General features: G+C 45.8%; 33 protein-coding genes, 1 long non-coding RNA gene and 2 other non-coding genes across 46 annotated transcripts; 23 read left to right on the top strand and 13 right to left on the bottom strand.

Moving 5' to 3' along the window:
• The first annotated feature begins 8,551 nt into the window (after positions 1–8,551).
• Positions 8,552–9,419, top strand: LOC112269742. Its single transcript, XM_024456772.1, has 2 exons — positions 8,552–8,591; positions 8,733–9,419. Exons 1-2 carry the CDS (start codon positions 8,583–8,585, stop codon positions 9,417–9,419), a joined length of 696 nt encoding a protein of 231 aa, XP_024312540.1. The 5' UTR covers positions 8,552–8,582.
• A 733-nt stretch (positions 9,420–10,152) lies between these two features.
• Positions 10,153–12,423, top strand: LOC100845640 (indole-3-acetate beta-glucosyltransferase). Its single transcript, XM_003559505.3, has 2 exons — positions 10,153–10,788; positions 11,485–12,423. The coding sequence occupies exons 1-2, from the start codon at positions 10,153–10,155 to the stop codon at positions 12,235–12,237; spliced, it is 1,389 nt and encodes a 462-aa protein (XP_003559553.1). The 3' UTR covers positions 12,238–12,423.
• Positions 12,424–18,976: 6,553 nt separating this feature from the next.
• LOC100841795 (oxalate oxidase 1) lies at positions 18,977–20,022 on the bottom strand. The gene has a single exon (XM_003560987.4). It carries the CDS (start codon positions 19,891–19,893, stop codon positions 19,213–19,215), a length of 681 nt encoding a protein of 226 aa, XP_003561035.1. The 5' UTR covers positions 19,894–20,022; the 3' UTR covers positions 18,977–19,212.
• A 2,777-nt stretch (positions 20,023–22,799) lies between these two features.
• Positions 22,800–23,847, bottom strand: LOC100838544 (oxalate oxidase 1). Its single transcript, XM_003560982.4, has one exon. It carries the CDS (start codon positions 23,718–23,720, stop codon positions 23,043–23,045), a length of 678 nt encoding a protein of 225 aa, XP_003561030.1. The 5' UTR covers positions 23,721–23,847; the 3' UTR covers positions 22,800–23,042.
• A 6,764-nt stretch (positions 23,848–30,611) lies between these two features.
• LOC100836719 (nucleobase-ascorbate transporter LPE1) lies at positions 30,612–34,454 on the top strand. Its single transcript, XM_003560977.4, has 14 exons — positions 30,612–30,884; positions 30,984–31,081; positions 31,191–31,367; positions 31,456–31,556; positions 31,650–31,725; positions 31,840–31,899; positions 32,017–32,201; positions 32,318–32,414; positions 32,967–33,053; positions 33,143–33,201; positions 33,304–33,395; positions 33,493–33,570; positions 33,669–33,829; positions 33,925–34,454. The coding sequence occupies exons 1-14, from the start codon at positions 30,791–30,793 to the stop codon at positions 34,141–34,143; spliced, it is 1,584 nt and encodes a 527-aa protein (XP_003561025.1). The 5' UTR covers positions 30,612–30,790; the 3' UTR covers positions 34,144–34,454.
• Positions 34,455–37,970: 3,516 nt separating this feature from the next.
• On the bottom strand, positions 37,971–41,021 carry LOC100840582. Its single transcript, XM_003560984.4, has 2 exons — positions 40,629–41,021; positions 37,971–38,272 (listed from the first exon to the last, which is right to left on the bottom strand). The coding sequence occupies exons 1-2, from the start codon at positions 40,943–40,945 to the stop codon at positions 38,263–38,265; spliced, it is 327 nt and encodes a 108-aa protein (XP_003561032.1). The 5' UTR covers positions 40,946–41,021; the 3' UTR covers positions 37,971–38,262.
• Positions 41,022–41,333: 312 nt separating this feature from the next.
• LOC100834269 (50S ribosomal protein L18) lies at positions 41,334–44,126 on the top strand. The gene is made up of 2 exons (XM_003560970.4): positions 41,334–41,541; positions 43,470–44,126. Exon 2 carries the CDS (start codon positions 43,489–43,491, stop codon positions 43,831–43,833), a length of 345 nt encoding a protein of 114 aa, XP_003561018.1. The 5' UTR covers positions 41,334–41,541; positions 43,470–43,488; the 3' UTR covers positions 43,834–44,126.
• Positions 42,204–42,321, top strand: LOC112270297. Its single transcript, XR_002962692.1, has one exon. It is a non-coding gene; the product is annotated as a small nucleolar RNA snoR104 (small nucleolar RNA).
• Positions 42,715–42,823, top strand: LOC112270298. The gene has a single exon (XR_002962693.1). It is a non-coding gene; the product is annotated as a small nucleolar RNA snoR104 (small nucleolar RNA).
• Positions 44,127–44,347: 221 nt separating the features above from the next.
• LOC100844722 (lysine--tRNA ligase) lies at positions 44,348–49,702 on the top strand. Of its 2 annotated transcripts, none has more exons than XM_003559503.4 (16): positions 44,348–44,503; positions 44,591–44,640; positions 44,939–44,983; positions 45,071–45,236; positions 45,319–45,412; positions 45,563–45,648; positions 46,233–46,348; positions 46,774–46,854; positions 47,284–47,409; positions 47,531–47,813; positions 48,095–48,191; positions 48,303–48,459; positions 48,722–48,865; positions 48,968–49,036; positions 49,143–49,286; positions 49,407–49,702. In XM_003559503.4, the coding sequence occupies exons 2-16, from the start codon at positions 44,617–44,619 to the stop codon at positions 49,494–49,496; spliced, it is 1,722 nt and encodes a 573-aa protein (XP_003559551.2). In that variant the 5' UTR covers positions 44,348–44,503; positions 44,591–44,616; the 3' UTR covers positions 49,497–49,702. The 2 variants fall into 2 exon arrangements, with proteins under 2 accessions (XP_003559551.2, XP_014751944.1); XM_014896458.2 differs by having other exon boundaries at positions 44,363–44,503; positions 44,594–44,640.
• Positions 49,703–51,083: 1,381 nt separating this feature from the next.
• Positions 51,084–52,586, top strand: LOC100844416 (receptor protein kinase TMK1). The gene has a single exon (XM_003559502.1). It carries the CDS (start codon positions 51,084–51,086, stop codon positions 52,584–52,586), a length of 1,503 nt encoding a protein of 500 aa, XP_003559550.1.
• Positions 52,587–60,178: 7,592 nt separating this feature from the next.
• Positions 60,179–62,169, bottom strand: LOC100844122 (premnaspirodiene oxygenase). Its single transcript, XM_003559501.3, has 2 exons — positions 61,223–62,169; positions 60,179–61,141 (listed from the first exon to the last, which is right to left on the bottom strand). The coding sequence occupies exons 1-2, from the start codon at positions 62,111–62,113 to the stop codon at positions 60,497–60,499; spliced, it is 1,536 nt and encodes a 511-aa protein (XP_003559549.1). The 5' UTR covers positions 62,114–62,169; the 3' UTR covers positions 60,179–60,496.
• Positions 62,170–68,984: 6,815 nt separating this feature from the next.
• On the top strand, positions 68,985–72,584 carry LOC100843817. The gene is made up of 6 exons (XM_014897041.2): positions 68,985–69,721; positions 70,116–70,218; positions 70,577–70,632; positions 71,032–71,196; positions 71,715–71,828; positions 72,192–72,584. Exons 1-6 carry the CDS (start codon positions 69,101–69,103, stop codon positions 72,282–72,284), a joined length of 1,152 nt encoding a protein of 383 aa, XP_014752527.1. The 5' UTR covers positions 68,985–69,100; the 3' UTR covers positions 72,285–72,584.
• Positions 72,585–73,439: 855 nt separating this feature from the next.
• LOC100827540 (proteasome subunit beta type-2) lies at positions 73,440–75,977 on the bottom strand. Its single transcript, XM_003560957.4, has 3 exons — positions 75,660–75,977; positions 75,391–75,514; positions 73,440–73,999 (listed from the first exon to the last, which is right to left on the bottom strand). Exons 1-3 carry the CDS (start codon positions 75,815–75,817, stop codon positions 73,652–73,654), a joined length of 630 nt encoding a protein of 209 aa, XP_003561005.1. The 5' UTR covers positions 75,818–75,977; the 3' UTR covers positions 73,440–73,651.
• A 331-nt stretch (positions 75,978–76,308) lies between these two features.
• On the bottom strand, positions 76,309–85,097 carry LOC100826302 (chloride channel protein CLC-d). Of its 2 annotated transcripts, none has more exons than XM_010232999.3 (23): positions 84,743–85,097; positions 84,562–84,634; positions 83,389–83,610; positions 83,268–83,314; positions 83,100–83,198; positions 82,831–82,905; positions 82,196–82,284; positions 80,955–81,095; positions 80,800–80,870; positions 80,329–80,408; positions 80,100–80,249; positions 79,943–80,002; positions 79,792–79,866; positions 78,788–78,939; positions 78,461–78,596; positions 78,254–78,385; positions 78,074–78,151; positions 77,943–77,998; positions 77,735–77,812; positions 77,493–77,649; positions 77,314–77,415; positions 77,176–77,217; positions 76,309–76,795 (listed from the first exon to the last, which is right to left on the bottom strand). In XM_010232999.3, the coding sequence occupies exons 1-23, from the start codon at positions 84,953–84,955 to the stop codon at positions 76,778–76,780; spliced, it is 2,346 nt and encodes a 781-aa protein (XP_010231301.1). In that variant the 5' UTR covers positions 84,956–85,097; the 3' UTR covers positions 76,309–76,777. The 2 variants fall into 2 exon arrangements, with proteins under 2 accessions (XP_010231301.1, XP_003561001.1); XM_003560953.4 differs by having other exon boundaries at positions 77,171–77,217; positions 84,743–85,095.
• Positions 85,098–86,383: 1,286 nt separating this feature from the next.
• On the top strand, positions 86,384–90,395 carry LOC100825061. The gene is made up of 3 exons (XM_003560949.3): positions 86,384–87,098; positions 89,956–90,027; positions 90,107–90,395. The coding sequence occupies exons 1-3, from the start codon at positions 86,496–86,498 to the stop codon at positions 90,107–90,109; spliced, it is 678 nt and encodes a 225-aa protein (XP_003560997.1). The 5' UTR covers positions 86,384–86,495; the 3' UTR covers positions 90,110–90,395.
• A 298-nt stretch (positions 90,396–90,693) lies between these two features.
• On the bottom strand, positions 90,694–91,641 carry LOC112270169. Its single transcript, XM_024457988.1, has one exon. It carries the CDS (start codon positions 91,352–91,354, stop codon positions 91,037–91,039), a length of 318 nt encoding a protein of 105 aa, XP_024313756.1. The 5' UTR covers positions 91,355–91,641; the 3' UTR covers positions 90,694–91,036.
• Positions 91,642–95,696: 4,055 nt separating this feature from the next.
• On the top strand, positions 95,697–99,978 carry LOC100846874 (nuclear transcription factor Y subunit A-4). 4 transcript variants are annotated; one of them, XM_010232978.3, is made up of 7 exons: positions 95,697–95,983; positions 96,872–97,177; positions 98,039–98,142; positions 98,250–98,321; positions 98,918–99,082; positions 99,221–99,344; positions 99,430–99,978. In XM_010232978.3, exons 2-7 carry the CDS (start codon positions 96,913–96,915, stop codon positions 99,486–99,488), a joined length of 789 nt encoding a protein of 262 aa, XP_010231280.1. In that variant the 5' UTR covers positions 95,697–95,983; positions 96,872–96,912; the 3' UTR covers positions 99,489–99,978. The 4 variants fall into 4 exon arrangements, with proteins under 4 accessions (XP_010231280.1, XP_014752976.1, XP_014752975.1 ...); XM_014897490.2 differs by having other exon boundaries at positions 96,841–97,177; XM_014897489.2 differs by having other exon boundaries at positions 96,815–97,177.
• A 5,184-nt stretch (positions 99,979–105,162) lies between these two features.
• On the top strand, positions 105,163–106,926 carry LOC100844429 (probable cytokinin riboside 5'-monophosphate phosphoribohydrolase LOG4). Its single transcript, XM_003560927.4, has 6 exons — positions 105,163–105,407; positions 105,550–105,647; positions 105,772–105,802; positions 105,934–106,033; positions 106,241–106,311; positions 106,562–106,926. The coding sequence occupies exons 1-6, from the start codon at positions 105,282–105,284 to the stop codon at positions 106,805–106,807; spliced, it is 672 nt and encodes a 223-aa protein (XP_003560975.1). The 5' UTR covers positions 105,163–105,281; the 3' UTR covers positions 106,808–106,926.
• A 5,221-nt stretch (positions 106,927–112,147) lies between these two features.
• Positions 112,148–117,186, bottom strand: LOC100839265 (putative ABC1 protein At2g40090). Its single transcript, XM_003560919.3, has 11 exons — positions 116,775–117,186; positions 116,547–116,672; positions 116,184–116,279; positions 115,948–116,048; positions 115,171–115,207; positions 114,626–114,844; positions 114,434–114,545; positions 114,020–114,111; positions 113,745–113,924; positions 113,122–113,235; positions 112,148–112,678 (listed from the first exon to the last, which is right to left on the bottom strand). The coding sequence occupies exons 1-11, from the start codon at positions 117,087–117,089 to the stop codon at positions 112,478–112,480; spliced, it is 1,593 nt and encodes a 530-aa protein (XP_003560967.1). The 5' UTR covers positions 117,090–117,186; the 3' UTR covers positions 112,148–112,477.
• A 4,267-nt stretch (positions 117,187–121,453) lies between these two features.
• LOC100843222 (protein yippee-like) lies at positions 121,454–124,405 on the top strand. Its single transcript, XM_003560924.4, has 5 exons — positions 121,454–121,844; positions 121,945–121,988; positions 123,626–123,734; positions 123,811–123,866; positions 124,068–124,405. The coding sequence occupies exons 1-5, from the start codon at positions 121,749–121,751 to the stop codon at positions 124,150–124,152; spliced, it is 390 nt and encodes a 129-aa protein (XP_003560972.1). The 5' UTR covers positions 121,454–121,748; the 3' UTR covers positions 124,153–124,405.
• Positions 124,406–130,027: 5,622 nt separating this feature from the next.
• LOC100842904 (zinc finger CCCH domain-containing protein 24) lies at positions 130,028–133,309 on the top strand. The gene is made up of 2 exons (XM_003559497.4): positions 130,028–130,262; positions 130,475–133,309. The coding sequence occupies exon 2, from the start codon at positions 130,499–130,501 to the stop codon at positions 132,782–132,784; it is 2,286 nt and encodes a 761-aa protein (XP_003559545.1). The 5' UTR covers positions 130,028–130,262; positions 130,475–130,498; the 3' UTR covers positions 132,785–133,309.
• Positions 133,310–142,553: 9,244 nt separating this feature from the next.
• Positions 142,554–143,294, bottom strand: LOC104581981 (putative F-box protein At3g10240). Its single transcript, XM_010231204.2, has one exon. The coding sequence runs from the start codon at positions 143,292–143,294 to the stop codon at positions 142,554–142,556; it is 741 nt and encodes a 246-aa protein (XP_010229506.1).
• Positions 143,295–143,311: 17 nt separating this feature from the next.
• Positions 143,312–145,868, top strand: LOC106865773. The gene is made up of 2 exons (XM_014896564.2): positions 143,312–144,277; positions 144,364–145,868. The coding sequence occupies exons 1-2, from the start codon at positions 143,978–143,980 to the stop codon at positions 144,721–144,723; spliced, it is 660 nt and encodes a 219-aa protein (XP_014752050.1). The 5' UTR covers positions 143,312–143,977; the 3' UTR covers positions 144,724–145,868.
• Positions 145,869–146,435: 567 nt separating this feature from the next.
• On the bottom strand, positions 146,436–147,355 carry LOC100842287 (oleosin Zm-II). Its single transcript, XM_010232959.2, has one exon. The coding sequence runs from the start codon at positions 147,287–147,289 to the stop codon at positions 146,720–146,722; it is 570 nt and encodes a 189-aa protein (XP_010231261.1). The 5' UTR covers positions 147,290–147,355; the 3' UTR covers positions 146,436–146,719.
• A 3,008-nt stretch (positions 147,356–150,363) lies between these two features.
• On the bottom strand, positions 150,364–154,237 carry LOC100841988 (denticleless protein homolog). Of its 3 annotated transcripts, none has more exons than XM_014902252.2 (16): positions 153,874–154,237; positions 153,648–153,756; positions 153,463–153,527; positions 153,313–153,351; positions 153,123–153,219; positions 152,925–153,021; positions 152,753–152,819; positions 152,591–152,667; positions 152,323–152,401; positions 152,169–152,248; positions 151,991–152,075; positions 151,834–151,902; positions 151,690–151,757; positions 151,554–151,602; positions 150,898–151,353; positions 150,364–150,775 (listed from the first exon to the last, which is right to left on the bottom strand). In XM_014902252.2, exons 1-15 carry the CDS (start codon positions 154,081–154,083, stop codon positions 150,970–150,972), a joined length of 1,575 nt encoding a protein of 524 aa, XP_014757738.1. In that variant the 5' UTR covers positions 154,084–154,237; the 3' UTR covers positions 150,364–150,775; positions 150,898–150,969. The 3 variants fall into 3 exon arrangements, with proteins under 3 accessions (XP_014757738.1, XP_014757737.1, XP_010231256.1); XM_014902251.2 differs by having other exon boundaries at positions 150,364–150,772; positions 152,169–152,251; positions 153,874–154,235; XM_010232954.3 differs by having other exon boundaries at positions 150,376–150,775; positions 152,169–152,251; positions 153,874–154,233.
• A 2,092-nt stretch (positions 154,238–156,329) lies between these two features.
• LOC100832516 (pescadillo homolog) lies at positions 156,330–164,142 on the top strand. Its single transcript, XM_003560899.4, has 14 exons — positions 156,330–156,478; positions 156,567–156,652; positions 156,973–157,101; positions 157,989–158,108; positions 158,199–158,324; positions 158,755–158,839; positions 158,958–159,068; positions 159,213–159,306; positions 159,704–159,984; positions 160,090–160,197; positions 160,358–160,479; positions 161,311–161,515; positions 162,151–162,384; positions 163,825–164,142. Exons 1-14 carry the CDS (start codon positions 156,455–156,457, stop codon positions 163,912–163,914), a joined length of 1,815 nt encoding a protein of 604 aa, XP_003560947.1. The 5' UTR covers positions 156,330–156,454; the 3' UTR covers positions 163,915–164,142.
• A 2,538-nt stretch (positions 164,143–166,680) lies between these two features.
• Positions 166,681–171,052, top strand: LOC100841380 (adenylosuccinate synthetase 2, chloroplastic). 2 transcript variants are annotated; one of them, XM_003559493.4, is made up of 4 exons: positions 166,681–167,057; positions 169,471–170,163; positions 170,241–170,552; positions 170,659–171,052. In XM_003559493.4, the coding sequence occupies exons 1-4, from the start codon at positions 166,767–166,769 to the stop codon at positions 170,827–170,829; spliced, it is 1,467 nt and encodes a 488-aa protein (XP_003559541.1). In that variant the 5' UTR covers positions 166,681–166,766; the 3' UTR covers positions 170,830–171,052. The 2 variants fall into 2 exon arrangements, with proteins under 2 accessions (XP_003559541.1, XP_024312088.1); XM_024456320.1 differs by lacking the exon at positions 166,681–167,057 and adding an exon at positions 167,095–168,956.
• Positions 171,053–171,733: 681 nt separating this feature from the next.
• LOC100829450 (protein EARLY RESPONSIVE TO DEHYDRATION 15) lies at positions 171,734–172,650 on the bottom strand. 2 transcript variants are annotated; one of them, XM_010232935.3, is made up of 2 exons: positions 172,286–172,650; positions 171,734–172,185 (listed from the first exon to the last, which is right to left on the bottom strand). In XM_010232935.3, the coding sequence occupies exons 1-2, from the start codon at positions 172,512–172,514 to the stop codon at positions 171,995–171,997; spliced, it is 420 nt and encodes a 139-aa protein (XP_010231237.1). In that variant the 5' UTR covers positions 172,515–172,650; the 3' UTR covers positions 171,734–171,994. The 2 variants fall into 2 exon arrangements, with proteins under 2 accessions (XP_010231237.1, XP_003560939.1); XM_003560891.4 differs by having other exon boundaries at positions 171,734–172,188; positions 172,286–172,649.
• A 4,115-nt stretch (positions 172,651–176,765) lies between these two features.
• LOC100827633 (N-terminal acetyltransferase B complex catalytic subunit NAA20) lies at positions 176,766–180,060 on the bottom strand. Its single transcript, XM_003560885.4, has 6 exons — positions 179,839–180,060; positions 179,627–179,717; positions 178,319–178,451; positions 177,529–177,598; positions 177,224–177,284; positions 176,766–177,133 (listed from the first exon to the last, which is right to left on the bottom strand). The coding sequence occupies exons 1-6, from the start codon at positions 179,914–179,916 to the stop codon at positions 177,042–177,044; spliced, it is 525 nt and encodes a 174-aa protein (XP_003560933.1). The 5' UTR covers positions 179,917–180,060; the 3' UTR covers positions 176,766–177,041.
• Positions 180,061–181,563: 1,503 nt separating this feature from the next.
• On the top strand, positions 181,564–185,141 carry LOC100841079 (F-box protein At1g55000). The gene is made up of 2 exons (XM_003559492.4): positions 181,564–181,997; positions 184,550–185,141. The coding sequence occupies exons 1-2, from the start codon at positions 181,605–181,607 to the stop codon at positions 184,922–184,924; spliced, it is 768 nt and encodes a 255-aa protein (XP_003559540.2). The 5' UTR covers positions 181,564–181,604; the 3' UTR covers positions 184,925–185,141.
• A 1,433-nt stretch (positions 185,142–186,574) lies between these two features.
• LOC112270058 lies at positions 186,575–188,012 on the top strand. Its single transcript, XR_002962370.1, has 3 exons — positions 186,575–187,041; positions 187,126–187,260; positions 187,383–188,012. It is a non-coding gene; the product is annotated as an uncharacterized LOC112270058 (long non-coding RNA).
• Positions 188,013–191,666: 3,654 nt separating this feature from the next.
• On the top strand, positions 191,667–195,928 carry LOC100845752 (linoleate 9S-lipoxygenase 1). Its single transcript, XM_003560863.4, has 8 exons — positions 191,667–192,106; positions 192,214–192,506; positions 193,064–193,286; positions 193,400–193,824; positions 193,913–194,020; positions 194,111–194,418; positions 194,488–194,751; positions 194,851–195,928. Exons 1-8 carry the CDS (start codon positions 191,917–191,919, stop codon positions 195,620–195,622), a joined length of 2,583 nt encoding a protein of 860 aa, XP_003560911.1. The 5' UTR covers positions 191,667–191,916; the 3' UTR covers positions 195,623–195,928.
• A 12,725-nt stretch (positions 195,929–208,653) lies between these two features.
• On the top strand, positions 208,654–214,328 carry LOC100821461 (probable linoleate 9S-lipoxygenase 4). The gene is made up of 9 exons (XM_003560868.4): positions 208,654–209,048; positions 209,729–210,009; positions 211,305–211,548; positions 211,635–211,988; positions 212,099–212,181; positions 212,281–212,391; positions 212,594–212,901; positions 212,996–213,259; positions 213,349–214,328. Exons 1-9 carry the CDS (start codon positions 208,838–208,840, stop codon positions 214,130–214,132), a joined length of 2,640 nt encoding a protein of 879 aa, XP_003560916.1. The 5' UTR covers positions 208,654–208,837; the 3' UTR covers positions 214,133–214,328.
• Positions 214,329–215,130: 802 nt separating this feature from the next.
• Positions 215,131–220,270, top strand: LOC112268535 (protein ETHYLENE-INSENSITIVE 2-like). Its single transcript, XM_024456578.1, has 9 exons — positions 215,131–215,441; positions 215,568–215,578; positions 215,697–216,055; positions 216,367–216,453; positions 216,613–216,726; positions 216,821–217,033; positions 218,306–218,485; positions 218,604–219,265; positions 219,354–220,270. The coding sequence occupies exons 1-8, from the start codon at positions 215,245–215,247 to the stop codon at positions 219,243–219,245; spliced, it is 1,803 nt and encodes a 600-aa protein (XP_024312346.1). The 5' UTR covers positions 215,131–215,244; the 3' UTR covers positions 219,246–219,265; positions 219,354–220,270.
• Positions 220,271–221,254: 984 nt separating this feature from the next.
• Positions 221,255–228,820, top strand: LOC100840471 (protein ETHYLENE-INSENSITIVE 2). 2 transcript variants are annotated; one of them, XM_024456577.1, is made up of 9 exons: positions 221,255–221,545; positions 221,686–221,761; positions 221,848–222,238; positions 222,565–222,651; positions 222,827–222,940; positions 223,040–223,252; positions 224,474–224,653; positions 224,767–227,280; positions 227,967–228,770. In XM_024456577.1, the coding sequence occupies exons 3-9, from the start codon at positions 221,987–221,989 to the stop codon at positions 228,246–228,248; spliced, it is 3,642 nt and encodes a 1,213-aa protein (XP_024312345.1). In that variant the 5' UTR covers positions 221,255–221,545; positions 221,686–221,761; positions 221,848–221,986; the 3' UTR covers positions 228,249–228,770. The 2 variants fall into 2 exon arrangements, with proteins under 2 accessions (XP_024312345.1, XP_003559538.1); XM_003559490.4 differs by having other exon boundaries at positions 221,686–222,238; positions 227,967–228,820.
• Positions 228,821–230,612: the final 1,792 nt, after the last annotated feature.

The following is a 230,612-nucleotide window of genomic DNA, read 5'->3' as shown; positions in this document are numbered from 1 at the left end:
TTCCAACATACCACTAGACTAACAGCCCCTAGCAGACATATAAATGGACACGTACCCTTACCTCTTCACAATTCTAGCAACATTTAGACAGCATACACAAGTTGCAACAAAACAATTTGGCTGGAGAAGAAGAGAACATTGTTCATCAGAAAAGGGTCAAGCACTCCTGCCAGGCATATTATGTATACATCCATGGTGATCATACAATCAAACTCAATTCTTTATATGCTCTCCTCTCGTGGCAGATTTTGGTGATGATATGTGTGCATATTTGTTATCCACAATCTAATCTCTTGCTGCAAAAGCTGAAATCTTGGAGATTTGCAGCGTGGAGAAACAACTGACAAATTCAGATGTACAATAGGAAAGCAACCTCCAGCTAGCTAATGACAGTGTACTACTAGCTCTGAAGCATATGTCTTCCCGAACCATGTAAAGCAAAGAACCATCTAATGAGTTGGCAATGCTTCTGTCATTTCTCTTTTCTGAACCTGGTGTGGTCAAATCAAAACCATACTGAACAATCACACAAATAATACCAAAGTGCCTTGCCAGCAAAATTAAGTTGTGAAGATGGTGCGCCGGCCGCGCGTGAACTGCACGAGCGTTGGACATGGACAAGCAGAGAAGGCACGAGCCCATGGAAAAAGAGGGGGAGCGGCAGGAAGGATCCAACTTCAGTGCTGGCGCTGCGGTAGGGTGGATGGCTAGGAGGAGATGGAAGACACGGGTAATTTCGGAATTTCAATATTGCTGGCAACCACTTAACAATTTAACTAACAGATAGGATTGATAACTCACGGCAGTGGTATTTTGGCATGCTAAAACTGAATTATAGTGGTATTTGACAAGGCTAATTATTTGGGTGGTATTTTGAAACATTAGGTTCTTCATAGTGGTACCATGTCAATTCTCTCTGGTAGTTAGGATCCAAGTACCAAATTATCATGCTATGTCTTGCATTTTTCGGAATCTCAACCCCAAGTTGACATGTGCAGGTCTTACAAGTTATTAGGGGTAAGCAGCGACTGTCTTACAGGATACCAAGTAGTACTAAGTGACAATTCATGTCAAGCCTTACAAGTTACAGTAGTGAGTAAATTAGGGAGTGAGACTAGCTCACTTGGTTGGGAGAGTGGGTGTACAATCCTAAAACCTGAGTTCAAATCCTCACGGATGAGAATTTAGGTTCTTATTATACTGTACGGGTCTCCCTTACAGTTTTCATACCATATATTATAAGTTGGGGAAAATTGGCCACATGACACCATTATATTCAGGCCTTTGTGGAAACACGCAGTCGAATTGCGTTTTTGCTAATACCATTATAATTTCGTGCTCAGCAAACCCACTGCGACATAGCCGGCTCGGCTACTTTGCTATGGGACGAAAACATGTCGCTGCAAGTCGCAGAAAAAGGAAACCATTCGAATTCACAAGTATGGCACAAAAGGGCTTACAGATCCACAACCATGGGATCAAGCAGAGCTGATGCAACAGCCAACCGAGTTTAGTAGCAAATTTTAAAACACTTCAGAAAGCACTTGTATTAGCAGGTAGCTTCGTCTTCATCCAGCGATGCGCAGGTTAGTCGCCCCAGCCGACTGCCCTCTTGCTCACCGAAGCACAGCTGTTGTCTCGTGCAGAAGTCCACGCGCCCCATCCCTCATCTGCTGCTGTCGCAATTCCTTCTTAAGCCCAGCCCATAACTGAAGAAAGGAGCATAGGGAAAAAAACAACAGTTTGAGGGTGACGAAGAATCTTTTTTGTTGAAACAGACCCCATTTCGGGCTTTCCAGATTGCCCAGCACACAGATCCCAAACCCTCAACAACCAAAGCTGAGAATTTCCTAGGATGCGCCCCACCCAAACAAAATATTGCCAAATGTTCTTTGGAATCATATCAGTTCCCACAAAATGAGCAACACAACCCCAAACGAAACGAGCCACGGTACAGTCAAGGAAGAGATGTTGCATAGACTCATCTTTATGACAAAAGAAACAATTAGGGCACATGGCACATGCTAGTAACCATCAAGCCATGGCACATGTCCTCGTCATGCCCTACCCTTGCCAAGGGCACATAAATCCCATGGTGCACTTCGTCAAGAAGCTAGCATCCAACGGCGTGGCCACCACTCTCGCCGTCACCCATTTCATCGCCAGAACTGCCCGAATCGACGCCAGCCTAGCGCAAGTCGAGGCCATCTCCGACGGGCACGACGAGGGTGGGCTCGGCGGCGAGCTAGCGGGGAGGACTATACGTGGTGATTCATGTAGGTATGACTGTCCGATAAGGACATGAACTCGTGACATGTTGTGTCTGAGTCTTGTTTGTATAGGCATATAGGTATGACTAGTAGTCAAATTAGGTTTAGGTTTGTTTGGTGAGAAAAATAACGAACTCTCTAAGGTAGAGAATGTATTTTCTCAGCGCGCCAGGGGAAAGAAAAGGTGCGGGCGTGCCAGTGTACTAAGTACACAAAAAAAGAAAGACAAAGTAGGGAAACATGTAACGCCTTTTATTAATCTCATGTAGAGAAAAGAAATTACAAGTTCCCATACAAAGAATGCGCTCTGTGTGGCCTGCTAGCACGGCCAACATGACATGGACAATTGTGGTTTCTTGGTTCACGGGGCCTCGGAAAGCTCCCGCTTAATTATGTCCACAGGTCAAGCCTGCAGACCATCTCCAATTAAGCTGCTGCAATGGTGTCGTCTTCTATGTCTTGTCTTCATGTGCTTGCTGTAGAAGGTGGTGGGGTGATGAAGACGAAGAGAGGGGTGGGTACGACCCCGCTCGGTCAAGGCTAAGCCACGACCTTTCGACCATGTAGGTGCTGAACGACATGCTCTGCCGTCTTGTCGATGTACGATGAAGTGTCTAGCTGGCACGCGCCTTGTCAGCTAGACAGGTTGATGAAGTGGCCTTCGCCTCGTCGGCATGTGAAGTGATGATGTACTTCATCGATGCACGGACACGGACATGTGCTGGAGAAGATGCTTGGATGCTGGAACGCCATCGGCAATGTGGATGAGGGAGTAGACTTGATGTTGAAGACGATGATGTATGTGCTGTCGGAGGTGCAAGAGACCTCGCCGGGAGTCGGTTGGGCCCAAGCGGGCTCCATGCACGTAGAAGGCCGCCCACAAGTTGGTGAAGAGTGTGCCAAGCGGCGTCGTGTATGATGGTGTCTCAGCGGATACACCAGATAGAAGGCCGCTACGAGTGGTGGCCTCTAACGCCGCAACAACCTGTTAAAAGGGCGCCAAGACAACACCAACGGTGGTGGTGTTTCAGCGGACACCACGTATAAGGCCGCCACGAGCGGTGGTGTTTATGCCTGTATAAAGTGCGCCAAAGCAGGAGCCATGTGTGGCAGGTCGTAGCGGAAACTACGTAGAAGGCCGTCACGAGCAGCGGTGTATTGATGCCAAGTTGGTGAAGACTGCGCCAAGGCAGCCGTCGTGTATGGTGGTGTCTTAGCGGACACCATGTAGAAGGCCGCCACAAGCAGCACGATGCTAACCTGTGAAGGATGTGCTAAGACAAACGCCTTGTATGGCGGTGTCTCGGCGGACACCATGTCCAAGGCCGCCACGAGTGGCGGTGTCTTAGCATGAAGACAACCTGTGAAAAGTGCGCCCAAACGAGTGCGCGTAGAAGGACGCCATGGGAGACAACGTCTAGCACGACGCCGAGTCGGTGAAGAATGCGCCAAGGCGGGTGCCATATATGGCGGTGTCTCGATGGACACCAGGAAGAAGGCCGCCATGATCAACGGGGACGTCACAACGCCGGGTCGATGAAGGATGCGCCAAATCGGGTGCCCTGTATGGCGGTGTCTCGACGGACACCACGTCGAAGGCCGCCACGAGCCGCGGACCTGTGAGCCAACGGGCGTCTCCCGCCGACACGGACGACTTGTACGATGTAGACGTCGGCCACAACCGTGCCGCCGCCGGTGGCGGTATTCAGGCTTGCGTTATCGATGATGGCCGTTGTTGATGAAGTTAGCGTCCTGCCTAGGTTGGGCACTATGTACGTAGAGGCTGCAGCCCATGACCGACCTTCGAGCATGACGGTGCTCAGGCGTACACCGTACCGGTTGGCTATTGATGAAGACGACGCCCCGCATTGTGCGGGCGCCAAAACGTGGCGCTCATCCTTAACGTGTCGCCAGTGACGCGGCACTCGGGCGAACGCCGGTTGGTTTTTGATGAAGACGACGTCTCGCATTGTGCAGGCGTCGGAATGTGGCACCTCCATGACATGGCGCGAGCAATGTCGCACGATGGCAATCACGACCACCTAGAAAGGTGGTCCTAGACACCATGTGGCTAAGCTCCGGAGATGGTACCATTGTTGCTTGAAGCCGTGAGCTTTGCATCCACGACCTGGTGCTCTACATGGAAAAGAGAGGTTACCGGATAGTCCGTATGACATACTCTTCCTCCGTTCCATAATTCTTGTCAAAATATTACATGTATCTAGACATTTTTTAGAATATGTACATCCACTTTTAGGCAAATTTGAGATAAGAATTATGAAAGGAGGAAGTACCTTCCTGCATGTGTTGTGGTTGGATGGGCCCTCGGAAACAAGCAAGCCGCCCCCACGCCAATTCGGACGGCGGCTGCTGCCTTCACGCGGTGATACTCGTCATGGGCAGCAGAACGCAGGATGCCGTCGAGACGGCCCGACCACCATAGTCGAGGAGCGTGACCTTGCCCTCGGAATGGTTGCTGGCTGTGCGACGGTGAGATCCAAAACGTCACTCGGCAGCATCTACATCTTATGTAGACATCGTCATGTCTGGCTGCAGGTAGCCCTTTCCTCTTTTCCTCGTTCTTTCGTAGACATCGTCATGTCTGGTGCAGGCGGCGGCCATGGAAAATATCCTCTCTCCGACGACGGCGAGGCGTCGAGCTCCAGCGGTCGGGCGCCTCCGGTGGCGGCAGGCGCTGGCCGTTCTCTCCAGGTGACGGCAGGGTAGTTCCCGCGCGGTCGCTTGATGAGCGGCGCGGTTGCCGGGGCTTCAAGGGTGTCGCCTACCTTCGGCTCAGGCGCTTTCTCGGCGTTTCCGGTGGTTTCTTCTTTCTCGGCGCTGTCTCCGGCCACCTTTGGTCTGGGCAGTTCGTTGGGAGGTGCTGGTTTCTCCTTCGGGGCTGGGCCTAGGGGAGTGACGGGCGCGCCCTCGGCTGGAGCTCAGGCACCGCGCGGTCGTGCTCCCCCAGTGCCTCCGCTTCAACAACTGGCTACTGTGGAACCTCTTCTTGGCGCGTCTGCTGTTGCCAAGGAAAAGAAAAAAAGATGATTTGCTGGAGATGTAAGTCCAAAGATCACGTGACTAAAGACTGTCCCATTGACGTGTATTGTGCTGTGTGCGACAAATATGATCATAATGAGCTCCGCTGCCCAATTTTGAAATTGCCTCTACCTACCGCTCGGTTATGCGGCTATGGCGGTGACAAGATGGGTTTCTTCCAGATTCCTGAAGAGGCCATGGCTGGTAATGGGGTTGCGCCAAGCATACCTCCTACCGCTTTGATTTCAATTTCGGGAGGGTCTATCTCAGCGGAAGTGTTGGAGGCAGAGTTACGTCGTTTGGTGCCCACTCGAAGTTCCTGGACTTGGGAGGCAAGCCCCCATGGCAACAGTGCTTTTGCGGTGGCTTTCCCTCCCAAGAGGAACTTCAGCGGGTTGTCAATATGGAAATCCATCTTAAGGCTCAGAAAGTCTTGTTGGAATTTAGCGAGTTCCTGCTTTCCACCCGCACACAATCTGGGTTCATGTCAAAGGTGTTCCTCCATCCTTGAAACATTTTCTAGGGATGTGGGCGGTGGGTTCGATTATTGGTGTTACTGAAGCGGTGGACATGGTTTGCTTCCGGAAGAGGGGGATAATCCGCATTCAGGTCACTGTGTTGGATCCCACTCTCTTTCCGGTAGAAGTGGATGTGGCGGTGGCTAAAATTGGTTACGTGCTTAAATTCTCGAAGGAGTCAGATGATTTCCAAGTCGAGCCGTCTGTTGCTCCCAACTTAATGGAACGTGACGATGAGTCTTTCGACAAGTCTCACGATCGGAAGGATGACAACAGGGATTCTCAAAATAAGAGGGCAAAAAATTCAACGTCCTCGAAGGATTCTTTGTCGGATGGCAATGCTCAGATTCCGCCTTCACGTGTGCAGTCTGCTCGCTACGAGGTGTTTCCCGGAGTGGTGGCGGACTTCTCCGATTGGGCTGTTACTCCTCTTGCTCCGTTACTCCTCTTGCTCCACGGCCTAGGTTCGCTGCTACATCGAGTCCTTCGGGCTCTGCTGTGGTGGCTGATGTTGCGGCGGTGGCTGAGATGGCTGCTGCGCCAATCGGTGTCGTGTCGTCCCCTGTTGCCGCGGGAGCTGCAAATGCAGTGCATGTTGATGTTGCTGGCGGTGGAAATTTGCAGGCTGCGCATTCGGCTGTTGCTGGCTTGGGAAACGTGCAAGCCATGCATGCAGCTGCTAGTGCTGGAGTCGGCCAAGCTAAGCATGCAGCTGCTTGTGCTGGAGGAGATTTCCATGCATGTGCAAGTGTTGTGGGTGGTTCTGCTGGTGGTCTCGTGCAGGCTGCCTCGACGGTCGGGACTGCGCGTCTTGCTGCTTCTGGTACGCGTCCTGAGGCCTCTCCACAGGCTGTTGCTGCTGCTGCTACTCCACCGGCTGTCTGGTCTTCGGGAGGGGCGTCTATGGCTGCAAGCGTGGCGAGGGACTTTGCGGCTACGCTCCCCCCGCTTGCGGCAGCGGCCGCGGCCGCGGGCTCCGCCGCCCGGACATTCGTCGCGTCATCGCCAGGTGGTTCCCCAGTGCAGCCGGCGTTACGGCGGAGTAACCGCACAAACACCCCGCTCCCTTCGGGTGTAATTCCGGCAGACGAGGACACCTTGTCGAAGGCGATGCGGCGGGCTCCATCGCGAAATTTGGACGCTCCCTTAGGTGTTATATTCATGCACATTTTGGCTCCGTACTTGGTCTACACCACTTAAACTAGTGGATCGTTAACTGGCTTTGATGACGTGCAGCAAACTGGAACAAGTGGTCAGGAACATTTTCAGCCATCATGGGTGACGGTCTAGTGGCCAGATTGAGTCTGCTTAGAGTTGTTATATTTATTTTGATGTAATAAGTTTGTGGTGTGGTACTTTGGCTGTATGCGTCTCGACGCAGAGGCCAGAGGTGTGATACTCTTTGGTTGTATCGCTCGGTATAACGTTGAAATATTTAAGCTTCCATTTTAAAAAAAAATCTACATCTTAGGTGGCCAATGCGCCCGGCGCCTGCGCATCTTCTCCTGTTCCGCCCCGATCGTAACCTGTTCTCCCAATCTCCGTGTATCTGTACTCCTGTTATGTACGTGCGGCTTACCGGCGCCTTGGGCGTTGCGTCTCTTAGACAAGGCTGCTCTGCCTCCCTAAGCGGCGTATGTAATAAGGCACGCCGATGTGCTCCTTGGCGCTCTCCTGCGCGCGCTGGTTCTTGTTCCCTGTTCACCCCGATCTTGGTTTGGGCGCGCTGTGGAGTGCGCCGCCATCCTGGGCGCGCTCGGTACTCCTCCCCTTCTTCTCCTGTTCAGCCCGACCTGCGCCTGCCCCCCTGCTGGATCTGTTCGTCGCCATGGGCGCGTTCTCTGCGGCGAGGCCCTCCTCGATCAATCCCTGTTCGCCTTTGTACATGCATGCTCATCCCCTCTCAGCCAGCGATCGGCGACAGGCGAGACGGCATGGCATCCACCGCCAGGCGCTGGTGCGCTGCCCGGCCCGCGTCAGTCTCCTCTTCTTCTTTGAGATGGACTCCTGATTTTCTAGTTCTATCTGTTTGGATTGGACGAGATCGATGTTCTTGGATCGGTTAAACTTCAAACCATCGTTATCTCCTTCCTATGTGCTTATCCGGTGCAGCATTGGCCCACCGGCCAGAGGTGCATGTACTATGACCTGATCGATCAAGCTAGCATGCCCCAATTAACATTGCTCGTGTACTAATTACCAACCTTCCCAGCTAGAATACGTACACGTATACTAGTGCATGCATATGTGCCCGGCTGGGTTCTAAGCTCGGTGCCTCGATGAACATATGCACGTAGTATTTTCAGGTCATTCTTTTCCTTTTGACATAACCAGTGTCGCTACATGCATGCAGCTGACGACCATTTTTCTTTTCCTGCATTGATCCAATTTTGCGCCGAATTTTGGTATAAAATGTCTTCAAACAAGGTTCTCATATGAGTTACGTTAGTGTCTAATTAGGACTACTACTGGTGTGACTTGTGTGTGCATGTATAAATAAAAAAAATGAGGGAAAAATCACCAGGCCGGGTTGTGGTTTGTAACGTGAGCGTGCGATATCCCTAAGAAGAAATAAGGAAAAAGATTTCGTTCAAAAAAAATAAGGAAAAAGACAAGACGTGACAGGTTCGTTTGGCCCTTAAAGATTTTGTGATCTTTGTGTACCTTTGTTTCCTATATATATGATCTATCTGGCAAATCCAACAAACGCCTTTGCTTGTTCTTCTTGAAGGCCGCCGGCGCGCGGTTCACAGATATGGATCAGGTACTGATCGATGCATGCATCCATCGACATCTGTCCGATCGAATTCAATAGTTCATGCATACTTCCCCTTTATTTCTTTCTCGTGATATATCTCACTAATTAACGATGGATCGATGTGCGTGCGTGTGGATGTATATATAGATGGAACTGCAACTGCTGTCGACGGTGGATCCGACCACGCCAATGGAGGATGAGCTTTTTCTCGACATATTCCGCATACGGCGGCAGCAGGAGGAACGAGGCCTGCAACGCCGCCGCCGGTACCGGCGCCGCCTGTCCTTCGCCCTCGCGGTCCGACAAGGCCGGTTCGCGAGGTACAGCCTCCTCATCCGCAGCCGCTACGGCGTCTGGTCGGCGGCGGAACGCCGGTTCATCAGGAAGACCAACTTCTACCACTACCACCACCTGACGAAAGGGATCAGGGACCTGAGGGAGCTCTACCACGCCGCCCGATCCGACGTCGGCGCCGTGAGCCGCTTCAGGGAGTTCCTCTACAGGCTCCTGGTCGTCAACCTCCGCCGCGCCATGCTCGCGGAGTCGCTCTACTACTACGCGTTCTTGCTCAAGGACCGCCGCATGGAGTGGTGGCCCGACGAGTACGGCGGCGAGGCCAAGAGGGAGGAGCTGAGCCTTCTGAGGCACGCCGTCGCGGACGCCTACTTGCGGCGCGTGACGGTCGCGCAGCGGCTGCGCGTGCGGGCGGCGTACAAGCGTGACCTCCGGCATAGCAGGTGGACCACGGCTCTCTCCTTATGTCTCACTGTCTTCTTTGGTTGGCTTCTCCGTCGTGAGCTAGCTCGGCTCACCTCCAACCTAGCTAGCTACTAGTTAGATTATCTATTTGAGAGCTCTTCTAGTGTACCCGAAATTAATTTAGACCGTTTGTTTGCTTTGATCTAATGGCTCGATAAGTTGATACTCCCTGATACACCAATTTAGATGGAGTGAAATGCATCGGAAGTAATAATTCTTTCGTAAATGTTTCAAGTTAGTTTTAATTCTTTTAAACTGCACGTTTGAGTTCCAACTGTTTCATAAGTGGTTCAGCACGGATCCTAAGGTGGCTCGATCGCGTGTATGCTGCCGATGTGGCTACTTCGGCCCACATGTCAGGTGACAACGCGAACTCCCTTTTGAAGAAAAAAAACATGCCTTCTTGCAAAAAAGAGATGTGCGGGCCCACGGGTAATTTGACATATGCATGTTCCTCGCTAATTAATTTGCAAGCAGTCATGCATACAAAAATATCATGAAACCAAACCTGCTAATGTGCGCATATTTCTCACGTTGACCACATTAACCTGCCAATTCCATGAAGCAGAATGGTTATCCAATGCATACGGGCGTGCATGAACTCCTCCATTTCAGGAAGAGAGTTATTGGAATTAATGACGCCAGAACAGAGCAGCAAAACTTGCTTCTTTTTTCACCATGCATGTTTGCCTTCTCCTGCTATATATTATAGCACCTCAAATCTAGCTATCTAACCCCTGCTCCCAGTAACACTGTCAATTTCACCACAAGCCTCTCCTTTCCATCTACACTACTAGCTAGTCAAGCCATGGCACGTGTCCTCGTCGTGCCCTACCCATGCCAAGGGCACGTAAACCCCATGGTGCACTTCGCCAAGAAGCTAGCATCCAAAGGCATCCCCACCACCCTCGTCATCACCCACTTCATCGCCAAAACCGGCCGAATCGACGCCAGCCCAGCGCGAGTCGCGGCCATCTCCGACGGGCACGACGAGGGCGGTCTCCCGTCGGCGGCGAGCGTCGAGGAGTACCTGGAGAAGCTAGAGACCGTGGGGTCGGCGTCCCTGGCCAGGCTCATCGAGGCACGCGCTGCTTCGGACCCCTTTACCTGCGTGGTGTACGACTCGTTCGTGCACTGGGCGCCACGGACGGCGCGCGCGATGGGCCTGCCGTTGGCTGTTCCCTTCTCCACGCAGTCGTGCACCGCGAGCGCCGTGTACCACTACGTGAACGAAGGGAAGCTCCGCGTGCCGCTGCCTGACGTGGTTGGGGCGAGGAGCGAAGCGTTTGCCGGGGTGCCGGAGCTGGAGCGGTGGGAGTTCCCGTCGTTCTTGTTTGAAGACGGGCCGTACCCGGCGCTCACGGAGCCTGCGCTCACGCAGTTTGCGAATCGGGGCAAGGATGATTGGGTGCTCTTCAACTCGTTTCAAGAGTTAGAGTGCGAGGTACGTAAGTGTCGGCCGCCGGTTTTGAGTCTAGCTTCCGGACACAAATAAATGTTGTTTGGATATGAAAGTGTATTGCGGGAACCGCTTACATTCATACATGCATTTGGTCCTATACCGTAGAGTTCACCCATTCCGAAGTTCCCAAGAAGAGTGAAAAATTTCACAGTACATACGTTACTCTACATGCATGCTTGTTTCGTTTCGAAATACTTGAGGCTTTGATCATGAATACGGTTTTTGAGATGTAATTTTGGACATTTGTTTGATATATCTGAAATAGTTTCAAGATAGAGCTAGAAACTGATTGACTAATTTTTTATGGCAATCTTTTTTAGAATAATTTTTTTATGGCAATGTAGTGACGTTACTTTTGTGTTACCGTCATAGAATATTTTTATACATATATAGTAAAAGTTAATTAAATACATACTTTTATAGTCATTTATTTTGCAGAATCTGCACGTGGAAATTTTCATAGTAATTTGCTGAAAATTTGCACGTGGAAATTTTCACATTAATTTGCTACCGAACAAGGCAGATTATTGTAGAACGTTCTAGTGTTTTTTTATTTTAACATGTACTCGCATCGACTTCAAAGAGTTGTAAGCGGATGGGCCTAGGTGCAGATCGAAAGGCTTTTACACCAGCAAATATCAGGCCTATACCGCGTTCACCATTTGTTTTTGCTCACAGGTCTTGGCTGGGCTGGCTAGCAACTTCAAGGCCCGAGCCATCGGCCCATGCGTGCCACTGCCGGCGCCCGAATCCGGCGCTGCCGGCCACTTCACCTACGGCGCCAACCTGCTGGATCCGGAGAAGGACACCTGCATCAGGTGGCTGGACGCCAAGCCCCCGGGCTCCGTCGCCTACGTCTCCTTCGGCAGCTTCGCGTCCCTCGGCGCCGCCCAGACGGAGGAGCTCGCGCACGGCCTCCTCGCCGCCGGCAAGCCGTTCCTCTGGGTCGTCAGGGCCAGCGAGGAGCCGCAACTGCCGCGCCGCCTCCTCCTCCCGGACCTGGACGCGGGCGCGGCGCTCGTGACGCGCTGGAGCCCGCAGCTGGACGTCCTGGCGCACCGCGCCGTGGGCTGCTTCGTGACCCACTGCGGCTGGAACTCCACGCTGGAGGCGCTCTGCTTCGGTGTGCCCATGGTGGCGCTGCCGCTGTGGACCGACCAGCCCATCAACGCCCGCCTCATCGGGGGCGCCTGGGCTGCCGGCGCGCGCGCGCGCCGCGACGCGGCGTCCGGGATGTTCCTGCGCGGCGAGATCGAGCGGTGCGTGCGCGCCGTCATGGGCGGTGGTGATCACGGGGCCGCGGCGCGTCGGTGGAGCGAGGCGGCGCGCGCGGCGGTTGCCGCTGGAGGTAGCTCGGAACGGAACCTGGAGGAGTTCGTTGAGTTTGTGCGCGCTAACGCCGGCAAGGAGAAGTGGGGGCTCCCGATCTGAGGACTGTGCAGCTTGTCCGCAGTCTCGGGCCATTTGCAGCAATTGATGGAGATAATTGTTGACGAGGCCGGGCGGAGGACGGTCGGTCATTCCTTAGTGCTAGTATTGTTCTTGCATGCTAAGATTCATCTGAATATCTGTTTGTTTCGTTATTGTAGTACTATTTCGAAACCATATGAACTCTGAGGAATTAACGGCATCAGATTGCCATTCTTGTTTGGATTTACTGATTTCTTTCTAACTATACTACGGAGTACTCTCAGTATTTGGTATTATGGATTTATTTATTTGGCAGCAATTGATGGAAATTTATTTTTTTCTGTTCCTGTAGACACGAGAGACGGTAGAAAAACTACTTTTCCCCGCAACAACGTGAATCGTTTCTTCTCGGCTTATTCAACTGTTTCGAAAATTCAAAACATGTGAACTCTGAGTAATCGATAATGTCAGATCACCGTGCATGCTTGGATTTACTGATTATATTCCACTTGTAGAAATGGGTATCAGGTAATTCCAATGACTCGCCGATCATTTTATTAAAAAGTCAAGGGGTCCTGCCGTTGCATTTGGAAGAGGGAATACATGTCAACGCACCGTCTCCACCAGGCGATCCACCAGCGCTGGGTGTTCCTACTACTACCGGCCCAGCTACGGAAGAAGACCGGCCCAAGAGGCCACGTCAGCTGCCAGTCCGTCTGCGAGGCAACGAATGGAGCCTAGGCGCCGTCACCGGCTACAAGTAGTTTCCCCCTTTGTAATTAGAACTTGGCTCGGAAGAAATAGGAACCGCTGTAGAACTCAATCCCCTGGCCGCAATTCAGCGAGAAGGACAACACTCGAATCAATACAATCTCTCTCTCTCTCTCTCTCTCTCTCTCTCTCTCTCGTTGAGTGCTAACAATCTGGTATCAGAGCCAGCAATCTGGACCAATTTTTTCTCCCCCCACCCCACCCTCATCGGACTCGTAGCACCGTGCGGTGGTGCGCGATGGAGGTCGAGACCTTAACCAAGCAGCAGATGTTCGATGCGATTTGCAAAATCGTGGAGGATCAGAAGGTGGCGCTGTCCGAGGCGCTAGAGGACCATCGGCGGCGCAGCGAGGAGATCCTCACCGAGCAGCGCATCCACACCGTCGAGGCGCTCAACAACCTCAAGGCGGACCTCGGCGACCTGCAGATCCAGATGGATCGCGTCACTCCACCAGCTACGCGGTCGGCGTCCTCTCCATCGACGCCGCGCGACGACGTGATCGGCCCGTCTGGGCACGGCGACGACAAATCCGGCCGGGCGAAGGCGCATGAGACCACTGGGGTCTATGTCCCTCCTCCGGCAAGAGGTGCACGTGGTTCCCGTCCCGATTCCCCTCCTCCTCGCCCTATTTCTCCTCCTCCGCGACCGGAGTCCCCACCCCGCCACCGCCCTTTTCCGCGCCCGGATTCCCCACCCCATCACCGCACTATTTCACGCATGGATTTTCCTCGCTTCGATGGGTCCTATCCCAAGTTGTGGCAGCAACATTGCGAGGATTATTTCGCTCTGTACGGTACCCATCGTTCGATGTGGATTACCGTTGCCACTATGCAGTTCGATGGAGCAGCGGCACGTTGGCTTCAATCCATCCTGCGTCGCCTGCCTTCCATGACCTGGGAGGAATTTTGTTCCTGGACAGTCACATGTTTCGGTCGGAATCAGCATCAGGCGCTCGTTCGTCAGTTATTTCATATTGCCCAAACTGACACTGTAGTGGATTATGTCGAGCGTTTCTCTGGGCTCGTGGATCAGTTGTCCGCCTATGAACATCACGCCGATCCACTGCACTACACTACTCGTTTTATTGATGGTCTCCATCCGGCTGTTCGTTCCATTGTCGCTATTCAGCGTCCTCCGGACCTCGATACTGCGTATTCTCTCGCCTTGTTGCAGGAAGAGCTGGGCGATGGTGTGACTCCCCTCAACAGCAAACCTCTGGTGGCAGCCTTGGCACCGCCTGCACCACGACGGGCTCATCCACTACCTCCACCACCAGCGGCGCTCCCTCCCCTTCCACTGAAGCCGTCGGAGGACCGTCGCGTGGATGGTCACGCTCAGACAACTCCGGCCGATGACAAATGTGCCACGTTGCGGTCATACCGCCATGCCCGAGGCCTGTGTTTTGTCTGTGGTGAGAAGTACACGCGTGATCACCAGTGCAAGCCTACTGTCCAATTGCATGTGATGCAGGAAGTATTGGAGTTCCTGCAAGCTGATTCTTCTGATGCTGCATCTCTTACTGAAGAACCTGCCGATGTGCTTGCTTTAGCTGTTGATGCTGTCATCCGTGCACCAGCCACTCTTACGTTTCAGCTGTTGGGCACAGTTCAAGGTCAGCCAGTTATGTTTCTCATTGACTCTGGCAGCACTCATTCTTTTCTCAATGATAAGTCTCAGTCTCAGCTCGTTGGTGTCAGTCCTATGGCCAAACAACTGCGAGTACGTATAGCCGATGGTGCTTTCATGCCTTGTATTCAGTTTCTGCCTACTGGAGTCTGGGAATGTGCTGGCTCTTTATTCAATACATTGTTCAAGTTTCTGCCCTTGGGCAATTATGAGGGTATTTTGGGCATTGATTGGTTAGCACAGCACAGTCCTATGTATGTGGATTGGAATCAAAAGTGGATGACCTTTGTTCACCATGGTCGTGCTGTTACTTTGCAAGGACAATCCCCTGATCAATTTGCTTGCACTGTGCTGAAAATTTCAGTGACTGTTCCTTCCCAGACTGTGGAGTTTCCTGCTGATGTGCAGTCTATTTTGGATCAGTACAAAGCTGTATTCGCTGAACCTTTCGGGCTGCCCCCTCGCCGGCTGCACGATCATGCCATTCCTCTTCTGCCGGGCGCCCAACCAGTGAGTATACGTCCCTATCGCTACACTCCACAGCTCAAGAATGAGATTGAGAAGCAGGTCGCTAACATGTTGGTTTCTGGTGTGATCCAGCCTAGTGCCAGTGCTTTCTCTTCTCCTGTTTTGCTCGTCAAGAAGAAGGATACTTCCTGGCGCATGGTCATTGACTATCGCATCTTAATGCTTTGACAGTCAAATCTAAATATCCAGTACCTATTATTGATGAACTCTTGGATGAACTTGTTGGTGCTTCATGGTTCAGCAAGTTGGATTTACGCGCTGGGTACCATCAGATCAGGCTGGCGCCCGGCGAGGAGTACAAAACAGCATTTCAGACCCATCACGGTCATTTTGAGTTCAATGTGATGGCGTTTGGATTAACGGGTGCCCCTGCAACATTCTTAAGTGCTATGAACGACACTTTGGCGCTTTTCCTTCGCCAGTTTGTGTTAGTATTCTTCGATGATATTCTCATTTACAGCCGTACACGTGAAGAACACTTGCATCATTTGGACTTGGTTCTTCAGAAATTACTTGAGCAGCACTGGCAAGTGAAGCTTTCCAAGTGTGATTTTGCACAAGAGCGCATTGCTTATCTCGGCCATGTTATATCTGCTGATGGGGTCACTACTGACGAGTCCAAAATTGCAGCTATTCGTGACTGGCCTGTACCTCTATCAGTTAAAGACCTTCGCAGTTTTCTGGGTCTGGCCGGCTACTATCGCAAATTTGTGCGTCACTATGGTGTTATCAGCAAACCATTGACTACTCTGTTGCGCAAAGGCACATTGTTCGTATGAACTTCTACGGCGGATGCCGCGTTTCAAGCCCTGAAATCTGCTCTTGTCACCGCACCGGTGTTGGCCTTACCCAACTTCAGCAAGCAATTTACTGTCGAAATTGATGCTTCGGACGTGGGCATTGGCGCTGTTTTGCTTCAAGACGGCCATCCTATTGCATTTGTCAGTAAGTCTCTGGGCCCTCGTACCCGTGGTCTTTCTACTTATGAGAAGGAGTATCTCACGATTCTCCTCGCTGTCGACCAGTGGCAGCCCTACCTGCAATCCGGTGAATTTCACATTGTTACTGATCAACGTAGTTTATCACATCTTAATGATTAGCGTCTCCATACTTCTTGGCAACACAAAGCTTTGACCAAGATGCTGGGTTTACAGTACACCATTTCCTATCGCAAGGGTGCTGAAAATGGTGCTGCAGATGCTCTGTCTCGCCATCCTATGTCTACTTCGGAATCTGGTGCTTTCCTGGCCATTTCTGCCATTCAACCCACTTGGTTAGCTGATGTCATGACCGGCTATCAATCTCATCCGTAGGATCGTGCTCTTCTGGAAAAGCTTGCCACTCGCCCCGCTGCTTGTCCCCAGTTTTCTTTGAAAGATGGTCTGATTCGTCAAGCTGAGCGTCTTTGGCTAGGCCATTCTACTGAACTTCAGAATCGGGTTATCTCTGCATTGCATGACAGTCCAGCTGGCGGCCATTCTGGCTTTCCTGTCACTTATCGGCGTATTTCTGCACTCTTTCGCTGGCCGGGCATGAAACGCATGGTGAAGTTGGCTGTTCAGCGTTGCTCCATTTGTCAGCAGGCCAAGCCCGAACGAGTGCGTTACCCGGGTCTCCTGGAGCCTCTCCCGGTGCCAACACAGGCATGGGAAATCATTTCCATGGACTTCGTCGAGGGATTTCCACGCTCTGGACGTATGGATGGTGTCTTTGTCGTGGTGGACAAGTTCTCACGGTATGCTCGTTTTATCCCCATTAGCCACCCTTATACTGCTGCTGGGATTGCCCGTCTCTTTGTTGATCATATCTACAAGCTTCATGGCTGGCCTGTCTCCATTGTTTCTGACCGTGATCGCATATTCACAAGTAAATTCTGGCAAGAGCTGTTTCATCTGACCGATACTAAGCTACGGATGAGTTCTTCTTATCATCCGTAGACCGACGGTCAAACTGAACGCGTCAATCAGTCATTGGAGGCCTATCTGCGCTGTTTTGCTCATTCTTGTCCTTCCTGCTGGGCATCTTGGCTACCCGTTGCTGAGTATTGGTATAATACAAACTGGCACTCTGCTTTGAACAAGTCACCTTTTGAGATTTTGTATGGGCGATCTCCTCGGCATTTGGGTCTTGTTCCAGCTGATGCCTGCGCCGTGCCAGATCTGCAACAATGGTTTGATGAACGTCAATTGGTCACTGATTTGCTTCATCAGCACCTGCTTCGTGTCCAACAGAAGATGAAACATCATGCCCGCTCCTTTCGTGAGTTTTCTGTTGGTGATTCAGTCTTTCTGAAGTTACAGCCTTACATTCAATCTTCTGTGGCTGTCCGTGCTCATCACAAGCTCGCATTCAAGTTCTATGGGCCTTTTCTCATTTTGGAACGTGTCGGCAAGGTTGCCTATCGCTTGGAACTGCCGCCTACCAGCTGTATTCATCATGTGGTCCATGTCTCTCAACTCAAGCGAGCTCTGGGTCCTTCGCAGCAGGTACAAGCGCACTTACCTGATTCCTATCATGCACTGCAAGTCCCTACTACCATCTTGCAGCGTCGTGTCCGTCGCAAGGGCGCCACTACAATTGCGCAAGGACTCGTGGTCTGGTCTGGATTATCTGATGACATGGCTACTTGGGAGGATCTTGATGCTCTGCACCAGTGCTTCCCGTGTGCGCCAGCTTGGGGACAAGCTGGTTCTCAGGATGGGGGGATTGTGAACGCACCGTCTCCACCAGGCGATCCACCAGCGCTGGGCCTTCCTACTACTACCGGCCCAGCTACGGGAGAAGACCAGCCCAAGAGGCCGCGCCAGCTGCCAGTCCGTCTGCGAGGCAACGAATGGAGCCTGGGCACCGTCACCGGCTACAAGGAGTTTTTCCCTCTGTAATTAGAACTTGGCTTGGAAGAAATAGGAACCGCTGTAGAACTCAATCCCCTGGCCGCAATTCAGCGAGAAGGACAACACTCGAATCAATACAATCTCTCTCTCTCTCTCTCTGAGTGCTAACAATACAATTACAGGAAAAATGCTCTAGGGAGCAATCACAAGGAAACGAAAAGAAGATCCAATAATGCTACTCACGCAAGTCACAAGTAGCTCGGCTAGCTGTACAAAGACCTGAATTTCCTGAAGGGGATGTATGTTGTTTTCTTGGCATGCCATTCTGCTTCTCTATTATGGGCATTATGATCATTCTCTGTATGTTTTTCCGTGACGATGATGTGCCAATTCGAGGGATAGCCCTGACATGCGATGTCTGGTTACTGCTTGCTTGCTTGGATTAACTTATTCGACAAGGAACTCACAGAAGCTGGAGTTGTAAACTTGTAGCTATCTAAGTTTACACTGTCACGTGAACCTTAGGTCTCCATCTCCCGTGCGGAGGAGAAATTGCGAGCAAGATCGTTAGCCTGATTTGGCGATCGATGCTGGCAGGACTACCTGTCTAGGTCAGGGCGACGCCCTCATGGATGCGCTTAACGTGGTTGTCAATCTATTTTGTGCACGGCCAAGGTGGTCTACTATTGTGTCGATTCAACGAGGTTTGGCATCTACAGCTCCTTTGCTTGTGTTTGATTCAACCACTTATCAAATGCTGAGTGCTATGGCGACGAATTCAGTTGTAGCCTTGACGAGAATATTGTACTCCCTTCGATCCATATTAATTGTCAAAATATTATATGTATCTAGACACTTTTTAGACATAGATACATCCATATTTAAACAAATTCGAGACAAGTAATAAGGATATGGGGGAATACAAAAATGTTTGTGACATCGAATGGGATGTCTGCATATATTTGTCGCATGGATCATAAAAAGGGTAGTCCCACAAATATGTACTAATTAAAAAGCTTTTATTCGTTTCGTTGTAATAAAGAAGAATACATGTACATATATATTACACTTTGATATTCCTCGCATTGGTTCTCAGGAGATCTGAACCGCGAGGCTAACTTATTCAATCGTTCCATACACACCACGACTCTATGCCAGCTTAACCCTGACTCTTAGTTACGAGCTCTATTGAGCATTATTAATTTAGCAAACATGCATATCGAGTATAATTAAGAGTTAAGACCCAGAGGCGAACTTGGACTTGAGAAGCTCGACGACACCGCCATCCACCCTGAGCGCCTTGGAGAGCACTGCCGTAGGGATCGGCGGGTTGGAGCCGAAGAGGGTGAGCGGAACAAAGACGATTCCGGGGTTCTGGCTGTTGAAGGACACGACCATGGATGCCTCCGTCTTGCCAACGTTGAACTGGAAGTGCATGAGGCCACGCGGGATGACGAACGTCTCCCCGGCTCGGAGGACCCTGGAGTGGAGCTTGTTCCCGGAGTCAAGGCTGCCGATGATGCCAACCAGGAGCTCACCCTGGGTGATGAGACCTATCTCGGTGGCGCGCGGGTGGACGTGCGGCGGGTTGGTGCCCCCCGGGGCGAAGTCGACGCGGTTCATGGACACGCCGAGCGTGTTCACGCCGGGCCACTCGTCCACGTCCAGCTCCGTCACGGCCGACCCGTTCGGGGTCGTCGTGTTGCCGGCCTTGGCCAGCTTGGATGAGAAGAGGAAGTCTTCGCCGGCTGCCGACATCGGCTTGCACGTGTGCCCGTTCACCGACACCGCCTTGCCGTCGAGGTCGGCCACGCAGAAGTCCTGGAGGGGGTCCGGGTCAGTGGCCAGGACGGCGGGTGCCAGCAGCAGCACGGTGATGAACAGGCCACCAACTAGGGTAATTTGTGAGTACCCCATTGCTCGGTGCTGATCTGCTTACTACGCAACAAGCTTAGCTATTACTTTCCGACTAGAGTTGTTGAGGATGTCCAAGGCAGTGGTGGTTACTAACTAGTTGTGGCTGATGAGTATAGCGGTGAGCCATGGAGTCCTTTATATAGGGTGCACGCACACACGCGCGCGTGCATGCATGGAGAGGCACATGCATAGAGCTTGCGGCTAGCTAGTTACACGTACATATGTCGTCACTGCTGTGCTGGCACATGCATTGATGCATGTGGTGCGTGTGTGGACATACGAAGCAGAGTTTATTGAACATAGAGAATTTGTGATTGAACATAATATATATTATCCCTTGAGATGATCATCACCTTGTGATAAAATGGATCGGACATGGAGTTCACGGTCAGGGTCAGCAGTCAAAGCCTTACCGGCTGCTAGGTGACGGGACTTACGAACAGAGACAACGCGACATTATACCCCATTATTGGAGTATTGCGCTTGGAAACAGATGTTCTTATAAGATTCGTGCAATTGGAATTCGTCCACATAGAGGTGATTAATTGTTCGATGGATCGAGACACACACACACACATATATATGTGTCACGGTCATGCCAAAAGGATGATCCACGAGAGAGGAGAGCGCGCGGCAGGGCGCCCACGCTAGCTTGTTTTTTTTTGCAACACATGCAAATATGTATTCTAAATTTTGCTTCAAAGATCGAGAAAAGTGTAAGTAACACAAAAGAAATTTGTACGTGCAAATATAGAACAGAAATACAAGCTACTTCCTCATATTCTAATTTTTTGTCGTGGTTTTAGTTCAAATCAACAAGTACATATTTAGGATGGAGGAGAGTAATATATAGCTTTAGCACGCACTGTATAACACTGGACTTCAAACATTAAACATGATTATCATGCGCATGCATGCACATTTTTGTTTTTGAAATTTCCATGCACGCATGCACAATTAGTACACCTGCCTGGCGCCGGCTAATTAACGACTTTCGAGCACCATGGTTGAAGGAGAAACGTAAGTACTAAGTAGCCCGGCCCAGAGGTGCTTTGTTGCTGCCCTTCTCCGTACAATTTTTCTTGTTGTTCAGTTGATACCGCCGGCTGGCCGGCGGCCGCGGGGGGAACCGGGGAAAGCCATGATGATGTGACGGTGCGGAGCGCGCGGGAAATGCGGGCTGCGAACCGGGGGAGGTACCATGCCAGAAAGTTGAGAGAAAGAGCTAGCTAGAGAGGATCGTTCAGTCGTTGGATCAATTCATGCCAGAAAGTTTGACTCGCAACAGTCTTGATCGTTGATATTTCTAGTTTGTCCTAGTTTAGCGTCTCCGATCCGTTTATATATGCTACACAAAAATAAACTAGCCAGGTCTCGATCCGTTTCGGGAGGGAATTAATATATAAACGCCCAAGACAGAGAGATAGAGATCCTACGTATCAGCATTTGATTTGATTTGCTCGTTGATCACGTACGCATGCATGCATGTAGCTAATACGGATATTTTCTGTGAGCGCGGCCCCACACTAAAAATATAAGATACGATATCTCTATTTTCCTCAATTAATACCTTAACTAAAATATCGCAACGTCAGAATTTTACTTAGACGACATGTTTTACAGATAGGGAGTATCTATTCCAACTTAGAAATAACGGTTTTGCTATTTCTAAGACGATTGAGAAATAACTATTTGCAAATCTATGCTAACAACAGTTTGATTTAATCACCGAGATTCGTGAAAGATTCATGCAAATACAGATGATTGAGAAAAATCTTAATCGGACGACTACGATCCACGACTGATCAGAAATAACTATTTTTAAGTCGACTGAGAAATAGACACTATCCTGGAAAGAATTGTTTCTCAATCGACGATCATAGCCCTCCGATTGAGTTTCTCATCATTTTGTACTTGTATGAATCTTGCATGAATCTCGGTATTTGGATTGGATGGTTGTTAGCTTCGACCTAAAAATAATTATTTCAATTCTCGGTCGCCTAAGAAATAACAAAACCATTACATATAACATATAGCAGAACATATAGCAGAGCATTGATACTGCCCTTGTGGACATTGATAGGGCCGATGTGCATCTGCGCATGAGGTGGGACGTCGTTTAGAGAGATGGCGCGTGGTGGCCAGCCTCAATCGGAACCAAGTTCTTGGGGTTTATGGGTTTGTGGCGCTAGCGTCTGCAAGAAGAAAGCGGAATGTGGTGGTTTTGCTATCTCTGTGATGACCGAGAAAGAACTATTTCTAAGTCGGTGCTAATGACCATCAGATGCAATCACTGAAATTCGTGCAAGATTACGAAAATCACTACTAACGTCTAATCTCTTAGGGCATCCGCAAAGGCTAACTCTTAGTCGACTCTTATTTGATATTCGCTGATGTAGAGGAACGAGAAATAACAAGGAGAGAAAAGAACTGACTCTCAAAGAGTCGGACCATTAAGGCAACAATCGCCGAAGAGTCAGCTAAGAGTCAACCCTTTAATCATGATAAAACATTGAATATAATGCTAACAAATCATCGAGAATCAGTTTACAGATAAGCCATTGCACTTGTTATTTTACCGTTGACTCTAAATGACGTATAGTGTCTGTACTGACTCTCTTATTGCGGATGCCCTTACGCCTCATAAATGATACATCAAGCATGCATGCTGACAGTGTATGCATTTGTTTATCGAGATGGAAAGCGTACCCACCACCTCTGCATCAAGTGAAGAACATGCATACAATTTTTTTTCCGCGTCAATGAATACACGCACATATAGAGGGCACGCGCCCCCTGTAGCGACCATGAACGCGCGATCGCGCATGTATGCATTGAGGCAAAAAAGTTTCTCTTCGTACAATCCGCCGGACGAACCGGTTTAAAATGTCACGAGATGAGCTATCGGGGTTTTTAACGTCAAATGACATTTATTCAGTTCATTTTTATTAGAGCAGAACTGAGCTATCGGAGTAGTACGGAGTACAATAATTTAAAGTACATTAAATTCCTCGCATATATTGGTTCTGACTTCTCAGGTAGGAACCGCGAGGCCACTTATTTCATCTTAATTATTACAACTGCATGCATGCATGCTGGCTTATTAATCAGAAGCTTAATTATATGTATTTTGCCGTGTATATGTATGGTTAAAACCCAGCGGCAAACTTGGACTTGAGAAGGTCGACGACGCCACCATCCACCCGGAGCGCCTTGGAGAGCACCGCCGTCGGAATGGGCGGGTTGGAGCCGAACAGCGTGAGCGGCACGAAGATGATGCCGGGGTTCTGGCTGTTGAAGGACACGACCATGGATGCCTCCGTCTTGCCAACGTTGAACTGGAAGTGCATGAGGCCACGCGGGATGACGAACGTCTCCCCGGCTCGGAGGACCCTGGAGTAGAGCTTGTTCCCGGAGTCAAGGCTGCCGATGATGCCAACAAGGAGCTCACCCTGGGTGACGAGGCCGATCTCGGTGGCGCGCGGGTGGACGTGCGGCGGGTTGGTACCTCCCGGGGCGAAGTCGACGCGGTTCATGGACACGCCGAGCGTGTTCACGCCGGGCCACTCCGCCACGTCCAGCTCCGTCACGGCCGACCCGTTCGGGGTCGTCGTGTTGCCGGCCTTGGCCAGCTTGGACGAGAAAAGGAAGTCTTCGCCGGCTGCCGACATCGGCTTGCACGTGTGCCCGTTCACCGACACCGCCTTGCCGTCGAGGTCGGCCACGCAGAAGTCCTGGAGAGGGTCCGGGTCAGTGGCCATGACGGCGGGAGCCAGAAGGATCAGCACGGTGAGCATGCCAGCTGCTAGGGCTTTGGAGTACGCCATTGCTCTAAGCAACAAGCTAGCTAGGACTGATGAGCTAGAGTTGTCTAGAATGTGGACCAAAGGACCGGTGGTATAGCTTGCTAGCTGTGGTGGTCTGGTGGATGAGTTTAGTGGTGAGAGCCATGGAGTGCTTTATATAGGGACGCTTGCATGCATGGAGGATGCATGGAGAGGTCTGTTCGTCTTCGTCACTGTGCGCATGCATGTGTGGACACGCTAAGCTAGCTGAGGACATTGAAAATTATTGGCGTTGAGAATTCGAGATCTGACCTTGCAGGGATGAGCACGGAAGCATGATAAAAACGGAGATGCATGGTTCCAAGTCAGCAGTCAAGCCCATACCGGCTGCTGAGGAACCGGACCTACGAACTGACACCGAGGAGCTATTACTTCTCAATGGAGTATTGCGCTTGGAAGTACATTACATATATGTTCATTAAGAGATTCTCATAATCGTGATCTGCCAGTGCTGCAGACTCGGATTAGAAAGAGTACGTCGTCAGCCATCCAACCGGCTATATAAATTCATCATCGCTACACTGCAGACTTGGCAAACACCGACCACTCTATTGAGAAAATTGTGTACTTTCTCAATTATTGCCTCACGATTTGGTCCATAAACTCCCAAAACCAACCAAGTTAATTTTCCTTTTTGAAAATGGAGTCAATCTGAAACCACTCGCCACATCGCTCATCCAAAACCGCCTTACAATGGTCTACGGCACGAAATTGATACCATTATTTTGACCAGGATTAAAAACTTCAATGAAATTTCCAATATTTTGGTGATTTCAAGGGTGCGAAATTTTCAAGCCTCTTTTGATCAATTTTTGGTGAGATGACATATTTTGAGATGATTAAATATGTGTTAAATTTATTATAATTTTTACCCAGAGTAACTTATAACAAAAATATATATGAAATGTACATATTTGCATTAACTACATGTAACAGTCAATGCGCATGAAGTAATCATGGTCATAACAACACACCGGCCGCCGGTCAACGAACAGCAATATGGTTGAAGGAAGAAACGGGAGCAGCGCAGAGCCACAGATAAACGATTGAGAAAAGAAACATATAACGAGTACGTTCTGACTTCTGAACGTGACGCTGCATGCCCAGATGCACCTTAATTGCTGCCGCATGCAGCCGCAGATCCCAAGCCCCAAGTGGATGCTGGGAACCGGGGGAGGTGCCGGGTAGTACAGTAGACACGCGCGATCGCTGTCAACATGTTTGACTCGCAACAGGTTGTGTTGATTGCCACACGTACTGTACTGACAACCATGTTTTCGTTGTTTCGCTGGCGTCCCCGTTTTGCAAGGGAATAAGCTTGGAGTAGAAGTGAGGAGATGGAGAGAGACAGACGTCAGACGACAGCCATATCGGCATTTTGATTTGCTCACTGATCACGCAGGTAGCCAATGGGAATCCGTTCTCTAGCTGTGAAGTACTCCTATCGGCAAGTCATATCGCAGCCAGGAAGGAAGGAAACGGAAAAAGGAAGCTTGAACGTACGGTTGACCAGAGAGCCATTTCAGGTACGCCGTACGTACGCCCCGGCCCGCACCGCACGAAGCTAATTTGAGCTTTCCCATTTACGGCGAGCCATGGGTTGCCCGTTGCCTACATACATTTTCCATAAGCTAAACTCTCAGCTAATAATGTCTACTCTGCGACGGCGACTATACATGAATCAAGATAATTATCTATTGAACCGGAAGATTAGTCGATCTGGGACCGCGACCGCCGAACAACTATGTATCCTACGGACATGCACGTACGGTGCTTCGACCGACAAGGTTGGAAACTTGAATATATCATATATGGCATCACTCGCAAAACGGTGGACAAAATGGCTACGGCTAGCGGGCAGCTGATCGCCGAAATGCGATAAAACGGTGATCTTGATCTTGACGCATGGATCGTTCTTCGAAGGGAAACGAAATAGGAGTCCAAGATCTTCTAGGAAAGAAGGAAAATTAATATACTAATTCCGTCCAACAAAATATGTTTTAAATTTGTTAAAATTTGGATGTCTCTAGATATAATTTAGTGATGCATTTAAATTGGTCAAAGTTGAGACGTCCTTTTGTTAGACAGGGAGCATGAAAACCATACAGGCTTTGGTGACTGCTAATTGGCTTGCACCGAAGAACCGTTCCATCCTTGCGTTTTCCGGGTTCAGGCTCGGTAGGCTCATTTCGCAGCTTGGGTGAAGGCTTTGAATGCGGCCCAGGAAAACAAACGGGCCTATTTCTGCATTGCCGCTAAACCTAATGTAATGAACCAAACAGACCCTTCGCAACCAGATCATAATAGGGCTCTGGGCACTCGAACGTAACGACATTTGCACGGGCGCGTGGTTATTGTCCTGTTCGACCGGCATGGCTAGAGAAGTAGTAGCTGCTTTAATTTGGGCCACGTATTCTCGTGGTGTAGCACATGGCGACGGGCTTGCTGCTTTGCTGGGCCGGACCAAGTACAAGCTCTGGCTGCATCCTGGCGTGGTACGCTTTGCAGCGCTCGTGAAGCCACGTTAGGCTGGTGCGGTCGGTAAAAAATCCTATGCGACCCTCTATCGAACGACCCAGGCGGTGGACCCTTCTCGCGTGCGTCCGATGAGAGCCAGCGGGGGATGCAGCCAGACTCAGCAAGATTTTTATCCGGTGCGGTCATATTAGCTCAACAGTTTATTTCGCTAAAAAAAAGAAAGCTCAACTTTAATTTCCTCTAAAAAGAAACAGTTTACTCTAACTCATCAACTAGAAAAATGTGCTCAAACATTAGGGAGTGACTAATGGGCGGACATCCGTCCAGAACCAAAGTGGCGGACGAATTCCGACAGCCCATTTTTGGGCTGTCGGAATTTATTTATTTTTTCCATTTTTGAAAACTTTTCATTTTTTGTTTACTGACTTTTAATTCTGTGAACTTTTTATTTTTATTTTTTGATCTTTTTATCTTCTGAACTTTTCTTTTTATTCGAAAGTTTTAAGGTTTTTATTTTCCAACCTTTTATTTTTTTAACTTTTCATTTTAATCTTTTTATTTTTGAACTTTTCATTTTTGAGAAAAAAAAGAAAAACTTACCCGGAGAGAAGCCTTCGGCTCAGGCGGCGGCGAGGCTCGTGCAGCCGGATCCGGCCGTGGGAGGTGGCGGCGAGGTTAGATCCGGCCGGGGAAAGGAGGTGGTGACGGCGCTAGGGAAGACGGCGGCACGGCATGAGGGGAAGCCTGCCACGGCAGCAGGAGGGGGAGGCGGTGACGCGGTTGCTGCGGGGAGGAGGCACGGGGGAGACGCAGGGAGGAGAAGAGAGATGGGGAGTGGGGGCGCAAGGGAGTGAGACGGGAGGAGGAAGAAAGAGTTCCTCTTAGGGGGGTGGGTTCGTCCGCCAGATCCGTTTGTGGCGAAGCCTTGCCTAAGAGGTTTCCCGCACACTTTACTTTGACATAAATATTTAGTACTCCACTACTCTCTCCATCGCATATTAAGTATCGAAATATTACACGTATCTAAACGTGTTTTAGTGTGTAGATAGATGTATATTTAGACAATTTTAAGACACTTAATATTGAACGGAGGGAGTAGTTGTGCCGAGCCGACAAGCTAACAGATTACTGTATCTGTGTTCCCCGTCAAAAAGCAAAAGAAAAAGAAGCATCCCGTTTGCATCCCTGCGTAACAATGTGGTAGGAGTTTCAGTAGTTTTCTGTACTGATGTAGCGTCTGCTAGGTGCTTCATTGTCCATGACAAAAGTGGAGACGAGATTTGGGTGGGATGAGAGCTAAGGATTCTTGGAAGCATACTTCAGGACGTGCGTTCGGTTTGGTTGGGTTAATACGCGTACGTATAAAAATATGGTTTGGTTTCGGTAATAACTAAAATAACCAAATGTAACGCGAATTTTCAAGCAACACATAACGTTTTGTCTCACGTAAATTCAAACATCAATATACAATATGTTGTAATGAGCATGTACAATGTCATTGACTACCGAGTAATATACTCTCCCAACTGAACACAGTGCACATACTACTACTCCCTCCGTCCCTACATACTTGTCGTTGTTTTAGTGCAAACTTGAACTAAAACAACGACAAATATTTAAGAACGGACGGAGTAGTATACTCGGTCCAAATAGCAACAGCCCAAAGGAAAAACAGGCCCAAGTCTGAAAGCCCAAAGTTAAAACTGGTTAAAAACTTGTTTATCCTGGTAGAATACACAGAATCTTCACAGCCAAGTAGCTCGTTGGTACAGCGGAGAGGCAGAGGTTCGGGGAGGTCGGGAGTTCGACTCCCAAACATACTATCATCAACTTTTTTAATAGGACAGAATTAATTCTTTCTAAGGATGCGGGGTGTTTTTCATAAAAGTTGGTAAGGAGTCATGCCACTGTGGCATGATTTTGCCAATGCGTGTGATTTCGGACTTTTCATAAAAGTTGGTAAGGAGTCATGCCACTGTGGCATGATTTTGCCAATGCGTGTGATTTCGGACTAGAGAGTGTGTTTGGTTAGCTTAAAACAAAACAAAAACTAACGAAAGGGTTGTTTCTCAAAGAAAAAAAGCAGATTGCTTTTCGTAGTACAATTCTCAAAGTAATTTCAGAGGTACTTCCGGTTGCTTTTACGTTGCCAAGTTGATGTTTTGTACCCACGCTGTCATCCCTTAAGTAAAAAACGTTTCGTCTTTCTCCTCTATCCGATCGAGAGACATAATGCAGAGCCGGCCGCCTTGTCCTTCCGCATCGAGCAAGCCAAGCACCAACCCTAACTGGCGGCGCCCTAGCGGCGACGTTCCCCTCCGGCGGCGTAGTCCTCCTGCAAGCCTTTCCCTGGCCTTCCCCGATCCAAAGTTGTACAAAACGTGGGACACTTGTTATGAATCAGAGGAAGTATATCCTTGTTGTACTTTGTCCATTTGATACGTTATTAAGTTATAGTTGGACTCCTAGAGTCTTCTGTCTAAAAAGCGAAAGTAGACTTACAAATGTCACAACACCATAGATTTAAATTTGCACCAAAATGATTTCCGTGACAGACATACTGCATCAGCATCAGTCCAAGAACTATTTTTCGTATTTGTACAAAAAATCGTGCCGGTGTGGAGTTTGGGCACCCATTTAATCGTCAGGGTCTCCGCACCTTGCGGTTTGTAGGATTTTGAAATCATATAATTGGAAAAGTAGAGAATTAAGATGTCATGCACACTTCAATCCTTACAATTTTAAAAGGTCTCACATAAAGAGTAGAATCCTTAGGAATTAGTTCAATTTAGGACCAATCATTAGAAATCTATAGCCTCAGTTTCTGTAAGAATGGTACACATAGGAAAAAAATCCTAATGTTTGAAATCCTGTAAAAATTCTCTAAAATTCCTGCAAACCGAATGAGGCTAACTGTGAACTCTCGCAAAAGGGAAGAAATTAAAGAAAAAACAGAACCTAGAGTTTCTGATATCAGAAACAAACCAGGCGAGCATCCACCTAGCTAGTTCCATACCAGTTTAGCACTGTCTCGATCAGTTTGGATCATATCCCTCTTCCGTGGGTTCAACATAAAACATTCTCTGGCCGCTGCAACCCCAGAACCACCATGTCAACTAAAAGAAACCACAGCGATACACCTATCAAACGACCGGCTGATTAAAATAGAGAAGTCATTAAAATATGCAGTCCCGAAGGGGGAATCGATGCTGACATCGGTCGAAAGCGCGACAGAGACATGAACAGGTAGCCAGGCACAACACTGCCCGGCGGCCGGCCGGAAGCTATGTCGTGATCTGGAGAATGGAAGCCGAGAGACGCATCGCATCGACCGAAGCTAGTTCGATGGCCAACCCCATCTAACGTGGGAAAAGGGGCAGGGGATGGATGGATGCGTCCCCAACGAAGCTTTGGTGAAGCTGAATGTGCGATCGGTTTCCTACCTAAAAGCCCCATCAGGTTGCAACTACTGAACCGAGCGAGAGCCTTGGCTCTATCCCTCCCTCTAAACGGCTCCGGCATGGCCCCCATGTGTTTAAGGTCAACGGCTTGGATCAAACGAGAGGGGACAAGATCACTCAAACATGATAAGAAGTGAAAATATGAAGAAGAGAAGCTTTAGTACCCATGATTGCGCTGGGGTTGCACTCCTTTTATTTTCCAGTACGTACCCATGATCTGAGAAAACCGGTGTTTTAGCAGCTCTAGCTAACAGAGGATAGCTCTGTCTACCACCTAGTAGTTCATTTTCAGAAACAAAGTCACATCAATTTTAGGTTGTTAGATAATATGTGTGTCTTTTCAGTTATAGGTTTTGATTATTTTTTTGTCAGAGCGGTGTCAATTGTGGTGTGTATATGTTTTAGGTAGGAGGATATTTTTTTCTAGTAATGGGAGGGGGATATTAGTTATGATGATATATAAAATCTCGAGAAAAAGATTTCTTACATATATAGGAGTATTTTCTAAAACGTGACAAGAGCTTTGCCTTGCACCATGCACGCTGAGAGCATCTAACTCAGTTCAGCAAACTGAGTTACATCTTCTGAGAGAGAAAACAGTCTAGATGACGGCGGGCAGATAAACAGAATTCGCATCTGTATCCATGATATCTGTATTTGTTTGATTTTCTTTTGGCAGGGCCGGCTGCAAACGGGGTCGATACAGGCGCAAACCAGCCAGTTTTGGGTCAAAATCTGCAGTGGAGGACAAGCAAATGTGAATGTTCTGTTGTTCTGTCTCTGTGGCATTACCGTTGAACCTATTTCTTTCGATTCGAGGGAAGAAAAGAAAAAAACCGAACAAAAGCAGGTGGCTCATCCACTGACAGAGACGTCGTAAAGTGCACCCTGATCGAACTAGAAACCGATGCTGCTGCAGTGACACGATAAAACGCACGGACAGACGAAGAAGCGGGAGAGACGATCGAGCTCGCTCATAAAGGAAGGCGCTTGCTTGCGTTTCTTTCGTCCATCATCCCACCGCCGCTTCACTGCGAAACTCCCCCAGCCGGCCGGCACTGCCTCTCTCCGTTGGTCTTCCTCGATCCCACGGGTGTGGTCGATCGGGGCGCCATGTCCCCCGTGAAGGCCGAGGACCTGGTGCCGTTCCCCGTCAAGGAGCAGTTTGGCGGCCTCGACTACTGCATCACCAGCCCTCCGCCATGGAGTGCGTCCCCCGTTAATTATAGCAATATATCCATGGATTGAGTTGAGTTCTGATGAGATCTTTGGTTGCCTCCTTTGATTGACCGACTGACGCATGCAGTCACCACGGTGGTCGTGGCGTTCCAGCACTACCTGGTGATGCTCGGCACCACCGTCATCATCGCCACCATCCTCGTGCCACTCATGGGCGGCGGCCATGTGAGTCAGCCATTCTACTTAGATTGCTTAGGCTAGCTAATCCCTCTATCTTTCTTTCCTTGTGTTTTTTTTCTTTTTTTCACACTGCCAGCCATCTCTTCACATGCAGGAGGAGAAGGCGGTGGTGATCCAGACCATCCTGTTCCTGTCCGGGATCAACACGCTCCTGCAGGTCCACTTCGGCACCCGGCTCCCCGCCGTCATGGGGGGCTCCTACACCTACATCTACCCCACCGTAGCCATCATCCTCAGCCCGCGATACGCGCTCTTCATCGACCCCTTCGAGGTTCTTAATTACTAGTACAAGCTAGCGTCTCTGTTTCCTCTGTTCTGCAGCTGTTGGCAGCACGACTGACTGATGACATCTTCTCCAGAGGTTCGTGTACACCATGCGGTCGCTTCAGGGCGCGCTCATCATCGCCGGCGTATTCCAGGTCGTCGTCGGCTTCTTCGGCATATGGAGGGTCTTCATCAGGTTCCTTTCATCCCAGGCTGCCGCTGCCGCCTCTTCGTTCGTTCTTACCTGTTGCACTTCACTGACGCTGATTGTGCGGCTCATGCATGGCAGGTTTCTGAGCCCTCTCGCGGCGGTTCCCTTCGTGACGCTCTCCGCGCTCGGGCTCTTCTACTTCGCCTTCCCCGGGGTCAGAATGCATCTTCTTCTCATCGTCCGCCTCTTGTTTCCGTTTCTGCTCTCTAGCTCTTGATTCAGTCTCTGAATTCTGAACGGCACACCTTGGGTTCGGTTGTTGGTGTAGGTTGCCAAATGCATCGAGATCGGCCTCCCCGCGCTCATTCTGCTGCTGATCTTCGCCGAGGTAACGCCGATCTTCCCTTCTCCACACAACATATGCTACTGATGATCCTACCAAGGGAAAAAAGACGAAGAAAAAATTTCTCCATTGTTCTAAGTTCTGACTGGGTCGTTGGTGCAGTACGCCTCGCATTTCTTCGCGAAAGGGAGCTTCGTGTTCGGCCGGTGCGCGGTGCTGCTGACGGTGATCATCGTGTGGATCTACGCCGAGATCCTGACGGCCGCCGGCGCCTACAACGAGAGGAACCCGGTGACGCAGTTCAGCTGCCGCACCGACCGCTCCGGCCTCATCCACGCCGCACCTTGGTACGCACAGGCGTTATGCTGCCTTATATACACACTTGCTCAAACAATCTTCTTCCTTCACCGGCCCGTCACTTCAGTGGTTCACATATCCAGCGTGTTGCTTCTGCCACGAGCAGGGTCAGGTTCCCTTACCCGTTCCAGTGGGGGTACCCAATCTTCTGCGCACAGGACTGCTTCGCCATGCTCGCTGCCTCGTTTGCGTCACTTATCGAGGTATGCATCAGCAGCAGCTATGACAATGTTATATCCATGTAGCAGAAGTGGAGCAAAATTTATTTATTTTAGATGAAAGGAGCATAGCAAAGGGGAGCAAAATAATTTTTTATCTAAGCAGATGTGGTTTCAGAAAGAATGCAACTTGATGACCGGAAATCTGTATTCGAGTTTGTTTATGCATCTTGCATGAACAGTCTACCAAAATAAAAATTAAGATCACGTATGGATGCGGTCATGTTCATCCCAGGTATCTAAAGCACCTGTATAAGCACAAACATGAGCAAAATAGTTTAACATAAGCAAATATGATCTTCAGAGAATATTTGGTTTGCTCACGAGAATGTATCTCTGACAGTGTTTTGGCTTCTTGGATAAACAGTCTACTGATATAAAGCTCGTAGTAATAGTTAACATGTCATGCCTATATCGGTTCTGTCACAAATCTGCAATAAAGATTCTCACAAAAAAAAACTGCAATAAAGATAACACTAGGTAGGTATAACCTGTGAATGTCTTGTATTTAGTCTGATGAGCACTCTCGCTTTCCAGTCTACCGGCACCCTAATTGCAGTGTCAAGATACGCGGGCGCGACATTCGTTCCACCTTCAGTTTTTGCTCGGGGAATTGGCTGGCAGGTACTTGAATAAAAAAACAAAATGCTCAATTCTGCTCATGAATCTTTGCTCCTGGTTCACTCACTGCAATGCAACTTCCAAATTATCAGGGCATATCTATCATACTGAATGGGATGTGTGGTACATTGACAGGCACAGCAGCTTCAGTGTAATGAGCTTTACTTGAGTACTCTTATCTACTAAGAAACACCTGCTCAGAAGTCACCTAGAAGTAAAAATTACCACTAACCGTCCATGTTTGATTGTATAGTGAGAATTCAGGTCTGCTGGCCATAACAAGAGTTGGAAGTCGACGAGTCATAAAGATTTCAGCCTTGTTCATGATTTTCTTCTCCCTGTTTGGTATTGTTCCCATCCTCTGAATCTGTCAGCATCATTGGGTTGATCACCATTAATATTTAGCGACTTCACTTGGCTGACATGGCTTAACGATTAACAGGAAAGTTTGGGGCAATTCTTGCATCCATTCCACTGCCAATTTTCTCTGCACTTTATTGCGTTCTCTTTGCTTATTCAGGTGAGTATTATGCACCCATCTATCAGAATTTTAAGAAATCAAATTCTCGAGTTCACATTACATTTTTGTGCTGTCGCGCTTGTTTTCTGCCGAGACAGCTGCTGCAGGCCTCTGCTTCCTCCAGTACTGCAACCTTAACACCCTGAGAACCAAGTTCATACTCAGCATCTCCTTGTTCCTGGGATTGTCTATACCGCAATACTTCCGAGAGTTCGAGACATTCTACGGATTTGGACCGGCTCACACACGTTCACTGGCGGTATGTACACTGACTGACAGTGAATTCCTGTAAACTTTCACGCTGAGTCTCTGATAAACATCTTAATCTTCCTATCCTGTCCCATGAAATCTCAGTTCAATGTCATTGTCAATGTGATATTCTCCTCGCCTGCGACTGTTGCTGCCATACTCGCCTACTTTCTGGACTGCACACACCTCTACTGGGATGCTCATGTGAGGAAGGACAGGGGCTGGCTGTGGTTGGAGAAATTCAAGTCTTACAGGCATGACGTAAGAAGCGAGGAGTTCTATGCTCTCCCATATGGTATGAGCAAGTACTTCCCCTCACTTTAGGAGATGTGACTCTGCAAGGATGAAGAGGTGGGAAATAGAAATTAGACGCTGATTCAGGGAATCTTCTGTATATGCAGCGACATGTGATGTTTTGATTCTAATTTCTAAACATTTTGGATGGGAAATGTAGCATACTTACTGTGAGAACAGAATGAGGATAATGTCATCATCAACAAATGGGAATATGCAATGCTTCTGTCACCGGTTTTGTTTTGTGTCGTGTCTGATTGAAAACAGCAGAACACAAACACCTTGTAACTCGATTTTACCTCTGATTTGGAGAAAGCAGAATGTAACTGCTTCCTGACAAATTCAATTGAGTAAACAGCCTTCACCAGTTTAACCCTGCATAGGTCAGTAAAAATTTCCACAAATGACGAATGAATGAATTGCACAAAATAAGTTAACTCTGTGTATGCAATCTGCTTGGAATGCAAGAATTTTGTGGGAATTCCAACGAAATGTGGTAACGATAATTTAACTCCAGCAAAATGTACAGAGATCACCATGTTCCTCCAAAAACAATCTGGCAATATAAAAGCCTCGTGAACCAATTCGGCAATCTAAAAGCCATGCTGCTGGCACAACATGCCTTCCTATTTATACATATTTATACCTAGGATTTAGAATTTTATTCGGTCGAAAATCTAGCATTTGGCACATCACATGTTTGCACTATCCCGCACAGCAGTCGCCTTGGGCACCCAGACTCCGCCATGCTCCCCTGCAACACCAGACCCTCCACCAGGCAGCCGCTCATGAGAGTGCCTCACACGCCACAGCTTCCACTGGGCGGTGGCTCTTACCTCCACCACCGGCTGCTTCTCATCAAGGCCCTCACATTTTGCCTCCCGGATCGTCCCTTGACCACTGTCTCTCCTCCGATTGCTACTATCTTCAGTGGCCAGACAGGGTTGAGCAACCACCTTGACCATCAGCTGTTTCTTCCCACTGCTCTCGGATTTCACTTCCATCCTCCGGTTGTTGCAACCCTCAGCGGATGTCTGGGACTGGGCACTCACCTCCACCACAGTCTGCTTCTCTCCAAGGCCCTCAGATTTGGCCTCCCACATCAACCCTTGACCACCACTGCTCCTCCGGTTGCTTCTAACGGTCGGACGGGTTTTGGCCGTCTTCCTGTACCGCATATTGCTGCTCGGTACCATGTCGGCGCACATGCCTTCTGAGGGTTTGTTCTTCCCAATTTTCTCCGACTTGGCACCGCTGGGTGGTGATACATCGAGTGCTCCAGAAGAGGCTGTTCCAGTGTGTGGCTCACCCGATCCCTTCTCAATGTTCTCTGAATTGATGCCTCGTGGTGGTGATGAATCCTGCTTGCCCGTCATACTGCTCAAGGCTATTTCTATGCTCCGGCCATCCAATCCTTTCTTCCCCTTGTGCTTGTGCTTCTGCCTCCCGCTGCCTCGGTGTGATCCGATGCCCGCCTCAGCCAGCTCACCTGGCGCACTGCTCATCATCCCTGATGCTGAGCCCTGATATCCTGAGGCCTCAACCTTCTTCTTTTCTTCTGGATTGCCTCCATACAATGATGCGGTAGCTTCCCCAGTTGGCTCGCCTGAACCACCACTAATAGTCGCCAATACCTTATCCTTCTCTTTCCCCTCGTTCTGCGCTTTACGGCCAGTGCCCAGGGGTGCATTGGCCGCGTCGCCGTCCGGCCCCTTCTGGCCGTGGCATCCTCCTGTAGCCCCATCACTCTTCATGGCCGTACCTTCCCCGCGTGACGGCGGCCGCCGCCGATGCGCGACAACCACCGAACGCTGCCCCCCGCGGGACCTCTCCTTATACCCGAAGGAGGTATTCGACGACGACGAGGGCTTCATCGGTGCCGCCGCCGCCGCTTCCTTAACCCTTCTTGCCGCGGCCTCCTCCTCCTCTCGCCTCCGCTGCTCCTCCAAAACCCTTCTTCTTGCCGCGGCCTCCTCCTCATCTCGCCTCCGCTGCTCCTCCACCACCCTTCTTCTTTCCGCAGCCTCCTCCTCCTCCCGCCGCCGCTGTTCCTCCCTAACCCTTGCCGCGGCCTCCTCCTCCTCCCGCTGCCGCTGCTCCTCCTCCTTGAGGCGGAGCTCCTGGAGGTGCCTGAGGCTGACGTAGTTGGGAGGGATAAGAGGCCTCCCCAGCTTCTGTTTCGCTCTCGGCCCCGCCACCGTGTCCATCCCGTTCCCTCTCCCTCTCCACTCCGGCAATCGGCGGAAGGGGAACAACGCGATGAAGCCTAACACTAGCGGAAGATTAAACTTCTCCTTTTCTTTTTGCAGAGAAACATTTAACATTGTGCGTTTAGTAGTTGTGACTTGTGAGCAGTGGGCCATTGAAACTGAGGGCCCAGTGGATCTTCTGAGACGGGGCTTCCATTGGGAAAGTTCAATCACCCCACAAGATCCATGTGATGGTCTCTGAGTCTGATCTACACAAGTTGTGTCTCTTCGTGCCATGACCTTATTCTCACAACCTTTTTGATAGATTATTATTATTAAAAATCGTAGCAAAGCCATCGGGTTGAAGGCTTTGGAAGAGTGAGAAAAATGGACTTATTTCTTGGCTGGGTAAATCAGTAGCTAACTCTTTTGTGTGAAAGGTTTTAGTTCAAACTTCCTCTTTTCCTCTGGCTGGGTAAACCAGTACCAAGAGTCCAATTCAGGCGCTGGTTACTGTCGGTGCGTGGTACCCATGGTGGGAACGTCGACAGATCATCAAAGGCAAGCGGGTTCAGGAGCCGAAGCTAGCTGCAACCTCTATCGATCTTAGCACTGTCCGTGAACTATGTCAAGTCATACCACAAGGAAGCTACCCCTCGACGACATGGCTGGACGAGACCGTTGGGAGGAATGGTCAGGCTGAATATTGACGCTGCTTTTTCTGTATCGCACGGAACGGGTGCTACCGGTGCTGTGATCCGAGACTCAAAAGGCTTCTTCATGGGGGTGTCGAGCCATGCACTGCTGAATGTTGATGATGTTATATTGTTACCATAGCTGAAGCTTGGGGGTTGTTGTATGGAATTCAGTTGGCTGGGCAAATTGGTTGTACCCGTGTCATTATGAATTGCGCCGATGCAAATTTAATCCAGGCCATGCATGAAGGTTTCTCTAGAGGTCCGGCGGCAGCAGTCATTGAGGAATGTTTAAACATGAATTGCCAGGGACTTCTCCAAGATGGCCTTTGAACACTGCCCACACGAAGCCAATTCTGTTGCATATTGCCTTGCTCAGGAAGCTGCTCTCCCTGAACAATTTTGGTTTGATGATCCCCCTAATTCCATTGTCCCCCTACTTCTCAATGATGAAACTATTATATGATGCAACGGAATGTCTTACGCTAAAAAAAAAAAAGTCCAAGAGGCCCCGGCAAAATTAAGACACTGTTCCATTTCGGTTTCCAGGCCCTCATTACTGACGGATTGTACTAGCAGGAGCATGCATCTTGACCCTCTAAATTAAGACATATTGTATGTTTCATTACCGTGAGAAGATATCCTGTGATACGAGCCTATTGGGTCGTAGTACCAGATTGACGCAATTGTATCGTCTTTCCGGAAAACAAGCAGTCAAATTAAACAACTCGTAATACTACTTAAAAATGTACTCACTATCGAGACTGGGAAAGTGAACGCTAGCACTAGAGTAGTAATAAAATTATTTCATACTGAGATAACTTTATATTCTTCAAAAAATTTCATTATCTTTCTTTTTGAAACAAGCATCAAAATTGCATTTTGGAGACTTTGCTCGTGTGCACATTGTATCCAAGGGAGCGTCGCATAACCACAGCCATAGACTGCATGATTTATTAGCACTGATAGCAGATTAAGAGACTAAGTAACTGCTATGTTGTACCATAAAACTCAACAATTACCATCCATGATCCAAGAAAAACTAGTTCATGATCCAAGAAAGCAAAAGATTATTATTACACAGTTGAGTATATTAAGTTGCCACAAATGGATCGACCCTTGGAAAAAAGGGTAGTTCAATTATCCAATTCCACCATGGAGATTGATTACATGTTTAACATGGAGCACCCATGCAAAATTGCTGCTAATAATCCTCCTGTAGTGCGATAGAATGCTGCTGAAATGCCTCCCATTGAGATATGCTCTCACTGACCCCTGCACAAAGAAAATACACTCAACTAAATGGATAGAACAATGCGATCACGCAACAAGAATAATCCTTCAAATTTGATATCCTTCTACTTCCCAATTGTTATTTGGCTTTCCGAAAAACATGACAACTACACCACCGATGAATTCCACGTTTATAGCATTATACATAACCTCATCAGTATGACGGCTTACTCTGACTGCATCATCGATAATGTAAGTGGCATATTCTCTGGAGAGCCAAAGAACAAATGGGAATTCTTACTACAAGATGTCAGAGGATAAAATTACAGTGTTCTGACTCCTGAACCATACAAGCACAATAGATGAGTGTCTATTCCATCGCAAGGATGAGTTGCATGCAAGGAGATTAAATGGCATGCTAACAATTTGGAAAGTCCAGTGTGCAAATTATATGCATCACTTTAGACAAATCAACTGACATGGCAAAGGGCTAAAGGCAGCATGCAAATGAACTGACTAGTTGCACGCAATGCCTAGGAGGTTGGATTTGAATTTTGTTGATGCAATACCCGATTTTGTTTCCATTGATTGAAAACCAACCCAAAGGTTCTGCAATCTGCATGCCAGGACTTTTTAATTATACTATACCTTAAGTCCGTAAGTTGACTTCTATTATCTTGTAGTATCAATGTATCATTCCCACTTTTTAATCACTTCTAGAAGTAGTTTGTGCAACAGTGCAAGTTGCAAACAATATCACAAGGCAGAATACCTCAAGTACCTCCTACAAAATGGGACGATGTTTTTTTTGTCTTCTTTCATATGGACAGATAAATCAACGGACTGCAATGACTTTTCACTCTGTTGTGGTCTGTGCAAATTACATGAAAGCCATGCCTTTTTCACTAGGGAAAGAAACTACTGGCTGCTTAAATAATCAGCAGGATACTCAACTTTCTATATCAGTAAATGCTAGCTGGTTCGCCCTCTATTCCTCATGCACATTGCAGTAGCACATATCTCGAATCAGTCCTAAGGTACATAGGCATGGAGACCAAGGAATGATGCCCCATATCTGGGGTTTGGTATAGTACGGGCCAGTGGTGGTGCCAGGACTCTAACCCTGTGATATTCAAATATATTATGATGTATAAACTTTACCCAGTTTTTTCTGTTTTTCCACATGCATTACACTTGTATTTAGTGATTTTGCTAAAAGGCTATGAGGTCAGTTGACCACACAGATTGAATGTGGCTTCACCACTGGTACGAGCCTAACTAAATATGTATTTTTTATACTACCATCAGTACCATGCTGTAAATGATTGATCTTGTATGGTACATATCGAGCAGTGAGTTTGTAGATGAATTATTTGTCTGCGTTGTCTCAGGCGTGTAAACTTGTCAAACTTTTCTATAATGATGCATCAAATATCATTAAACAAGGCAATGGTGGTGATACCGATGCCAATACTCTACAAAACTATGCAATTACCAACAGTAGAAAACAGATAATGTATTGTATGATTATATCATATTGGTTTCCTGTATTACCTTCAGGGAGACCTAGATTTGAATTACACACTATCATAGTGTATTCACTAACTTCCGGCGTAACATACTCCCACCGTTCCATATCATAAGGCGCATTATGTTTCCTTAAGACAAGCCTTTGACCAAGAATTATTCCATTAATATGTGTTTTATAAGATATGATATCACACTTATTAGTAATGACAGTCAAAGCCTTGTCTTAACGAAACCTAGCATGCCTTGTATTATGCAACGAAGGGAGTAATCTTTACTCAGTTCATTCGGTAACTTCCACAGAGACATGCTGCACTAGTTTATCCTCTGAACGACCAGAGTAACTGCTTTAAGACAATCCTAGGAGTAGCAATCAAAATTGTACCACCCATGACTACCAATATGACTGTCTGCAGATATCTAATCTGAGGGCAGCATAAGTCACTCTACTAATTTATAGACCATCTTGCCATCCATTTTTTTAATAGATCCATCTGTATGTAATATGTTCAACGGCTTATAGATTCTATAATATTAAGAACATATTTGTTGCACATATTGGGCCGCAGGATAATTATATTCCATCTGCATCTCACCAATCATGCAACCACCCTAGCATTTCATCAAACATCTCCTGTGCACAGTCTACCCACACCCTTGTTTGCAAATCTCGCCTAATTTCACAGCCTTACAACTAAAACCGCTCCAAGCATTTCGTCGAGCACTTTGAGAGCACCAACGAAAGTACACCCTGGTTACTCAACACAACACATTGAAAAGTACGATCGAACAAGGCAACCGCGAGAACTCGTAACCAGCAAACGAATGGCGTACTAGCAGGCGAAAATGGTGGTATGAAGATGGCACTGACCGGATCTTCTTGATGAGGATGTCGCGGAGCCTCTTGCCGAGCTCCTGGGAGCGAACGCGCGCCATGAGCGCCTTGCGAGCGAGCACGCGCTTCTCGGAGTTCTTGACGTGGTGCTCGGTGCGGCGCTTGATCAGCCGCTCGATGCCGCTCGACTTCATCTTGCGCTCCATCACCGACAGCGCGCGCTCCAGGTTGCCGTCCCTCACCTGCACCATGATCCCCCGCGACGGCTGCAACTGCCCGTAGCATCCCCTCCCCGCCGCCGCATCTGACGCCACCGGCCAGAGGCATCGCGCCGTCCGTGCTAGTGCCTGCATCGCTCCGTCCCCTCGCGCCGCCGCCGCCCAAGCTACCGATGCCGACCGAAATAAGTTATGCGGTACAGTTTTTTGTGTCGTGATTTTGCCTTCTCATTATCGGACCGTCACGATTCGGACGTCACATTCTGGATTTTCCTCGGCCGTCCATTTCATTCCAACGTTTCCGTATGAATCCCCGTGCTCTTCTGATTTTGCGTCTTGGTTCTGTAGGGCAAAAACAGGCTGTTTTGTTTGGTTGGGCTGCGTGCATCTGGTTTGTGTCCGCCATGCTTGTTTGATTTCCTGGGCTAGATTAGGCGGATGTAGCCCAGCCCAGATGCACACAAAAAGGCCTTGTCAGCCTTCACCCCAGGTATGCTCGAATGGGCCCTTTTTTCCGGTGCATCGCTCCACGCTCCTTCTCTCGCATCTCTCTTTTCCCGACTGATTTCATCCCCATAGTGTCTGTTCCCCTGCTCGCCGCCGGCCGCCGCGTCCATTTCTTCCACTTCCGCATCCGTTCCCCTTCCTCCGCTCGCCGGCCGCCGTTCTACTCATCCGCCGCCTCCCCCCGTCCCGACGCCCGAATACCGCCGCCATTTACCCCATCCACGGTACGACTCTCTCTCTCTCTCTATGTTTGTCGGTAAAATCTTAATCGGGAGCTACTATTATGGAGGTAGTTCCGATTCCATGACCGCTGGGTAATCTGTAGCGCTCGATCATGCCTCTAGCATAAAGGAGCAATTCCATGGATTGAAAGATGGAACTGGTTATTACATATTTTCATATGGATAAACAGTTCTTGTTTCTTTTGTGGAGATGGTTTTGTTAGGAGTTTGTCTTCCAGTTCAGCCTGGAATCGCTTACATACTTAGAACATTTCGTTCACTAGGGCAGCGCAGTGTGTCTTAATTCAATTTAGGTTTTCTGCTATCGAATGTAGTTTCAGAAATTTGGATATTTCTTCAAAGAAGCTTGACGTTAAAGTGTGTTTAGTTTATCAGACATTGTAGACGTGAAATGCTAATGTGTGCTGTTCACTGTTTATTTGTGCATCTGAAAGTTATTACCTATATCCATTTCGTTGATTGAACTGAATAGAATGCATTGAATAGCAAAATACTGAGACTATTCAGCTTTTAACAAGTGTATAAAGGACTGCATTTAACGGATAGTGTGCATAGTTTGCTTGACAATTTTATTCTTTGAGGAAGCAATTTGCATCCCTTGCACATGCCCATCTTTTTATGGTATGGACTATGGAGGAAAAGAAAGGTAGCATTCAAAAGATAAGATGCCTACCCGATACAATCTTCCTACAGTTAAATTGTCATTTCCTGCTTGTGGTATCATTAGCAAGTTCTGCAAGTCTCAAATGACAAGACATTAGTGTTCCTGACCACATAAGGGCTCGTTCGGTTGTGGATTTCCTGGTGGGGATCGGGAGGGATTAACGGGAATTTGAGCTACAATATCGATAATTCCTGGTTGAACCCGGGCGGGCTGGGATGAAACAAATGGGCCCTAAAGGGGATTTAGTGCTAATTTGTGTTGAACAGTTCTTGCTTATTTTATTATGGTCTTGTCAGGGGGTTTCCAGTTCAGTCTGGAATTGCTTCAACCATGGAAAGCTGCATTCACAATGGATTGTGATATGAGGCTTTTCAGTATTCAATATATTCGTGGAAGTTTGGATCTCCCTAGTGGCAGTTTGAATTTGTAGTATGTTTTATCTTTCAATCGTTATTTAAGAAAAATGCCTTTCAAGCAGTTTCCAACAGTTTGGCCAAGCCCAGCTGTTTATCCTATACAATCTTCCCGAAGTAAATTTGTCATTTTCTGCTTGTGGTGCCTTTAGGATTTTCTGCAAGTCTCAAGCGACAAAACAACCATGCTGGACTTTGTTTTTATGTTCCTTCCAGAGATGTTTGTTTAGTTCAATAGCTCCTTTTATGTGTTTCTGTGTTGTTAGTTCATCAGGGTTCAGTCCTTTGAGTATGTCAACTTATTTGGATGATCTGTGGTAAGGACTGGATACAAGCTTTAGGTAGAAACGCCTTAAATTTTGGGACCAAGTATTCTGTCATGCACTCTTCAACACTAGAGTGTACATCAAGATTAGTTGTTCGTTTTTATTATATACTGTGTGTCTGTGTTATGCAGTACCACTATCGAGTATCACATACCAGTAACGACATTTATTTTAAGTTTCATCGGTGATGTTTTATGTTGAGTACTGTTTACTGAATCACTTTCTGAATACACTAATTCTGATAAGTTCTAGCCCGCTGAAAATTAGCTGCAAGAATCGTAAACTATGATGTAACTTGCCTCATGCTTTCCATGGATTCAAGTGAATAACCATCAAATGTGGATGTCCTTTGTGTGATATTTTATAAATGTGTATGCTATCCTGAATTTAGAATCTAAAACATTTTTTTAGTTGTGTACTCACTTATCCTCATCCATTGAGGCCGTTTTCAGAAGCACTGAGTGTATTATTAGCTAACTTTCTTTTCTTATTTTCTGCCTTGCGCAGATCAGCTTTATCAGCCAATATGGTCATCCCTCCACCTGCTAGGGCACCTGCAATCACCAATTTCCTAAAGCCCTATGTTCTGAAGATGCACTTCACAAGCAACTTTGTCAGCGCCCAGGTCATCCACACCCCATCCGCGACCATCGCATGCGCAGCAAGCTCACAGGAGAAGATCCTCAGGCCAAGTATGGAGTCGACACGTGACGTCGCTGCAGCGGCGAAGATTGGGAAGCTGCTTGGCGAACGTCTGCTGTTCAGGGGCATCCCTGCGGTGTCCGTCTCCATGTCAAGAGACCAGACGTACCATGGCAAGGTCAAGGCCGTCATAGATTCTCTTACAGCAGCTGGTGTGAAGTTGGTGTGAATGATGATGTTAGCTGATCATCACTTAGCTAATTTTCCACTGACTGTTTAGTTCTGCCATATGACAGTGTTCTTGAAGAGAATTACAGAAATAGTGTCAAGCTGTCAGTCAGTCTACAGTGTTTTCAGTTTACCTTCCGTGTGCTTAATAGAACAATACGCCCCGTTGCGGTCAGCCAGTCTACAGTGTTAGACTCCTCGAATCTGTAACTGTTTCAGGCATCACAGTATAGAACAATACCTGTGAGAATTATGAAATTCCTGCTTAAGTAATACATTAAGTGTGTCAAAAGATTGTTGTTACTTGGGAATCACGTTGTTGGATTCTAAGTTTCTAATGACACGGCCACATTCCTCCAGCACAGCGCGTTAAAGTACCAAGCCTAATATAATATAAGACCCCTAGTACCATGCTCAATATAATACTATTAGGCCCTGAAACTTGATCGCTACGGAATCATCTAGGAAGTACAGTCATCTCCCACTAATGAGAATAAGTAAAACAACAGTCAGTTAGTCCAGGGAAGTCAAACTTTGCCCCATGATGCGTCAGCTCCAACCTGCCGCGGCTCCTATGTATAATTGTATATAAATTGCATCACAGCCATGGAGGAAGTCAGAAAAGATCACCAGCAGTTCGATCGAGAGCCATCTCTTTGCTCATCCCATAGGTGATTCCTGAATAGTAATCTTGTTCTTCTCTTGAATGGTGGTTCGTCTTCTTCTGACATACTTATTCTTACTTGGTGTTGATGCAGCAGCTGAAAACTGAGAGGGAAAGTAGATGGAGCAGGAAGGGAACAATATGGTACCTTAATTAGCATTTACACTTTTCCTTTGCTTCTTGGAGTGTTTTTAAAAATATTTTAATCGTTGAAATCCTTTACCCCAAGACTGATCTGCAGTTTAATACCTAAGCTGTTGCAGTTAAAGCATGTAAGAACATTGCTCTTTTGAGAGTATATGGTCTTCTGACTTGGAATTTCTATGTTTGTTGTTCATGATCTAAGTCATGTCAATTTTATAAGCTTTAGCTTCGTTGGCTACATCTTTTCTTTACCTTACAATTTTCTAAGCTTTAGGATCTAACTCAGGCTGGCATGCAGGCACACAATATCCCTGCAGGGGATGATGATGAAACAGATCCGACTGTGAGTTTACTTCAAATTCAGTCAGCAGTGAGAAAATACATTTTCTTTTCAGACAGAAAGCATTGTTTATTTTGTTTCTTGCTGCAGCGATACTTTGAAAATAGGGTCAGGATGCTTGATTCACTTAGAACCGAAGGCATGGACCCATATCCTCACAAGTTTGAGGTCGGGATCTCCATAGCAGACTATGTAGCTAAGTACAACAGCTTGGGTGCTGGTGAACATTTGTCAGCTGTCACAGAAAGCTTAGCTGGTATTGTTTCCATGTAAAAACAACTGTACTTAGCACTGTCAACGTCTTATGCTCCCTGAAATGATTTGTTTGTGCCTGCAAGGGAGGGTCATGAGCAAGAGAGTTTCCTCATCCAAGCTCTTCTTTTATGATATCTATGGCGATGGCGTGAAGGTTCAAGTCATGGCTGGGGCCAGGTACCAATTGCACTGGCTGGATCAAGATACTGAAATGAGCATATGTGCTGCCAACTTTTTTTGTTAACATTATATATCATTTTTCTTACAACTTTGTCTTGTGTTGCCAAAATTCATGAAGTGATTTCTGTTCTCTTGTCTCTATGCTAGCTCCTCAGAGGTGTCTGAAATAGAATTCTCCAAATATCACAGTGTTGTGAAGCGGGGTGATGTGGTTGGTATAATTGGATACCCAGGTCAGTAGGCTTGTGTACTCATCTAATATAGCAGTTAACAAATGAGGATTATATTCTGAAGTCTTCCCTGCGATTGCATGATGTTAGATTTTGTCTTCCCTAGGATATCAAAACTATATTTCTATTACTGCAGGGTTTTTTTCTAGAATAAATTACTGCAAGTTTGAATTGACTGAAAATACTGATGTTGTATCTTGCGTGGTGGCAAGTAGTAAAGTATGTGAATAGGAAAATTTTGGAAGCTTTTATCTGATTTCTGGATTTGCCTCAAGTATTTTTGGTAAAAAAGACAACGTTTGGTGAATGTATTGGTTGTACAAATGTACTGAATAGTGAGATTACATAAAGGCTTGGCATCTAATCATATCTCCTGCTTCATTCATTAGATTCTTATTACATCCATCAGATATATTTTGTTCGCTTGATTTTTTTTACCTGATTTTGTTCACTTGATTGATATCTATGATTGACAAATCTGAATAAGTTTGTGTCTATTTTCCTTTTTAACCACAAACTTGGTACAATGCTTGTTCATTGAGCAATTTTTATTGGCGTAGTAACACTTTGTTTTACATGCATACCAGGTAGGAGTAGCAGGGGTGAACTTAGCATATTTGCTAAAAGTTTAGTATTGCTCTCTCCATGCCTCCATATGTTACCCAACCAGAGAACTGCGCGTTGCCCTGCTATTGGTGGAAAGGTGAGATGGAATGATAAACAGATATAAGTTCTTGATCCGTTATATCTTAATTCATGCTGTTTTACATCATGTGACAGTCCATGTTAAAAAATATTACTTCTGAAATTGCTCCCATACTTCTCCAAAAGTTGTGATGCATGACATGAATATAACGTCAGTTGAGTGTCTGATTTGCACCGTTAATAACTGTGCATGCATGGAATTTATGTTACTTTCTTTTTGGGAAAGTACCGTTCCATCATGCCACATCATTCGCTAGAATTTAAAATTATTTATGTGAACAATTTGGATATACATTTCATGATTTGTACATTCTATGATTGCACTCAGCAAGTGAGTATCATTAGTCGTACAAGTTCATCTGTAAAATTGATGGATTACACTTTACACCTTTGTATCAAAAGATGTTATATCTGTTTTCACAGACAGCAAGAGCAAGAGGAACTGGTGATTGCTGGGTTCCAGGAATGGAAAGGAACATTGAAGCTTATGTTTTAAGGGATCAGGTTAGTGTACTACATACCTGCAATAGTGATTCCATGATCCACTGACTCCCAAAAATCAGCTGAGATGACAATTTAACATTCAAACCACACTCTCTACAAGCATCTTATAAACCTGATATAGCACATTACAATAATGCTTTCATTGGTTGAGTGGTGGACATTATACACATACTTTCATGTCATCAGTTACTGGGATACAGACTATGAAGTTAAGCTTAATCCTTATGCCAATTACAATATTGCTTTTCCCTGCCAAAAAAGACTAGAATGCTTCAATTTACTTTATCTTACTATGCCGTTTCTTTAAATTTTGTTTGAACCGCTTTTTTTGGCCACTCAAGAGTTTATGTATGTTTTATAAAACGTTGACTAGTTGTAATTGTACTGTACTAATTTCCTCAGTTCCAACGCTTTATCATCTATTGCTAGGAAACTCGTTACCGCCAGAGATATCTTGACCTCATGGTAAATCATCAAGTGAGGCATATCTTCAGGACACGGTCCAGGGTCATTTCATTTATCAGAAAGTTCCTTGATGGACACAATTTTTTGGAGGTGGGCCTTGAAAGATGATTTATTTCCAAAAAAAGATGATTTATTTCCTTCGAAGCAATTCTTTCAAAGAAATTATTATTTTGTTTGGTTATATGGTTTCCCCATTTTTGCCATTCTCTAGGTTGAGACTCCAATGATGAACTTGATCCCTGGGGGAGCATCTGCGAAACCTTTTGTTACACATCACAATGAACTAAACATGGATCTGTACATGAGAGTTGCTCCTGAGCTCCATCTGAAGCAGTTAGTGGTGGGTGGCTTGGACCGTGTTTATGAGATAGGAAAGCAATTCAGGAATGAAGGGATAGATTTAACTCACAATCCTGAATTTACGACATGCGAATTCTATATGGCTTATGCAGACTACAACGACCTGATGGAGCTTACTGAAACCATGCTGTCGAGTAAGTATTTATTTTAATCATGCATAAGTTTGGCTCATTTTTACAGGCCAGACAGCCAGACAGACCATGCCAAGTGTTAGCTGTTGTACTTAGGCTAGCAAGTACGGATTATGCATTGGCATATGTCAAGTCTGTTCTATGTATTTATACAGCTTGGCCTAAGTTTTTTGCACATTTGATTGCACTCATGGGGCCCAAAAACGATCGCATGAAATGTTTGAAAGTCTTAGTTGTAACTTCCATGAAATGTTTGTACATGTAAGATTTAATAACTATTGCAGGTATGGTGATGGAGCTGACAGGCAGTACTAAGATAAGATATCATGCCCATGGAGCTGATAATCCTCCCATAGAGATCGATTTTGCACCTCCTTACAGGTACTAAATATGGCTGCTGAACCTGTAAAATATGTGTTGATATCATCTTTCTTTTCGATCTGTTTGCTCACTTTGGTATTTCGGTTATTTGGTACTTCTATGTCTTTGTAGAAGGATAGACATGATGCAGGAACTGAAATCTATTGCCGGGCTTGACATCCCAGTAGATTTATCGAGCAACGAGGCCAACCAATACCTAGCAGCAACGTGCACGAAGCATGGAGTCAAATGCTCACCGCCTCAAACAACAGCACGACTGCTTGACAAGGTTTTGTTCCCATCTCTTGGATCCCTCGTACATTGGCCTTTTTTTGTGGAAACTTATATTACTCTTGAGTTCTGACCATAAGTTGATTGACATATGCTTCTTAGTCTCAGGAGTACTCTACATCCAATTGATATGGTTCTTTTTTGCTTATATCACATACCATGTAATTTGTATTTTTTTTCTAGTAACTGGGAATTTGTGATAATTATTCAGCTAAATATTGCATAATGTGTATTGAGTTGCCAGTTTCTTTCACTGTCAGCTTGTTGGGCATTTTCTGGAGACCACATGTGTGAACCCAACTTTTATCATTAACCATCCGGAGATAATGAGCCCACTGGCCAAGTGGCACAGATCTGAGTTAGGACTCACAGAAAGGTTTGAGTTATTCATCAACAAGCATGAGGTAATCCTGTTATTCTGCTAAACCATGTGCCCATGCCTGAATGTTGCACATTTTGCCCTAATTTGCAAAGCGTAATTTGGCTCTTTCTTCGTAACCTGACAGGTTTGCAATGCTTACACTGAGTTGAATGATCCACTGGTGCAAAGGCAGCGATTTGAAGAGCAGCTGAAGGTATGTAAAACCGAAACTTTGTTGAAACTGCAGAGTTACATTTGTGCAGCCACATGCATTATCTCAAAAAGGTTGTCTGCCATCCTGTGAAACCCTGCCCCTTCAGAATCGGCAATCAGGAGATGACGAAGCGATGGCGCTCGACGAGGCATTCTGCACCTCTCTCGAGTATGGTTTGCCACCAACGGGCGGTTGGGGGTTGGGGATTGATCGGATCACAATGCTGCTGACAGACTCACAGAACATCAAGGTTTCTGCCTCCCCTCTCTCTGTATTTCTGTTATTTCCACAGTACCACAGTTCTCTGCTTGGCAAATGGCAATCTCTGACTTTCTGATGGAACCATGCACTCCCTTGCGTGAAATTTCAGGAAGTTCTTCTGTTCCCGACAATGAAACCCCAGTACCTCCTGGGTAGTAGAATTGTACAAAGCTGTCGTATTTCGATTGAACAAGGGTGAAAAGAAAGAAGAAAGCCTGAGTAGGATTTTTTGGCTGCTTGGTACTTGGGGTTTTGCGCGTCCCCCTTAGAACGTTGCCTCCCTGTAAATATTTTATTGCTCTATTCTTAATGAAAAGTCAATGCTCCTGCTCGTTTCTCAAAAGAAAAAGGAAAATACAATTCCATATCTGTGTGGGTGTCCCCATACTATTGCAACTTTCCAAAGTGCTCTGAGATACACGAGACACGGAGCACTCCTTCCGTTCCAAAATGTACTGTGTATAACTTTTGTTGGTTTTCAAATTTTCTAAAGTTTGACAATCTTATGTAACAAAAAACATCAACATATATGGTGTCAAATGAAAATCCATTGTGAAATATATTTTCACAATATTTTGGTTTGACAACTCATCTCGATAATATGATGTGACAGGCTATCGCAGCAATTGAGACACCTACAAGAATAAAGATGCAACATTTCCCCCCTCGGATAATACAACAGTAAATTGTGAAAAACAACGTAATACAACAACACTTCATGTCTGTTTTTCAGGTGATTGCGTTTACTATTTTGTCCTTGTTAAATAATAACAAGCCGTACATATCAAAAACGTGGTCTTAACCTTTTGATGGGAGCTCTTTCTCCAATCAGCAGGCACGCTGCTGAAATTGGTCAGCATTGGAGTACATATACATGATACACCCAGCCGTTGAGCAGTACAGCAACGGCGTCAGTGCTCATTGGCAAATCCTTTGACCAAATATCTCTGCGCAGTGGGCAGCGATAGTTTGATAATGCTGAAGTCTTATGAGTTCCATATTGGGCAACAGGCACGCTACGAATTTGATCGATAGGTGCAGCCGTGCAGGACAGGCAGAGCAGGGCGTACGACATAGATGGCGATCGATACATGTGACAGGGAGTCGGGACACGACTTTTAGCCTGCCAGCAAAAAGGGAGAACTCAGTCTTCAAACTTTTGGATGAGATATCTGCTATCCGTACTCTCTGGTGTATCGACTGAATTCTTTGCATAAGTTATATGTGTACCACTGTTCATTCCTGATTGAAAAATAAACCCGGATTATTGGTCAGAATATTATATCCCAAAAATTCAACCAAAATGGTGGAGGTGCACCATGGCTCACGTGTTATGGGCTGGCTGAGGTGGTTTCAGAAATGGCATTCGGGTATCCATTACATCACTCTCACGGTGAGAATCTCAAACTAAAAAATCGAAGAGGGGGAGGAGCCAAGGGTCGTTCTTATCAATGTCAATCCAAGAAGCTACTTTGAGCCACATCTTAACCTGAGCCGAAGAGAACCCTGACTGCTTAGACCTGCCTGACTGCTGGTGCTGATGGTAAGGCTTGAACTTCTTGAAAACTAGTCGCTGAGTAGATTAACTTCCCTCCCGATGACTCCTCTTCTGATCGAGGAGCTCAGGTCCATCTTGTGCTCACAATGCCCCCTTGTTTTACATCTTATTTAGCAGGACATCTGGGCTCTTTAGAGAAAGCAGGCCAAGTCTCTGCTCGTGCCTGTAATCTAGATGAAGATCATTGTGTGCGGGTGGGGCTCTGGAGCGCGAGCGACCAGAGTAGCCATGAACAAGATGAAGATGCCACTGGCACTACTCTCGTTTCTTCTGCTCGCCGTCGCCTCCACCATTCCGGCGGCGGCTGGAATCCTCGCCGACGCCCCTTCTGCTGCCTCGACGGCGTACGGCCCTGACGACTTCAACATGCACGCTGTCGCGACAGCGCTCGGTGCCGACAGGGCTCTTGGCTGGCGCAACGATTCTTCGGCGTGCCGGGATGGCTGGACCGGAATCACCTGCGGCGAAGGCGGCAAGGTGATCGCGATCCGTGCGCGGAACGCCGGCCTCAACGGCACTCTGCCGACCGAAGTCACCCTTCTCTTCGCGCTGCAAGTGCTCGATCTCCGGGACAACGGCCTCACCGGCGCGCTTCCTGATGCCGTCTTCCTCGAGCTGACGAACCTGCACATCGACAACAACTTGTTCACTTCTGTGCCAGCAGATTTCTTATCTACCGCGAGGTCCCTGCAGGGGTTCAGTATCAGCAACAATACACAGCTACAGCCATGGGAGCTGCTGCATGACGCTCATCGACTCACCAAGCTTCGACATTTCATCGCCAACAACGCAGGAGTCTCCGGAACACTTTCGGGCTTCCTCGGCAACAGAAGCGTGTTCCCTGAGCTCAGCATTCTCAGCCTGGCGCACAATCTGCTCACTGGTCATGTGCCGGCAACGTTCTACAGCCGAACGTTGCATCGGCTCGACTTGAGCAGCAACGATCTGTCCGGCCCCATTGATTTCATCGCAAATCTTCTGGGACTTGAAGAGCTTCTCCTTGACCACAACAGCTTCACTGGTCCCATGCCGGATCTCAGTGGACTTTGGAAGCTGCAGGTGGTCGACGTGGCGCACAACCGGCTCACCGGAGTTGTGCCGGCGTCGCTGACCGATCTTGGACTGCTCAACTCGGTGTCCCTGACGGGCAATCTCTTCCAGGGTCCGCTTCCTGAGTTGGCAAGCTCGGTGCACAGCGACATCACTAATGCGGCCTTCAACGGGAGCTTCTGCCGGACGGAGCACGGCCCATGTGATCCCCTCGTCGACGCCTTCATTGCAATAGCCGGTGGATTTCAATACCCGGAGGCTCTTGCGGCGAGCTGGAAGGGGAACCACCCGTGCGCCGGGTGGCTCGGGGTCAATTGTGACGATGGTGGTGTGATCACCGAGGTAAACCTTTGCCGCCTTGGGCTCAACGGCACCCTTCACCCGGCCTTTGGCACCCTCAAGACGATCCAAGCCCTTCTTCTCGCCGGCAACAATATCAGTGGTGCGGTACCACAGTCCATCGCCGAGCTGCCGCTTCTCCGCTTCCAAGATGTGTCAGATAACTCCCTCGAGGGCAGCATGCCGAGGTTCCACAGCGGCGTCTCGATCTGGGCTCAAGGTAACCCAAACCTTACCGTCCCAGCAGCCAGTTGCACCCCCTGCATCTACTCTGACACTGTACGAGGTTTCCTTGTGGCAGCCGCTCTCACCGTTATCGTTGCTCTAATTTCAGTTAATTAGCTGTTAGCAACTTTGTCGTCGATGGCTTAACTCAGACTGCGTAGGAGTAGTAGTAACTAGCTGAGCACTTGTCAGTTTAGTGTTTGGCAAATTTGAATTTGAGTTGAGAAATTGAGATGTTAAGTATGAGAAAGTTTGAATGATTTGAATTATATTGCTTGAAACAAGTGATTGTGCATATTTATTTTAGATGGAAGTGAACATTGTCTCAAAGAATGGAGAGCAAAGACCACGGTAAAACTTATTACTAAGAATTTTCAGTTATGCGGAGTCACGGTTGATCAAAACTTAGTACTCCCTCCGTCCAACAAAGGATGTCTTGACTTTGATTAAATTTGAATGCATTTATACAGTAAGTCATGTCTAGATACATCCAAATTTTGATAAACTTGAGACATCTTTTATTGGACGGAGTGAGTACTCTTGAAGCAACGAGGTGAACCTAGAAGAATTCATTCATTCATAAAGGAGACAAATATTTTGTTATCAGGACCGAAGTGCATCTTTGAGAAGCCTATTATTCCTGTTCTAATTGCTTCGCTAGAAAGACAAATATTTTGTTAGAATACAAGTGAGTAGAACAAAACCAAAGAAATGAGTCAATATTAAGAATTATTTTGCTTGATATGATGTTTCTCCTTGTGGCCATCAAAACAAATCAGCCAACAAATTCAAATCTCAAGACCATTTCAAGGAACTTAATATCAAGGACAATAACATACAAGTATACAACCAAGTTAAGTGATCATGCATGCCGACAACCCTCAGTTCATACAATCTAGGCAATAATTCTGGAACATTCTAAAATGACGTAGTTCATATAATTCAGTGAACGATCAAATTAACATAACCATTTGATATAGCTCAACAAAGAAAACAGGGCACCTCAGCAATGAAGAGTTTGATCATCAGAAATAGACATTTTAAAGCTTTGTAATTGTCTGTCGATAAAATATCTGAAAAACATTATTCATTCCTTAGTTCATCTGTAGTTCCGCCATCACCAATTTTGTGTGTGTCGTAGAACCAAACCATGTCACTTCATGCCCCACAAATGGAAAACACCATATTCATGTGGTAGAATGAAGATCAAAAGGTAGTACATCTATTCTATATGTCGCCAAAGACTAAACTGTAAACTAAGATGAAATATTCACATACAGACAAAGACTCATATACCTTGACCATTCTATGAAAAATCTTCAAGTCTTAGTATCCATAAATAAATAAATGTAACTAATTGAAGAAGAGAACTCTATACATTACTTCAGTCTGCTTGCTTTGTCATTCATGCGCTAATCAAGGTTATGAGTTCCCACACGCTCCCCACATTTGTCCCCTCACTCTCCAGTAACAACGGCACTAGTCTCTTTTCACCAGGCCATAGCTCTCAAATTCTCATCAGCCTATTCCAGTAGGCAAATCGACAAAGTTTTGCGTCTGCCGCTTTCCTTAGTTGGAAACTTAATTGTGTTGGTTCAATATTGGTATATTTACATTTAGATTAGTCCTTTGTGTACTCTCAATGCCAGATGAAAACAATAACAGTAAATTATCCAAAAGTAATGGAGGCATGCAAACAATCACATTTATGTCAATCAGCGAATAAAAAGTTCTTATAACCAAAACCACCGAGCTTGAGAACCAAGCATAATTTTTTTTTCTCGAACACGCCGAGCGACGTGTCATTTTCATTAAGAAGAAAGCGCAAGAAGCGCAGATACAAACAAGGGGCAAAGGCGAGACCTAACAGGCCTCAAAAGAAGTAAGAAGAGGAAGAAAAAAAGGCCTCCCCAAGGATATCTTCAGCAAGACGAGCAGCCACCGGCCGAGTGCCCTCGAAGATGCAATCGTTCCGGAGCCTCCAGATGTGCCAGAGGGAGAGATTGATGAACGACCGAACTGCCTTGACCTTGCCTCGAAGTCGCAGCGCGCAACCAAGCATAATTTGGGTGGTCAGCCAGCGAGGTATGCTGGCAGCCCACCAAAATTCGATCCTCAAAGGTCGCACTCTGGTGTCTCACTTTTTAAAAATTATATGTCTATATACTGTCAGTTTAACTTTAAAAAAAACAGAGAGCTCAATATTTAACTGTGACATCAAGGAAGGCAGCTGAATGCAATGGATCACAGAAAATGAAAAAGGGTGTTACCATATGATATATGGTCAAAGGATGCATGTATCTGTAGACAGTATAGAAAAAAAATAGAGCTAGAAGTAAATCACAGCAGGAGAAGTTAACCTTTCTGGAATCCATTTGCAACAACTATGTAACCCGGGGTATCGCAACAATCTTAAAGACTCCTGCCTAAGCTCCAAGAATTAGGCAAGAAACCTAGATACATGTGAGAACAAATGACGAAAAGAGAAAGTAATGAACTAAAATAACCAGCATCCAGGAAAAGAAGGAAAGCAAACGCACACCAAATAGCAAACCGAACCAAGGCAAAGCGGCCTCGGTGATCATCCTTCGTGGCCTTGATGACTTCTAGGCTGTTTGCTTGGGTTCTTTTTAGGAGACTTGGGATCTATTTGTTTGGTCTTCCTAGCTTGGATTTGTTTGATTGGGATCTTTTTGTTTGGTCTTCCTAGCTTGGATTTCTTTAATTGGGCTCTGTTTGTTTGGTCTTTTAAGCAAATTGCCAAAGTCTGAAAATGATAAGATGTTCACTGAGGGCCCTATTCAACTCAAAGCCTTGGATCAACAAGGTTAGACGGTTTCTAAAATCGCCAACCATCGTAAAACTTTTATAACTATTTTTATTTATCAATTGACTTACTCTTAGAAGCTCCCTATATAAAAAGGAGAACCTCCTATAAATAATTAGAGCTCTTGTACGGTGATTGGCGAGTACTTTTCATTACTTCTCAGTACTCCCGCTGGAATTAATTTAAGCCGTTGATTATCTGGTTACCGGTTACCTACGCGATCAATTCCAAAATCTCAACCTGTCTCCTTCCCCGACCCAACCCGCTCGACCCCCTCCCTCTTTGCGTTGCCCGTGCGCGGCCTCCCACCTCGCGCCGCCGCCGCCGCCTCCTCCCGTCTACCCGGCGAGCCGCCACCCCCCTGCTCTCCTCGCGCCGCCGCCGCCTACTGCTCCCCTCGCGCCGCCTCCGCCCTTGCAGCCGCCTCCGCGTGGTCCCCTCGCGCCGCCGCCACGCACTCTGCCCGCGCCACCGCCCGCGTCGTCGCGTGCCTTCCCCCTGGCCGGATCCATGCCGCCGCCTACCTCCCCCGACCGGATCCGGTCCGCCGCCGACCACCCCGTTCGGACCTTGTCGAGCCTCGCCTCGCGCCGCACTGGCCGCCGCCGGCGCCCGAGGTAAATTTTTTTCCTTTTTCTTTTTTTCGTGCAAAATTTAAATTTCAAAAAAGTAACGGAACCAACCTGTTTTCCTAAGGAAGAACATCAGATAATGTCAGTGTATATACAAGACATGCTTGATATCTTGTTTATTTTTTTGTTGCGGGTGGACATGCTTGATATCTTCAATCATTTATACGGAGTATATGGCTTTATAAACGTGGCATATGAAAGTCTGCAAGACTTGAGAGTTGAAAGAAAACTAACTGATTTGTAGTTAATTTGTATAAACATGGTAAGGATATTAGTGTATAAACGTGGCATATGGATCAATACATGTCTATGCTGCAGACCATCTTGCATATGGAAATAGATTGTTTTGTAGTTAATTTGTATATTGATGTTCGTCAACTGATACATGTGTGCCAATATTTTCAGCTCTGACTAGAAAAGAAAATATTTCAAGTGGTACTTCGTGAGGCCTGTGATGGTGAAAAGATCCTACATAAAAAACTAGCTTCATTCGTATTTTCAATTTGTGTGGAGCTCATTTCGATGGAGATGGTGATGTAACAGTTACTGCTACTAATAGTTGTATGCAGTTTTGTACCCCCTTAAGATATTTCTGAATTGTCTTTAGCACATGGCGTGTGGTAAGAATTTTTTTAATTTGCTGCATCCATCGCACTGCTGATATGCAGAATAAATTTTGTTGTTTGTTCCTTCCTTTTATCCATGTAAACTAGTGTACTGAGTTCTCTTGTATGCATTTCATGTCTGCGTTACCTGGCTATAGATATCATCAGCGGAGCAATGCCCCTTCAGGTGCTTCATTAAACAGATGTCTGCCGTAGTTTGTGTCAGTGGTAGATAAAGCTTCCTGTAATATGGATGGCAACTTTTGTTGTGAACGTTTCCATTTTTGTACTGATGTATATAACAGTAGAGGAATCATGTACTACTCAAATTGCTAAAGAAGCTTTATTATCTGTTTCTCTAGAGTTCACTCTGAAAATAGCCCATAAAAGCAAACACATGAAGTGAAGCAATTACTTCCGATCTTACTGTGATAACGCTACATATTTTGGGAAAACAAAAGCTGAAGTAAATGTCACTAAGGATAGAGGCCCGAGGTATTGCAGTAGTCCAAAACACAGATCGTGCTATATAGCCATGTCCTCGTCGCCTCTGCTAAAAGTCAATGCCTTGTTATGAGAGTTCGATGCAGGTTGCTCCCTCCGTGGCGATGATCCATGTCCGTGCGTGTGCCCTTCGCCCCATCTATCGATTGGTGAGCATGGCCGCCCGTTGCTGCGACGGCGCGGATCTGGTCAACCGGCCCGGTCGGCGGCGGCGGCGCGCGGGGAGAGGGAGGAGAAGAGGAGCTGTTGGCTTGCGGGCGGACGCCAGCTTGCCGATGCGGACGAACTAGGGCGCGCGGCTGGCAATCTTGGGGCACCGCCGGAAGGACGAGCGGCGAGCGCGACGGACGGAGGAGCTGGGGCGCGGCGCGGGACGGGGGAGGCCGGGGTTGGGCCCGGAGGCAGGGCGCGCCGCCGGGACGGGGGAGGCCTAGGGTGGGGGCGACGGTGGGGCAAGCGGGCGGTCGTGGGACGGGCCGGGGGTTGGGGCGGAGTTGGGGCGCGCCGGCGGGAAGGGGGAGGCTAGGGGTGGGCGGAGCTGCAGCGGCCATGGGAGACGAGGGTGGAGACTGGCATCAAGAGAGACGAGGGTGGAGACTGGTGTGAGAGACTGGGAGAGGAAGGGGACCGGAGCTAGTTGGATGTGTGCACCGCGAACGGCATGGAGTGCTCGCACACAAAATAAATCAGACGATTTTTAATTCCTTTTAGTTATAAAATAAATCTCTAATTTTGGTACTTTCCAGTACTTTTATTTCAGTACTTTCCAGTACTTATTATTGCTCCATCGTTGGATCAATTAGGTTGGACGGTCCCTAAATTCGCCAACCATCGTAAAAGTTGTAAAATAATTAACATTTGTCAAATCTTTAATTTTTTTATTAAATTCATTTTTTTACCTTGTAGTTTGGTTTCTTTCCATTTACTCCCTTTAGTGAAAATTGTGCCAAATTTTACCCAATTTTATTTTTTCTTCCCGTTCATGCCTTTGACGTGGCTGAAATTACCGTGTGCTTCATGGCGCTGACCTGACCCCGAGCAGGTCTGTGCAATCCATGGCATTGGTGCACCGTGCACGACAAGCAGCGACACCAACATCTAGGAGATCGACCTGGCCAACGCACTGAGCGTGATTAAACCCGGTAAAAAGACATCGCTCCCCTCGACAGCGCGTCAGTCGACTCTGTTCCAAGGACTTGCTTGTATCGAATCTCTCAAACAGTTTGGGCGTTGTTTCATGCACGCAGATGTGAAACGGTTCCATGATGTGATTCTATTTCTAACAACGAATTGTGAGATCAGAATTATCTTCTTCTTGAAAATAAAATGCAATACAATAACAATACGTTATGTTTATTTACAGCAGTCTAGAGAGCCAACTGAAATTACATCCTCTTTTTCTCTCGGACCTCAAAAGCAAATCTGAAGCTGACTTAAACATCATAAATTTTCAATTCTACGTTGCAATTTGTTTAAAAAGGGAACAAATTTCAATAAACAAGGTAAGGAGAGAAAAATCCTGCTAAATGCGGTAATTTGTGTCAAAAAAACCAAACGGGGGTTAAAAAAAAGGTAGAACACATCCTATATACTCCGTATTTCCTATGTTTTGGAAGGGACGAAGCCTGTGTTTTGAAACGACAAATGGATTTCTCCTTCTCAAAACTTCAATAACTCTGTGTCCAGATAAATTAAAGATCACAATATAGGAAAGACCTTCTATTTTCTTCGTGGCTAGAGAATTGTAAGATTCGTCCATGCAGATATGCTGCGTTCCCTAAAGAAAAGGTCTTACATATGCATGTTGTGCGCCAACGATAGATGCGGAGAAGAAAAATAAAAGAGGACCTTTTCCCTTTTATCAATTATTATTACGGAGCGATGACCTACGGGCAGCTGTTGCCGACTTTGGGGTTTCCGGCAACGTTGACCGCAACAGCGGGAGGAAACTTAACCGGACCACAGAGCTTGTTGTCGGCGGCATCAAACACCTTGAGATTGACAAGTCCGGAGACGTCCGGCAGCGGCCCGTAGAATCCATTGCCAGCAACGCGGATCTCCACGAGGCTCGTCATGCCGCTGACGAAATCCAGCCGACCACTGAGCTTACCGACGCCATCATCAATCTGCCCGCTGATGTCGAGGAACTTGATGCCGCTGTCCTTTCCGAAGTAGGGGCTCACACCAAACGTGAGCTGATTCCTCGCCACCGAGAGGCTCTCGAGGGCCGGGAAAAGGGTCTTGTTGCCGAAGTAGATCGGGAGCTCGCCGTAGATGGTGAAGTTGTTGGCCGAGAAGCTCCTGAGGCCTGGGCAGGCGGGCGCTTCCGTCATGTCCCCCATGACAACCGCGTTGTCGTCGAGGACCACGGTCTCCAGCGCAGGGAAGCCGCGGAAGAAAAAGTCTGGCATTTTGGAGAAGGAGTTGGCGCGGAGGTCGAGTGCCGTCAGATGCTTGAGCGGGATTGGGACGGTGGGGAGCTCGTCGCCGAGCTTGTTGAAGCTGAGGTCGAGCTCCGTCAGGAACTCGAGCATGCTGAGTTCGTTGCCAGGGAGACTGCCGTCGAGGCCAGCGCGGCTGGCGACGATGGAGGTGACGTGGCTCAGGTCGTCGTTGTTGCAGCGGACGCCCACCCAGGTGCCGTCGCACGGGTCGGCCGACTTGACGCCCCAGCCGAGGGACGTGGCCGCGCCGGTCGACTTGGCGAGAGCCTGCATGGCAACGACATCCTTGGGATCCGTGGCCGCGCCGGCCGGGCGGCTGACGCCGAGCATCACGACCAACAAGATCACGGCTATCGACATGGTATCGAAACTCTGAATTTTGCTAGGTATATCGACTATCGGAAGATCAGGATCGCCGACCTCGTTTATATATATCTTCTTACGTACCGCATATGCAGTGTTATTATGGCAAGTACTGCAACCAAATCGGGTAATTCCATATATCCTGCATGAAGTAATTAACGAAACGTTGTATAGACGAGACCCTTACTGTATACTCTCGTACTCCTACTTATTAAGGTAAATATATGATAGACATCTTTCCTCTTTTTTTTGTAGGGATGAAACACATCTTTCCTTCTTTTTTTGAGGGGTGAAACACATTAATTAACGAAACGTTGCTTATCCTTTCCAACAATTAAAGCAGCAAGGCCATCACCATGTACTGTACTACTAGAATCTTTTTGAAGCTTACCGACCATAAATGCATCCTTCCTACTCCATGAGCGTCTTGGGACTAAACACCTGTCTCCAATCTCCACTTGTTTTTCACGGCCAATCATATTCGTGTTTCAGAGCATGCAGTACATATATCATTTCTCTGTGGCTCTGTGCACTTTGCCTCGTGGCAGCAAATACACAACAGGCTGTTCGCTAGTAGTATACACATGAACACCGGTGCCCTGTGTCCCTCCCTGGTAATTAAGCAACGGTGAAGGCGGCAGCAGCAGCAGCATCATGTGGAAGCCACGGGAGCCGAAGGCGGAGGGACGACGTAGGGAGTGGCACAGAGCATGAGTGGGTTCTTCCTGCGGACGCCAAGCCCCATGGACTCCTCCATGTCCACCTCCTCCACGCCGGGTGGCAGCGTCCAATCAAAGTGGTACATGAGCTGAAACAGCGTGAGCTCCATCCCGGCGAGCCCGTAGTTGTACCCTGGGCACATCCTCCTTCCGGCCCCGAACGGCGTGAACTCGAAGTGGAGCCCGTGGAAATCCACGGCGCCGTCGGCCTCGAACCTCTCCGGCGCGAACTCCTCGGGTTCCTTCCAGTACCTGGGGTCCCTCGAGATGGCCCACGCGTTCACCACCATCCTCGACTTTGCCGGCACCACGTAGCCGCCGAGCTCCGTCGTCTCGATGCTCTCCCTCGGCACCAGCAGCGGCGCCGCCGGGTGCAGCCGGATCGCCTCCTTCATCACGTGCTTCAGGTACCGAACGCTGTTGCTCCGGAGCTCCGTCTCGCTGATGCTCTCCTTCCCGTGGAACGCGCGCCGGACCTCGCCCTGCAGCTTCCTCATCACCCGCGGTGTCCGCATGATCTCCGACATGGCCCACTCCGTCGACGACCCGGACGTCCCCGTGCCACCCGCGAACATATCCTGCGCGCGTGCCATCAAACAAATCGATTATACTAAAATCCGAAGAATTTTCAAAATGTGCACTGCTTGCTTATTACGTACCAGTACGACGGCTTTGATGGTGTTGTCCGTGACGGGGAAGCCCCAGGGGTTATCGCCCTTCTGCAAAGTGAGCATCACATCCACGACGTTCTCGTCAACAAGGTCCTTGCCGGCAGCGACCCTCTCGGAGCGCACCTTCCTCCTGCCCTCGATGATGTCCACGAGTATATCATCAAACGTGCCATGGATCTCCCGGAGCTTCCGCTTCATCCCGGTGGCCTCGCCGAGCACCTCCCTGAGGCTGGGGAACAGGTCGGGCACGTTGAACCCGCTGGACAGGCCCACGACACGCTTGATGGCGTGCTGGAACACGGGCATGTCGGGCCTCACTTCCCCGAACGCCGACCGGGAGATGGTCCGGCTGCTGATGTCGTACACCATCTTGGTCACGTCCACCGGCTCCCCGCCGGCGGCACGGACGAGCTCCAGCTGCCTCTGGACCTCCTCCTCCCGGATGAACTGGAACTGGAGGACGCGCTTGGGGCTGAGGATCTCGTGGATGCAGAGCTTGCGGATCTTGCGCCAGTAGTCGCTGGTGGGGGCGAAGATGATGTCCGTCCAGCCGTAGCCGCAGATGCCGCCCACCAGGAGCCTGGGCCGGTTCGCGAAGTTTGGGTCCTGCACCTTGAGCACCTCCCGGGCCAGGTCCCGCGAGGTGACGACGACCAGCGGCATCGGCCCGATCTTGAGCGTCATGATGGGCCCGTGGGCCGACGCCAGGTCCCGGAGCCTGCGGTGCACCAGGGTGTTCACCAAGTGGTGCACGCTCCCGATGATCGGGAACGTGCGCGGGCCCGGCGGCAGCCGGCGGGTCGACCCGGGCTTGAAGAAGTAGATCATGGACACCGCCAGGAGGGCCAGGAGGATGGCGTTGTACGTCGAGTCGTCCATGGCCGGCGACGTAGTGCTAGACCCTGGAGACGATCAGGATCTCTTTGTTGATTGGCTTATACAATACTGATCTTACTAGCAGTGTCGATTACCAGCAGCTATTTATAGCGGCGATCGGATAGAGACGAGCAAGTGCGTCCAGAGGAACGTGCAAAGATTGACTTCCTAATCGTGATTCTTTGGTCCGAACGTACGATTCCGTTGAACCCAACGGGAGATTGTATAACCGTAGCACAAGGCTTGCAATTTCCAATTAATGGTCATTTAATTTTCTCTGTCAGTTTTGTCTCGGCGAGGCGACGCGTGCATGGCGCGACCATGCATGCGAGCAAAGATAACTCTCATCCGGCCGCCGGGGTCATAAACTAGGCTAGCTCGGCCACGTGGCCGGCCGCGACGAGTGGAAGCCATTGTACGTTAGTTTCTCAGACTTGACGAGACGTGAACACGTGCATGGGCCTTAACGAAATGTAGTTTTTTACGAACTACTGTACCCTGCGTCGATGCATGGATCAGTTTGTCACATCCATTGTTCTCGATCGATCGGAAATTACTATGTCTCGAGGAGGAGAAAAACTACCGTGTAAATTTTACAAGTGGATTGGCAGCTGGCGCTGGTAGTGACGGTGGTTATTCTGTCAACGTAAGCCGATGCCAGAGTGACGGGGTTGCATGCATCAACCTGTAAAAACAGGAGTGCCATATCCCAGTTTGAAAAAATAATGCTAGTTTCCCAAATTGATTCCAGGTGTCCAGCTAGATATATCCAAAATCGGTCTTATCCCAGGTAAACGCTGATGTGTGCATAGCTAGCTAGTATGTTGCTTGGAGACTGGGTGTTCACGGCAAGGCCGGGATAGAACAATTTTCAACCAGATTTTGTTTTCGATTGTAGATAACCATATTGGTTGCCGTTGAGGGAATTCACATGTTACCAACTCCCTCCGTCCTGAAACAAGTCACGTGGATTTGTATAAAAATCTATATAGTCACGTGAGAATACTATAAATAGCAGCTCTGAATATAATTGTAAATGAAGACACTCTTAGCATGTACGTACATGAAAGTTTGCTCAATGCAACCAAGCTGTGTTTCAGACTGTCATGGCACGGTAATCTTGATCAGTGTGCCTGGCAAGGCTCAAGTTTGTAAATAAATTGTTCTCAATGAACAAATTACTTTACCTGTATAGTACTATTTGTGTCCCCATTTGGTCACACGCGTTTTAATAGTATGAATCATGTTATCAAGAAACAAAGGTAAAATGCACTGGCTGTCCCTTAGTCAAGTATTTATCTACTTTCAGTTACCAGGATAACAAGAGTAACATTCCTGAGAAAGAAAAGGATCCTCGCATTAGATGGGCATAACCGGCAAGGGTAAAATACCCAGGTGCAAAGCATCTGAGAGCGACAAAACCCTGAAACGGCTAACCCTGAAAAGGGTAAACATAATTTGCAACAGTTCTCAAATCCAGACGTATATGCGATTACATAGTGACAGAACCCAGATACAATTGGGAGGATGGTTCAGCCTCCAGCGAAATGACCACCAACAGGGCCAACTACCTCAGGCAGTTATTGCGGCGGTTGTAGCTTCAGATGGATTGCCACTCATGCTTTCGCTCCTCCCATAGTCCCTGGCACCATCCTTGTCCAGTCTTGATCCAGAAATTCTTTGCGACACGACCAATCGGAGTTTGTTCTCCTTGATGCACTTGTCAACAAGACAACAAGGTCCACCGCTTCCTCGACAGTCATATCAGGACGATACAACTTGTTCATCAGTCATAAACAGAAGTACGCTGTAGTCGATATAATAATTCTATAATACATTGATGCACCAACATCTGCATCAAACCCAGCAAGTATGCTGTTTACAGAGTAGGGACTCTTCACAAATGAAAGAAGAATGCAAAGCTAAAGTAGCTAAAACATGCGGAACAACAATGACAAGGACAGATAAAAAAATCAGAGAAGAATTAAGCAAAGATGTGCCAAATTAAAAAAAATGCTGCTTTAAGTTTCAATCAAGCTCTTAAATATTACTCCCTCCGATTCTAAATTCTTGTCTCAAATTTGCCTAAATATAGATGTATCTATTCTTAAAAGGTGTCTACATACGTGTAATATTTCGACAACAATTTAGAATCGGAGGGAGTAGTAATCTTAGTCAGAAACTAAGGCAAAAGGGAATGGTGATATGGAGTACCGACGGCAAAACAGGGTATTAAGCTACAAATGGAATAACCAGGTAGTTTAATTCAAATCCGCAGTAAATATCAGTAGGATTTTATCTGTAAGTTACAACCCAGATTTGTCTGTTTCTTGTAATTTGTAAACCTCCGACTATGAACCGATCAACAAAACAGGAAAATAAACAGAGCCCCATACTCTGTTTCCATGCAGTGAATGTAGTCTGATAATTATGCGCTAGTGCAGGTTACAGAATTGCAATATACCTCCCCACATTGCTGAGTTTGCATGTATGATCCTCACCAGTTGAATCAACACGTCAATGAATTAATATACTGGCATCTTTAAACATTTTCAGTTTCATCTTGATATATCACGAACAATTTTTAATGTAATCTGAACATATATATAGGGCCCGTTCTTTCCGGCTTCCTGGACTGGCTTCTCCGAGAAGCTGCACTCCCCCAGCTTCCTAGAGAAGCCGCCACCTAAATTTGATAGGCTGCCAAATCAGTTTGGCCTAAACTAATTTGGAAACCTAGCTAACTCTGAAATGTGGTTTCTCCAGAAAGTTAGGTGAGGGCAGCTTTTAGGAGAAATCGGTCCTAAAAGCCAAAAAGAACGCAGCCATAGTGAAACAACAGTAAGCTGGCAAAAATATGTTGACAAACAAGCAAACATGGGCCACTGTAATCTTTGAAATGTACATATCAATATTCATACATCACATGAAGTAGTCAACATGAAAAGCAAAGAAAATCCTTAAGGTGTCACATCTTTCTAGATGGTGCATCGTATGGTAAATGATCACACTAATAGGCATACCTAGGTGCACAGAACATTATGATGTAAAGTTGTTTCATGAACCTAATGATGGAAACGAACGTGCAATTACATGAATTGGTGAACACCGTCCTCCGAAACTAAAGCTGCAGAATATAGTTGAGATATCCCGTTTAATATGTAAAATAAGTCCTGCTTAGCTTTTACCACTAAAAAGAGCAAAGAAACATCCAATCACTATTAGCAAAACCAACACATTCGAGAAGGCAAGTAAAACGCAGGGCTCATTTTGTTTGAAGTGAATATGGGATTGTGATAGGATAGCAGTTGTCAACCTAAGGAATCGTCTTGCCTTGTTCCATTGCGAAAAAACAGAGCTTGGATTTAGTGTTCAGTTTTCTCAAAAAACACAGGAAATCAACAATATTGCTAAGGAATCACTTTGCTTCATCGTGCACACGGAATGCATCTATAGTGAACTTTCCTACGTAATTCTCAGTTCTTTGATTTTCCTAGAGAAAAACTCCAAACTGAACGAGCCCTGTTGGTGGTCAAAGCTGGACCAAACAGTCGTCCTTGGGTCAACTCAAATTGGGTTGAAATTGAAAACTGGCGCAAAAGAAAAAAAAATACAAAGCAAGATACACTATGTGCAAACAACGAGTGTCAACTCAGGTGTTACAAAAACTGAAGATGAAGATAGTACTAATTACCAAACACGAGAAAAAGGTCCTCGTTTCAAGTTTATTACGAGTATTACTGCTTAATACGAACTAGTAGCTGACACGGAATATATAGGACATAGTACTAAACTTACACCGGAAAAAACCATGCCGGAAACCGCCGGCTATCCCATTTTAGCTTTGCCCTCAGCATCGCTGACTCTGGCATCAACGGGATGATCATCTTGTCTACCACGCTGTACACACCGGAGTCGCAAAGGGGGTTTGGATACCCGAGCACGAAGTAGATGCAATCTCTTCGAGCTCCATCACCTTCACTAGCACGGACAGACTTGGAGCACGCTGTGCCCAGGAAGAGCGCCCGGCCGTCGAGACTGTCGGCCTTCTTCCACCGGCCAAGACGGGGACCGTCACTGAGGTCCGCCTTGAACACCTCGAAGCAAATAGTTTCTCCGCCGAAACATCTCCTCACCATCAGCAGCTTGCCATTGGATTCCACTAGATATCGCTGGACCTTCTCGGGTCCGGCATGGATGTTGTCCAAGAGATCTTGTCGATACATATCTGGTAGATTAGGTGGCCATATCCATGAGGTGTATTGCGGTTTCACTTCGGGTTCCATGCCTGGTGGCGTCGGCTTGTCGAGGCAGCCATTGCTGAGATCAATGGCGACAAGCTCTTCGTACATAGAGAGGCGCGTATATCTTGTCTTGAAAGAAGGCGATGTCGAGGATGGTGGGCATCTCCCGCATCACAACGCACGAGTTGATCTCCCCGGCGGGTCGGCACGTCGAAATAAAGACTCTGGATTTAGAGTTGTCACTGGCTAGAACGGCCACAAGGACAAGGGGGTGATGGCTCGGGCTGGATGCCACCAAGGACATCACCACCTTCCTGATCTCCATATTCATAAACGGCCTGTGCCCCAACTTGTCGTCGCAGGGATTTACCTCGTGAGACTCCAGGAGAGCGGCCAGCTCGGGGAGAGGCGTCGCGGCGCCGGACGATCCGTTGACCACGCTGCATCGCCCGTCGTTGTGGTGGAGGAAGAACATACTCTCGCCGGCGCTGTAGCAAGGGCCGTCGTCGTCGTTTGGAATACGCAGACCCTCTTCTTGTTGGCGATGTCCAGGACGTAAGCGTCAGGGAGGGCGATACAGGGGAGCTGCGGGGGGGCGCGGGCTGGAGCTTGGCGCCCGAGCGCCATGGGCGGCATACGGCGCGGCGCTGGACGCGGTCGGCGAGGGAGAGGACGTCGCCCAGCAGATCCGGCGGCAGGCCCGTCCATGCGGACTGGAATCTAGGTTTCCTCTCACGCAACTTGGGTACTAGATGGATTCGAGTTTGGACTCTGTAATTAGCATGTGCCGTGGGTTTATGGGTTATTATTGGGTTGTTAGCATATCCCATGGTCTTTGTGATCAAAATAGATCGTGCTCAGTGGGTCGTCCCAAAATATTTCAAATATACAATATTTTATTTTTACCATAAATCAATAGTTTCAAGTTTAATAAAATTTATATTTGTTGTTGTTTTTGACAATAATTAGAGTAAGGGGTGCCAATGCTCGATGGCACAAGTGCGGTATAAAAGTTGGGCGTGTACGCCGGCCTTATAGCGAAGATCGTCATATACTTGGACAAGTTGACACGTCGATATTTTTTTAATAGGTTCGGTCGACCCTGTGGGTGCGACTTAATCTATGTTAGGAAAGGCTTCGAGGGGGTTGTTAACCAAGGGATTGGGCCAAGCGGATCTTCCCAAGACACCTTTTAGCGAGAGATTCATCAAGGCCGCCTCGTACTCGGACCGAACGCGTCTTTCCAAGTATAGAGGTTAAGATACCCTCGGAACTCTAACCCAACCCCTTCTCCTTCGAGCCCGTGCCAACCAAGGTTAATTCGGAGCCTTGAAACTAAAGTCCCCTAGAAGGCTTCCTCGAGGCTGATCGACTTTCAGTCGAGAGCGACGCGCAAGAACGAACCTTAGAGGGAGCACTCTAGTCCTCTCCCCTTGAGTTTATTCAAGTGAGAGTGAATGATACATGCCTCCATGGGGGGTATTTATAGCCTAGGGGTTCATGACAAAAGACCATGGCTACCATTGAGGGAGAAAGAAAAGCGGGGGCAAAATGGTAAAAATAGCTCCTTAGTCCATAACTTTTGTGTGCACCATGTGAGAAAAGTGTGGATTGGTCCATGGCCCCCTCCTCACACCTTTCTTGACCCTATTCTAGCTCATTTGACCATTTGACCATGGCATGAGAAGTTTGACTTGTTGACTTGTCTTCCTTTGCCACGTAGGATTGACTGCGTCACGCGGGCGTCTTGACTCATGCTTGGTAAATGTTGACTTGGTCGTCGCCACGTAGGATTTACGGCCCGGCCCATATAAGAGTTTTATTTTACTACAACAATATTTCCTCCGTCCAATAAAAGATGATTCAAGTTTGTCAAAATTTGGATATATCTAAACATGATTTAGTGTATAGATGCATTCAACTTTAGTCAAAGTTAAGACATCCTTTGTTGGACGAAGGGAATAGAAAAAATTAACAACATGTACGATCTAAATTAGTTTTATTTTCCCTCAAAATAGTTTTATTAAATGGGATGTCTATTGAACAGGCAACTGAAAAAGTTTCAGTTTTCAATCACTTTTGTTACTGGCTTACCGCCGTTAGATATGGAGGAGGATCCTTGACATACGGCTGCTGTGACTGACCATGGGTTTGGGCCCACATGTCAGTCATCCTCACGGCAGGAAACATACGTCAAGGAACTGTATCTGTTACATATGTACAATATCTCTAACCATTGTGCATAAAATTGAGAGTGTGTTGTCTCGTGCGGGTCTCAAAGAAAACTGCTGATATTAGTCAAATTCATTAACTTTTGTTACCGCCGTTAGATATGTATTTCTAGCCACGGTGCATCCGAAAAAATTGAGAGTGCCCTATCTCGTGCGGGTCTTAAAAAAGCCGCTGATATTAGTCAAATTCATGGAAGTCCAGTATTTGTAGCCGACTTCCGAAAGATTTTGATATAATCAGCGAGGTCAGATCGTTTGCTTAACCTTGGTCACCGGCAACATTTTACGGTACGCGTGGCCTTCCTGCCGTGCCGCGGAAGAAGACAGACGGAAGCTTTCCGCCGCCGGTCATCCACGGCGCCGCAGCCCCAGCCTCACATCCTCAATTCCTGATCCTCCTCCCCCACACACTTCTCAAAAAAATAATATCGCCCCTCCCGCTCCGCTCCTCCTCCCCCCGAACTTTGCACGGCCATTCCACCACACCTCCTCCGCATCGCGCGCCACCGGCCGCCATGGCCGCCGCCTCCCTCCTCGAATCCACGCGCTTCCTCTCCCTGCCACCCCCGCGCTCGCTCCCGCCCCGCCGCGGCCTGCACCTCCTCAGCCCCTCCTCGCCCCTCCCCGACCGCGACCGCGCCCCGCGCCTCCGCGCCCACCCGAGCCCCCGACTCCCACCTGTCACCGAGACGGCTGCGGCGAGACCGCCACACCCGCTGCTCGACGCGCTCAAGAAGTCCCTCTCCGACACTCTCGCGGCGCTCAAGAAGCCCGCGCTGGCGCTCCTCCTCGCCGGCGCGCTGCTCGCGGCCGCGGGTCCCCACCACGCGGCGCTGGCTGCCTCTGGGGGCCGCGTCGGCGGGTCCGCCTTCTCCTCGCGATCGTCGAGGTCCTCGCCGTCCTACGGGTACACCGCGCCGGCGCCCAGGGGTGGGTACTCGGCCGCGCCGTTCTACTCGCCCTCGCCGTTCGTGTCCGTCGGCCCAGCCGTTGGCATAGGGTTCGGGGGGTCTGGATTCCTCTTGACGCTGGTGGGGTTCGCGGCGTTTCTATACCTCGCTGGGTTCCTCTCCGACTCGTCCGGGGGCGGAAGCGTGCTCACCGAGACGCAGAAGACCACCGTCCTCAAGCTGCAGGTTCTTACCGTTTCTTCTTTGTTCATGTCCTCTCATGTCTGGGCCGATTTTGCATCCCGAACAATTTACTTACCATCGATCAATTGGTCAATCACTTCATTCGTCAACGGTTAAAATATGCAAATGAATTGCTGTTAAATACTTAGATTGTTCGTAAGTTCATTATAGAATGCCACCCATTTATTGATTCTATGTACGTTGGTATATAGATGCCATTGCTTGAGTCAATACCTAGAATTGGTTTGTAGCGTGCTTGTCCTTGATTCATGATAGTACTATTCAAGCTTAACTACAAATTGTACTGTACTCAAGCTTAACTGCATGATTCCATTAATTATTTATGTCTGCGTGGAATCCCTTAATTTCCTAATATGTATGCCGGAAATGTTCCTAGGTTGGATTGTTGGGCATGGCCCGATCATTTCAGAAAGAGCTTGATCAAATAGCCGAGAAAGCAGATACGTCTACCCCATCTGGGTTGAGCTATGTGCTGACAGGTAAAACCAAATCATAATGTTTCTTCCTTATATTACTTCACAATTATGATCGATACTATATGGCGTAATTGTTCTATGTAAATACTGCTTCATTATATGTGATTTGCCACTGTGTTGGCCATATGTGCTGGGATGGTTTGTTTTCTCTTTTGGTTTGAAAAGTTGGTTGCTTGCTTATCAGCGTTGATAATGGCACACGTCTCCTGACATAAAATCAACATACTGATGATAACTATACTACGTTATGCATCGGGAATCCTGTGTGAAACAAATTATGAAGATTTGTTCTTGTTTTAAGATTTGGACCGTTTTTATACTTGTTGAATTAAATCTTACTATTTGGTGTTATGTTTTCCAGAGACAACATTGGCATTACTTCGGCATCCAGATTGCTGTATATCAGCTTACTCAACAGTAAACATACTTAACCCTTCAATTTATATTGTCAGTTTATGCAGCAGATTTCAGTTCTCTCTCTTTCTTCCTTCATATGATTAGATTTACTGTTCCTTCCAGGAATGGAAAGCAAAGTTTTATTATGTATTTTGGTTTCATCGATGATGATATAGTATTTTTTGCCAAGTTACTCGCTATTTTTGAGTGGGATATTATATACTTTCATACTTCAATTTTTAGGTTGTTAACTTGGTAGTGTCATTATCCACAAAAAAAAAAACTTGGTAGTGTCATTTTGTAGGATACATGAGCGCTACATCATGTAACAGCCTTACTAGCGAGATCTTGCAGATTTAGGATATGATGACTTTCTTGTTTGGATATATTTATTAATCTCAACATTCGCTTATTCTCAAGGTTGATGTCAAGCGAAGCATAGATGATGGAGAGAAACGTTTCAATCAACTGTCAATTGAGGAACGGGGCAAGTTTGATGAAGAAACACTCGTGAATGTGAACAGTATAAAGAGGCAAAAGGCAGGCAGTCAAAGATCAAGTGGTTTTAGCAATGAGTACATTGTGGTATGCTTTCTGTTAATGAAAAATTAAAACAAATAATAGCAGTCATTTGATGTTATATCTGATATGTGCACGATAACATTTGGGACCTTTATAAGGTGTCGAAGTTACTATTCACTCAATCAATATTTCTACTAGTAAAATGAACATAATGGACTTCTGTGGAAACTACTCTCGTTCCTGTTACAAAAGCTATACTCTCTCATTTTATTACTTAAGTACCAATTATTTGGAGCTCAAATTGTTACCGAAGAACCATGTTTATATTATTTTTTTCTCGATTTATGGCATTTAGTACTTGGTAGTGTCATGGTTTATTGACTAGGATGCCGATGATTAGCATATCAGTGAAGGAGGCCTCTTAGTACTTCTGATTAGAAGGAACATTGCCACATTGGTTATAACTCTCCTTCCAGTCACACAGGGACTAATTGCTATTCTTTTCCTTGATTCTGATTGTAGGATTTGTAGGTTTTGATGATAAATGTTGAAGATTTTATTTTTTTTATTTTCAATTGTAGATAACCATATTGGTTGCTGCTGAGGGAGTTCACAAGTTGCCTACTATAAATAGCAGCTCTGACTTGAAGACAGCTCTACAAAAGCTTGGTGCTGTACCCTCAAGCAAAATACTGGTATTCCCTGCTTGTTTTCTTTTCTTTCTTATTCTACTGTCAACTTCACTGTACTGGAGTTGAATAATGTAAACCAGCAGCCACCAAAACTGATAACTTTCTGAAATAAAGCCGGTTAAATAATTCATGCCACTTACTCTCAGTTAGTTTTCTACTCCGCTAGTATCAAAGTATCTTACATGTCTCCAGTCAGCAAATGAAAATTGCAGCAAATTATTAATCGTTGTTAGTTATTTATGTGTACGCTCAATGAGCAACATCTTGTTAGACTGTTTTTTTTTCCAAACCAGGCTGTTATCCAATTTTGGTTAATATACTTATAGGCCATAATGTTGACTCTCGACATTTTGTTGACCTTCATAGGCGGTTGAGGTCTTATGGACTCCACAAAATGAGAATGATACATTGTCAGAGCGAGAACTCCTTGAAGATTACCCACTTTTGAGACCGCTATAGAAGGATTAAGATGTAGATTGCCCCTAAAAGATCAAGTTGTCGATTCATTTTTGACAGTTAACTTTATTAACTTTAGCTCAGTTTTTTGGTTTGTAAGAATATAATTGTAAATGAAGTCACTCTTAGCATGTACATGGAAGTTTGCTCAATGCAACGATGCTGTGTTGCAGATTCTGTCAATAGTATGGTAATCTTGATCAGTGTGCCTGACACGGCTCAAGTTTGTAAATAAATTGTTCTGAATGAACATTTTACTATAGTTGTATGTTTAATAGTATATGAACATGTGTTTTAATAGTATGGACATGTTGCACTGGCTGTGGTTTCCTGTATTTATATCGTTCCAGTTATCAGGATAAGAGAACATTCCTGAACAAGAAATTGCAGGATCCTTGCATTAGAAGAGTAGCATTCCTAAGCGAAAAATGTCTGATGAGTAAAAGACAGAGCCAATGGCTAATGGCTTTGCCTCTAGCGGCCGCGCAATTGACCTGCAAGGGGTTGCACGTGGGCGCTGGGGAGCAAGATCGTATGCTCGGAGCTGGGCATGGACGACCTCTGCATTGTCCAGACAACCAAACCCTCGTGCTGGCAGCTAGCTAATCCGTGAACTGTAGCGTTGCCGCAGCTGGAAGAAAACCGGGTGTATGGTCATGCACTCATGCTCATGCTGGCATGGCTTCATATGCGATATTGCACTACATCAACATAAGGACCGCGCAACATCAACCTAAGAACATACATTCTTGACAGCTTAGTACTCCATCCGTTCCATAAGATGTTTAAAGCTTTGTTCTAAGTAAAACTTCTTAAAGTTTAACCAAGTTTATAAAAAAACTACCAACATCTACCACTCTAAATTAGTTTTATTAAATCCATCATGATATGCATCTTCATAGTGTACTTATTTGATATTGTATATAATACTCACTCCGATCCATATTAATTGTCTCAAATATGAATGTATCTATGCCTAAAAAACGTCTACGTACATGTAATATTTCGACAATTAATATGTATCAGAGGGAGTAATACATTGTTCTATAAAGCCGGTCAAATTTTAAGAAGTTTGACTTAGGATAAAACTTAAACATCTTATATTTTGAAACAAATGTAGTAACAACAATAAACAGCAACCATCCATTACTGAGGATATGAGCATAACTGGCAAGTGTAAAATACCCAGGTGCAAAGCATTCAAGAACAAGAAACGCTGAAAGAGATTACCATGACAAAGGGGCATAAACATAATTTGCAACACAGTTCTCAAATCCAAATGTATTGCTATTACATAGTGACAGTACCCAGAGACAATTGTGAGGATGGTTCAGCCTCCAGCCAAATGACCACCAACAGGGCGAACTACCTCAGGCAGTTGTAGCGGTTGTAGATTCAGATGGATTGCCACTCACACTTTCACGCTTCCCATAGTCCCTGGCACCATCTTTGTCCACAATCTTGATCGCAAAATTCTGTGGCGCAACGACCAATCGGAGTCTGATCTCCTTGATGCACTTGTCAACAAGGTCCACCGCTTCCTCGACAGTCATATCAGGACGATACAACTTGTCCATCAGTGACAAACAGAAGTATGACCCATAACCAAATGCTCCCTTATCAATTTTGTGTAGTGTAGCGATGTAGTCAATGTAATACATTGATGCACCAACATCTTCATCAAACCCAGCAAGTATGATGTTTACAGAGTAGGGATTCTGCAAAAATGAAAGAAGAATGCAAGGGTAAAGTAGCTAACATGCAGAATAAACAATGAGAAGGACAGACAAAATTATAAGAGAAAAATACGAAAAGATGTGCCAAATATAAAAAATGCTTTTGTAAGTTTCAACTGGTGCTCTTAAATATTAGTAATCTTAGCCGAAGCGAAGGCAAAAGAAAATGGTGATATGGAGTACTAACACACAGCACAACAGGGTATTAAGCTACAAATGTAATAACTGGGTAGTTTAATTCAAATCCGCAGTGAATATCAGTAGGATTTTATCTATAAGTTCCAGCCAAGATTTCTCCCTTTCTTGCAATTTGTAAACCTCCAACTACGGACCAATCAACAAAACAAGAAAATAAACAGAGGCCCGTACTCTGTTTCTGTGCAGTGAATATGGCAATCTGATAATTATGCACCAGTGTGAGTTAAGCCATTCCAATATACCTCCCTAAAATGTTGATGAGTTTGCGTGTGTGATTCTCACCAGTTGAATCAACAAATCATGTCAACGAATTAATATACTGGCATCTTTAGACATCTTCAGTTTCATCAAGATATATCACGAGCCATTTTTAATGTAAATCTGAATATATATAGTAAAACTAAAGTAAGCTGGCAAAAATCTGTTGACAGACAAGCAAACATCAGCCAGTGTAATCTTTGAAATGTACAAGTCAATATTCATCCATCACATGAAGTAGTCAACAGGAAAAGCAAACCAAATCCTTAAGGTGTCACATCTTTCTAGATGGTGCACCGTAGGGTAAATCATACTACACATTCCTAGGTGCATTGTAGAACACCATTATGTAAAGTTTTGATGAACCTAATGATGGAAACGAAACATGCAATTACATGAATTGGAGATCATTGTACTCAGAAACTAAAGCTGCATAATATAGTTGAGATATCCCGTTTAATATGTAAAATAGGTCCAGCCTGGCCTTGCTGAAGAATAAAAAGAGCAAAGAAACGTCTAATCACTATTAGCCAAACCGACACAGGTTTTTCTAAACATGGCCAACGAAATAACAGACAATATCATTGGCAAACTGTAACTACACATAAGTAAACCTAGAGGCCTCTGCATCGGCGAACCATAAGCCCCCTTGATAGCCAGTGAAAGACCCCAGTCACATATCCAATCGCACTGCCTTAATCCAATTAGAGTCAAACCAACCAATCGAACAACATGCCCACAGCACAACTTAAAGCAAAATACATTATTATAAAAAAAATCCTCCTAGTCGTGCCCTAAAAGGTCCAGACTAGCAAAAATAGTGGATCAGACAAACCCTAATCCATCCCTATGACACCACAGGGCCAATCCACAACAGAATGCTCAAAAGAGGATGATAAATCAAGGCGGGTCGGTACCTTCCGCAGGGCCGTAGCCAGCTCGCCGCGGGTGAAATTGGCGGTGGCGGCGGTGCTGAGCGGCATGTTGTTGCGGAACTGGTAGAGATGAAGATTCTTCTGGATGAACTCGGTGAACTGCACGCTGTTCGCCGCCACCGAAAAAAAATATCCCCCAAACCAAGCCAGATCGGGTCAGATCAAGAGCGCAAAACAGCCCAAAAGGCCATCTGGAAAGCGATGGACCGAAGGGCGGACGGAATCGAGGTGTTAGACGGCGGCGGTCTTACCGGTCGCCTGGCTCCCCGGAGGCGCCCATCAGTTTGTGGGAGTCGAGGAGCATGATCTTGTCCTCGTCCGTCTTGTGCACGAGGATGCTCTGCACGGCGGAGGTGTCCGCCGCCACCACCGCGAAGTCGCGGCCGACCACGCCAATCACACACTCCATCGCCTTCGCCTCCGCTGGTTCGGCTGAGGGGTTTGAGGGGAACGAACGCACGGAGAGATTTGGGAGAACACAGAAGAGAGCAGAGGGCGAGCGAGGAGGGTATAGCGGAGTCGAGCTCGGCTTCGGTTGCAAGAAAGAACGAACCGAGGGTAAGCGAAGTTTGGGCTTCGGTGGGCTGTGCCCTGAGAGATTAGGCCCTCGGTTGTGCAGCGCTACGTTGCTAGGGGTGCTTTTTGGCCATTGGAATGAAGAAATTATTGTGGGTTTCAAACGGCTTCAAATTTTACGGATCTAAACAGAATTCAGCTGCAACAATTTTCACGGGTTTGAATTTCCTTCTGATTGTTTTGGACATTGGCGGCAACCCTTGTCAATTATAAGTCTGATTGATGCAAGCACGCAGCTAGCTTACCCAAGAACAACGTCCAGGCAGAAACGAAAATAGTCCTGCCGGTCCAATGGTTGTGTCACGAAACAGCAACGCACACGTCTGGTCCAACATGGGATTTTCCTTGTAATATAATCTCCACCAAGTTTACACGCCCCAACTCGCAGAGGGCCTTGCAACAACAATAATCAGTATTTTAACATATGTGAGCAACCAAGCCCCTCGAATGAATTTCTCTAGTTGTATACATGGATGACAGATATAAACATAACCCTATAAACATCTCTACGAGTTACGAACTTACAAGTTACAATCACCTAGTTACTTAGTCACCACCACATTGGGACAATCGTCCTGTTGAGACACCATGTCGAATCCAACGGACATGTTGCATCCGTTCAGTGTTGCTTGGTTCGTGTACTTCCAGGGGTCAAAACATGCCCCAACATGCAGTGGAAGGTTAACTGCTTGCTATCAAAAATTTCTTGACGTGTTGTGTTCTGCTGCGTATTTACTCAACCATCAGACTGTCAAGAAGAGGATGATCTAAATGTGTATTCCCACCGAGCATTTTACCATTCAGGTGACCTCTGCAGGACAAAATAGTTTCTAGTCAATGCAAAATGGCGTCAACAAAAGTCAGACCTATTTGATGCTACGCTACAATGTTTCTCTAAAACAAGCACCAGTGAATCCAGTGATGCACAAAACATTATCAGAATATGCAAGTCATTTACTGAATCTGGCCAGTTAGACATAATCTGAGAACTTTTTGCTTGAGCATGCCAAGAGCATCGCATCAAAATCTACATGAAGGGTATTTACTATTTCCAGTGCAATACCAAGTGAGTTAAAAACTTCACCTCAGTACCAATATCAGCGCAGTAACTAGAAGCTCAAACTTCAAACAAATGCAATTCGATTTGCGGGAATAGACATGCTAACAAAATTCAGACAATATAGACCTTACACTAGTCGACTGGAGCTCCGTTGTCTCAGTATTATCATTCTCCTGCAATCAAAACAATAATACTAAGAAGGATGCCGAGCCAAATATTATTTCTTAACTTCTTTACTGTGCAACAGCAGAAATTGTATGGCTTATCACCTCAAGTAACAGATCTTTTCTTGTTATCAGCCCTACAACACGAGAAGGCCGAGGAACAACAAATATATGCCTCAATCCTAGTTGGCGGAAGAGATTGTACACCTGAGAATCATCGCAAAGATCATCACATATCCAACTCAGTGAAATGAGTGTACAATCTAAATGGAAGAAAGCTTTACCTTTGCCAAAGACATGTCCTCTGGCACTATGTAAGGAGAAGGATTTAGAAATGGGGCAAGATCCAAATACAACCCTAGTTCATCATCCGTCAAATGAATATCATCAATTGACTTTCCTTTACTTGATGCTGGTTTAACAAAGTCGCTAAAATGGTGCCTATATGACAGCAAAAGAAAAACATGATGACCGGTCGATAGTATATTGAATCTATTGGTTCCTACTTAGATAGAAAAACACAAACCTGTTCAGTATGCCTGGCCCACAAGGGAAAGGAGTATTCTGGAAATCTACTTTAGATTGTAAAAGCACCAATAAATGACTGCGAGGAGAGGATGAATGGGTCAGTGAACAAGGTAATGGTATTGCATTAGAGTATGGCATTAGAGTGTTCATTTTGCCGTGGTAAGTCACAAGCCAAGAAAGCAAGAGCGCATGGTATTGCATCTTACCTACGAAGTATGAGACCTATGACAAGTGACTCGCCATTCTGCCCACGATCAACAATCTGAACCACAAAAGAAAATCCGTTACTGAAAACCCCACAGAAGCAGCTGTGTTCTAAGAAGTGAGATTTACTTACAGGGAAACCATTATGCTTGTTGCTTTGCAAAACAGAAACAATATCAACAACTCTTGAAACACGAGGAAGGCACACAACCTAACACCAGCCAGAGAATATTGAACGTGTTAGAATTTGGAGTTATCCTGACACAAAAGATAGCTCTTGCCTCCACTTAAATGGAGCAAGAATCTTCAGAACCTTTTGATTCTTGACAGCATCCTTCGCATTCATGTTTCTCATAACTTGTTTAGGCCTAGAGTCAAGTAAAGGGATGCCCCTTAATCGGGCCTGCTCTTCATATAGCCCTTCATTAAAAAAATCACCAACAGCCTACATAAACCGATGTCAGAAGGAACATGCTAATGCATCATGTTCAGCAAGGACTCAACGTATGCGGAGTTTTACCTTAGAAATTAGAAGAACGAGCATGATTAATGGCAAGAGTTGCAAGTTGTTTGTGATCTCAACCATAATAACGCATAAAGACACAGTCATTCTCATCGAACCACCGAGAAACGAAGCAGCCCCAAGTAGCGCATACCTATAGCAATATTGGTAACAAGTAGGAAATTACATACTTCTTGCCACCAAATTATCAAAATGGTAAAAATTCCCACATAGAAGAAAGAAACAATGACATCAAGGAGCTCTTGATGCAACACCTAGAAGCCTAATAAAGTGATATTAATAATACATGTGACATAGGTTGAACTGAAGAGACTGAGAACTCACGTGCCCTCGTCGACATTTAGCTTCTTATAAAACTTAACAACAGACATTCCAACAAGCCGGCCATACGTAGATCCAATCATTATCCCTGGAACAAATTGACCAGCTGGAACAGCAGTTCCAAATGTCACAACAGCTAAGGAGTAAAACATGACCTGAATGAAGCAAGAAAAAAAGGGGAAAAGGTAAGTTTGTGAAAAAGAAATAAGCTTAATTAATTTAATTACTCTATTAGAATTAGAGTAGCAATATATAGAATTAGAGTAGAAATATATTTCTCCGTACCAAAAACTTATTAACTATATAAACTATTCCAATGAATAGATTGAAAGTTTCTTGGTAGTTATAGAATTCTTGTACTTCTTCTACTTGAATACCAAAATAAAGAAAAAATGAGTAAGTGAGGAGTAGAAGCATGTCCTGAATGTGACTGATAGACGCCTTTTTCATGAAAATAAAGATACTCAATTTGACTGGACTTAACACTTTATTATATTTTCTGAGAAAAAAGGAATGCTTAGAAATGGGTCTAATCTAAGAGTTCATAAGATATTATTATTCTCTTTAATAAAGTTTTGTCTCATGCGGAGTACAATATGATTTCATCGTTTGTTTCATCAGAAACAATCTGGGACGGAAGGATTCGAACCTCCGAGTAAAGGGACCTTGATGTCTCAAAAGTCAAAACTCATCCAAATGATGGTAATTGGATTAATGATAAATAGAGAGCATCAGAATATATATATATATGGTGCTGGCAATCCATCATATTTTATCATACAGATAGCATGTGGCATGTGCTACCAAGACAAGATAACCCAATAGAAATTCAACACGACTATACTGATTATTTGAACCCTTTTTGTAGATCATGGTTATTTGGACCCTACGGGGGCTTATTTATATTTTTCCAAGTCATTAAAAATGCATTAATTCAACATTTGAGGATAAACTCCTAATGGAGTTAGAAATAGATATTTCAGAAATCAAACAGAGGGAAAGGGTACCAGGAAGGTGATAAGGCTTTGTGCGCTGTACTCATGGAATGTTTTTGCACTGAATAGGTTACGTATTGCGTCATCCTGCAAGAGAATGTTCTTGAATATTGTCGCAAGGAATCCGAATGTTAAAGGAAAAACTCTCCAAATATATTCTAACCTGAGAATTGAAGAAAATAGTTGCTAGATCATTGTATTCATTATCTTTTGAGCAATAAAACTGCATAATACAAACAGCAGATTAAGAGAAGAACCAATATCACTGTAGCTGAAGAGAACATGTACTTCATGTCAAAAGTTCACAAAGTAAAACTCACATTAACAAAATTCCCATCTGTTCCAGGTGGATGAGGGCATTGGATACCAGAATTATTTTCTAGTTCAGGACATGGGCTGCATTTCCTCAGTAGTGGCAACACAAAGGAAACAGTGGATGTTATCAAAGATATGAGGCAAGCTTCAAAGATCTGTAATATTTAATCTGGCTGTTAGATATTGAAATGCAGGAGAAACACTACCTAATAGTAAATGATATCTTCAGCATACCTGGACTCGTTTCCCTTTCTTATGAAGATATGTTCGCCGCCATTTAGTTATATACAGGGTGAGTTGATTAAATAGCGCTCCTGTAGAACACCCAATGAATTAGATTAAGACTATCGAATATGGTACAAATATACCAATCGTGACTTCCATGGAACTTGAACCGACTCTAACTACAGAATTCTCTACGAGACACCAAGAGCTGTTTAGCCAGTAGCAAAAAAAAATGGTATAGTGCAGTGCGGAAGTGTCAAACCATTGTGAAGTACAAAATCTAAAATGTGAAAAAAACAGAACTAGACAGAGGGAGGAAACCACCCAGCTTAGCTCCTAAAGTTGGGTGAGGACACAAATCCAGGCTGGCTAGGTGCAACTTTGCTTCTCTCACCAATTAACCTCCAGGAAATTCTCATAGTACAAAATCTGACTGGCATTTATAAATATACTGGATCAACTTTGCATACTGTGGCTTACCAAGAAGTCCACCGATAACACCGATTATTGCCACAGGCAGAAGTTCCTGGTAAGAGTAATCTTCTTGACCTCTTTAAGAAAAGGTGAACAGTCAAGATCACAAAAGAATCATTTTCAGATGAAGCATTCCATTCTGTGTGGAAAAATAAGCTTACCCGGATATGTCCCAGATTATGAAACCCCCAGCCCCAAAATGACCACACTTTCCGCTGTTGCACCAATTCATTGCTGATCGCACCACAACAGCCACAACAGCAGATGTAAAGAATACTCTCCACATAAGATGACTTCTCCACCTTCAACGACACAATGGTAACATAAATCATATGGCGTTATATTACAGTCCAATACACGCAGCTGAACAACATATTTCATGTCATTTGACTACCCAGCGTGGGACATACTGTTAAAAGAGGTTCCCAATGCATAACCACCAAATATGCTAAAGAAATGCATACCAAGGCTGCATAATGAATTGGTCTAGTCCCAGGAAGAAACAACTACCAAAAAAATCACACAGTGAAAGCACCAAAATTGCACTTGCACATAAGATGTTGTCCAGCTGCGTGTCATGGGGAGCAAGAGATCCAATGTGCATGCAACATGACTGGAAGTTGCACTTGCACATAATATAAAATGCAAAAAATAAAATTATAAATTAACCTTCTTGACAGAAAAGTACAGATACTTATAATACTTATAAAAAGTATGCATGGCAAATGGCAATGAACTCAACCCAAAAATATATGAAATTACATAAAATACAATGGTACTTAGGTGGCAACCATGATCTTAGTCCTCCATAGTAAATCATATGTGTACTATTGGAAGCAGAGGGCCAAAATCTCAGAACGAAGTAATACATCAATACATCAGTGACATCACCCTCTGATGAAGGCATACACACTATGAGATGTCATGTGACAGAAGCGTGTTCTTCATAAAGGATACTTTTATAAGTGCATTGTTACAAAAGAAAAATCGAAGAGACCAATGAACAGAAACTGATCTGAAGCATGTCTACCTTCTTAGTTATTTCACTCGTTTGGCACCTAAGCAGTCAATCATGGAGTAAATCACATTGGTAATTTGGTACTAAACTAAGGTTTTCTTGGTAGCAGCTACAGAAAGAAATAACTAAGCCAGAAAAGAAGATATATAAGCTTTACAAAAAATGTATATTCAAGTTATTGAATTAACAAAACCTAAATGTTAGTAGTGCTGAAATAGGTGTTTCTTAAATTCACTAAATTGTAAATACAAAGAAAACAATAGTATAAGCTAAAAGCATAGCTTGAGAGCTGAACAGATTATCATTGGTCAACATGACTAATCTTCTTGATAGTATATCCTGCTTCTCTAGAAAAATGAAGAAATGGTGAAAGAACATTCTTACCATGATGTAACTTCCTCCAGGGCGAATAGTACCCCACCAACTGGAGCTCTGAAGGCAGCAGCAACTCCAGCTGCACATCCACATGTCACCTTTTGAAACATTAATATAGCTTTGAGATCTTTAATGTGATAACTTTCCTATACATGCTTAATGCCATGGAATAACATACAAAAGAATCCATTCAACAAGGAAAAATTAAAATAGTAAGCCTCCAATTACTATATCTTCTTGGTACCCTCCTTTGTGCTAGAGATTGTAGACTCTGCTAGAGTAGTATATATTAAAAGTTTGAGGGAAAAAAAAGAAATGAATATACACACTTATTTGGCTACCTGTTAGTATTGAACATGAATGTATGCCAACATGATTTACCTAGTGAATGTAAGAGGTTACAGATTTTCCTCAAGAAAAGAGGGGTTCTAGAAAGGTGGCACCGGCCAGGAAGTGTGAGACTAGTGATTAAGTTTTGGCCTTCTGTATTAGGACTTACAGTTGGATGATCTGTTACCAAGTTGTTGTCAGAAGTTTCAAACTAAAAGATAATGCTCATGTCTGAACCTGAACCATTTTAATCTAAAGATGGAAGTGTAAAGAAAGGAAAATAATAACATTACATAGTAAAGAAAATAACTTACAAGGTCCCGTCGATCTCGATCACTTTCAAAAATCTGTACCCACCTAGAATTCAAGTGGTATTTTGCAGATCCACCCTATGCACATGCACACAGGAAGTAGTTTCCTAGTTAGAATTATTTATGTACCCAGAATAACCAAACAGTAATGGCAGAGTGGAAATGAAGTACAGCAAGAAAGACAGAATGTGCTACTTGTCCTACAGCATCCTTATTTTAGAAGGAGATAAACTTTGAAACGGAAGAAGTTTATATCACCAACATAAACCTACTTGTCCAAGAAGAGAAGCGATGCAGGCCCCAGTATGAACAAGAGGACCTTCTTTTCCTAGAGCCAATCCACCTCCAACTGATCCAATGCTCCCAAAAATCTATTACTCAAAGCAGCAGTATTTGAGCATGACATATTATAATAGCTGAAGAAAGCAATGCAAACTCACCTTCCCAACCAATGTCCTAAAAAGGAGGATTCCATGTGTATCAACTCCTACAAAAGTATTTAAAATTATACACGAATTTATCAGAATACCAGTATCAGACATTCAAGTAACTATACCTTACCATTTAAGTAACCTTTGATCTCCGGGATACCAGATCCAGCAGCTGCTGGTGCAAAGTGTGTGATTATGTATACAGAAGAGAAGACGAGGGCTAGATTGAGAAGTATGTAGACCAAGAACCCCACAAAATATGAGTGTTGTATTATAGCAAAAGTCATAGTAAATTTCCATCCAGAAAAGTTCTCAACGGCCAAATTTATGAATATAGCAGCCAATCCAGTACCTGAAAACAGGGAGGATATATCACATACCAAAATTAAATCCACTTGTTGCAAAATGGATCGTGGGAACAAAGACGGCAAAATGTGAGTGTAAAAGACGGTTTCAACTGACAGGTATATGGTCTTCCATGCTTGGACTTATTATTTTTCCTATCAACTAAATCATACGTATAACCTCATAAAAGGAATATCCAACTTGAGCGATACGGAGAGGCTTTTGCTACAATCATCAAGGAACCTTACAAAAGCAAATATTAAATGATTTTATGTTTCAAGTTTTGAATTTAGTGAACCTAAGATAGGGTATGGGGCTACACGTTCTCACTTGTGTATCCCTGTCATTTCCCCCACGCTGCAGGGGCCCTAACCCAGTCTGTGTCCCGTCTATTCTAGAAACAAACATTAATACAAATGAGCTCTAAAAGAACCATTATAGGGCATTAAGCATAATCCCAATTTCAGCATAACTATCTGCTAACAGAAACATGGAAGATGGGACAGGTGAAAGCGTTCCACATCAGATTTTGCTCATGTTACTTATTTCCTCATGGGCCTATTCAGTACTCCATGCAATCCAAAACGTAAGTCTTTCTACACTCAAAATGCACTTTTGCTCATGTTGCTTGTATTTAGCCACTCCTTAATTTCATCAACAATTGAGCCTATTACTAGCATTTATTGTATTTAGGAGGAAAAGAGAAACTGTAGAAATAAATGAAGGGAAACATTGGCATTTTTCCTATAACCATAACTCTTGTCTCCAACTCTAGAAGGACTTACACTTTGGATCAAAGGGAATAATTAACAAATTTACAGGATAGAAAAATGCCATTTCTAATGAAGCATTTAAATAGGTGGTGGAATTGGAGAACTGGAATAGGATTTCCAGCATTGCAGTGTTTGGAGATACGAGGCTAAACACTGGACAAGCAAGTCATCGAGAAAGCTCTCACCCACGCCGATCAGTAGAGCGAAGAACCACTTGAGCATGATGTAGTACGGCACCCAGAACTTGCCGCGGTGCGCCTGCACGCACCAGAGAAGTCATGTAACCAACACCAGAACCACAAGCAGGAGAAGAGGGCGGTAGGGCACACGGCACAAGCAAAAGGCCCTGCAAAATGGGCAGTGTACCTGCTCCTCCCGGTAGGCGTAGTTTTCGATGATCTCGTAGTCGAGGCTCTCGACGGCGCCGACGAAGAGCTCGTCCGCGGCCGCGGAGGTGGAGGTGGAGGCGGCGGCGGAGCTCTCAGGTAGAGGCGCCGCGCCGTCGACGGTGGGGAGGCGCGTCCATGCCAGCCGCGCCATCCCGATGCCTTCGGGGATGTCCTGGTCGCCGGAGAGCATCGGATCGTGGCAGGGGAGCGCGCCGGATCCCCGCCCGAGACGAGCGATTCGAACGGCTCGGTGTGCTGTGGGGAAGTTACTGGACAGGAGAAGCTCAGGAGCCAGAGACTTGTTGGAATCGGGCTGGTCAATTTTGGGGATGCGTCTTGTTGCGTACGGGGTTTGCTGCTCGGGCGCCTGCGTCTGCGTCCTTGGCGCGGTCGGTGGCCCCGGTCTCGCGGCCGTCGCGGTGTGCCGCTGGGATCTGAACGAGCGCCGCTGAGGTAACGATTTTTTATCCCGGTGCGGCTGGTCCGTTGATGTCTGGTTAATGGTTACTCGAGCAACTCTAGCAGATCTAGCACATACTGAATCGGGGAATTCCAGTGGTTAGGCTATACCTTTAGTCCTATGCAATGTTCATTTGCTCAATTGCAAAATTTGTCATATACTAAAACCCATCCTCACTGACACGCATGAATCTCTAAAATATCATATTGTACTCTTATCCTGTCCTAGCTTTAGTCTCACCATCACGCATTGTCTAACTGCTCTCTTCCTTGTCTTGCCATCCGACCTTTTCCGCTGCGCTGCAAACTCCCTCGCGGAGGGTACCATTGTCTTCGCCACACTAGGGAGGAGCCCTCCTACTAGACCATCTCACGTCCTGCTCCTTGAAGATCCAACACACCGAGACCGCCACAGTCTGCTACTCCCTCCGTTTCATAATTCTTATCTCAAATTTGCTCAAAAATAGATGTATCTATTTCTAAAAAGTGTCTAGATACATGTAATATTTCGACAAGAATTATGAAACGAAGAAATACTATGGCAAAAAAAACTTTGTCCCTTCCTTCACCACGCTCCTCTTCGTTTTCGAGCGCAGCTGATCGGTCAATCATTGCCTCTTCGTAATCGCCCATGTCACCTCTTCCTCCTACAAGGTGCTCGAGCAGCCTCTGTCGTCGTCATTGATTACTTGTGACCCCATTGCTCACCCGTCCCAGCTCGTCCATGTCTTTGCCGGGAGGCCATCTACTCCACCTACCTCGGGCATAAACCATGTTGGGGGAGTGGGCTTGGGGGAGTTATTCCTTCCGTTGGAGAAACTCGGGAGCCTGACATATGACACCGTTAAGGATCAGCAGGTCATACCTTCCTTCTCACAAAGAGAATTGACTTCTTGGGGCCAAGGAGGTGTACACGGTGAACTTCGATGTCTCGAGTAGCCATTGGAAAATCTTCTCCGGAAACACCTGCCCTAGGTCATAGGATTGGAAGAAAAATCAATGGTCGTGATATTCCCTTGGTAGAAAAGATTGGACGCGTAGCACTCGGGTACACCGTGCGTCACCGTTCGAGAAAGTACAGCAGAAAAATCGCTCTCACGAGTCAACCGCAAAAATCAAAAGCATCCCCGAACCAGCACAGCAATGCCCTTCACGGGCTCTCTCCGCTTAACTTCCAATCAACGGATCAACCGACTTCTTCCCCTGCCCCTTGCAAGCTAAGCTTAAGACGCGTAAGCCCCACTCGGCAGCGGCCCGCCAACCACCCTCCCATGGCGAAGACGCAACCCCGCGCGTCGGCGGGGGAGCCGCTGCTCCCCTCCGCCTCCCCGCCGCCGTACCTCGACCACCACTCGCCGGTCGGCGCCGGCGCGGAATCCTACGTCTACCTCGTCCCCGTGCGGCTCCGCCGCCTGCGCCGCGGCTGCCGCTGCCGCTGGCTCGCTCCCCTCCTCGCCTCCCTCACGCTCCTCGCCCTGGGGTTCCTCCTCTGGCCAGCCGACCCCGATGTCAGCGTCGCGCGCCTCCGTCTCGCGCACATCTCCGTCGTCGCGCGGCCCGCCGTTGCCCTCAACATCTCCGCCGCGCTCAAGGTCCGCGTCCGCAACCCGGACCTCTTCGCGCTCGACTACAGCCGCCTCGACATCGCCATCGGCTACCGCGGCGCGCCGCTCGGCACCGTCACCTCCGGCGGCGGCCGCGTCCGCGCGCGCGCCGTCTCGTACATCGACGCCGACCTCCACCTCAACGGCATACGCGTCGTCGAGGACGCGATCTACCTGCTCGAGGACCTCGCGCGGGGATCCATACCCTTCGACACCGTCGTCGAGGTCGAGGGCCACCTCCACTTCTTCTTCATCAGCATCCCAGTCAAGGTGCGTGCAGCTGGAACCCTAATTATCGATTGTTTCTGTGTAGAATGCATACAATATCAATTAGATTACAACATGTATCTGTAATTTGGTATCATTATAGTAATGTGCTTTCTCCTTCACATTGGAAACCCTATTAGATATTATTATATAGCATTATTGCTGGAGCAATTTGGGATCATCTTTTTGTCCCGGGCAAAGGTTGGGCCAACTATTTGATTTGGTTTTTGTTATGCATCTAATAATATCTAATGGACCTCCTGAAAAAATTCTGGGGCCAACGCAAAAAGGATTGAGTACAGAAAACAGCATTGCTAGGTTGAGATGACTTTCACCCACCAAGCATTTATTGGCTATAGTTCTTGTTTTGGCATTAGGGGTATAATACCGTGAGGGGACTATGCAATAATTTCCAAGGTCGCGATTCAGTAAACGGTGACAGTATATTATCTTTGTCATTATGATGTTCGACTAGTCAGCTCTTGCATCCATTCTGTCTTTCTGTAAGTATTTTGTTCTTGGCGTAATACAATTTGTTACTGTATATAATGTCTGAAACTCTGAACATCAACACTACTCCTTCCGATCCATAATAAGTGTCTCAAATTTTGTACTCCCACCGTTTCATAATTCTTGTCTCAAATTTGACCAAAATGGATGTATCTATTCCTAAAAAGCGTCTAGATACATGTAATATTTCGACAAGAATTATGGAACGCAGGGAGTACTAACTTAGTACAAAGTTGTGATAGACTTGAGACACTTATTATGGATCGGAGGGAGTACAATAGACTATTATGCGCTAAGTATCTTGAGATGCTAGGTTCTGCTTTTCTGAATTTCCCTTCGTGTATGATGATCCCTTAACTGAAGAGGCTGGTCTATGTGAAAAAGAAAGAATGTGATGCAAGCAATAATATGTTTAAAGTCGTTTATGAAGGTCGACATTTCGGCACTTAATGTGTTGTGTTTCTCACTTGGTAACTCATTGAGTAGGAGAAGAATAACAAATATACAGTGAGTTAGGTTTGGGTGTGATTTTTCCCTCTTTGATGAAAAAGCCCTTTGTGACTGATCTCTTGTATATTTTCTACTTCTTAATGAAATAGCATGCAAAGCTTTTGCACGTTCTATAGAAGAATGCATCATTTGCTAATATTTATAGTTTACTCTATCCCTTCTTGTTATCTATTCTTGTATTGATCTTCATCTGGATTTATACTTGTGAAACTGGTATGTCATTTTCTTCCCCCTGATGTTGGTTTTCTTGTTTGAACAGAAGCTTTCGTCCCAAAATAAAAGTAAAATATTTGGCTATTATATTTTAGTACTTGGGCCATTTTCATTTTCACCTCCTACATCATAAGATGATAGCCGCAAACAAGTCATAGTGCCTAGAAACCAATAAAATAGTAATGGCATGCACACTCTTGATGGCATTCTGTTGGTATCTAACACCCAAGAAGTTCATAAACCTAACAAAATGTGAAAGGGAGTTGCAGAAGACCTTACAGGTATTTTTTTAGGAGGTGGGGGTGGAGGTGATTACGGCAGCATAATTACAAATCAAATATTTGAAAACATTTACTTCTACTCCCTCCGTTCCTAAATTCTTGTCATTGTTTTAGTACAAATATGAACTAAAACAACGACAAGAATTTAGGAACGGAGGGAGTACTTTGCAGTGGGCATACTCATCTCCAATACCAAGAGTCGGGCACATCTAATGGGAAAAAAATAATCAGCAACTCATTTTCTACTCAGGGTTGTTTATCACAGCAGCCGAATCTTTCGGTTTATTCCCACCAGCAAAGCCTGCAACATGGAGTGCTTCCGTTTGACTCAAAGGGTCCGAATTACCTCACTGGGCGGGTGTGTGTGTGTGGGGGGGGGGGGGGGGGGGGGCACCTGAATATATTAGCTCAAACGGTTTGACTCGAAGAGTCTGAATTACATGTCGATGGTTACTTGCGCCGGAGTGATGCTTTCGAGAAGCGATTAGTCCAAGGAGTTAAATCGGAGATAATGTTACACCTGACGGAGTTAGTAGGCAGAGAGATCAATGTTTCTGAAGACTTCTGCATTCCGAGCAACCCAGATCTTCCATAGTATAATCTGCAGAACTGAGTGCCAGATGGAGCGATCACGAGCACTGGAAAGAGGAGCGTCCAAATATTTGGATAATAAAATTTGAATATGGGTCTAACGGTCTAACCCCTACCAGGACTTGGCTGCTTGGCGTCAACCGGCCGATGACGGACAGGAAAGTTTTCCCTGGCCACCACAACCTTACATTGGTATTTTCACTGTCTTAGGTGCAATGGTTAAGGGCAGCCTGCCCTGGTTATCCAAAGTCCAAACTAAAGAGTATAGTACCTGTGCTGTTTTTTCGAGTAAATATGGATCAAGGGTGCAAATCTCTCGAACCATGCCTCAAGCAATACTGATGGTTCAAACACAGCCTGAATCTTAGTTTTGTCCTAGGATATTGCTGTTTTCCATAGTTATGACTGGATGAGTTGTTTTGGGCTTTTGGCACTAAATCGTCCCTTCCTGTGTTTTCCCGCCAAAATATGTATCGGTTTAGGTTTAACGCGCTATATGCGTGATAAAATCCTGTATGACCAACTGATATAACATCATGTCTACATGATATTTTCGTTCAGCATGAATATTTGTTTTGCCTGATTTATGATAGAACCATGCAATTGTCGTTTTCTGTCATTGTTGGAGATATCAGGAAGACCTTAGAAGATGAAAAAAGCCCACCAATTTATATTATTAGCGCAACTGTTGATTTGATTGAGGCTCTTCTCAATTTATGGTCATAAGTATTGAAGCCCTTGTATGGTTCTTGCAGGGGAGAATAGCTTGTGTGGTTCATGTTAATCCACACGATCAGACCATAGTACACCAGGACTGCTATCCGAAGGTAAAGAGCTTCGAACTCATTATACCCTCTCAAAACTGTTTGCAAACCTTACATAATCTGACAAATTATTTTCTATCAGTGAGTTGCTAATGACCTCGAGCTATCTCCGCGTGTGGAATGATTATTTCAACTTCGCTTGGAGTGCTTTTAGTTATTGTGAACTTCATCCGTTGGCTATTTGTCCACGGGTGCGCACGGAATGACACTTCTCTTGTACTATACTGGTAGACGGGCTGTTTGTAAAGTGGTTGGCACGCCCAAATACCGCAGTTCAACTCCATGTTAATATCAATCAGTCCCCTGTGACAAAACAGTGTGTAACATTGACATTTTTTAAATGCTGCTTGTCTGGCTGCGTTCATGGGAACTGGGATCATCTTTGCACCGATCCACCATCGGTGTCAGCTGTCAGTGGGGCCTCTGTTTTTGTTCCGGTTCGCCTGCTGTCTCTGTTAATCAGGTCGGGTTATCTTATTTTGAACCAGGATGTTCAGCTTCCTTTCAGCCATTTGCCTGGTTTTTGTTAACTTGGATGTCAGCCCGTTCACTTTGCATGGTCGACAAAAGTACGCACCAACACATGGGAAAACAATTGACTGAAGAATCCTTCCAAGGCCAAACTTCGGGGAAAACGCTAAAGGAAGATTGGAATGTTTCATCAGTTGATCGAACCGAATTCATGTAGCTGCTTACTACTCCCTCTGATCCATAATACATGCCTAAGTGTCTTGGATTTATTACGAAGTTGTATCGGTGCCAGAAACAGCAATGAATTCAGAGACCCTAATCATATCGTACCCTCGTGGACAAAAGAGTAGAACAGCTTGGCATCCAGCTGTTTAGTTACATTCTACGTCTCCAGGGCGGCAGTGCTAGTGCCTAATTTAATACTGCCTGCTGCTACTCCTACTATTAGTATGAACACAACACTATGCCAGATTGCTACTCTGCTGGGTGCTGGTGCACCACCGCAAGAGGAAACAAACGCAATGCAGGACATCAGGAGCATCTATTTGGCCTCACTCGTCTTTGATGCTCCGGGCGGGGGCGGGGGTGGCAGCCCGCTGTCGAGGCAGCTCCGGCACCGGCGCTCCACCCAGCCTTCAACGTCTCGGTCTTCCCCGCTGGGCGCCACGTGCCTTCCCCCGCACGCCCGCGCGAGGACGCCCGCGAGCACCGCCGCCAGCACGATCGCCGCCACGATAACCACCAGCGTCTCGATCGACCTCCCCATGGTGGGCTGCCGCGGCGCGTGCGCGTACGAGGCGGCGGCTGCCTCCTGCAGCGACCTCCTCGCCGCCACCCACGCCGGCACGGCGGTCTCCATCAACGCTCCGCCGCAGCTGCTAGCAGCCGTATGCAGACGAGGATGGGCTAGCTGCTAGCTCGGATGCCCCAGATCCCCTCGCGGGCGCTACTTACTTATAATAAGCGAATGCACGCGGCGCACAGGCAGAGTAGTCCATTGCAAAAGCGTCGGACAAAAGAGGGGTCAAGAGCATTCTTGACGCTTGCTAGTCTTGCTACCGCGACCGAGCAGCTAGCCTCCTCCTGCCACCGCCGCGTTTAGGTGACCGTTGCCTACAGAAACAATAATTTCGAGACGATGTGATGTCTCTTTCTCTGGCGCCTGGGAAATTGCTCGCGGTTAAGTTTGGCTCGCGTTTTGAAAGACGGATGGAGGGCAGGGAGCTAGGGGTGTGTCATGTGTGTGAGTGTGACTGTGTGAGCGGCTGCCGCTTGCTCGGGAAGGCTGTGGCGCTGTGGCCGGCAGCACGGGGCAGGAGGAGGCAGGCCGGTGCGCGTCGCTCCAGCGCTGTGCGCGGGGCCGCGACTATGACCGGTCGGGGCAGGCGCGCTGTGTGTGGGGGGTGACACCAACTGCTCAAGGGCTCCATCCTCGTCTCATCGCCGCGGTGTCGCCTTGTGGCTGCCTTGCCCGGCGCAGCCTGATCTGATCCTCGTCCTGCCGCAGCTGGGGGGTTCTTGCTAGTTGGGCTTGGCGTTACGCTGTGTCGCTGTACGTGCTCCACTGGCACAACTAACCCGACGTTGCAAACCCAGGAATTGTTTGTGGCCTACATTTTCCGGCTGAACAATAACAAGGACGCTAAAAGACCAATTGCTACAGGACTTAGGTCTCGGCTGAAGCTCACAACTTGGCGGACTGCTACGGCGCTTAATGGGCCGGGCCATCGCTCACTTCTCAGGACACTACACTCCACAATCGGAGCTGCTCAGTACGTAACTGTTTTTTCCCCTAAAAAAAACGTACGTAACTGTTTTTTCCTTTCTTTTCTTTTTTTATGTGGAGCAATCTTACGGGGGCATGTACTGCATCTGTCGTACTACTCGACAACAACCGCATGAGAACAATGAGATCGTGCACTCGGGACGTTGTCGCCTGCTCCGCAGCCTACGGAGCTTCTCGGCCAACAACGCAACAATGATGGACGTCTATCTTCCCGCAATACATAGGCAAAAGTCGCCTTGTTACCCGCGCTCTGAGAGATTGTCTCACCTAGTTCTGTTCGAGGCTTCTTTGGATTGAATGATTTTCATAGGATTTTGGTAGCATTCTTACCGTAGGAATTTTTCTTATAAAGACTCTTTGGTTCAAAGGAATTCATCCTCCTAAAATCCTATTGATTGGTTTACCCTATTCCCATGGGAATTTTAACAAGAGGTCTAATCTCTTGGAAAAATTTCTATATGTTTATGACAAGTATGGCTTATACTAACGCCAATACAAGATTCATGTATTTTTCATATGCTGCAACCAAACAACTTGTACTACTGATTCCTGTGTTTCGAATTCCCATAGATTTCAATATGTCATGGCATCATATTTCTGCATTTTTTCTACTTCTGTGTTTTATAGTTCTTATGATCCAAAGAGGCCCTGAATGTTTGATCGCTTACATGCTTGGATGCTTATCATGGATGGTTCACATAATGGGATCCCTCACATAATTTGAAATTGGCTTATATATATTTTTCGCAAATAACGTTCATCTTTTTATGTTCTACTCTGCTCTCTTAAGCAGGACATGCAACCCATTTGCATTCCGGTCGATTCCATATACTACATGGTAGTTCCGGATAAACATCAACTAGCGCTGGATAGAAAAGAGGGCGATCTTCTATATTAACAAAGACAAACCAAATCGGTCCCTTTATTCGTGAGAAATTCCAAAGCACCTTGGCATGGGCTTTATATATATATAAAGGAGTGATTCCATCCATCATTTTTTTTTGAGTGAAAAAAAAAGGTGCTGAAGTTGCGTCTTGCAGCAGCAACAGCAGCCCACGCACCTTGTCCTCCTGCCCACGGCCTCATGGGCTCAACGCCATACTCTATTCGATTATTTATTTATTTTGAACGGTGGATACTCTACTTGATTTTACTAACCCGGGCGCCTGGCACATGTCCATTAGCACTCGTTTGAAATGATCCCGACGTGCAGTGCACTAGTCGGGGTCGAGGCCACGCCACGCCGCTTGGCAACCGCGGCACGTCACAAGGACAAGGAGAGCGCTGCTAGCTCCGGGATCTCGTCCGGGTGACCGGGTGGTGCGGTGTCCCCCGAAACAGGAGCTGCCACCTCGCCGCGAGACAGCGCGCACCAAGCCAAACCCCCCCGCCCGTCGATCTCTTGGCCCCGTTGATTGATTGCACACAGCGTCGTCATAGCCCCAAGGACGCCTCTTCCTCGATCGTCTAGCTGCTGCTCAGCCTGCCTCAGCTCACCGACGTACGTCATCGCTCATCACATGGGGGGTCGCCGTCGCGCCCGTGGCTCCAGCAACCGTCGCGAGACGGGCCACGTTGCCCCGCGGCCCGAGGACACGCGCGCACGTACGTGGCCCGGCCCAACCGGCTGTGTGTGTGATTCGCCGCGGCGTCGCTGTCCGCTGTCCGTTTGTCCATACGGAGGTGGGCTGCAGGTTGGTCGCTCGAAAGATACGGAGATCTCGAGACGGCGTATCCATCCCTCCTCGGAGCGCAGTGATTAGTTGATTGCTCTGCCCCCAGATCGAGCCGCTTTCGGCACTCTGCACTTTAACCAAAAATGGGCGAGTTCACTGTTCAAAACGGTAAGCCGGAAGGACGAGAGGGCTGAGATAACGACAAAGGAGGGGCCGGGCGGTTAAAGTAATCCCGTCCGTCCGGGGGTAATTTTATATACGCCGGATTGTTTAAACACGGCTGGTGAGCTGGCCTCCTGTGATCTGACCGGAATGCCCTTTGGTACTTCCATCCATGATGACGGGCCGATGTCGTTGTACGTAGAGATTAGGTCGTAGATTTTTCGTGCGTCATCTGAGATGATGCGCGGCGAGGTAACTTTCCGCCCAACTTGTTGCATGCCTGCGTTTTTCTTTGGGATTTATGCATGTTAAGTGCATACTGGCCGGACTGGAGACGTGGATTTGTAATTAATTTCTACGAACTGAACATACAGGAGCAATGTAAAAGGATATACTTCTATGCAAATCCACGTCGATTAATTCGGGACGAGGAAACACTACTTGTTTCCTAGGTTAGTTTATTGCATATACACATAGTTTGGAGACATGCATGGCCCAACACGGTGATTTGTTAAGCTCTTTGGGTAATCTCGAGCTCTTTTTCTCTAAATAGCGCGCGTATGCAAATAAGTTCACTCTAAACCATGCCGACGTGCTTTTCTTATTGAGGCACTTCTGTAAGTCGATTCAAACTATTGTTCCCGTTAGTTAGTTCTGCAAAAGCACGATATATAAGTTTAGCTCGTTCTTGTGCTACCAAAATCATGATAATGAAGCTCAAGTTTGCATGCTCTGCTTAAAGATCCCGGCAAAAACCACGCGACTGCCATAGTAGAGATACTTATATCATACAGCTGCTAAAACTGAGGAGCTAGAGAGCGGGTAACCCACGAAATTTCTCATATAAATATACTGTATATAAAATCAAACTTATACCTAGTACAATTACTTCTCAGATATCTGGATGTCCTCTTCGGCGAGGTCATTGTACGTCCTCGGCTCTGTACGTTCTTGTGTCAACCCGGGCCATATTTTTTTTAAACACCAGCAACAAGCGGCCGGATTCCATTCAAAAGCGAACGGAATAACAACATTAGTTTTAGCAGCTGTACAATATAAAATATTTCTACCTGGTTGAAGGTTAACACGAATCGCATTGTAAATCACCGGCCCCAAAAAGTCAAGTTTGTGAACTCCCGGCGACCGTGAAATAGCGAGAACGTAGAAATATTGGGGGCGGCAAAAGCCTTAAATTTAAGTCGGCGAATATTTTATTCTTCATCACGTTGTACGTTTCGAATCTTAATGCACATCCACACCCAATGATTGCAGAATCAACTCATCTCTGACTTAAAAATCAGTCGCGCTATATAGCAAAACTGAAAACTGAAAAATATTCACCACCTGGCAATCCTGCCAAGCTTGTTTAACCAAAAACCTCAGGGGACCAGCAGCACCAGCTTAGCCATTAACACCGTGAGACCCGGGGTGCAGTTAGCTAGCGCCAACCCCGTCCCTTGTTTAGCATTATCTCCCCTCTCCTGCCCGTCATCACCCACCTGTCACTCTCCAGCAGCAGTAGCCCCTCTACTGCTCGCACCAGCCGCGTGGCGACCACCTCGCTTTCCCCCCGTACACGTCTCCACTCGTCCACCCATCAGAATCCGCTGCCACGATCTCCTCTCCCCCTCGCTCCTCCCTCTCTAACAGCCATGTTAACCACCGCGATAATCCCCCGTCCAATCCGATCTTAGAGCTAGCCAGAGGCGTGTGCAAGCCAGGGAGCGCGACCAGGGACAGGTAGCAGTGAGCCCCCGCTTCTGTGGCCACGGATTGGCCGGCCGGCCTCTTGGGATTCTGAGAGGGGGGGAGACGGGAGGAGACGCGCTATTGGCCGCCGCCTCTCCCTCGCGCGCGCCCAGTGGTCAGTACTTGCGGCTGCCCTTCTTCCTCTCGGCTTCGCTTCCATCTCTCGCTTTTTATTCCCCTCGGCCGCGGCTTTGATTGGTGTTTGTTTGCCTGCCCTTTTCTTTTTCTGCGCGCCTCGGTTTTGATGCGGGAGACTGGGCTGTTTCTACTTTTGGATGGCTGCTGCGGGGTTTTTGCGGATAAGGAAGGGGTTATCCGAATTCCGCGGAGTTGGGAGAGTGGGTTGGAGCTTGGATCTCGCAGGTGCTTGGTGGTGTTGTTAGTGCTTTGTTATCTACTGTGCGATTTGAATTGTATTCCTTGACGAGAAGAATTGCAGCTGCTGTTAAGACTCAAGAGTAGCGGTGCCAGATTAGGGTGTGATTTCTGTAGGAATTTACGGGCCAGGGTCTTCTTTTGCTCCAACGGCGACCGGCGGCGGAGAATTTCGTGCCTTTTTTTTTCAGAACTCAGTTGTCCAACTGTATCTAGAATTCAAAGAGTATAGTGTCTTTTTTTTTGCTGTTCTTGTCTGTGTTTGATTTAAGCTTCTGGATGCCAAATTGCCAAGCGATTGTAATTTGGTACTGTACCGCGAATCTCGTCGGATGACTTTCCAGAAAAGAAAAGTCGTTGGTTCTTGGCCCAGAGCTTTCCTGTTCAGCAGTAATTGCTTGTTTCCGGGACAACTCCGCCCATCTTTTAATGATCCGTATGCCCATCTGTTCTTCTGAGGATCCGGCGCGTGGCCAAGTTTCAGTTTTTTGAATATTTTCTTGCTTCGATCAAGCCGAGAACACTCAATTGTTTTTTTTTTCACCGTCAGACTGTTCATCTATGTTTGTAGCGTATCTTCATTGACCTGTGCGTCAGTGTATGTTTTCCTTGCCTCTACGTCAAACAGTGCAAGCTTCAATTTACCGCGGAGCGAGGCAGTAGCAAGCCATGAGTGGTATGGGATCACGGCCGGAGGGGACCAACCTCGTGGAACCGAGAGGGCAAGGCGCGCTGCCGTCAGGCATGGCGATGCAACCGTGGTGGACAGGCTCCGGGCTCGGGGCGGTGTCTCCGGCTGTAGTGGCGCCGGGAAGCGGAATAGGGATGAGCTTGTCGAGCAACCCCGTAGGTGATGGTGCGACCAAGGGGAAGACGAGTGATGATGCGCGAGCGGACAGCAGCGAGGATTCCCAGAGATCAGGCGAACCAAAAGGTTTGTTCTGTTTTACTATACTACTTGCACGAATCAATGAACTATTATTGCGGGAAATTGGTGAAGTCTAGTTCTCTCCTTTTTTAACTCAAATATCTGAATTTTATTGAAGTAAGGGAAACGATTACATCCAGACTGCTGAAGTACTCTAGTCTGTTCACGCTTGTTTTGGCTATGAATTTGTTTGAGATGGAAAGAGCTCGTCGTTCAGATGTTTCCATATATGATATGGTACAACTGTTTCCTTTATTGCATATGAATTTTGTTTGAGTAGAACGTTGGAAATTTGGAATTGAAAGAAGACTGCGTAAGGTCTAGTTTTCTGTTTCTGTTTCTGTCTTTCAGGTTCAGACTTCAGAACTGTTAGTCCATTAGTACGGGTAGAACTCTGAAATCTTGGCAAGCACATTTAGTACTAAAACCTGCGCAGCTGATTGCTCATGCGGGAGCACAGCATATGCCGCTGAGCAATCCTGATTGAGATAAGAATTTTCATGATATTGTGTTCATTTCTAGCTTACTTCCCTGCGTTTTGATAAAAGAAAAATAACTTAGTGAGAGTCTGATTTAGCTAGGGAGGCTTCAGCAAGATGATGACATTACTCATATGATATCTTGATTCGTGCATGGTGAGCATTGAAATTTTCACTATGAAGTTTTTGCGTGCAAATTTTGTATGTGCAGAACATAACTATAGAAAAGTAGACTAAGGAGTAAACAGCTTCAGTAATTTATGCACCTGATAATTGCACCTAAGCAACTCATGCCAGTGGAAATGAGCATGCTAGTTGTTACCGGTATTTGCTCCGTTGATGTTCTTTTCTTTTGTGTGTGAATACCTTGATGTTGTTTTAATGCCAGACAGAAGCTTTGGTGAAGAAAAGCACCATGCAACATCGCGAATGCCTGCTTTGGCGTCAGACTATTTAGCACCATACTCACAGCTGGAACTGAACCAACCAATTGTGCGAACTTTTCCCCTTTGTGGACTATTCTTTTCTGTTGATATTTGTAATATTTGTGCACTTATATGGCAATTCTTTTATCTCAAGTTCATATTTGCATTGTTCAGGCTTCTGCCACATATCCGTACCCTGATGCTTACTATACAGGCATGGTTGGTCCCTATGGAGCTCAAGCCGTGGTACATTTTTATACCAATTTAAACATCAGAAATCATCTCCGCTCTTGTATGCGATCCCTTCATGGTATTGGTGTAAATTATGTTATTATGCACTAGACCTATATAAGGACAATATCAAATATGGCATGTTAATCATATATTAATGTAAAAGATATAAAGAAGTAGAGAGTGGAAATGTTCTTACTCCCTCCGGCCGGAATTACTTGTCGAAATATTACATGTGTCTAGACGCTTTTTAAACATAGATACATCCATATTTGGGCAAGTTTGAGACAAGTAATATGGGTCAGAGGGAGTACTAGAGTTTGTCTATCCTCATACCGATTAAATAGATAAAAAATTCATACTATTTACATTTCTGTTTTCCAGAAAGGGTGCTGAAATCACAGCGGGCAATTTAGGTTCATCTTGTATCATGTAAAGAAAAACAATAACTTGTGAGTAGCAAAAAAAACATTGGTTGCTCATGCAGTTGGTGGAACATCAGTTTAGCCAAAGTGCCCAACAGTTTAGCTAGATTAATGTGCTTTCACATTGTAAAGAATGTACTTCCACTTTTCTTTTGCTGAACTGCTACAATTTCTGGCGGCCCGCAGACTCATTTCCAGCTACCTGGATTAACTCAATCTCGCATGCCATTGCCTCTTGAAATATCGGAGGAACCTGTCTATGTAAATGCTAAGCAGTATCATGGAATTTTAAGACGGAGGCAGTCACGCGCAAAGGCAGAACTTGAGAGAAAGGCGATTAAAGCGAGGAAGGTTAGTAAATAGATCTCTTGTTGCTGCAACCCCTGTGTTGATTGGTGTAATTTAGCTCTTTGTGTATGTCCGGGCTGCACCCTTCACATTTACTGAAGACATAACTTTATAATTAAGCTCTGGCATTTGATATTGCAGCCTTATCTTCATGAGTCGCGTCATCAACATGCAATGCGAAGGGCAAGAGGAACTGGGGGACGCTTCCTGAACACAAAGAAGAACGAAAACGGTGCTTCAAAAGAGAGAGCTGAACCGAACAAAGGTAAAAGAATCGTTCCATTAATTTGAAGAAACAATTGCCAGTGGACGCTTTCTGGGTTCTAACGGACTGCTTCCGTATTCATCAGGCGACCAGAACTCGGAGTATCACCGTGTACCTCCTGACTTACAGCTCCGTCAGGCATGAAGCAGCAGTTTGCAAACCTAGAACAGTGGCTTCTGTCCACCGGCGTACAAGCATCCCCAGGGTGGATTTCTAACTCCAGCTTCGTGCTGCCATCTTCGCGACGCATATTCTCTGCGCAAAGCGCTCGGTATTTGGGTCCTTGGCAGAAATGCTGTCTGGTTCCGCGAGTCCATCCATCCCGGTGTCGTTGCCATGCGCAGCGCTGCTGTTTTCAGGCAATTCATTCTTGGCTTTCCATTCCGCCCCTTGTTTGTCTATGGTCGTTAGTAAAACTGGCCTGTGCTGGGTCCTCAGGGTCCTGCAGCCGCGTGTAAGATTAATTAGCTTGGGATAGTGCTCGTTTGTACTGCAGTAGAGTGACTGGAGTGTGGCTTGTATTCCTAGTTTGACGTGTAACAAATGCAAGTGCAGAGATCAACTCATATGCAGAGAGATAAGAACATTTTAAACTGATGTTGCCAGTTCGGTGTTCAGCAACTTCAGTCTTGAATCGTGCAGGCGCACAAGGCTGTTTCGATTTTCTGGCGACGCTGCCTCTATTTCGGTTTTCTCTTGCTAGGGCAAACTACATTTTTCTGGTGATCCGCTACGGTATCCAGATGATTGGAATTTCACCTCGTTCCGGTTGCCGTGGTGCTAAAATTCACAGTTCGTCGAGTTAACTAATGGTCTGGTATTGGGCGTCTGCAGGGTGCAGGAGCCACAGGAGGCGAGACTGACCGAAACTAAGCTGTGAGCCTGTGAGTACTAGTGATGCTTGCTTCTGAGAGCATGTGCAATGACAGTTGCTTAAGGAGGTGCTTATATAATGAAATTGGTTTAGTCTTAAGCATCGATACTTATTTCAATAACAGAGGTGTCTAATTAAGCACACATCTTATAGATATAGGCACAAGTGCTTAAACAAAAGGAAAACGTCAACTTGTTGGAAATTTCGTTTTTCGCTCTACAACTGCCAAAACCAGTCACTTTTAGTTCCTCCGTTGACACGAAGTTGTATCTGTGTCCATGTGGCTGGTTTTACTAACAAGACGACTTCCACATTACGTCACCCTTTCTTCTCCCTCCACCTTTTCTTCTCCACCGTGCCACCTTCTCGAGGGAAAATTAGAGAGGGGCTTATGAGGAGGGAGATTCTATGCTTCGTTGAGATGGGGGAGGGTGGTAGGTAGGCTTGTGGCGGTGGTTGAAGACACAGGGCGAGCTACGCGGGTGGCGGAGGAGTTTGGAGGAGCCAGTGGATGGGCAGCTCTCAGCGTTGAGCTCCGTCGCGGGGAGCAGAGGCACGGGCAGACGAAAAAAATACGAATTTTTAAGGGATGAAAAAGGCATTTTTCTCTATTAAAAACAAGTTAATTTCCTCTAAGCACCTCCATAAACATCTTGCATTGCACATGTCCTCAGAGTAATGTCCAAAACTCGTGGTTCATACTTACATAGCAATTATTGAATTGTTCAATGTTCTTTAGAGAGTAAACCATGCTGGTTTAAAAAAAAAATCTACCAATGTCTACAATTATAAAATAGTTTTATTAAATTCGTCATGATATAATATCTTCGTATTATTCTTATTTGATATTGTAGATATTACTATATCTTTCTATAAGTTTAATTAAGTTTTGAAAAAATTACTTTTGAAAAATCTATAACTTCTTATAATTTGAAACGGAGTGAATATATGATATTACCGTTTCCCGAAGAAATCTAGCCCCGTTCTCATCAAACTCTCTGGATGCCATGTGAGAGCGAGAAAAAGCTCATCATGTGCATGGTTCGAGTTCAGGGTGCACTTTCGAACAAAAGACCGAACAGAAACCTAAAGATAGACCGAATTATCGGTCAATTCGGGTTTCGGTACATGTTTAGTTCAATTCGGTGTTCGGGTTTGGTTTTTCACCTTCAAAACCCGAATAACCCAAAGTTCATTAGAAAATCTTTTGGCATGCCTAAGGCCCAACTATCTCTCCTCCAGCTCATTCAGTTCTACCCCTACACTCTTTTCCTTGTCAAAATTCATTAGAAATCCTCACAACGAACACAAGTCCCAACTAGATGTCTGTCTCTAAACCCAGTCAAATTTACCGGGCCACTCTTTCTTTCCCCAGCCTGGTTCAGATTATTTCTGGTGAACCGAATAGAGCGAACCAAAATCGTGGGTCTATTTGCGTTATATCTTTGTTTTCTTTCAAAATTTCGGTGCAGAATTTTGTAGAAACCTGATTTCTCAAACACCGAATAGACCGAACCGAAATGAACGAAAATCACCATTCGTCCACCGAAAACATTTCCAAAAATAAATGCATTAGCAGGTGGGTCGACGCATGGAATCACCATTCGTCCATCGCTGAACAGCAACCATACAAGCTCTAGTGCTAAAAAGACAAACCTTCAGCTCTAGACCTGATCCCTTGTTTTCATGACTTTGTAATATACGAACTGTGGCGAGCAAAATTTGTTGAGTAGTACTGCATACACACAACTGGATTGCAAAAGAATCTTTTGGCTCGTCACTGAAGACCGTGGAGACCGAAAGTAAAGCATCTGAACAATTTTGAACCGCTTGTCTCGAGACTGGCGGACATGCGTCCTTTGATTTTCCAGGAGGAGCTCGTAGAAGCCTGTACATAATTAATTTCAGCGCTTAATACGCCTCCTGTTCAATCGGAAGGCATGAGCTAATCGTGTCCTGTTCGTCAGGAACATGCCTGTGCCCGACTCCAGTGAATCAGAACAGGCCAGTTTTAATTGCAAGAAGTAATTAGAGCGAAAGAATAATGATTTGGGGATCCGAGTGGGTAGTGGCAGTAAAAAAAATGGAACAGGCATATGCTATCAATATGTTTGGATGTTTTCTGTTGTATGGCCTTGTTCCTTTTGTTTACAGGAAGTTGGGTTGGAGTGGTCTTGCAACATGTCCCTTCCAAGGCAACATGCCCGTTTGCTCTAGAAAAAAGATCTAGGCAGATGGCCGCGTGGTAACACCCTGTCCGTTCGCTTTATTCTATTGGTACGTTGCTCATGGCTAATCTGCTTAATCTTTAGGCACAGTGTCGCCTACTCCATGCTATTAGGGACGAATCTCAATTAATTGGAGGTCGGGTGCAGAGTTTTTTTATCCTTCTCTGTGGATCTCACGAATCTCCTTGATTCGCCGCAGAAGCTGCGAAGACTTCAGTAGCTGGTCGGTTCTTGACCTGAAGCCGGGTCAGGACTCAGGAGCGTGCAATTTTATTTTTGAAGCGCGGCGTGCTGGCGCAGCAGAGGCGATACGACTATGCGAGGAGATGGAGCGCGCAGCGGAGGCGGCGAGGAGGAAAGTGGCGGATCTGGAGATGGCCATATACGCGCTCGGCGGCAGGCCGCGGGACGCCGTAGCCTGCCGCTGCTCCCTTCCAGGCCACAGCGAAGCCCCGACGTGTTTTAGGACGGACTAATCTTAGATTTCTACAAGATTTTTTTTTCCACGAGTTCACGTGCAAGATCGATTTGACTGTAAATGCGATTCTTCTAAAACGGTTGTAAATGCAAATATTGTTGATCAAGTTCAATGCAAAATATTTCGATTCACCCAATGACAGTTTCTGATGTCCGATCTCGTGAATTTGGTTTGAGATCTCGAGGGTTCCTAGTGAAATCAAGACGAGTCATTGATGGCAAAAAATTCACAAGCTGCAGTCCTGAAAAATGCTCTTCTTCTTGATTAACCGATATGTTTTCTTCTGAATATCTGAATATTTTACTCCGTACGTGCAACAGTTTGTAACGTAATATACAAATGTATCTACAATATCTATAAAGTTGATCCACACCAAAATGCATAAACTCCACATGCAAAGCGTCAACATCATAATCCACATCACCATACACATCATGTGTTGTAGATAGGCCACAAGTAATTTATTTTGGTGAGTCATACGACTCAACCTTTTATCTCCTAAGACTTTTTACCTTACGTACGTAAATATTTCACCAAATAATATATATAAAGTTGATCCTCACTAAAGTGTATTTTGTTTGCAAGCTTCACATATAGAGTGTCCATATCGCCATCCACGTCATGTGTTGTACGTAGTCCACAAGGAATTCATTTTGGTGGCTCCATACGATTCAACGTTTTATCTCCTAAGACTTTTCACCTTCGCGTTGTATGTAAATATTTCATAAATATCCATATTTTCATGATAGTATGTATGTAGTTCGAACTGTGAATATCCAAGTTCCTAAAATTTCTCTTTTCCGATTTGCTCGAAGTTATTAATGTTCAGTTACATCAAAATTGCTCCTATTATATTGTTTGGGTGATGTCTTTGGCCCTATATTACTCATATTTCTTTTCTATTCGATCATGTTATTATCATTTGTTTCTAACATTATGTCAAGAAGTGCAAATAGAATTTTGCGTGACAGCGCGTTGGAAATCACCTAGTTTACATGAATTGCATGCTTGCAGCCACTTCCAGTAGAAAAAGAAATGGAAAGAAAAGAAAACAGGTCTCTGTACATAACTTGCATTACACATCTGTATCCGTTGGTCTTCGTGGCTCGGTCACACATCCGAGCTCTAAGCGGAAAGAGAACCGGCAATCTTGTTCCTGAACAGAACAAAGAAGGGTTTAGAAATCGTTCAAAAAAGGAGAGGAGGGTTTAGTAAGAGTGTTTCACGTACTGAACAAATCAACCTGGGAATAGTGCACCACCTGAACTCTTCAATACGATAGTAACCTAATTCTATTGTTCACTTGTAGCTTACACACTGAATGTAAATTAATTAAAACATCTATACAAGAACCTCATGCTATCGTGTCATTTTTAAAGCTTAAATACTCATGCTCTAGTGTAGGCTCATCCGTTTATTGAAGACCTATAGGATAGGATTGAAAGTTTTCAGGGTTTTGCTGGATAGAATGTTTCACTTGATACGTTTTCCTCGTACATATGCCAAGTTTTCAAAGGGAACTTTAGCACTTGGATGTAAAAAAAATGGAATTAACTTCTACTCCCTCCGATCCTAAATTATTGTCGTTGTTTTAGTCCAAATTTGCACTAAATCAACGACATTAATTTAGGATCGGAGGGAGTAGAAGTTAATTCCACTTTTTTACTAGCTCTTAGTTGTAACCTCGTTGTAGAATATTTTGCTTTATTTTAGAACATATTTTTGCTTGATTCTCTCTTTCGTCTTTTCTGGTCTATGATATAAGTTTAAATATAAACAACAATCGTGTGTGTTATGAAACATATATACCTTTTGACCTTTTCAATGAAGCAAAACTACAACTGAAGTATTTTTTTCGGTTCTGCCATTTCTAAGTTGCCTGATTTTTAGTTAGACATAAGTTGATTCCTCAGTCATTGGATATGATTTGCGCAGATTCAAAATGAATGATGAAAAACGAAGGGCAACATGAGATCTAGATACTAATTCAATGGTTCTGATTCGTCAACTTAGATTTAAGCCTTTTACTTAAAAATTAGACAACTTAGATATAGCCATAACTTTTTTGTTTTTTTGGAATAGACACTTTTGTGAGACAAAAAAGTTGTTGGTATTTACAGCAGGCAAAAGTACGAGACGATCTACAGTTACATATAGCATTAGCAATGTACTCGATCCAGCATGCAAAGCAACCTGTTGGCGGTTGCCCATAAATAGGCGCCGAGGGGACCTCACGAGAAGCCCCGCTTCCATAGCACACCCGGCCGGATAGCCAACTCTCTCATCCTGGCCACTCTTCCTATCCTCCCGGCCCGGGTATCCTCCCTCTCCCCCTCTCGTCCCCGACACACACACACATGGAGGCGAACCAAGAGAATGCCACGGGAAGCAGCGGGGTGCGTGCGGTGTGCGTCTTCTGCGGCAGCAGGCCGGGCAACCGGCCGTCCTTCAGCGCCGCCGCCCTCGACCTTGGAAACCAACTGGTGAGTCAGTACAGAGTACATTGTACACAGAGACCGGTACGTAGCCGTACGTGTGTAGTACGTCCAAGCTCTGAACCCCTCAGTCTCCTTAATTTGCTGTTTTCCGCTCTCGAGTCTTGACGACGCACGCTTTAATTTGCAGGTGGAGAGGCAGCTCGACCTTGTGTACGGCGGCGGCAGCGGCGGCCTGATGGGCCTCGTGTCCAAGGCCGTCCACGACGGCGGCCGCCACGTCCTCGGGTACGTATCGTACTTGTAAAACCCAACGCGCTGCTAGTGCCAGTACTACGTACATGTGCTCCTGCTCGTACATTGCCTTCTCTTTTTATCTGACGAATACGTCCCTCCGCTGGTCTGGCTGCAGGGTCATCCCGAGTGCTCTCCTGCCTCAAGAGGTAGGTAGTGCGCGAATCTCTGCTGCCGCTCTACCATGAAACGTGTTCCTTTTTACTGCACGGCTAGATATATGAAACGTGTTTTTGATGAATTAACTAATGTGCATATATACGTACGAGCCTTTTCCTAGGTGTCAGGGGAGACATTGGGAGAGGTGAAAGTGGTCAGGGACATGCATGAGCGCAAGTCAGAAATGGCTAAACACTCCGACGCCTTCGTCGCCCTGCCAGGTCACACTCAGACTGCCCACCCCATTTTTAGCCCCACTACTCAAACTCCTGCTATAACATGTTCTTTATTTTTTTTCTTTTTGTATTTGAGAAAAAAGGCTGCTGATTAGTGTGTGAAGTTAAAAACCGTTAAGGCCGAGAGATAACTAATAAGCTAGCTAGCTACTACTGATACGTGATATTAAAGCTAGATCGTGTAACGTGCAGGCGGTTATGGGACGATCGAAGAACTGTTGGAGATCATAGCGTGGGCGCAGCTGGGGATCCACAACAAACCTGTACGTAAGCTTGTCGTATTTAACTGCCATCTTGCGTTCTACAACTATATTGCCGGGGCCGTTGGTCCGTTGGTCGATCTCGTAGGTATTGGTTGGCATTATAGCATTTAGCTGTAGCTTAGATATATCATGCCTAGCTCGTGCATGCCCTAACCCGGCCTCATGCCCGTTTCTAGCTGCCTAGAAAACGATGTGCAACTAATATGGCAAATTAACGGTTGGTTGGTGTTTGCTGCTGTTGCATTATTAGGTGGGGCTGCTCAACGTGGACGGCTACTACAACAGCCTGCTTTCGCTGTTCGACAAGGGCGTCGAGGAGGGCTTCATCGACGCCGCCGAGCGCAACATCTTCGTCCTCGCCGACACCGCCGACGAGCTGCTCACCAAGCTCACGGAGGCGGCGGCGGCTACGGCGGCTCGTGCTGACATTGATGACGACGCCGGCAATGATCACAAGGGCCTGGAGGCCGCCGGCATCAAGAGGAAAAGAAGCTAGCTAGATATATAGCTAGCTAGCTGGTCCGGTTGTGTGTCTCGATCGTCTATAGCTTCGTTTATGTATTTTCTCCTCCTCCTGTTATTGTTATCATTGCTAAGCACGTACGTTCCATTTTATGTCGTTATTTTTTATCTTCTCCATGGGTGTAATATCCTGCATTTCCCTAACCCTGATGTCGACCAAAATTAATGTCGCCTGTGCTAGCTAGGTTGCTAGCAGCATGGCAGGAAGAGTTCTTCTCTGCGCCGTAACCAGAAATGTACAAGCTAGGAGCAGGAGGTGTGTCCTACGGTGTTCCCGAGTTGTACCTTGCCGTTGCAGTGCCCGCAGCGGTTTGTACGCAGCACGTTGTACTAAGAAAACCTGCACCTTTCCCCCCTAGTCTTTTTTTTTTTATGATTTCTAGCTATGAATTGAATGTGCATGTAAATGTCGGCAGAACACAGTACACAGAGCACTGTTGCTTATCAGTTAGTACAATTTGCCGTGCATGTTGCAAAACGAAATAAAGACATGGTGCGTTTAAAGTCTGCCAGAATGCCACAGGCGCGATCCAAGCTCTCAACTTCTAGCTAGTAAAAAACCTGGACTCAAAGAATACAAAGTCATGCATGCATATGTGTCGGTGTCGTGGTTGAAAAGCCCAATCTGTCGCCTAGAAATTAAGGTAAAAGCATGTTGAAAATTATTTTATCCTTAAGCTAATAGATTTTCTCTCATTTCTATCATCGAAGTCAGCAATTCTCGTATGGAATTTGTTAGAAGAAGGTTTACATATCACCTCTCTTCTTCTTTTTTGACGAAACCCGGCAGATATCAGTAAGATAGAAGCTTGTGAGGAGACGTTCCGACGGGCATGTATAAAGTTGAAGTTTGTGAGCTCCTTCCTAACCGTCTGCGGTGACAAAGAGATTGGGCCAATGGTGCATATACAGGGGCCCAAACCTCGTCAAGCAAGCAGAGATGCTGGAAGAGGCATGCCGGTCGCACCGTCACCGAAAAGGCAGAGGTCCACAGCAGCACCCGCTGGATCTTCACGGTCACCCGGCCCTGCCGAGGCCGGCATATGCAGCTAGCAAGTGAGGTTCTCTGTTCTGGTGCCACAAAATCAATGGTCAGCTCTTGGCGACTTGCCTGCGCGCGCGCCAGCCATATTTTACACTGCCACACGCATGGCCCGGCTGCCGGCCTGTCTGGCCAAGCGCAGCGCGCACCGAGACAAGCTAGAGCAGAGGAAAAAAAAAGCGATTCAATTATTGGTGCCGATCGATTCATGCTACACGCCGGCGCGAGAGGGATCGATGCTCCCGCTGCGCGGCCTGCCCGCTCCCCGGGGACGCGCACTCGCCTCGCTACGCCTGCCGCAGCTGGTCAGAACGGGCGCATGCGTGCACACGCGCCGGCCGGCCGCCGTACGTGAGTGCCCTTCACATCCGCTTGGAGTCGAGAAAGGCGCCTGGCGAGACCATGCCGGACGCCGCACCTTGCATGCCCTACACTTGGGAGGACACAGTCCAAGTCGATCGATGCGACGCGATTGGCGCGAGCGATCGAGGCTGGCAGGGCGCGCGTTGTCTCGTTCTTCTTCCGTGCATGTACTGGAGTCCGATTATTTGTGCCAACTGCATGCCACGCTAGCTACGAGTTCCTGCGAACTGCTAGGACTTGGTACTCCTCCTAGTACGTACGGTGTGTGTACTGGGAAAGTTTGGGGGAGCGAGCACGTACAGCAGTTCTTCTTGGTGATGAAAGGAGGAGCAACGTTCGCATCACTGGTGCTGCAGATAAATGTTCTTCTGCGCACAAATCATTGGGGGAGGAAACACACGGCACATCGAGCATGTATAATGGGCTTCTCCGGGCATGCATCACTGAATGAAAACACGTGGCGGAACATATGTCAGCACGTAATCAGGATTTGTGTAATATTGTAGGTACGATTGGTATTGATAACTTGTAGGAAAATATAACCTATGATCCAACAAACATATGAATAATCCAAAAATACCCAGCTCGTTTGGCACCCATCATTTGGGCTCAGAATTCTGAAATTCATTTTTGAATTTCAGAAACGAGGTTGTTTCGTTAGCACGGAATTGGCCACAGAAAATCAATCTCAAATTCCATGGAATTGTGCTATAACTAACCCCAATTTCTCTGAAATTGTCTCTCATTTTACAAATTTAGGTCGTAGACAAACATGATTTTTCAAAAAGGAATTCAAATTCAACCAAATGAATCCTATCAAAAATTAGATTTCATTTCATTTCTACCAAATGAAGCGATGGTTGACAAACGGGCTTAACTAGAAATCTTGTGTTTTCCTTGTCGTGCAACCAAACAACGTCTATCTTGCATGGTTTAACATTTCTTGACATCATATCCATGTTTTTTTTTCTCTTTCTACTTATGTTCTTTTCATCCTGTCAAGGAGGCCCTTATATGTCAGTTATCGAGTCTCCTCAAGCTAAACTTCCATCGTGGAATTATTCCGTGAAAAGGAAGCAATGTGGAATTATTCCCCCACTCCTGTGCACACACATATGAGGTCAAGGTCCTGCAGGAGTCAAATCTAAATGCACAGGGTATCACACAAGCCGTACATGGAACGTCAATTGAAACCAGCCCAATAATGCAGGGTTTTTTTCATTTCCTATTTTTTATTTTTATTTTCCTTTTTCTGTCTTATTTGGTTTTCAGTTCGATTTCTAAGCAGGATTTTCTAAGTATCTGTAAATATTTTTATTCAATAGTGATTAAATTTTCTTGTGAAGTGTTTTGTATAGAGGTGTATATTTTTGGTGAAACTGGTTGGTGTTTTCTAGAACAACGATTCAGGTTTATTGATTCATGAAAAAAGTACGATAGATTGACAGAACCGGAGTGAACATAAATAAAAAAATGCCTGATAAAACCAAAAGTTACATCATGGTCCTTCGAAGTCAATGCCTCCGGTGCATCTTGAGATTCTCTATGTTTGGTGACGAATTTGTAAAATAGCATGCTTTTACAACATAAACTAATCTTTTAGAAAACTAAGATCATAGAACATATCATGGTCGGGGACACGATCTCGCAAATTAACAAACTGTGAAACCCGTTCTCTGTGTGAATGATGAGAAAGAATACCAATAACACGGAATGAGAAGTCACGGGAACAACCACTGGTTTAATGGAATAAGCCACGATGCAGGCCTACAACAGAACGAGGACGGAGTCATGACACCCTTATCCACTGCCTAAACGTCACACTACAGAAAACATGCAAACTAAAACAACGACAAAACTAGCTGCCAAACATTGATCGGTAGTTCCCCAATCGGCCAATCTCTCAACAACGGATTTGCCGTGAGAGACAAGGAAAACCACCAGAAATCAACTATTAATTTAAATATGAGGGCTACAATTTTGGCAGGGTTCTTCTCTCTCGTTGGGTGCACAATAGAGGTGGGTACATGCATGGGATTCGATAGAAGATGTCGTCGAGACGATTTGTTGGAGTCCCCCACTACGATTGAGCTAACCAACATGCCAATGTATTGCCTGGCCCGAGTCCGAGTGGAGATCAGCACGGTCATCTTGGATCCGTCTGGCACACCAAGCCGCGACCCGCGAGCGTGTATATACGTACACTACAAATTCGTTGCGGTGTGCCGCAGCACGGTAGTACGGCGCATTCCCTGGATAGCCAGCGCGCCAGACCGAGTCGCAGTAGGACAGCACGTCAGCCAAGTACACAGGCAAAGCAAGTCCCGGCGCGACATCCTATATATACACGTGCAAACTAGCTAGGGCTCGCGAGCTTGCGCGAATTAACCGGCCGCCACAGCACGCACAGAAACACACATGGACACCAACTCCGGAGATCCGCGCGGGTTTGTCCAGGAGGAAGATCAAGCCGACGAGGCCGTCTGTGAGGAGGAAGAGTGCTACAGCTCGGACTCCGACGACGACGACGTCGGCCGCTACGTGTTCCTCGCGCGCCAGCCCGCTCCGGCGGAGGCGAGCGACGACGATGATGGTGCGATGCCGGTCGGAGAAGGCGGCGGCGGGCGGAAAAGGCATCTCGGGGACCGCGAGATCTCGGACGCCCCGCCGCCGCCGCCACCGGCCCAGAAGGCTCGGCTTGGCCTGACTGGGCCGCACGGCGCCGGCCCGGAGGAGGCCGTGCGTTTCCGGGGAGGAGATCAGGCAAAGACGACCAACAGGAAGCGTGGCCGTGGCCAAAGAGAACCGCTGGCGGCGCAAGGACGCGCGGCGCGTGGTGGCAAGATGAAGAAGAGTCGAATTCGAAGCGGCGGGGAGGACGGCCGCCAGGCCGAGGCGGCGCCCGTGCTGATGCAGAAGAAGAGCTTCCTCTGCAGCGTCTGCGGGAGGTGCTTCGGCAGCCACCAGGCGCTCGGCGGTCACGTGCACTTCGGCCACCGGAAGACTGCAAAGACGATCAACGCAGCAAGTCTGCACGATGGCGTTGCCGGTGGCAATGGTTGCCGCGACGAGAAGGTGTCCATGGCCATGGTGGAGGCGGCAGTGAGCCACGAGGATGCCGCGGTGGCAGCGAGCTCTGGGGAATCCGATCCTGATGGCTATGGCAATGGCAAGAAGAGTCGTCAGGGTGTCGATAGCAGTAGCGGCCGCCTCAGGCGCAACGACGATGGCAGCAGCAATGGAAGGGGCATTAAAAATGGCGCAGCAAATAATTACCACGGTGATCATGGAGACGGCGGCGAAAGCAATGTCGGGCAGGAGAAGGTCACCGTTGCAGTAGTAACCAGCCGAAATGGTGGCAATGGCACGGAGAGGAAGGTTGCTGCTGCTGTTGGAAGATGCAACGAGTCAACCAACGGCAAGGCGGCGAACGGTGGCGTTGTACGCAAGACGCAGCACAGGTGCGAGGTCTGCGGCAAGGAGTGCCTCTCAGGGCAGGCGCTCGGCGGGCACATGAGGAAGCACCGGAAGCAGTCACCGGAGGCGGACGGGACACCCGTGCTGGTATAACTGATTCAATTGGACCGCAAGGTTGCACTGGGACACAGCTTTTCTGATGGAAGTTGATCAGTGGAGTAGGGAAGATTCTCTAGAATTTTATCATCTATGCTGCTTGTAAATTGTAATGGGAGTTTCTGTTCCCAAATTCGTGGATTTTTTTTGTTGGCACTTAGCCATCTGAAACCATAATTGGTTTGTTGGTTATCTAGCTATCTGAAACCATGCTTTTGGTTGGTTATTTAGCTATCTGAAACCATTTTCTTTTATTTCACAAGCCACACGATGCCAAAAAAATATACTAAAAAACAGTCATGTCAACAACAACAAAAGACTAGCAAAAAAAAAACATGAAACAAATGAAGCTGCAATTTTGATCCGCCGAATTTTACACTTGTGGATGTTCTAGAGACAATTCTTAAATTTGGCAACACATAGTATTGGAATCTGTATACTCACTTGTTTCCACCTATCAAAATCAACATATGCTGTTGAATTGTCATCTCTTCAACAGGGAGGTGTACAATCAAGGAAGACCAGTCATGGTGGAAATGGTCCATCAAAGAATAATGCATAAAAACATGGCGACGTTAAGAGAAGTGGCATTTTTCTCTTTAAAAATAACTAAATGCCAATTTCGCATTTACGGTAGTAGAAAAACTGTGATACGCCGAGCAACTTTTATGCAGACAATAACTTCCTGAGCTGCATGAATGGCAGCCACATCTTCAAAGTCAAGAATCGAACCTCCAGCCAAATTTCCTCTAGCCATATTATAAATCTATATAAAAAGAATCTATGCTCCGTCCTTTTAGCTTCAAAGACAGCTTCAGAAGAAACTCGTGCAATGGTTTCAAATGATTCCAAGGGAGAACCTCCAACCTTCAAAGCAGTTCACTGTTAATGGGGGTCATAAGACCAAATGATAAACTACACGAGTAATTAGACATGACCCAAGATTGAATTAACCCCTGATTGATGTCACATTGACCTTTATAGAAAAGAAAAGCATGGATACATATGGATTTTATGCAAGTGAGGCCGTAATAGAAATAACACCTAGTAAAGGCATGTGGAGATTGAATAATGCTTTTCTGCAGTAGTTTATTACTCCTTGAGTTGTTACTTAAAGCCTGTGTAATAACTATGATAAAATCACACAGTTCAATTCCATGCTTCCTATGGTATATCAATAATTTTGAATTACATCATAAAGCCAAAGACGGATTTCAGTGGGAATAATAAGGAAAAGGGCAAAAGGGTATTACAGGTGCAATAGGATATGACAACCCATATATTTATGCTAGGAATACCATTTCACTTACCAGGGCATGATTGACTGCGCGTAAACAATCATTTGTCTTCAGCATCAGCAAGATAACCCTTGGGAGTCTCCTCAGGAGTTCCGAGATTTGTGGGAAATATAAGGAAGCATACATCTGTGACCACGAAATAACCAACCATGTAAGAGCGGACTATCATCAAGGACCCCAAGGTTCAACAGACTCCAAAAATAGGCCAACATGTAAAACTTGACTGTCAGAAAGTCCTAATTCCCAATCTCATGTTAATTTGTGAAAAGAATGGCAACGGAACATGTTAAATAAAAAGAGGGGAAACAGGGTGTGCAACATAGATAGATCTAAAAATATTCCTAGTTTAGCAATTCCACCATTTCCGAACTGTAGGAAAGATCAAGAAGATCGAGTCCTGGTACTTTGCTGACACAATAAGACAATTGCAGCACGGCCAATAAGTTATTTTTTCTAGTAAAGTGTAGTGACATGGTAACTTTAACAGGAGCTGTGGCTATTCATTAACTTTTACAGTGTTATGACATGGAAAAAATCACCAGTTCTCATGGATTACTGAATTTTGTTGCCCAGGTCAGGTATACATTGCACCTAGGGTGGCCATTAAGAACAAAAGAATGCATAACATGAATCACCTGAACTTCAGAACGATCAGCATTATTCCCATCCAGGACAAGATGGCCAACAGATGGGTCAATGACACTTTTCCATGGCCTCATTGTGAGAACACCAGCAAAAAGTGCGTGAAGATCCTCCCCAGCACCTAGTTTGACGCTGTACTCCTTAATTGCTTTTTCATCAGCGAAAACAAGTGCCTACATTGAACAACAAACAAAATAGAAAATACTAAAGTACTGACTACTGAATTAGGATCAGAAAAGAAGATGTAATAGCATTGTCAGTTTGTCACCTTCCAAAGGTTAGCATAGTTTATCCGAGTAGCGTAATCAAGTTCTTTGTAAAGACCATGGTCGAGAAGAATCAATTGTGGCCGTTTTCGTCCTACACTCCAGCAAAATAACAGTCAGTTAGTTCTGTTATACGACTGTACCACCACACAGAACAATGCAGTAACTGGCCTATCCGATAAATATAAGCCATGCAATAGCATTCTCATAAATTCACACATCTCACGCTACCAAAACTCTTCTTTGCATCGAATGTTAATGAACAAATATACATATTATACACTCTTCAATTAATTCACTTAATGTGGCGTTGTTACTAATGGATAGGACACAAACTGTGATGCAGTTCAGGAGAGCAGAAATATATCGGATGCCTCATTGGATTACTTTGAGATGCTGGCAAGCAAGATTCTCACCAAGCCATTTTCCACTGTCTTGTGGCAAGGGTCGGATCATCATATTGGCAGCATGGGGATCACAATGAACAAAACCATGCTTGAAAATCATCTCAGCAAATGCTTTATTGACCTACACAACTGTGGAGTGAGTATCCATAAAGAACAGATTAGCACGTCTTTTTTTAAATAACTGTTTTGTGCCAAACTTACTAGGTTTGAAACATCAACAGGGCAAACTCCAAGGTCTTTAATGCCTTTGACATCAGTTACCTCCTTGGCATCCATATACTCCATAGTGAGAATTCTCGGTGTGCTAAGGCTCCAATAAACCTTGGGGGCATATATGCTATTCGCAATTTTAGGAGACAACTTTCTAAAGTTATCCAAACATCTTTCACTGTTTGCAGCTTCACACAAAAAATCTAATTCCTGAAACCATGAAAGAAGTTAGTATAGACTCGAGATTATGTAATCTTTCCCTTTGCATTTTCGCTACAAGGATAATATATCAGCTGACATAGAGATATTGTATAAAAAAGCATACTGGTAATCATAAAATTCAATATCGACGTAGTGATCCTACAAGGTGGTAATCATGGACATAAAATAGACAAAAATGATTATGACATGGCAAACCATACCAAAAGGGTAATGCACTTTCCAGGAAAACAAAAAGAAACTAATAACGGATATACTAAAATCCAAGAAACAACGGCAAGGACGTAAATAAAATAATAATAATCTCAAAATGGTACCTTTGGCGCACTTTCTCGAATTTCATCAACTAACCACCTGCAGGGACCAATTTTAGTGGTATTAACGTAAAATGGCACAGCATGGAAAGCGACGATATTATCACAGAATTAAGTCAGTGAACATAGTATGAACACTGCATGCAAATCTTATGCTGCTGATGAATAGCTAGAGTTTATTCCAACATGCAAAAAGATAATGTGCTGCATTAATGAACAACATATACTCCCTCCGTTCCTAAATACTTGTCGCTGTTTTAGTGCAAAACTAAATACTTGTCGCTTTTTTAGTAACTTGCACTAAAACAGCGACAAGTATTTAGGAACGGAGGGAGTAGTTGTTTGCCTACTTCACACTAGATGAAGATCTTCATAACACATTTTTCATGAGCATTTCAATTTATATAGTCATTGTAGAAAGGTGACTGAATCTTTTGGGAATATGCCTGCACTGTAGATCACAAAAATCCAGGAATTACAGATTGTTCTTTAATGGAAAGCATCAAACATGTCCGTATTCATAGTATCCTAATCAAATAATGAGGAAGCTGAAAGTCAAAGTAGATTTTTGTAATTCATAAAATTTAGCGGTTATGCCCAGTACATTCAGGAGAGTGACTCCCATGTGCAATTAAACAAGATGGCAGCATCAATATTATGGTTGACCTAGCTACTGTTTCGAGAAAACTTGTCCGTGTCACAATAACTGTAAGCATCAGTATATAAGGCTAATAGCTATAAGCTTTCGAGTTGGCATGTTAAAAAATGAAGAATTTGTACCTATAGTCAAATGTAGGGAAAATATAATGAAGAGCATTCACTAACAAATCCACAGTGGCGATATCTATTACAGACGTATCTGTTAAGTGGTCGTGCTGAACCTGCAAGTGACATGGATAATAAAAGTGAGGAAAACAGCAAGCTGGATAAGTCTGAATTCTAATGTCATAATGTGGGAGTTCAAACTAGGCATAATTGAACTCGAGACGAACTGCAGTCTTTTGTCATATTGCAACCTTAACAGCAACTTTTTGTCCATCATGTGTTGTGGCGGCGTGAACTTGTGCAAGAGAAGCACTTGCGAGTGGAACAGGATCGAATTCTGCAAAAACCTACACCACCAGGATAAGGGGAAAGAGAAACTTTATGTCAGACTCGGAGTTTCTTCTAAATTAACAACAAGCCATCATTTGATGAGAGCGTGAGTACTCCATTGGACAACAACCGCACTAAGCTCGGTCATTCACTCATTCTTATTGTGGGTTTTGCTAATTAATACACCATCACTGATCGTTATGCACTATGTGCAGCAGCTAAATTCCTACAGCGAGATGTAGGACAACTGGACAAGATAGTAATGCAAGGAAGGTTGAACTAACAGTTTCCGGCAATTCCCCAATATCTTTCCTGAACACCCGGCGGACTTCCTCGTATGACGAAACGGGGCATCTCTTCAGCATCGATGCCCTCATCGTCTGCACGTACTCCTCTGGCACCACATACTCCTGAAAACAATTAGCTAATCCTCAATGACAAAATCACGCAATCTTATAAGCACAGGAATCTCCAAATGCCCATAGCTGTCGATACAGAGGCCAATTCCGTACCAGCTGTGCAATGTGCTGGCCGAGCTTGATGTAGATGCCGCCGTTGCGGAAGCAGAGCTCCTGGAGGCGGTTGGCTGACCGAAGGTGGGTTTCGTGCTTGGCTTGGAGCCAGGCGGGGGTGCCCGGCTCGAGGCCCCACAGGGAGTACTGGTAGTCGAGCGCGATGGTGGTGGCGGCGACGGAGTCGCGGAGGAGGCGAGGGGGAAGGTGCGTGCAGATCTTGAGGGTCGCGGCGGGGTCGTCGGAGGAGGCGATGGCGGCCCCGCCGGCGCCGACGCCCAGCGTGAGCGCCGCCGACAGAACCCGCCGCCACATGGCTGCGTCTCCGCGCTGGTCTTCCTTTCTTCCCCCGCAAGATGAAGTGAAGTTCGGCACGACGGGTTCGTGTCGTGACCGTGGAGTCTTTTGTTCCGACGGGCTTCCGGCTTCGTTTGCTCGCGCGATCCGTCCGTTTATATGGACGTCACGGTCGATTTGGTGTGCGTAAATGGTTCGCTCCTTCTCTTCTGTTTGAAAACTCTCGAACCAACATTTGGAAAAAATTATAAACCTGACATTGAAGTGGCGAAGCTTGCTTTTGTGATCAAAACCCCGAGTTCGATTTTAGATTGGAATTGTCATCATCAGCGCATATGTGGCGTTTTTTCATGGAGGCTTTCTCTAGGAGTTGTGTTTTCTTTTTGTTTCTGGTAATTTGGTGGAAAGGAATCACTGTTTTTTCTTTTTGTCGATTTTGTTTGGCTTTTTCATCTGGCTTTGCCTACTCTAATCATTTATGGATGTGCATTAGTCGATGCAGAGGCCAGGGTCATCCTCGTTTTCGGGGAAAAAAATGCCTGAGACTGTCACTAGGTATCAAATGTTGATATGCAGAAATTGAATATGTGCCGAGGAACTTCGTGCCCGCAGCAGATCTCAAATACTCTTATACTTATTTGGCTCTTGTGCATCTCAACAAATTGTAAAAGCCAATGCACATGTGCAATCCCAAGAAAATAAAAACACATGATAATCCCTCCTTCCTTACATAGTGGAGTATGTCATCCGTCCAACCAAAGCTCCGTCACGTTTTTCAATGGGCCAAATAAGGAATATTTTGAAGGAAATCTCTTCCTATGCAAAACCGGACCTGACATGGCATGACAAGTTAGAACCTGTCTCATACTTATACCACCTACACCCAAATGTCATAGGGAGATCAGAGTAAAACCTTAATGGATTCAAAATGAAACATACATGATATTTAAAATATTAAAAAAATTCAAAATTCACTAACTTTGATTTTCTTAAATTTTACTTCCTCCGATCTATGATAAGCGTCTTGGATCTAGTACAGAGTCTTCTTGTTATGGATCGATCGGAGGGAGTAGTATAGCCTCACAGAAGCTCTAAAAGGAGGTGGACGGCGGAGAAAACAATGAGACGTGACTGATGAGCAAAGAGTTTGACGCTCAATACTCAAAATCTCACAACATGTTTTTTTTTGGGAAATTCTCACATGTTACGAGTAAAGAGTTTGACGCTCAATACTCAAAATCTCACAACATGTTTTTTTTTTGGAAAATTCTCACAACATGTTACGTCCAAGTCTACTAGCCGGATAGGCGCGATTCGCCGCGCCGTCGTATGTGTCCCGTCACTGATTTCATATAAAATTGTGTCGTTATGCGTAGTTGTTTTCTCTACATCAAATTTGTAGAGGTTGTGCCATGCATAGAAACCCATGGCATTATGTGCCGACAAATTTAGTATTGAACATGTAATTATTATATGCAACATCAGGCCAATAAAAAACGCTCGTCAGAAGAGTATACCCTCATATATTTTGTTTATGCGCATAGCACCCTAGCAGAAGACTTGAACTCCATTGGACACAGAACCACCGCTGAGAGATAACTAAATCTAACATCATTTTGTACTTTCTCAAAATTGGCCTAAAGCAAAAGAACTATCATTAGCCACCGAAATAATTTGAAGCAATTACAAAACAGAGAGGGCCGGAAATGGAAGCCATTGTGTTCCGTGAAGCTTAAAAGCTTGCTAGTCAGAAGATGGCAGGCTGACAAGCAGCTAACACCAGGAGTTGCGGGTCTCTCATGGCACGCACCTATTATTATTTTCTTTGAGATATAAATGCTAATTAGCAAGCCGTCAAGCATAAAACATAACTATGGACATAAGCAACCAAGGACCACATAGGGTAGACTATGAAAATGCTGCACCCAAAAAAGAAAAAAAAAGGTGGCGCCTACATCGACCCAGACACTATTTATAACAACAAGAGTCAGGCAGTAGGCGGCAGAGACAACGATTACACGAAAATCACATTACCTATGTTCAGAAATTAACTATAAAAATTGATGTAGCCAATAGTGCTAACCAAGGCACTGCATTTGCGGCAAAGAATCACTACAGGACATATTTAGACATAAATATCGCGAACAAGCATTATATATATCATGTCAAATTGTAATTCCTGTAGAATGTTGTGCATATTGCCTTGGATTTTAAACCTTGGTAGTCTTGGGATAATTTCATCTCAGGCCAACGCTTCATACCTACACGGCGAAGACAAAATCTCAATTTCCCACAACGGCAAGCATTAGTAAGCCATAGAAAGAGAGAAGGGGGCAGGGGGAGAGGACCAGCAAAACATTATTTATAGTATGAACGTGTATATTAATTCTGTGATAACACGAAGCCATCTTGAGTGACAGGAACATACTAAATTGAAATGCCAAAGGAAGGATTATAATCTTGTTTTGAGGCCATATTATAAACTATAAAGTCCAACACGTCCAGGTGCAAAAATAGGGGTAGATGTGGACCAAAACTCTAGTTAACCAAGACCTTAGCTATCTCTACTGTGTGTGCGCCTAACTGAGAAATATTATCTAAATTGAATTACTCTAATAATTCCCAATTGAATGGATGAGCACACTCATTTTTGTGAACATATATGGATACAAAAAGGTTGGCCACATTAACTAATATATAATTCAGAAGCTAAATACCACAATCCAAAATATTCATGACGGTTCATTCTGATTAAGCCCATGTAGCTTGCACCTATTGTAGGCTACAAAGAAAGCAGTCTCAATTACCAATTTGATATAACATACATTTAGTCTTATCACTCCAAGTGTTCAAAACCAATGAAGAATATCTCAGAATCAATTCATGCCAACCACTTGCTTTCAAATATGATGGTTGGACTAAATTAACAACCATGTCCGCATGTAAACTTGTGTGCCTCTTATCTAGAAAACAGATGCTATTTAAAATATGATGGTTGTGATATATCTCAGAGAAAAGTTGAAGAGCCAAATCTGACTAAACACACAAACTTTTACCTCAACACTCTCAGAAATCAGCATTGTACACCAAACCCGCACCGAGCAAAGCGAAGCCAAGCAAATCGACAATCACATGGCGACCGTTCCCATGGACTACTCCTCGCTGGCTCTGGCCGCGAAGCTCCCGACGCCTCCGTACCACCACAAAAAAGAAATCAGCATTGTACTATAAATTATATGTGTCCAGTATTTAAAGTAAAACAACTAATCGCAAGCGAGACCTCCCTGGCGTTGCCGTCGGCGAGCTTGCGCATGTCCTCCGCGAGGAGGCCGGCGAACAGGTCGGCCGTGCGGTCATGCAGGAACCGATACGCCGAGTCGCGCCTGTACATCTCCCCCACCCTCGCCACGGCATCCGCCCTCTTGCTCCGGCGTGACATCGCAGCCACGGCCGCGAGCTTCCGGTTGCGCTCCAGGCTGCCCGCGACGCGCTCTTCCGCCGTGCCAGGGCGCGGGGCTCTCCTCGCGGCACGGCTTGCGCCTGCTGGAGCTGCGCAAGCGGCCTCTGCCGCGGCCTCCGCGACGGACGAAGCCGCCGCTCCCGGCTTCGAGGCGAGCCTTCTTGCCGAGTGTCCTGGTGGACCTGCCGCCGTGCACGATCCGGTGGAGCGGCTCGGGGAGGTCCTTGAGGTACCCGAATGCGGCGACGGAGGCGGCGTTCCGCGCGAGCGCGGCCGGGTGGCGGGCATGGAGCCAGAGAGCGGCGGCGTAGAAGCCCTCGCGGTCAGACTTGCCGGCGCCGCGCACGCCGCGGAGGTTGGCGACGAGGCGGAGCCCGGTGGGCGGGTCGGCAGCCCACGCGGCGGCGAGGAGCGAGGCCACAGAGGCGGCCGGTGTGCGTGGCACCACGTGGAAGAAGAGTCGAGGCAGGGGTCACCCCATGACACCAGAAACGCGAAGCAGCCGCCGAACCGTTGGGTCGCCAAATATCACAAAAATGCCACCGCGCACGAGAGCCCCGCAGAAAAGCCAACGCGAGTCCTAGCCCACACAGTCCATGACGCGTGGGGTCATGTATCCAAGGTGGCACAAATCATTAGAGACGCTAGAAGAAACTCGATGTCACACATCCAAACGCAAAGAAAAACACACACAGGAAGGGCCTCGGAGCGCTGGAATTCTGCCCGCACGTAGAGATGGGAGGGATACGCCGTCTCGGTCCAATTTGGTAAGCCGTGGCCCGTTGGACGGCACTCCTCACGTTCTCGACGCGATATGCGTCTCAACTCTCGCGCAGCGTGACGCACATGCCAATGCACGCTCCACGCGGCTATCCCTACACACATCTTTGCTTGTCCGTGAACCAAACGCATCCAGTGTATCTTCCTCATTCTCATCCCTTCCCGTCCATTCCATTCCCAATCCCACCGCACAGCCCCATCCCCATCTCGCAACCTGCTTCGCTCCGGCCACAGGCCACAGCACAAAGCCCCCGCGCAAGCCAAACTCCCCAAATCGGAGGCAGTCCTTCCTCCTGCTAATCTCGGGCTCGAGGCAAGGGGGAACGCGGGTTCCGGAGTCGCACGCACGCGATCGCGATTGGAGTGACCCCCCCTCGGCCCGATCGCGTGTGGATTTTGGCGATTCGTGAGCGATTGGAGTCGGGGCGGAGGAGGCGATGGGGCGGCTCTTCCTGATGCACCTCGACGGGAACGTCTACAGCTGCAAGCACTGCGACACCCACCTCGGCCTCGCTTCGGACATCATCTCCAAGGTTTGTTCGTTTGCCCGTGCTCTTTGCAAATCCCTTTTTACTACTGTATTTATTATTCGGTGCCATGATGTGAAGGCGACGTGTTTCCGCTTTCTTGCAGGCCTTCCATTCCAAGCACGGGAAGGCTTATCTCTTCAACAAGGTGTAAGTGGCCTTCTCTTCGCGCGCCGGGAGCTTTGTGCGAAGTAAAATTGGGGGGAAATGCGACTCTCCTCCTTTGTTTATACGTTGAATCTACTCCGTACTAGGCTGTGTTGCTCTTCCTGTCGGGTAGTTGGACGCGTCGCAAAGGCAAGAATCTGAGACAAATTCGCAGCGGCGTGTGGTTTCCGCACCTTGAAGTTGGATTCTGGCGCCAGGAGCTAACACCTACTCTGTCCTAAAATCTTTTGACGAACGCTCTGTCCTAAAATCACGAGGAAGGTTGAGAATTAGGATCGTATTGCAAGGTAGGTAACACGTAGCACAAAGCCACTTTTGGGATGAGGGGCAGGTAAACCAAAGTAAGCAGAAGAACCTTCTAAGATGGGCTACATTGGCTGTCTAGCCTTGAGAAGAAACGGTAAAGAATCCAGATGGTGATTTCAACCTCTCATATTTTTTTTTTCAAGAAATCTCGAAAGGGCAGGGAGCTCCTGCAGTTCATTAGTTCATTAAGGAGAAGAGAATTGGCCCAGTTTCTGAAAGAAAACATACCGAAAACCTTCAGCCTTTATGCTCGCGTTCTTTTTATTGTGCTCTTCTTTGCAAGGAGCGATACTAGTTGTTTTGGTAGTTCATGTGGGCTTAATTCTAAGACTGTCCATCCTAGATTTGCCTGCGGTCTACCTCTGTTGAAATCTACTTTTGAAGCAGTCCTTGACGACTATTGTTACTTGCTTGAACAACACTCCATATGCTTAATCTCTCATGCAGTCCCTAGAAGCTAAAGTTATTTCATACTGCACCACTCCATATGTTTAAATTTGATCTCCGATGCAATCCCAGACAGCTACACCACTCCATATTTTTTAAAATTGAGCTCCGATGTAATCCCAAACAGATGAAGTCACCTGCATACAACAATACATTGACTAGATATGTCAATGAACCTTATAGACTTTCAATCCGATTCTGTTAATGAGTAAAAGGTATGTTACAATTGACCTAACTGTCTGCCTCCATCCTTTTGTTGCTGGACCACCAAGACCAAGCATTCTTTATGTCAAGTATCAACTCTATCACCTACTAGGATCCTTTTTTTTAGAGGTCCAACAGACCCTTAGTTCTTCCTGATAGTTTAGGTGTCATGCATTGAGTTGTTCCTTTGGATAATACCTGGTCTTTTCCATCGTTATACTTGATACCGGGTCTAGGGTTTTGGGTCACCAAACTGCTAACCAAGATAGAGAGAGAGAGAGATACATATCTACATTGACTTTGAAAAGAAATACATACATATCTCCATTGCTCAATCGATTCCCGTTCTGAATACTCTAGTGTAGGAGCCTATTAGGGAGTGGTGGAGTTACTGTTCAAACTTCAGGTGCATCTAAGAAAAATATATTATCGGTGTTCTTTCATATATTAGTGCTCTAACATTTTCTGAAGTTCATAACCATCCAGAGGAACAAATTTGATGTTTGGTAGTCCAGTAACAAAGTTGTGCCATTTAGTTCAGTTTATATATTTATTCATTATTTGGTACTAGTAGACTCTAAGGTGCGTTGTTTCTTAAGACAAGTACTCTTTACAGTAGTCTGTCTTCCGGCAGATTTGTCATTACATGTCTGTTCTGGCAGCGTCAATGTTACAACTGGAGTAAAAGAGGATCGCGTGATGATGACAGGACTGCATACGGTTTCTGATATCTTCTGTGTTGGTTGTGGATCCATTGTTGGATGGAAATATGTAAGATACTATTGATGGTTATTTTGCAATATCTTGTGTATTGCCGGTCCTAAGTTCTATGGTGCTCCTGCTCTAGGAGGCTGCACATGAGAAGAGCCAGAGGTACAAGGAAGGAAAATTCATTTTGGAGAGGTGATCACCTTGAACATGATGGTGTTTTAATACTCCCTCCAGTCAGAATTCCTTGTCGAAATATTACATGTATCTAGATGCTTTTTACACATAGATACATCCGTATTTGGGCAAATTTGAGACAAGTAATACCGGTCGGAGGGAGTAACAAATTATAGGACTAAGTTTCTTGGAGCTAAACTTTTTTTGGAGCCTGTGCAGGTTTAAGGTGTCAGGCCCTGATGGGAGTCACTACTGGGTTACACATGATGCTCATGTGGGCGGAAGCGATGCTGATGACTTATGAAGCACAGCTCGACATCCTAGGCTTGCTGATCCCCTGTAGATAACCTGGGTGTTTGGTCTTAGTTACCCGGGGATTTGCTTCCATTCAAAAGCACCCCCGGCGTAAATTGTTATTCTAGGTGGCTTAATACCCCCTGCAAGGTAGGGCGATACCGTATGTCCGCATGTATATGGATGTATCCTGTAGGCACTAAATGCTTCTGTCTTCGAATGCCAAACTCTAGTGACTGAATAAAGTCCTGTTTCTGAAGTAATCTAGCGGGGGTCTGAACTGAATTTTGCATGCTTCACCGATGAAGCCATCAAGAGCCGAAGGAAATAAAAGGCTTGCCCGAGGTAGAGCACTTGATGGGCTCTGGGGGCTGCAGTAGTGCATCACGCACTTCGGACCCATGGGCCGACGACCCATCCCAATATGCCGGGTCAGTCACGACGGTGCCGTATCCCTATCCCGTATGCAGAGTGGCACGCGCCTGTATGATCCATCGCCATCAGAGACTTCGCTCCAAAAAAAAAAATCGCCATCAGAGACATCATCATGCCCTGATGGGGCGCGGTACCGCCGTGTCGTTGCCAAACTCGCTGCTCATGTCATTATCGACAGTCGACACCATCGTGTCCGAGCTACGCCTACGATTAAGTGCGGTGCTCTTCTATTTCGGTGCCTGCTGTCGACCTCCACGTACGGCTCGCTCCCGTCCTTGCTTGGACTGGTATAGGATTTGTGGGGTTCTTAAAAGTTCACGACTGAAAGCAACGGGAAATACTTCAATACGTCAACATGGTGGGGTCCCTCTCTTTTCCGTTCAATCATCCAAGCTGGCATTTTTTGGCCTGCGCCCATGCCGCTATGGTTTGCGACGAAGTCATGACCCGTAATGTAAACCTAAGGAAAACTTTAGTTTAAAAAAAACTAGAATATGCTCGTAAACATGAGAGTAAATTTTAGGAAACCACACTATGTTTGAGGTTAGGATTTTACCGGGACACAACAAATGAGGTTTTCAACAGTAAGTCACACTCCTAGAGTCAAATTGTTTCATAAAAACCTAATCTACCCGATTAGGCCATTTGATGTCAAACTTGACAGATATGGCCTACATATAAGGTCTTATGGGTTTTTTTTTCAATCCGTTTGTCCACGTCTGGCAGACTATTCTTTCCCACCTCCTCATTTTTGGTCTTTTCCCACCCCTTCCCCTTCTCCTTCTCCTCCGGGTCCAATCCTCCTCTGGCTCCTCGATTTCCTCCTCGGCTGAGCGTAGGAGAACCCACCGCCACTCTTGGTGGGCGAGCCATGGCGACACGGCGGTGCCCCATGCGTTGTGACCATGGAGGTACGGTGACCATGGCAACAAGACCGGCATAGGGGAACCCATCGTCGCACCTAGAGGGCGAGCCTAGCCACAGAGCCTCCATATGGCTAGATCCATCCTCCAACGCATCTACGGCGGCACCAGCCGCCTCTTCACGATGGTTGCAACCTTTTCGGGGGCGGCGATGGAGATCCTTGAGCTTGCATATGGTGACGACAAGGAGAAGAAGGTGGCGCAAAACAGATGCAGTATTTTCTGTGCTCGGTCCACCTATTGACTCTCGACACCGCGATCCCACTGCAGATCTTAACGTACGACGTTGGGTACCCTGCGTCGAGCCCGATGTCGTAGGCCTGGTAAACAATCTAAAAGATGATGGGCGGGAAGAGGCAGGTCCCCATGACCTGCTGACGAACATGGCCCGCGAGGTTAGGGCGAGGTTACCGCCTGCCTCTCGGTGGCGTTGATGGCCACGCCGGTGCTGGCGAACGGCTTGGGAGAAGAAAGAAAGAAAGACGGAAGGGCTTATAAAAAGAAAAGGCTGAGGGGACTGAAAAAAATAAACTGTCTAACTTGGACCAATGGAGAGAAAAATAGCGACGTATGGGTCCGTCTTGTCGAGTTTGCTGTCAAGGAGCTTAATCGGACATATAAAGTTGAAACAATTTTACTTTAGAAGTGTGGCTTACTGATGAAAACGTCATCGACCGTGTCCTCGTGAAACCATGACTCAAATGGTGTGGTTTTGTTTTATGGATCAATGTCACGAGCGTACCATCTTCTCCAGGACAAGTCTAGGTAAGACAGACTGATCTGTGGACTGTGGTTAACCCAACCGTGGCTGCACTGTTGCATGCACACGTGTGCGGCCTGAGATCCTTCGTGTTTGCAGTCAGCGTCGTCGGGCGGAGCTCCGGCAGAAACCGAGGGCCCTAGCTAGCTAGTAGCTAGTGCATCTATATTACAGTAGTCGTCCTTTGTTACGACTGAAAGCGATTCTTTATTTCTTTTTTGTTATTTTCTGCCAAGGACTGAAAATAATTCGACATGCTAAATATGCGCGCGTTAATCAGCCTTCCACGCTCACGCTGCCTGCCTCGGCCTGCATGAAGCTGGATGATTAGCACCATCACCATTCCAAAGCTTCAGGGAACGAACGGGCGCGAGCTGCAGAAACGAGAGCGGCACGTTAACGTTCCGTTGTGGTTTTACTTTGTAAGTCGATCCAATTACGGCCAGTCCTGATGGCTCAAAAAGGCAGCGATCGACCTGACACGCACGGGCACGGCCGGCAGCTCTCTTCCACAGGACAGTGTGACGACGACGAACTCAGGCGCGTACTAGGACATCGCTTGTGGCACACTACAACTACTGCTTCGTAGGCTTGCACCCACCTGTCCTTTTGCCGGGCGCGCGGGGGGCCTGTCCGGGAGTTGGCGATCGCGAGTGAGAGCCCGTCGTCGTTCGTTCCCTCGCGCTTTGCCGCGTGCCGCCACGCACCAACCAAGTCGACGGGCGCAAACGTGACGGGAGAAAAGGAAAGAAAGCAAGAGAAGACCTCGCGCGCGACGACGAGAGCGGGGCGATGCGGACAAGGGAGAAACGGACGGGAGCGTCGGAAATTTCGAGAAGGCACGAGAGGGACGCGGTCGAGCGTACCTAGCGCACTCAGGTGTGGCGGACCCCGTACGTGGGGGAAGCGGAGTGGACTCGCTGTGGTGGGGGCCCAAGGATGGAGCGCTCGCTGCTTCTGCCGTTATCGCGGCCGTCAGACGGCCCGGATCTGCCGCCCACGGCGTGCCGGTTATGGAAACGTGGGGCGTTGCCTTGAAAGGACGTGCAGGGGGTTGGCCCTGCTGGCTGCTATAAATTCTTTATGATTTTTCTCCTATCATATCTTACCCATAGTTATAGAATTACTCACAGCAAAAAAAACTTATGAATATGATAGATATGACATTGTCAATATATTAATAAACTAACTATTAGTCAAAGCATGAATTTGAACCATCAAAATACGCTTTACGTTTTGCAAACGCGAGAGTAATTGTTACCGAATTTCTCCCCCGCAAAAAAGATGCTATCGTGTTTCAAATGCTGCGGTTGTGAATTGTCCAAATCAAACTCAATGTAGCTAGCCAAAAAAATTGGTGATCATTTTGGTAGCCCATGAGCCGGCCAATTTTGACAACAAAATGAACTATCTATGTCGTTCAGTTTGTAGGATCAAAATCTACAAAAAAAATTGTAAAAATAAAGCTTATTTGCGCCAAAATTTGCAAAACAATCTCCTTGACTCTATTCACATAGAAAAGAAATTGTTTTCTATGCTGCAAGCAATCAAGGGTTTAACCCCCATAAAACTTAAGGCGATGTGAGTGCTATTGCAATCCTTCAAATCATGTGAACCAAGCAGGCACAAACTTAAATGCCCCAAACTTGAACCCACCCAATGAGCTTAATTAGAGAGAAACGGTGTGCACTTGATTTTGTCGCGACGTGCACAAGTAAATGAGAACCACGACAAAGTTTGTTTTAATGACGTATTTTCATAAATACGTGTAAATTTGGCAGCATATGGTAGCCAACCAAATCTGAGTATAAAACTTGAGTTTTTTTTACATCCTTAGAACTAAAACCTATTAGTTAGTGATCTTTATGTTGGCGCGAAAATTTGATTTAGGAAGTTGGCGCGCTTTTAATGCACATAGTAGCCTACTAAAATCTTTTGAGAACTACATGGAAGTTGCACAGCATGTGGTAGCCAATCAAACAAGAGTGTGTGCTTTGACATCCCAAGAACCACCCCACCCCCATGGGCTAGTTATATGGTTTGTGTTGGCGTCTTAATTTGTATTGGGAAGTTATCTCTCCCACTACTCTCAAAGTAAGGTTGAGAAACGAATTTGTTGAAAACATATGCAAGTTGAGGCGTCCGTAACTGCACCTAAATTATACTATGAGATAGTGCATCTGATTCGAAAACTTTATCCAAAAATGGCACAAAGTATCATAAAATCCCATCCAGCACAACGAGTCTAAACTAATGGTCCATAAATAAATAAAGTGTTTGTCGACCTCTTTGAAGACACGATACATAAGATGTCCGTCTAACTTCAAATATCTACACCTAATAATAAAGGAAGCAATGCTTCCTTCGTCGTCGTCCGCCAAACGCTACCCTCACGCGTGCTAAAAAAACCGGTCATGGGCTTCCCCGCAGGACAGCAGGACACACGGTGAAAAAACCTGATCTACCCCGCGTCCCCTCCCCGTCCCGTGCCCTCCCGGGCCATCGTCGTCCGTCGGCCCTCCCTTCGTCCAACCTCCTATGCCATCGAAAGAAAACGCAGAAAAGAAAAACCTCACCGCTGATTATGTGCGTAGAGGAAACGAAGCACCGCTGATTTTGAGGACATCAAGATCGTGATCAAGATCCCTGCCTACCTGGGAGGGAACACACCCTGATCTCACCCGACTCATATTGGGCTAGGCGTCCCCCTCTGCCTGAGCCGCCGCCGCGGTCTTCAACTGCCTCTGCCGCCCGTCGCCACCCGCCGCCGCAACCGCCCTCAATACTGGTCCAAGAGCATCTTCTTCGGCCTAACGCTTGTAAGGAAATGTTCTCGTTGTTATAGCCAACAAGTGTTCGATAGAATGCTTCAATATTGCCCAGCAGCATTCATGGTACCAATGCATGAGTAGGGGATTAATTGGTTTGACGTTAATTACAGATCTCAATGCACGTTTGAGCTTTCTGCTACTCTCATGGCTTGAGGATGCATGCCTTCGCTGCTTACTCAAGAAGGAGGTGCCACACCAGGAGCTGTTGTGGTGGCTTGTCAGGTTCACGGGTTTCGGCAGCATCCCAAGATCGCCATGGAGGCGGGAGCACGTGGGCGAGGTTGAGCCCGAGGACGTCAAGGCTCGTGGGACTGTGGGAGCCGCAGATCATGCCGGCCCATGCTATTGTTGTTGGCATATCTGTTTCACGTCTAGAGCTTAATTGTCGCCACTGAGAAGATGAAGGACACATTGGCCGATGTTGCATAACCACTGTATGGTTAGTCTTGTGCTAAAACTTACTTTTCATTCTACCATGGTGCGATGTTCAGATTGTATCCACCAAAATATGTTTTTATCTAGGTTCAGAAACTGTTTCATGGAAAGTAGATAAAAGGAGCGATGCTTTTGTCGTTTGTCGAGCATTTTAATAATAAAAAACATTAATTTCATTGTTCCGTTGCAACGTACGGGGATTGTACTAGTGACCACTTATGTCCTCAAAGGTCTAACGAGCATTCTCACAATAAAAAGATCTGACAAGCATAAAAGATCTTACTTTATAGGATAAAAAATACATGAAAATTTGCTGATGTCTTTTTAAAACTGGAACACCTACATATATCTGGACTACAACTCTTCTTTCTTTCGGTGCCTTTCTTCTCCTTTCCCTCGAGCGTCTTGACCTACCAAGGCTGTTGGTGTGTGAATGTAATTAAGTAATTCTATAGGGACTAAATGTAGAAATGACAATGAAGCATAAAGTGTAAGAAATTTCCCCTAGCTCATGTCTCCGCTCCCTGCGCTTCAACTCTAATCAGAACTTCCCCATATCCATCAAGAAGGCGGCTCTAAATCTATTTATCCATAGCTCCCCTGCCTCAATCCCCATCCCCACACGCACCCAACACCCCCGGCTCTCGCGCGTCGCCGTTCCCCGTTCTTCCTCGTCGGGACATCGCGTTGCTGCAGTCTTCACCCTGTCCGCGGTCTTTGACCATTGATTTTCGAGGTATGATGTTGTTTTCCCACTGATCTTCGCAAGTTCTGGGCGTGCCGGTGCACATCCGGCACCCCATCTAGATCCGTCCCTGTTTAGCCTAGGTTTTTTTCTCTTTTCCGTTGTATTTCGGCTCCGATTTGGTAGGTTTCAAGTCCATTTCTTGTGCTATTTTGGACTTCCTTGACTGTTTTCATGACTCTTGTTTCCCCGTGTCGCTCCAGTGCTTCGGATCAGAGAAAGCCCAGATGAACGGCATGCCGATCTCCGTGTCCACGGCGCCCAGCGTCGACGGCGGTGGCGGGGAGGACGCCACGCCCAAGAAGAATGCGGCGGCCGCGGCCGCCGTTGCCGAGATGGCCAAGCACCTCACCGTCGACACGGACGATGCCTTCGCCAGCCTCCTCGAGCTCGCCGCCGAAGACGATGCCGACGGCTTGCGCCGTGCGCTGGAGAGCGGGCCTCCCGCCGCTGCGGACGAGGCCGGCCTCTGGTACGGCCGCCAGAAGTTCATGGAGCAGCGCACCCCGCTCATGGTCGCCGCCACCTATGGCAGCCTCGACGCGCTCCGCCTGTTGCTGTCACTCCCCTCCGTTGATGTCAACCGCCGCTGCGGTCACAACGACACCACCGCCCTCCACTGTGCCGCCTCTGGTGGCTCTCCGTCTGCTGTTGAGGCTGTTAGGTTGCTTATCGAGGCTGGAGCTGATGCTGATGCCAAAGATGCGTCTGGGTGCCGTCCATCTGATGTGATCTCTGTGCCGCCGAAGATGATTGATGCGAAGATTGCCCTGCAAGATCTGCTTGGGTTCCCAAAGGCTGAACATGGCGTGCTCCTGGTGGTAACAAGGGCCACAAACTTGATCTCGTCGCCCGTGTCATCACCCACCGCTGAAAACGCGCGGTCTCCATCAGCTGCTGCAATGACGATGATGATGACAAAGTTTGCAGACCTGCCGAGAGTTGCAACTTCAGAGAAGAAGGAATACCCAGTGGACCCATCCCTACCGGATATCAAGAACAGCATCTATGCTTCTGATGAGTTCCGCATGTACTCCTTTAAGATCAGACCATGCTCGCGTGCATACTCGCATGACTGGACTGAGTGCCCCTTTGTCCACCCTGGAGAGAATGCTCGCCGGCGGGATCCGCGCAAGTATCACTACAGTTGTGTGCCATGCCCTGACTTCAGAAAGGGTGTGTGCCGGCGTGGTGATATGTGTGAGTATGCTCATGGGGTATTTGAGTGCTGGCTCCATCCAGCACAATACCGTACTCGTCTTTGCAAGGATGGCACCGGCTGCAATCGCCGTGTCTGTTTCTTTGCCCACACAACTGATGAGCTCCGCCCACTGTATGCCTCCACTGGATCTGCAGTACCATCCCCAAGGGCCTCAGCAACAACTGCAATGGAGATGGCAGCAGCAATGGGCTTGATGCCTGGTTCTCCATCATCGGTTTCGGCAGTCATGTCCCCGTTTACACCACCAATGTCTCCCTCTAGCAATGGGATGCCCCCTTCTTTGGGCTGGCAGCAACCAAATGTTCCAACACTGCACCTCCCTGGCAGCAGTCTTCAGTCGAGCAGGCTCCGAAGCTCACTTAGTGCAAGGGATATGCCTGCAGATGACTACTCCCTGTTGCAGGAGTCTGATTCCCAGCTTATAAATGATCTGTGCTACTCACGTCTTGGTTCATCCACAGGGAATCATACTTCCCGGACCAAGAGTCTGAATCCGTCAAACCTGGATGATCTCTTCTCAGCTGAGATGGTCTCCTCTCCAAGGTACAGTAATGCCGATCAAGGTGCTATGTTTTCACCTTCTCAGAAGGCTGCTATCCTTAATCAGTTCCAGCAACAGCAGCAAGCGCTCCTTTCACCAATCAACACGGGAGTCTACTCAACAAAGGCTGTGGACAACCAGCAGTTGCCTTTACATTCATCTCTACTGCAAGCATCACTTGGTATTTCCTCCCCTGGCCGGATGTCTCCCCGATGCGTCGAATCTGGGTCCCCGATGAATTCCCACCTAGCTGCTGCTCTTGCCCAGCGTGAACAGCAGCAGCAGCAGCAGCACCAGCAGCAGCAGCAGCAACAGCAGACAATGAGGAGCCTCAGTTCTCGTGATTTTGGGCCTAGTGCCGCAAGAGTATCAGCTCTTGTTGGTTCTCCTCTGAGCTCATCATGGTCCAGGTGGGGATCACCTTCTGGGACACCAGATTGGGGTGTCAATGGTGAAGAATTGGGTAAACTTCGTCGGTCATCTTCCTTTGAGCTGAGATCAGGTTGTGATGATGATCCAGATCTTTCGTGGGTGCACACACTTGTAAAGGAGTCTCCACCAGAGAAGCAAGTAACTGCAGCTGAATCCGTGAACTCTGTTAGACCTTCTCCACTAATTCATCCCTCTGTAAGTAACGGTGAAGGTTCTGGTGTGAACACTCGGCTGGATGGACGTCAACAAGCTGCGGTTATTGAAGCATTGCTTGAGCAGATGCAGCTTGATGAGAAGGTTGGTAATCAAGCAACATAGACAAACAGCGAGCCTGGAAGGTGCAAGAAGTTACTATTCTTAGCTAAAGAATTCGAAGTATTTTTTTGTTTTTCTGTTCATTGAGGTGGTCAAGAAGCATTGATGGATAGCTGAAGGCGGTGATTCAGAGATTGGTTTTCTTTAATTTTGGAGGTAAATCATATACACCATTGAGATTGCAGTAGTAGGTTAAAGAGTGAAGCACCTCGATTGGGGTTGTTCCAAGGCCGAAGCAGGTAGAATTGCACCCCGGCAGCTTCAGTTCATCAGTAAAAAAAAAATCCTCTATTTTGTTAATCTAACCCTGTTAAGAAGAAGACATATTTGTTGTGTCGGAATTCTTTCCTTTGCCTAGTGGTGTTTATTTTGTTTATCAGGACATTGATGATGTACTGATGGTATAAGTGGGTACAGGCATTTTCGAGGATTATACCATGGCCTTGTTTTGGTCAGATGTTGGGGCCTCTACAATTCTTGGTTGATATTTGAAATAATGTAAAAAAATAATGCAGTTGTTTCGCACTTGCTACCGTGTTGGAAAAATCTGTTGAGGTGCAGCAGAATGGCCGGTGGAGGAGGTTGTGTTTCTGTTTTGACGGGTGGATTTCAGAATTAGTGGGTGCACGTGGCGCCGTCAGCTGTTGGCCGAATTAAACGGGAGTGGGGATAATGCGTCGAGTATCCGTGTGCTGTTGTGAGATCGTGGAATCTTATCCCGGTTCATCCCCAGATCTTGATTCGAAACCCGGGCAGTATTTTGAGGACGCGTAGCAGCGATCCGATTCTTGTTTTGACAGAAACATGGTTCTAGAAGCGCAAGATAATGCAGATGTAGGTATTTTTGAAATTCTTCTGGGAAGGGAATGATTTTCTAGAATTCTTGTTTTTCCATGCAAACCACAACGGAAACTTCCGCGGTACCCGTCATCTTTCTGCCTGAGGTCATGTGCATGCGTCGACTAATAACATTGCTAATGCCCAGGGCAAGGACTCGCACGTGCAGTCACAACTACAGTGATTTGCTCTCTCGTTGCAACGGCACATAGCTTTGAGGTGCCAAGTCCGGACGATAGCACCGCGACCTCCTCCCCTCGTGCAGGGCCGGCAGGGATGAATGATGATGGATCATTGGGAACGGGAAGGTGTAGCGGCGTATTCATGGGTAACTAAAAAGTCAGATGTTTGTTCCAAAAACTTTCAAAGTGAAAGAAATATCTTCACCGAAATTCTGAAAAGGTTACTCGCTGTGATCCTGAATTCTTGATTCAAATTTGCACAAATATGAATGTATCTATTCTTAAAAAGCGTCTAAATACATGTAATATTTCGACAACAATTTAGAATCGGAGGGAGTAATTGATAAAATGAAAAGTTTCTTCCAAATATACCGCAGAAAATGTGATCCGATGGAAATTGAAAGTGATGGTTCCTTCCAACAAGCCGTCGGAATTGAGCGCTAACATGCTTGCGATCATTCGCGAACTAGTCACCTCTGTTAGCTCCAACCATGACAAAAAAACGTGAACTTGTTTTGAGGAATCAGGGGGGACCCGACCTGAATACATTACTCAACCGAGCCCGAGGGGCAATATCAGCAGCGATATGATCAAATGTATTAAGTGCAGTTCCATGATGAGATTACAAGACAAGGATTTATAGAATTAAACACTACGATCAACTCAGTGCACAAATCAGAACTAGTTGTCTAAGTACTAACTGCAGATGATGATGAGAATAAAAGAGAGAGATTTATGGAATTAAACACTATGATCAACTCACTGCACAAATCAGAGCTCCTCTAAGTATTAACTGCAGTTGCATGATGAGATTAAAAGACGCAGATTCATATAATTAAACACTAGGATCTCAACCAAATTGACAAGTCAGAACTACTACTATATATTTTCCAACAACACTAACTCGACAATAGAAGCCAGCTTAAGGTGGTGCTGGCTGCTACTATTGTCCGGTGTTTTGTGTGCATAATTGAAGTCTATGTTAGACAAGTCATACAATATGGGGCGTCTATAATATTTTAGATAAGTACCCTTTCAATGGGATCTGGCGTGTCTATCATCGCTGATCCACTATAATTACTAGCTAGGTGTATTAATGTAAGGTCAGTTTCAAGGGGCAGCAAATTGATATGGGGCTACAGACTTGCAGAGTGAAGGGTCTGCTCGGGATTGAGGAACTACACGACACATGGATTCCTCTTTCTTACATGACAGGGTCAACTGGCAGAAATGCAGGCGGCGGAGGCTGCGGCCACCGGGGCAGAGGGGCAATCTTCGGACAAACCAGCCACAAGGAGGGTGTTGGAGCTTTCCGGCTTCGAGGTGGGGTTCTTCCACCCAAAGGCCGGGTGGCCGCTCTACCGCCCTTGCGGCCATGGCGACCGTCCTAGGTTTTCGATGGTGCGGAGTTGGTGTGACCGTGCGAGAAGCCGAGAAGGAGGAAAAGGGAAACGAGCAAGGTCTTTTCTTCTGTTTTTTCCTCTTCCTTTTCCTTTTCGAACAGAATTGGGCTTCAAGTCGGACACCTACACCGCTACGCGTCCCTCGACTTGCAAATACAATCATGTAGAGTTTTGGCCGGATCAGCAACGCACATTGATCTAGTAACAACTCCCAACAACAGGTTGGTCCTTATCCATCCCGCTACAGTAGCAACAGGCGAATCGAGAGGTGACTAGGGAAGAAAGGCGAGGCGGAGGGCGACCTGGCGTCCTGGCCCGATCTAGGCCGCTTCCGTCGGCGTCGCCGGCTGAAGTTGGTTTGGGTGAGGTGTTTAGGATCCTCCTGTACATATTAGTTGTAGGTTTGCTCTTGCTTTTGTGGTGTTCGGCCTTGTGCTGGTCTGGCGTTATGCCGTTGGGGAGGAGGCTTCCGGGCCTTGCGAGCGGCATTCGGTGGCCGCAGCCGTCGTCTCCTGCAGTCCCTCCATGGTGGAGCTATGGAGAAGATGGCGGATCTGCTGCCTTCCCCCTTAATAAGCTCGTGTTGTTCCTATTTGTCGAAGGGCCAGCTACCTTCTCAATGTTCTGGAAGCCGCCATGGAGGTGGTGCTTGAGCGGAGAAGAAAGGAAGTCTGGAGCTTGCGGATCGGGTCGGAGCTTATCAGCGATGGCTATACTGGCGCTATGACGCTGGCGCCTGCATTTGCGGTGGATGGCCGGCCAACGGCGACATGTCATCGCTTCTTCTGGCCGAAGGGCGGCCGACCCTCTTTCCTCCCGGCCGTTGTGCCATTAGGAGGCAGTTTTGCTTCAGGTTGATGGCCATGGCTGCTGCCATGGCATCCTCAGCGTCCCAAGTGGTTGTGTCCCCGGCGACGGCGAGGACGGATTCGACCGGAGGCAGTGGACCCGATTGCAGTTTAGCCTTACAGTATGGGGTCCTTTCCACAAAGTTCAGGGACTTGTTTGTTTTTTCCTACTTCTTGCAGGTCCTATTTGTAAAAGGTGCTCTGTGCTTTCTCTTCGGGATCCCTCTGCTGTTCAAAAAAAAGATCAGCAGCCACCCTTTTTTGTACTGTCAAATTATTGAGCGTCAGATAAATTCAGGGAATACCTTTCTTGATGTGCAGAGCAATTAAGTGACTGTACCATTTGTCCAAACGATTAAGTATATCTAACAAAATTGTTATACTCTCATCTTAACTATTCTCTCTGTTCTTAAATACTTGTGGTGGTTAGTTTAAGATCGGAGGGAATAGTTTGCTAGGCACGCACTCGTGATGACCAGTACAGACAACGAGTCACCATATGGGGTACATGTCCGAATGGAGCACATTGAGAGAGAGGGATGTGCAACTGGTCGAATTTCTTTACGTTGCACGCAAAGCAAGAGATAGCCTCTCTCCGGCCCACTCTGCTCATATCCACCGCACCGACCAAAGAGAAAATGAGACGATGCATCTACGGAGAAACCACAAGTAAGCAAATTAAGTAGTGCGTATACATAAATAGCTAGCTGCTTGATCAGTCCTTGCAGCGCGCCATGCCGGTTTCGTATATGCATGCGTCCGTCCATCCATCGGTCACATTGTCTCAGTTTTACCCGAAATAATCCGCAGCTTCGAGGTAGTTTCGTAGGTCGCCCGAGCTGCCGATCGATATATATACGACAGTCCTCCCGAGTCTTGACACCCATCTACACTTCTTCTAAGTACTCCTCCGTCTCCATATTAGTTATCGAAATATTACATGTATCTACACGTTTTTTAACATGGATACGTTCATATTTGACAAATTTGAGACAACTAATATGGGAAGAAAGGATTAACCAACTCAGCAGAGCCAGAGACCAGACGTACCAGCTAGCAGAGTGAACCGATCACATCAGTGCTCTGCTCTACCAGTGTGCGGCCGGAGCAAGTGACTGACTCGAGAATGGTTCCTCCTGCTGCGGCGGCTGCTCCTGGTGGCGGCGCGTGGCAGATGCGGCGGGCGATGGCCATGCGCGCCATGGCGGGGGCGCACGTCCTGCTCGGCCTGGCATCGGCAGCCTTCGCGTTCCACTCCCTCGCGCACTGGTTCTCTCTGTCGCCGCAGGCCGGCGGCCAGGGCGCGCCCACGGCGGCGCAGGTGGTGTACGCGCGCGAGGCGGCGGTGCTCATGCTCCAGACCGGGGCGGGGCAGAGGGCGGCTGCCGTGGCGGCCGGCATGTTCGCGGAGGCCGGCGCGGGCGGAGGGCCGGCCCGATGGCTCCTCGCCTTCGGGACGTTCCTCGGCGCCTTCAACGCCTACTGCCTCTACCACGTCGCCAGCGGGGTGGCCGCCGACGCCGTCAGGACGTGCCTCTCCCAGGCTTTCCGCGCCTTGCTCGTCGCCAGCTACGTCCTCGCCGCCACGCCCCTCTGCCTGCTGCTCCTCGTCGGCTTTGCCATCGTCCTCTTAGACTAGATCTCCTCTGCTGATCGACCGCTGGCCGGCCGTGAGAAGCTTGATTCACGGCGTGTCCATGCTTTCCTTCTGCCTACGTACGCTAGCTCCCTACCTGCTGGCCTAGCATCTTCGTTCGTTGCCCTTCTGCTCGTAGTACCTACCTAGCTAGATCGATGATCGATCTGAGTGTCTATCCAAAAAATGATTGTGGTTAGCTAGCTGAGTTTCTCGTATGGTCGGTGGACTAATGTTGCTCTACTTATTACGGACTTGTTTAATGAGTACTCTTGTTGTTTAATTACGCCCCATTTGGAACACATGATAGAAGTATCGGAGAATAGCCACCATCAGGAAAACAGTCATTAGTGATGGACCAAAAGTCCGAACTGCCCCTCGCCTCAAGGTTATTTTAATCCTTAGTGTGAGTTTGGTGTAGGCTGCGTAATCTTTTTTTTTTCTAATACTGCGTGAGCAGGGTCTTGAACTTGAGATCTCTTGGATCTGATATCATGTTGAATTGCATGTGCTAGCCATCTCAACCAAAAGTCCGAACTGATGAAAAGAAGACTAGGAAATATATTATATCCTCAACACCTCCAACCCATATTAAGTAACAAAATATTACATGTATCTAAACGCTTTTTGGATATAGATACATTCATATTTGAACAAATTTGAATCGATATGGGACGGTAGGAGTACATGAATGTTGGTTCTTCACAATTCCCACTAGAAGTACTTCAATTACAAGTTCGTCGACTTCTTGAGTTGGCATTGCCATAGACATATTTTGACAAAATAAAGACGGGCCAGAGATGCCATGTAGCGGTGGAGACAGCTCTATCCATAGCATTGCAGATGCAGAGTCGTAAATATGTGTAGGGTTCCTGCCGGCGGCGCTGAGGAGGTGACGCCGGTGTGGATTTTGCGGGCGGCGGTCTCCTCCTCCGTTAGTGGTGCTCCGGTGGAGCTCTGCCACGGATCTGTCCTCCTCCTCGTGCTCCTGGCTATTCGGAGCTGTGGGGCGCGCCAGACCCTCGCCGGAGTCCGTGAGGCGGCGGCTCCGGGTGTTGTTGCCTGTGAAGGAGCTCGTGGTGGTGTGCAAGACGGCGCGTTGATGGAGCAGGATGGAGGCTCTCCGGAGCCGAGGACTGACGACTTCCCGACCGCACAGGGGCTCCTCCCAATCCAAGACATGAGTGGAGGAGTAGCGGCGGCGCGCCATCGGCACGTGCTGTCCGTCGTCCACGAAGCCGGGATCCAGAAGAACCTGCTTGTAATTTTATCTTTGTTCTGGATCTTTCTGTAAGAATCTTGTTTTAATATCACCAGTTCTTTCTCCGCAAAAAAAAGAGTCGTAAATATGTGGAACCTTAATATGCCGGCAACATATTTTATACTTTTCGGATGAAACATATTCGGACCACACATGCAAAGCAGTAAGTGAAAGTCATTCCTCTCCGGCGAGGTGCCTTGCGGGTTGTCCAGCCCCCAACGTCCAGCTGCAACACAAAGACTTACTCAGAAAGATGACCAAATGGATAGAACATACCAGATGCAACCAAATGACAGGTCTATCCCATGAGATAGATACACCGGGTAATTTTTATTTTTAGAGCAGATTATATGGAACTGATTTAAGAGCTCTGATGAATAGTGATAATCATTTTGACATGTAATTAATATATGGTACATTAATTGAATATGTGTACAAAGCTTCTTTTGTAGTGAAAACGTCAATAGAAGTTTTATCCATGTATGCAAGTATATTATGCGGTGACGTGTGTGACAAATGGAAGTCAAATTGCAGTAAGGAGCAGGTGAGACGATACTGATAATAAGATTGTGAGTTTTGGCTATACTCTGGCATTCATGACATAAAGCACATACGTATTAAGGCTATGTTTTTGGTTAAGAGAAAACAACCCATCCTCATCATAAGATCTTTCCGTTGTTTTGGTGAGATGACCTCAGTCCTCGGTTTTGGTTACCATGACGGCATAGAAATTACCACATTAATTAGAGAAAAAAAAACTACTCATCGCTGCTATTATGAGAAGAATTAGCTTAAAACACCCTAGCTTTTACCCCGAATTATATATGCCCTTGTTGAGATTCATGTCGAATCTATTAAAGTTTGTATGCTAACATTATGAACGATAAAGCTCTGATTTTTCTTCTAGAATTGAGAGAAATTATTTCAACTAAAAAACTAAGTGTAATATGACGAAGATTTCTGGAGTTAGAAATATTCAGCTCAAAGAAAACTTCCAGGAGTTTCAAATAGGGCCTGTGTTTGAAATTGATGATTCAGCGCAACCAATGCAAATTGAAGGTTGCTCTGAGTATTCTAGAAAAAAAAAGGTTGCTCTGAAATCACTTTGTGTACAAAAGTTACATATTGAGCCTAAGCAAAAGCAAGCACAAATGTGATCTCGTGTGTGATATTCTTTTTATTTACTAGCTTTATTTATTTAAGTTGCTCTTATTACACCATGTAGATCAAGTCCGATGGAGTTCAACCCAGTAAAAAGGAAGACGAAAATAATGAAAAAAAAAAGAAGAACCTAATAATAGACCTGGTGATAAGGGGTGGCCCGATCTTCTCAGAGAGCACATGGATAATTTATATGATTCTACAAATCTTCCGGCTGATCACCCGTCGCCAATGCAACGAACTTGCAACCCAATGGAAATTCGCAACACCACACACTAGTTGGCGTAGTCCGCAGACCACAAGCGGTTTCGCAATCTTCCAATTCCCAGCGGAACGACAGATTACGCTTGAACTTCAATAGATAAACATCCTATCGAAACGAATATGTTGTGGGTAAAATTCCTGATCAAACAAAGAGGAATTATATATTTTCAGATGAATGCTTGGAGCAATTCAACAAAAAGTTCTGAATAAGCTAAAACGTGGTCTCACCCTAACCCTAGGCGTACCCCTTGTATATATAGGCGATGGGGCAGCCCAAACTCAATACAGACTCCGACTTAAACTCAAACTCAAACTAGAATACGACTCAAACTAGAATTCGACTCAGACTCAAACTATAACTAGAATTCGACTCAAACGTAATTCGACTCAAACATAGACTCGCAGATCCGGGCTCTCCTTAGACGTGTCGGACTCGTCGTAGGCTGTCCTATTGCGCCTCATATTCGTACTCGACTTGTGGTGCAACCTAGACATATCATCCTTGTCGTTGGCTGCCCCTTGCACACAAATCATTCTTCTAACTTGTACCCTTCATCTTCACTTTTGGTACGGCTGCCTTCCTCTCCTCCCTCGCGCATATCTTGATGTTGGATATCAGCACTAGAGGATCCGTACCCTTATCATCTGGTCACATGGACTGACCAGGCTTTCTTGGAATAGAATGGGTACAAACTTCTTGTCTTTGCTGATGTGCTTCCCTAAGCAGTAAATAGTCTGTATGTCGGCCGTCTTGGGGTCGTAGTAGCCTAACGCCCTTCCCGAGCTGAGCAAAATTCTTCCATCCCTTGGATCTATGGCTACCGGCGTCACTAGCTCTGGGGAGTAGTCTGGCGTGAACCTCCTGAGATCTATGTAGTACTCCATGGACCACGTGCCAGCAGCATTGCCTTTCATTGCCCATATCTCCATGCTGTGGAGGCGTGGGTGTGAGCAAACCTTGCAAATCTGCCCTTGGAGCTCAACGATAGACACACACTCGCTACTATCATCATCATGGCTGCGCAGCGGCCCCTTCAAGATCTCAAATTCGCGGGTTGCGACATCAAGTGCGATGATTTCATAACAACCTGAAGACGATCTTTACCTGAGGAGCTTACTATCTGCCATCCAATAAATCTTTCCCCTTGAGTAGGCAGGAGGCGTGTCAGCTATTGGTCTGTGCGGAGGGTCTACCTCCTCCCAAAACATAGTATCTCCAATGCACCGAATCTCGCACTCTTGTTTGTAATCCCGTGTTGTCAAGTTTCTCTCCTTGAATGTGATACGGACTAAGACATGCATGCCAGTCTCCACATCATACCCTAGGCCTAAACGGCCCGCAAACATGTGATTACCATCTTCACTAATTGGGTCTCCACCGTCATCTAGGGGCAGGGCCTTGTAGTAACCAGTGATAGGATTGCAAACAAAGTCATAAGACATGAAGGCTCCCGCGTTGAGCCCATGGCAAGGCTTGGAAAAAACTAGTCTTGAACGACTGTCGTCGTCTATCAGTGGCGGCACTTGCGATGTGTTGATGATGAAATTCTCCAACGGTTTGAAACTGTTGGGCTTGCCATCGGTAAACATGATTTGATTTTGATGGCTTTTACAACTTAGGTTTGCCAGCTGATATTCTAAGTGTAAATCGACGACAAAGGACTCGCTCTTGATTATGGCACGCCAATCCTTGCACACCTGGTTGAAGCGTCCAACCGTGCGCGCTGGAAGCCGTGAGAGGATTTGGCACCAGGCCTCTGCAGATGGCGATGACAAGATTATCTCATCACTTGTGCGGCCAACCGGCACGAGGCTCTCCTCAAAGAACCCCATGGTAGCGAACTGCCCATCGTTGTGCACCACACCGTCCTCCAACTCGAATGAGAAGAGAGTCACCGGCGGGTTGTTGCTGCTACGGTCCACGACAAACACTTTGCAAGAACCTGTGCCAAACATAATCTTATCCGTGCTCCCATATTCGGGATACATCGCCAGTGGGGCGATCCAGTGAGACTTGAGCGCTGCGCATTCGACATCGGTCATGATTCCCCAATCGAAGCATCGAAGCTCCTCCCAGCCGCAGCAACCAGCAGCTTCATAATCTCTCAGCAGCCATATGTGGTAAGGGCTGGCCGGCATCGGAAAAATAAGCGCACAAACAGCCATCCAACTCTGTCAGATCAAAACCACTGTATTCTAAGCCTGCTGGGGGCATCAGTGTACCAAAAGTCTCGTCCGTGACGTTGAAGGCAGTGATTACGCCATCTTCTGCGACAAAGTGCAGGATGAACACGGCTCCTTGGCCGCCCCTGACTCGAAGGCGGCGGCTTCATGGCGGCAGGCCTCCAGTAGGTGGACTGGTCGAGTGTGAAGACCTCGCAGAATGTGGCGTTACGATGCCAATACATGCGCACCACTTTGTACTGATCGCTCGTCGAGCAGTGCCCCAGGCCGTAGGACACGAACGTGTGAGAATTGTACCCCGCCGTCTTGAACGGTGTCCTGTCAGGCAGAGCCAGGATGTCCCCGGTGGAAGGATTCCAAACATAGTAAGCGCTGTAGTCAAGGCAGCACAGGAGGACGAGCCCGTGGCAGGATTTGTTTAGTGGGAAGACGTTCCCCGGCGCCAAGTCGGAGGAGCTCAGGATCTCCTCCACAGGGCCGCCAAATTGCCGGCAAGCGTGGAAGGACCCGCCGTACCCGGCCCGCCTGACGAAAAGCCCACGCGGCCGACGGCTGCCAGCTCGGCTGGAGTGGAGCTGGCGGAAGGGCGGCGACGGGATGAGGCCGTGCCACGACCGCGACACGCACTGGAAGCGGCGCAGAGACTTGGCTGGCAGGCGGGCGAGGATCTCCTCCACGATCTCGGCGGGCAGCGCGGCGGCCTTGATCCGCTTGGGGCGCCTCACCGTGGCTCCCATGGTTGTAGTTTTCCTTGGCTGGGTTGGGATATTGATCGGCGCGCTGGCCTCTGCTGCTGATGATGAATCGACTGCTGCTGCGGTAGGTGCTGTCGCTAGCTCTGCTTAAATAAAGGGTTGACCGGGCACAATACATGAATACGAATACAAGCAACAAAAATTCGAATCCGATCTGGTCTGCGTCTTGCCCTTGCCCGAGTTGGGCTGGGATACCGATCTGCGCCTTGCCCTTGTCCGATCCAGGGGAAAAATTTGCATGCAAAACTGGGTGCAGCGCGCGGCCCTGCATAAACATACATGACTCGGATTCTTCCTTTCCGCGTGTCGCGTCTGCCGGTGAGGTCGTCGGTGGCTGTGGGTGCCCGAGGCGATGGCACTCTGCGTGCGGTGTGTGTGTGTGTGTGTGTGTGTGTGTGTGTGTGTGGTGTTGTGGTGAGGTGTGCACGAGACGGGTGTGAAGGGAGCGTGGCTACGCTCGGCCGTGCCATGCCGACGGCGGGCGGCGGCAATGGTAAGGAGCTGCCGCTCGGCGGCGGGTGTCTCACGGCGACAGGAGCGAGAGAGACGGCTGGAACTGGTGAAGGAGCTAGAGGAGGGGTCCAGGGGCTCACCCTACTTCAGACCTAGGCGGAGCGGATGCGACGGGGATATGGCACGTTCAGACCTAGGCGGAGCTTCGAGGGATGGTGGCGAGGCTGGAGGCACACCGCCATCGTCGCGCGTGGCGCCGCCGCTCCCCTCGATGGCCTCCGACCGTCGTCCCTACGCCCGGCCACGTGCTGCTCCTCCCCAGTTCTCTGCGCCCCGCTCCCCTCCCCGAAGAGCAACACAGCAGCGGGAGCTCGGCCAGACCACGCGCCGCCGGCTGCCGGCTCCAATTTCCGGCCTCCTTGCTGCTCCCGGACGTCGGATTTGGTCCCAATTTTGCCGGAGTTAGAAGTGAAGCTTGGCGCCCGCCACGTGTTCGACAAAATTCCAGCAAGGTGAGTTCATCCCTTCTCTTTGAATGAAGTTGCAAATCGGTATCCATGAGTAATATGTGAGTGATGGGAAATGCTTATGTGTATAGATGGATTGGCTACGTGGGAATTTCGTCGATGATTTGTCCTTCGATGAAGATGATGAGTGGGATGAAGAGGAAGATTTTGCCATTCTCATGTTGTTGGAAATGGAGACGAACAAGCGACTGAAACATGGTGGTTCTGTTGTTGGCCATGCGGTGATCCGTAGGAAAAGGCAAGAAGTCCACCAAAGTCTCATGAGGGATTATTTTGCTCCGAACCCGGTGTATCCAGAGAGATACTTTAGACGCCGGTATAGAATGTCCATCGATTTGTGGATGCTCATTGCTGCAGCTCTCCAGGAGCATGATACATTCTTTGTGCAGAAGAGGAACTGTGTAGGGACACTTGGGCATAGTAATTTTTAGAAGATGGCCGCGGTTTTGCGCATGATGAGCTATGGTATGATTGATGGCCACTTGGCAATGGCAGAGAGCACAGCTCTCAAGTGTTTGAGGCGCTTTTGCGAAGGCAGTGATTGAGATCTTTGGGCCGGAGTATTTGAGATCTCCCAATGCTCAAGATACCGAGAAGCTTTTGGAGGAGAACAAAGGTGAGGGTTTCCAGGGATGCTTGGCTCAATTGATTGTATGCATTGGAGGTGGAAGAATTGTCCCGCGGCATGGCATGGACAGTTCACCGATCATGTACATGATCCAACCATTATACTTGAGGCCGTCGCCGATCATGAGACATGGTTTTGACATGCATACTTTGGGGTGACTGGGGCTTGCAATGATATCAATGTGCTTCATCGATCACCACAGTTTGCAAATTTGGCCAACGGAGAAACACCATCCGTGGAGTTTGAGGCTAATGCGCATACATACAACATGGGCTACTACCTAGCGGATGGGATCTACCCGCAATGGGCAACATTTGTGATGCCAATTGCAAACCCTCAAGGTAACAAAGAGCTTCATTTTCATAATGCTCAAGCCGCGGCTAGAAAGGATGTGGAGCATGCATTTGGGATTTTGCAAGCTCAATTTGCAATTGTGAGGGGGCTGGCTAGGTGTTGGGACCAAAAGACGCTTTGGAGGATCATGACGTCTTGTGTAATCTTGCACGACATGATCATTGAGAATGAGCATGGTCAAGACGTGGACTACAACTACGACTTCATTGGAAGGATGGTGAAACCACGGAAGAAAGCGTTAGAAGATTTTTACAAGCTCACCGTGCAATCCAAGATGGGAACGATTTTTACAGACTCACCATGCGACTCACCATGCAATCCAAGATGGGGACACTCATATTCGGCTTAGGGATGATCTCATTGAAGAGCGGTGAAAGTGGAATGGAAAACAAGGCAGCTAGTTTATCTATGTTGCATCATATTTATCTATGTTTGAACTTGTGTTGTGAGAGACATTCATGAATGTTTGTGTTCAGTTTGGTCTTTAAAATTTGTAATATTTATGATGTTCAGATTTCATATGCACTAGTTTAATTTTGATTGGATATGCCCAAGTATCATATCCAAGTATACGAGAAGGGGTGAAGAAACAAATATGGATATTCAGTTTTAGGTATGTAGAAAAGTTAGACCTAGTTTGACTATCCATATTTTCTCTCTGCTACCCATAATGGTTTTGGATACTTAATATTTTCTCTCTGCCTTGCCCATAATGGTATGTTGACGGACCAAAAATTTCGCCCAACATTTTGAGCAGCCCAAACAGTGGGTAAGGCAACTTGAGCCAAATGAAGACCCACGAATACTTTGGCTAGAAAAGCTTCAATCCGAGTACGTACTAGCACTTGAATAAAAGTTTGAAAAGTTTCAATCCTAAGTACTAGCACTTGAGTCGCGTTGGCGGCAACTATTCATAAAAGAGTTGGCAGTGGTTTGCCTCTTAGCCTCAGGCAGTGTGTTTAAGACATATATCGACTGCCATTATTGATGCAGTTTTTCGCCTCAGGCAGTCCCTTTTTTAGTACTCCTACTCTAGTTGTGTCTTCTTCCCAACCGTCTAAAAACGGACGGTTTGTGGCTTGCCTGTGGCACTCCCAATTGACATGGAGAGAGAGGGAGAGAGAGATTCTCAAAATACTTTTTTTCTTATTCTGATGCTTGTTCACTGCAAGTCTGCAACCTCCCCTGGCCTCTCTTTATTCACAACTCGGAACTGAACCGGTAGAAAACACTGGACTCGGGACTTCAGGCGGTACACGTAGGGAACAACACATCATACGACACGCATGGACACACGCAACTCTCTCGCCGCCGGCTGAGACGAAGTTACCTAGCTAAGACACTTACGAACACACATGTAAAATTATTCAACGAGGAACACTTCCGCTACGCGCGCTCCTGCCGCTCCACTCGCATGCCCACGCGCCGTCGGTCGGTCGATCTGCTTACGAGGACGCCTTGTTGCCATGGCCGCCTCCTCCGCCAGTGGCACCACCGCCGCCGGTGGCCCCGCGGTCGCCGCCGCCAGCTCCAGCCTCATGCGCTTTGCTCTGGATGGCCTGCCCAGCCTGCTGCGTCTTGTGGCCCGCCGCCGCGGCCGCTTCGGCCATCCTCCGGCGGGCCTCCTCCACATAGTCGGGGGTCCTCTGGAATGCCTGGCGGGCCGTGTTGGCGAGGCAGGTGAGCGAGGAGAGCCCGCCGAGGCCCAGCGCGCCCGAGGTGAGGAAGCCCGTCACGGCCAGCCCGATGGTCAGGGCCGCTGGCACCAGGACCGGGCTGAAGAGCAGGAACACGGGCGCCGCCACGGCCAGGCCCACCACGGAGCCGGCCAGGGCCAGCCCGGACAGCACCAGGAGCAGCCCGCCCAGCGGGAACAGCGTGGCCACCGTCAGCGCCTGCGACGCCGTCGGCCCCTTGTCGGGCAGCATCCCCTTCATCTGCTCCCCAACCGGGCGCCCGTACTGATGGTGCCCCATGTGCTGCCCCATGTAGCTCCCGCGGTCACGGTCCGCCATCGCCGGAAGAAGGTCGATCTCGTTGGAGTAAAATGGAAGAAGAAATGTGGAGGTGAACTGTGTTGAGTGAGTGAGGTGGAGTGGGGAGAGGGGTCGCATATATAGGTGGAGGAAGCGGTGACACGTAGCGAGGAGGAGGGGGTACGTGGCTGCGACGAGGCTTGCATGGGCTACACCGGTGAAGGGAGGCTGACACGGCACGAGCTCGGACACCGCGCCGCTGTCGGGCTTGAGCCAAGTCACCACCGTGCGTGCGTGACAGCTGAGATGGGCCGTGACGGCATTGAGAGACGCACCACCTTTGTTTGCCTCCCCGGAATGCGGGTTCGTCGGTCGGTGTAACTCACGTTCAGCGGTGTTCGGTGGGCAAAGGTAACAAATCTCACATGTCAAAAAATGAAAATGTCTACAAATGCATTCGTGCTTTGGGGACTCTTAATTGTCCTTGCGGCTAGGTTCTTTGTTTTTGGGTTTGGTTCGGTAATACGGTTTATCGGTTAATATGGTTTGTATATCTCGGTTAATAAGGTTCATAAAGTTCGGTTTGGTTTCGGTTATAACCGTTCGGTTTCGGTTATAACTAAAAGAACCAAAATTGATGCGAATTTTTGAGTGTCGCATGAATTTTTTGTACACATGATTTAATTTAGTCTAACTCTGTTGTAGTGGATACTTGTAGTCAACACATGCAAAAGGCATGATGCACTTAGTATGTTGAACCAATCAATCAATACCTACTACTCAATCGAAGCTGCGTGTAGTGTAGTGGAGTACTAGTCGTCACACATCCCTCAGGTGGATTTTGATCACATGCAGGAAAGCTCAAATGCGTGTGAAGTGTGGACCGAATACTTCATCCATATGGGCCTGAATTCCTGTTGTAATTGTATTTGGGCCTTAAAGACTTCGGCCGGCTGGCAGCCATCTGCGTTAGTCCACCAAGCATTTTAGTCCCACATCGACAGGGGACAGGGAGAGAGGCGGAGCTGAGGCCTATAAAAGGTGTTGTGCACCGTGGAGGTGGTGGGTACTTGGTTCAATTTCTACGCGCAACCCAATTTCAGTTTTTACGGTTAAAACAGTTTTTCGGTTTTAAACAGAAAAACCGAATGCCAATCGGTTTTCAACTTCTAAAACCGGAACGAAAACCGGAAAACTGTAATTCCGGTTCGGTTCGGTTCAGCTCCGGTTTCAGGTTTTGGTTTGGTTTTGCACAGCCTGAGATACATTTGGTTCGGTCTTGCACAATTAAAAAGTTACTGGGACGGAGGGAGTAAAAAAAAATGTAAGTATCATAACTCTCTATAATTTTTCGATCCAAAGTAGGCCTAAAATCTTCTAAAAAAATCAGAACGGTTTTTTTTTAAAGCAACAACTAGATATATATTAAACACCAACATGGGGAATTACAGAGGCAGTGCCAAATTGCACAATATGAAACCAGCACAATATGAAACCAGGAAATACAACAAACATGCAGATGACGAAAAAGACAGCCGCCGGAGCCTGATGGCAGGCCAGGTGAGAGGTCTGGCGTGCAACCACAGCCGTAGTCTTCAGGGACCTCTCATGTTGTGCCAGCCGAAGAGCTAGCGGCTCTCCCAGCAATTGAGCGGGCATATGCACTTGAGGTTCAGAGCAATTGGGCTGTAGATCAGTAGGAAGCGACACTGAGCCCAAATTGCAATCATCTGTTCCATCAAATCTGAGGATCATCGACGACGGCTCTCTCATCTGCCGTCGGTGAATCAACTCGGATGGATGAGAATCATGGTCTTCTGCATGTTTATCATCTTGCCTAGATTCCATGATGCAAGGAAGACACCGACTAAAGAAATACACATCCCCAGCAGCTTCTTGCTCCAAGATGACTATGCTGTGAAGCTCATCGGAGGACTCGTCAAGAAGATAAATTCCAGTGCTGTACCGATTGAAGCCAACAGCAATAGCAATAACTCCGTGGTGACAGACAGCATATTGGAGCAAATTAGGAGCCCAACGGGCACCGAAGTCCACAGCTACCGCACCTGGAGTCCGGCATCAGCAAGATCGGCGAGCAGCATCGCCGAGTGAGACGTTACAAAGTCGTATCAAAACTATTCTATGCATAGTAGCGCTCAAAATACATATACAGGTGTTTTTCTAATGAATATACGCATGTCTTTGTCTTGCACTTTCCTGTAGATTTAATTAAAAAAGCTTTTCTTACCTGGAAGAAAATAAGTTGACGGCAAACCAAATTCTTTTCAACAAACTCCTTTGGCACAAAAAGATATAAGTATATTGAAAGGAAACAAGACTGGTATATGTGAAGAAATGTGAAATCTTTGATATTTTTCAAATTTGTTTTGCATCATAAACTGCTACATCTTTAAATTGCTACTTTCAAAACTTTTTCTTACTTTAAAATGTAAGAGATGCATGATTGCATGCCGTCTACCAACTATAAATACATATATTAATTTTCGCAAAATGAAACACCAAAATGTGATTTTGAAGAGTCAAAACTCTGGTGGCCAGCTAGCATATCTCGCTGGACTGACCACCCAATCTGAGCTTGGTTCTCCCCTCCAATCTTTTACTCTTGCTGTCTTTGGCCATTGGAGTGTCGTTGATTTTTGCTCATGAAACCTTTCTAGGCGTACTTTGGAAAAGAGATGAACCCGTATGTTAATAGCGTGACAAAGTATAAGCGATCGACAAATCCACAAATGGAGGCATGGAGCATTGTGCCTAGGATAGACATTCAGCAGCACTATTTTTCATTACCTTAAGATAGACAAAGATTAGAACTGTACAATAATTTACAAAATCAGATCATGAGGCAGGTAAATGTCACATTGTCCATACAGTTTCAAGATTCTTCCCAAAATTGATCTGTCTCGTATAAATTCAGATCATGAGGAAACTGTATGTCTGATGCAGCGCCGTGTACACGACTGACAATAGCATGATTCCCATTGCTAACCTCTGTACTCTGATTTTTAAGTGAAAAAACAGATGCTGAAAGATAGCAAGTTATGGGTATTTGTTTGATACCTCATCAGCTCATTCAAGCAGGAAGTCCACAATACTCAACACTAATGTTTCAAAACATATTGCCAACATGATAGTTCTTTTTTTTTGCAACAAATCAACAGAGAATTCACTGACCAGCAAGATAGATGAATCTTTATTTACCAACAATTCACCAAGTGAAATCAGGAAAAGCTTCCTTTAATTTTGTTAGACTACTAACTAAGGTTTCCTCAAAACAAAACCTTACGAGGTCAATGAGGAAAGAACACGAAAGAGAAAAGACATGGTTTTAGCAATATATCATGTACAATCCACTTCCTCAGATCGATCGATCATGTGCCAATGGAAATGGAAAGAAAGACCACCACTTCGCCTCCGTTGGAAAGTATAAGCACATCGGCAGATCAGCTCCCCAGAAGGATTTTCCAAGAATTGCATGTCTCTTCACAATTAACACCCTTGGTCCTGCTAAAGAAAACACAGGGAGCTATGAGTTAGCCTACTCACCTGTCAAGAATCAACATACTACAAGCTTCGTAAAAAAAAAAGTAATGACAGACCAAAGTACATGCAGAAAACAAGATTCTCACCATAATTTAAGAATGCTCCTCAGGGCAGCTAAAATTCCATGATACTTTCTACTTTTTAGGATGTCTCATGCTTCAAGATGTGCTACTGGCGAAGTAATCCCGAATTGTTCTCCGTTTCAGCGAAGGAGGTGGGCTTAGAACTGAAGAGGGGCTGTTCGTTTGAGCTCCTGGGCTCTTCCTCATGTCCAAGGCCTCCTCCTGAAACAATGAAAAGGCTCTCTTTTTTGCAGACTCTGGTGTGCCAAACTCCAGCACTCTGGGCTTCAGGGGGGAATGTGAACTGCCAATCAGTTCACTGTCAGCTCTGGTGCAGACTGCTACATCTCTTGAAGTAGTCGCTCGTTCATGGCTAGCTGACCTTGGGCATTCAACGTTTGGCGCTGTTACCCTCTTGCGTATGACCATGGGGGAGCTTATGTTGGTACAATCCACTTTCTTGGTATTCCATACACGAACCTGGCACACAGAGAAACATGTGAGCAACAGTTTTAACTTTTCTAACTAAACTCTTGTTCCTCACATTTGTACACTAGATGCGAACAAGTATTATAAATGCGCCTGATTTGAACAGTGAGATGAATGAGTCCTTTTTTTGTTGTGGTACTTGAGAGGCTAGGCAACACTAATATGAAACTTTGAAGTTTTACAAGACTCACCGTGTAATCGTCAGATGATGATACAATCTTTCCAACCTCTAAAGCACACCTGAAAATTGTGGATTTCACACTGCAACATGAGCATCAGATTGACAATGAGATATTAAAGGTAGTGATTATTGTACATAGATCATACCAGTCAACTGAAGTAGCTTCACCTTCATGGCCTTTTAGAACTATAGGGCCATTTTCAGGTCGATCAACCTGGGTAAGCGAAAAGGTATTAGCATGAACATAATATGGAATGTAAAAGAGAAGATAATGGGAGTGAAACAAATACCTGCCACAGGTAAACACTGCCATCACTCGAACCACTTAGAATATGAGTCCCATCAGGACTGATAGCAGACTGCATTCGAGCACCAAATCAGGCGTTAAATTAAATAAGGATATGCATCTTGAAGAGGAAGGACTAAACCAGTCAGGCACTCGCTGACCTTGACAAAGAAAGATTCAATTTTGCTGCCAGTGTAAACCTTTACTGGACCCTTGTCCATATGGAGAGCACTATATAGATAGATCCTGTAAGTGGGAGGTTTATGAAGTCAGAAGAAATGCTTAGCAAATAACATCAATTTTTCACAGTTCTGAATAATGGTTAAATATTATAGTTACCTGCTATCCATGCATGATGCAGCAATATACGCACCATACGAGTCTTGAGACAAGCAAGAGATCCCATGCTTCACCCCATCCTTCTGAAACAAATGATCGGTGAGCCTCGAAATTGAGCTATGAATATATTGCGTTGAGATTCCTAGCTTCTTACCAATGGTTGTGCTGCTGATTGAGAGGTTTTGTTGGAAACAGGTGCTTTAAGGTTCCTTGTATCCCAAAATTTCACAACACTGGCAGACATTTAAGGTGACAACACGGTTAGTAATATTTAAAGTTAAATGTAATGAAAGTACAAAATGAGGTGTGTTGTGGTCATAGTAATATATAGATAATTCAAATGTATCACTGGCATAAATCAATAGCCATGTATAGGAAACTAAGTAGTAAATGCAAGATAAAATGGATGAGTGGTGCCTTACTTGTCTGCTGCACCAGAAGTAGCAATAGAAATGTCATCTTTCAAATAAAGAACTGATGTGATGCTCGTCGAAGCTCCCTAAAATTGACGAGTATCCGCAAATGAAATAGAGCGGGTGCACAATCATTCCCGGCAACAAGTAAAATCTTTGTAGATTCAGTACCTTTGCTCGAGACCTTGTCCGGCTTCTTCGTGTGGGACTGTGTGCTTCTTTGACAACAGCAGAAGACCTAGCACGTGACGCATGCATAATTCAGTGAAAGATGCTACATAGACATTTGACAATTGCAGTTAAAAGGCGGGATTTAGATTGAGTTGGCCCTAAGATAACATACATGAGGCATGCTTCACCCTGACCATTTGGAGCTTTGGGATCACATCTTAGATCCCAAAGAGCAAACGAACCATCTCTTGAACCAGAAACAATAAGCTCTGCACAGACAATTAACTACTTGAATCCGGAGTCCGCAACAACTTTTGCAGACAGGATGTATCAAGCTAATTGTATACAAATTAGTGTGTAGAATACCAACCAGGATTTGAAGAATGACATGACAGTGACTTCACACTTCCAGTGTGTCCCGACAGCACACCAAGGCATTTCTGATTTTCCACGCTCCATATCTTTACCTGATACAGAACAAACAATCCCAGCGAGATTATGCAAGAGCCAGGCAAATAATAGTTGGTGAACAAATTAATTGGTCATGTTGCATTACTCACTGTTTGATCGCCTGATGCAGTCAGCAATTGGGATCCCTCCTGAATAAATGAAACAAATATTTTCCTAACTTTGCCAAATAGACACATATATTGCGGAGGAAACAAATATACTAATAGTACACTGTACACATTGCAAGAAAATGTGGTTACCTTGATCCAGCACACATCAAAGATTGCATTGTTGTGAGCAACCCAATCGGACAGCCTCGTTTCAGCTGCAAAAGACCAAGATTTTAGATTGCAACAAATGGCCGCCAACCAATTTGAGCCCAAAATACCCAGAATCTCAATCAGACAGCAGGCACACTAGATCAGATAGGGGAATCCAAGCCAACCTGTCTTCTCTATGGACGAGGATCTGGATGGGAGGCGCCGCCGGGTATCGTAGATGCTAACGTAACCGTCCTCGTCGGCGACCGCCAGAAGGCGAGAGATTTGCGGGGCCTGAAGAAAGGCGCGAGATATTAGCACGCGATCTATTTCCCCAAATCTAAATCTTTTGATGCTGCGGGACACGAGAAATCAAAGGGGGATTTCGGGTCCGTGGCACGGCAGGCTCACCTTGCAGAAGGAGACGGCGAAAGGGATGGCGGGGTCGCCGGAGTGCTCGACGGAGATGACCCCGCAGCCGCGGTCGCCGGGGTCAGAGGAGAGATCGGAGAGGTAGGGAAGCCGCGCCGCCGAGGCTCGGGAGGACCCCCTGCCGCCGCTGAGCTCCCGGGCCCGGAGGCCGCCGAAGAAGGACGGGGAGTGTCTCGGCCGCATCGCCATCTGAGGGAGAGGAAGGGGGTGGAGAGAGAGAGAGAGAGAGAGAGAGAGAGAGGGGGGGGGAGATGGCGAATGGAGATTGTAGTAAGGAGTTGGCGGGTGAGCGAGGTTTATGTGAGGAGATTTGCTCCGCGCGGGCGAGGCGCCGGCGGGAAGAGTTTTTTCATAGTCGAGCCGCGGGAAAAAAGAAGAAGCCGCGAAAGCTGTGGCGGCGCTGCCGCGCTGGGCTCTGGTTCGGGAAATCCGCGGCTAGAATTTGGCGCCTGGGTTGGGTTTCCTTCTCACGCAAGTGGGACCAGGAGGCGCTTTTGCGTCATGCTTGGTTTGAGGCCAAATACATTAACTATTCGGGCCTTACGATTAATCATAATTTTTTTTAGTCGATCAGTATCGCCCAGAAAAAACTAAAATTTGAAATTGTTATGGGTACACATAATTTTTCGTCAGAGCCGCATTTTGCCCGCCATATGAACATATTTTGAAGTACATGACATAGATCGATCAACCGTCCTTGAAACACAAGGACGTCACGTTACTCATTTCCGCTTTATACAAGTTTTTTCAGTGTTTCATAGGCTGTATGAAGCCTCTTAGTCATGCTAACTATGACTTGAAATGTCCTCTAATCATAATGAGCTGGAAATCCCGATTCCATGTTCGCTACTCAACTTTCCTTGCTTTTAACCCAAAAACCTCTCCTTGAATCCCACACAAATATCGCCACGACCAATGGATCTCGTTCACCTCGTAATCCCAACTAACTTGTTGACATGGATCCCTAAGACCACTATCCTTATCCTATCTTGCCGAGTGCATCTCGTCATCCTCCACTAATGCAATGTCTTTCTACTGTCTCATCTGGAACGTCATGATGTCTGTCATCAAATGTCACCACATTCCTCGACATCCACGCTGACACCGGCTATGTCCATTTGAAAATCTCAACATAGGTGCCTCTCCAAGAATGTTTGCTACATGAAAAAATGAGCTTCCCCTCTATCTGATGTCTCTATTGTACACTAAATCATTGACGTACAATGAGTTGCGTTCTAAACTTTAATTGTGAATTACTATTTGAAACCACATATAAAACGTGGTACGCTTCTGAACCAGGGTGTTTCGGGGTTGGTTGGTTTTTCTTTTCTAGATGTATTGGAGTTGTTTAGCCTTGCCTTTCCAGTGACTCCAATTTCATTCAAGTTTATTTTTGTAATATCACCGCAAACATGACATGTCGTATCTTATATATTTTCAGCCGACCTACAGTATCGAAAGTTTTAATCGGTCGTACTGATATAATATCATGCACAAAATGGTGCACAGACAAAAGAATTTCACGGTTTTAGAGTTTAATGTAATTTGAAGTTGAGAAATAAAAAAGTTTTCACATGAATGATAGTTGGCAGTAAAGATGTATAAATATTTTTCTTGCGCAACACCATGCTAGTTGTTCCAACAAGATGTAATTGTGCATAAACTCTACCGGGAGTTGTCTTTCTTAATGATGTGTTAATGCCTGAGAAGCATATGCAAAATGCAGAATGGTTTTTCTTTTAAGTTATATATGACCCGTGCATATGAAGTACATGCACATTTTGTTTGTTACTATGTGTTAATGCCTGAGAAGTACCCATGGATTTCAATCCTCGATCTCGTTTCTTGTTTTCAGAAGAAACATGAAGGAGAAGAAATGTATAGTATGTGCGGCATTTTTTCATTTTATTTGGTAGAAACAAAATCAGATTTTTTTTTATAGAATTCTGTTTAGTTGAGTTTGAATTCTAGATAAAAAAAACATGGTCGTTTGACACATGGATCTGTAGAATGAAGGATAAACCTAGAGAAATGATTACTTTTAAATATGAATTTTGGTTAGGTATATGTGTGATTACATGAAATTTTAGATTGTATGTTGTATCAAATTTCATGACAGCCGTCAAGTTGTTTCGTGGAAGCCAAAAGAAATCCAGGATCTCAGACCCGAATAATGAAAGTCAAACAAGCTTATAGTTCTAGCCTCGTATATTACAAACAGATATAATGACAACTTTTTTTTTGTTGAGAGAAGACTGAGACCAATTTTGACAACATTTTTTTTGTTGAGAGAAGAATGACATCAATTTGTTGATTTTTTTTTGAGCGAAATTTGTTGAGTTGTACATTCGGAACGAAGAAAAGAAAAACACGACCGGAAGCAGACGCCAACAGCCCAAAACCCGAAGCCCGAATCCATCTCTCGCCCACTATGCAGAGTCCCCAAGCCCACCGCCTCAGCCCCGCCCCGCCGCAATATAAGCCAAAACCCTAAATCCCAACTCCCCTCTCTCTAGTTTCCCTTCGCCTTCTCCGAAGAGCGACCGCCTCCGCCGCCACCATGCCGAAGCACTACCGGCCCGCGGTAATCCCCCCGTCTCCCTCCTTTCTTCGGAGGAACTTTCGTCTGTCGTCCTCAGGGTCTCTTAGGTGTTGCCTCTGGTTTGTTCTAGGGCAAGAAGAAGGAGGGGAACGCCGCGAAGTATATCACGAGGACCAAGGCGGTCAGCTACCTGCAGATTTCTCTCGCGGTCTTCAGGTTCTTTTTGACCTCCCTTTCACTGCTCATTGCCGATGACACGAGTGGTTAGTTAGGAGCGGTGATGCGATTGATTTTGGCCAATTTTTCGGCTGCTGCGTACGTTTTCTCGACCATCGTATTTGTCAGCTCAAACACACCTCATTAAGCCATCAAGCCAATTTTTCGGTGGCGAGTGGCTTGGAACGTTAGCAGAGCTGATTGTTCCAATTCGCCGTGCTCTATACTGGTTGTGTGCGTGGGAAAAGTAGGATGGCAGATTTTATTTGCAAGTCGCCGAGAAGAGTTGTGTTTACCTTTTTTTTCACAATATATTGCAGGAAACTATGCATTCTCAAGGGTGTATTTCCCCGCGAGCCGAAGAAGAAGGTGGAAGGGAACCACAAGACCTACTATCACATGAAGGATATCGCCTTCCTGGCTCATGACCCTTTGATTGAGAAGTTCAGGTACTTAGCTTCCTGACAGTAAATTCTCCTACATGCATTGATACGACTCTCCAAGCGATGGAGTTTCTTGATTTTAGTTCTTTGCTTAAGTGCTCAATGTTATATACCATGTGGGCGTAGTCTAGAGTTCCAGGAATCGGTTGCAATTTCATCTTTAATTTTAAAGAGATGCCATTTACCCTGTGTTAACTAAGGTGACAGCGATAGTTGATATGAACTCAATAGTGCAAACGGTAGGTACTCTGGATCTATTTGCATTGTTGTTTCACAGCTGGTAGTCTAATCTGTTTCTATGGAACTTTCCGAATGAGATTTGAGTGTTTGATTTATTTTTATCTACTTAGTACTAACGAGCTTGTCGTTCCGAGGAACGCAACAACGAATTAGTGACCTTGGGTGGAGAGCTAAATTTAGCAACATGTAGTTATTTGATCGTCAGTGACTAAAATCTTTGTCTGTTTGTTTTCTTTGTATGCTTAACAATCTTGACCTATGGTGTCTAACTAAGCTGTATCTAATATGTTACTATGGAACTTTCCAAACGAGATTTTGGTATTTGATTTATTTTTATCTACTCGGTACTAACCAGCTTGTTGTTCTGAGGAATGCAACAACGAGTTAGTGACCTTGGGTGGAGAGCTATATTTAGCGCTCTGTAGTTAGTTGATCATCAGTGATTAAAATCTTGTCTGTTCGTTTTGTATGTGTGCTTAACAATGTTGACATATGGTGTCTAGCTAAGCTGTTTTTATCACATGGAGCAGATACCGTATGACTACATAGACTGGGCTGTTCCTGAGTTATTGTTGTATGATATAATGATAACTCCTTGTTCATAGCTCAGAATTTATTAATTGTAATGCTATTTCTGTCATGTTTGATTTCAGGGAAATCAAGGTTCACAGAAAGAAAGTTAAAAAAGCTATTGCTAAGAAAAACAGGGATCTGGCAGACAGATTGTTGAATCGGCCACCAACTTACAAACTCGATAGGCTTATCATTGAAAGGTGCTGAGTGAGTTTAAGATGATATTTCTGGGATTGATACATACTGTGCACTCTCTATATAACATCCATGTTTCTTTTGTTGCTGTACAGATATCCAACTTTTGTCGACGCTCTTAGAGACCTGGATGATTGCCTAACGATGGTGCACTTGTTTGCGGCATTGCCTGCTGTTGAAGGTGAACGTGTGCAGGTACAGCGAATTCATAACTGCCGCAGGTATGTTCTATTCTGGAACAATGCCCGTCCCCTCCACACACACACACATCTGCTATCCTCACACATATAACCCTCAAACAGGGTTTAAGTTCCTACTGATTACAATCGGGGATCATGCTTTGACCTTCATGACATGTATAGCCACCACAGTTCATTTTTGTATTTGGCTCATGTTTTGTGAAGCAAGAATTTATAATCGCAAAAGTAGTAAGAAACTTCCCAGAAGCCTCGAAATACTTGGATGACGCAAGAATCCATATTAATTCTGTTGGACTCTGTTAATTTGCAAGCCACCTGTGTTTAGTTGTCAGAACAATCTTGCAGTGTGAAGGAACATTGGTGTTTACCTCTTTCATTTTTTTTGCTTTCCTAATATACAATGCTGTCCATGCATTCTTTTATTCATTTTGGCCATCTTTGTACTTTGTAGGCTAAGCCATGAATGGCAAGCATATATTTCTCGAACTAATGCCCTGCGGAAGACATTTATATCTGTCAAGGGTATATACTACCAGGTAAATTTTGCAGTCATGCCTATCTTGAATTCTTGATACTTCTGTACATTCCTATTCACTGCATTTACGCATGCTATATTGCTATAGTCAATATTTATAATTTGACCTTATTTTGTAGGCTGAAGTTCAAGGGCAAAAGATTACCTGGCTAACTCCACATGCTCTTCAGCAAGTTTTGACAGATGATGTCGACTTCAATGTGATGCTTACCTTTTTGGAATTCTACGAGGTAAGCAGCATTGTGACTACTCTTTAGTTCCTGTGCATTTCTGCTACTCTACACTATCACATCCATTTAGAAAAAAAATATTGATGTTATCTGTGCTATGCTTACTGATTTTTTAGTTTTCTGACTGTCCTGTCCTGCCTGCAGACTCTTCTAGGATTTATAAACTTCAAGCTTTACCATTCAATAAATGTAAACTACCCTCCTATACTGGATCCTCGTCTTGAAGCTTTAGCTGCTGGTAAGTGCTGGTGCTTATTACTACCTCCGTCGAACAATAGGGGGCGTATTAGCTTTCCTTTAACCACTGCTTTGACCACAAATACTCTATTGATATATAATTATATGACATAGATTCATATCCATTATATTTCTATTCAAGGATATTTGCTTATGGTTATGATTTCGATCACATTAGTCACATATTCATGAAGTAATTTGTGGTCAAAGGCTTGGTCAACCGAACCCTAATATGCCCCGTATTGTCGGACGGAGGGAGTATTATAGTGACATCAACCAACATTTTTTTTCCTTCGTGTGCTCTCATTCATTTATTATTTGTTCCCTTGATTCTGTTTGCTATATTTCTCTATGGTTTTTTTTTCTTTCTTTAACACTTCTTATTCTGTTCTTACCAGAGCTCTATGCATTGTCCCGATATATGTCTTCTGGAAGACTGCCAGGAAATCCGGAGACTAATGGGTTAATTAAAGACAAGGAAACTGAAAATAATGAAGAGGGCTCAAAAACTGTTGAGTCTGAACTCAGATTAGCACAGCTTCAACATCAGCTCCCAGCTAATGAACCTGGCACATTAATGCATCTTGTAGAAGAATCAACTGCTGATGATACAGAGGACAGTACTGTTAAAGAGTGTAGGAGTTTATTCAAAAACTTGAAGTTTTATTTAAGTCGTGAGGTAGGTAACTGAAAGTTGGTCTACTGCTAGCCTTTTATATTTCAATTAATCGCCTCAGCTTTGATATTTTATCTGATCTTTTTGTTCTCTTTCTTTTCACTTCAGGTTCCTAGGGAGTCTCTCTTATTTATTATTCCGGCATTTGGTGGAACTGTTTCGTGGGAAGGAGAGGGGGCTCCATTTGATGAAACTGATCAAGACATCACCCATCAGGTATGTTTTGCTTGCCCATAACCTTCTACCAGTGGTATCAGAGTAGTCTAGTTTTTGTTTACACCACGAACCATCTTCCTCGCACGTGCACGTTTTCTTCCAATGCAGTTTATTTCCTGGCTAGGAATTATCAATTGATTTATCACTCATTATTTCACAGATTGTTGACAGGCCAACCCAAAGTCATGTTTTCCTCTCTAGGGAGTATGTTCAGCCACAATGGGTTTTTGATTGTGTAAACAATTGCATAGTATTGCCAACAGAATATTATGTTGTTGGAAGGTATATCTCACTGGCTATCGATAATATATATTTTAATACACTTACTCAAATATACACATATTTTGTCCAGCCGTGGGCGCTACTCTATGTATATTTTGAAATTCGGAATCAGGAACTGCTATCTCCAATCTAAGTTCAATAAACTGCCTTTACTATGTGATGGTTCTGTGTGCGATGACATGGTAATGGCGTTTAAAAAATTATAATGTATATATAATGGAATATTGAAGCTGCTGGACTTATGATATGAGCTTACTAGCTCAATTGAATGCCTGTTCCACATCATACTCACCAAATGTTGTTTATTGACCATATCATACCAATATATAAGTATGAATTAGGGTTTGATGCAAACCATCATATCCACCCAATTCTAATCTAACCGCCCAATCAGAAAGCTGAATATCTAAAAATTGTTTCTCAAGTGCACAGTTAACCTCTAATAGCATGCTGATAATCACTTTTACAATATTCTTTTCAAATTACAAGGAATTTCACAATCTCTCTCACTCCTTAGTCATGTTGCCGTTATTTCTGACCTTATTCGGCTCCTTCGCAATGTACTGCTATGAAATCTTGTATCATTTTCTAATATTATTAAAAATCTTCCAAGTTCACAATAAAAAGAAGGATACTCCTGTGTCTGGTGGTATTATATACTGGTGTACGTAGTCTATATATGGGACAAAATGTGCCTTGCATGTCGAACTGATAGCCTTTTGTCTACAACTCATTGTGTGCAGTACAAGAATATTTTCAACTAATCACACTCATGCTATAACTGTACTACATAGTGATGATACTAATGCTTAATCTTCTTTTTTTTCTTAGGGTGCCTCCACCACATTTATCTCCTTTTGTGGACAATGATGAAGTGGGTTATACTCCTGAGTTTGAAGAGAAGATCCTTAAGAGACTGCGAGCTGCTTCTAAAGACAAGGTGTTGCCCTTGCCTGGTTTAGGTGATGAAGATCAGGATAATTCGATGGTAGATGCGAGATCAGAGTATAATGAAGTTGCTGAAAAGAAGAGGAAGGTGAGCTCCTTACCTTTTTAGTACTGCCTCCATTCCAAATTAGAAGATACTCCCTCTGATCCTAAATTCTTGACTCAAATTTGTCCAAATATGGATGTATCTATTCTTAAAAAGCTTCTAGATACATGTAATATTTCGACAACAATTTAGGATCAGAGGGAGTATTAATTTTGTCCTAAGTCAAACTTTTTAAAAGTCTGACCAAGCTTATAGAAAAAAATACATCAATATTTAAGATACCAAATTTATGAAAACATATTTCATGATGCCTCCGTTCCAAATTAGAAGATATTAATTTTGCCCCAAGTCAAACTTTTTGAAGTCTGACCAAGCTTATAGAAAAAATACATCAATATTTAAGATACCAAATCTATGAAAACATATTTCATGATGGATCTTTGTGCTAAAAAAATATATATTTCATGATGGATCAATGATATTGATTTGGTCTTGTAGATGTGGATACCTTTTCATGCAAACTTGGTCAAAGTTTGAAAACTCTGACTTAGGACAAATTTATATATGCCTTATATTTTGGAACAGGGGGAGTATAAAAGTCACTCGTCTCTTGTTTTAAGTTATATTTTTGCACGTAATGTGTTTCGTGTAATGCTTTTCCCTTCTCTCTTTCAAAGTTGGACATGCTAGAGAAACAATACCACGAAGAGCTGAAGATGGAAATTGAGGGAGAGACTTTCTCTAGTTTGGCAAATAAGAAGGGGGATAATCCAACCCATGCGGTGGATAATGATGCTCATGCAGCTAATGATCAAGTGGATGATCTAGTTGAACAAGCTAAGAAGGATGAGGCTGAGATGTCTAAGTCTTTCGTGTCTAACAAGACGGAAGGCCTTATTAGAGCAATTGAGGTAAGTGTCCTTGTACTAGATGGCACTACTGTTAGTTACTCTTGCACTTCAATGTTATAATGTGCTGCTCATTTAGTCTTCAAATTGTTTTGAAAGAAATCGCAGTTCTCTTCTTTGGTCAAAATTTGCCCAATTTTATGAGACGGTTGTATTGATTGTTAAAATAGTAACGTCTAAAAATAGAGACTTTGAATTGATGGACCAGATCGCACCACTTAAATCATCATAATTTCTAGTTATCCCTGATTTATTTCACTTTGCACTTTGCCTTTCCACCTTCCAGTGTTATGCATGATTCACCTTGATCCACAGCCTTCAAAATTTGGTCCAGCGGCTATGATTTGAGTTCTTATATCATTCTAAAAACCATAGTTCTTACGAGATACAACCATTGGTTTGTCGCAGTAACTCTATCCATTTCATAACTTGGTTTCACAACCACATCTAATATGCCCTTTCTGCTTGGTATCTCTCTTCTGTGCATCAATATGGATTTATTGTTAAATACTCCCTCCGTTCCATAATTCTTGTCTCCAATTTGCCCAAAAATGGGTGTATCTATTCCTAAAAAGCGTCTAGATACATGTAATATTTCGACAAGAATTATGGAACGGACGGAGTTCTTTATTTACTTGGCAGCACTTCCCTTTTTATAAGAACTACTCGCCTTTTGTATTCTTCAATTGTTTACTTGCCAATATTACGGTGTGTTTTCTCTTAGAGTGGCTTTTGTAAGGTATACAGTGTAACTCTCCTGTTAGTCATTTGGATTTGTAGCACACAATTACATAATTCCTACATACTCCCTCTGTCCACAAGTAAGTGTACGTTTGGGTTTCAAATTTGTCCACAAAAGAGTGTACTTCTCTCTTCTAAAAGCACTTTAGACTAAGAAAAAAAATGCTTCTCTCTCATTGCATGGAAATCAAACCCAATAACATTTCTTCATGCACTTAGCTCATTGGAGGCGGAAGAATTAAAGAGGAGAGAGATGGTGGTTGGGACATTTCCAATGCATTTTCTAGCTTGTTTAATTTTCTTGGAAAACCCCAAACGTACACTCTTTCGCGGACGGAGGGAGTACCTACCACATTTCTCAAAAATCCCACATCACTTTTTTTGTATGTACTGAAATCTGCGTGGACCATCTTTTAAGTGTTTTGGGGGTACTTTTAAATGTTTTGGTGATTTAAAAGTACCCCCATAAAAAACAATGAAAATACGCACCATTATGTACCACATCCATGTTTTTCATTGTTTTTTGGGGTTACTTTTAAATGTTTTGGTGCATTTAATGCCTCAATACATACGCTTAGCTGGATCTTTGCTTTTACTATACTACCGGACTGCCTTTCTCTACCCACTTAAGCTGTATTTAGCACACATCTGCCCTTTTGGAACGGCCTTTCGAGATATAACTGGTACTTCTTGCGACCGCAGATTAACAAGGAGAGGAAAAGGAGCAACGTTGAATTATTAAAGGAAAGGAAAAGGAAAGCCAGTTCAAGTGCTTCTGCCAAACGTAAATGATGAAGCAAATTCGTGAGGGGGCTTTGACGTATCTGTTTCGATGCACTTTTACCAGTCAATAGCGCAGCACTGCATTTGTAGAGTTGCTGCCATGATCAGCACATCTGCATGCTAAATATGCGTGATAAGTATTCACCCTTTTGGTATCTATGTTTTGTATTTACTGGATACCGAGATACTTGATAGTAATCTTTGATCTTTTTAAGTGACTACTATTGTGCTCATTGAGTTTTTTTTTGTTTTGAGATGATGCTCCTTGGTTATGCGCACACTCACACACCGTTGCACATGCGCGCTTATAATTGAAGTGTTGTTTGTAGCCGCGATCATGTTTTTGGATTGCACCCAGCTCTAATATCGCGTCAGATGGAAATTTTGCAGTAGTAGTTTTTCTCGTCTGAAGAATTGCATTATTGGAGCAAATGTTACCGGCCCTGTTCTTGTAGAATTCGGGAGAAATTCTCATTTTAGGTTTTCCTTTTGGAAGCCTAGTTTTGAGAATTTGTATGTTATTATGAGTAGTGTAAACGAGAAATTCAAAATTGCAGACCCAGGAGAACAATCCTTGGAAAAAAAAAAGAGAAAACTTTCCCAATGTAAAATAATTGTAAATAAAATATGCATGTCCATGGTCGAGTAACGAGCAACGGTGCGTATTTCCGTAAGCCCCAAAAATAGAAGGACAAACTAGCAAGTTGTTTTTTTTGCCTTCCAGGACAGAAAAGCTTCGTTAACTTCAAGGGCGTTTTATTTAGTAAATGTTTTTAGAACCAACATTATTTAGTATTTTTGTCGATTTTACTTCATCTCGAACTATCATTTATATCATATAAATCATATATGAATAAAGTAATTCTTGGTCAAAATAGTGTTTTAAACCCTAACCAATGATTTTTCTAATTATACGTGAGTTTGTTCGTATAAAATTAATTCTGATGAAAAGCATTTCCAAAAATGAATCCAACACTGTGAATATTGTATCATGCAACACACACGTGTGTAGACTATCCTTGGTCAATTGTTTAGAAATGTGTGCGTCTTGTATTTTGAAATAACATGAGTACATTAATAGAGGAATACATATAAGAATGCACTTCATTAGCATGATTATTAAAAAACCACTTCTCGGTTTAAATAAGATTTATTTACCTAATTACTGATCTTAACCAGCCAATTCGTGGATAATCTGTGGGCATAAGAAATAGATCTATACCCTAACTACAACTAATAATCTAATTTGTAAACGAAGAAAAACCCCTACTCAACGATGCAGGTCGGGTACCGCGATAGCCCCAAGTCAAATCACCGCCTCTTCTTTAATTTGTAAACATAGTAGATTAAATTCTTACGTAACTGTCCATGGGTAACTGTTTTTCTCCTTTCATCTGAATTGACATTATTCATGATTATCTTTATCTTTAACATTATAAAATGTTTAGCAAGCCTACCTGACATGTATAAACTGTTTATCACACCTACCTCACGTGTATAAGTATAAATGGTTGATAAAACTACATTATCTTATGGGTTTCATGCCTTTAGAAAAAGTAATGGAACATGTTATGTAGTTATACCTTGCGATTAATGCTTAAATGAATAGAATTAATTAAATAGATGTGAAGAAACGTGAAATCTAGTACAATAGAACAGATTGATTTATCTTTCTTATATATAGATCATCTCTTATTTTAAAAAGATACTCATATCTTTCTTTTCTATTTATTTCTTATACCTCACAAATTATTCTAGTTACATTATTAAGAGAAAGCCTTGTTCCCCAAGCACATAGATATCACAAGATCCGTTAGAACGAGAGTGGTTATGGCTTATTTGATCTAGTACAAGTAAGGCAAGGACAATGATTTAGATAGGTGATGTCTGTAATATCACTATATTTATAGATAATTCTGCAGACAACATGCACAATAATATGTCTGTAAATGTCTACATTTAGTCATGAATTTACGTGAGTACAAATTATAAACACCATCATAACAAATTTCCATTTGTATGTTGTCTATAGAAATTTTGCAGACTATCTATAATTTTACAAACAACCTCACTCTATCTCCTCCTTCTCTTCCCTCCACATCACCAAAAGTACTTACATCTATCGTTTGCGGACAGGTGACTCAGTAGTATTGTACTAGCATAATCTTCATATATTTTTTTTGTTTTGTAAATCTGGAGCCATCATATGTGGACCCTTTTCGCTAGTACCCCTTCATTTCACAAAGATTGATGTATTTTTTTTTAGAAAACACAGAAGAAACGCAGACGCTCACAAGCACGCACACACACTCATCCCTATGAACGTATGCACGCACACTCTACCCCTATGAGCATCTCCGAGAGACTGGTCCGACACATCATCTTAAGATTGACGAAGTCACCACAAGCGCATCATAGTTGACGGGTACGTCACTCCCGTTGAAAACTCAACGCCGGTTAGGTCTTGGAATAAATTCAAAAAAATGCGAGCAGCCATGTCAAATCAGAGACTTGAACCTGGTTGGTCTGGTTCCACCATAAGGACCCAACAACCTGAGTTACACTCAGTTCGCACAAAGATTGATGTATTTGGTTTAGTTAAACAAGAGTTTTACCAATAATAACTTTATAAGACACCATTCTGTTAATATAAATTTCATGTCTTAAAAAATCAAATACACCAACCTTTAAAAATGAGGGAGTGACTTGAAATAATCCAAACCGTCCCTATTCGCTATTGAGCGTGAGCAGAGCTGCAGAGAGGATAACGGCGCATGCACAGCCATCGCTTCCAAGTAGGCCCAGCCCACCAGCCATCACTTCGCCTTCCCCTGTGTCGTCTCTTCCCTCCCTTCCCCGCCATGCCGTTCTCCTCCGTGTCCGTCTCCCTGGACCCCACCCTCTTCCTCCTTCCCGCCGCCTGCCGCTTCGGAGGGCCGCGGCCACCTACGACGCGCTTACGGAGGTTGGTGCTGAGGGCCGCTTCCGTATCCGCCGTCGCGGAGGAGTCCTCTGCGGCCGCGGTCGCGCGGGGGCGGCTGGAGTCCCTGAGCCAGGTGGCCGGGGTGCTGGGCACGCAGTGGGGCGACGAGGGCAAAGGCAAGCTCGTAGACATACTCGCGCAGCGGTTCGACGTCGTCGCCCGGTGCCAGGTCTCTCTCTCTCGCGCGCTCTTAATTTGCTGCTCAATGCTCCCTTTCTCAAGTCCGGATGGTGTTCGATGAATTGTTCCCGGGTATAATAGTTCCCAGGATATTTGTTATGGTGACTCCTGCTAATTATGGGAGACAATTTTGCACCTTTAAACGTCATAATTGATCCCTCGCAAAAAAGAAGAAGTCATAGTTGATCAGAAGCCTCTCTGACTTGACTTGACGGTGCTCTATTATCTTGTACTCCCTCCGATCTTGTACTAAATCAGTGACGCTTATTATGGATCGGAGGGAGTATGTTATTTAGTTGATCATTCAAAACACGCATTGAAATTTTATGGACCCGTGGTTTGTTTACGACTAACTCATTCTCATCAAGCATTTTTTTATTGTTTGTCTAGTTTCCTGAGAGACTCACTGAGAGTCTGAGAGAAGTACATGTCCAACAAACACCATCCTTCCTGTTTTCTCATTACCACTGTATCATCATTACTTATTTCTGTTGTCCATGTCAAAAATAAATGCTTCATTTGGTTGTATTGATGCTTTCAACAGATGTCACCTGATTTTTCTTGCCTTTCTAGTACTATGTACTTGAATAAAACTTGCATGCATCATTTTAGTTTCGTACCCCCCTTCTTTTTTTGACCCGAACTACGGCGGGCCAAGGCCAGCCTGCACAACTTTATTGAACCAAACGAAAATTTACAAAGGAATTTACAAGGGGCAGAGAAGGAGATTTCAAATTACAGGTGCGATGTAAGATGCATGAACATGAGACCCCAGTAGGTTAGAATTGATTTCTTAGCTGAGGATGAACAGCGGAGGGACCATAAGGTGATATCGGAGGAGCATCTTTGGGCCACAACATGCGGCTCTTCCATAACGTTGTTAAAGACCAGAGCATTCCTTCTTTTCCAGATGTTCCAAAGAATCGAGATGATAACCGTGGCATGCACCCTGTCGTTAGGCCTATGAACAAGCAGATCCTGAATGCGGAGGCAAGATCTTCAGTCAGGGTGAACTGACTGAAGAGCGTCCCACAAGGGCCGAATGGACTCGCAGTGAAGAAGCATATGTGTAGCCGTTTCGTCGAGGTCGCAGAAGGGGCATTTTGCGGAGGTCGCCAGCCCGCGTCTGAAGCGCCTGTCGTTGGAGAAGAGCCGGTTCTTGTTTGCAAGCCAGAGGAAGATCCGACACTTGTTGGTGGCAAAGTTATTCCAAATGGCCGGAGCCGCGTGGTCATCAGCCTTAGGGGCGAAGGCCGCTGAGTATGCAGAACTTGTGGATAGAGCCTTACCGTCCAATCGCCCAACACGTACGTCGACGGCCTGCAAATTCAAGACAACAGTAGAAACCAAAATTTGCAAATCGCCAAGTTCATTGAGGGCCATGTTCGACAACCGAGGACGGAACGTCGAGAGGCTGGCAAGCGAAGAAATGGCTGAGGAGACAGAAATGTTAGGCCTCAAGGAGTGAGAGAATAAGGCCGGGAAGCGGGAGGCAAGGGTCTCCTGCCCAATCCAAAGGTCAAGCCAGAAGGCGGTGGACTCCCCATTACCAACCGTGACCTTGGAGATCGACCTAAGGAAATCGAGACCACTGGCGATGTCTTTCCAAACCGTAGAGTCAGAGTTTACATCCCCAAGGTTGCGGAAGGGGGACCAACCATAGGAGGCGGAAAAGCGTTGTTCCCAGGGTGCAGAACCTGGGGAGTGTACTTTAAGCAGGTGTTTCAAAAGAAGACATGAGTTGTGGGTGCAAAGGCAGCGAAAGCCCAGCCCTCCTTTTTCAGTGGGCGCGCAGACCTCATCCCAAGCCACCTTGCAGTTTCCACCGTTTGCATGGTCCTCGCCCGTCCAAAAGAAAGCGTGGCAGCATTTACCAATCTCATGAATGGTATGTGTGGAAGAGACAGTTTCATCTACATTCCCCTACTGGTCATCTTGATGCAAAATCTTGCTAACAAAAATGATACTATACAACTTCTACTTGTTACAAAAGTTATAACCTATCACAGTACTCTAGTTAAGGCTAACACTGTTGATAAAAATGTTGCCTATTGAAGTTTTTGTTTCTTCCACAACCATCTTATTTCTGAAATTCCAAATTATCGGGGGTTAAAGTATGACTATACCACTGCAAATATGCAGATACTTCGAAAAATGCCACTGCAGTGGCGTATTTCGAAATATGAGAATTATTGTGGTATTTTTCGATTACACAAGAATTTCAGTGGCATATATCAAATTAACCCCTTTAAAAAACTTAGTTGTATATACTATACAGTTCACTTAACTAGTTAACTTATCATTCCTTTTCCATGGTTTTATGAAGTCAATTATATTACCTGGAATTTGATTATGCATGATTTATCTTTTTAACTTGTAGGATGTTTTATATTACTTCTTAGGGTGGGGCTAATGCTGGGCACACCATATATAATTCTGAGGGGAAGAAGTTTTCACTGCACCTTGTTCCATCAGGGATTCTTAACGAGAACACGCAGTGTGTGATTGGTAATGGAGCGGTAGTTCACCTTCCTGGATTCTTTAAAGAAATTGATGGATTGGAGTCTAATGGAGTTTCCTGTGAAGGAAGAATTCTAGTATCAGATCGTGCCCATCTTTTGTTTGATTTTCATCAAGTTGTTGATGGACTTAGAGAAGTAGAGCTCGGAAATTCCTTTATAGGAACAACAAAGAGGGGAATTGGACCATGCTACTCGAACAAAGTTATCAGGAACGGACTCAGAGTTAGTGATCTGCGGCATATGGACACCTTTGGTGCTAAACTCAATACCCTACTGAAAGATGCAGCCCTGCGCTTCAAGGGATTTGAATACAGTAGCAAGACGCTCAAAGAAGAGGTTGAGAAGTACGGAAGGTTTGCTGAACGTCTGGGGCCTTATATTACCGATACTGTGCATTTCATGAATGAGTCGATCTTGCAGAAGAAGAAAATATTGGTTGAAGGTGGTCAAGCTACCATGCTAGACATCGACTTCGGTACATATCCATTTGTTACTTCCTCAAGTCCCTCAGCTGGGGGAATTTGTACTGGTCTCGGTATCGCTCCAAGAAGCATCGGAGATCTCATTGGAGTGGTGGGCTCAATTATCTTTCAACTGCTTACCATTTTTCTACCGTCCTTCCCTCCAAAACCTAACATTTCTATGTGTAGGTAAAAGCTTATACAACCAGGGTTGGATCTGGTCCATTCCCAACAGAGCTGTTGGGCAAGACTGGTGATTTGCTCCGTGCATCTGGAATGGAATTCGGGACTACGACAGGTCGGCCCAGGCGTTGTGGCTGGCTTGATATAGTTGCACTCAAATACTGCTGCCAGATCAATGGTTTCTCGTCTCTAAATCTGACAAAACTAGATGTGCTTACGGGACTCAAGGAAATTAAGCTGGGCATTTCTTATTGTACTGAAGACGGCAAAACAATTGAATCGTTCCCCTCAGACCTTGATCTTTTGGAGCAAACAAAGGTAAGAAACAACATGTCATGTTCCATCAAGTCTGTATTTCAGTCGTGTAATTTCAACGTGGTTCTCGTTTGGCTTGACGACAACTCTCTGGTCTCTGCTGGTGTAGGTCAAGTATGAGGCTCTGCCTGGGTGGGAGGATGACATTTCTTTGGTACGTGACTACAATGATCTGCCAGAGACTGCTCGTTTATATGTGGAGAGGATAGAGGAGCTGGTCGGTATTCCAGTCCATTACATCGGTGTTGGACCTGGACGTGATGCCCTCATATACAAATAGGGGGGTTTCCTGAAACACATCTTAAGACCCACTACTAGGAAATGGGTCTGTGGAGTTGCATTGTTCATGTCCGAGTAAATGGGATTTAATTTATTGACACAAGATTCTGACCCTTCTGTTTTCTTCCAGGTGACAGTAATTGTTACTGCTTGTGTCTTTTACCTAAAATAAAAGACCTTTTGACACTTATGTTTCATATGTGCCATGTGTACTTCTGTACGTAGTCCTTCGGTGTTGAAAATCAAGCACTTGCAGGTTTCTTTCAAAGGTCGTTGGCCTAATAATTTCCGATTTGCTATAGCACGCTGGGGTTTTGTCTGGTGCCAAATTCCATTGCGACTATTTAGGCAAAAGAAAAAATATCATTTCTTTTTGACCCGAAAGAAAAAATATCATTGTGACCGGGCATGGCTTTTAGATATTGCCTATTATATTTTTCTATGTATGTTATCATATATTGTGGCCCTGGAGAAATGTACTTTCGTTAAGTTTTTTGCACTGCTAAATATTTATTCATTTTGTAACTAGCTGCTTATTTCTTTAGGCCTAATGTCGCCGAAGCACAGAAAAAAAAGAACGATCAACGACTTGAAGCTTAGAAAAAAGTCCTCCCTCCAATCCTAAATTGTTGTCGAAATATTACATGTATCTAAACGCTTTTTAAGAATAGATACATTCATATTTGGACAAATTTGAGTCAAGAATTACGTTATACAGCTCAAATAGTTGGCTTGCCAAGCGTTGTTTACAGCAGCAAAGCTCGTCCTAAACCGCTTCGTTCGTTACAGCTGTTCTGTCCCAAAAGATGGGGCCTCAGCGTGGCATGATCCCAGTCCGATACCACCAGATTACGTAGCGTTCGGCGCGTGTAGATACCATGGTGCTACGACATGTAGCGGTATACTGAAACAAACCATGGCGCTTGTAAAGAAAGTCTCACTGCATCTTATTACAAGGATCTGTACACAGCGCGCAGTGGATCCATGATCCATCCCATCCCAGTTCGACCTTGACCTAAACAACCCAAACTAAAACGACACGACAAGATGAACAAGCAAAGCTACGGAACACAGAAGAGCTCACAAAACTATTTTTCGTTTACTTTTCCTCGTCGTTTATTTCAAGATTGATGGATCTCGGTGGGTGGAGGAGAGTTGCCGGCTGCTCAGCGAGGCTGCTGGATGGTGCGGGGGCTGAACCTAGCGCCGCCGGGGACCTTCTTAGGCGCCTTCTCGGCGTACTTGGGGACCTCCGGCTGCGTGACGTGCGCCCGCCACCACTTCTCGATGCCCCACGGCGCCACCTCGCCTCCGCCGCCTTCCTTACCGGCGGCCACTTCTTCCTTCCTCCCGTCCCCTTCTGCCCCCAAACAAAACCACGTTTCAGACGCTGTCAGCAAAGGCAAGCAGAGAAGCGTAAAGAAGTAGATCTGGGCCGGCTGGTCACACACACATACCGTGGGCGTCGTCGGCGTCGTCGAGGAGGCCGAGGTCGCCGTAGTCGCGGAGCCAGCGGTCGCGGAAGGACGACGAGGACGCGACGAGGCGCCACCATTCGGGGGAGAAGTCATCCACCTCTGCCTCCGCCTCCGCCTCCACTGCCATGGGGCGGCACCAGCTCCCGGGCACGAAGGGCTCCGCCCACGGGTTCAGCTTCCCGCCGTTGCTGCCTCTCGCCACCTCCATGCCTTTCTCGCTTCTTCTTCCAGTCTCAATTCCTGGCTCGCTCCTGTCCTGCTGCTGCTGTGAATGGACGGGGATAGGTACGGCTCAGCTCTGGGGACGAGTGATGATGATATAATAGTGCCCCTCGTGGATCTTTTCGGCCGGCCGTTCTTATCCGTTGCGGTGGACATGATAATGATCCGGTCCGGCCCACGGAACTATCAACTCTAGTATCATGCCGCTGCTTGTTTCCCCGACGTATACAACGTGTCATCATGGGTCGTCCCTTGTCCGGAGCGAGAAAACATATTTCGGTCCGACCGTGTTTTAATTTCTCCATGCTGGTGCAACTTTCCTTTGACACAAGGATGTACTCTGTGACTTATATGATACACATCATAACCATAAACAAGTATTCTTTTGATACAAATGCAATGATATCAATTTTATTTCACAAAAGTATATATTAATACACTAATTGTTGGTCAAAGAAAACAAATACACCTTATTTTTAGGAACGGAGGAAGTATGATGTACTCCCTCCGTTCGATATTAAATGACTCAATTTTTTTATTAAAACAAACATATCTATGTTCTATGTACTAAAATAATGTCAAGACACCTGTAATATTGTGAATATGAGAACGGATGGAGTATATGGTTTATAGGATTAGCTAGAATCCTAACCGTTAGCATATCTCGGTAGAGCTGTTCTAACTAGACTCCTTGTTTATTTTCCATTGTGTCAGAGCTCCTTGTTTATTCACTTCGATCTCAATCATGTCTTCCACTTCTACCTTCGCCACCCATCCAACATCGTCCTGTTGATCACCGTCGTGCCGGCGTTCCGAGATGTCCAGCCGGGGGGCGAGGTGATTAAGAGCAACTCCAGCCAGGCCCCCCAAAGGCCCCCTAAACGGGATTGGGGGGCGCTGGCGTGAAAATTTGGATCCAGGCAGCCTCCCCAATTTGTTTTTTTAAATGGCACGGCCCAAAAAGTTAGCCGGCGCCCCCAGACCGAACCCAGCCCAAGGGGAGGCGAGCGGGGGCGCCGGCGTCGCATTTTATGGCGTGGGCCCGCCTTGTCGGCGCCATTTACTGCCCTCAACGGCTTCGGCATTAATCGCCACTGGCTTCGCCTCGGCTTCACAGGCGAGTTATGGTAGTCGCCGAACCGCTGCCCGGTCCCGTTGGCATCCACGCGGCGCGCCCCCGCGCATTCCCAACGCTGTTTCCCGCCGCGTTCACACCCCCGGCAGCCTATAAAAGGCCGCGCCGTCGACCTCGCCATTCATTCACCTCGGTCGTCTCCTCCCTCGCCTTCTCTCCTCTCTCTCCCTCGCCCTCGACGCCATGGCCCATTGGGATGAGCGCCGCTGGCTCCGCTGGGACAAGGCCGAAGTGATCCGGGCGGCGGGCTACCTATCATCGCGGAGTGGGACGACAGCCCTGCTGGGTCACCCTGACGCCGGCGCAGCAGTCGTCGGCAGAGTGGGATCGGGAGACCGGCACCGCCTGGGCCGGTCACTTCGCCGACGAGCACCGCCGTGCCGTCCAAGATGTTGTTCCGCACCGAAGGCCAGCGCGCCTTCTGGCGCGGGCGCACCATCGACGGTGTCCTCGCCCACATCGCTGCCGGCAATCAGCGGCGGCTCGATGGAGGCGCCGCGCTCCCTCCACCGGCCCAGGTAGCGGTGGCGTCCGGCTCGTCCTCTCGCGCCCGGATAGAGATGAGCCGGGTTCCTCATCGGCTGGAGCACGGCTGTTGAAGTCGGAGCCGGAGGAATGGGCGCCTCCTCCAGAATATGAGAGCGCCGCCATCGACCACCGCGACGACTCCGACTCGGAGAAGTTCCTGGGTCAGCGCGCCGCCTAGCGCGCTAGCAGCGAGGAGGCGGAGCGGCAGGCGTAGGAGCGGCGCCGGCTCCTCGGCTACGCGTCCGAGGCCGAGGTCCAGGCATGGCTGGCGGCTTAGGCGGCCAAAGAGGAGGCGAAGGAGGCGCCGGCGCCGGCACGAGTGCCGGTGAAGCAGGAGCCGGGAGTCATCGTCATCGACTCCGACGATGACTTCGGCTTCAACTTCGACAGCTCGGGCGACGACGGCGACGACGAAGACAGCGGGGGCGACGCGTGGATGGACCACCTAGACGACTAGTTTTTTTATTATGTAAATTATCTCAAATTTAATGAAATGTCGCCAAACTTTATGAAATGTCGCTAATTTGATATATTTGCCTAATTTGATGAAATTTTGCGAGTTTAGTTTTTTAGTATCAGGGGTCCGGCTTGGAAGCGGCAGGCCCCCAAATTTCACTTTGCGCCGGCGGCCAGACGCCATATGTGGGGGGGGGGAGAGGCTGGAGATGCTCTGAGTACCAAAAGTTGCATCAGTTCTTTCAAAAGATCAGGATAACTCGTCGATTATCATGTCCTCGGACCCACCGGTAAATGACTCCGCCGTGCGTATCCGCCGAGCGTAAGCATTGACACATTGTCAAAGTAGGACTCTCACTTCTTGCACAATCATCTCAAATTTGCGATACAACTTTTGAAACTGCCACCTTTCTCATAAATGGCTTACCCAGCCGAGTTATAAATCAGTCCAGACCTCTTGAACTGCTTCGTCATATTAAACCAGATTATGCGTTCCTTAAAGCTTTTGGGTGTGCATGTTGGCATCATTTGCATCCATACAATAATCACAAGCTTCAATATAGATATAAACGATGTGTTTTCATTGGCTGCAGTGACATTCATCGTGGCTATCGTTGTTTACACCTTCCAACAGGTCGCATATATATCTCCAGAGATGTTGTCTTGATGAAAATCTACTCCATTTTCCCCTTCTATCCGAAACAAATTCCCTCTTCTTAACCAACTGAATAAGAAGTTCTTTCAATTCCTGTGACTACTAATGGAATGGATACTAGTCCTAACTATTTCTCAAGCAACTTAAGAGTTCATGAGAGATGCCAAAAACAAACTCTAGCACTTACGATAGAACACAACTAAAAAATCGACACAAAGGTGCAGGAGAAACACCTATAATAACACCTATGTATTCTTTAAGACATGGAATTTAAATCAACAGATTCAGCTTCAAAAGTTCTTGTTGATAATTGTGTTTTCTATCACATAAACTATATAAAATTAAATTATTATTAGTCAAAATCTTGTCTTAACAAAACCAAATACTCCAAACTTTGTGAAAAGGAGTAAATATCATTTTTTCATCCTTTACCTGATTCATTAACTAATTAATTTGATTGGTAAAGTGTATCCATGATTCCTCATTGATTCCTTGGTCCCATTTTGCATCACTTAGGCCTTGTTTGGCACTAGTGTTTTTGTGGTGTCTTCTAGAGTATTATCCACTCCAATATGAGAAATACTAAAAACCCAAAATGATTATTTAGTATGAAGGGATTAGATCGGATTATCCCTAGTTTCCTCCAAAAAGAACTCCATTTTTTTTACCAAATTAAAACACTTCTCATAGTGTTTTGGGTTTTTGAGAGCCAAAACTCACAAATATCAAAACACTACGACTAAAAAATACACTAACACCAAAACACCTTACAGCTCGTTTGGCAACCGAGAATTCATTTCATTTGATCAAAATGAAATGAAATCCAATTTTTAATAGGATTTCATTTGGTTGAATTTGAATTCCGGGTTGAAAAATCATGTTTGTCTGCCACATGAAATTGAAGAGTGAGAAACAATTCTGAAGAAATGATGACTTTTAGAGATGAATTGAGACTAGTTATAGTGTGATTCCATGAAATTTGAGATTGAATTCCTGTGGCTAATTCCTTGCCAACTAGACAAGTTGTTTTTTGAAATTCAAAATGAATTCTGCAATTCTATGACCAAATGATGGGTGCCAAACTAGCCGTTAGGGGTTGCCCTTCTCATCGGGAGGCCGGATAATTGTAGACTTTGCGAGTGTGCGCGCGCCTAATGGACTTGGACACACACAGAACTAGGTGCAATAACTACAAAAAAAATTTTGGGGAACACCAAGTTTACTTCACGTCACCATGTGAAGACTGCAAAAGTTCTGAGAGCTCAGCCTTCTCAATACGATTGTGTTCACAGTTTTCGACCGTCTAGCATCAGCGTCAGGATCTTCTCTCTTCAGGCTTTCATGTGACCAAGATAATAGCATACTACGGCTTTATGCAGAGTTGAGCCTTCAACCAACAAGCAATACTGCAAGCTATTACTCAACCACACTACCAGATCAGAATTAGGTTACGCCAAAACATATAACTTCAATACCACAAATGAACACCGCCGGGAAAAAATAGTCAGGTAAAAAGGAAATTTGGCAATCCATTTCAGGATGCACCACTTGGATCCACATTCCATACTGAAACATCAGCATTCACCTTGAAAACTATGTCGAACCTTAACATGGATGTGCAAAAAGAAAACATAACAATCACTCGTTAAAATAAACTGGAGACAATAAACTTGTGAAACTGCCATAAAAGCGTCGAGATTAACAGAAAGCACAACAGTGCAGTAATTAGAAATTCAGCATCAGTCATATTCAAGTTCATCGGGTGTAATTGGTCTCTTGAGAGGTATAATGGACTTCTTGTCAACATCTTGTGATAATGCCTTTCTCATATCTAAGAAAAATAAATAAATAAGTGAGCACCAGCATCAGAACAAAGTATCTGAGTGGCATGACAAAAGTATGCTGCACTCCAAGCACTTACCAAGGCCATCTTCTTCCCCTGAGTAGTAACGAAGTACCCTACGATAAACCACATAGCCAAGCTATGGAACAAAGAGCATAATTATTAGATACGTTCACTCAATAGTTCCATCTTGCACTAAAATATAAACCCTATGCTGCAAGCTTCATATAAGGTTTCTTGGCTTCATTGGCAAAACATTAAATGATTTCTTTTCAGGGAAAGCAGAAGAAAAGCTAGTTTGAAGAACTGGTTATTCATTATTCAGTTATTCAGTCACATGTACATCAGAAGTAAGCCAGTGATCATTAAGTTTGTAGATCTACCTTTTCATACATCCTTATCGCCGGCATGTTAGATGCTCTTACAAAGAGGTCCACAAAGTAGGCCTTATCCCTGAATAGGAGAGTTGCATTTTAGTGTGACATGGAGTAACGGCAGCAAAATAATGTCTGATATAAGGTACAACATGGTAATGCCAGTCACGGAGGCAAAAAAGTTGACATTAAATTGCACACTAGCAGACTGAAAAGTAAACCGCAGCTCGGTATCAAAAGGAGCGATATGTTTAATTCAACCATCCAACTCTATGATTTAAAAAAGCAGGGTGCCAACTAGGATGAAATATGCAAGAATAAAACTAACGGAAAGTTGTGCAGGAGAGCTAGCAAAAAAAGAATGGGAATACCACTACCCCGTTACAAAATTTACAAGCTTTACAAAGAGATGTTTCTGATCATACTCTCTTTATAATTGCTACCGCCCGCTTGGCCACCCATCAGCATCACAAGACACAAAAATACCTTTTGAACTTGAACCAAGCTGGTTACACATGTATAGGTTCCTTGATCTAGTTAGCGAATGCTGTAATCAGGTAATGACCTTCAACCAATATTGTTATTTCCCGGATAAAAATGTGGAGGGTTACAAAGGCTCTCAGTGGTGGGGATCAAATATTGCTAAGGAGTTCATAGGAAAAAGGACAGCTGGAGAACAAAATTGCACATTAACAATTCATGAATGCCATCAGCTCAACATAAAACAGAGCAGTACAGATTATAAAAAAACAATGATGTAATAGTGGAGATTCAGTGACAAGAAAACTAGGATACTTACATCTTATCGCTGATTTCCTCCAGCAAGTTCATAAGCGTCTTAGCTAACTTTTGCCTCCGAAATTCTGAGGCAACAGACACAGCCGTAACATGTCCATGCCAGGATTCACCCTGTCCTTCAACCTTACCCATGACTGCAGCAGATTACCAAACTCAATATATATGATCCTACACCACGAGAAGGTAGATAAGGCAGAAATGGAACAAGCATAATGTTATAGATAGAATTCAACATCTCTTAATATCGAGATGCTCAATCTCTTCCCAATCAAGTTCCAATTTATCAAATAACTACAGTTATACTGTCATTTGGCATATCTCAAACCCCAAATCCCTCAAAGCAGATTTTTACCAAATTAGTAACAAACACACACTCTTTTAAGTCATGTGTGATCAGATCGTTGTTTGGACTGTGTAACAACTAGTTTCATGTTTATTGTCGATGCATGCAATACTGGCTTTTATTATGTATAATTGCTGGTAGACGTGACATTATCATCTAGTTTGTTGCATATATTCTGAATTACATTAATGTTAGGCCCTATATTACTTCTAACAATCCATAAATCTCTATATTTGTACAATGGCTGATTTGATGAAGTTGGCGGAGAGAATTTTAAGAGGTGTCAGACCAGAGTCAAGTTTTGGCTCATGAGTCTGAACTCTGGTGAGGCCCATCGACTTCATCAACTCACGAGACAAAATTTGACTCTGTCAGCCACCTCTTAAATTTTTCTCGACCAAAACATTTAGGCTTTTCATCAGATCACTCAGTCCAGCCATTGCACAAATAAGGGAGCCATGAGGCAACCCCTCATAAGTCTGTCTTCCCATCTCTTAATTGGCAATGTGGGACAAGATTTCCCACATGCAAATTATTCACATAATCTCTCCGATCCATAATAAGTGTCAGGAATTTAGTACAAATTCGTACTAACTCTGTACTAAATCCCCGACACCTATTATGGATCGGAGGGAGTACCATTTTAGCTTCTTTGACCCTTTTAAGGGATCATTCTGTTCAAACAACTTCCACCCCTGAGAGGCACAGAGCAAGCACCATAGAACAATTATCATATAGGAGTACTTTACCAAGATACCATCGAATCTATTCGTAGCTCCACAAATCATTATCTGTGTGCATATAATACACAAGCAGGTAAAGCTATGCCTAAAAAATCCCTACTCTCTCAACTCCCAAGAGTAAAATCCAGGGCTCACACTCTACAATTTCAGATAATCTGACAAACAAAGAAGCATAATCACACGCATGTGACAACCGACCAAGGGTAGATTGGTGGAGACATACTGTATCCCATGACGCGGTCGCCGGGGTTGACCGCGGCGTGGAAGTAGTCGGGCCAGCGAGCCATGTACGTCATGTAGAAGGACATGTTGAACTGTGGGGAGCAAATCGGAAGATCAGATTGGGAAAGACGACAGCCGGACGGGCGCCTACGCCATCAACGAATCGAGAAATAGTAACAGGAGAGCAGGAAGGCTTTTGGGGGGATGGCTTACGGTCTCAGTGAGGTGGTCGAGATTGACGGAGGCGAAGCGGAGTAGGTCGTCGCAGCAGAAGCGGCGGATGGTCGTCATGGTCGCCTCGGCTTGTGGCGGGGCGGCGGCGGCGGAAAGGAATCTGGTCGCGGGGGCGGGGCTCGTCGCGGCGGCGCTCTATCCGGATTTCCGATTTTGGTTTCCTGGCCGGGTTGGAAGAAGCTTCTAGCGGTGTACGGTTGGGATGGTTCGGAACTTCGGATCCTATCCGGGGCCAAGAGCGACATGAGAACCCGATAATGGAGGGGCTTGCCTCTGCTAGTCTGAACCGTCCATTGAAGATCGGACGGCTCGGACAGGTTTGCTGCTCACGTAGGTCTTCGTGTGAGTGAAATTCATCAGTTCTTTCTTTTTTGACGTCGTGACTCAATTTCTCTCGCTGAATGTTCCCTTATGGAGTATTACGGAGTATATTTTTTCCTGTATTTTTTCAACCATTTCTCATATTTAGTACATTCTATTTTTATTCTTTGATCGCAGTTGGACCTAGAAATCATGGGCACATCAGCCAATTGTACTTTCTTCCGGACCTTCTTCTAAATGATACCATCACTATGGCAGTTTTTGCTGCCAGTCACTACTACCCTCAGGACCTCGGTGTAAATGTACTATCTAAATCTTCTCAGTCAAACACCCACCACCACTAGTGTCAATCGATGGTAGTATGGGATATTCTTTGTACATCCTCCTGAGCCTGTAAAGTTGTTTCTATAAAACTTATAACTTCCCTCCTCGCGCTTAAACACAACCTCTACCTCTTTCGTTGCGGTCACATGGAGCCTCCTCGTTAATGCTTGCTCTCTTATCACATCTCTTTTTATAAAACGTAAATGGCCGTGACGTCTAATTATGTGTGTCTTGTATTTTCACATTCCTACAAACCAGGAGTAGAGCTAGCGTACATTCATTTATGCCGAATGATATTAATGATTTGTTAAGAATCCTTTTTATAAATAGGAAAAAAATGCTCTTAGCAATATTTTATGGCACTAGCATGTAAAAATAACCCGTACCCAAAAAGACCCTAACAAAGTATAAGACCATTTCTAATAGGGAAGATCTTTGTCCTTTTGTATGCTCTCGACACCGTAGATCGTTTATCGCATCTCATCTACTCCCTCGCTCTTAGCAATATTTAGGAACGGAGGGATTAGTAGTCAATGTACACTTTAAAATTGTGATTAAATTATACCCCCTCCGATTCACAATAACTTTGTACTAAATCTGAGACATTTGTTATGGATTGGAGGGAGTACAAGAAAACAAGTCATTCGACGATCTTCCACACAGAGAGTGAAGTGTATCTACCGATATTAACAAAAACTTTGTTAAAATACTTCAGCGAGAATATTTTGTTGAAAATATTCAAAAACCATAGAGAAAATAACAAATCTTCCTTGGCACGTGCCCCTGCTCCTGGTCTTCAAAATGACTATTAATGTTATTGCCGGTAACAGATCATCCATTCTTCACCCAGAAAAGACACTTTTTTCTCCTCTCAAATTCAACAAAATTCCCAAGACCTTGAAAAAAATAACTTGGCTCACAAATCACAAAATCGTGGGTTTCTAAACTAAGGCGGCCGTGGACCGTGCAGTGCAATGCTGCGGTCCCCGTGTTGTGCACGCACCCCCTCTCGAGCACCACATCTACGATCCCCCTATTCGGCAGGTCCGCCCACCACGTCCGCACACGCGGCGAGTGCTCCTCCTCCTCCAACGATCCCCATGAGCCGCAGCTGCGGAGACACCGCCGACCACGGCCTCCCCGCACCCCTCCCCCCCTCCCCCACCAGCCCCACACCGCCGTCCAATCCTGAGGCGGCCTCTCCGATGAGCGCACGCGACTTTCCGGCCGACCTCCTGCGGGCGGTCCTGCACCGGCTCCCGCCCGCGGACGTCGCGCGGGCGGCCTGCGTCTGCCGCCTGTGGCACGCGGTCGCCTCCGACCGCGCCGTGCTGGAGGCCGCCTTCCGCGCGCCCTGGGGCGTGCGCCGCGTCGTCGGTGAGCCGGCCACCAGGGCTTTCTGGCGCGCCTCATCGCTCGGACGCTTCGCGCTCTCGCACACCGTCCGACGCGGGGACAATGTCCCCGGCATCGCGCTCAAGTACTCCGTCCAGGTATTATCTCTGTCCTCCCCCGTCTGAATTTGATACAGTACCTTGTTCTTCGGGTATTCTTGTTAACTGAATCTTATACTCCCTCCGATCCATACATAATAGGTGCCTTTGATTTAGTACAGCTTTTGGCCTTGGCAGATTCCATACTAGTATCAGAGTAGATTATATTTATATACCTCGCAGAAAGAAAGTACTCCCCCTCTGATCCTAAATTCTTGTACTAAAACAAATTTGAACTAAAACCACGACAATAATTTAGGATCGGAGGGAGCAGCGAACATAAGAGTCAACACAATCTAGGCTCTCGCCTTAGTTCCTGCCTCCGCCCCTGATCTTCTGGTTCCATACCACAAATAGAGCACGCAGGGAAATGAACCATGCAGCGTCTCCATCTGTTGTTCTGGACAGCTAACGTCTCCGACTCTCAGTAGTCAGTAGTATGTTTCAAAATGAAGATGCAGGTTTTACGATGGAATCTTGATTTCCACATCGTGTTTCAGATGCTCATGTTACCATCCAGCCGAATACTAGTATGTCCTTGACTGTCTGTGGTCGCTTGGGATAGAGCCAGGTCGGAATTGCAAGATTTCATCAACATTGTGCAGGAAGAAAATAGATCAAACAAGAGTCTCATTCCATTCCATGTTTTAGGGTTATGAGGTCAGAAACTCTATGCAACCGGGATCGTTGCACTTGCACCAAGCCTGACACCTTAGATTTCCGTGGGGAATCCAGTTATCCCTCCATATCCAAACCTGATCACAGTTGCTAATATGCCGTAAAGTGCCTTTGTTAAGTAGCTCCAGACCTTGAACAACTCCTTGCCACATAGCATAGAGGAAGCATTCTGGACGAATGAGAGGTAACTCGTATACCAAGCTTGTTTGGCAAGCAGTGCGTGGTTGAATAAACGTAGATCCTGGGAGGTGGGAGCCAAGCCCCCCCCCCCCCCCCCCCCACCCTAGACTTTAGACTAATCATTGTCTCCCAGGCCGTCCAGTGCACTCGCCGATGGTCCACTTCATCACCTCACCAGAAGTTTCTTGTCATCTGGCGAATCGCATAGAACATTTTGTTGGACTGAGAAGCTGACAGGTGCATGTTGGATAGATATGGAACACCTGTTTTATGCGATTCGCCTGATGAACATTTGCTTTAAAGAACAATAAGGTACTCCATATCATCTGCAAAAAGGGTGATGGGAAATTCCGCATGCCTGCGACACACCTTGAGGTAGAATTGTAGAAGTCACAAGTGGTTGCTTATCAGGTAGTCTAGAATGAACAGAACTTACAACCGCAATTATCTTGTGTTACGGAATTTATTGTTGTTGTCATTTACATTGTATTATCATGTTTTTGTCGGCTACGTGATAATATTAATGATACAAAACATGTGATGATAGACACACTTCTTTGACAAGGTTTCGTAATGTTCTAATTGATACTATAGGCTTGCGATCTCAAGTAATGAAGTCTCTAAATAATTTGAGTATTTGAGTTACCTCTCATTCTCTTAAGTCTGTCTCACCATCATCTCGTTGCAACGAATCGTTTCATTCAGGGGCTGCTGTAGCACGCCAACTCATCTTCATCTAATAGTAAATCTCTTTGCTTTTGTGATGTTCTAGAGTTCATCGGTTCATCCTAAACATTCATCCATGTATATGTTCAAACTTGCTGGAATGCTGTTGGCAGAAGCTTTCGATGCAATTGAACTTTGGATTCCATGGGTTACCTCAGATACTTTATTTGTGAATGCTGTTAATTTGGGGATGTTCCTTTTGGCTGTCGGGTGTTGGGGTGCTCGTGCTCTCTATCTTCTCCAAATTTGGAAAACAAAATTTGGAGTTGCAAAAATTTCTGATTTTTTTTTCACATGTACCTGTAGATGCTCAGTACACCTCTGTAATATTACATGAAGTGATATTTTTATTTTTGGGCTACACAAAAAAAACATATGGATATATGATGGATGCACTGATTCACACATTTTTTTCTGTAGCACACAAATGAACATATTTATTATTGAAAATTTGCAGGTATGTAGGACACATAACATGTACTCCCTCCGTCCCATATTAAGTGACTCAAATTTGCCCAAATATGGATGTGTCTATACGCAAAAAGCGTTTAGATGCATGTAATATTTCATCACTTAATATGGGATGGAGGGAGTACATCTGAAAAAAATACTTTTTTTCAAACCATGGAAATATGACTATTGTTGAAATGTTGAAAATATAGGGAACACAGGCACCCGAGAACCAAAACGCGCACTGGTTAATTTGTAGCATTCCACTAGTGTTGCACAGTCCTTCTCTGCTTGCAGGGGTGGAGCTACATGTTAGCACTGGTATCAATTGACGCCAGTGACTTGATGCAAATCCTTGGTAAATTAGTGAAGACTAATATTTGTCTGTAAAATTTGACGCCAATGCAATACATATGACACCAGTTATTCTCCTTGCTAGCTTCGCCCCTGTCTGCTTGTGTGAGCAAACCTTCTCTATTCTCATCAAACCTTCTCTGATGTTTGTGAGTTGCAAGCAGGTGACTGATATCAAACGTTTCAACAACATGATGAGTGACCATGGTATCTATTCAAGGGAGAGGCTTCTTATACCAATCAGTAGTCCAGAAATTCTGCTGGATAGCACATGTTACATTGAGATGGATCACAATGCAAAGAGAGAGGTTGCAGTCTTCTATCCTGAGGGTCACCCCAATGGAGATGCACAATCCCTAGCAAACACTGCCGCTGCAAAAAGGCAAAGTAAACGAATTCTTGAGTCAGTGAGGCGAAGCTTGAGAGTTGATGACGGAACTGCTGAATATTACCTATCCGTCACAGATGGCGATCCAAGGGCTGCTATGATGGAGTTCTCCGAGGATCTTAGGTGGGAGCAGCAACAAGCAGGCCATTAGTTACAGGTCAGTGGAAGTATATATAAGGGCATGGTATTTCGTGAATTTATCATTGTAATGATTCCTACCTGCTTGACTGCTTGTACCACTGTTGGTTTGCCCTCTCGGTGTGTAATATGGTATGAATTTGTGAACCTTTGTAAGGTAAACTCAAAAGAACAAAATTATAGCAAGTACAAGTGGCATATGAGTACGGGCCATATAGCAATTTTGCAAATTGAGTTATAGAGGGTGCGATGAACATGGTGTTGACTAGTCCACCGAGGCTGGGCTATGTGGACTGCAACATAAAGATTGGAAGCACATTTCCAGAGCTGCATGAGGCATATATGGTCGTTGCACTCGCACTGGAGCAAATATGCTGTCTAGTTTTTGTTTTTTTTGTTTTTAGGGAAATACGCTGTCTAGTTAGGGGTCCTGACGACTCCCTCGCTGCAGAGAAACCTGCTCGTCTTGGTTTCTGTTCTGTTGGAAGAATCAGACATAATGTCGACCGTTTCTGGAGTTTTTTTTTACGGCTTTTCACTGGTGAAAGTGCATTGCTTTTCTTTTACTTTTTTGCCGAGCACAAGCTTCCAACCAAGCAACTAGCCATACAACAAGTCAGGCTTCCCGGGCAGCACATCGTACTGGTAGTTCGAGAGCGAGTAAACATTGAACAACACTGTAGCCAAGTCTTGGTCAATGTTGTTGCATCATTTGCATGTGCGTGGCACCATGGGAGAGAAGACTAAATTAAGTTTAAGTGCAATGCCTGTTCACTGCTTTCAAATGTATCATTTCTGTCCCATATATATTACATGTATCTTGACGCTACAACCATTTTGAGACAAATTTGTGGACATGTCTGTAAGTCATGCAGAGCTGACCAACAGGAAGCCAGTAATGTTTGTGGGATTAATACAATAAACCAGCCGGGTTGACCTTACTAAAAGAATACGAGGTGTGATTAACACCAAATCACATATCTAGATTTTGACAGGGACATGAAGCAAAATCTTATCTAATTAACCATGTGATGCATGTAATCAGTGAGATGAACTTGGAACGAAAACGAAGAAGGAAATACAACCAAGTATTTCTCCGATCATAAATTGTTGTCGTTGTTTTAGTTCAAATTTGCACTAAAATAGCGACAATAATTTAATATCGGAGGGAGTAGCAGTCTTTGTAGGACCCTAGGATGCAAATAGTCAAATAGCACTGTTCTGCTGCTGCAGATTTGCAGCTTCGACCAAATCAAGATTCAATCCAGCACAACCTAGCCCACATGCTTTGGCAGTATATACCTCAGACTTAATTTGGTACACCGTGATTCGTCGAGATTTCAGTTCAGACTTTTAGCTCCGGTCTTGTTCGTTGTCTAAAAAAGGCTCCGGTGTTGATGTTTACTGGAGGGCGATCAACAATGAGTTAATGTGATGTGCAGCTACTAATTTCAACATTTGGGAGTCATTTTGTCTTGTTAATCATGTAAAACAATATTTATACATGTGGTAGGCTGAAGTAGGAGTTGTTTGCACATGTTAAGAAGCTGAGGGGCTGAATTCAAAGTTTCTATTTAGGCATCTCCTCTTGCTCGAAAATAAACTGAGAGTTGAGTCTTCTGTGTTCTTGAGAGTTTTAGGGTTAGGGTGAGAGGAGAGACATTTGATCTTTCAAATCCACCTTGAGAGGGATTGTTGTGGGATTGAAGCCTCCCCATCCTTGTTGGTTTACACCTTATACTTTTCATCTCCATAGTGAAGTTCCGTGCTCGCCGCCGTCCGTGGTTTTTCTCCGCAAGGGGTTTTCACATAAATCTCTGTGTCTCCCCTTGATTTGGTGATGCCCTTGCTATATGTGTTGTTGTTCATCATCTCTATTTGCTATTGGCATCTATTGCTTAAGTTTGATGCTATTTAGTTGAGTTGATACTTGAAGCAAGTCATACTTGTGTGCTTTGTTATATGGATGATTCTATTGGGGTATTGATGTTCTAGTAAGCTATCATTGCAGCTGTTAATCTTGTGTGCAGGTTTGAGAACTCGGTGTACTTGATATACCGGTTCAGATTTGTTCTATGCACAAAAAGTGTTTGTTGAAATGGTTACGAGGAACAGGTTGCTGTTTTGAAGGTCCTTCTCTGTGCTCACAGTTAATTTGTAGACTCCAAGAGTCCAGTTCAATGCTTATCATCGCAAATTGCTGTCATGCTGCAGGTGATCAAGGTGGGAGTGTCAGTAAGCCCGACAGAACTGACCAATAGGAAGCATATGATCAACACCTCGCTGTATCTCTCTTTTTATATATTGACGGTAGACTTGAAACTAGAACAAATATACTCCTCTTACCGGGTAAACAATATATAGAAGCTTATCTAGTTAGCCCATGTACAGCCATGTGATCAATTCTAGAGCAATAGATTTGGCATGACACTTCAACTTACCAATTTTTTTCTCTCTACATAATTTTCCAGGTGGGTCCGGATCTGGACTTGTCAGACCCGTCCGGCCAAAAAATTTACCAATTACAGACCTGCGGGTAATAGTTTTTGCCTAACCCGTATGCTAATCGGTCCAGACCGGTCAGGTATTCGGGTATCGGGTACCCATTGCCATCCATATATAATCATAAAATCTCAAGAAAGAGAACCAACCATAGGTTGGATGGTTCGAGTAATTAAAAAAAGGATTGAATGATTCTACAGATATTACGCTCTCTGTATCTCATTTCAGATGGATTTCGAGGCTTCGTCTGGTCAGCTGAAACCCAATTAAAGCTTGAACCCTAGATTTGACGATCTGTGTGTGGCATTTTAGATAGATTTCTTTGTGATAGGTGACTTCTCCAACCGACAGCCAACTGTACAAGTCAAATGGCTCCAACTGTATAATCATAGGCGGAGACAAGCCCCAGGCAAGGGGGCCACGGCCTGGGGCTTGAACCTTCTTTTCTTTGGTAAATTGTGACAATTTGAAGTTTGGCCTGGATCTTTCCCTCCTTAATTGCTTTTTCTTAGTCAAATACACTACGATGGCTCTGCTCTAAGCTAGTTCCTGGCTCTGCCGCCATGTACAATTAGAGGTAACAGCAGAAAGTAATTACAACTCCCAAGTTTTCAAACACGTCGAGGGCTAAGCTAATCAGCTGAAACCAGTTGAAGCTTGAAGCTAGGCAAAATCGCATTACTAGATGGTCCGATCTTTTCTTCATTTCTCGAGATGGCATGTTAACCAAATCACCTTCAAATGCTAGACAAGCATTAGTACATTGATTCTTATTATTTTCTCTTAAAATTATGTAATGTGAAAGTATTTTTGTACCTTGATTCTTGCAATTGCAAACCCTTATGTTTTTCTCTTTTAAAAACTTCAGGTATATACTCAAAATCTTGGATCTGCATCTTAAAATAGCCCCGACAAAGCACAGTTTCCGATCTGTATAAAAAAAATGACTTGTGCAATTTAGCAAAATAATATTGTCATAATATCTTAATAACTAACTAGATACCCAATTATACCAGAAAAATAGCCACCAGAACTTAATACATGGCAAATTGACAATCATCCATGTCAAAGTGCTGCTAAACTTAGTCTGCTCGTCCTCAATGGACATTATATATTTCCTCCGTCTTCAAATAACTGACGTGGGTTGTATTCCACGTCAGTTATCTGGGGACGGAGGGAGCATGTAATAGCCTCTTGGTGTATCTGGACTTGCAGACACGAGAAGTTTTTCAGAAATTCAGTTCCAACCTTGCTACTCTTTTTTTTCTCTCTCCCTGAAGACCACGAAAGACTGGTAATGGATGGGAAATAACGTGCAGCCACACGAGCCTCGATCATCCGTGCAGCATCTTTTCGGACGTTCTCTCACCACGCGGAACATTCGCGCATGACATGCGCGATTCAAGGTCGATCGATCTGCTGAGCCGGGGAGTACTATTTTATCAATCGTCCGGCCACTGCATGTATAATGTACTCCGTACGGAGTATGCAAACCTTTGGTCAGTGCCGCGATTTACCAACCGAATTGCATGGATGTAAAATCTACACTCGTGTTTGTGCCCCTCGTCATTCATTCTGCCCTGGACTGGACCTCGCAAAGAGGAAAAGGGAGAGTATGCTGCAAGCCTGCAATTCATGATTAGATTCTTCCAGAGTAATTATTAGATCAACGACTCATATTTGAAACTAGTCCTGCACTCGTCGCTCTATTTTTCTTGACTGCAAAAGTTAATGACCATGATTAGATTCTTCCGGACTCGTGGCACACGCGCGCTCGATCAGAGTAATCCAGGGTTACATGCGCTTTATTCGGTTGCAAGATTGGAAGTGAACCGCGTACTAGCACCCCCAGCAACCCATGTGATGCGATCGATGTCTGAAAATGTGATACACGAGGCGGGTACGGGACCTGCGGAAGGTCCCCCCGCCCCGGGCGGCCGGCCTGGTCCCGGTCTACGCAGATGCGTGCATCGCGTGCTCCCTTGATTATTGCGATTTAACTACTCCGATCGAGCCAGCCTTCGACATACTTATGTCGATAATCGATAATAACGACGCACTGTACGTTGCTCTTGTACTCGAGCATGATTCCCGACAATATATCCATGCGATTTTGGTGGCCGAGATATATAAACAAGGGGGAATATATGAGATGATCAAGGTCGAGATGAATATCTAATCAATAGTATTCCTCCATTTAACAAAGGATGTTTCAATTTTGACTAAATTTAAATGCATCTATACATCTAGATACATTCAAATTTTGACAAACTTAACATTTTTTTTTATCGAGGGAGTATAAAATGTGGTTACGTGGGACATTGGAAAAGGGGTTAAAGTGGGTGTATGTACGTTTCGTACTACTAGTAGTTCGGATGACGTGACCACTGAGAACACTGCTTGGAAAAAGAGAGAACATACGCGCACCAGCCCGACCTGACACTCACACAGTGCTCCGACAATGGAAACCAGCCAAAACACCTAGCTGCCGGCCGGTACATTTTCTTCTTCACGTCTATTTGTTGTCTAGTAGCTTTACACGTGTGGTACCGATCTTTGGCTCCCTGGTGTGCTAGTGATGCTGGTATTTTTTAAAAATGGGAAAAGAAACCTATTTTGGCTTTTTGGGAAGACTGGAAAATAAATTCATACATCTGATTTTGGTTAATCAGTACGTTTATTTATATACAACACAAAAAGAATGTTTATTTATAATAGCAAACAATGCATCCACTATATATATTTGAATATTCGTTTTTCGTCCTTTAAAAAATCTTACTCCACATTGTCGATTTTACTTCATTTTCTCGACTGCGCCACCTACTTCATTCATTCCGGTGAAGTCGCTTCCACTACTACACATATTGTACTGCTCTGTGACGTTGTCCCGCATCCGTCGATGCTTTCACCCGAAATCATCTACTCTGCCCTTGAAGCCTCCCCCCGCCTCACCGACAGCAATGTGAGGACCGCGGGGCTTCGGGAAGCTCGATGCCGGGAGCTGCTCGTCGTCATCGCTCTTGCTCCTTCGAACTCTGACGACCACACCAATGGCTTCCCGGTGACCACACCGATCCAGCACCTCTTCCTGCTCGGATCCACCCGCGCAGCTCGCCCCCGCATTGTCAACCACCACCGCGGGCCATCCCTCACGGTCGCCATCCACTCACCACCCTCCCCTTCCTCAACCCAAAATCTTCCTCCTCGTGAACCCCTCTCTCCTTTTCCACCAAGAAGGTGGTACAGTGGAGAAGAAATGAGGAAGGAGAAGCTTGCTGAAGTGATGGGGAAGCCAACAAGCCAACAAATCGGCCACATGGACACAGATACCGTTTTGGGTGGACCAAGGAACGAAAAGTATCCGGTTTGAAAGTTGGAGGATGGAAAAAAATATGCTTTTTTTTAAGGGACGAAAAAAGGAACTTTTCGATAAGTTGAGGGATGGAAAAAGTACCTTTCTCTTATACATATATCCACATGCTTGTCATTTTTTTGTATAGCTCACAAATAGAAAATTTTCGTCGCAAAATTTTATAGGGCCGCAATGAACATCTTACATGTATAACACTTTAAAAAACTTGAAATATGTCTTATTGAATTTTTGATCGAAGAGAAATTTCGGCTTGGCATCTTCTTATACTAGAAAAACTTAACTAAGCACGCGACATGTAGATGTGCTGATCGGCTCACGCTAGTTTAATGGATGCATGTGCAAGATCCAATTCTACACGATCGCGAGATTTTGAATGGATATTATGAGACGGTCGCCATCTCTGCTTACAAGGATTTGGGCGTATTCAATACAGTACCTTGCCTTACCTTGGCATTATTTGGGCGTATTCAACGGCTCACATGGAGTAGTAAACCTTATCTTGTCTGCCGGAAGATAAGGAGAGGAACGTCATAAGAGAGCTCAATAAAAGAGATTAGTTGGCAAGCGTAACGACCATATTTGACACTTGAATGAATCACATAATTGATTATCAGAAGTCTTCCCGCCACACACACAGCTTGTTTCTCGTAGACATCGCACCGTACGCACCATGCACAACACGAGCCGAGCCGGCTGGGCACGTCGCCGTCGGTCCCGCTCGGGCCCGGACGTACACTGGTAGTTTGGTACCCCCGATAGGTGCCCGCGGCAGAAAGGAAAGGAAGAGGCCGATGGCAACACGTACGCGGGCACACCATTACATTATCTCACGTTGTTCACGTAAGCCCCCCCAATTAACAAACGAGCTATGACGGTACGCGCCGATGTGCATGATAGGCTCCAAAGACTATACGCGGGCTAGTGTGATCGCCCAACGCCAGTCGCAAGGGGAGCTACTCGATTCGCCAGGCTATATAATGCCCGGGTTCGCGCTGCGAAATTCTCACACAGACACGCCGATCGAGCAGTACTACACACACACACACACACACAGTGAACACAAGCACGCTTAATCGAGGTGCGCTAGCTAGTAGCTACTGATCCATACCTACCGACCGAGGCGACCGAAGATGATAATCGGAGGGATCATCAAGAAAATCAAGGAGAGCAAGAATGCGCAGCTCAAGGGGACGGTGGTGCTGATGCGCAAGAACGTGCTGGACCTCAACGACTTCGGCGCCTCCCTCCTCGACGGCATCGGCGAGTTCCTCGGCAAGGGCATCACCTGCCAGCTCATCAGCTCCACCCTCGTCGACACCAGTAAGACCACGCGCCCACCTCTCTGCATTTTCCTTGCCACGTATAAAACCACTTTAATCTTGAACTTGGGGATTCCATGATTAAAGACTTGATAACTAATTGTGCAGACAATGGGAACCGTGGGAAGGTGGGCGCGGAGGCGGAGCTGGAGCAGTGGATAACGAGCCTGCCGTCGGTGACGACGGGGGAGTCCAAGTTCGGGGTGACGTTCCAGTGGGAGGTGGAGAAGCTGGGCGTCCCCGGCGCCATCATCGTCAAGAACTACCACAGCAACGAGTTCTTCCTCAAGACCATCACCCTCGACAACGTCCCCGGCCGCGGCAAGCTCACCTTCGTCGCCAACTCCTGGATCTACCCCGCCACCAAGTACCGCTACAACCGCGTCTTCTTCGCAAACGACGTACGTGTAATTTCATTTAAAGCCTTATTTCCCCTTCCCTCTTCCCGCACTTGATCATATCTGTAATTAATAACTCACTTTGCCACTGCACTACTGGATTAGTTGCTGCCATCTTAACTAATTGATAATTTCATGATTAGGAGTAACTACATACTAGTACTTCATTATTTAATCAGTGTAGGTAGGGAAGGGAAGGGATAGGGTTGTATGAACTGGCACACCGCGTCACTGTACGTGGTAGGTGAAGTCGTGAAGAAAGACTATTGCGCTTGAAGTAAAAAAATGTCACATGTGCAAACCTGCTGCATTCCTTTAGATAGTAACCTGATGCCCCATTTAGATGGCCTCGTTTTGATGGTCGGACCCTGGAGCTTTTAGTAGAAAAAGGGTTAACTTATGCAAGACACATTTAATTAGCACTCGAGTTCACTTTGCGAAGACGATGGCACACAAAGGTGAAAAAGAAACCCACGCATGATGACTAGCACCGATTGACGGGAATTGTTTGTTAATCCAAAGAGAAACAATGTTAACAGTGTTTGCCAATCTGTACGCAGACGTACCTCCCGAGCCAGATGCCGCCGGCGCTGAGGCCGTACCGCGACGACGAGCTCCGGAACCTGAGGGGCGATGACCAGGAGGGCCCCTACGAGGAGCACGACCGCGTCTACCGCTACGACGTCTACAACGACCTCGGGAAGGACCGCCCGGTCCTCGGCGGCAACGCCGACTACCCTTACCCACGCCGCGGCCGCACCGGCCGCAAGCCCAGCAGGAAACGTACGCGCGCACTATATATACGATCACGGATTTAAGCGTGTCCATCGATCAAGAGTTGTTAATCACTAGCGGACTGATCTGACGTGTGCCGATCGAACCGCCAAAATATGCAGAGCCGCAGCTGGAGAGCAGGCTGAAGTCGATCCTGCAGCAGATCTACGTGCCCCGGGACGAGAAGTTCGGCCACCTCAAGATGTCCGACTTCATAGGGTACTCGATCAGGGCCATCACGCAGGGGATCCTGCCGGCCGTGCGCACGCTGGTTGACTGCACCCCGGGCGAGTTCGACTCGTTCCAGGACATCATCAACCACTACGAGGGCGGCATCAAGCTGCCCAACATCCCGGCCCTGGAGGAGCTGCGCAAGCGCTTCCCGCTTCAGCTCATCAAGAACCTTCTCCCCGTCGGCGGCGACTTCCTCCTCAAGCTCCCCATCCCGCAGATCATCAAGCAGGACAAGCACGCCTGGAGGACCGACGAGGAGTTCGCCAGGGAGGTCCTCGCCGGCATCAATCCCGTCATGATCACGCGTCTCACGGTCAGTTCCTCTTTTCGATTGGCAATGCAAGTGCGTTTGGTTGACTAGCTAGTTGACTTGACTGACAAGTCCATCTCGGTACGTGCAGGAGTTCCCCCCGAAAAGCACTCTTGATCCTGCCAAGTACGGCGACCATACCAGCACCATCACGGCGGCGCACGTCGAGAAGAACCTCGAGGGCCTCACCGTGCAGCAGGTAAAATGATTTCAGCCAAGCAATCGCGATCAATTTGATGTCGAGGACCAAGTGTTGACTCACGTGTTGGTACGACACATTAATTTGCAGGCCCTTGAAAGCAACAGGATGTACATCCTGGATCACCACGACCGGTTCATGCCGTTCCTGATCGACGTCAACAACCTGGAAGGCAACTTCATCTACGCCACCAGGACACTCTTCTTCCTGAAAGGTGACGGCAGGCTCACGCCGCTCGCCATCGAGCTGAGCGAGCCCATCATCCAGGACGGCCTGAAAACCGCCAAGAGCAAGGTCTACACACCGGCGTCGGCCGGCGTCGAGGCCTGGATCTGGGAGCTCGCCAAGGCCTACGTCTCCGTCAACGACTCCGGGTGGCACCAGCTCGTCAGCCACTGGTACGTGCCGACAGTGACACTCACTAAAGTTGCCAATAATAAACTTAATTCGTGTGTACGTACGTGCAGGCTGAACACCCACGCGGTGATGGAGCCGTTCGTGATCGCGACGAACCGGAACCTCAGCGTGACGCACCCGGTGCACAAGCTGCTGAGCCCGCACTACCGCGACACCATGACCATCAACGCGCTGGCGAGGCAGACCCTCATCAACGCCGGCGGGATCTTCGAGATGACCGTCTTCCCTGGCAAATTCGCCCTGGGGATGTCGGCCGTCGTGTACAAGGACTGGAACTTCACCGAACAGGCCCTCCCCGCCGATCTCCTCAAGAGGTAGTTAACCAACATCAACTGGACTAACTTGACACGTACTGTATATACACCAGCGAGAGCCAGTCCAGAACATATTAATGATGAAATGTACTAATGCAGGGGCGTGGCCGTGGAGGACCTGTCGAGCCCGTACAAGGTGCGGCTGCTGATCAAGGACTACCCGTACGCGGCGGACGGGCTGGCCATCTGGCACGCGATCGAGCAGTACGTGAACGAGTACCTGGCCATCTACTACCCCAACGACGGCGTGCTCCAGGGCGACGTCGAGCTACAGTCATGGTGGAAGGAGGCGCGCGAGGTCGGGCACGGTGACCTCAAGGACGCGTCCTGGTGGCCCAAGATGCAGACACTTCCCGAGCTAGCCAGGTCCTGCACCACCATCATCTGGATCGCCTCGGCGCTGCACGCGGCCGTCAACTTCGGGCAGTACCCCTACGCCGGGTACCTCCCGAACCGGCCCACGGTGAGCCGGCGCCGCATGCCGGAGCCCGGCACCAAGGAGTACGCGGAGCTGGAGCGCGACCCGGAGCTGGCTTTCATCCACACCATCACCAACCAGATCCAGACCATCATCGGCATCTCGCTGCTGGAGGTGCTCTCCAAGCACTCCTCCGACGAGATCTACCTGGGCCAGCGGGACACGCCCGAGTGGACGTCGGACGCCAAGGCCCTGGCCGTGTTCCAGCGGTTCAGCGACCGGCTGGTGGAGATCGAGGGCAAGGTGGTGGGCATGAACAATGATCCCAGCCTCAAGAACCGCAATGGCCCTGCCAAGTTCCCCTACATGCTGCTCTACCCCAATACCTCCGACCGCAACGGCGCCGCCGCCGGCATCACCGCCAAGGGAATCCCCAACAGCATCTCCATCTGATATTAATTCTGGATCCTATCTGAGCAACGAGCAGTCGCCGGCCGCTTCATTATTTGTTTCCATCGTTCATTCTTTCGTCGTAATAAGCCAGCGCCAACCATGGCACGGCGGCGTTCGGCATTCGCTAGTGCTACGTCCATTGTACTCCTGCTTACTGCTAGTGCGAAAATAAACATTTGTACGAACCGTTGGGTAACGGAGAGACCGACCGGTGCTGTGAGATCAGCTTGTACGCGTCAACGCATTGATCCTTGTGTTTGTTTCCCCTTGGCCATTGCCTATAAGTAAAGCAGATTTGTTTCCTCATACAGTTTAGTTTTGGCACTGCAATAGCACAAAGCAGAAATCACATGGTGATCGTGAGACTGCAACTCCTGAATCCTGACAATCCTGTGATTCAGCTTGCTGTCAATTTCCTAGGCTGCGACCGTGGCATCTTCCCTTGCTCCTATGTTGGTATGCCCTTATTTGCTTCAAAACTTAAGAGAAGCGACTTTCAACCCACCATTGACAAAGTCACAAAGAAACTTGCCGGTTGGTAAGGGCAATTTATGGCAATTTATCTCTAAGGCGGGTCGCTTAATTCTCATCAATTCTGTCCTCTCGGCACTACCTTCGTACCAAATGGTGTCCATCAAACAGCCGGCTTGGGTTATTAAGCAAATTGATAAACTGCGCTGCTCGTTCCTTTGGGCTGGTTCTGATTCCCCAGCTGGAGCCAAAAACCTTGTTGCTTGGCAGAAAGTGTGCGCACCCAAAGTTTATGGCGGCCTTGGTATTCCTGATCTCACTGGGCATGGACGAGCCTTCAGAGTTCGATGGCTCTTCTCTGCATGGGAGGCGTCGATAAGGAGCTTTTCTGCCACTTCGCAAAAGACAGTGCGACCCTTGCCCTGTTCCATGCTGCCACCAGATTCCACCTTGGGGATGGCTCGAGATGCTCTTTTTGGTCTGATCCTTGGATCCTTGGTCAACTGCTTGCAGAGCGTTTTTCTGCCCTTTACAATCACTCTCGGGCTCGCGGCAAATGTGTCAAGGCGGCGCTCAATGAGCATTGCTGGATCCGCAACATCAAGTATCAGCCTACTCATGAGGTGCTGCTCCAATTCATCAATTTGTGGAATATTATTCAAAGTGTCTCCCTCTCCGACGTGCCGGACTCAATCTCATGGAAGCTAGAGACATCTGGCACGTACACGGCTGCTTCTGCTTACCATCTTCAATTCATTGGAAGAGCCTATTCTATGGAGGCTGCGCTTATTTGGAAAATTCAAATTCCCGCCAAAGTGAAGTTCTTCTCTTGGACTGTCACTCTTCAAAAATGCCTCACTACGGATCGGCTGACTTTAAAGGGTATTCTTGCTAATCCTATCTGCCAGCTATGCCGGACTTTGCCGGAAACTGCCACCCGTCTGTTTGCCACATGTTCCTTCACTTCTCGTTTCTGAGTCCGGCTCCTGCGCGAGGTCAATGTTCAGGTTCTTTCCATGCCTCACCTCTCTGATAAGTCTCTCTCTGAGTGGTGGTTCGACGAGGCTCGACGATGCTCCTCCGCCGTGCTTAAAGAGAGGCTTGGGGCCGTTGTCATGCTGGGGTGGTGGCACCTCTGGTTAGAGCGCAATCAGAGGGTCTTTCACTCCAAGCACCTCTCCGTGGCCAAGCTTTGTGATCTTGCCTTCGATGAGCTCATGTCCTCGAAGCATGCAGGATGCAAGGCAGTCGTTTTCTTCTAGATGATTGAGAATTGTTGGTTTCATAGGGTTCGCCCTCCCGAAATTCGCCTCCTTCAGTTTGTCCGCTTGTCTGTTTGTTCGCTCCTTGTTCTTCTTCTTGGCTCTGTAAGTAACTTTTTTTCGCTTTAATGAAAAGCAGTGCTGCTGCATTTTCGTCAAAAAAAAAGGGGTTAGGCTGGATGAGATGAGAATTTGGCAACTGACATATGTGAGGCATGTGACAGACATTGCCCTGTCGGCTAAATGAAGAAGGGGGGGGGGGGGGGGTGGTGTTGAGGGCCTGAAAGGGCCACTTGGAAAGCAAAAAATTGCTTTGCTTTTTTTTTGTCAGTATAAGATGCCATGCTAGCCATACCGGAGTGTTTAGACAGACCCGCCGATGCTGTGTGAGCTCACGTCAGTGCATCCTTTGCCAATAAATAAGCAGATTAGTTTCGTCATGCAGTTTTAACACTGCACATTTTTAATTTTTCGGAAACCAACATACAATTTTAACACTGTAAGCACAAAGCAGTAATGCTATTGCCGTATTGCGGTCATGAGACTTGGAAAGCAAACTGACAAGATTCGCTGAAATGCTTTACATTTTTGTCACTATAGATCAATAGAATCTTTATGCATGATCGATGCTCCTCATATAGAAAGGCGTTGTTAAGCCACTGTAATCCTGTGGTGGATTTCTCGCCAAAAAAAAGTAATCCTGTGGTGGATTTTGAGGCAATAGAGAATCCGCTTTCCAGTTTTAAAGTTGCCACGTCAGCAGAAGGCAGTGTCATCACAACTGCTTACTACCAACCAGCAAAATCTGAAACTTATCCTCACCACAAACAGTGCATCAACGAACATGTAAGTCAATTAAAAAGAAGTGCATGCATGTTACCTTGTGTTGGAGCATGAGATCGTAGCATTGCATGCGCTGACAGTTATTAGTCATTGTAATTGTAGCAGTAGTGGATGTAGTGGGCTAGTTTGCAGTTGAGTCATTGATGTACGTGTATATAAATCTCATTGAGCAATACAATCAAGTGTGTTGCGTCGTTCAGTTTATCTACACCTTGCACTCCTGTTGTCAGAACATCCCTATTCTGAATCTGTTGGACACAAAGTAACAGAGCATATCATGATAATCTTTATCTTTACGCTTATAAATATCTGATGGTCGTAAGTTCACTCCAACAAGATTACCTCTTAATGGTTATGGACTCATCTAATTGCGACTCATTTTACACGTATCACGATCTTTTGGCTATTCTTGACTGGTTTCGATGTCTTTCAAGATAATAAAATTCAAAAATAATATTTTGAGATAATTATTATTTATCAGAAATTTAAAAAATTGAGTCACAGATTATTAATCTGGTAGCAAACGGACATTTAGCTAGTGGAACAATAATTCAGCAGATCCCTGCGTGGCTGCGTTTGCGTCAGAACGATGATGACGGGAGAAGACGATGGAGAGACGTTTTTTTAAAAGGCTGCTCGCTGATTAGATTAAGACATGCTGGGCCCAATGGGGACGAAGCTGCTACGAAGAGTGGAAGGAAGGGCCGATGGTCTTGATTGATGGGAGAGCAATTGCAATGATTAAGATCTGCATGCATCAGTTACTAACTTACTATATGATGCCCTATATGATTGTCCTTTTTGCACCCTCCACGTGTTTAGTGAAGTGAACAAATTCGCCCTTATCCACGATTAGCCCTCCAATTCAGACAGCCAAAGTGGATTGACTAGCTTAAACATTGACAAAGCAGTGTAAAAAGATTAGATTGGTTCCATGGCGGATGACTTCATATTTGCTCAAAACATTAACTAGATGTTGTTCTTTAAAGTGGACGCACAAGAAGCGTGGAACGGACTGGAAAAAAATATGCACAGCTGCTGCAAAATTATGTGAACTTTCCTTGTGTCAATAAAAACGAGAAGATGACATAGCTTTTAAAGTACTAATCACATCGCATCTTCAGGGTGAATAAAACACGACACAGACAATTCGCCATGGGCATCACAATCCGATTGTATACTCTGTTTTCTTTATGTCCTGTCGCGTCGAGCTGACAAGCTTTCCGGGATCATAGTTTAGTGCGGCCTGTGGATCACGTGGTGACGTGCCGCATGTGTCTGTGGTCCTAGTTACTAGAACGATCTTGTTCACTTGTAGACCAAGTTATATTAGGTAAAGAAAATAGTGTAAACCAACAGTTGTACATAAACAGCTTTACTTTTTGTTTTGTTTGCGAGGAAGCTTAGTGTACTTTCTGCTGCACGAGCTTATCCGTGCTTAGCTTAGTAGTAAGCCGTATTTTTTGTCGTGTACCACGACCTAACGTCGGTTCTCCTTTTGCTTTTTGGGTATCGCAAGTCTCAGGTCTAGCTGTGTTTTCTGGCTCCAAAGTCCAAACAGGTTATCCAATCACGTACCGATGTGCTCGGAGGAACACTTTTAAACTACTGGCAAGATAATCCAATGGCATATACTACACTACAACTACGATGACTGATTGGATACTACTAGGTCACATTCGAGTCAGTCCTCCGATGCCTGACGGGCTAGGCGAACTAGCAACAAGGATACGAGGAGCACTGAAGTGAACAAAATACCGCGCGCGTTTTAGCTAGGCCCGGTGGATCGTTTGTCGGTCAGAGCATCAGAGGAACACAAAGGGACCCTTCTTGGTTCTGTCGCATTGCAATATTGCTTGCATGCATAAGAGCCAGCAGAAGTGCGTGAAGCATCGATCCAGTAGGTAACGGATAGGTACATTATTCGGCCACGATTACCACGCGGGCACACCTGCCAATCGCGACCGTATATATTCTCGTTGAACCACCACGGATCGCAATCATACGTGCGTACCCTCCAAAGCTAGCCTTTCGCGTCGCCATCGTTCGGCTGGCAAACTGCGCAAGAATCGCGTCGTAGTATTCACGTTCAAGTGGGAATTTGGAACGTACGTACCGACCCCTTGTTGTGTTGGACGTACGTGCCCCAGCTGCTTGGTTAATGCGCCCATGGAATGGATTGTAGCAATATCCTATCCAACCTTATGCGCGATACCAAAGTCCATGATCATAGTAGTACGTCGGAGTAGTTTATAGAGGCTGCTTGCGGTCCCTCCTCGCGTCGCTCCAAAACCCTCCTGATAAAAAATACTCCGAGACACAGATTAATGTTAGGTTCGGATCACGCTGCCGGGGTGTTGTATTCGTTGGACTAGTCCGAATAAGATTTTTTTTCCCCACTTGCCAGATCCTTATAAGATTTTGTTGTCACATCTTGCAGAATTTTTGTTTTCAACTAATCCTATAAAAGAGTAAATAATTAAGTTACTTCGAAAACAAACATCCACGATGCCGGCCAAATAGTAGCCTATAAGGGTGCGAATTCGTCATCTTTGGATTGGATTGTTTAAAATATGTTTGATGATTATTTACATCGAACAGTTAAAATAAAATAAAATGTACTACCATCAAGCACATGTGTTAATGAACGCTTTGGACATCCTTATCACTCTTATATTTATCATTGGACATCTTCATCACTCTTATCTTTGTCATCTTTGTCTCCGTACCTTGTAACGCTATCATGATTACCCATGACAACAAAAATAGGAAAGTGACCGTTGATGATATCCATTAATGTGCAAGGCACTCTGGATACGTATTGTTCGTGAAACAAAACAACAGGAGGAGTTCGTTGCCATGTGCACAAGATAAACAGTAAAACAAATAAACACCTTTTTAGATTTAAATAAATACAACTTAAAACACTTAAAATCCTTCTAAAAATATTAGGCATGTACAATTTGAGCCCGTAAGATACTTCCTCTGTTTGCCTACTGTTTTGCCCTAAAACAAAGAATGACATCTATGTTTTAAAAAAATCAACAGTTAGGCCAATTATATGTGGGTTACGTGCTACAAAATTTTTAGTAACACATAATATATATTAGTCTAATTGATGGTTAAAGTTAAAACTCCTAATACGTGGACGCCATTCTTTAAGAAATAGAGGGAGTGTGAAAGTAGAAATTATATGTCATACCAAAAAGTAAAAAGAATTCAGTGTTCCTAAAAGGCAAACTCTTTAGTGTCAAGTTTTGTCTTTTTTACAGAACTAAGAACTTATTGTTTTAAAAGTTTATCTTTTGTGGAATTTTTTACTATGAATTTCTTTTTCCACCCAGGAGCATGTGCTCTTGATGCGCCTCTAAATTTCCGCTGATTTATGCACGAAATAAATTTGGTCAAGAATTCATCGGAGAAAAACAAGGTTATGAAATTTGATCTTCAAAAGTTTGACAAAATAAGATTATAGAAATAAAAATTAGCCAGTTCTCAACCACTTGATGCCGACGAGGATGCTTAAAAAGGGAAGCAATTGGGTGCAACAAAAGTCCATCTACGTAACAAGGGTTTCGCTTCTGTGCAGGGAATACAACTCATACTTATTTATGCAGACCAATTAGATGGGATATGCGCCTTTCAAATGAGTGTCTTGCGTGTTATACTCAGTGTTGATAATTAAATAAGTCGTTTGGTAGACATCACTCTCATGGATCATGAGGCCTATAGAACAATTTGGCTATCTTTTTTCTTTGGCACCAAACGAACTTCTTCCAATTAATATGACTAAGCTTCAATTCGTACGAGTCCTCAAACTTCAGTGTTGTCGAGGAAAGATGTCAATTCTCAATTCGGCGAGTCCAATCGATATGGCAATGACCAGTCGATGGCACAAGTTGTTGAGCAGTAATGTATGTACATATGTTGTGCGACTCTCCATCCAGCAGCGATGTTGCCCGCATAATGCAGCGGATGAATTAGTTCCATTGCATATCACCCTCACGTTGATCTATTTTTCCAAACGGAAAATTACCCGTTGGCAGTCCAATTGCCCTTTTTTTGTAAAAGGTAGGATCCCGAATTTATTCATTACTAGTAGCACAAAGTACAAGCACACCCACAACAGAATTTGAAATACAAACAAGTCCTTGGACTTTGCAGAAAGGACCCTCAAAGGAGAAGAAGAAACGCAATTGGGTCCTCGACCCCCAATCGGCGCTCTCCTCGCTGTCACCGGGGACGAAACCACTTGGGACGACGAAGCCGTCACAGCTGGTTGCTGCGACCACCAACCAGGAGAAGAACTGCCTCCAAATCGGCACTCTGGCCAGGAGGAAAAGATTCGGTCGCCTTCGACCAGAAGATGCAAAGGAATGGCGGGAGCTGGCGGCCGATTGCAGGCGCCGAAGCTCCTCCACGGTATCCCCTGCTGATGAGCTCGACCACAAGAGGAAATCTTCAACCCGCTTCCATCCTCTCGCTGGAGAGCCACCACCATGATGACTCTGACCTCAAGAGGAGGAACGGAGTACTCCCTGCAAAGAAAGGACATCGAGTTTATTTGGAAGGTTGCCGTCGTCCATCTCCATAGCAGCCAACCTCCAACCACCACAGGGACGTCCGCCACCAAACGCCGCCGACCGCTACTCGCACGTGGCTCCATACTACCTCCTGACGGCATTGCACCACACCCCGGCATTAAGCCGAAAATCCCAGAGAGAAACCTAACTCCGACGGAGCTCCGGACACCTACGCCATCCCCATCCCACCGGCGAAGCCGGCAGCGAGGATCCGGGCTCAGGCCGAGCTCCAGGCGAGATCTAGGTTTTTTTCCTGCAGGAACAGTAGAGAAGGGGAGAAAGAAGAGAGGGCCCCACAACAAAGAAGAGTTGGCGGCTCCCAATTGCCCTGTTTAGTGATCTTTGCTGTCAGCAAAGCTGCCCCTAGGTTTGGTCTGTGGTGTAGTGCCATGAGGTGGCTTAGAGTGGGACTAGTAGATGAAGCATGGATTTGAGTGGGGCCCACCGACTAGCTTCCTTTTCTCATTCTCTCTCCGGACTTATTTGGTTTTTAGAAATGCAAAATATTGGAATAGAAAAAATCATAAGAATAGGATAGGAAAGCATATGCAAAACAGAGGATTGGAAAACAAAGGATTCAAAATGAGGTATGAGTGGATGTTATAATTCATGTGTTTTTGCTTTGAAAGAGGCCACAAAGGAAATTCCCCTCTACTTTTCTTATTCCCCATTCCTATGAACCAAATGCATGAACAGTATCACCAAAGGAAAAAAAATTCATATTCCTGCATTCTTCCTCCATCTTTCGTGTGAAACGAAGAAGCCCTCTATCTGTTTCGGATAATTTCCCGGTAATTAATGCTAATACGTATTGTACTTATTTCATTATTTACTCCCTCCGTTCGGATTTGTAAAGCCTATGCAAAATTTTATGCTAAATTTTGACTAAGAATTGTACAAATAACATTTAGTACATGTATAAATAAATCCTATAAAACATTAGAGTGAAACTTTTTGGGACAAAAAAAACATCTACTCCCTCCGTCCAACAAAGGATGTCTCAACTTTTACTAAATTTGAATACATCTATACACTAAGTCATGTCTAGATACATCCAAATTTTAATAAACTTGAGACATCTTTTGTTGGACGGAGGGAGTACAAGATTTAACCTAGCAGATCAAACAACATGTAGGTAGAAAATTCCCTAAAATATTATCTTTGAATCAGATGATTTTTGTAGACATTTTGGATGACTTTTTTCCCCCTTAAGTGAGTCGTTTTATTCATAGGATAGAATCGCGAAGATTTTCCCCCCTAAGAATTCATTCAATCTACATTTCATAAGTTTTGTCATCTACTCAAATCAGTATGTTGTTAAGATTGCTTTGTTCTCCCTGTGTTCGATTAAACAAACTTGCCCGTGACCGAATTCCAAACGATTTATGTTCTCGGCCGAGGTCGCCGACCAATGGGGGATTAACGACGATCGCTGGAATTAACGACGTTGATTTCAAGTGGTTGTGTCTGTGGCGCAAGGTCGCCGACTAGTCGGGGATTCCGCACTCTCGATCCTGGATCATGTCAGCCGGTTAGGGGCTGCGCACAGTACCGCGCACGGTATGATGGCTTTGCGTGTATCCAGTCCAGGCCTATTGGGGGCCGACAAGGAGGTGACAAGGCCATCCCCGATGCTTCTCGCGGTTTGAGACGGATGAAAAGAGTGAAAGAGAAGATTTGAGCACACACTAGCAGGGAGCCCGTGCGTTGCGACGGAGTACATATGTTCGTCATGTCCAACAGAGTAAGGAAAACGAGAACTGATAACGAAATCTTGAAGAACACCGGCAAACAAAACGAGAGCTCAAGAATAGAAACTTGATTTATACAGTGTACATAAAAAAAAATCAAACATGTTACTTTTAGGTGTCTCTCAATATAATGCTACAGCTCAGACCAGAATTCATTTAACTAAAATGTCACTCCCCTTTTTCTGCTAAGCAGCTAAAGACCGAAATAAGAGCATCATGCTAAAATAGCAGTGCTTAACATTGATGGCAATAATGCTTTTGGAGTTCATACAACACTGGAGTTTGGACCTGAGAACTGAGATGTTCAGCTCACAACCCAAATTACATATATATGTCGGTAAACAATTGTTTTATTTCCCTGAGAGGCTTGTGGCGTAACTGTCGGCAGTCGGAACCCATGACGTACATGTTGACCATGTACAACAAGGTGTTAGGAGGTTGAGCACAAGGGAGATGAAATGGTGCTTGTCCTCTTAAATCTGTTGTTGTTCTGAACCTGTGGTGTCCCTTGACCCTTCGTGCCATCAGCGCGTGCTTGTCCTCTGAAAAACTAAGGGCTCTAAAACCAAAGTGCTGATAAATTGTACCTCAATGGCCTCCTTCACAGCCTGCCTATGCTTCTTCTCCTGTGACCAATGTTAAAAGTAGTTAATCGATGGCACACATAAAGTAAATACTACCCTATAGGTTTAGAATTACCAGGCAAGCAAATTAAGCCTTAAAAACATGAACTCATAGAAAAATAAGGAATTGACTGTCAAAATGTTGTATTACTTTGTAGGTTAACTCAAAGAAAATAGGGAATAATTTAGAACTGAGAACCAGAGCTTTATTTTACATTGTGACCATTTGTAATTGTGCTTTCCACCTCAATGTTACTTTTAAGATCCGACTTACTTTTAAATTCATCATTTTTGTCTTCATATTATACTTTTCAGAACATGTGGAATAATTTTTCCATTTCAACATTCTTTTATGGAGTGCCACTCTGGAATATTTAAACAAACAATTGGCATGACTGGTCCTTGGTTGATTGAGTGCACAGTATTCATCATTTTATGATATTTTAACATGTGTTAAACTACAATGAACACAAAGCCATAATAGAAAAATATGGATCAGGGTGGTACCTTTGACAGGTTTTTAAGGGCACCAAGAAATAGAAATACACTCTCAGCCTTTTTGCGGTTTGACACAGAAAAGTTCAGAAAAAGAGAAAGAAATACCCCCGAAGGAAGTTTTGATGGATGTAGTGGTGGCTGACAAGCTCCAGCACCTCCTCCTCTTCGTCCTTCTACTGTTTGGAAAAAAATAACATCAGCTCTAATAATCTGAAATGAAACATGATCTCCCCTAACTATCTAGATCCCATGGCAGAGCAAAACTTGGTACAGTATCTAACAGAAACAGCAAATAGGTACTAATTCGCGTACTGTGGTTATTATTTGTTGAACATGCCAATCTGATACTTGTACTATTCATGCTGGGTAGCCAGGAAATAGTGAAAGCTAAAGGGAGAGACTAATTTTCAGCTACCTGAAATATTTTTTGGGTCTCAGTCAGTTTTTTGTTTTGTTGATAACCAGACACTCCCTGAGCTATTGAGCTGAAAACGAAGCTAACACAAGAAATCACAAGCATCAGCCCTGTACTATTGATATCACTTTCTCTTGTATAAACAAACTGAGCATCCAACAGTGTACAACCCTTCTTAGAAAAAATTAAAACGAAACTGAAACTTAATCCTAAAACTCAAATAAGGAAAGAGAAACTTAAATTCAAACTGAACCTGAACCCTTCTAGTTAATTTCAAGTATTTAACACTTCGAACTAAAACTGAAACTTATAGCTGAACCTAGGAGACACACAAAGCTAATTTAGTGGCAGCACCTGGAGGACCAAGGATAGAAATAATGAATCAATCAAATATATGGAGCTGAATTTAAATGGGATTTTTTTTGGCATATGAACACCAACTTCATGGGTAATGTAATACCCAACAAAGACTACAATTGAGCAATACCTTCAGCTACACCTAAGACATGCTAATACTAAAAGCTAAAAGTCAAATATCTCAGTCTATAATTTCAAATCTAGAATGTAGCAAATTCTAATAAGATTATTTTTAGATAATGTAAAGATCAATTTTCAAAATAAAGTATTGATCAATAATTCATCACTGAACCTAGGAGACTTCCCCCTACAACCATGTACAACAGCATCTTTATTTGTCCCTAAGCTAATTCTCGTCCTCCACAATTTTTCTAATTGCACAGCTTCAGAAGTGGGTATATATTTATCACTACTGCAGCTTGCCGTGATAAATTAAATTGCATGATAAACCAAGTGAGAGGAATCGTAGTTATCCAAAACCAAGTAGCAGATCGAACTCCATTTCAGTTACCTGTGAGAATCTACCAAGAAACGAAGCAAGAACTAACCGTAATCAACGCTAGAAACCAAACATTAACCACTCAGTCCAAGAAACAGCATGACGATGAGAGCTACAGAAGAGAAAGTTTTGAATTGAAGTGTAGAATATTGCAAAGAAACAGTGCCTGAAGAAGAGAGGAAGAGAACTAACCTGTAGCTCACCGGAACTCCTCCAGGTCTCCTCGCTTCACTTGTTTGGTCTCCTCACTTCACTTGTTTTCCGAGTTCTACAAATCGACAAGACAGAACAACTGAGAAGGAAGAATGCCATTAGCAGGACGACGGAGGAGAAACTGTAGAAATTTTCAATTACCACCAATGTCGGAAGAGAGGAGAGCAAGGAAGAGGAGAGCGGCGGAGAGGAGACTGATCTGCAGAGCTCGTATCTGGCCTTTTTTTTAGCCGCGGAAGGAATTTAAACACCGGAAGTGGGGGAAGTGGGGCGGTTCCAGACTTCCACTCTACGGGGCTGCCAATAGCTGACCGAGGTCGTGCACACGCACGAACTTGCAACCGCCCATTCCACGCTCGATGCAAGTTGCCGGAACCGCCCTCGCACGGGACCAGCGCCTCGCCTGAATCGCCATCGCTAGGCCGCCGCCGTGCCGAAGCAGAGGAAGCCGCCGCCTTGCTGGAGGAGAGACGCGCGCGTGGCGACCGCCCCTCCATCTGCCCGTTTCATCCCCTCCACAAGTGCAGCGGCGGAGGCTCCGAATTCACCAGCGTGGGATCCTACGGAGCAGCGGCTATGGGAAGAGGCGGCGCGGGGGGGCTGACGGGAGGACGCCAGCGGCGGAGGAGTAAGGGCGATGGATCCGGGGGAGCAGCGGCTGCGGGAGTAAGCGGCGCGGGGAGGAGGCGGCCGGGCGGACGCCGGCGGCGGAGGACGAAGGGAGAGGGAGATGAGAGGAGGCAGTAGCGTGGACGAAGAGGAACGTGCTGGATCGTTTTTTTTCCGTTCGCTGTGGTGAACCATGGGTAAACTATGTGTTTACAGTAGCAAAGATTGTGGTCATTTTTAACAGGGTAGTATGCGTCTATGCGCCATAAGCTGCTGTATTGGGCAAAGCCAGGAGCACCGGCCTGCATGGTCTTGTGGTGGGATTCAACGAGCAACGTCTTTTGTACGTACCGCACTACCACCACGATGCAGTTATTTCGCCGTGAGAATGACATGGGTGGGATGTTACTTTTGGTCCTTCAAACTTGAACCGGTGTTCTGTAAAATGCGATGAGTTTAAGCACCCGTTTAGGCCAAACGACCCGGACCTTTTCTCTCCATGGTCTCTTTCTTGCCCTTCTGGGCAGTCAGCTCCGCTACCATCTGCCCAGCGCGTCGTTCTCAACCCGTAGAAGGCCGTAGCGTAACGTCGCCGGAGCCGAGTCTGGACGCGATACTGACTTTGTGACTAGTATGCCGCGCACACGCTTTGCCAGCCTCACAAGACGGCTCCCCGAGAGCAACAGTTTTTTTTTTTTTAGAAAGAGAGCAACAGTTAAGCATAAACTGGCGAGGTGACGCGCTGGGATCTGGCAGAAGGAAACCACCCGGAGCGGGGACCCAGCCAGACCACGCCGCCATCCGGCTCCATACCCAGAAGATTGACCCCCATTTTTTTGCACCGCGTCAAGTCTTCCCTCCTGTTCCTGTTCATCCTTGACACCGCCGCTATGCTATACGGGTTGGTGGTGGCAATAATATCGCCCGTCGGAATCAGATGCCAGCGCTATAAATCCTCGCGCGGCGTCGCTGCTGAAATAGGCCACTCCCTCGCCTTTTGCCACACTAGCATAGACACCTGCCAGTTCCGTCTCCCCCCTGGTCCCTTTTTCCTGAGCGGAGCTCGTGCGAGGAGAGAGGGATCATCGGAGATGCTGCTGCACGGGTTATGGGACAAGGTGACGGGGAAGAACAAGGAGGCGTGGAAGGAAGGGAGGATCCGGGGCACGGCGGTGCTGGTGAAGAAGGACGTGCTGGACCTGGGCGACTTCCACGCCTCCCTCCTCGACGGCGTCCATAAGATCCTCGGCTGCGAAGACGGCGTCGCCTTCCACCTCGTCAGCGCCACCGCCGCCGACCCCAGTAAGCACCGACCGCGGCCCCTCTCTCTTCCCTCCTCTTCCTACTCCTGCATCGAATCGCTCGGTGAGCGCGGCGGCGAAACGCACGCCCGCCGTCTAAGCGTGTAACTGCCGGCGCCCCGTACCGTGCGTTGCAGTTTCCTTCTCGGCGACTCTTCTCGCAGCAAATCTGTCGACCGATTCGTTTCTCTCATTTCCGTGTTCTAGACTTCCGGTGCTCGTTTCTACAGGAGTAGTTGAGAGCCCGTATGTGTCCTCTGTGGATGTTTGAAGTTTGAACTCGCGATCCGCGAGAGCCAGTATTCGCTTGGCTGGAGCCTCGTTTATTGTCATGAACCCATTGGTTAGGCCTAGGTTGCCGTGGCAGGAGCGTGCAGGGCGGTGCAATGCTTTGGTTCAGCATTCAATGCTACCGGGGACTGGTGAGAAGGAGGTACACGACGGCACTGCGGTCAATGGCCGCGTGTCAAGACACGTCCCTCCCCAAGCTAGCAGCCGCTACTATCACTTTCGCGGTAGTGTTAATCGAAGATTTTCTAATTAATCGAAGATTTATCTCAACTGAAACGAAAAGGACAGCCAAATTAACTCGACAGATCGAAGCATCTCATTCCGCCGGGTCCATTCATTTCCCCTCTCGCTTTCTCTTATACTGTGTTGTTTTGTGATGATTGCGCGCAGACAATGGAGAAAGGGGGAAGGTGGGGAAGGCGGCCCACCTGGAGGAGCTAGTGGTGACGATGAAGTCGACGGCGGCGGGTGAGTCGGTTTTCCGGGTGGCGTTCGAGTGGGACGACTCCCAGGGGATCCCCGGCGCCGTCATCGTCCGGAACACCAACCGCTCCGAGTTCCTCCTCAAGACGCTCACCCTCGAGGGCGTCCCCGGCCGGGGCACCGTCGTCTTCGTCGCCAACTCCTGGATCTACCCCGCCGCCGGCGACCGCGTCTTCTTCGCCAACGATGTGAGTCCGCTGCCGCCCCCATCAAAAGCCCTCCGTACAAATTGGTTCTCATTTCCACGCACATAAAACAAAAACGTCTGATAAAATTATTCGTAAGATATTGTTATGGACTATGGTTGGATTGGTTCTTAGGCAGCTTTTCTTTCTCATTTAAAAACTGCTGAATGGATTAGGTATCGTGTTAGTTGTACCCAGTAGATGCTAATGGTAGACGTGGTCTCCGAAAGCAAGTCGTGTAGAGGTAGAACTAGAATCGATTCTCCTTATCTTGCCCAGGCTGTACTGAGCTGAGCAGCCGATTTCCCACCACCCTGTACAACTCACTGGAAACGGGTACAAGAAAACATGCCAAATTATGGGTTGCTACAGACAAGCAACTTGCATTTTAAATTTTACTATACTGGGTAAGATCCACCTTGGCTGTCAAGTTGCTGTTGCTGGGCGTTATCTTCCAGTCAAGTCAACGGATGACCTTTCATGGTGTCGATAATGTTTTGTGAGAAAACTGTAGTGAAAACAAAAGGTCAATGCCACATAGAAGGGTTGAAGCAGGTGTGTTTTTAAGGCATTGCAAGATAAATTGGTCGGAGTACCTGCTTAATTGTAAGTTGTAATCCATATGTGTGGCATCCGCATGACCGCATTAGTCTTGCAAAAAAAAAAAAATCTGTGTACCGTTCGATTGATCCTGCGACCGATCTGGTATTCATATCGTACCAACTTCACATGCCTGGAAAAGTAAGCTCTGGTTAGATCCATTTCGAGAACTTCTGCCCTTTGATTGCCTGCAGCTAGTAAAACATTTGGCTTGGCTCATCCATTCAAAATGATTAAATTAGTGAAGATCATGATACTTGCTCTGATTTAGTGAGTATATATAATAGCACGGTGCCTGCCATGCATGCATGGTCACCAACTACCTACTGACTGCCCGACTTGGAAGTGTTGTCAGCTTGCTGTTTCAATAAGCTTTTTCAGAAGAATCACTCACCCCTTGGCATGACCGCATGATCTCAAAAGGCAAGAAGGCAACTCTTTTATTGTTTAATTACAAAGGAACAACTATATTTAACTGTTATCCTGGTGATCAGAGGAATAGTATACAGAAATACAAACCCGTTTTGAGAAATAAATCACAAAGGGCCAGTCTGAATTATCTATTTCTCGCTGGTTAATTGGTTCTCCCGTTTTTAATCTATCAGCACCATCATACCTGTGTTTTGTTGGCGGAATAGAACTACTACGGAGTATTTCTTTTTATTTATGTGTGAACTCATTTTCTTGCTATTTTCCAGACCTATCTGCCCAGCAAAATGCCTGTACTTTTGGTACAATACCGACAAGATGAACTCAGAAATCTCCGTGGCGACAGTAAAGCTGGACCATATGAGGAGCATGACCGTGTGTACCGCTATGACTACTACAATGACCTCGGGGAACCAGACAAGGGTGAGGACCATGTACGGCCGATGCTCGGTGGCAGCCAAGAACACCCTTACCCCCGTCGTGGTAGAACCGGCCGACGGCCGACAAAAACAGGTAAGTTCACTTCATTATATTTTCATCTACTCAGAATCATGGCACCTTGCAGTTGGACTCAGATTGTTGATTTTTCTTTTCACCAGATCCGAAATCAGAGAGCAGGCTTCCTCTGTTGAACCTGAAGAAGGCGCTGAACATTTACGTCCCACGCGATGAGCGCTTTGGGCATCTCAAGTTGTCTGACTTCCTTGGGTACTCTCTCAAGGCCATAACGGAGGCTGTTGTTCCGATTATAAGGACCTATGTCGATACGACACCGAAGGAGTTTGATTCCTTTCAAGACATCATGAATCTCTACGATGGTCTTCTAGAAGTGCCACATAGCCCAGCTCTAGCAGAGATCAAGAAGAAAATTCCCTTTGATTTTATTAAAAGTATTTTACCAGTCGCTGGTGACGATTTTCTCAACTTGCCCTTTCCACATGTTGTCAAGTCAGGTAATCAGCTGTGTGTATGACATCACATAGTCATACCTGGTCAATGTGACTACCTTTTTTTTGCGTGTTTATTTTCTATATTTGTTAAACTTTATTTTGTTATGTTCCAGATAGGTCTGCTTGGAGGACAGATGAGGAGTTTGCACGAGAAATGCTCGCAGGAGTTAATCCGGTTTGCATCAGACGTCTGACGGTTAGTGCCTCAACATTTAAGTGATGATCCAGATGATACATTTCCTCATAATCGAGCGAGCATTCCTGATTCTTTTTCTCTTTCATGATCGCATCACAGGAGTTCCCTGCAAGAAGTACCCTGGATCACAGTGTGTATGGGGACCATACCAGCAAAATCACTGAAGATCATATTCAGCATAACCTTGAAGATGGCCTCTCAATTAAAAAGGTTCGTTGCATCATAGCAGTTAAATGTAGTTGTTCCTCATTGGTCAAAAGTAAAAAAAAGATTGAGCTGCATGAATTTATGGAAGTCTAATAGACTCGATAACTACGCGATCAATCCATTTATACTGCAAGTTGTTAGTGTATAAGAACCGAATATTCTTATGAGATCTATTACCCTAACAACCCTTTGTTTTGTTTTGCAGGCGTTAGAGAGCAACAGGCTCTTCATTCTAGATCACCATGATAACTTTATGCCGTTCCTTGACCGCATCAACAAATTGGAAGGCAACTTTATCTATGCTTCCAGGACCCTGCTGTTCCTGAAGGCCGATGGCACGCTGAAGCCCTTGGCCATTGAGCTGAGCCTGCCGCACCCTGACGGGCAGCAACATGGTGCAGAGAGCAAGGTGTACACTCCAGCTGTTGAAGGTGTTGAAAGCCAAATCTGGCAGCTTGCCAAGGCCTATGCGTGCGTCAATGATTCCGCTTGGCACCAGCTGATCAGCCACTGGTATGGCAACATCAACACCACCATGTTTCATTTTCTATGAAAAAATAAGTGCACCCTTCACAGCAAAGCACTAAGCCTTTGAGTGGCTATCCAGGTTGAACACACATGCAGTGATCGAGCCGTTTGTGATCGCGACGAACCGACAGCTCAGCGTAGTTCACCCCGTGCATAAGCTGCTGAGTCCGCACTACCGCGACACAATGAACATCAACGCCCTGGCGCGGCAGACCCTCATCAATGCCGGTGGCATCTTTGAGCTGACTGTGTTCCCTGGGAAGTACGCGCTGGAGATGTCTTCTGTCGTGTACAAGGACTGGAAGCTCACTGAACAGGGCCTCCCCGCCGATCTCGTAAAGAGGTAAAAACAAAAGATCAAAGTATGATCAGAATGCGGGTTTGTTACTGAAATATTCGACTAAATGTGGATTTTACTTGCTTGTGATGCAGAGGTGTCGCTGTGCCAGACCCGTCGAGCCCATACAATGTCCGGCTGCTGATCAAGGACTACCCGTACGCCGTGGATGGACTGGTGATCTGGTGGGCTATCGAGACATGGGTGAAGGAGTACCTCACCATCTACTACCCCAACGATGGTGTGCTCCGGAGCGACGAGGAGCTGCAGAAGTGGTGGAAGGAGGTGCGTGAGGTCGGGCACGGTGATCTCAAGGACGCAGACTGGTGGCCCAAGATGGATACCGTCCAGGAGCTGGCCAAGATGTGCACCACCATCATCTGGGTGGCGTCAGCGCTGCATGCAGCGGTCAACTTCGGGCAGTACCCATACGCCGGGTACCTCCCCAACCGGCCTACCGTGAGCCGGCGGCCGATGCCGGAGCCCGGCATGAAGGAGTATGCACAGCTGGAGCGCGGCGGGAAGGAGGCCGACAAGGTGTTCATCCACACCATCACCAGCCAGTTCCAGACCATCCTTGGCATCACGCTCATCGAGATCCTGTCAAAGCACTCCTCTGACGAGGTGTACCTCGGGCAACGTGACACACCGGAGTGGACGTCGGACGCCAAGGCGCTGGAGGCGTTCAAGAGGTTCGGCAGCCGGCTTATCGAGATCGAGAAGCGGATCACGGAGATGAACGGCAACCCGTCGCTCAAGAACCGGAACGGGCCGGTGAAGATGCCTTACATGCTGCTGTACCCCAACACGTCGGACGTCACCGGCGAGAAAGGCGTGGGGCTCACGGCCATGGGCATCCCCAACAGCATCTCCATTTGATCGCGTAGTGTCTGCGTCGTCGGTCTGTGTCTCGCACAGTGCATTGTGTTTCTTTCATTGATTGTCGTGTCGTTGCGGTAATTAATTGTTCAGGGATTAGGGGGGTGATGATGAGAGTGAGGAACGAATAAGTTAGTCTTCTCTGTATTTTTCATCTCCGGAAATAAAAGAGTGGTATAGTTTGCATTTCCTGAAACACCATGTCCTTCGCAGTTTGCACATACGTCATCTTTGGACCGGTTCTCTCCCCGTGGTGCGTAGTTTATAAGTTTTCCGGGGAAGAACAAATGCACTCTTAACTGCAATATGGGTGGGCTATCCGGATTTTAAAGATAATCCTTACCCCGGATTCAATCGCTGTGTTGCTGTACTTCAGTGCCAAGTCCAAGAACGAGCTTTCAGTCAAAAAAAAGTCCAAGAACGAGCAGTGACCACTCTAAAAGAAGAAGGAATTTACCGCAAGAAGAAACCAGCGTGTCGTGAGACTCGTGACCAAATGACGAGAGTAATGAGCAAGGGACACAAGCTAGTATCAGCAAAGGCGGCGAGCATGTGTACACATGTTCTTTGATAACGCAAGGGAGGCACTTTTAATGTGCTATGTGGGAGATTGTTTCTATGGTGGCAGTGGCAGACCTCTAGTTTGTATTTTCGACTTGGTAATTTTTCGTCAGTGCACCATTTTTTTTTGAAGACCCTATATTACAATACAGCTGTAGTATTTCAGTGCACCAGTTTTAGGTCTTACTATTTGATTATTCCTTTTTTTTAATTTCAAAACCGGATCGGTAAGCAGCTTTCAGTGCGTGGCGTGACTGCATCTTATTTCCATAAACTATCTCTTTCGGGTAATGAATTTAGATGGCGTATCTTTACTTCGGTGATTGCCTAAAAAACTTAAATAAAAAATTGGACAAATGGGCACAAAATGGCGTTTCCGATGATATTTGGATCAGTCCGCCATATAGTCCGCAACATAACGGCGAGATTTCCCAGATTCAGCCGCAAACTGTAGAAGCGGCCCGACAAAGTTTTGTTCCGGTTTCCAGATTCGCCGCACCAGCGTGCCGCTCTAGCCTCTTATCCGCTCTAGCGAGTTAATTTTTGGATTCATGCCTGCCAGGCGGCCACCCTCCCTCGGCGTGGGCGGCGGCGATGCCACCCCCGGCTTCCCGCTCGCCTCGGATTGCCAGTTGCCACGCCATCACCTCCGAACCCTCTCCCCCAAATACGCCTCCGGGCACCCTCACACCGAAGCACACGGGCGTGGAGCAGTCATCCATCTGAACTTCGTCGATTGCTTTCGCGGGTGAGGAGCACTAGATCTCTTGCAGTGTTCTAGGATTTCCGTTATCGTATTTGCCTTGATGTGAGGAATCTAATTCAAATCCGTTCAAATATTTCTTTCTGGGATTGGATGCTCCGATCCTTCCAGTTTGTTACGCGGTAAGGAGTTCTAGTAAACTTTGGTGCTGTGGTCTGGGATATATCCACTATCCACCAGCATTGGGTAGTTCGAGTGCTCTTGAGAAACAGGACTGACTGATTGGATTATTATAACCAGAGTGTTCAAAGGGCGTCGATCCGGTAAAACAGCTGGGCAGTTGGTTCAGTACAGGACTGTCGAGTCATAGAGATATTTCTGTCCATAACCTTTATTGGAGCGCCATGGAAGCTGTGCAAGGTGGCATAGAGTTACTGGCTGCTGGAGATGGCGGGCGCCATATTTCCCGGACCCTTGGGCCGGCGCTGCTGATTTCGGTCGGGTATATTGACCTTGGGAAGTGGGTGGCGACGGTCGATGCCGGGGCTCGGTTCGGGTATGATCTTGTGCTACTGGTGCTGCTTTTCAATTTCTCGGCCATTCTGTATCAGTATATGTCCATTTGTATCGGCATGGTCACCGGGAAGAATCTTGCAGAGGTACCAACTCCTGAGTTCTTTCTTGCTGTTCAGGTTTAGCCTTGGTGCATATCTGCTGCATCCTTACTCTCAGCGAAACAGTGGTGTCTTATTTGGTATACCAAATAAAAATACATAAATTGTAGGGAAAAAGGCAATCCCTATTTTGAGAATGTCAAACACACCGACGCGCCAAGAAACTGTGACCTCTTAGTGCTCAAGTCGTTTTTCGAAGATCTTCCTTTGTATTTTCTACTATTTTGAGTTATGCATCCACACCATCTTCGGAGTTGTTAACTTCTTAATAGTAATACTTTTACATGATTTTCAAGATTTGCCGCCAGGAGTACAGTCAGTTCATACGTGTCGGTCTTGGTGTCCAGGCAGCATTGTCTTTGTTTGCTTCAGAACTTACTATGGTATGTTTACAGATCTGTTTTCTGTCAATGCTTCATTCTGGAATATCTATTTGTCCATGTTATGTGTATCATACACGATTACTTGTCGAGAGAATTCATTACCTTGTTAGTAGTTTCTAAATTCTGATATCTGAACCTTTAATATTTTGGTTCTGCCAGATTGCAGGCATAGCAGTTGGATTCAACATTGTATTTGAACACGACGATCTTATCTCAGCCGTTATTTTTGCAAGCGTTGTAATTAATCTGCTACCATATATTCTCTCCTCTCGGGTAAGTTTATGTCAACCCTGGAACTACTATCGTTTAACTTGCTCTAACTCCTCTTAAGACCCTATATGCTTTTGATATCTTCTGCTCATTCTAGGACAAGAGAATGGCTGGAACGTTAAATGCCTGCATAGCAGGCTTTGCAGTTCTTTGTTTTGTGCTTGGTTTATTAGTCAGTCAACCAGAAATTCCTCTTCATGTGAATGTGATGTTCCCCAAGTTGAGTGGTGAAAGTGCTTACTCACTCATGGCACTTATGGGTGCAAACATAATAGTACACAATTTTTATGTTCATTCATCAGTTGTTCAGGTATATCCAGTGTCTCATGCCCACACGTAATTATTGTTATCTATAGTGTATTTGGATTTACATTTGGAGGTGCACCAGCTGTGTCAAACTTGTCTCTCATATGAGTTACATGTGGCTATATATTGCAAATTGTGGTGGTTCAATTAAGTGTGGTCTGCATGGTTTCTGTGACATTCCATAGTTTCAGCGCTATCAACAGCGCTAAAGAAAAAAATTGTTTATCACCCAAAGGTGTAACTATCCCAAGAAGGGCTAAATTGCTGGACTTCTGGCTTTGTGCTTGTGTTGGGTGTCATATCTCAAGTAGCTTAGACATATATTTTCTTTTCTTTTGTGTGGTCCTACCTGCCAGGCTGCCAGAATTTTCTCTTATAAAGATCTGATTGAGTGGCAGTCCTTCACCCTCACCGATTTTACCTTTAAGCTGCAAAGAAATTACCACAATTGTCATGCATCCTATGTAGTGGTCACCTATCACGATCTTTCAGTTAGTAGATTCGATGGATGTATATTTTGGTATACTTTTTATTTTGCACAAAGTCAGGGACTGATAATGGTTAAACAACCGATGCAATGAAATAAAAAACTTTGTATCAACTCATAAGCATCTAGTACCATAGTGACAGTGTTCAAATATACGTCCAATCACTTCTGGGGTGTTTGGTTCAAGGAATAGGGTGGCTGGGTCTTTTACAGTTTAATTCCTCATAAGCACAAACTAATAGAAATGAGGATGGGTTCGACCTGAAAAGATCATGGAATGATCAGTTGTTGACAAGATGACCTAATCCATCTTAGGATGAAGAATGTGGTGTTTTTTCCAAGATTGTAAGATAGTGTCTGCAATAGAACATGCATAAAATGTGATTGCATGTGTTCATGAACAATCATGTTGAATGTTTAGTAATTTAATAGTCGTAGCAAAACCAGCACTTACAATTTTGTCCCTTTTACGTGGTTAATTCAACTATCAGGAAGTCTGGAAAACCCATTACAAATTTAGGTTATGGTGGTTTAGAAATATTGTAAACATATCAGGCAGTGGGACTGTAGATTTCACTTCCTACTTCATGGCTGCCATGTTGATTACTCCCTCCGATCCTAAATTGTTGTCGAAATATTACATGTATCTAGATGCTTTTTAAGAATAGATACATCCATATTAAGCAAATTTGAGTCAAGAATTTAGGATCAGAGGGAGTACAAACCAGTCCATTTTGCTATTTACTCCGGTTTATTTATGTTATTATTTCATTTTAAGCATATGTGCAGGTTCAGAGAAGATCTCATGTTCTTACCCTTGGTGCCTTGTTTCATGACCACCTCTTTTCTATATTATTTGTCTTTACTGGGGTTTTCCTTGTGAACTATCTTCTGTTGAGCTCGGCAGCGGTTGAATCTAGTAACAACACGATCCTCACATTCCACGATGTTGTAGAGCTAATGAATCAGGTTTGTGCGTTCAGCTTCTACATCAGCAATCACACTCTTAAAATTATAATGCCTTTTGAAGTTCTTATTTCACATTGAAATTTCTTGCTGAATTTCTCTGGATTCTCGTCTTCTGCAGATGTTTACAAGTCCCATGGCACCAGTTGCGTTGTTAGCGATTCTTCTCTTTTCGAGCCACATCATCTCATTGACATCTGTTATTGGTAGCCATGTGGTTACAGAGAATTTCTTTGGTGTACACCTGTCTCTTACTGCACATCATGTGCTACTTAAAGTCATTGCCATTATTCCAACCATCTATTGCGCAAAAGTTGCAGGCTCTGAAGGGATATACCAGTTACTCATTTTATGTCCAGTAATCCAAGCTATGCTCCTTCCTTCGTCTGTTATTCCTGTTTTCCGTGTTGCCTCATCAAGGCCAATAATGGACAACTACAGGATATCTTTACATGTTGAAATATTAGCCTTTCTCTCATTTCTTCTTACGTTGTTTACAAATATCATTTTCCTAGCGGAAGTCCTGTTCGGTGACAGCATCTGGACAAACAACCTGAAAGGGAACACAGAAAGCCCTGTGGTATTTCCACATGCTGTTATAGTCCTAACATCCTGTGCATGTATTGCTTTTACACTCTTTCTGGCTGTTACTCCACTAAAGTCAGCAAGTAGTGAAGCTGAAACTCAGGAGTTATCTACGCACGCTCAGAGTGAAAGAGAAGCATTGGACACTACTCATCAAAGAAAAGATAACGGAATATGATTCACGTGAAGAATTCAAAGGTATTCTTGTGCTGTTCCAAGAGATCCATTGAAAAGTCATTAGAAATCATCTTAGGAGCGCAGACTGACAATTCTGAAACCATTGCAGAATCTGATCGTGACACTCAACAATCAACTGCTTATACAGACGCCATTCCGATGCTCACCCTTTAATGTCTAGCAACCGTGAGAGGGTCAAAATCAGTTGCTGGGGTTGACTTTGGAGATTCAACAACAAAGGTCGCTACTGCCATAGTAGTAGAGCAAAGTACCGCAGAACATCAAAATGAAGATCATGAGTTTTGGCATTCAAGAAGCCCACTGGAGGTAAGGTGCCCTCTTTATCTTCCAATTGTCAACCATCCCTTACTACGAGAGATATCGATGCTGGCAATAGCAATCATAGCCTAAAGGCACTCATGCTGCAATGGCAATGGTAGCCTGAGCCTCTCAAGGTTGACTGGTGTTGACTGTGCTGCAAGGACACATTTAGCAGCAATTCTGGATGAGTTCTCAGGGCATCTTCTTGATTATCACGGTAATCTTACACAAGAAGCTAATGCTGAATGGTTCAACTTTTTTGTTGGACTGGACTTCTAAGCAAAACATTGAGGATTCCAAGCTTGTGCGGTACTGTCGTCTGTCGAGCAAGCCACCTGCAGGAAAATAGCTGTCACTGAGCATCTTTTTGTTAGTTTGTAGGGTTCATGGGTCAGCTTTAGGGGGTGCCATTTGCTGCTTATCAAATCTTGTGTTCGTCTGCTTCATGATCACCGTGGTTGCCTGAACAGCGAGATGTCCAAAACCTTGACAATCCATAAAAAAAATGTCGCCTACTTAGTACAAAATTTGTACTTAGTGTAAAATGGAAGATACTTTTATGTATCGGAAGGAGTACTAAATTCTGTAATTTGCTGAAGCAGCATTGTAAATTTGAATGTTGTAATTTTACAGTGAACTACCTAATATAGATGGGTACACTATGACATACTCCCTCCATCCGACGAGGTAGTATTTGTTTAAAAAGGATAGAACTACCATTCTACTCTGCCAATCGGCTGAATAAGTGCGATTCACGCAAGTTTTTGTGGAATATTTCGTGATGATCCTCCAAATTCACACTCAGGAGCATAAACTTGGATAACTACCAACAACAACGGTTGGCATCCTGCATCCATCCTTTCATTTCATTTCTACCAATTTTTGATAGAATTTCATTTGGTTGAATTTGAATTTGGAATTCAAAAATCATGTTAGTTTATCACATGATTTGTAAAATGAGAGACAATTCATAGAGAAATGACGGTTTTTAAAGAGGAATTAGGCTAGTTGTAGGTGATTCCATGAAATTTGAGATTGATTTCTTGAGACCCGTGCCAACCAAACAAATTGGTTTTTGAAAATCCAAAATGAATTTTAAAATTCTGTACCTAAATGATGATGCCTAAAAGATTGCCAATTTGTGAGTCCGCACGGGCATGAGGGAGTGAAGCCATGTTGTCATCCACTTCCTTATTGTGTCCATCTGGCGACTCTGGATAAATAATGCAATCAAATGAGATTTGAAACAATTAATGCAGTACACTAGAGTTTTTTATGGTATATCCCGAAATAAATATGGACAGTTTATTTTCTGTATTTTCTCTGCCTTACTATAGATATAAGAGGGACTAGTATATGTCTGTTTGTGAAAAAAAATCTGGAGTCCTTCATCTCATGTATGCCGATGATGTACGCGGCACGCCCGTGAACTTGTCAGCCAGAGATGAAGAGGCTGAACAGATGGCGAAAACAAAAGATCGTCCTTGCTGTGTAAAAGGAGCGAAGGTCTCTAGCCTCCACGTGGATATCGCTGCCGCGAGTGCTCGTGCAGGACGGACACCTGCTCAACAGAGCTTTCTAAAAGGATCGCACGTTTTCATGAAAAGAATGGATCAGTTTTCTCATGAACGTGAAGGCGACACTTCACAGATTCTCATTCTAAAAAAAAAAAGATTCTCATTCTAGCGGCAAACTGTGGAAGCATCCCCACTCTCCAGCGTGGAGCCCTTATCGTGTTCCTCCTTCCGTTTTGGCCCTTTGCTCCCTCGGCGAGGGCGGCGGCGCGGCCACCGATCAACGCATTGCCTATACCTACTTCCTCCCCGGCTTCCCTACTCGTCTCAGATTCCCACACCATCTGCCTCGAACCCTCCCAGCGCAACACGCTCCCCTGGGCATCCTCCCACGGTCCCGCCGAAGCACAGCAGCTCGAAGTAGGTCTTCCCCCTCTGCTGGACTGGCGGTGGGTGAGGAACTGAGGTATCCATCTGAACTTGCTCGATTGCTTTTGCTGGTGACGAGCACTGACTCGATTGCATTGCTCTGTGAGTTCCGTTCTCGTCTTTGCCTTGATGATGTCAGGAGTCTAGCTAATTCAATTCATTTTTTTTCCCGTCCAGTTTGTCCCGAATTTGCTTGCTGCACGGTGGAGTATTGATAGCAACTCTTTTTCCCGGAAAACGACCTTGGTTCAATGTTAATGCCCGCCTCTGGTGCTGTGTAATGTGTTCTCCAGCTCTGGGTACTTTGAATGAACTAATTTGGATCATTTGTTAATCCAGAAAAGGGACTGATTATTATATCCTAAGTTCATAACGGGATTGTTCAAAGGGCGTGAATTGGATAAACAGCTGGGCATTTAGTCCAGTACCGAGGATTCAAAACAGTGGTATTCTGCTCGTCACCTTTTCTTGCGGTGCCATGGAAGCTGTGCATGGTATAGAGTCACTGGCTGCTGGAGATGACCGGCATCATCTTTCTCGTACCCTTGGACCTGCGCTGCTGATTTCTGTAGGGTATATCGATCTTGGGAAGTGGGTGGCGACGCTCGATGCGGGGGCTCGGTTTGGGTATGATCTCGTGCTACTGGTGCTGCTTTTCAATTTCTCGGCCGTTCTATATCAGTATATGTCCATTTGTATCGGCATGTTCACCGCCAAGAATCTCGCAGAGGTACCAAATTCATGAGTTCTTTCTTTTTATAGCTGTCAGGCATCCTCTGGTATCGTTAGGTCTAGATCTGCATCCTTTTTTTTCTCATCGGAACACTCTGGTTTGTTATTTGGATAGGACCAAACAAAGTTATATATAGATTGTAGGAAAATAAGCAACCCTTTTTAGCATGTCAACATCCTAACGTGGTAATAAACTGTTACCTTTTGATGCTTTTCCTTTTGGAAGATATATACTCCTTTGTATGTTCTATATCTTTCAGTTACATCGACCACCTGCGGAGTTGTTAACTTCTTATTTTGTTATATGTGTACGTGTATTTCAAGATCTGCCGCCAGGAGTACAGTCAGTTTATATGTGTCGGTCTCGGTCTCCAGGCAGGATTGTCTCTATTTACTTCAGAACTAACCATGGTATGTGTACACCGTTCAGACAAATCTATTTTCTGCCAATGCTTCATTCTTGAATATCTATTTGTCCATGTTAAGTGTATTGTATACGTTGACTCGTGGAGTATTCATTATGTTGTGACTTGTGAGTAGTTCCAAACTTCTTATTTCTGAACATTTAATACTGTGGCTGTTTCAGATTTCAGGGATAGCAGTTGGATTCAACCTTCTATTTGAACACGATGATCTTATCACTGGCATTATTTTTGCATGTGTTGTAGTTAATCTGCTACCATATATTCTTTCCCCTCGGGTAAGTTTTAACATTAACCCTGGAACTACTACATCACAAAGAACTTGCTCTAACTCCTGATCCTATGTGCTTTTGGTATCCTGCTTTGGCTCATTCTAGGACAAGAGGATGGCTGGAACGTTAAATGCCTGCATAGCAGGCTTTACGATTCTTTGTTTTGTGCTTGGTTTACTAATCAGTCAACCAGAAATTCCTCTCCATGTGAATGTGATGTTCCCCAAGTTGAGTGGTGAAAGTGCTTACTCACTCATGGCACTTATGGGTGCAAACATAATAGTGCAAAATTTCTATATTCATTCCTCAGTTGTTCAGGTATTTCCCAGTGTCTCTTGTTAATTCCTAGTTAAAATTGTCATATGGTGTATTTGGATTTACATTTGGAGTTGCACCAGCTGTGTGAAGCTTGTATCCCATTATGACTTACATGCTTTATATGTTGCAACTTGTGTTGATATCTGGAGCAGTTGAATGTGGTTTGTTTGGTTTGAGTGTGACTTTGCATAATTTCAGCTACAGATTATGCTATCGTCAGACAATGAAAAAGTGTTTATCACCAAAACAGGCTAATTATCCCCAAAAAAGGACTAAATTGCTTGACTTCTAGCTTTGTGTCTGGCATATCTCAAGTAGTGTATGCATAGCATTTTATTTATGTCGTGTGATTCTACGTACTTGCCAGGATTACCATTATACTTTAGAAAATAGTGTTCAGCAAACTTTCTGATCGTCTAATCAGCTATGGGGTGTTTGGGTCTAGGGGTGGGGTGTTTGGTTCAAGGAATGGGGCGAATGGATCCATTCCAGTTCCATCCCTCATAAACAGAAACTAGCAAAAATGGGGATGACACCATCCTAAAAAGATCATGGGATGATCAGTTGCCACTTGCCAACCCATCTTAGGATGAAGCCGTGATTTTGTTAAAATTCGATTGCCTCTGCAAGTAAACATGCAGGAAAGGATTGCATGTGCTCATGAAAAGTCAGATCATTTACGTGGTTAATTCAGCTATTAGGAAGTCCAAAAGAATTAAAATTTTCTGTTATAGTGGTCTAGAAATATTGTAATCCCTCCGCTCTTAATAAAGTTTTCTGGTATTCAATTTTGACATTTTTTCCATATATGTGAGTAAGAATTTATTGAATTGTGATATTAGTGTTGTTATGATAATTTACTAGTTTATCACCAAACTAAATAATACTCCCTCCGTTCCATAATTCTTGTCGAAATATTACATGTATCTAGACGCTTTTTAGAAATAGATACATCCATTTTTGAGCAAATTTGAGACAAGAATTATGGAACGGAGGAAGTATTAGTTAATATAATATGAGTCAAAATTAGAGAAGTTAGACTGGACACATTCTAACATGTTATCTATTTACGAACTGATGGAGTAAAACACATCAGGTTGTGACAGACTTTTCACCTTCTACTCCATGGATGCCATGATGATTTGCAAACCAGTCAATTTTGCTATTTATTCCTTCTTATTTTAGTTATCGTTTTTCTTAATTCAGATATCATATATGCAGGTTCAGAGAAGATCTCATGTTCTAACCCTTGGCACCATGTTTCAAGACCACCTTTTTTCTATATTGTTTATCTTTACTGGGGTTTTTCTTGTGAACTATGTTCTGATGAGTTCAGCATCTGTTCAATCTAGTAACAATACTATCCTCACATTTCACGATGCTGTAGAGCTAATGAATCAGGTTCGTGCTCTAAAGCAGCAATCCAATTCTTAAAATTCCGAATATGCCTTTTGGAGTTCTAATTGTGCGTTGGAATTTCTTCCTGAATTTCTCTGGATTCTTGTCTTCTGCAGATATTTACGAGTCCCATGGCACCACTTGTGTTGTTAGCGGTTCTTCTCTTCTCAAGCCATATCATTTCATTGACATCAGTTATTGCTAGCCATGTAGTTACACAGAATTTCTTTGGTGCAAACATGTCTCTTTCTGCACATCATGTGCTACTTAAGGTTCTTGCCATGATTCCTACCATCTATTGTGCAAAAGTAGCAGGCTCCGAAGGGATATATCAGTTACTCATTCTATCCCCAGTAATCCAGGCTACGATCCTTCCTTCATCTGTTATTCCTGTTTTCCGTATTGCCTCGTCAAGGCCAATAATGGGCAACTACAGGATATCTTTATATGTTGAGATATTAGCCTTCCTTGCGTTTCTTCTTATGTTGTTTACAAATATCATTTTCGTGGCGGAAATTCTGTTCGGTGATAGCACCTGGACAAACAACCTGAAAGGGAACACTGAAAGCCCCGTGGTAATCCCACATACTGTTATAGTGCTAATGTCTTGTGCATCTATTGCTTTTACACTCTTCCTGGCTGTTACTCCACTAAAGTCAGCAAGTAGTGAAGCTGAAACTCAGGAGTTGTCTGAGCACTCTCAGAGAGGAGCATTTGCCACTACACATCATGAAGAAGATACTTCTCTGGAATATGTTGCACATGAAGAAATTCAGAGGTATTCTATTGATGCTATTCCAAGGAATTCAGCTTTGGAACATGCTAATAGTTCTGAATCCACTGCAGAATCTGATCATGAAACTCAACAATCAGCAGCTTATTCAGCGGCTGTTCCTGAAGATCATCCCTCAGCGTCTGGCAACTGGGAGGAGATAAAATCAGTTGCTACGGTTGACCTTTCAGAGTCAATGCCAAAGGTCTCTACTGCTACTGTAGCAGAACAAAGTACAGCAGAGAACAGAAAAATGAACCGCACAACAAAAAAGGATGTTGAAAAAGAATCAGATGTTTGCACAGACAAGGATAACGAGACTTCACATAATCTGAAATTCGGGAAGCCCGCTGGAGGCAAGTTGTCTTCCTTATCTTCTGATGATCCGCCATCACTTACTATGAGCAGGGATGAGGATACTGATTCTGGCACTGGCAGCGGTAGCCTCCCAAGGTTGCCTGGTTTGGGCCGTGCTGCAAGGAGACAGTTAGCAGCAATTCTTGATGAGTTCTGGGGGCATCTTTTTGATTATCACGGTAAGCTTACGCAAGAAGCTAATGCTGAACGATTTAACTTATTGCTTGGACTGGACTTAAGAACAGATATTTCAGCTGTGAGAATGGATAGCCAAAACATTGAAGCTTCCAAGAGCCCTTTCATGAAAGATGCAGTGCGAGGATCACGAACCTCATGGGACTCGGTATCCCGTAATAAGGAAATCTCCAGTCCAGACTTGACTTTTGGCCTTCAGATGGGTGCCTTGGGGTCATCAACCTGGTCTCAGAGCATGCATTTACCAAGCAAAGACAGTCCGAGTTCAAGGAGCACATTTCGTGACAAAATTTCAAAACTTCACTCGAATTTTCATGTGCACTCTGTTGACCAGTTCCGTCAGCCTGCTACCATTCATGGGTATCAGCTAGCAAACTACCTAAAAGGCATAAATGCAAGGCGAAGTCCACTTTCCAGCATTCCACTGGACCCACGGCGACCTCCTATATCTTCTGAATCAGCTGGTGTTAACTATGCTGACTCTGGTATGCGTGCTCGTCGCCGAAATGTGCTTGGTTCATTTGGTTCTACCTATATGGAAAGCCCAACAATGAATCGCTTAAGTACAATGACAATAGAAAGATCCTATTACAGTCCTACTGCCACTGATGGGAGTGAAACTGGCGTCTCATCTGCTTGCTCAAAGAAGTACCACAGTTCACCCGACATATCTGCTATAATTGCTGCCAACAGAAATTCGCTGTTGACCAAAGCAAATTTGGGCAGTGCTCCTGGAGATCAGTCACGTAGGCTGGCATCTCAAAGATCACACTATGTGGACACAGCGGCCATGTTCCAGAGAGATGTCCTCTCTATGCAGTCAAGTATGATAACCAATGCACACCCAACATCACTTTGGTCCCAACAACCATTTGAACAACTATTCAGTGCGCCAAGTGTAGAGTTGAATAGGGGTAAGGTGAACACTGAGCAGAGATCAGGTGGCATCAAGGATGATTTCTCTTACACAGAATCTGAAGCAAAGCTTCTCCAATCTCTCAGATTTTGCATCATGAAGCTCCTGAAACTGGAAGGTTCAGGATGGCTCTTTAGGCAGAATGGTGGTTGTGATGAAAATCTAATTGACCAAGTTGCTGCAGCTGTGAGAGTTTCGCAAGAAACCACAGATGACAGGGATGCTAATTGCATGCACGGACTGCTCAACTGTGGTGGTAATTGTGTTTGGCAGGCTTCCCTAGTTATTAGTTTTGGTGTCTGGTGTGTCCGTCGGGTGCTGGACCTGTCCCTTGTGGAAAGCAGGCCAGAACTTTGGGGCAAGTATACCTACGTTCTCAACCGTCTTCAGGTGATCCTTTTGTCTTGTTGCTTTTCAGATTACAATCTACTCCCTCCGATCCATAATAAGTGTCTCAGATTTTGTACTAACTTAGTACAAAGTTGTACTAAATCTGAGACACTTATTATGGATCGGGGGGATTATATTCTTACCGCTTAAATTGTGGGAGAAGTCCACCTTAAAAAGCGCATCCTGATAAGTGGATCCAGGCACCAGATGCTCATCTATGTAGCAGATGCTCTTTCTAACATCTTGACATTTAAGGTGTAGTTTCAGTTTCCAGTAAAATATTTGATACAAATTAATTAGAGGTATCAATTTGAGCATATGTCAACTTACCGGAAAGAGTGTAGCATGACACGATTGATTAATGGACATACTATGTATGGCCTTTGTATGCATTGGAATTTAATATGACTACAACTCTACAAGTGCAGTGAACTAGGGGTTCCTAATTAAGTTTCTGTTGGGCAGTTGATGTTTCTGCGGGGAATATACAGATGCCAAACTCTTACTACTTCCTCAGTCCAACAAAGGATGTCTCAACTTTTACTAAATTTGAATGTATCTATCATGTCTAGATACATTCAAATTTTGACAAACTTGAGACATCTTTTGTTGACGGAGGGAATACTACTATTGAGCATATTTTGGCGTCCAAGTTGTCTGATATTCTGTTACTTTGTTTGACGTAGGGGATCCTCAATTCTGCATTTTACAAGCTACGGAAACCCGTGGCCAGGTGCTCATGCCTTGAGAAAGCATGTCTGGTTGTCAAGCCCATATCTGGCACCTTCACCACTGCAGCTGTGATCTTGGAGGTGATCGAAGATGTGGAGCAAGCCGTTTCTGGCCGTAAGGGTCGAAGCGGTACAGTAGCAGGAGATGTTGCTTTTCCTAAAGGGAAGGAAAACCTTGCTTCTGTGCTTAAGCGATACAAGCGTAGGCTCTCCAGCAAGCAGCCTGCTAGAAAATAGCTCTCACTGAGAGTATTATTACTATTGTTGGGTTGTTGGCACTGTTCTAGGTGGTGTTACTTGCAGCTTCTCGTATCTGGGGTTTTTCTGCTGCTTCTCGCACCTTGGGTTTTTCTGCTGCCTGGAAGCTCATTGGCCTTCGTTCCCATGTCGTTCTGCGTGTGAGGTTCTACAATGCAGTTGTGATGTGTGAGGTTCTACAATGCAGTTGTGATGTTTTACGAGGGCAAGGATGAACGGTCACTGTGGTCGGTTCCTCCGGAGCGAGATATGTACAAAAAAGATGTTGTACTTTGTTGAAGCGGCAGTGTAAAATTAACTGTGCCTCAAGATCCTCGTTTGGCAGCAATATGGTAGCGTTTGTGGCTGAATAATGACCTCCAGTGTTGCCATCTGTTCGGCTAGAACTTACTGAATATTCAGGAAGTTTTAGCCCTGACGTGACGTGTTGATTTCTGACCCCTTATGTGTATGCAGTCTTGGCATGATATTTCGATGGTTAGGAGGGAACCTTAATGTTTCTGTTTCCGGTAACATTCTAACTTCCAAGCTATGTTTTCTCCTGTTTTGCATCTGTTTAGGCTCAACATTTGTGTGTATGTTCTGCTAGTTCAGAGCCAGGTCTTATTCGTGCTGTTTCCAGGTCAGTTCCTGCAGTATGACTTCGCTTCATTGCTTCATCTTCAGAGCCTCTGGTTCCAAGTTGTCCCTATTATTTTTTCCTGAACAACTGGTCCTCAAAGGAAGTACTCCCGGCCGGAATCACTGTCAGTCGGAATATTACATGTATGTAGATGTTTTTTACACATAGATATATTCGTATTTAGACAAATTTGAGACAAGTAATACCGGTCGGAGAGGAGAGAGTAGCAAATTAATCCTAACCAGACAGGTGGGCGCGGCTCCGCTTCGGTTACCTCTCTCCCCTTCCTGGACCGAACCCCCAGTCCCCAAGCCGGTCCCGCGGAGAACATGAGCAGAATCGCACTGTCGCCTGCAAGCCCTGCTGCCGGCCGCGTTGCATATCCGAGGCTGGGGGTGGGCACGTCCAGATCATCGGCAGATCGAATCCAACTCCGGCACTGCGGGGCCTGTTCCAAGATGGACACTGATGCACGATGACCCGGGAAAAAAGCCCTGTTCATTTATAATCATTCGAAGGGCCAGCGGCGCCTTTACAGGTGATGGCATCCAGCGCTGCGTGGCGCCCCCGCGAACAGAGCCAGCGCTGGACTGGCGTCCGACGCTGCAGAGCCAACGGGTGCAGTGCAGACACCGGTGAAAAGGAAGGCCATGTTGTCTGTTCATCGGTGGGTGGGGACGGAGGCTCTCCGGTTCAGGACTAAAAATCTAGTAGTTGCCGCGGGTCCCGGCTGTTGGTCTGTTGGGTTTGAAACTGCTGTGCTGGTACTGCCATGATCTCTATCCATGTCCATGTCGAGCTGGTAGTCTCTTCCCATTGGTTCGTGGACTACCGCCCAGTGTGCAGTGTCCATCCATGTATCACTCTTCTTCCTTCTGAATTCGAACCAACGACAGCAGGTTCTAAAAACGCAGGAACGGGAAAAAAAAAAGGGGGGGGCAGGAATATGATGTCACTACTCACTACACGTTGGTACTTCATGCCAAAAAGCAGGCCCCTGCAGTGGCAGCTGCAAGGTGTTTACTCTATATGATGGCACCCCCAAGATATGGGCACGGGTATTGTTCCCATACCCGTACTCGTCGTCTGTGAACTGACCTGTTACCCGTATCCATACTCGTGACCGGTATTACTTTTGTTCATACCCGTGACCCGTCAGGATAGACGGGTACCCGCGGGTAAAAATACCCGTATAATTTTTTGATCACATAGTTATAAATAACATTATATTTGACATAAACAATATCATATTTGCTCAAAACAGCAACATAAACAACAACATATATGTTAAAGACAGCGCAACTGGATCCGCCGCCGCCTGGGTGTGGCCTCCGGGAACGGGAACGGGGAGAGTCAAGGCTGAGAGTAGAGATCGAGAGAAGGCTAGAAGAGGAGGTTAGGGTTCGTGATTGGCCCAACAGACCGAGACGACCCATCAAATATTGCGTCCAGCGAGGCCTAGTTACCATCACCATCGATTCTCTGGAAAAAACAAGCATCGGCAATGTTCAGAGACTCAAGAGGACCCACTTGTCAGCACGGGTACATGGGTATAAGGGTATGGGTATCACCTCCCCATACCCGTACCCGTCATACCCGCGGGGTACAACATTTTCTCCATTTACATATCCATGGGTAAAATTTTGGCCCGTACCCGTACCCTAATGGGTTTTTACCCGTCGGGTAAACAGGTAATGGGTACCCATTGCCATCTTGAGTGT

This window comes from Brachypodium distachyon, chromosome 1 (genome assembly GCF_000005505.3).
Source record: "Brachypodium distachyon strain Bd21 chromosome 1, Brachypodium_distachyon_v3.0, whole genome shotgun sequence".
NCBI lineage: Eukaryota > Viridiplantae > Streptophyta > Magnoliopsida > Poales > Poaceae > Brachypodium > Brachypodium distachyon.
This window is presented reverse-complemented; position numbering and strand designations above follow the sequence as displayed.

Coding starts and splice junctions, on each gene's coding strand:
- LOC100845640 (XM_003559505.3), top strand. CDS start 10,153: ATGGCACGTGTCCTCGTCGTGCCCTACCCATGCCAAGGGCACGTAAAC. Junction 10,789..11,484: donor TTCAAGAGTTAGAGTGCGAG/GTACGTAAGTGT, acceptor TTTTGCTCACAG/GTCTTGGCTGGGCTGGCTAG.
- LOC100841795 (XM_003560987.4), bottom strand. CDS start 19,893: ATGGGGTACTCACAAATTACCCTAGTTGGTGGCCTGTTCATCACCGTG.
- LOC100838544 (XM_003560982.4), bottom strand. CDS start 23,720: ATGGCGTACTCCAAAGCCCTAGCAGCTGGCATGCTCACCGTGCTGATC.
- LOC100836719 (XM_003560977.4), top strand. CDS start 30,791: ATGTCCCCCGTGAAGGCCGAGGACCTGGTGCCGTTCCCCGTCAAGGAG. Junction 32,202..32,317: donor CTCATCCACGCCGCACCTTG/GTACGCACAGGC, acceptor TGCCACGAGCAG/GGTCAGGTTCCCTTACCCGT. Junction 33,054..33,142: donor CTCGGGGAATTGGCTGGCAG/GTACTTGAATAA, acceptor CCAAATTATCAG/GGCATATCTATCATACTGAA.
- LOC100840582 (XM_003560984.4), bottom strand. CDS start 40,945: ATGCAGGCACTAGCACGGACGGCGCGATGCCTCTGGCCGGTGGCGTCA.
- LOC100834269 (XM_003560970.4), top strand. CDS start 43,489: ATGGTCATCCCTCCACCTGCTAGGGCACCTGCAATCACCAATTTCCTA.
- LOC100844722 (XM_003559503.4), top strand. CDS start 44,617: ATGGAGCAGGAAGGGAACAATATG. Junction 44,984..45,070: donor ATGATGAAACAGATCCGACT/GTGAGTTTACTT, acceptor TTCTTGCTGCAG/CGATACTTTGAAAATAGGGT. Junction 48,460..48,721: donor CAGCACGACTGCTTGACAAG/GTTTTGTTCCCA, acceptor TTTCACTGTCAG/CTTGTTGGGCATTTTCTGGA.
- LOC100844416 (XM_003559502.1), top strand. CDS start 51,084: ATGAACAAGATGAAGATGCCACTGGCACTACTCTCGTTTCTTCTGCTC.
- LOC100844122 (XM_003559501.3), bottom strand. CDS start 62,113: ATGGACGACTCGACGTACAACGCCATCCTCCTGGCCCTCCTGGCGGTG. Junction 61,142..61,222: donor CCATCAAAGCCGTCGTACTG/GTACGTAATAAG, acceptor GCACGCGCGCAG/GATATGTTCGCGGGTGGCAC.
- LOC100843817 (XM_014897041.2), top strand. CDS start 69,101: ATGGCCGCCGCCTCCCTCCTCGAATCCACGCGCTTCCTCTCCCTGCCA. Junction 70,219..70,576: donor GTTGAGCTATGTGCTGACAG/GTAAAACCAAAT, acceptor TATGTTTTCCAG/AGACAACATTGGCATTACTT. Junction 71,829..72,191: donor TACCCTCAAGCAAAATACTG/GTATTCCCTGCT, acceptor TGACCTTCATAG/GCGGTTGAGGTCTTATGGAC.
- LOC100827540 (XM_003560957.4), bottom strand. CDS start 75,817: ATGGAGTGTGTGATTGGCGTGGTCGGCCGCGACTTCGCGGTGGTGGCG. Junction 75,515..75,659: donor TCCGGGGAGCCAGGCGACCG/GTAAGACCGCCG, acceptor GGCGGCGAACAG/CGTGCAGTTCACCGAGTTCA. Junction 74,000..75,390: donor TGGCTACGGCCCTGCGGAAG/GTACCGACCCGC, acceptor TCATTTTTGCAG/AATCCCTACTCTGTAAACAT.
- LOC100826302 (XM_003560953.4), bottom strand. CDS start 84,955: ATGCTCTCCGGCGACCAGGACATCCCCGAAGGCATCGGGATGGCGCGG. Junction 80,250..80,328: donor AGAAAGGGAAACGAGTCCAG/GTATGCTGAAGA, acceptor TAAATATTACAG/ATCTTTGAAGCTTGCCTCAT. Junction 78,386..78,460: donor TCGTTCTTCTAATTTCTAAG/GTAAAACTCCGC, acceptor CGGTTTATGTAG/GCTGTTGGTGATTTTTTTAA.
- LOC100825061 (XM_003560949.3), top strand. CDS start 86,496: ATGGCGAAGACGCAACCCCGCGCGTCGGCGGGGGAGCCGCTGCTCCCC. Junction 87,099..89,955: donor TCATCAGCATCCCAGTCAAG/GTGCGTGCAGCT, acceptor TGGTTCTTGCAG/GGGAGAATAGCTTGTGTGGT.
- LOC112270169 (XM_024457988.1), bottom strand. CDS start 91,354: ATGGAGACCGCCGTGCCGGCGTGGGTGGCGGCGAGGAGGTCGCTGCAG.
- LOC100846874 (XM_010232978.3), top strand. CDS start 96,913: ATGAGTGGTATGGGATCACGGCCGGAGGGGACCAACCTCGTGGAACCG. Junction 99,083..99,220: donor AGGCGATTAAAGCGAGGAAG/GTTAGTAAATAG, acceptor TTGATATTGCAG/CCTTATCTTCATGAGTCGCG. Junction 99,345..99,429: donor GAGAGCTGAACCGAACAAAG/GTAAAAGAATCG, acceptor CGTATTCATCAG/GCGACCAGAACTCGGAGTAT.
- LOC100844429 (XM_003560927.4), top strand. CDS start 105,282: ATGGAGGCGAACCAAGAGAATGCCACGGGAAGCAGCGGGGTGCGTGCG. Junction 105,408..105,549: donor TCGACCTTGGAAACCAACTG/GTGAGTCAGTAC, acceptor TTTAATTTGCAG/GTGGAGAGGCAGCTCGACCT. Junction 106,312..106,561: donor TGGGGATCCACAACAAACCT/GTACGTAAGCTT, acceptor TTGCATTATTAG/GTGGGGCTGCTCAACGTGGA.
- LOC100839265 (XM_003560919.3), bottom strand. CDS start 117,089: ATGTGGCGGCGGGTTCTGTCGGCGGCGCTCACGCTGGGCGTCGGCGCC. Junction 116,673..116,774: donor GCCAGCACATTGCACAGCTG/GTACGGAATTGG, acceptor AATTGTTTTCAG/GAGTATGTGGTGCCAGAGGA. Junction 115,208..115,947: donor TTCCCTACATTTGACTATAG/GTACAAATTCTT, acceptor TGGTCCCTGCAG/GTGGTTAGTTGATGAAATTC.
- LOC100843222 (XM_003560924.4), top strand. CDS start 121,749: ATGGGGCGGCTCTTCCTGATGCACCTCGACGGGAACGTCTACAGCTGC. Junction 123,735..123,810: donor CCATTGTTGGATGGAAATAT/GTAAGATACTAT, acceptor CTCCTGCTCTAG/GAGGCTGCACATGAGAAGAG. Junction 123,867..124,067: donor GGAAAATTCATTTTGGAGAG/GTGATCACCTTG, acceptor GAGCCTGTGCAG/GTTTAAGGTGTCAGGCCCTG.
- LOC100842904 (XM_003559497.4), top strand. CDS start 130,499: ATGAACGGCATGCCGATCTCCGTGTCCACGGCGCCCAGCGTCGACGGC.
- LOC104581981 (XM_010231204.2), bottom strand. CDS start 143,294: ATGGGAGCCACGGTGAGGCGCCCCAAGCGGATCAAGGCCGCCGCGCTG.
- LOC106865773 (XM_014896564.2), top strand. CDS start 143,978: ATGGTGGCGAGGCTGGAGGCACACCGCCATCGTCGCGCGTGGCGCCGC. Junction 144,278..144,363: donor TTCGACAAAATTCCAGCAAG/GTGAGTTCATCC, acceptor TTATGTGTATAG/ATGGATTGGCTACGTGGGAA.
- LOC100842287 (XM_010232959.2), bottom strand. CDS start 147,289: ATGGCGGACCGTGACCGCGGGAGCTACATGGGGCAGCACATGGGGCAC.
- LOC100841988 (XM_014902251.2), bottom strand. CDS start 154,083: ATGGCGATGCGGCCGAGACACTCCCCGTCCTTCTTCGGCGGCCTCCGG. Junction 152,252..152,322: donor AATCAGCAGCACAACCATTG/GTAAGAAGCTAG, acceptor CATTTGTTTCAG/AAGGATGGGGTGAAGCATGG. Junction 151,758..151,833: donor GCAGTGTTTACCTGTGGCAG/GTATTTGTTTCA, acceptor TCGCTTACCCAG/GTTGATCGACCTGAAAATGG.
- LOC100832516 (XM_003560899.4), top strand. CDS start 156,455: ATGCCGAAGCACTACCGGCCCGCG. Junction 159,069..159,212: donor CCTTTTTGGAATTCTACGAG/GTAAGCAGCATT, acceptor TCCTGCCTGCAG/ACTCTTCTAGGATTTATAAA. Junction 162,385..163,824: donor GCCTTATTAGAGCAATTGAG/GTAAGTGTCCTT, acceptor TTGCGACCGCAG/ATTAACAAGGAGAGGAAAAG.
- LOC100841380 (XM_003559493.4), top strand. CDS start 166,767: ATGCCGTTCTCCTCCGTGTCCGTCTCCCTGGACCCCACCCTCTTCCTC. Junction 167,058..169,470: donor ACGTCGTCGCCCGGTGCCAG/GTCTCTCTCTCT, acceptor ATTACTTCTTAG/GGTGGGGCTAATGCTGGGCA. Junction 170,553..170,658: donor ATCTTTTGGAGCAAACAAAG/GTAAGAAACAAC, acceptor CTGCTGGTGTAG/GTCAAGTATGAGGCTCTGCC.
- LOC100829450 (XM_003560891.4), bottom strand. CDS start 172,514: ATGGAGGTGGCGAGAGGCAGCAACGGCGGGAAGCTGAACCCGTGGGCG. Junction 172,189..172,285: donor CGACGCCGACGACGCCCACG/GTATGTGTGTGT, acceptor GTTTGGGGGCAG/AAGGGGACGGGAGGAAGGAA.
- LOC100827633 (XM_003560885.4), bottom strand. CDS start 179,916: ATGACGACCATCCGCCGCTTCTGCTGCGACGACCTACTCCGCTTCGCC. Junction 177,285..177,528: donor CGATAAGGATGTATGAAAAG/GTAGATCTACAA, acceptor TTTGTTCCATAG/CTTGGCTATGTGGTTTATCG. Junction 177,134..177,223: donor AGGGGAAGAAGATGGCCTTG/GTAAGTGCTTGG, acceptor TATTTTTCTTAG/ATATGAGAAAGGCATTATCA.
- LOC100841079 (XM_003559492.4), top strand. CDS start 181,605: ATGAGCCGCAGCTGCGGAGACACCGCCGACCACGGCCTCCCCGCACCC. Junction 181,998..184,549: donor CGCTCAAGTACTCCGTCCAG/GTATTATCTCTG, acceptor AGTTGCAAGCAG/GTGACTGATATCAAACGTTT.
- LOC100845752 (XM_003560863.4), top strand. CDS start 191,917: ATGATAATCGGAGGGATCATCAAGAAAATCAAGGAGAGCAAGAATGCG. Junction 193,825..193,912: donor TCATGATCACGCGTCTCACG/GTCAGTTCCTCT, acceptor CGGTACGTGCAG/GAGTTCCCCCCGAAAAGCAC. Junction 194,021..194,110: donor AGGGCCTCACCGTGCAGCAG/GTAAAATGATTT, acceptor ATTAATTTGCAG/GCCCTTGAAAGCAACAGGAT.
- LOC100821461 (XM_003560868.4), top strand. CDS start 208,838: ATGCTGCTGCACGGGTTATGGGACAAGGTGACGGGGAAGAACAAGGAG. Junction 209,049..209,728: donor CGCCACCGCCGCCGACCCCA/GTAAGCACCGAC, acceptor GATTGCGCGCAG/ACAATGGAGAAAGGGGGAAG. Junction 212,392..212,593: donor ATGGCCTCTCAATTAAAAAG/GTTCGTTGCATC, acceptor TTTGTTTTGCAG/GCGTTAGAGAGCAACAGGCT.
- LOC112268535 (XM_024456578.1), top strand. CDS start 215,245: ATGCCTGCCAGGCGGCCACCCTCCCTCGGCGTGGGCGGCGGCGATGCC. Junction 216,727..216,820: donor CATATATTCTCTCCTCTCGG/GTAAGTTTATGT, acceptor TGCTCATTCTAG/GACAAGAGAATGGCTGGAAC. Junction 218,486..218,603: donor TTGTAGAGCTAATGAATCAG/GTTTGTGCGTTC, acceptor CGTCTTCTGCAG/ATGTTTACAAGTCCCATGGC.
- LOC100840471 (XM_003559490.4), top strand. CDS start 221,987: ATGGAAGCTGTGCATGGTATAGAGTCACTGGCTGCTGGAGATGACCGG. Junction 222,239..222,564: donor CCGCCAAGAATCTCGCAGAG/GTACCAAATTCA, acceptor GTGTATTTCAAG/ATCTGCCGCCAGGAGTACAG. Junction 222,941..223,039: donor CATATATTCTTTCCCCTCGG/GTAAGTTTTAAC, acceptor GGCTCATTCTAG/GACAAGAGGATGGCTGGAAC.